The 288358-nt window shown below is 44.8% G+C and overlaps 1 protein-coding gene and 17 non-coding genes across 18 annotated transcripts; all 18 read right to left on the bottom strand.

The window, feature by feature from the left end:
- Window positions 1-2265: 2265 nt before the first annotated feature.
- trnas-aga (transfer RNA serine (anticodon AGA)) lies at window positions 2266-2347 on the bottom strand. The gene has a single exon. It is a non-coding gene; the product is annotated as a tRNA-Ser (tRNA).
- Window positions 2348-2563: 216 nt separating this feature from the next.
- Window positions 2564-2635, bottom strand: trnad-guc (transfer RNA aspartic acid (anticodon GUC)). The gene has a single exon. It is a non-coding gene; the product is annotated as a tRNA-Asp (tRNA).
- A 1577-nt stretch (window positions 2636-4212) lies between these two features.
- trnas-aga (transfer RNA serine (anticodon AGA)) lies at window positions 4213-4294 on the bottom strand. The gene has a single exon. It is a non-coding gene; the product is annotated as a tRNA-Ser (tRNA).
- Window positions 4295-6162: 1868 nt separating this feature from the next.
- On the bottom strand, window positions 6163-6244 carry trnas-aga (transfer RNA serine (anticodon AGA)). Its single transcript has one exon. It is a non-coding gene; the product is annotated as a tRNA-Ser (tRNA).
- A 216-nt stretch (window positions 6245-6460) lies between these two features.
- trnad-guc (transfer RNA aspartic acid (anticodon GUC)) lies at window positions 6461-6532 on the bottom strand. The gene has a single exon. It is a non-coding gene; the product is annotated as a tRNA-Asp (tRNA).
- A 1577-nt stretch (window positions 6533-8109) lies between these two features.
- trnas-aga (transfer RNA serine (anticodon AGA)) lies at window positions 8110-8191 on the bottom strand. Its single transcript has one exon. It is a non-coding gene; the product is annotated as a tRNA-Ser (tRNA).
- A 1867-nt stretch (window positions 8192-10058) lies between these two features.
- Window positions 10059-10140, bottom strand: trnas-cga (transfer RNA serine (anticodon CGA)). Its single transcript has one exon. It is a non-coding gene; the product is annotated as a tRNA-Ser (tRNA).
- A 216-nt stretch (window positions 10141-10356) lies between these two features.
- On the bottom strand, window positions 10357-10428 carry trnad-guc (transfer RNA aspartic acid (anticodon GUC)). The gene has a single exon. It is a non-coding gene; the product is annotated as a tRNA-Asp (tRNA).
- A 1579-nt stretch (window positions 10429-12007) lies between these two features.
- trnas-cga (transfer RNA serine (anticodon CGA)) lies at window positions 12008-12089 on the bottom strand. Its single transcript has one exon. It is a non-coding gene; the product is annotated as a tRNA-Ser (tRNA).
- A 216-nt stretch (window positions 12090-12305) lies between these two features.
- Window positions 12306-12377, bottom strand: trnad-guc (transfer RNA aspartic acid (anticodon GUC)). The gene has a single exon. It is a non-coding gene; the product is annotated as a tRNA-Asp (tRNA).
- Window positions 12378-13952: 1575 nt separating this feature from the next.
- On the bottom strand, window positions 13953-14034 carry trnas-aga (transfer RNA serine (anticodon AGA)). The gene has a single exon. It is a non-coding gene; the product is annotated as a tRNA-Ser (tRNA).
- Window positions 14035-15902: 1868 nt separating this feature from the next.
- On the bottom strand, window positions 15903-15984 carry trnas-aga (transfer RNA serine (anticodon AGA)). Its single transcript has one exon. It is a non-coding gene; the product is annotated as a tRNA-Ser (tRNA).
- An 83207-nt stretch (window positions 15985-99191) lies between these two features.
- LOC139235566 (probable G-protein coupled receptor 139) lies at window positions 99192-230797 on the bottom strand. The gene is made up of 2 exons (XM_070866615.1): window positions 230722-230797; window positions 99192-100093 (listed from the first exon to the last, which is right to left on the bottom strand). The coding sequence occupies exons 1-2, from the start codon at window positions 230795-230797 to the stop codon at window positions 99192-99194; spliced, it is 978 nt and encodes a 325-aa protein (XP_070722716.1).
- Window positions 105305-105387, bottom strand: trnal-uaa (transfer RNA leucine (anticodon UAA)). Its single transcript has one exon. It is a non-coding gene; the product is annotated as a tRNA-Leu (tRNA).
- On the bottom strand, window positions 107716-107798 carry trnal-uaa (transfer RNA leucine (anticodon UAA)). Its single transcript has one exon. It is a non-coding gene; the product is annotated as a tRNA-Leu (tRNA).
- trnav-uac (transfer RNA valine (anticodon UAC)) lies at window positions 114921-115004 on the bottom strand. Its single transcript has one exon. It is a non-coding gene; the product is annotated as a tRNA-Val (tRNA).
- trnal-uaa (transfer RNA leucine (anticodon UAA)) lies at window positions 117333-117415 on the bottom strand. Its single transcript has one exon. It is a non-coding gene; the product is annotated as a tRNA-Leu (tRNA).
- trnav-uac (transfer RNA valine (anticodon UAC)) lies at window positions 124538-124621 on the bottom strand. The gene has a single exon. It is a non-coding gene; the product is annotated as a tRNA-Val (tRNA).
- Window positions 230798-288358: the final 57561 nt, after the last annotated feature.

Here is a 288358-nt window from a genome sequence, read left to right as displayed (position 1 = left end):
ACAGACAGTTACACATACACAGAGACAAAAATAGAGATAGACAGACACAGAGACACACATAACCAAAAATTTACACGCACCAACGGGCATGCACAGCTGCCTTAGACATCTCGAGGGATAGACAGGCTGAATCACTGTCGCAACTTTGACTGATTGTTGCGATTTTTTAATCAGATGTATCGTGAATATTGCAGATTAATAAAAATGAGTTCAAATGTCAGTGTTGAAAGGTGTGGGACGTTATTCCAATTATCACATGATCAGTTTGGTAGAGAACTGGTTAAATTATGAAATGGAATGAAAAATGCTGAGAATCGGAGTCGGCAGGATTCGAACCTGCGCAGGAAAATCCCAATGGTTTTCTAGTCCATCGCCTTAACCACTCGGCCACGACTACTGTGTCGCTGGCTTTTTAAACGTTACTCAGAAAAAACTCAGTCATCCATCTCTGTGCAGCAGACGGCCAAAGAATCCTGAAAAAGTCTCCGTTTGCTAAAAATCTGGAAGAGGCAAACTCCTCTACCTGTATTTTCACAGTTCGATTTCGCTATGGAATTTTTAATATGTATCTACCAAGAAACAGAAGTAAAAATCAACGATTTGAAACATCTGCCTCCCCGTCGGGGAATTGAACCCCGGTATCTCGCGTGACAGGCGGGGATACTCACCACTATACTAACGAGGAACTAACGGATAGCTGCTCTGTCGGAGCAGGAATCGAGCTGTGAACAGAACTGGACACCATGAGAAGTCGGCAGACACATTGAGAGACAGAGACAAACCGACAAACAGGGAGAGACAGACACCGAGATAGAGACAACGAGAGACAGAAAGTGTGAGACTGAGAAGGAGAGGCAGATTGGGTGAGAAAAAGACTCAAACACATACAGAGACAGAGATTTGTGTGTTTGATCTATTAAGAGAGAAAGGGAAAGAGTGAGAGAAAGACAATGATAAAGACAGTGACAAGGAGAGAGACAGATAGAGAGAAAGAGATAGAGACTAAAACAGAAAATGATGGAAATACTTCTCAGGTTAGAGGCAGGGACTAACAGAGACAGGCAAAGAAATGGACAGACCGAAATGATGGGAAAGAGAGAGCCAGTCAGACAAAGAATCTGAGAGAATCCCATTGGAACAGAAGTGGGCACCGTGAGAAAGAGACAGATTGAGAGACTGAGACAAACGGAGAAACAGGGACAGACAGAGTGAGTCAGACTGAGAGAGACAAAGACTCAGAAATACAAACACATACACAGCTCTGTGGAGAGAGAGAGAGAGGCAGAGACCGAGCGACACAGATACATTTCACAATTTCATTTCATTATCGGTTCAGAGTGACACATAGTTACAGAAAATTGTTGATTCAACCGATGAAAATCGGACATCACTGATCAGAATGGGAGGAAATCTGTGTTAAAATAAATAGAAACCAGGAGTGGGGATGAACCCACGGTGGAAAACCCTTTGAAGTTTAAGGCCAACGACATAACCACTCGGTTATCCTGGCCCTGTGAGAGCTTGGATTCTGTCTCTGTGACAAACTGGGCTTCAACCCCAACCCCACATACAAACACATGCACATAGTCTTTTAGTGAGCATTTACGAAAATTTTAGGAATATTGACACGAGGGCAACTCTCCTACTCTGTTTCGAGTAATGCACTGGGAACTTTCATATCCACCCGAGGGTGCAGACGGAGCTTCAATTTAACATTTCATCCGAAAGTCAACAGCTTCAACATTGCAAAATTCCCCAAGTGCTGTACTTGAGTGTTAGCCAAGATGATATGCTCAAGTCCAAGGAGTGCGACTTGAACACACAAACTCCTGATTCAGTCGAGAATGCTGCCACTGAACCAAAGCCGATACAAAAGTTCACAACCGTATTATTTTCCCCAAGTCTTTTTTGTAAGTTCCAGGACATACCAAATTCATGGTGATGATTTCCACAGACAGTTACACATACACAGAGACAAAAATAGAGATAGACAGACACAGAGACACACATAACCAAAAATTTACACGCACCAACGGGCATGCACAGCTGCCTTAGACATCTCGAGGGATAGACAGGCTGAATCACTGTCGCAACTTTGACTGATTGTTGCGATTTTTTAATCGGATGTATCGTGAATATTGCAGATTAATAAAAATGAGAACAAATGTCAGTGTTGAAAGGTGTGGGACGTTATTCCAATTATCACATGATCAGTTTGGTAGAGAACTGGTTAAATTGTGAAATGGAATGAAAAATGCTGAGAATCGTAGTCGGCAGGATTCGAACCTGCGCGGGAAAATCCCAATGGATTTCTAGTCCATCGCCTTAACCACTCGGCCACGACTACTGTGTCGCTGGCTTTTTAAACGTTACTCAGAAAAAACTCAGTCATCCATCTCTGTGCAGCAGACGGCCAAAGAATCCTGAAAAAGTCTCCGTTTGCTAAAAATCTGGAATAGGCAAACTCCTCCAACTGTATTTTCACAGTTCGATTTCGTTCTGGAATTTTTCATATGTATCTGCCAAGAAACAGAAGTAAAAATCAACATTTTGAAACATCTGCCTTCCCATCGGGGAATTGAACCCCGGTCTCCCGCGTGACAGGCGGGGATACTCACCACTATACTAACGAGGAACTGACGGAAAGCTGCTCTGTCGGAGCAGGAATCGAGCTGTGAACAGAACTGGACACCATGAGAAGTCTACAGACACATTGAGAGACAGAGACAAACCGACAAACAGGGAGAGACAGACACCGAGATAGAGACAACGAGAGACAGAAAGTGTGAGACTGAGAAGGAGAGGCAGATTGGGTGAGAAAAAGACTCAAACACATACAGAGACAGAGATTTGTGTGTTTGATCTATTAAGAGAGAAAGGGAAAGAGTGAGAGAAAGACAATGATAAAGACAGTGACAAGGAGAGAGACAGATAGAGAGAAAGAGATAGAGTCTAAAACAGAAAATGATGGAAATACTTCTCAGGTTAGAGGCAGGGACTAACAGAGACAGGCAAAGAAATGGACAGACCGAAATGATGGGAAAGAGAGAGCCAGTCAGACAAAGAATCTGAGAGAATCCCATTGGAACAGACGTGGGCACCGTGAGAAAGAGACAGATTGAGAGACTGAGACAAATGGAGAAACAGGGACAGACAGAGTGAGTCAGACTGAGAGAGACAAAGACTCAGACATACAAACACATACACAGCTCTGTGGAGAGAGAGAGGCAGAGACCGAGCGACACAGATACATTTCACAATTTCATTTCATTATCGGTTCAGAGTGACACATAGTTACAGAAAATTGTTGATTCAACCGATGAAAATCGGACATCACTGATCAGAATGGGAGGAAATCTGTGTTAAAATAAATAGAAACCAGGAGTGGGGAAGAACCCACGGTGGAAAACCCTTTGAAGTTTAAGGCCAACGACATAACCACTCGGTTATCCTGGCCCTGTGAGAGCTTGGATTCTGTCTCTGTGACAAACTGGGCTTCAACCCCAACACCACATACAAACACATGCACATAGTCTTTTAGTGAGCATTTACGAACATTTTTAATAATATTTACACGGGGGCAACTCTCCTACTTTGTTTCGAGTAATGCTCTGGGACCTTTCATATCCACCCGAGGGTGCAGACGGAGCTTCAATTTAACATTTCATCCGAAAGTCAACAGCTTCAACATTGCAAAATTCCCCAAGTGCTGCACTTGAGTGTTAGCCAAGATGATATGCTCAAGTCCAAGGAGTGCGACTTGAACACATAAACTCCTGATTCAGTCGAGAATGCTGCCACTGAACCAAAGCCGATACAAAAGTTCACAAACGTATTATTTTCCCCAAGTCTTTTTTATAAGTTCCAGGACATACCAAATTCATGGTGATGATTTCCACAGACAGTTGCACATACACAGAGACAAAAATAGAGATAGACAGACACAGAGACACACATAACCAAAAATTTACACGCACCAACGGGCATGCACAGCTGCCTTAGACATCTCGAGGGATAGACAGGCTGAATCACTGTCGCAACTTTGACTGATTGTTGCGATTTTTTAATCGGATGTATCGTGAATATTGCAGATTAATAAAAATGAGAACAAATGTCAGTGTTGAAAGGTGTGGGACGTTATTCCAATTATCACATGATCAGTTTGGTAGAGAACTGGTTAAATTGTGAAATGTAATGAAAAATGCTGAGAATCGGAGTCGGCAGGATTCGAACCTGCGCAGGAAAATCCCAATGGATTTCTAGTCCATCGCCTTAACCACTCGGCCACGACTACTGTGTCGCTGGCTTTTTAAACGTTACTCAGAAAAAACTCAGTCATCCATCTCTGTGCAGCAGACGGCCAAAGAATCCTGAAAAAGTCTCCGTTTGCTAAAAATCTGGAAGAGGCAAACTCCTTTACCTGTATTTTCACAGTTCGATTTCGCTATGGAATTTTTAATATGTATCTACCAAGAAACAGAAGTAAAAATCAGCATTTTGAAACATCTGCCTCCCCGTCGGGGAATTGAACCCCGGTATCCCGCGTGACAGGCGGGGATACTCACCACTTTACTAACGAGGAACTGACGGATTGCTGCTCTGTCGGAGCAGGAATCGAGCTGTGAACAGAACTGGACACCATGAGAAGTCGACAGACACATTGAGAGACAGAGACAAACCGACAAACAGGGAGAGACAGACACCGAGATAGAGACAACGAGAGACAGAAAGTGTGAGACTCAGAAGGAGAGACAGATTGGGTGAGAAAATGACTCAAACACATACAGAGACAGAGATTTGTGTGTTTGATCTATTAAGAGAGAAAGGGAAAGAGTGAGAGAAAGACAATGATAAAGACAGTGACAAGGAGAGAGACAGATAGAGAGAAAGAGATAGAGACTAAAACAGAAAATGATGGAAATACTTCTCAGGTTAGAGGCAGGGACTAACAGAGACAGGCAAAGAAATGGACAGACCGAAATGATGGGAAAGAGAGAGCCAGTCAGACAAAGAATCTGAGAGAATCCCATTGGAACAGACGTGGGCACCGTGAGAAAGAGACAGATTGAGAGACGGAGACAAACGGAGAAACATGGACAGACAGAGTGAGTCAGACTGAGAGAGACAAAGACTCAGACATACAAACACATACACAGCTCTGTGGAGAAGGAGAGAGAGGCAGAGACCGAGCGACACAGATACATTTCACAATTTCATTTCATTATCGGTTCAGAGTGACACATAGTTACAGAAAATTGTTGATTCAACCGATGAAAATCGGACATCACTGATCAGAATGGGAGAAAATTTGTGTTAAAATAAATAGAAACCAGGAGTGGGGAAGAACCTACGGTGGAAAAGCCTTTGAAGTTAAGGCCAACGACATAACCACTCGGTTATCCTGGCCCTGTGAGAGTTTGGATTCTGTCTCTGTGACAAACTGGGCTTCAACCCCAACCCCACATACAAACACATGCACATAGTCTTTTAGTGAGCATTTACGAACATTTTTAGTAATATTTACACGGGGGCAACTCTCCTACTCTGTTTCGAGTAATGCTCTGGGACCTTTCATATCCACCCGAGGGTGCAGACGGAGCTTCAATTTAACATTTCATCCGAAAGTCAACAGCTTCAACATTGCAAAATTCCCCAAGTGCTGCACTTGAGTGTTAGCCAAGATGATATGCTCAAGTCCAAGGAGTGCGACTTGAACACACAAACTCCTGATTCAGTCGAGAATGCTGCCACTGAACCAAAGCCGATACAAAAGTTCACAACCGTATTATTTTCCCCAAGTCTTTTTTGTAAGTTCCAGGACATACCAAATTCATGGTGATGATTTCCACAGACAGTTACACATACACAGAGACAAAAATAGAGATAGACAGACACAGAGACACACATAACCAAAAATTTACACGCACCAACGGGCATGCACAGCTGCCTTAGACATCTCGAGGGATAGACAGGCTGAATCACTGTCGCAACTTTGACTGATTGTTGCGATTTTTTAATCGGATGTATCGTGAATATTGCAGATTAATAAAAATGAGAACAAATGTCAGTGTTGAAAGGTGTGGGACGTTATTCCAATTATCACATGATCAGTTTGGTAGAGAACTGGTTAAATTGTGAAATGGAATGAAAAATGCTGAGAATCGTAGTCGGCAGGATTCGAACCTGCGCGGGAAAATCCCAATGGATTTCTAGTCCATCGCCTTAACCACTCGGCCACGACTACTGTGTCGCTGGCTTTTTAAACGTTACTCAGAAAAAACTCAGTCATCCATCTCTGTGCAGCAGACGGCCAAAGAATCCTGAAAAAGTCTCCGTTTGCTAAAAATCTGGAATAGGCAAACTCCTCCAACTGTATTTTCACAGTTCGATTTCGTTCTGGAATTTTTCATATGTATCTGCCAAGAAACAGAAGTAAAAATCAACATTTTGAAACATCTGCCTTCCCATCGGGGAATTGAACCCCGGTCTCCCGCGTGACAGGCGGGGATACTCACCACTATACTAACGAGGAACTGACGGAAAGCTGCTCTGTCGGAGCAGGAATCGAGCTGTGAACAGAACTGGACACCATGAGAAGTCTACAGACACATTGAGAGACAGAGACAAACCGACAAACAGGGAGAGACAGACACCGAGATAGAGACAACGAGAGACAGAAAGTGTGAGACTGAGAAGGAGAGGCAGATTGGGTGAGAAAAAGACTCAAACACATACAGAGACAGAGATTTGTGTGTTTGATCTATTAAGAGAGAAAGGGAAAGAGTGAGAGAAAGACAATGATAAAGACAGTGACAAGGAGAGAGACAGATAGAGAGAAAGAGATAGAGTCTAAAACAGAAAATGATGGAAATACTTCTCAGGTTAGAGGCAGGGACTAACAGAGACAGGCAAAGAAATGGACAGACCGAAATGATGGGAAAGAGAGAGCCAGTCAGACAAAGAATCTGAGAGAATCCCATTGGAACAGACGTGGGCACCGTGAGAAAGAGACAGATTGAGAGACTGAGACAAATGGAGAAACAGGGACAGACAGAGTGAGTCAGACTGAGAGAGACAAAGACTCAGACATACAAACACATACACAGCTCTGTGGAGAGAGAGAGGCAGAGACCGAGCGACACAGATACATTTCACAATTTCATTTCATTATCGGTTCAGAGTGACACATAGTTACAGAAAATTGTTGATTCAACCGATGAAAATCGGACATCACTGATCAGAATGGGAGGAAATCTGTGTTAAAATAAATAGAAACCAGGAGTGGGGAAGAACCCACGGTGGAAAACCCTTTGAAGTTTAAGGCCAACGACATAACCACTCGGTTATCCTGGCCCTGTGAGAGCTTGGATTCTGTCTCTGTGACAAACTGGGCTTCAACCCCAACACCACATACAAACACATGCACATAGTCTTTTAGTGAGCATTTACGAACATTTTTAATAATATTTACACGGGGGCAACTCTCCTACTTTGTTTCGAGTAATGCTCTGGGACCTTTCATATCCACCCGAGGGTGCAGACGGAGCTTCAATTTAACATTTCATCCGAAAGTCAACAGCTTCAACATTGCAAAATTCCCCAAGTGCTGCACTTGAGTGTTAGCCAAGATGATATGCTCAAGTCCAAGGAGTGCGACTTGAACACATAAACTCCTGATTCAGTCGAGAATGCTGCCACTGAACCAAAGCCGATACAAAAGTTCACAAACGTATTATTTTCCCCAAGTCTTTTTTATAAGTTCCAGGACATACCAAATTCATGGTGATGATTTCCACAGACAGTTGCACATACACAGAGACAAAAATAGAGATAGACAGACACAGAGACACACATAACCAAAAATTTACACGCACCAACGGGCATGCACAGCTGCCTTAGACATCTCGAGGGATAGACAGGCTGAATCACTGTCGCAACTTTGACTGATTGTTGCGATTTTTTAATCGGATGTATCGTGAATATTGCAGATTAATAAAAATGAGAACAAATGTCAGTGTTGAAAGGTGTGGGACGTTATTCCAATTATCACATGATCAGTTTGGTAGAGAACTGGTTAAATTGTGAAATGTAATGAAAAATGCTGAGAATCGGAGTCGGCAGGATTCGAACCTGCGCAGGAAAATCCCAATGGATTTCTAGTCCATCGCCTTAACCACTCGGCCACGACTACTGTGTCGCTGGCTTTTTAAACGTTACTCAGAAAAAACTCAGTCATCCATCTCTGTGCAGCAGACGGCCAAAGAATCCTGAAAAAGTCTCCGTTTGCTAAAAATCTGGAAGAGGCAAACTCCTTTACCTGTATTTTCACAGTTCGATTTCGCTATGGAATTTTTAATATGTATCTACCAAGAAACAGAAGTAAAAATCAGCATTTTGAAACATCTGCCTCCCCGTCGGGGAATTGAACCCCGGTATCCCGCGTGACAGGCGGGGATACTCACCACTTTACTAACGAGGAACTGACGGATTGCTGCTCTGTCGGAGCAGGAATCGAGCTGTGAACAGAACTGGACACCATGAGAAGTCGACAGACACATTGAGAGACAGAGACAAACCGACAAACAGGGAGAGACAGACACCGAGATAGAGACAACGAGAGACAGAAAGTGTGAGACTCAGAAGGAGAGACAGATTGGGTGAGAAAATGACTCAAACACATACAGAGACAGAGATTTGTGTGTTTGATCTATTAAGAGAGAAAGGGAAAGAGTGAGAGAAAGACAATGATAAAGACAGTGACAAGGAGAGAGACAGATAGAGAGAAAGAGATAGAGACTAAAACAGAAAATGATGGAAATACTTCTCAGGTTAGAGGCAGGGACTAACAGAGACAGGCAAAGAAATGGACAGACCGAAATGATGGGAAAGAGAGAGCCAGTCAGACAAAGAATCTGAGAGAATCCCATTGGAACAGACGTGGGCACCGTGAGAAAGAGACAGATTGAGAGACGGAGACAAACGGAGAAACAGGGACAGACAGAGTGAGTCAGACTGAGAGAGACAAAGACTCAGACATACAAACACATACACAGCTCTGTGGAGAAGGAGAGAGAGGCAGAGACCGAGCGACACAGATACATTTCACAATTTCATTTCATTATCGGTTCAGAGTGACACATAGTTACAGAAAATTGTTGATTCAACCGATGAAAATCGGACATCACTGATCAGAATGGGAGAAAATTTGTGTTAAAATAAATAGAAACCAGGAGTGGGGAAGAACCTACGGTGGAAAAGCCTTTGAAGTTAAGGCCAACGACATAACCACTCGGTTATCCTGGCCCTGTGAGAGTTTGGATTCTGTCTCTGTGACAAACTGGGCTTCAACCCCAACCCCACATACAAACACATGCACATAGTCTTTTAGTGAGCATTTACGAACATTTTTAGTAATATTTACACGGGGGCAACTCTCCTACTCTGTTTCGAGTAATGCTCTGGGACCTTTCATATCCACCCGAGGGTGCAGACGGAGCTTCAATTTAACATTTCATCCGAAAGTCAACAGCTTCAACATTGCAAAATTCCCCAAGTGCTGCACTTGAGTGTTAGCCAAGATGATATGCTCAAGTCCAAGGAGTGCGACTTGAACACACAAACTCCTGATTCAGTCGAGAATGCTGCCACTGAACCAAAGCCGATACAAAAGTTCACAACCGTATTATTTTCCCCAAGTCTTTTTTATAAGTTCCAGGACATACCAAATTCATGGTGATGATTTCCACAGACAGTTGCACATACACAGAGACAAAAATAGAGATAGACAGACACAGAGACACACATAACCAAAAATTTACACGCACCAACGGGCATGCACAGATGCCTTAGACATCTCGAGGGATAGACAGGCTGAATCACTCTCGCAACTTTGACTGATTGTTGCGATTTTTTAATCGGATGTATCGTGAATATTGCAGATTAATAAAAATGAGAACAAATGTCAGTGTTGAAAGGTGTGGGACGTTATTCCAATTATCACATGATCAGTTTGGTTGAGAACTGGTTAAATTGTGAAATGGAATGAAAATGCTGAGAATCGTAGTCGGCAGGATTCGAACCTCCGCAAGAAAATCCCAATGGATTTCGAGTCCATCGCCTTAACCACTCGGCCACGACTACTGTGTCGCTGGCTTTTCAAACGTTACTCAGAAAAAACTCAGTCATCCATCTCTGTGCAGCAGACGGCCAAAGAATCCTGAAAAAGTCTCCGTTTGCTAAAAATCTGGAATAGGCAAACTCCTCCACCTGTATTTTCACAGTTCGATTTCGCTCTGGAATTTTTAATAAGTATCTGCCAAGAAACAGAAGTAAAAATCAACATTTTGAAACATCTGCCTCCCCGTCGGGGAATTGAACCCCGGTCTCCCGCGTGACAGGCAGGGATATTCACCACTTTACTAACGAGGAACTAACGGATTGCTGCTCTGTCGGAGCAGGAATCGAGCTGTGAACAGAACTGGACACCATGAGAAGTCGACAGACACATTGAGAGACAGAGACAAACCGACAAACAGGGAGAGACAGACACCGAGATAGAGACAACGAGAGACAGAAAGTGTGAGACTCAGAAGGAGAGACAGATTGGGTGAGAAAAAGACTCAAACACATACAGAGACAGAGATTTGTGTGTTTGATCTATTAAGAGAGAAAGGGAAAGAGTGAGAGAAAGACAATGATAAAGACAGTGACAAGGAGAGAGACAGATAGAGAGAAAGAGATAGAGACTAAAACAGAAAATGATGGAAATACTTCTCAGGTTAGAGGCAGGGACTAACAGAGACAGGCAAAGAAATGGACAGACCGAAATGATGGGAAAGAGAGAGCCAGTCAGACAAAGAATCTGAGAGAATCCCATTGGAACAGACGTGGGCACCGTGAGAAAGAGACAGATTGAGAGACTGAGACAAACGGAGAAACAGGGACAGACAGAGTGAGTCAGACTGAGAGAGACAAAGACTCAGACATACAAACACATACACAGCTCTGTGGAGAAGGAGAGAGAGGCAGAGACCGAGCGACACAGATACATTTCACAATTTCATTTCATTATCGGTTCAGAGTGACACATAGTTACAGAAAATTGTTGATTCAACCGATGAAAATCGGACATCACTGATCAGAATGGGAGAAAATTTGTGTTAAAATAAATAGAAACCAGGAGTGGGGAAGAACCTACGGTGGAAAAGCCTTTGAAGTTAAGGCCAACGACATAACCACTCGGTTATCCTGGCCCTGTGAGAGTTTGGATTCTGTCTCTGTGACAAACTGGGCTTCAACCCCAACCCCACATACAAACACATGCACATAGTCTTTTAGTGAGCATTTACGAACATTTTTAGTAATATTTACACGGGGGCAACTCTCCTACTCTGTTTCGAGTAATGCTCTGGGACCTTTCATATCCACCCGAGGGTGCAGACGGAGCTTCAATTTAACATTTCATCCGAAAGTCAACAGCTTCAACATTGCAAAATTCCCCAAGTGCTGCACTTGAGTGTTAGCCAAGATGATATGCTCAAGTCCAAGGAGTGCGACTTGAACACACAAACTCCTGATTCAGTCGAGAATGCTGCCACTGAACCAAAGCCGATACAAAAGTTCACAACCGTATTATTTTCCCCAAGTCTTTTTTATAAGTTCCAGGACATACCAAATTCATGGTGATGATTTCCACAGACAGTTGCACATACACAGAGACAAAAATAGAGATAGACAGACACAGAGACACACATAACCGAAAATTTACACGCACCAACGGGCATGCACAGATGCCTTAGACATCTCGAGGGATAGACAGGCTGAATCACTCTCGCAACTTTGACTGATTGTTGCGATTTTTTAATCGGATGTATCGTGAATATTGCAGATTAATAAAAATGAGAACAAATGTCAGTGTTGAAAGGTGTGGGACGTTATTCCAATTATCACATGATCAGTTTGGTTGAGAACTGGTTAAATTGTGAAATGGAATGAAAATGCTGAGAATCGTAGTCGGCAGGATTCGAACCTCCGCAAGAAAATCCCAATGGATTTCGAGTCCATCGCCTTAACCACTCGGCCACGACTACTGTGTCGCTGGCTTTTCAAACGTTACTCAGAAAAAACTCAGTCATCCATCTCTGTGCAGCAGACGGCCAAAGAATCCTGAAAAAGTCTCCGTTTGCTAAAAATCTGGAATAGGCAAACTCCTCCACCTGTATTTTCACAGTTCGATTTCGCTCTGGAATTTTTAATAAGTATCTGCCAAGAAACAGAAGTAAAAATCAACATTTTGAAACATCTGCCTCCCCGTCGGGGAATTGAACCCCGGTCTCCCGCGTGACAGGCAGGGATATTCACCACTTTACTAACGAGGAACTGACGAGCAATTACTCTGTCGGAGCAGGAATCGAGCTGTGAACAGAACTGGACACCATGAGAAGTCGACAGACACATTGAGAGACAGAGACAAACCGACAAACAGGGAGAGACAGACACCGAGATAGAGACAACGAGAGACAGAAAGTGTGAGACTGAGAAGGAGAGGCAGATTGGGTGAGAAAAAGACGCAAACACATACAGAGACAGAGATTTGTGTGTTTGATCTATTAAGAGAGAAAGGGAAAGAGTGAGAGAAAGGCAATGATAAAGACAGTGACAAGGAGAGAGACAGATAGAGAGAAAGAGATAGAGACTAAAACAGAAAATGATGGAAATACTTCTCAGGTTAGATGCAGGGACTAACAGAGACAGGCAAAGAAATGGACAGACCGGAATGATGGGAAAGAGAGAGCCAGTCAGACAAAGAATCTGAGAGAATCCCATTGGAACAGACGTGGGCACCGTGAGAAAGAGACAGATTGAGAGACTTGAGACAAACGGAGAACCAGGGACAGACAGAGTGAGTCAGACTGAGAGAGACAAAGACTCAGACATACAAACACATACACAGCTCTGTGTAGAGAGAGAGAGAGGCAGAGACCGAGCGACACAGATACATTTCACAATTTCATTTCATTATCGGTTCAGAGTGACACATAGTTACAGAAAATTGTTGATTCAACCGATGAAAATCGGACATCACTGATCAGAATGGGAGGAAATCTGTGTTAAAATAAATAGAAACCAGGAGTGGGGATGAACCCACGGTGGAAAACCCTTTGAAGTTTTAGGCCAACGACATAACCACTCGGTTATCCTGGCCCTGTGAGAGCTTGGATTCTGTCTCTGTGACAAACTGGGCTTCAACCCCAACCCCACATACAAACACATGCACATAGTCTTTTAGTGAGCATTTACGAACATTTTTAGGAATAATGACACGGGGGCAACTCTCCCACTCTGTTTCGAGTAATGCTCTGGGACCTTTCATATCCACCCGAGGGTGCAGACGGAGCTTCAATTTAACATTTCATCCGAAAGTCAACAGCTTCAACATTGCAAAATTCCCCAAGTGCTGCACTGGAGTGTTAGCCAAGATGATATGCTCAAGTCCAAGAAGTGCGACTTGAACACACAAACTCCTGATTCAGTCGAGAATGCTGCCACTGAACCAAAGCCGATACAAAAGTTCACAACCGTATTATTTTCCCCAAGTCTTTTTTATAAGTTCCAGGACATACCAAATTCATGGTGATGATTTCCACAGACAGTTGCACATACACAGAGCAAAAATAGACAGACACAGAGAGACACATAACCAAAAATTTACACGCACCAACGGGCATGCACAGATGCCTTAGACATCTCGAGGGACAGACAGGCTGAATCACTGTCGCAACTTTGACTGATTGTTGCGATTTTTTAATCGGATGTATCGTGAATATTGCAGATTAATAAAAATGAGATCAAATGTCAGTGTTGAAAGGTGTGGGACGTTATTCCAATTATCACATGATCAGTTTGGTAGAGAACTGGTTAAATTGTGAAATGGAATGAAAAATGCTGAGAATCGGAGTCGGCAGGATTCGAACCTGCGCAGGAAAATCCCAATGGATTTCTAGTCCATCGCCTTAACCACTCGGCCACGACTACTGCGTCGCTGGCTTTTTAAACGTTACTCAGAAAAAACTCAGCCATCCATCTCTGTGCAGCAGACGGCCAAAGAATCCTGAAAAAGTCTCCGTTTGCTAAAAATCTGGAAGAGGCAAACTCCTCTACCTGTATTTTCACAGTTCGATTTCGCTATGGAATTTTTAATATGTATCTACCAAGAAACAGAAGTAAAAATCAACATTTTGAAAAATCTGCCTCCCCGTCGGGGAATTGAACCCCGGTATCCCGCGTGACAGGCGGGGATACTCACTACTATACTAATGAGGAACTGACGGATAGCTGCTCTGTCGGAGCAGGAATCGAGCTGTGAACAGAACTGGACACCATGAGAAGTCGACAGACACTATGAGAGACAGAGACAAACCGACAAACAGGGAGAGAAAGACACCGAGATAGAGACAACGAGAGACAGAAAGTGTGAGACTGAGAAGGAGAGGCAGATTGGGTGAGAAAAAGACTCAAACACATACAGAGACAGAGATTTGTGTGTTTGATCTATTAAGAGAGAAAGGGAAAGAGTGAGAGAAGGACAATGATAAAGACAGTGACAAGGAGAGAGACAGATAGAGAGAAAGAGATAGAGACTAAAACAGAAAATGATGGAAATACTTCTCAGGTTAGAGGCAGGGACTAACAGAGACAGGGAAAGAAATGGACAGACCGAAATGATGGGAAAGAGAGAGCCAGTCAGACAAAGAATCTGAGAGAATCCCATTGGAACAGACGTGGGCACCGTGAGAAAGAGACACATTGAGAGACTGAGACAAACGGAGAAACAGGGACAGACAGAGTGAGTCAGACTGAGAGAGACAAAGACTCAGACATACAAACACATACACAGCTCTGTGGAGAGAGAGAGAGAGGCAGAGACCGAGCGACACAGATACATTTCACAATTTCATTTCATTATCGGTTCAGAGTGACACATAGTTACAGAAAATTGTTGATTCAACCGATGAAAATCGGACATCACTGATCAGAATGGGAGGAAATCTCTGTTAAAATAAATAGAAACCAGGAGTGGGGAAGAACCCACGGTGGAAAACCCTTTGAAGTTTAAGGCCAACGACATAACCACTCGGTTATCCTGGCCCTGTGAGAGCTTGGATTCTGTCTCTGTGACAAACTGGGCTTCAACCCCAACCCCACATACAAACACATGCACATAGTCTTTTAGTGAGCATTTACGAACATTTTTAGGAATATTGACACGAGGGCAACTCTCCTACTCTGTTTCGAGTAATGCTCTGGGACCTTTCATATCCACCCGAGGGTGCAGACGGAGCTCCAATTTAACATTTCATCCGAAAGTCAACAGCTTCAACATTGCAAAATTCCCCAAGTGCTGCACTTGAGTGTTAGCCAAGATGATATGCTCAAGTCCAAGGAGTGCGACTTGAACACACAAACTCCTGATTCAGTCGAGAATGCTGCCACTGAACCAAAGCCGATACAAAAGTTCACAACCGTATTATTTTCCCAAATCTTTTTTATAAGATCCAGGACATACCAAATTCATGGTGATGATTTCCACAGACAGTTGCACATACACAGAGACAAAAATAGAGATAGACAGACACAGAGACACACATAACCAAAAATTTACACGCACCAACGGGCATGCACAGCTGCCTCAGACATCTCGAGGGATAGACAGGCTGAATCACTGTCGCAACTTTGACTGATTGTTGCGAATTTTTAATCGGATGTGTCTTTTGTATTGCAGATTAATAAAAATGAGAACAAATGTCAGTGCTGAAAGGTGTGGGACGTTATTCCAATTATCACATGATCAGTATGGGAGAGAACTGCTTAAATTGTGAAATGGAATGAAAAATGCTGAGAATCGTAGTCGGCAGGATTCGAACCTGCGCGGGAAAATCCCAATGGATTTCTAGTCCATCGCCTTAACCACTCGGCCACGACTACTGTGTCGCTGGCTTTTTAAACGTTACTCAGAAAAACTCAGTCATCCATCTCTGTGCAGCAGACGGCCAAAGAATCGTGAAAAAGTCTCCGTTTGCTAAAAATCTGGAAGAGGCAAACACCTCTCCCTGTATTTTCACTGTTCGATTTCGCTCTGGAATTTTTAATATGTATCTACCAAGACACAGAAGTAAAAATCAACTTTTTGAAACATTTGCCCCCCCGTCGGGTATTGAACCCCGGTCTCCCGCGTGACAGGCGGGGATACTCACCACTGTACTAACGATGAACTGACGGATAGCTGCTCTGTCGGAGCAGGAATCGAGCTGTGAACAGAACTGGACACCATCAGAAGTCGACAGACACATTGAGAAACAGAGACAAACCGACAAACAGGGAGAGACAGACACCGAGATAGAGACAACGAGAGACAGAAAGTGTGAGACTGAGAAGGAGAGGCAGATTGGGTGAGAAAAAGACTCAAACACATACAGAGACAGAGATTTGTGTGTTTGATCTATTAAGAGAGAAAGGGAAAGAGTGAGAGAAAGACAATGATAAAGACAGTGACAAGGAGAGAGACAGATAGAGAGAAAGAGATAGAGACTAAAACAGAAAATGATGGAAATACTTCTCAGGTTAGAGGCAGGGACTAACATAGACAGGCAAAGAAATGGACAGACCGAAATGATGGGAAAGAGAGAGCCAGTCAGACAAAGAATCTGAGAGAATCCCATTGGAACAGACATGGGCACCGTGAGAAAGAGACAGATTGAGAGACTTGAGACAAACGGTGAACCAGGGACAGACAGAGTGAGTCAGACTGAGAGAGACAAAGACTCAGACATACAAACACATACACAGCTCTGTGGAGAGAGAGAGAGAGGCAGAGACCGAGCGACACAGATACATTTCACAATTTCATTTTATTATCGGTTCAGAGTGACACATAGTTACAGAAAATTGTTGATTCAACCGATGAAAATCGGACATCACTGATCAGAATGGGAGGACATCTGTGTTAAAATAAATAGAAACCAGGAGTGGGGAAGAACCCACGGTGGAAAACCCTTTGAAGTTTAAGGCCAACGACATAACCACTCGGTTATCCTGGCCCTGTGAGAGCTTGGATTCTGTCTCTGTGACAAACTGGGCTTCAACCCCAACACCACATACAAACAGATGCACATAGTCTTTTAGTGAGCATTTACGAACATTTTTAGTAATATTTACACGGGGGCAACTCTCCTACTCTGTTTCGAGTAATGCTCTGGGACCTTTCATATCCACCCGAGGGTGCAGACGGAGCTTCAATTTAACATTTCATCCGAAAGTCAACAGCTTAAACATTGCAAAATTCCCCAAGTGCTGCACTTGAATATTGGCCAAGATGATATGCTCAAGTCCAAGGAGTGCGACTTGAACACACAAACTCCTGATTCAGTCGAGAATGCTGCCACTGAAGCAAAGCCGATACAAAAGTTCACAACCGTATTATTTTCCCCAAGTCTTTTTTGTAAGTTCCAGGACATACCAAATTCATGGTGATGATTTCCACAGACAGTTGCACATACACAGAGACAAAAATAGAGATAGACAGACACAGAGACACACATAACCAAAAATTTACACGCACCAACGGGCATGCACAGATGCCTGAGACATCTCGAGGGATAGACAGGCTGAATCACTGTCGCAACTTTGACTGATTTTTGCGATGTTTTAAACGGATGTATCGTGAATATTGCAGATTAATAAAAATGAGAAACAAATGTCAGTGTTGAAAGGTGTGGGACGTTATTCCATTTATCTCATGATCAGTTTGGCAGAGAACTGGTTAAATTGTGCAATGGAATGAAAAATGCTGAGAATCGTAGTTGGCAGGATTCGAATCTGCGTGGGAAAATCCCAATGGATTTCTAGTCCGACAGCAGGGAGAGACAGAGAGCGAGATAGAGACAACGAGAGACAGAAAGTGTGAGACAATGAAGCAGTGGCAGACTGAGTGTGAAAAAGACTCAAATACATACATATACAGAGATGTGTGTGTGTGATCTATTCAGAGAGAGAGGGAAAGAGTGAGAGAAAGACAATGATAAAGACAGTGACAAGGAGAGAGACTGATCGAGAAAGAGAGATAGAGACTAAAAGAGAAAATGATGGAAATACTCAGCAGGTTAGAGACAGAGCAAAGAAAGACAGCAGGCAGAGACATAGACAGATAGAGAGAGACAGTCAGACAGAGAGGGATGATGGGAAAGAGAGAGCCAAATAGACAGGGAGACTGAGAGAATCCCATTGGAGCAGAACTTTGACACCGTGAGAAAGTAAGAGACAGATTGAGAGATAGGGACAAACAGAGAAACATAGAAAATATGTGCAGGAGTAGGCCATTCGGGCTTTCGAGTCTGCACCACCATTCAATAAGATCATGGCTGATCATTCAGCTCAGTACCCCTTTCCTGCTTTCTCTCCATACCTCTTGATGCCTTTAGCCTTCATGGCCATATCTAACGCCCTCTTGAATATAGCCAATGAACTGGCATCAACAACTCTCTGCGATAGGGAATTCCACAGGTTAACAACTCTCTGAGTGAAGAAGTTTCTCCTCACTTCGATCCTAAATGGCCTGCCCCTTATCCTTAGACTGTGTCCCCTAATTCTGGACTTCCCCAACATCGGGAACGTTCTTGCTGCATCTAACCTGTAAAGTCCCGTCAGAATTTTTTATGTTTCTATGAGATCCTCTCTCTTACTTCTAAACTCCAGTGACTACAAGCCCAGTCGATCCAGTCTCTCCTCATATGTCAGTCCTGTCATCCCGGGAATCAGTATGGTGAAACTTCGCTGCACTCCCTCAATAGCAAGAAAGTCCTTCCTCAGATTACGAGACCAAAACTGAACACAATATTCCAGGTGAGGTCTCACAAAGGCCCTGCACAACAGCAGTTAGACCTCAGTACTCCTATACCCAAAACCCCTAGCTATAAAGGTCAACATACCATTTGCCTACTTCACCGCCTGCTGCAACTGCATGTCAACTTTCAATGACTGGTGTACCACGACACGCAGCTCCCATTGCACCTCCCCTTTTCCTAAACTGCCGCCATACAGATAATATTCTGCCTTCGTGTTTTTGCCACCAAATTGGATAACCTCTCATTTATCCACATTATACTGCATCTGCCATGCATTTGCCCACTAACCTAACCTGTCCAAGTCACCCTGCAGCCTCTTAGCGTCCTCCTCACAGCTCACACCGCCACCCTGTTAGTATCATCTGTAAACTTGAAGATATTACACTCAATTCCTTCATCTAAATCATTCATGTATATTGTAAATAGCTGGGGTCCGAGCACTGAGCCCAGCGGCACCCCACTAGTCACTGCCTGCTTTTCTGAAAAGGACCCGTTTATCCCGACTCTCTGCTTCCTGTCTGCCAACCAGTTCTCTATCCACGTCAGTACATTACTCCCAATACTATGCACACCAATACGTGAGTGGGAATTTGTTGAAAGCCTTTTGAAAGTAATTACACCACATGCACTGGTTCCCCTTGTCCACTATACTAGTTACATCCTCAATAAATTCCAGAAGATTTGTCAAGCTTGATTTCCCTTTCATAAATTCATGCAGCTTGGACCGATCCTGTCACTGCTTTCCAAATGCACTGCTATTTCATCTTTAATAATTGATTCCTACATTTTCCCCACTACTGATGTCAGGCTAACCGGTCTATAATTATCCATTTTCTATCTCCCTCCTTTTTTAAAATGTGGTGTTACATTAGCTAATCTCCAGTCCATACGAACTGATTTAGAGTCCATGGACTGTTGGAAAATGATCACCAATGAATCCGCTATTTCTAGGGCCACTTCCTCAAGTACTTTCTAATGCAGACTATCAGGCCCCGGGGATTTATCGGTCTTCAATTCCATCAATTTCCCTAACACAATTACCTGACTGATAAGGATTTGCTTCAGTTCCTCCTTCTCGCTAGATCCTTGGTGCCCTAGTATTTTTGGAAGGTTATGCGTGTCTTCCTTCGTGAAGACAGAACCAAAGTAATTGTTCAACTGGTCTACCATTTCTTTGTTCCCCATTATAAATTCACCTGAATCTGACTGCAAGGGACCTACGTTTGTCTTCTCTAATCTTTTTGTCTTCACATATCTATAGAACTTTATTATGTTTCCAACAAGCTTCCTCTCATAATCCAATTTCCCCCTCCTAATTAAACCCTTTGTCCTCCTCTGCTGAATTCTAAATGTCTCCCAGTCCTCAGGTTGCGTCTTTTTCTGGCCAATTTATATGCCTCTTCCTTGCACTATCCTTAATTTCCCTTGTTAGCTACTGTTGAGCCACCTTCCCAGTTTTATTTTTACTCCAGACAGGGAAATACAATTGTTGAAGTTCGTCTATGTGATCTTTAAATGTTTGCCATTTCCTATCCACCGTCAACCCTTTAAGTATCATTCGCCAGTCTATTCTAGCCAATTCACGTCTCATATCATCGAAGTTACCTTTCCTTAAGTTCAGGACCCAAGTCTCTGAATTAACTGTGGCACTCGCCACCTTAATAAAGAATTCTACCTTATTATGGCCACTCATCCCAAGGGGCCTCGCACAACAAGATTGCTAATTTGTCCTTTCTCATTACACACCACCCAGTCTAGGATGGCCAGCCCTCTAGATGGTCCCTCGACATATTGGTCGAGAAAACCATCCCTAATACGCTCGAGGAAATCCTCCTCCACCGTATTGCTTCCTGTTTTATTAGCCCAATCTACATTTAGAGCAAGGTCGTCCTTGATAACTGCTGTATCTTTATGGCTCGCATCCCTAAATTTCGTGTTTGATGCTGTCCCCAACCTCACTACGACTGTTTGCTGATCTGTACACAACTCCTCTCGCGTTTTCTTCCCTTTGGTATTCCGCAGCACCACCCATACATGTTCCACATCTTCCAAGCTAATGTCGTTCCTTACTATTGCCTTAATTTCCTCTTTAACCAGCAACGCTACCCCAACACCTTTTCATTTCTGCCTGTGCTTCCTGAATGTTGAATTCCCAGCCTTGGTCACCCTGGAGCTATGTCTCCGTCATGCCAATTTTATCATATTCAGTAATTGCTGCTTGTGCAGTTAATTCATCCGCCTTATTACGAATACACCTCACAATGAGGCACAGAGCCTTCAGGCTTGTTATTGTAGCACATTTTGACCCTTTAGAATTTGGCTGTAAAGTGGCCCTATTTGATTTTTGCAGTGGGATTCTCTGCCCTCCAACTTTACTTTTAATCTTTCGTTCTGTGCCCATTCGACTTCCGTCTGTCTCCCGTCGCCCTGCCATATTACTTTAAACCCTCCCCAATAACACTAGCAAACACTCCCCCTTGGACATTGTTTTGGGTCCTGCCCAGGTGCAGACCTTCCGGTTTAGTTCTGGTCCCACCTCCCCCAGAACCGGTTCCAAAGTCCCAGGAACTTGAATACCTCCCATCTGCACCACATTTCAAGCCACGTATTCATCTGAGCTATCCTGCGATTCCTGCTCCGACAAGCAGGTGGCACTGGTAGCAATCCTGAGTTTGCGACCTTTGAGGTCCTACTTTTTAATTTAACTCCGAGCTCCCTGAATTCAGCTTGTAGGTCCACAGACAGAGTGAGTCAGAGAGTGACAGAGACTCAAACACATAAAGATATACAGAGCTCTCTAAAGACAGAGAGTGAGAGGCACAGATACATTTCACAATCCCATTTCTTTGTCAGTTGAGAGTGTGACAGAGTTACAGATTCAACAGAAGGTATTCGGGTAACACTGAGCAGGATGGGAGAAAATCGGTGCAAAATTCAAGAGCTACGAGGAGTGGGGTTCGAACCCACGCGGGTATAAACCCATTAGATCCTAAATGCAACGACTTATACACTCAGCCATTCTGGACTTGCGAACCTTCACATTCTGTCTCGATGAGAATCTGGGCTTGAGCTCCACCCTCACAGACACACGCATACACACAGGTTTTCAGTGAGCAGTTCAGAATATTTATATAAAAGTGACACGGGGACAACTCACTACTCTTTATCTAATAATGCTGTGGGAACTTTCGCATTCACCGGAGAGAGCAGACGGAGCTTCAATTTGACATTTCATCCAAAAGTCAACAGCTTCAACAATGCAAAATTCCGCAAGTACTGCACTTGAGTGTCAGCCAAGATTTTCTGCTCAAGTCTCAGGAGTGGGACTTGAAGTCGAAAATGCTGCCGCTGAACCAAAGCCGATATCAAATGTCACAACTATATTATTTTCCCCAAGTCTTTTTAAAAAGTTCCAGGACATACCAAATGCATGGTGATGATATCCACAGACAGTTGCACATACACAGTGACATGCATACAGATAGACAGATACAGAGACACACACACACACAACCAAAAATATACCCGCACCAATGGACATACACAGAGTGCCTTAGTATAAAGAAGGATCGACAGGCTGAATCACTGTCGCTAATTTGGCTGATTTTTGCGTTTTTCTATCCGTATGTATCGTGAATATTGCAAATTAATGAACATGAGAAAAAAATGTCAGTGTTGCAAGGTGTGGGACGTTATTCCACCGAACTCAGGATCCGTTTTGCAGGGATCTGGTTAAATTGTGAAATGGAATGCAAAACGCTGAAATCGGTAGTCGACAGTATCGAACCTGCACGGTGAAACCCCAGTGGGTTTTTTGGTCCATCGCCTTAATCACCCAGGCACGACGACTGGGTTTCTACCTCTTTAAATGTTACTCACATAAAACTCAATCATCCATCTCTCTGCATCAGAACGCCGCAGAGTCCGGAAAAAGTCTCCGTTTCCTAAAATTCTGGAAGAGCCAATCTCCTCTTGCTGTATTTTTACTCTTCTATGTTGCTCTGGAACTGTTAATATGAATCTATACCGAATAACAGAGGTACAATTCTACATTTCGAAAATGATTCCTCCCGCGTGACAGGCAGGGATACGCACGACTATACCAATGATGGACTGACGGGTGTAGATTTTGAGACAGCAGGAATCGAGCTGTGAAAAGAAGTGGACATCATGAGAAAGAGACAGACACTTTGAGAGACAGACACAAACAGAGAAACAGGGAGAGACAGACAGCGAGCTAGAGAAATAGAGAGAGATCAATTGTGAGACTGAGAGGGATAGGGAGACTGAGTGAGACAAAGACTCAAACACACACATACACAGAGATGTGTGTGTGTGTGTGTGTGCTCCATAAAGAGAGAGAGGCAAATAGTAATGGAAAACCAGAGACAAAGAAAAATACATGGACAAAGAAAGCGACAAAGAGAGAGAGAGATAGTGAGAGAGAAGATAGAGAGAGAGAGACAGAGATAAAAACAAAAAATGATGGAAATACTCAACAGGTTACGGACAGGATCGAACAGAGACAGGCAAAGAGAGACAGGCAGGCAGAGACATAGACAGACAGTAATGATGGGAAAGAGAGAGACAGTCAGACAGAGAGACTGAGAGAATCCCATTGCAACAGAACTGGACACTGTGAGAAAGACACGGGCAGATTGAGAGACCGAGACAAACAGAGAAACAGGGAGAGACAGAGTGAGTCAGAGAGAGGCAGAGTGAGGGAGACAAAGACTCAAACACGCAAACACATGCACAGATCTCTAAAGAGACAGAGGTAGAGAGTGAGGCAGAGACTGAGAGACACGATTCCATTTCTTTATCGGTTCAGAATGTCATAGAATTGCAGTAAAATGCAGATTTAACAGATTCTTACTGCAGTTGTACAGGGCCTTGGTGAGGCCTCACCTGGAATATTGTGTTTAGTTTTGGTCTCCTAATCTGAGGAAGGACGTTCTTGCTATTGAGCAAGTGAAGCGAAAGTTCACCAGATTGATTCTCGGGATGGCTGGACTGTCATATGAGGAGAGACTGGATCAACTTGGTTTTTATACATTGGAGTTTAGACGGATGAGAGGGGATTTCCTAGAAACATAAAGATTCTGGCGGGACGGGACAGGTTAGATGCAGGTAGCTTGTTCCCGATGTTGGGGAAGTCCAGAACCAGGGGACACAGCCTCAGGACAGCCATGTCTCCGTGGTGCCAATTATATCATATTCATTAATTGCTACCTGTGCAGTTAATTCATCCACCTTATTACGAATAGTCCTCGCATTGAGGCACAGAGCCTTCAGGCTTGTCTTTTTAACACGCTTTGTCCCTTTAGACTTTGCTGTAATGTGGCCCTTTTTGAAAGGAATGACAAGGGTGTATGCGGTTACAGGAGGATGAGAGGGGAAACAAACAAAATACGAGGGGAAGAGTACATCCGCGATGGGTCAGTATGAGATCAAAAAGAATGGAAATATAAGGGGAATATCTTTATCCATGTTCCGGAGAGGAGGAACCCTAACTATAGGTCCTCATCTAGTGGGAGACGGGAGCAAGGATAGATGCGGGTTTGACAATACTACGGAAGGGTGCGTCATTGGAATAAAACCTGCCCGAACCTACATTACACGTATCAAGGGCGAGGACAATATTGTGTGGTAACTAGCCTGGGAACTTACGTTACTCCAAGACTGTTGGTGGCAGGGGGAAGAGCACGCATGACATGCCAGGAAGACAATGTAAGCGATGAGATTAAGCAAGATATTGATGTTTACATGGAAGAGCAAGCACAATCAATTCCCCTGTTACTTGAAGATTTAACTAGCTCAAGAAATAACATTAAAAGATATTAAGAGCTGAAGGAGAAAGCTGAAGAACTGGACAGTGAAATAAAGGATAACCTGAAAAACCCGCCTTGGTACTTGAGATTATACATTCCTGGATAAGGATCCTTTCCCATACCCTAGTGGCAATACAGATAGTAATAGCCTTGAGTTGGTTGGTGATGTTATGTAACAAGTGCAAAGACAGGCGAGGCTTACCCGAGCAAAGTTACAAGATAGGGATTAGAATTATATCCCATGTGTTAGTCCTAGTGCAGCTGATAGTGGTGTTGATGCTACTGGGAGACTGTACAGGCAGATACAAGAGGCGCAGAAAGAAGAGATTGGCCAAGACCCGTAACCAAGAACGCAGAAAGCCTTTGCTAGATCCAAAGAAGGTTAATCAAACAAAAAGACGGCATGAATACCTGATCTGAGTCATGAGTGTCCCAATCCTGTCGCCTGACCAACGAAACGGAGACGGGAGAAATAGGAATCAGGTAAGGATAAGGCAGGGAATGGAAAATTGTTGTTCATGGTGGGCTTTTTAAGGGCTGATCACCTAAAGCCTACGCAGTCCTCAAATTGATGTGGCATTCAATTGTGGTAATAATGGTAGTGGAAGCGATATGTATCGTGATCCAACTATATCTGATGTGTAAGATCAGAGAGATATACAACCACGTGGTTCTAGCCGAACAGCAAACAGCCCTGCTAATTATGTAATGTAGGCATGATAGGGAGGCGAGTGACTTTGGAACGCGTTAGGGAAACAACCAAGACCCCGAGCTTATGCACTGTATGTACAAAACGAAATATAAGTGATGTGCCAATATCCCAGGGAAATGGTCAGGGGTAGTATGTAAAGACTCCGCAAAAGATGGAACTACAAGTGATCCCAGGGATATGGACTTGATATCACCATTTCCAGCAGATGGCTCAGAACATATATGTGGTCAGCTGATTATTTAGAAATAATCAGGGACCAACAGGAGGGACTGAAAGGGCAGATTACAAATTGTAATTACAATGAATAATAATAATTGTGATGTTTTAAAATGGAGTTAACAGGTTTTTAAAATGGAACCCACAGCCTGTTTGTTGTGGGAAGCATGTGAGGGATGCCTTTCACAGAGGAGCAGATGCTCCAATTCATAGACTAAAGGCCTTGGGAGCTGGGCATGGACACAGATAACATAGAATTGGAATTGTATAACAAAATAAGAGTTAAATAAAATAATCATAACAACATGTATTTGGAATTGCCAATTAAGGCATGTAGATGCCAGATTGGAGGAAGCGCTGTACCAATCAATCATGTATTAATCAATCAGCATGAAATCATTGTAACTTGCGTAATTACTTAATGCTATGATCTGAAACTGTATAAAGTAAGATGTCTCTGGCAGTATCTTCGAGCATTCCTTCAAGGATAGCTCCCCTGCCAGCTTGTATTAATAAAACCTGCATTTACTTTAAGGCTAACAGAATCCTAGTGATGGTTTGAAGTTAACCCTAACAAGGTTAGAGAGACAGGGAGAGCTGTCGGGGCTCGAAGAGGTTAGAGAGATAGGGAGGAGTGTAGGGCTGGAGGAGGTTACGGAGATAGGGAGGGGTGTAGGGACTGGACGAGTTTACAGAGATAGGGAGGGGTGTTACATCACCTGGAGTTCCAGCGACACTCCTCCCCCTCTCTCTCGGTATTTATCTACTCACTGCCTCACTCAAATCTTATCTCCCATTGACTGGAGGAGGTTACAGAGAAACGGAGGGGTGTAGTGGCTGGAGAAGGTTACAGAGAGAGGAAGGGGTGTAGGGGCTGGAGGAGGTTACAGAGATAGTGAGGGGCGGGGCCATCGAGGGGTGTGAACAGGATGCTGAGAATTTCAAAATCAGCGCCTCACTGGGGCCGAGGATGGCGGAGAATTGCAGGAACACAACCCCCTCACTACCTACCCTGCACTAACCCCTATCATCTGTTACATCACCTGGAGTTCCAGCGACACTCCTCCCCCTCTCTCTCGGTATTTATCTACTTACTGCCTCACTCAAATCTTATCTCCCATTGACAATCCATGTGAGTGCCCTCGTTGTCCTAGAATTGCTCCCCGTGGACACTGACTGACCTTCCCCGTGCCTCCGCCACCCTCCTCCTGCTCCGTGACGGCCGACAAATTCAGGTTGTGTTCCAGTCAGCAAGCAAAATATCGGGGCTGGGGCCGGGGGGGAAGGGGGTCACATAAATTAAAACACGTGGCGGCCGGAGGAAGAGACTTGCGGGACCGTGTCCGGCCCGCGGGCCGTATGTTTGACACCTCTGATCTACACTGTCAAGCCCCGTAAGAATTTTGTATATTTTAAAATGAGATCACCTCTCATTCTTCTATCCTGTACAGAATATAGGCTTCGTCTACTCAATCTCTCCTCAAAGGATAATGCCCCATCCCAGGAATCAGTTTGGTGAACCTTCTTTGCCATCCTCAATAGTAAGTACATCCTTCCTTAGGTAAGCAATCAAAACTGTACACAATACTCCAGGTGTATTCTCACCAGGGTCCTATATAATTGCAGTAAGATGTCTAGGAGCAAGCTATTATTTAAATTGAGAAAGATTGCAAAGTGCCGCAGTACAGCAGGCCCTGGGGTTACTTGTGCATGAAACACAAAAGGATAGTATGCAGGTACAGCAATTGATCAGGAAGGCCAATGGTATCTTGACCTTTTTTGCAAAGGGGATGGAGTATAAAAGTGGGGAAGTCTTGTTACAGCTATATAAGGTTTTGGTGAGGCCACACCTGGAATACTGCATGCAGTTTTGTTTTCCATATTTACGATTGCTTTGAAGGCAGTTCAGATAAGGTTCAATAGGTTGATATAAGGGATGAGCAGGTTGACTTATGAGGAAAGGTTGAATAGTTTGGGCCTCGACTCATTGGAATTAAGAAGAATGAGAGGGGATCTTATCGAAACAAGGTGGATGCAGAGCTGATGTTTCCACTGATGGGGGGAGACTCGAACTAGAGGGCATGATCTTCGAAGTAGGGGCCGCCCATTTAAAACAGTTGAGGAGGAATTTCTTCGCTCAGAGGGTTGTAAATCTGTCGAACTCGCTGCCTCAGAGAGCTGTGGAAGCTGGTACATTGAATAAATTTAAGACAGAAATAGTTTCTTAAATGATAAGGGGATGAGGGTTTATGGAAGGCGGGCGGGTAAGTGGAGCTGAGTCTATGATCAGATCAGCCATGATCTGATTGAATGGCGGAGCAGGCTCGAGGGGTATGGCCGACCCCAGTTCCTATTTCTCATGTTCCTTTTCTTATGTTTACTATTATCCTCAACTCCTCTTGTAATAAAGGCCGATATACGATTTGTTTTCTTAATGGTTTGCTGTGCCTGCATTTTAACTTTCAGTGATTTGTGTACAACGACACAAAGGTCCCTCTGAACACCAACATTTCCCAATCTCTCACCATTTAAAGTAGCTGTTTCCAGTCCACTTTGTCTAAACCACATCTCAGTTTAGTTAAATTGGCTTTTCCCCAATTGAGAACTTTTATTCCTGGTCTATCTTTGTCCTTTTCCATAACTACCCTAAATCTAACTGAATTACGATCACTAGCACCAATGCTCTCCCAATGATACCCATTCCACCTGCCCAGCTTCAGTCTCTAATACTAAGTCCAGAACTTCCCCCTCTCTTGTTGGGCTTGCTAAGTACTGGCTAAAAGGTTCAGCTGGTTGCTGACCCCTCTGCGAAGGGAAATAGGTCCTTCCTCTCCACTCTATCTAGGCCTCTCATAATTTTATACACCTCATTAACGTCTGCCCTCAGCCTCCTCTGTTCCAAAGAAAACAAACTATTTAGAGGGTTGGTGAGCTGGAGGAGGTTACAGAGATAGGGAAGGGTGAGACCCTGGAGAGACTTGAACAAGAGAATGTGTATTTTAAAGGCTGATGCCAGCAGCCATCTCGCCCAGCACAGAATGTAACTCAATACCAAGCGGAAGGATGTTATGTTTACTACTACGCATGCATAATGAGAGGAAATCAATCTCTGTCCCTTTAACTAACAGTGACATGGAAAGAGGGAAATGAATGACCTTTAAATACCTGGTCCACTTGGCACTGAAGTGTCTGAAACTCATAATAGGAACTCATAAATGGAAATAAAATACTGACAGATGTTAAACTGTTTTGTTGACAAAAGAAATCTCGATTTAACTTTAAAAGATGAATAGTTTAACAGCGATTCACACAGATTCACCTGATCGGCCGTCTCAGGATCCACCCCTCAAGCACCGCGATTGGTTGCAGAACACGTTGCTCCCTTGGCCCTCCGGCCTCTGACCTCTCTTCCTGTTGGTTCCCAGGACAATCATTCACCACTCGCCAACATTACACTGCCAGATTAATTTGAGCGGATCAGAGGAAGAAATAAAATGAGGCCGTGAATCTGAGTTGAAAAATACAATTAGAAAAGCATGATTAAATGAACGAGGAGAGACAATATAAACTAAAGGGTACAATCCTAAAGGGGATGCAAGAACAGTGAGATCTGCGGGTATATGTGCACAAATCGCTGAAGGTGGCAGGACAGGTTGGGAAAGCAGTTAAAAAAGCTTACAGGATCCTGGGCATCACAGAGTACAAAGGCAAGGAGGTTATGATGAACCTTTATAAAACACTGGTTCGGTCTCAACTGGAGCGTTGTGTCCAATTCTGGGCACCGCAGATTAGGATGTGATGGCCTGAGAAAGGGTGCAGAAAAGATTGACAAGAATGATTCACGAGATGAGGGACTTCAGTTCCGTGCATTGACTGGAGAAGCTGGGGTTGTTCTCCTTGAAGCAGAGAAGGTTGAGAGGAGAATTGATAGAGGTGTTCAAAATCATGAGGGGTCCGGACAGAGTAGATAGAGAGATACTGTTCGCACAGGTGGAGGGTCGAGAACCAGAGGAGACGGATTTAAGGTGGATGAGCAGAAGAACCAAAGACAGTGTAAGAAAAATCTATTTTATGCAGTGAGTCGTTCGGATCTGGAATGCACGGCCTGAAAGGTTGGTGGAGGCAGACTCAATCACAGCTTTCAAAAGGGAATTGGATAAGTATCCGAAAGAAAACATTTGCAGGACCGGGGGGAAAGGGCGGGGCAATAGGACTAGCTGGGAGCCGGCAAGGGCTCGACGGGCCGAATGCACTTCCGTGCTGTAACCATCCTCTGATTTTGTGAGCAGAACCTCTCTGTTCCCTGACTCAATCTAAAGCCTTCCTAAGTGTGAGCACCTCTGTTAAACCTGTCTACCTCAGCTTTAAATATATTCAATGACCAAGCCTCCACAGCTCTCTGGGGCAGAGAATTCCACAGATTACAACCCTCTGAGAGAAGAAATTCCTCCTCATCTCAGTTTTAAATGGTGTGAGGAGAAAAGCTGCATTTGTAACTAGAACAGGATTTACTGGGATTGCTTTGGGCACTGAACCATGTTCATTGTGGCAGCTCTTGTTTATTTCTGATTATCTTAATAACTCCTATATATGGGCTGGAGATTAATATCTTGTATAAATGTTGAACAAATTGTCTTCGTTTCAAACACAGTGTGTCGAATATTTGATTCCTCCATGATCAGAGGAGACCAATTGAAGTTCTGTTACCGACTGTTCCATTTTAGGGCTTTTTCTTAATCTCACTTACATCACTTCTCACCTAGTTCACCTTCTATTATATCAAACCCCAAACTTGTTCCGTTTGAGTACACGAGTTGTAGTTGTAGTAGACATAACTGCAGTGTCTTACGTTAAACTCAGCTGAAAACCTTTCGACCGCCCCTTTATTGAACTGCCTTGCATAAGATTTGAAATCCGTTACTTTCTGTAACCTGGTTTTGGAACCAATTGAATTTTAAAATGCATCCACACATTTTGCACGTGATAGTCTGTGAAATATTCTGAATTTGTAATTTTCATTGCCACAAACTGAGTTCCCTGGCCACCGACTCAATCCCTCTCCCCAACTTATGTCTGTGCCTGAACCGGACTGTTTGCAACAATGGTGCCATACTTAACCCTGAAGTATGTTTTTGACCACATATCCTCACCATAATTAAGAATGCATATTTGCACCTCTGTAACATCGCCCTTGCCTCAGCTCATCCGCTGCTGACCCCTCATCCCTGCCTTTGTTACTTATGGACTTGACTATTCCAACGCAGTCCTGACACATTCTCACCTGCATAAACTGGAGTTGATCCAAAATTAGGTTGCCCGTGCCCTAACTCTCACCAAGTCCAGCTCACCCATCAGCCCTGTGCTCGCTGAACTACATTGGCTTCTGGTTCAGCAACGCTTTGATTTCAAAATTCTAATACTTATTTTCAAAACTCTCTATGGCCTCGCCCCTCCCTGGCTGTGTAAACTCCTCCAGCCCCAACCAGCACCACACCGCCACCAGCCACCACCCCCCCACCCACCACACCGCCTATGAAATATCTGTCTTCCTGAGCATCCCTGATTATAATTGGTGGCTGTGCCTTCTGTTGCCCAGGCTCCAAGTTCTGGAAAACCCAGCCTAAAACTTTCTGTCTCACCCATGCTGTATCTGCTCTGGCAGTTCTTGATGCGATAGTGGAAAGCAAGCTTTTCTCTCTTATCTAATCCGTGCTGTATCTTTCCATGGAGTGTTTGATAGGAGAGTGTAGGGTGAGCTTTATTCAGTATCTAACCCGTGTTGTTCCTCCCCTGGGTGTGTTTGATGGGACGGTGTAGAGGGAGATTTACTCTGTATCTAACCCGTGCTTTACCTGTCCTGGAAGTGTTTGATGGACAGTGTCGGGGGAGCTTTACAGTGTATGTAACCTGTGCTGTACCTGCGCTGGGAGTGTTTGATGGGACAATGTCGCAGGAGTTGTACTCTATATCTAACCCATGCCGTAACTGCGATGGGAGTGTTTGATGGATAAGTCTATGGAGAGCTTTACTCTCTGACTAACCCATGCTGTGCCTATTGTGCGAGTGTTTGATGGGACAGTGTAGAGGGAGATTAACTCTGTATCTAACCAATGCTGTACCAACCCTGGGAGTGTTTGGGACAGGATAGAGGGAGATTTAACCTACAAAAACCAAAGCTGTCTCTGCCTGGGAATGTCTGGTGAGACATTGCAGAGGGAGCTTTACTCTGCATCTAATCTGTGTTGTCATCATCATTATCATCATAGGCAGTCCCTCGGAATCGAGGAAGACTTGCTTCCACACCTGAAGTGAATTACTTGGTGGCTGAACAGTCTAATACGAAAGCCACATACACTGTCACAGGTGGGACAGATAGTCGTTGAAGGAAGGGGTGGCTGGGACTGCTTTGCAGCACGCTCTTTCTACTGCTGCACTTGTTTTCTGCATGCTCTTGGCGATGAGACTCCCGGATGCATTTCCTCCACTTAGGGTGGTCTTTGGCCAGGGAATCCCAGATGTCAGTGAGGATATCGCACCTTATCAGGGAGGCTTTGAGGGTGTCCTTGTAACGTTTCCGCTGCCCACATTTGGCTCATTTTCCGTGAAGAAGCTCCAGATAGAGCACTTGCTTTGGGAGTCTCGTGTCTGGCATGCGAACTATGTGGTCTGCATAGCGGAGCTAATCGAGTGTGGTCAGTGCTTCAATGCTGGGGACGTTAGCCTGGACGAGGACGCTGATGCTGGTGTGCCTGTACTGCCAGGTGATTTGTAGGATTTTGCGGAGACATCATTGGTGATATTTCTCCAGCGAGAAAAATTGTCTACTGCACAGTGTCCATGCCTCTGAGCCATACAGGAGGGCGGGTATTACTACAGCCCTGTAGACCATGAGCTTGGTAGTACCTGCCCAGGGAATGGTTACTGAGACGGTGTAGAGGAAACTTTACTCTGTCTCTAACCCATGCTGTGTCTGTTCTGGGAGTGGTTGATGGGACAGTGTAGAGGGAGATTTACTCTGTATCTCACCCGTGCTACACCTGCCCCACGAATATCCGCTGGAACAGTATAGAGGAAGATTTTCTCGACATCTAACAGATGCTGTATCTGCCCTGGAATGGCTGGGACAAGTTAGAGGGAGATGTAGTCTGTGTCTAACCTGTGCTGTACTTGCACTGGAAACGTTTGGTGGAACAGTATAGAGGGAGCTTTATTCTATATTTAACCTGTTAAGTCCAGAAAACGTAATGTGATTGAGTACTGTAGACGTGAGTAAGTGTGACCTGTCTCTTTATTCTAACTTCAGAGTGCACGTACAACATGGAATGTCTGCTTATATACAGTGCTCCCAGGGGACGCTGGGATCCCTTGGGACTCCAACAGATACGCCCTGTGGTGGTGATAGAATTCTGGTTACATAGGGTTGTATACATAACATCACTCCCTCCCAAAGTCAATAGTACACTTATTTGCAAGTTGAGGCGATCTGGGGCTTTTCGCTCCCGAGTCGAACGTCTCGATACAAATGCAGGTGCAGGTGAGTTGGTTGGTTCTTCGCTGGTCTGCTGCGCAGCTGACCTTGCTGGGCTGCTGGTGATGATGAGTTCAGCTTCGTGGTCAACCATGATGTTGGTTGCGACTTGTGTGTGTGTCGGATGGTCGAAGTTGGTTGCTTGTGGCTGTCTGTGAATCGCAGTTTGGTTTGGTCCAAATGCTTTCTGCAAGTTATTCCATTTGCGAGTTTGACCTGAAACATCCTCTTCCCTTCATTGGCTACGACAGTGCCAGCAAGCTATTTGGGACCAGGTCCATAGTTAAGTACAAATACAGGGTCATTGACTTCAATATTGTGTGACAAATTTGTGAGATCACGGTACATGCTTTGTTGATGCCGCCTGCCCTCGACTTGATCATGGAGATCAGGGTGAACGAGAGAAAGCCTTGTTTTGAGCACCCTTTTCTGGAGCAGCTGAGCTGGGGAACCCCGGTGAGAGAATGGTGTCTGGTGCAGTGGCTGAGCAGGACTCGGGACAGGTGGGTCTGCAGGGAGCCTTTTGACATGTGTTTCAAGCTTTGCTTGATGGTTTGGACTGCACGTTCTCTCTGGCCATTGGATGCGGGCTTGAACGGTGCAGATGTGATGTGCTTGATCCCATTACGTGTCATGAATTCCTTGAATTCAGCGCTGGTGAAGCATGGCCCATTGTCGCTGACAAGGATATCAGGCAGGCCGTGCGTGGCTCGTAGGTTTTCGAGGGTGGCAGTGGACATGCTTACAGACATTATTACACACTCAATCCAGTTAGCATAAACATCCACAAGAACGAAGAACATTTTGCCTAGAAATGGGCCAGCAAAGTCAACGTGGATCCTAGACCACGGTTTGGAGGGCCATGACCACAAACTTGGGTGCCCTGGGTGCATTGCTCAGTTACAAGCAAGTGGTGTATTGGCGCACACAAGACTCCAAATCTGAGTCGATATCGGGCCACCGCACATGTGTCTGGCTATAGCTTTCATCATTACTATGCCTGGGTGGGCACAGTGTAGGTCGCGTTTGAACATTTCCCTGCCTTTCGTGGGCAAAACTATATGATTACCCCAGAAAAGACAGTCCCTCTGTATGGACATTTCGTCTTTACGCTGCTGGAACAGCTTGATCTCTTCATGCATCTCCGCTGGGGCGCTGGACCAACTCCAATGGAGGACACCGTTTTTACAAAGGACAGTAAAGGATCCTGGCTGGTCCAGGTCCTCATATGGCGGCCGTAACGGGTGAATTTTCATTTTCAAATGCATCCATCACCAAGAGCAAGTCTGCAGGCTGTGCCATTTCCACGCCGGTGGTGGGAAAAGTAGACGACTGAGGGCATCAGCGCAGTTCTCTGCGCCTGGCCAGTGGTGAATTACATACTTATATGCATACAGCGTGAGCACCCATCTTTGGATGCGAGCAGAAGCATTTGTATTAATACCTTTGCTCTCTGTGAATAGCGATATGAGCGGCTTATGATGAGTTTCTAACTCGAACTAAAGCCCAAAATGATACTGGTGCATTTTTTCTCCCCGTAACGCATGCCAGAGCTTCTTTTTCAATCATGCTGTAGGTGCTTTCGGCCTTGGACGATCTCCTGGATGCATAGGCGACCGGTTGCAATGTTCCCAATTCGTTTTCATATTGTAACACACACCCGAGCTCGTACAAAGATGCATCGCAAGCTAGCACTGAACATTTTCATGAATCATAAAGGACAAGCAGTTTGTTGGAACATAACAGGTTTTGGGCTTTTTCAAAAGGAGTCTCTTTTGATCTCCCCCATGCCTAATAATCTCACTTGCGCAGCCATATATGTAGAGGTTCTAGCAAGGTGCTTAACCCGGGTAGGAGATTACCAAAATAATTGAGGAGACCCAGGAACGACCGCAGATCCGTCACGTCCTTTGGTCTCGGCGCGTTCTTGATGGCCTCCATCTTGGTGTCAGTGCGTCTGATGCTATTTGCCACGATTCTTCTCCCTAAAAACTCGACCTTTGGCGACAGGAAAACACACTTCGAACGTTTCAACCTGAGTCTCACATGATCTAGCCGACTTAGAACCTCTTCCACGTTCTGCACGTGCTCGATGGTGTCCCGACCTGTGACCTGTATATCATCCTGGAAAACCACGATGTGCAGAACCGACTTTAGCAGACTTTCCATGTCCCTTTTAAAAATAGCAACGGTCGATCGAATTCCAAACGTGCATCTAATGTCGATGAACAGACCTTTGCGTGTTGATGCAGGTGTGGCCTTTTTAAGATTCCGCCAGCTCCTGCATCATGTGGGCCGAGGTCAGGTCCAACTTGGTGAATGTCTTTTCTCCTGCCAGTGTCACAAATAGTTCGTCTGCCTTTGGTTGAGGGTACTGGTCTTGCAGCGAAAAATGGTTCATCATTACTTTATAGTCCCCGCAAATTCTGACCATGACATCGCCCTTGAGAACCAGAACAATCTGACTGGCCCACTCGTTGAACTCCACCAGTGCGATGATGCCCTCTCTTTGCAGCCTGTCGAACTCGATCTCCACTTTCTCTCGCATCATAGATGTCACTGTCCTTGCCTTGTGATGGATGGGTCATGTACGGGGAATCAAGTGGATCTGCACCTTCGCCCTCAAGAAACTTCCGATCTCTGGCTCAAACAACGAAGGAAACTTGCTCAGATATTGGGCACATGAGGCATCATCGATGGATGAAAGCGCTCAGATGCCCTCCCAGTTCCAGCATATTTTTCTCAGCCAGCTTCTGCCGAATAGTGTGGGGCCATCTACTGAATCTATCCTTAGTGGTAGTTCGTGCACGGTTCCATCATAAGAGACTTTTAATACTGTGCTGACAATTACAGGTATCAGCTCTTTAGTGTAAGTTTTCAGTTTGGTGTGAATGGGGCTCAGCTTGGGCCTGTCGAAGGCCCTTTTCCCATGATGGACTGACTCGCACCCATGTCCAATTCCATGGATACTGGAATTCCGTTCAGTTCAACATTTAACATGATCGGTGGACATTTCCTGATGAAGGTGTGTACCCCAGACACTTCTGCCTCCTCGGTTTGAGTCTCTAATTCAGTTTGATCCACCATGGATCGGTCTTCCACTGCAATGTGGTGCTTTGCAGTGTTTGCAGCTCATCTGCACATTTGCAGGAGGTGTCCCCGTGTTCCACAGCCTTTGCACGCACAGTGTTTGAAGCTGCATTAATCCTCGCACATCATGGCTGTCGGCCAGCTGCTGAAACTCCTGTGATTTCTCCACACACCATCTATGCTTTAGGGCACAGGTTTTTTCTTGGACCTCAGCCTTAAGCCGTCTGGAATGCTGCTTTGCTGCTCCCGAGTTGGGTTGTTGTTTTAAGTTCAGAAATACCCTGTGCTTGTGATTAATTAGCTCTTGCATCTCCTGGTCATTCTCATCAAACCAGTCCTGGTGTTTCCTCGATCAGGCTAACATCCCCAGCATCGAAGCACTGACCACACTCGACCAGCTTCATTGTGTGGGCCATATTGTTCACAACTATTTTAAGTGGAACAATCATCAGGTTCCTCCTGATTAAAGGGTGGAGGGGTGTCACACTCCAGAAACTTTCATTAAAGTGCCCCCTTGTTTTTTTGGGGGGAATCAAAAACACAAATTAACAATTCAACATAAAGGTAACTTTTGTCAAATCAAATCAAATGAATTAATATTACAATTCTGTTCCCTTTGGAATAATGCACTCAAGTCTCTCTGGTGCTCACCTCTCATGGAAGGCCACGAGTCTACCGGTGGATTATGCATGCTCAATCTCCAGGGATACCCTGGCTCGACACATTGTTCACCTGCCTGACAGAAGACTCCCAAAGCAAGGCTCTACTCGGAACTCCTACATGGCAAGCGAGCCTACAGTGGGCAGAGGAAACCTTTCAAAGACACCCTCAAAGCCTCCTTGATAAAATTCAACAACCCCCCGATACCTAGGAGTCCCTGACAAACGTCCGCCCTAAGTTGAGGAAGTGCATCTGGTAGGGCTCTGAGCACCTCGAGTCTCATCGCCGAGAACATGCAGAGACCAAGCGTAGGAGCATGCGGCAAACCAGTCCCACCCACCCTGTCGTTCAACGACTGGCTGTCCCACCTGTGACAGCGACTGTAATTCCCGTACTGGATTATTTAGTCACGTAAGAACTCACCTTGAGAGTGTAAGCAAGACTTCCTCGATTTTGACGGACTGCCTTTTCTGTTTATATCTCTGTCTCTCTCTCTATCTTTCTCTCTCTCTCTCTCTCTCTATCTGTTTCTCTCCTTGTCATTGTATTTATCACTGTCTTTCTCTCACTCTTTCCCTCTCTCTCTTTATAGAGCACACAAATATATCTGTGTATATGTGTGTGTTTGAGGCTTTTTCTCACTCAGTCTGCCTCTCCTTCTCAGACTCACACTTTCTGTCTCTCGTTGTCTCTATCTCGCCGTCTGTCTCTCCCTGTTTGTCGGTTGGTCTCTGCCTCTCAATGTGTTGGTCGGCTTCTCATGGTGTCCAGTTTTGATCACAGCTCGATTCTGGCTCTGACAGCATCCATCTCTGTCAATTCCTCGGTAGTATAGTGGTGAGTATCCCCACCTGTCACGCTGGGGAGCGGGGTTTCATTCCCTGACGAGAAGGCAATTATCTTAATATGCAGAGTTTTACTTTTGTTTCTTGGCATAGATTCATGTTGAACAGTTCCAGAGTAATATAGAACAGTAAAAATACAACAAGAGCAGATTACCTCTTCCAGATTTTTAGCAAACGGAGATTGTTTCAGGGTTCTGTGGCCGTCTGCTGCACAGAGATGGATGACTGAGTTTTATCTGAGTAACATTTAAATAGGTAGCTAACCAGTGGTCGTGGCCGAGTGGATAAGGTGATGGACTGCAAATCCATTGTGGTTTTCTGGCACATATGCAAATCCTGTTGACGACGTATCTCAGCATTTTTCATCCCATTTCACAATTTAATCAGGTCCTGCAAAACTGATCCTGAGTTTGGTGGAATAACGTCCCACACATTTCAACACTGACATTTTTTTTCTGATTTTCATTAATCTGCAATAATCACGATACATAGGGATAGAAAAACGCAAAAATCAGCCAAATTAGCGACAGTGGTTCTGGCTGTCTATCACTCTGTATGTCTAAGGCACTCTGTGCATGTCCGTCGGTGCGTGTATATTTCTGGTTTTGTGTGTGTGTGTGTCTCTGTGTCTGTCTCTCTGCATGTATGTCACTGTCTATGTGCAACTGTCTGTGGATATCATCACCATGAATTTGGTATGTCCTGGAACTTTTTAAAAATAATTGTGTAAAATAATATGGTTGTGAACTTAGCTATCGGCATTGGTTCAGTGGCAGCATTCTCGACTGAATCTGGAGGTTGTGTGTTCAAGTCCCACTCCTGAGACTTGAGCATATAATCTTGGCTGACACGCAAATGCAGTACGTTGGGAATTTTGCATTGTTGAAGCTGTTGACTTTCGGATGAAATGTTAAATTGATGCTCCGTCTGCACCCTCGGGTGGATGTGAAAATTCCAAGAGCGTTAATCAGAGACATAGAAAAATAGAAAATAGGTGCAGGAGTAGGCCATTCTGCCCTTCGAGCCTGCACCACATTAAATGAGTTCATGGCTGAACATGCAACTTCAGTACCGCATTCCTGCTTTCTCGCCATACCCCTTATACCCCGAGTCGTAAGGACTACATCTAACTCCTTTTTGAATATATTTTGTGAATTGTCCTCAACAACTTCCTAAGGTAGAGAATTCGACAGGTGCACCACTCCCTGTGTGAAGAAGTTTCTCCTCATCTCGGTCAAAAATAGCTTACCCCTTATCTTTAGACTGTGACCCCTGGTTCTGGACTTCCCCAACATTGGGAACATTCTTCCTGCATCCAACCTGTCTAAACCCGTCAGAATTTTAAACGTTTCGATGAGATCCCCTCTCTTTCTTCTGAACTCCAGTGAATACAAGCCCAGTTGATCCAGTCTTTCTTGATATGTCAGTCCCGCCATCCCGGGAATCAGTCTGGTGAACCTTCGCTGCACTCCCTGAATAGCAAGAATGTCCTTCCTCAAGTTAGGAGAGACCAAAACTGTACACAATACACCAGGTGTGGCCTCACCAAGGCCTGTACAACTGTAGTAACACATCCATGCCCCTGTAATCAAATCCCCTCACTGTGAAGGCCAACATGCCATTTGCTTTCTTAACCGCCTGTTGTACCTGCATGCCAACCTTCAATGACTGATGTACCATGACACCCAGGTCTCGTTGCACCTCCCCTTTTCCTAATCTGCCATCATTCAGATAAATGTCTGTCTCTCTGTTTTTACCACGAAAGTGGATAACCTCACATTTATCCACATTATACTTCATCTGCCATGCATTTGCCGACTCAACTAACCTATCCAAGTCATAGCATCCAACTCGCAGCTCACACTGCCACCCAACTTAGTGTCATCCGCAAATTTGGACATTCTACATTTAATCCCCTCATCTGAATCATTAATGTACAATGTAAACAGCTCGGGCCCCAGCACAGAACCTTACGGCACCCCACTAGTAACTGCCTGCCATTCTGAAAAATACCCATTTATTCCTACTCTTTGCTTCCTGTCTGCCAACCAGTTCTCAATCCATGTCAGCACACTACACCCAATCCCATGTGCTTTAACTTTGCACATTAATCTCTTGTGTGGTACCTTGTCGAAAGCCTTCTGAAAGTCCAAATACACCACATCAAATGGTTCCCTCTTGTCCACTCTACTGGAAACATCCTCAAAAAATTTAAGATTTGTCAAGCATGATTTCCCTTTCACAAATCCATGCTGACTTGGACCTATCATGTCACCTCTTTCCAAATGCGCTGCTATGACATCCTTAATAATAGATTCCACTACCGATGTCAGGCTGACCGGTCTATAATTACCTGTTTTCTCTCTTCCTCCTTTTTCAAAAAGTGGTATTACATTTGCTACCCTCCACTCGATAGGAACTGATCCAGAGTATATGGAATGTCGCAAAATGACTGTCAATGCATCCGCTATTTCCATGGCCACCTCCTTAAGTACTCTGCAGTCCATCAGACCCTGGAGATTTATCGGCCTTCAATCCCATCAATTTCCCCAACACAATTTCCCGACCAATAAAGATTTCCCTCAGTTCCTCCTTCTTACTCGACTCTCTAACGCCTTTTATATCCGCAAGGTTATTTGTGTCCTCCTTAGTGAATACCGAACCAAAGTAGTTGTTCAATTGGTCTGCAATATCTTTGTTCCCAGTTTTGACTTCCCCTGATTCTGACTGCAGGGGACCCACGTTTGACTTTACTAACCTTTTTCTCTTTACATATCTGTAGAAGCTTTTGCAGTCCATTTTAATGTTCCCTGCAAGCTTCCTCTCGTACACTATTTTCCCTGCCCTAATCAAACCTTTCGTCCTGCTCTGCTGAGTTCTAAATTTCCCCCGGTCCCCTGGTTCGCTGCTATTTCTGGCCAATTTGTATGCCACTTCCTTGGCTTTAATGCCTGATTTCCCTTGATAGCCACGGTTGAGCCACCTTCCCTTTTTTATTTTTATGCCAGACAGGGATGTACAATTGTTGTAGTTCATCCATGCGGTCTCTAAATGTCTGCCATTGCCCATCCACTCACAACCCCTTAAGTATCATTCGCCAATCTATCCTAGCCAATTCACGCCTCATACCTTCAAAGTTACCCTTCTTTAAGTTCTGGACCATGGTCTCTGAATTAACTGTTTCATTCTCCATCCTAATGTAGAATTCCACCATATCATGGTCATTCTTCCCCAAGGGGCCTCGCACAACGAGATTGCTAATTAATCCTCTCTCATTACACAACACCCAGTCTAAGATGGCCTCCCCCCTAGTTTGTTCCTCGACATATTGGCCTAGAAAACCATCCCTTATGCAGTCCACGAAATCCTCCTCCACCGTATTGTTTCCAGTTGGGTTAGCCCAATCTATATGCATATTAAAGTCACCCATGATAACTGCTGCCACTTTATTGCATGCACCCCTAATTTCCTGTTTGATGCCCTCCCCAACATCACTACTACTCTTTGGAGGTCTGTACAGAAATCTCACTAGCGTTTTCTGCTCTTTGGTATTCCGTAGCTCCACCCATACCGATTCCACATCATCCCAGCTAATGTCTTTCCTTACAATTGCATTAATTTCCTCTTTAACCAGCAACGTCAATCCGCCTCCTTTTCCTTTCTGTCTATCCTTCCTAAATGTTGAAAAGCCTTGGATGTTGAATTCCCAGCCTTAGTCACCCTGCAGCCATGTCTCTGTGATGCCGACCACATCGTATCCGTTGACTGCTATCTGCACAGTTAATTCATCCACCTTATTCTGAATACTCCTCGCCTTGAGGCACAGAGCTTGCCTTTTTAACATACTTTGACCCTTTAGAATTTTGCTGCAATTGGCCCTTTTTATTTTTTGCCTTGGGTTCCTCTGCCCTCCACTTTTACTCATCTCCTTTCAGTCTTTTGCTTCCGTCTCTATTTTGTTTCCCTCTGTCTCCCTGCATTGATTCCCATTACCCTGCCATATTGGTTTAACTCCTCCCCAACAGCACTAGCAAACACTCCTCCTAGGACAATGGTTCCGGTCCTGCCTCGGTGCAGACCGTCTGGTTTGTACTGGTCCCACCTCCCCCAGAACCGGTTCCAATGCCCCAGGAATTTGAATCCTTCCCTGCTGCACCACTGTTCAAGCCACGTATTCATTTGAGCTATCCTGCGATTCCTACTCTGACTAGCACGTGGCACTGGTAGCAATCCCGAGATTACTACTTTTGAGGTCCTACTTTTTAATTTATCTCCCAGCTCCTTAAATTCTTCTCGTAAGACCTCATCCCGTTTTGTTTTAGCTATATCGTTGGTCCCAATGTGCACCACGACAACTGGCTGTTCACCTTCCTTTTTCAGAATGTCCTGCACCCTCTCCGAGATATCCTTGACCCTTGCACCAGGGAGGCAACATACCATCCTGGAGCCCCGGTTGCGGCCGCATAAGCGCCGATCTATTCCCCTTACAATTGAATTCCCTATCACTCTCGCTCTCCCACTCTTTTTCATACCAACTCGAAAGAGAATAGGAGAGTTGGCCCCGTGTCAATATTACTAAAAATGTTCATAAATGCTCACTGAAACCCTATGTGTATATGAGTGTCTGTGGGGAAGCCCAATTTCTCACAGAGACAGAATCCGCATACTTACAGGACCAGGATTTCAGAGTGCTTAAAGCGTTGGACTTAAGATCCACTGAATTTGTAATCACGTCGGTTTGAGCCCCACTCCAGATAAGTCTTTGATTTAAGACTGATTTTCTCCCATCCTGCTCGGTGATACCTGATTGTTAACTGTTGAATCTGCATTTTTCTCTGTGACACTCTCAAATATCAAGACATTGAATTGTGAAATGTATCTCAGTCTCTGCCTCTGCCTTTTTCCTTTAGCAGCAGGTAACCTTTATCATTATTGTTGACAAATTAAGTTAATCTAAGGGTTAAGTCATGGCAGGAGAACTGGGACTCATGTTGTGCTCTCCTGTGCTTCGTGGGAAGTCACAGTGTCCTTGACGATTACATGTGCGCGAAGTGTTTCCACCTGCAGCACCGGACAGAGCGTATTGTGGTAGTGGAGCTGCGGGTGGATTTTCTCTGGTGCATCCGTGATGCTGAAGATGTCGTGAATTGCAGGTTTAGGGAGTTGGCCACATCGCAGGTAAAGGGTACACAGCCAGATAGGGGATGGGTGAACAACAGGAAGAACAGTGGAAGGAAGGGAATGCAGGGGTCCCCTGCAGTCATCGCCCCCTGCAAAACAGTTACACCGCTTTGGGTACAGTTGAGGGGGATGGACTCATCAGGGGAGAGCAGCAGCAGCCACGTTCATGGCACTGTGGGTGGCTCTGCTGCACAGGAGGGCAGGAAAAATAGTGGGAGAGCTATAGTTGTAGGGGATTCTATTGTAAGGGGAATAGATAGACGTTTCTGCGACTGCAATCGGGACTCCAGGATTGTATGTTGCCTGCCTGGTGCAAGGCTCAAAGGTGTCTCGGAGCAGGTGAAGGACATTTTGAAGGGGGAGGGTAAACAGCCAGTTGTCATGGTGCATATAGGTACCAACGATATAAGTACAAAAACGGGATGAGGCCCTACAAGTTGAATTTAGGGAGCTAGGAGTTAAATGAAAAAAGTAGAAGCTCAAAGGTAGTAATCTCAGGATTGCTACCAGTTTCACGTGCTAGTCAGAGTAGGAATCTAAGAATATCTCAGATTAATACGTGGCTTGAGGAGTGGTGCAGCAGGGCGGGATTCAATTTCCTGGGATATTGGAACCGGTTCTGGGGGAGCTGGGACCACAAAACGGACGGTCTGACCCTGGCCAGGACCGGAAGCAATGTCCTCGGGGGAGTGTTTGCCAGTGCTGTTGGGGAGCGGTTAAACTAATATGGCAGGGGGATGGTAACCTATGCAGGGAGACAGAGGGTAGTTAAACAGGGGCAGAAGCAAAAGATAGAAAGAAGAAAAGTAAAAGTGGAGGGCAGAGAGAGCCAAGGCAAATATCAAAAAGGGACACATTGCAGCAAAATTCTAAAAGGGCAAAGTGTGTTAAAAAGTCAAGCCTGAAGGCTCTGTGCCTCAATGAGAGGAGTATTCGTAATATGGTGGACGAATTAACTGCACATGCATAATGAATATGATATAATTGGCATCACAGAGACATGGCTCCAGGATGACCAATGCTAGGAACTCAAAAACAAGGGGTATTCAACATTCAGGAAGAATAGACAGAAAGGAAACGGAGGTGAGGTAGCGTTGCTGGTTAAAGAGGAAATTATTGCAATAGTAAGGAAGGACATTAGCTTGGATGATGTGGAATCTGTATTGGTCGAACTGCGGAATAGCATAGGACAGAAAACGTTAGTGGGAGTTGTGTACAGACCACCAAACGTAGTGAGGTTGGGGCCAGCATCAAACAAGAAATTAGGGTTGCATGCAATAAAGGTACAGCAGTTATCATGGGAGACTTCAATCTATACATAGATTACGCTAACCAAACTGGTACTAAGACGATGGAGTAGGATTTCCTGGAGTGTATTCGGGATGGTTTTCTGGACCAATATTTCGAGAAACCAATGAGATGGCTGGTCATCCTAGACTGGGTGATGTGTAATGAGAAATAACTAATTAGCAATCTTGTTGTGCGAGGCCCCTTGGGGAAGAATGATCATAAAATGGTAGATTTCTTTATTAAGATGGAGAGTGACACAAGTAATTCAGAGACTAGGCTCCTGAACTTAGGGAAAGGTAACTTCGATGGTATGAGAAGAGAATTGTTTAGAATAGACTGATAATTAAAGGCTTGATGGTGGATAGGCAATGGCAGACATTTAAAGATCACATGGATGAACTTCAATAATTTTACATTCCTGTCTGGAGTAAAAATAAAACGGGAAAGGTGGCTCAACCGTGGCTAACTCGGGAAATTAAAGATAGTGATAAATCCAAGGAAGAGGTATATAAATAGGCGAGAAAAAGTAGCAAACCTGAGGACTGGGAGAAATTTAGAATTCAGCAGAGGAAGACAAAGGGTTTAATTCGGAGGGGGAAAATAGAATACGAGAAGAAGCTTGCCTGGAACATAAAAACTGACTGCAAAAGCTTCGATAGATACGTGAAGAGAAAAAGATTAGTGAAGACAAACGTAGTTCCCTTGCAGTCGGATGCAGGTGATTTTATAATGAGGAACAAAGAAATGGCAGACGAGTTGAACAAATACTTTGGTTCTGTTTTCACGAAGGAAAGCACAAATAACCTTCCGGAAATACTAGGGGACCGAGTGTCTAGTGAGTAGGAGGAACTGAAGGATATCCTTATTAGGCGGGAAATTGTGTTCGGAAAATTGATGGGATTGAAGACCGATAAATCCCCAGGGCCTGATAGTCTGCATCACAGAGTACTTAAGGAAGTGGCCCGAGAAATACTGAATACATTGGTGATCATTTTCCAACAGTCTATCGATTCTGGATCAGTTCCAATTGACTGGAGGGTTGCTAATGTAACATCACTTTTTAAAAAAGGAGGAAGAGAGAAAATGGGTAATTATAGACCAGTTAATCTGACATCAGTAGGGAGGAAATGTAGGAATCAATTATTAAAGATGAAATGACAGCGCATTTGGAAAGCAGCGACGATGATTGGTCCAAGTCAACATGGATTTATGAAAGGGAAATCATGCTTGACAAATCTGGATTTTTTTGAGGATGAAACTAGTAGAGTGGGCAAGGGAGAGCCAAGGGATGTGGTGTATATGGATTTTCAAAAGGTTTTTGAAAAGGTCCCACAAAAGAGATTGGTGTGCAAAATTAAAGCACATGGTATTGGGCGTAATGTACTGACGTGGATAGAGAACTGGTTGGCAGACATGAAGCAGAGAGTCGGGATAAAGGGGTCCTCTTCAAAATGGCAGGCATGACTAGTGGGGTGCCGCAGGGCTCAATACTGGGACCCCCTGCTCTTTACAATATACATTAATGATTTGGATGAAGGAATTGAGTGTAATATCTCCAAGTTTGCAGATGACATTAAACTGGGTGGCAGAGTGAGCTGTGAGGAGGAAGCTTAGAGCATGCAGCTTTATTTGGACAGGTTAGGTGAGTGGGCAAATGCATGTCAGATGCAGTATAATGTGGATAAATGTGAGCTTATCCATTTTGATGGCAAAAACACGAAGGCAGAATATTACCTGAATGATGGCAGATTAGGAAAATGGGAGCTGCAAGGAGACCTGGGTGTCATGGTACATCAGTCATTGAAAGTTGGCATGCAAGGCAAATGGCATGTTGGTCAGCATAGCGAGATAATTTGAGTATGGGAGGAAGGAGATCTTACTGTAGTTGTACAGGGCCTTGGTGAGGCCACACCTGAATATTGTGTACAGTTTTTGTCTCCTAATCTGATGAAGGACATTCTTGCTTTTGAGGGAATGCAGCGAAGATTCAGCAGACTGATTCCCGGGATGGCAGTACTAACATATGAAGAAAGACTGGATCGACTAGGCTTATATTCACTGGAAATTAGAAGAATGAGAGGGGATCTCATAGAAATATATAAAATTCTGACGGGATATCACATGTTAGGTGCAGGAATATTGCTCCCAATGCTGCGGAAGTCCAGAACCAGGGGCCACAGTTTTAGGATAATGGGTAAGCCACTTAGGACCAAGATGAAGAGAAACTTCTTCATTCAAAGAATTGTGAACCTGTGGAATTGTCTACCACAGAACGTTGTTGAAGCCAGTTCGTTAGATATATTCAAAAGGGAGTTAGATGTGGCCCTTACAGCTGAAGGGATTAAGGGTATGGAGAGAAAGCAGGAATGGCGTGCTGAAGTTGCATGATCAGCCATGATCATGTTGAATGGTGGTGCAGGCTCGAAATGCCTAATGGCCTACTCCTGCACACAGTTTCTATGTTTCTACGTTTATCTGTATCACTCAATATCTCCCTCAGTGTCTCTCAATGTCTCCCTCAATCTCTCTTTCAATGTCTCTCTCATAGTCTCCCTCAATGTATGTCCCAATGTACCTCTCAATGTCTCTCTCAATGTCTCACTAAATGTTTCCCCCAACATCGCCCTCAATGTCACTGTCACTGCCTCCAACAATGTCTCTCTCAACTTCCCACACAATGACTCGCTCAATGTCTCCCTCAATGTGTCTCTCAATGTCTCACTCAATCTCTCTCTTAAAGTCTCTCTCAATATCTCCCTTCAGGTGTTTGTCAATGTCTCCCTCAATGTCTCGCTCAATGACTTTCTCAATATATCTTTCACTGTCTCCCTCAACGTCTCTCTCCATGATTCTCTCGATGTCTCTCTCAATGTTTCCCTCAATGTCTCCTTCAATGTTTCCATGAATATGTCCTTCAATGTCTTTCTCAATGCTTCTCGCAATGTCTCCCTCAATGTCGGTCTCAATGTTCCCTCTCTGTCTCTCTCAATATCTCTCTCAATACCTGCCTCAATGCCATCCTCAATGTGTCTCTCGATATCTCTCTATGTGCCTCTCTCAATGCCTCTCTCAAAATCTCGATCAATGTATTTCAATGTCTCTCTTAATGCCTCCCTCAATGAATCTCTCAATATATCTCTCAATGTATATCTCAATGTTTCTCTCAGTGTCTCTCTCAATGTTTCTCTCAGTGTCTCTCTTAATGCCTCCCTCAATGAATCTCTCAATATATCTCTCAATGTATCTCTCAATGTTTCTCTCAATGTATCTCTCAATGTTTCTCTCAGTGTCTCTCTTAATGCCTCCCTCAATGAACCTCTCAATATATCTCTCAATGTATCTCTCAATGTTTCTCTCAGTGTCTCTCTCAATGCCACCCTCAATGGCTTTTTCAATGTCTCTCTCAATGTTTCCCCCAATGTCTCCCTCAATGTCTCCCTCAATATCTCTCTCAATTTGTCTCTCAATGTGTCTCTCAAAGAATCTCTCAATGTCACCTTAATGTCTCACTCAATATCTCATTCAATGTTTCACTCGATGTGCTTCTCAATATCTCACTCAATACATCACTCAATGTTTCTCTCAATGTCTCTCTCCATGTCTCTCTCCATATCTCTCTCAATGTTTCTCTGTGTTCCTCGTTCTTCCTTTCTGTCTCTCTCTTTCTCTCTCTCTCTATCTTCGCCCTCTCTGTCTCCTTCTCTCAATGTCTCATTGTGATTCACGTGCACTCCCTCTCCTTTTGCCTCAATCACTCTGTCTTTTTATCTGTCTTCATCTGTCTTCTTTAACTCAATTTTTAAAATAACTGCAACTTTATCCCCTTATGCATTAATTAGCAAGTCCAATTTAACAACTAACTAATTTAATTAGGTCTGTGCTCGTTATATTCAATTGAACAATTAACTGTAACTTTACTCCACTGTGTAATAGTTAACCGGTCCAATTTAACGATTGACATTAATTTTATTACCCTGCGTATTTGATATCATGCCAACTTTCACAATTATCTGTTACATTATTCTCCTGTGTATTCGTTATAATTAAATTAACTGTAGTTTTTTCCCGTTTGCCCTCGTTATCAAGACCAATTTAATAATTAACTACATTTATTAGCCAATGTGTTCGTTATATTCAATTGAATAGTTATCTAGGTTTATTCCCCTGAGATTTACTTATCATTTCTGCTGGTTGTCATGTACAATTTTACCATTAACAGTAACGTTTTCCCCCTGTGAACTGTTTATCATGTCCAACTTTACCATTAACAATGACGTTATCCTCCTGTGTACATGTTATCATATCCAAATTTAGCATTAACAGTGATGTTATCCTCCTGTTTACTGGTTATCATCTCCATTTTTACCATTTACACGAATGTTACCCTGTGTACACAGGAACACAAGAAATAAGAGCAGGAGTAGGCCATTTGACCCCTCGAGCCTGCTCTGCCATTTAATAAGATCATTGCTGATCTGATCATGGACTCAGCTCCACATCCCTACCCGCTCCCCGTAACCCTTTATTACTTAACGCTCAAAAATGTGTCTATCTCCATCTTAACTGTAACTTTACTCCCATCTGTAATAGTTATTGCGTCCAACTGAATGATTAACTTTATTTTTGTTACTCTGTGTATTGGATTTCAACCCGAATTTCACAATTATCTGCAACATCATTCTCTTCTGTATTCGTTATCATTTCCAAATTATACAGTAATTGTAGTTTTGTATTTTGTGCACTCGTTATCATGACCAATTTAACAATTAACCACTTGTATTAGCCAGTGTGTTCGTTATATTCAATTGAATAATTAATTAAGTTTATTGCACTGAGCAAAGCTTATGTCCATTTTTACCATTAACACTATCATTACCCTGTGTACTGGTTATCATGTTCAATTTTACCACTTACATTCGCGTTATCCTCCTGTGTACAGGTTATCGTGTCCAATGTTACCATTTAAAATAACGTTATCCTGTTTACACAAGAACACAAGAACTAGGAGCAGGAGTAGGCCATTTGACCCCTCGAGCCCGGTCCGCCATTTCATAAGATCATTGTTGATCTGATCATTTAATCAGCTCCACTTGTCTGCACGCTTCCCATAAACATTTATTCCCTTATCGCGCGAAAATCTGTCCATCTCCGCCTTAAATATATTCAATGACTCAGCATCCACAGCTCTCTGGGGCATTGAATTCCACAGATTTACAACCCTCTGAAAGAATAAATTCCTCCTCATCTCAGTTTTAAATGGGAGGTCACATATTCTCAGACTATGTCCACTAGTTTCAGTTTCCCCTATGTGTGGCAAAATATGTTCTGCGTCCATCATGTCCAGACCTTTCATCGTCTTAGATTTTTGGATCTGATCCTCTCTCGTTCTTCTGAACTGCAATGTATATGGACCCAACCTACTCAACCTCTCTTCATAATCAAACCCCTCATCTCTGGAATCAACCTACTGAACGTTCTCTGTACAGTTTCCAATGCAAGTATATCCTTCCTTAAAAACGGAGAACTAAACTGTACGCAGTACTCCAGGTGTGGCCTCACCAATACCCTGTACAGTTGTAGCAGGACGTAGCTGCTTTTATAATCAACCCCCTTGCAATAAAGGCAAACATTCCATTTGCCTTCCTGATTTACAAGCTGTACCTGCTTTATAATTTTCGTGTTTCATGCACAAGGATCCGTAGGTCCCACTTTACTGAAGCACTTTGCAATTTCCCGTCATTTAAGTTATAATCTGCTTTTCTATTTTTTCTGCTAAAGTGGATAACCTCACATTTTCTAACATTGTATTACATCTGCCGAAATTTTGCACATTCACTTAGCCTGTCTATATCAATTTGCAGATTAGTTGTGTCCTCCTCACCATGTGCTTTCCCACCCATCTTTGTGTCGTTTGCAAACTTGGTTACATTACATGCGGTCCCTTCATCTATGTCATTAATATAGATTGGAAATAGTTGATGCCCCAGCACCGATCGTTGTGGCAACCAACTAGTTACTGTTTGCCAACCGAAAAATGACCTGTTTATCCCAACTCTCTATTTTCTGTTAGTTAGCCAATCCTCAATCCATGCCAATATATTACCCCAACCCCATGAACTTTTATCTTGTGCATTAACCATTTATGCGGCACTTTATCGAATGCCTTCTGGAAATCCAAATAAACCACATCCATTGATTCCCCCTTATTCACCCTGCTCGTTACATTATACCATTAACACTAACGTTAACCTCCTGTGTAACGATTATTATCACCAATTTTATCATTAACTGTTATGTAAATCTCCTGTGCACTTGTTATCATCACCAATTTTACCATTAGCACTAACTTTATCCTCTGTACTGGTTATCATGTCCAATTTTTCAATTAAAAGTAACATTATCCTGTGTAATCTTTTTCGTGACCAATGTTACAAATAACAATAACGTTATCCCCCCGTGGACTGGTTACTAAGCCCACTTTAACAAAGAACTGTAATTTTTTTCACCGCGGTATTAGTCATCATGTCCAATTCAATAATTACCTGCAGCATTTTCCCCCTGTGTATTGATCATCCTGACAAATTTATCTATTAACTGTAACCTTATTACCCTGTCTATTTGTTAGAAATTCCAGTTTAAAATGTAACGATAACATTGTACCCAATGCACATGTTATCACAACCAATTAAACGTTAATTAATTTTATTTGCCAGTGTAGTTGCTATAGTCAGTTGAAGAAGTAACTGAGACATTTTCCTCTGTTTACTACTTATCATCTCAATTAACTGTGATTTTATACACCTGTGCAACAGTTAATAATTCCCTTTAAAAATTAGTGATGCATTTATTATTCAATGTATTGTGATGAAGCTCAATTCCATAACCAACTGTAACTTTGCACGAATTTTACGAGTAATCATGTCCAATTTAACAATTAACTGTAACTTTATTCCCCTTTCTAATGGTAACCAAGTCCAATTTAACAATCACCTGAACCTTCATACCCTCTGTATTAATTATATCCAGTTCAACAATTAACTGTACATTTATATCCTGTCACTGAATTATATCCAATTTAAGAATTAAAAGAAGATGTATACACTGTGTATTAGATGTATCCAGTTAAACAAGTGGGAGAACCATTAGAAGTTCTTGAGTCGACAAGAGGCAGCGTGGGGAGGCCTATAAAAAGGCCCAGCGTTGGTGAGTCGGCGAGAGGCCAACCGGTGCAGCTGCAGTAGGGAGAGAAGGCAAAAACGAAGTAAATAAAATTGAAAGGTGACGTCACAGCTAAGGGGTTACTGATAGAGAAAAGAAAAAACAGAAGCTAATTACCAATCACCAGCCAATCAATCAGTAAGTAACATTTAGCATTGCTGTTGCCAAATTAAGTTTATCTAAGGGTTTTGTCATGCCAGGACAGCTCGGACACGGTTTATACTCTTCCTGTACTATGTGGGAAGTCAGGGACGCTTCTGGTGTCCCTGACGACTACGTGTGCGGGAAGTGCATCCACCTCCAGCTTCTGACGGACTGCATTGCGGCACTGGAACTGCTGGTGGATGAACTCTGGAGCATCCACGATGCTTACAATGATGTGAATAGCTGCTTTAGTGAGTTGGTCTTACCACAGGTAAAGGGTGCACTGCCAGATAGTAAATGGGTGACCAGCAGGAAGAGCAGTACAAGGAAGATGGTGCAGGGGTCCCCTGCCGTCAACCCCCTGCAAAACAGATACACCGCGTTGGGTACTGTTGAGGGGGATGACTGATCGGGGGGGAGCAATACCAGCCAAGTTCATGGCACCGTGGGTGGCTCTGCTGTACAGGAGGGCAGGGCAAAGAGTGGAGGAGCAATAATGATAGGGGATTCGATTTTAAGGGGTTTGGCGTTTCTGCGGCCGCAACCGAGACTCCTGGATGGTATGTTGCCACCCTGCTCAAGGATGTCTCAGAGCGGGTGCAGAGCATTCTGAAAAGGGATGGTGAAAAGCCAGTTGTCGTGGTGCATATAGGTACCAATGATATAGGTAAAAAACGGGATGAGGTCCTACGAGATGAATTTAGGGAGCGAGGAGTTAAATTAAAAAGTAGGACCTGAAAGATAGTAATCTCAGGATTGCTACCAGTGCCACGTGCTAGTCAGAGTAGGAATCGCAGGATAGCTCAGATGAATACGTGTCTTGAGGAGTGGTACACGAGGGAGGGGTTCAAATTCCTGGGACACAGGAACCGGTTCTGGGAGAGAATGGACCAGTACAAACTGGATGGTCTGCACTTGGGCAGGACTGGAACCAATGTCCTAGGGGAAGTTTTTGCTAGTTCTTTTGGGGATGAGTTAAACTAACATGGCAGGCGGATGGGAACCTATGCAGGGAGACAGAGGGAAATAAAATGGAGGCAGAAGCAAAAGATAGAAAGGAGAATAGTAAACGTGGAGGGCAAAGAAAACCAAAAGGGCCACATTACAAAAAAATTCAAAAGGGGCCAAGGATGTTAAAAAGACATGCCTGAAGGCTCTGTCCCTCAATGCGAGGAGTATTCGGAAAAGGTGGACGAATTAACTGCGCAGACAGCAGTTAATGGATATGATGTAATTGGCATTACAGCGACATGGCTCTAGGGTGACCAAGGCTGAGAGCTCAACATCCAGAGGTTTTCAACATTTAGGAAGGATAGGAGAGAGAGGAGAAGAAGGCAGGGTGGCGTTGCTGGTTAAAGGGGAAATTAATGCAAGGGTGCGAAGGGACATTAGCCTGGATGATGTGGAATCGTGATGGATGCAGCTACGGAATTTCAAACGGCAGATAACGTTAGTGGGATTTAGACGGCAGATAACGTTAGTGTACAGACCACCAAACATTAGTAGTGAGGTTGGGGACAGCATCAAACAAGAAATAAGGGATTTGTACAATAAAGGTACAGCAGTTATCATGGGCGACTTTAATCTACATATTGATTGGGCTAACCAAACTGGTAGCAATGCGGTGGAGGAGGATTTCTTGGAGTGTATTAGGGATGGTTTTCTAGACCAATATGTCGAGGAACCAACTTGAGAGCTGGCCATCCCAGACTGGGTGATGTGTAACGAGAAGGGACTAATTAGCAATCTTCTTGTGCGAGGCCCCTTGGGGAAGAGTGACCACAATATGGTAGAATTCTGTATTAAGATGGAGAGTGACACAGTTAATTCGGAAACTAGGTTCCTGAGCTTAAGGAAAGGTAACTTCGTCGGTATGAGATGTGAATTGGCTAGAATAGACTGGCAGAGGATACTTAAAGGGTTGACGGTGGATTAGCAATTGCAAATATTTGAAGATGACATTCATGAACTTCAACAATTGTACATCCCTGTCTGGAGTCAAAGTAAAACGGGGAAGGTGGCTTAGCCATCGCTACAAGGGAACTTAAGGATAGTGTTAAAGCCAAGGAAGAGGCATATAAATTGGTTGGAAAAAGCAACAAACCTGAGGACTGGGAGAAATTTAGAATTCAACAGAGGACTAAGGCTTTAATTAAGAGGGGGGAAATAGAGTATGAGAGGAAGCTTGCAGGGAACATAAATACTGACTGCAAAAGCTTCTATAAATATGTGAAGAGAAAAAGATTAGTAACAACAAACGTAGGTCCCTTGCAGTTGGATTCAGGTGAATTTATAATGGGGAACAAAGAAATGGTAGACCAATTGAACAAATACTTCGGTTCTGTCTTCACAAAGGAAGACACAAATAATCTTCTGAATGTACTAGGGGACAGTGGGTCTAGTGAGAAAGAGGAACTGAAGGATATCCTTATTAGGCGGGAAATTGTGTTAGGGAAATTGATGGGATTGAAGGCCGATAAATCCCCCGGGTCTGATAATCTGCATTCCAGAGTGCTTAAGGAAGTGCCCCTAGAAATAGTGGGTGCATTGGTGATTATTTTCCAACATTATATCGACCTGGATCAGTACCTATGGACTGAATGTAAAACCGCTTTTTTAAAAAGGAGGGAGAAAGTAAACGGATAATTATCGACCTGTTAGCCTGACATCAGTAGTGGGGAAAATTTGGAATCAATCTTTAAGGATGAAATAGCAGTGCATTTGGAAAGCAGTGACTGGATCGGACAAAGTCAGCATGGAATTATGAAAGGGAAATCATGCTTGACGAATCTTCTGCAATTTTTTGAGGATGTAACTAGCAGAGTGGACAAGGGAGAACCAGGTGGATGTGGTGTATTTCAACTTTCAAAAGGCTTTTGAAAGGCCCCGCACAAGAGATTGGTGTGCATAATCAAAGCGCATGTTATTGGGGTGATGTACTGACGTGGATGGAGAACTGATTCGCAGACAGGAAGCAGAGAGTTAGGATAAACGCGTCGTTTTTGGAATGGCAGGCAGTGACTAGTGGAGTGCTGCAGGGCTCAGTGCTGGGACCCCAGCTCTTTACAATATACATGAACGATTTAGATGAAGGAATTGAGTATAATATCTCCAAGTTTGCGGATGACACTAAACTGGGTGGCGGTGTGACCTGTGAGGAGGACGCTAAGAGGCTGCAGGGTGATTTGGACACGTTAGGTGAGTGTGCAAATGCATGGCAGATGCCGTATAATGTGAATAAATGTGAAGTTATCCATTTTGGGGGCAAAAACTAGAAGGCAGAATATTATCTGAAAATTAGGAAAATGGGAGGTGCAACGAGACCTGGGTGTCATGGTTCATGAGTCACTGAAAGTGGGCATGCAGGTACAGCAGGCGGTGAAGAAGGCAAATGGTATGTTGGCTTTCATTGCTATGGGATTTGAGTACAGGAACAGGGAGGTCTTACTGCAGTTGTACAGGGCCTTAGTGAGGCCTCACCAGAAACATTGTGTTCAGTTTTGGTCTCCTAATCTGAGGAAGGACATTCTTGCTATTGAGGGAGTGCAGCGAAGTTTCACCAAACTGATTCCAGGGATGGCCGGACTTTCTTATGAGGAGAAACTGGATCAACTGGGCCTTTATTCACTGGAGTTTAGAAGGATGAGAGGGGATCTCTTAGAAACGTATAAGATTCTGACGGGACTGGACAGGTTAAACGCAGGAAGAGTGTTCTCGATGTTGGGAAGTCCAGAACAAGGGGACATAGTCTAAGGATAAGGATAGGCCCTTTAGGACTGCGATGAGGAGAAACTTCTTCACTCAGAGAGTTGTTAACCTATGGAGTTCCCTGCCGTAAAGAGTTGTTGATGCCAGTTCATTAGATATATTCAAGAGGGAGTTAGATATGGCCCTTACGGCTAAATGGATCAAGAGGTATGGAGAGAAAGCAGGAAAGGGGTAATGAGGGAATGATCAGCCATGATCTTATTGAATGGCGGTGCAGGCTCGAAGGGCCTAATGGCCTACTCCTGCACCTATTTTGTATGTTTCTATTTTTCTATAACAACTAACTGCAACTTGATACCCTGTGTATTATTAATTTCCAGTTTAACAAATAACTGTACTTTTATACCTTGTGTAACAATCAACAATCAACTCTGGATTTATACCTTGTGTATTAGTTATATCCAGCTTACCAATGAACTGTACCTCTAGTTATATCCAGGTTAACAATTACCGGTGAGATTAGTCAACTCTTGTGCATGAGATATCATGTCCAATTTAACAATTATCTGTAAATTTAATCAACCCTTGTGTATTAGTTATATCGAGTTTAACATTTAACTGTAGAGTTATTCAAACTTTGTGTATGAGTTACCATGTCCAATTTAACAATTTTCTGTAAATTTTTCCCCCGTGCCTATGTTCTTTTTCCAGATTTAAAATTAACAGCAGCTTTTACCCCTGTGCGCTCATTATCATGATCAGCGTAACAATTAACTCATTCCATTTTCTGTGTATTTGTTTTATTCAATTAAACAATTGACTGCAACATTACTAAGCATCTATATCAGGCTGAAACAGACTGTTCGCAATCTTAGTGTTAAATTTGATTTTGATTGAGTCCCACAAGGCAGAATGTTCAGGAAAATATAGGCCCATGGGATCCAAGGCATTGTGGCAAGTTGGATCCAAAATTGGCTCAGATGCAGATAGCAAATTGCAATGTTTGATGGGTGCTTTTGCGTATGGAAGGCTGTTTAGAATGGGGTCCAACAGGGCTCAGTAATAGATCCTTTGCTTTTTGTGGTATATATTATGATTAAAATGTTAGCAGATGATTCTAAATTTGGCTGTGTGGTTCAAAATGAAGAAGAACGCTGCAGAATGCACGAAGATGTAATAAACTAATCAAAGGTGGGCAGAACAGTGGCAAATGGAATTCAATCAGGAGAAGTGTGAGGAAATGCATTTGGGGAGGGCTAACAAGCTAAGGAAATATATATTAAATGGTACGGCATTGAGAAGTGTAGAGGAACAAAGAGACCTTGGTGTGCATGTCAACAGATCAATGGCGATAGCAGGTGAAGAAAATAAGGTGGTTAAGAAGGCAAACGGAATACTTGCCTTTATTGGCAGAGGAATAGAATACAAGAGCAGGGATGTTATGCTTGAACTATATAAAATACTAGTTAGGCCAAAGGTAGAGTACTGCGTGCATTTCTGGTCACCACATTACAGGAAATATGTGATTTCATGATAGGAGACTTACAAGGATGTTGCATGCACGGATTAATTTTAGATGAGGAAAGATTGGATTGACTGGCCTTGTTTTCTTTGGAAAAGAGGATGCTGAGGAGAGACGTTAATGAGGCGTGTAAAATAATTAGGGTATAAATAGAGTGGCTAGGAAGCACTTATTTCGCTCAGCCGTGGTGTCAGCAACCAACGGGCATATATTTAAAATAATAAGCCTTAGGGCGGCAAGAACAAGGTAAAATCCCAGGCCATTTAAGAAAAAAAATCTGCGAAAATTCCTCTCCGACTCATCCAGGCGATCGAAACTAGAGGTGATTTGAGGGGAAATGTTTTCACCCAGATGCAGGTGGAGGTCTTGAACTCACTGCCTGGAAGGGTGGTAGAGGCAAAAACGCTCACCACATTTAAAAAGTGTTTGGATGTACACTTGAAGTGCTTAACCAACAAGACTCCGGACCAAGAGGTGGAAATTGGGATTAGGCCGGATAACCCTTTGTCAGCCATAATGGACACGATAGGCCGAAATGACCTCCTTCTGTAAATTTCTATGAATGTATGATTGTATGATTGATTTAACCCTGAAATGAAATTCCGACCACAAGGTTGCACCGTTATTAAGACGGCGTATTGTCACCTCTGGAACATTGCCTGACACTGGTACTGTCTCAGCTCATTGGCTACTGAAACCCTCATCGATGTCTTTAGAAACATAGAAACCTGGAAATCCACAGTGCAGAAGGAGGCCATTTCAGCGCATCGTGTCCACGCCGGCCGACAAAGAGCCACACGGCCCTTGGTCAGAAGCCCTGAAAGTTACATAAACCTATGAACAATGAACAATGGCGGAAAGGTGAACAGCACCTTTCATAGCCTGAGAATCTGTTTCAATCTGTCCAGAACTGTCTGTCAGTGGCCCTAAATCATCTTTAACGGTCTTCTGACTCCTGAAGTAGCTGGAAAAGCTTTTGCTATTATTACCAGTATTGTTCACCATCTTCTTTTTCCACAGATCTCTTAGATTCTCTAATGGCTGCTCTAGTCTCCCTCAATTGTGGGTGATATTTGCTGCTATTCTGCTGTAAACTGAATCCATCTTGTTCTGAACTGGAGTCAATGTGAGACAAGAGTACAATACTGTGGATCCTGGAATCTGAAATAAAAACAGAAAATGCTGGAAATCTCAGCGGGTCAGACAGCATCTGAAGAGAAAAACTGAGTGAACGTTTCGGGTCGATGACCCTCCGTCAGAACTGGCGAATGTTCGAAATTAACAATTTCGTAAGGAGCACTGAAATGGGAAGGGGAAAAAAGGGAAGGTCTGTGATAGGGTGGATGACAGGAGAAACCAAAGGGATGATGGGACGACTTGAGATTATAATAGCAGAAGTTAGAAACGAAACGAAGGTACGTTATAGCCTTCTGGACTCAACATTGAGTTCAACAATTGCAGACCTTAGCCTCTGCCCATATTTTGCTCTGATATATTTTTTCTCTCTTTGTTTCCCATGGCAGCTGCTAATTAATCTGCCATTCACACCCTATCTAAACTAATCTTTACTAACTTCTGCTATTACCATCTCAAGTCGTAGCATTAGCCCTTTTGTCTCTCCAAACTCTCCTGTCTTCCACCATATCACAGATCTTCCCTTTAGTTATTTCCCCCTTTGGTCATTTCAAATATTCGCCTGTTCTGACGAAGGTTCATCAACCTGAAACGTTAACTAGGTTTCTCTGCACAGATGCTGCCTGACCCGCTGAAATTTTCAATGTAAGACAGTTCTGGGAGTCAGGAATCATTCACCCCCAGACCTCGGCTGGCAGCTAAAACCCCAGGCGAGTCTTTAGTAAAGATTCATTTTGGTCCTTGTCATATATTTGTCAGGGTACCGAATTCCAGCTTTCTTACAGTCCACTCCTGGAGATTCCACTCCCTGAGCCTATAACCTTCAGCGAGGTCACTGGTGGAGTTCCATAGCGGGACTGTCCCAGATAAACTGTCGGGATCACGCCTCAGGGGTTGTTCCGTGTCATTTATTTTTAGCTATCCTGATGTCTAATAAGCAATCATCCATAAAGCAGGGAATTTCTGGAAACAGGCTGCAGGTCCTACTGTAACTGGAGAGGAAATATCTGTTGTATAATTGTACCAGGCTATAATGCAGATGCTGCAGGATGGTGGTGCTCAGCACCTTTCACTGTTTGCCCTCGGTACCTTGCCGAGTGTTAATTCTGAGCTCTTAGCCTTTCCAGAAGCTGCTGCATGATGGTGGGGTTCAGCCCCAGTCACCGTTTGCTCTCAGTAACTTGCCGAGTGGTAATTCTGAGCTGTGAGTGAGCCTGCGGCATTTCATAAAACATTATAAAGAGGAGGAGAGTAGGGCCCAGCGCACTTTGAGCCTGCTCCAACATTCAATAATATCCTGGCTGATCATCGACCACAACTCCACTTTGCCACCTGATCTTCATTCCTTGATTCCCCTAAAGGCCAAAAATGTCTCTGTCTCAGCTGTGAATATATTCAGAACTCAGCATCGACAGCCTCTGAGGTAGAGAATTCCAAAGATTTACAAGCCTCCGAGTGCCGAAATTCCTCCTTACCTCAGTCTTAAGTGGCTTACCCCTTATCCTGAGACTGTGCCCTCGAATTCAAACACTCCAGCAAGGGGAAACTACCTCCCAGGGCTAACAGGGGTAGCAGCACAGCCTCCGTCCCCGGCTGAATCTGTCTGGCGAAGCAGAGCAATAGCAACTAGAATTTACATAGGACCGCTACCATAGTAAAGCGATCGAATGCGCAACACAAGAGAGCAATCTCTCAAAAATTTACACTGACCCACGGAAGAAGACATTGGACCAGGTGACCCAAACCCGGGACAAACATTGTAGGTTATCAGAAACTGAAGGCACGGCCGCCAATGGTGGAGAGAAGGAAATGGGGTTTGCACAAGAGGCCAGAGTTAGAACCATACAACAACACAGCACAGAAGGAGACTATTCAGCCCACGGAACCTTTGCTGGCTCTTTGAAGAGCTTTTCGATTCAGTGCCAAACAACTGCGCTTTCCCCTGAAGTTACAGCAGTTATCATGGGCGACTTTAATCTACGTACAGATTGGGCTAACCAAACTGGTAGCAATTTGGTGGAGGAGGATTTCCTGGAGTGTATTAGGGATGGTTTTGTAGACCAGTATGTCGAGGAACCAGCTAGAGGGCTGGCCATCCTAGACTGGGTGATGTGAAATGAGAAAGGGTAAATTAGCAATGTTGTTGTGCAAGGCCCCTTGGAGATCAGTGATCATAATATGGTAGAATTCTTTACTAAGATGTAGAGTGACACAGTTAATTCAGAGACTAGGGTACTGAACTTATGGAAATTTAACTTCGATGGTATGAGACGTAAATTGGCTAGAATAGGCTGGCAAAAGATACTTAAAGGCTTGATGATGGATAGGCAATGGCAAACATTTAACGATCACATGGATGAACTTCAACAATTATACATCACTTTCTGGAGTTAAAATAAAACGGTGAAGGTGGCTAAACCGTGGCTAACAAGGGAAATTAAGGATAGTGTTAAATCCAAGGAAGAGGCATAGAAATTGGCCAGAAAAAGCAAAAAACCTGAGGACTAGGGGGATTTTATAATTCAGCAGAGCAGGACAAAGGGTTTAATTAGGTGGGGGAAATAGAGTATGAGAGGAAGCTTGCTGGGAACATAAAAAATGACTGCAAAAGCTTCTATAAATATGTGAAAGAAAAAGATTAGTGAAGACAAATGTAGGTCGCTTGCAGTCAGATTCAGGTGAATGGGGAACAAAGAAATCGCAGACCAGTTGAACAAATACCTTGGTTCTCTCTTCACGAAGGAAGACACAAATAAGCTTCCAGAAATACTAGGAGTGCGAGGGTCTAGTGAGAAGGAAGAACTGAAGGAAATGCTTAATGTTGGGAAATTGTGTTAGGGACATTGATGGGATTGAAGGCCCATAAATGCCCGGAGCCTGATGGTCTGCATCCCAAAATACTTAAGCAAGTGCCCCTAGAAATAGTGGATATATTGGTGATCATTTTCCAACAGTCTATCGACTCTGGATCAGTTCCTGTGGACTGAAGGTTAGCTAATGTAACAACACTTTTTTTTAAAGTAGGGAAGAGAGAAAACTGGTAATTATAGACCGGTTAGCCTGACATCAGTAGAGGGGAAAATGTTGGAATCAATTATTAAAGATGAAATAACAGCGCATTTGGAAAGCAGTGACAGGAACGGTCCAAGTCAGCATGGATTTATGAAAGGGAAATCATGCTTGTCAAAGCTTCTAGAATTTTTTGACGATGTAACTGGTAGAGTGGACAAGGGAGAACCAGTGGATGTGATGTTTTTGGTCTTTCAAGAGGCTTTTGACAAGGTCCCACACAAGAGATTGGTCTGCAAAATTAAAGCACATGGTATTGGGTGTAATGTACTGACATGGATAGAGAACTGGTTGACAGACAGGAAGCAGACTCGGGATAAACGGATCCTTTTCAGAATGGCAGGCAGTGACTAGTGAGATGCCTCAGGGCTCAGTGCTGGCACCCAAGCTATTTACAATATACATTAATTATTTAGATGAAGGAATTGAATGTTATATCTCCAGTTTTGCAGATGACACGAAGCTGGCTGGCGGTGTGAGCTATGAGGAGGACGCTTTGAGGTAGCAGGGTGACTTGGCCAGGTTAGGTGAGTGCAGGACAGATGCAGTATAACGTGGATAAATATGACGTTATCCATTTTGGTGGACAAAACATGAAGGCCGAATATAATCTGAATGGCGGCAGAATAGGAAAACGGGAGGTACAAAGAGACCTGGGTGTCATGGTACATCAATCATTGAAAGTTGGCCTGCAGGTACAGTCGGCGGTGAACTAAGCAAATGATATGTTGGCCTTCATAGCTGGGGTATTTGAATATAGGAGCAGGAAGGTCTTACTGCAGTTGTACAGGGCCTTGGTGAGGCATCACCTGGAATATTTTGTTCAGTTTTGGTCTCCTAATCTGAGGAAGGACGTTTTTGCTATTGATGGAGTGCAGCGAAGGTTCACCAAATTGATTCCCAGGATGGCAGGACAGACTTATGAGGAGAGATTGGATCGGGTGGGCCTATACTCACTGGTGTGTAGAAGGATGAGAGGGGATCTCATTGAAACATATATAAAATTCTGACGAGACTGGACAAGTTAGATGCAGGAAGAATGTTCCCGATGTCGGGGAAGTCCAGAACCAGGAGGCATAGTCTAAGGATAAGGGGTAAGCCATTTAGGACTGAGATGAGGAGAAACTTCTTCACTCAGAGTTGTTAATCTGTGGAATTTCCTACCGCAGAAAGTTGTTGATGCCAGTTCATTGGATACATTCAAGAGAGAGTTAGATATGGCCCTTACGGCTAAAGGGATCAAGAGGTATGGAGAGAAAGCAGGAGAGGGGTACTGAGGTGAATGATCAGCCATGATCTTATTGAATGGTGGTGCAGACTCGAAGATTCGAATGGCCTGCTCCTGCATCTATTTTCTGTGTTTCTATGTTTCCATGTCTCGCCTGCAATTTATTTTCCAATTTAAATTTTTACCCAATTCCCATTTAAAAATTGCTAGTGAATCTAGTTGCATTGGCCTTTCAGGCACTGCCTTGCATGTCTTAACATCTCGCTGTGTAATTTATGCCCTCATGTCACCTCTGGGTCTTTCACCAATTACCTTCAATCTGTGGCCTCTGCTTATCGACTCTTCTCACTGCAAACTGTTTCTCCTCAGTAAGGTGGGTTGTGGGGCTGGAGGAGGTCAAAGACATATGAGCGAGGCCATGGAGCGATTTGAACAAGAGGATGAGAATTTTAAATGCTGAAGCCACCAGCCCTCTTCCCCAGTGCAGAATTTGACTCAGTACTAACAGGAAAGGCATTACTTTATCTCCTAAAGGTGCAGCATGTTGAGACATTGTCCCTCTAAATATCACAACAGATGCATAACGAGGGGAAATCAACCTCTGTACCTTTAAATAACAGTGACATGGAAATCGGAAATTGTATGGCCTTTAAACATCTGGTCCACTTGGCATTGAGCTGACTGAAACTCATAATAGGAACTCCAGGCAAATGAAAGAATGAGAGATGCTAAACAGTTCCCTTGACAACAGAAACCTCGATTTAACTTTCAAAAGATAAATAGTTTAACATGGGTTAATACTGACTCACCAGAATGGCCAATCAGGCACCACGAATGGTTTCAGAACACGCTGCTCCCTTTGCCTTCCGACCTCTGACCAATATTCCTGTTGGTTCCTAGGACAATCGATCACCACTCATTACGCTACCAGGTGAGTCCCAAATGCTCCGAGCAAGAATCTGAGCTGGGAACTGCAGTTACAGAAATATGATACAGTTTATAAAATAAGCTATTTAAAATCAAATCAAATGAATTGCTGCAATTAATATTTGCCTCTTGCTCCAAGTGAGCAGCAAGTGGTGTGTGGGCTGTGCAGGAGTGTTTGCACCCGATTAAACTGCATGTTCCTGTCTGTGCACTCCAACTGCACTTCTTTCAGCTCATCGGTCTCATTCACACATCTAACTGACTGGATTAGCCTCGCCCTTCTTAACCCCATCACAGCAAGAGCAACATTGGTGTTGACTTCTGGAAAAGATTTATAAAACACTGGTTAAGTTTCAGCTGGAGAATTGTACTCAATTCTGAGCGTCACACATTGGGAAGGATGTCAAGGTCGTAGAGAGGATTCAGATTTACTAGATTGGTAGGAGGGACGAGGGACATTTGTTGTGTTGAGAGACTGGAGAAGCTGGGGTTGTTCACCTTAGACAAGAGACGGTTTAGAGGAGATTTAATAGATGGGGAGAAAAGGAGAAACGGTTTCCTCTGGCAGAAGTTTCTGTAACCAGAGGACACAGATTTAAGGTGATTGGGCAAAGAGCCAGAGGTGATGTGAGGAACGTTTCCTTTACACAACAATTTTTTATGACCTGCAATGCACTGCATGAAAGTGTGGCGGTAACAGATTCAATCGTAACTTTCCAAATGGAATTGGATAAATACAGGAGGGGAAATATTTGCAGGTTTATGGGGAAAGAGCCCGGGTGTAACATAGAAAAAACAGAAAATCGGTGCAGGAGCAGGCCATTCAGCCCTTCTAGCCTGCACCGCCATTCAACGAGTTCATGGCTAAACATGAAACTTCAGTACCCCTTTCCTGCTTTCTCGCCATACCCCTTGATTCCCCGAGTAGTAAGGACTTCATCTAACTCCCTTTTGAATATATTTAATGAATTGGCCTCAACTACTTTCTGTGGTAGAGTATTCCACAGGTTCACCACTCTCTGGGTGAAGAAGGTTCTCCTCATCTCGGTCCTAAATGGCTTACCCCTTATCCTTAGACTGTGACCCCTGGTTCTCGACTTCCCCAACATTGGGAACATTCTTCCTGCATCCAACCTGTCCAAACCCGTCAGAATTTTAAACGTTTCTATGAGGTCCCCTCTCACTCTTCTGAACTCCAGTGAATACAAGCCCAGTTGATCCAGTCTTTCTTGATAGGTCAGTCCCACCATCCCGGGAATCAGTCTGGTGAATCTTCGCTGCACTCCCTCAAAGGCAAGAACGTCCTTCCTCAAGTTAGGAGACCAAAGCTGTACACAATACTCCAGGTGTGGCCTCACCAAGGCCCTATACAACTGTAGCAACACCTGCCTAATGTGTGACTAATTGGATAGAACATAGGAACATATGAACAAAGCCACAATGACAGGCAGGTAAAAACCATTTGGTCCATCAAGCCTTCCACATACAATTGCAATAGCGTGTGTATCACAACATATACACTTCACTCCACCCAAATCATGTGATCTCCTGGGAGCTGCGAAATACCAGATAAACAGCACGGGCCAATTTGTGGGGAAAAATCTGGGAAATTCCTCTCTGATCCATATAAGCGATCGAAACAAGCTCAGGAGATCACTGTCGACTTGAATTCCCTGCAGAACCTATGCTTTGAAAGAGTTAAACTCCACCGCAGCAAGAAACAAATTCAGCTTTCACTTGAAGAAATTCAGTGAGTGTGCATCCACCAAATGAAATGGCAGCTTTTTCCTGAAGTCTACTATTTTCTGGCGAAAGAACTACTTCGTGACGTCTAACCTCGACCTAATTCTATAAAATTAAAATATGTGACTGCTTGTCCCGCCTAACCTATTTAATTCAAATAAACTGTCAGCTGGAATACCGTCTATTCTCTTTATTATCTTATAGAGCTGAATCAGATCGCCTCTAAGTCTGCGATGCTCTAATGTATAGAGGGGGCTGGAACCTCCAATTTTTTTGCCTGCTTAACGCCCACTTAACGCCCATTTTATCGCAATGATTGTCGTAAAAAGCCATCTGGTTCAAAAAGGTCCTTTAGGGAAGGAAATCTGCCGTCCTTACCCGGACTGGCCTACATGGACTCCAGTCCCACAGCAATGTGGTCCACTCATAACAACCAAAAGGTATTAATCTCCGGACTACTCCTGCTGCCACGGCGAGTGAGTATAGAACCTGGAGGATAGAGCAGATTAATGCATGGCTGCAGAGATGGTGCACAAGGGAGGGCTTCAAATTTCTGGGGAATCTGGGACCGGTTCAGCGGGTGGTGGGACCTCTACAGGCCCGAGGGAATGCACCCCAAAACAGCTGGTACCAATATCCTCACGGGAAGGTTTTCTATTGCTGTTGGGGAGTGTTTAATCAATTTGGCAGGGCGATAGGCCCCAGGATGTAACATTAGAAAGGGAAAGAAAGTGTCCAAATAATTGGGAGAGGCAGAGAGCACTAAAGTACGAAATAGTAAGGTATCTGGTGGGGTCAAAATAAGAGAGAATACAGGATGGCTTTACAATGTATGCATGTAAGGGAGTAAAGGGTTATGGGGACCGGGCTGGGGAGGGGAATTGAGGCCAAGATCAGATTAGCCATGACATTATTGAATGGCGGAGCAGTCTCGATACGCTGAATGGCCTTCTCCTGCTCCTATTTCTTATGTTCTTATGTGAATGCACGAAGTTTAGTAAACAAGGTAAGTGAACTGGAGGCACAAATAGCCAGAAATTGGAATATGATTTTGTGGCAATAAATGTGATCTGGCTAAAAAAAGGCAGGATTGAGTATGAAGTATTCCTGTTTATAAGGTATTCAGGAAAGATAGGGAAGGAAAGATAGGAAGTGGCAATATTGGTTAAGCAGAATGTTACAGAGCTGGAGAGGGAGGATGTCTGGAGAGTCCCGGACAGAATCTATATGGCTACAGATAAGAAATAATAGAGATGCCATTACACTACTAGGTGTTATCTATAGATCACTAAATAGTGGTAAATATATAGAGGACCAAATTTGCAGATACATTACTGAGAGGTGCAAGAACTATAGACTAGTAATAATGGGGGACTTCAAATAACCTAATATAGACTGGGATCAAGTTAGTGTTATGGGCAGAGAAGGGGAAGAATTTCTGATGTGTGTTCCAGAGATCTTTTTTGATCAGTATGTTTACGACACGACGAGAGAGGAGGCATTGCTGGGTTTTGTTCTGCGAAATGAAGTTGGTCAAGTGGAGCAAATATCAGTCAGTGAACATTTAACCATCAGTGATCAAGTATCATAACGTTTAGATTAGCTATGGAAAAGGACACGGAGCAAACTAATGTAAAAAATCTTCAACTGGGTGAAGGCCAATTTCAGTGGATGAGAACGAAATCTGGCCCGGGTAAACTGGAATGATATATTTGCAGGCAAAACTATAGTGGGATAATGGGCGGACTTTAAAGAGGAAATAGTTCCGGTACAGCCGAGGTACATTTGCACGTAAAGAAACTAAAGTCAGAGCTCCCTGGATGATGAAGCAGAAAAATAGCGTGTAAATCAGATATGAGGTTGCAAATATATATAGAAAGATGAGAGGGGAAATGGAAAAGAAAATGAGGGGCAAACAGAGAGTATGAGAATAGAATGGCAGCCAAAATATATCATAAAGGGTTAATAAGAGATGGGGTGGAGCCGATGACAGAATATGTGTGGAGGCAGAGGGTATGGCTGAGACACTAAATGAGTAACTTGCATCTTTCTTCACTCAGGAAGAGCATGCTGCCACAGACATAGTGAACGACGAGGTCGTGGAGACACTTGATACGTTAATATTGGTAAAGAATGAGGTAGTAGAAAGGCTGGATATACTAAAATAGATCTATCACCAGGAGTGGATGGTATGCATCCCAGAATGCTGAAGGAATTGAGGGTAGAAATAGCAGAGGAACTGCCCATAATATTCCAATCCTCCATAGGTACGATGGTGATGCCAGAGGCCTGGAGAATTGCAAATGTTGCACCATGTTCAAAAAGGGAGTGAAGACAAACCTAGCAATTACAGACCAGTCAGTTTAACTGCGGTAGTGGGGAAGCATTTAGAAACAATAATCAGGGACACAATTAACAGTCACTTGGATAGCTGTGAATTAATTAAGGAAAGCCAGTATGCATTTTGTAAAAGGCAAATCGTGCTTAAGCAAATTGATCGAGGCTTTTGAAGAGGGAACAGAGAGGGTTGAGGAGGGCAATGGGATTGATGTACTGTACATGGATTTCCAAAAGACGTTTGACAAATTGACACATAATAGGTTTGCCAGCAAAATTGAACCCGTGGAATAAAAGAGACACTGGCAGCATGCACATGAAATTAACTACGTGACAGTGGTGAGTGATTGTTTTTCGGACTGTAGGAAGGTATACAGTGGTGTTCCTCAGCGGTCGGACCTAGGAGCAATGCTTTACTTCATATATATTAATGACTTATATGTGGGTGTACAGAGGGTTCGTTCACAATTTGCAGATGAAACTAAACTTGGAAATATAGTGAACAGTGAGGAGGAGAGTGATAGACGTCAGGAAGATATAGACAGGCTGGTGAAGAGAACACACATGTGGTATTCGACGTTTAACACAGAAAAAATGCGAAGCTACAGAGGTAGAAATAATGAGGAGAAGCCTTATAAAGTAAGTGGTACAACCCTAAAGGGGGTGCATGTACAGAGAGACCTGGGGATATATATGTGCAGAAAGTGTTGAATGTGGCAGGGCAGGTTGAGAAAGCAGCTAAAAATGCTTACGGGATTCTCAGCTTCATAAATAGAGCTACAGACTACAAAAGTGTGGATATTATGATGAACCTCTTTGAAACAGTGGTTCAGCCTCAGCTGGAGTATTTTTTCCAATTCTGGGCACCGCACTTTAGGAAGGATGTGAAGGCCTTAGAGAGGGTGCAGAAAATAATTACGAGAATGATTCCAGGGATGAGGGACTTCAGTTACGACATCAATAAAGCACGCAAAGTCAAGATGGCTCCAATGTGGAACTTTGTTTATTTGTATTTCTACTTCATCTTTGGCAGTCCCTTGGACTCAAGGATGACTTTCTTGCACGCTAATATGAGATCTCAGGTTACTGATGAGTCCAGTGTGGGACCGACAGTGTCTGTCACAGGTGCGTCAGATAAAGGTTAGGGGGACGGGTGGATGGACTGCTTGGGTTGCCATGTGCTCCTTCCACTGTTTCCACATGGCTTCCATGTGCTCGCAGCTAAGAGATTGGTGGTATTCGGCCCATTCCCGGATGCTTCTCCTCCACTTTGAGCGCTTCTGTGAGAGGGATTCCCAGGTGTCGGTGGGAATATTGTACTTTTTCAAGGAGGCTTTGAGGGTGTCCTTAAAGAATTTCCTCCACCCATTTGGGACTCGCTTACCGTGTCGCATCTCTGAGTAGAGCTCTTGTTTTGGCAGCCTAGCATCGGGCATGCGGATGCTGTGGCCCGTCCATCGGAGCTGATCAAGCAGGGTCAATGCTTCAATGCTAAGGATGTTGGCCTGAGCAAGAACACTGACGTAGGTTCGTCTATTCTATCAATGGAGTTGCAGGATCTTGCAGAGGCAGCGCTGATGGTACTTCTCCAGTGCTTTGAGGTGCCTACTGTACACGGTCCGTGTCTCTGTAGCATACAACAGGACGGGTATCACTACTTTTGGGTAGACTGTAATCTTATTGCCGGACTTGAGGTCCTGGACTTCGTCATCCACGTTTGCCCTTGTCAATAGTAGGATCCAGAGGTATGGAAAAAGGTCCATGTGGTCCAAGGCTTCCTCGTGGATCTTGATAATCACGGGGCAGTACTGTTTGACGGAAGCAGATTGATTGAGGTCCTTTGCCTTACTGATGTTTATTATAAGGCCTATACTTGGTGCGCTTAGTGAAAGTGTTGAAGACGGTTTGGTGTTCGACCTCCGAATGTGCACAAACACAAATGTCGTCTGATTACTGTAATTCAATGGCAGACGATGGAATATATTGGATCTGGACTGGAGACGACGGATGTTGAATATTTGTTTTGCAGATTACTGTAATTCAATGACCGAGGATGGGATGACCTCGGACCTGGACTGGAGGAAATGGATGTGGAACAATTTCCCGTTTATTCTGCAGATTAGCTCCACTCCCGCGGGGAGATTATTGAATGTGACATTGAGCATTGCAGCAAGGAAGCTTGGGTAGTTCGGTGTTGCGATGATACAGCCTTGCTTGACAGCGGTCCGCACGTGTATTGTGTCTGGGATGAATCCATTTGTCAGGATCACGGCTTGCATGTCATTGTGAAGCAGGTGGAGGATCGTGACGAACTTTTGAGGCGAGCCGAATTTCAGCAGGACACGCCATTACCCTTCGCACTTGACAGTGTCCAAGACCTTTGTGAGATCAAAGAACGCCATGTACAGAGGTTTGTGCTGTCCCTGCATTTTTCTGGAATTTGTGGGCGGAATCCACATTGCAAATCTAGGAGGAGCTGTTCAGCCACTTCAAGACAGCGATTGAGGAGGATTCTCGCGATGACTTTCCCTTTGACAGATAGCATGGAAACTCTTCTGTAATTACCACAATCGGTCTTGTCACCTTTCTTGAAGATCGTCACGATCACAGCGTCTCTGAGATTCCGTGGCATGCTCACCACCTTCCAAATAAGAGAGATGAGTTTATGGATTCGCGCCAAGAATGTTTTTCCACCATACTTTAGCGCTTCAGCGGGGATTCCATCTGCTCCTGAATCTTTTTTGTTCTTCAGTTGTCAGATGTCCTTTCCAACCTCATGCCGGGCTGGGCAAGTGCTGAGGTTATGGAGTCGAGGATACTCTCGTCGAAGACAGTGTATTGGTTAAGGAGATCATCGAAGTGCAACTTCCTGCGGGCAGTGACCACCCCCGCCCCCCCCCCCCCGCACCCTCTCTGTCCTTCACGAGTAATGCTCCGTTCTTGGCCCTCAGTGGGGTAGGTCCTTGGGTGCTTGTGCTGTAGGTGGTCTTGACTTCGATAAAGAGTGTTTGCATGTCGTGGTTGTCGGCTAGTTGCTAAATCTCCTGCATTTCTCCACACATCATCTGTTTTTAGGTCGCGAGTTTTTTGTCAGACCTCTTCTTCAGACGTCAGTAGATTTGCTTTCTTGCTCTTGAGTTGTGTTGCTATTTCGAGTTCAAGAATGCCTTAAACTTGTCGGCTATTAGCTACTGGATCTCTGATCTTTCTCGTACAACCAGTCTTGGTATTTCCTGGTCGAATGACCGAGCGTCTTTTCACAGGTGCTAATTATAGAGGCCTTGAGGGCAGACCAGGCACTGTGGAGATTCTGTGCCTCTGGATCACTGGTAGTCGTCAGGTTGGCAGTGAGGCGCTGGCTGAATAGAACTTTCTTAGTCGGGTCTTTGAGTGATCCAGTGTTGATTTTCCTGCCGCATTGCTTCTGTTGCCGTTGCTATTATGGAGCTTCATTAATGGTGATGACAGAGCGGATTAAGAAGTGGGCCGTCCAGCAGTCGTCAGCTCCTGTCATGCCGTGGGTGATGCGCATGAACTTGCGGTCCCTTGCTCGGACGATGACATAGTCTAACAGATGCCAATGCTTGGAGTGAGGGTGTTGCCATGAAGTCTTATATTTGTCTTTTTGATGGAATAAGATGTTGGTTATGACAAGGCCATGTTCCAAGCATTTCGTCAGGAGGAGGGTGCTGTTGGAGTTGGTTTTCCCTACTCCCTCTCTGCAGGACACAAATCCCCGGAGGTCTGTGTTCTTTCCAACTCTGGCGTTAATTTCGCTGAGGAGGATTAGATTGTCGCCCGCTGTTTTGGATCAATAATAACAGACCCAGGTTCGGGATCTGGATGAATGTTAACTAAGAGACAAGACAAATGAAGTAAAGTATAAAATGCCGTTTACTGAGAGAAAAGAAACATTAGTAATACAGTTTACGAAGAAAAGAGAAGTATGATAAGATGCAACAACACTCACGGTCTTCTGCCCGTCTGGAACTCCTCAAGGGACACCTGGTCTGGAGCATTGGGGTCCAGGCACCGCTCGCGAATCACGGTCCAAGGTGAAGTTCGAAGAGCTACGGTAGAGTGCTGTACCTTTATACTATCAAATAACATATTATTGAGCAAAACATGGGTGCATGTGGCTTATGGCCAACTCCTAATCTGTAAGGCCCCAGGTGCTCGTCCACAAAGCATGAGACCTCATGGTCTCTCTCTCGCTGTTTCTCTGCATAACATCCACGAGGCCTGGGGCAGAAACACACACAAGATGACTAAATATCATAATTAATCTTATATGATTAACCCTATAAAATACAATCCACCCTTGATATCTAGACATTCTAAGTGATATAATCAAGTTAAAGGCGTAATGCATCAGTTACACGTTGAGTAGGCACAAGCAACACACGCAATCTACACCAAAGAATACATACAAGCAGTAATATCAGTAATAACACGACGAGTCAAATGACGATCAGTGTTAGCTTTTAGAAATTGAGCTAAACGAGTTAGGTCTGCAGTGGGAGGAAGGTTAGTCATTGTCGTGCATACGACCAGTGTTAGCTAACCGCCACCCTATACAGCCATCCCATGCTGTGTTTGAGGATGGAGTAGCACGGTCACAGATAACGAGACACAGAGACTGGCCAGCATGAGTTGGTATTTCGTCATTTTGGGCAGAATTCCTGCGGGAGGAAGCATAGGTATGTTAATTCAGCCTCGTTTAGTCAATTTACCCTTGTCAACACAGCGAGGAATATCTTGACCAGTCAGGAACACCCAATAAGTGTTTTCTTCTCCTTTCGCTAAGATTTCTCCTGCTTGTAAGGGTTTCTGGGGGTACTGCACCACCACTTTTCCTCCTTCACAAACTGAGTCCTGAGTCTGATTTTCCTTTTCAATAGTAGGGACACTAACTTTGCTTAACATGTGGCTTATGGGAGCTCCCCCCACTTAATGGTCGGTGATTCAGATTGCGCACTGCTTGTGGTAAGACCTTTAACCACCCTTGCAAGGTGTTAGTGGGAATTAATATTAATCTGTTGTTTAAGTAGACCATTCATGCGTTCTATTAACCCTTTGTTTGCAGATAGTAAGGTATGTGAAACATCCAATAGATCCCATTGTCTAACACCCACTGTTGCACTGCTTGACCTGTGAAGTGCGACCCATTATCGGACTGTACTTCTGCTGGCTCTCCGTAGTATACGTTTAAATTCTCCAGTCGTTTAATCGTACTTTGTTGATTCGCTTTAGTCACTGGATAAGCTATCAAAAGTCCAGAATAGTTATCGACAGCAGTGACGAAATATTGGAACCTTTGTTGCAATGGTAAGGTCCTATATAATCAATTTACCATATTTGTGCTGGTTGAGTCCCTCTCTTAATATGGGCACCGGTTTGTCATTGTAGGGAAAATGCTTCACCTTTTGACAAATTTCACAGGTGTTTATGATCTGTTTAACACCGTCCGTAATCAAATGCAACCCCCTATTTCGTGCCCATTTTATCGTACCCTGAATGCACAAACGTCCAGATTTGTGGTGGGTCCACTTGCCTATGCCATATTCTTCCTCTTCCGCCTCTTTCACAGCCCGTACCCGGGCTATATTATCAATGGTGTTATTATATTCAGAGGTCTTTGAAGTGTTTTTCATGTGAGCGTCCACATGATATACAGCTATTTTCATCTTCTGGGCTTTGAACGATATTTGTTCCCATAAGTGCTTTCCCCACAAGTCTTTGCCAGTTATTTGCCAGTTATGTTCATGGCAGTTTTGCATTCAGCTCGCCATGCCATTGGCTACTGCCCATGAATCAGTATATATGTTTACTTGTTGCTGTTCCTCTTCTAACGTAAGGACTACAGCTGCTAGTTCTGCGAGCTGGCTGGAGCCTCCCACGCCCTCATCATACACATTTGTCTGGGTTTTTGTATTGAAGGCAGCGGCTCGCCATCACCGAAAGCCGTTTCGCCAGACCGCTGAGCCATCTGTGAACCAGGCATGGCTACGTTCTTCAGGTGTTAACTGTTCAAAAGACACGCCCCAGGAGACCGGTGACTCTTTGGTTAAACTGACAGACGACTGCGTAAGTTCACTCTCAGCTATATGTAGGCACTCATCCACATGATCATGTAGTCTGGTGATTCCTTCTATTACTGTACTTGCTCTGTCTGCGAAATACAATTTCCAGCGCATTATGGAGCTTTCCTGCGCTCGCCTGACCTTGTGTGTCTCATTGGCCAGGTCGATTACCGCATACCACTTCGCACCTTCTTCAGACAGCCGCTCTGTTATAGTTGCTACATCTGGGACAGCGGTTGCCAGGGGAGGGGTAAATTTGTTCAGTTGTCGGTAGTCCACAGTCATTCTCCAACTTTTGTCGGGTTTCTGCACAGGCCAAACAGGACTATTGTAGGGGGACACTGCGTGTCCAATGATACCCGCCCCCAAGAGCTCTTGTATGGTGTCCGCTGTATGGTTCACACTTTCTGAAGACTTCCCACATACAGGACAACACTACGAAGGGTTAAACATGTTTTCACTCTGTTTGAAAAAATGGGTGGAGCTAAAACAAACAGGCAGCTCCACTATTTTTCCAAACAGGCTTTCAGACATATGAAAAATTCATTCCGCAGTCAAAAAAACACAAAAGCGCTTTCATTCACAGACAGTCATTCACAAAGTCTTTCGTCATTCAACAAAGCTGATTATGGTTACTCCCCTGTCAGGTAAGTAATCAGAATGTGTGGCCTCAGATCCCCGGGAGCTTGGGCTGATGTGGTTGTAACGGGGGTTGCTCCCGGATTCCGGCAACACCCCTAGTCGAGGGGATCTTCTACATCCTCTAACTGTCCTAAAAATAGGCAGGCGTGCGCCACCCGTTGCCCTTGGGCTGGTCCCAATAATGCGTGTAGCGCACCCCTCATCATAGGAGGGCCACTCTTCATCAGGCTGCTCCGCCTTCCTGCCGTAAAGAGCTCGTGATCTAGCCCCCCAGATTGTTGGTGATATATTCCTCCCTGTGTTGCCATGTTGCGCAACTGTATTGCACACTCTGCCATAGTATTCCAAGGTTTTACCTCCCCTTCCCAATCAACGGCAGAGGGATAGTTTTGCTGGACCCCAATAGTAACCATTTCTTGTAACTCACTAGTGGTGAAGTCATGCACCCCTCTAGTGGTTACCGGCTGTTCCCCATCTTACTGTTTCGTCTTATTTGTCATAAGGGGTCTAGCTTCCGTGCTCGCAGCGTATGGGGGAGGGTCTTTAGTTTCTCCCGTTCCCCCCTCCTCTCCATTTCTTCCAGCTTGTATACATTACCCATATGATTTTGCATGGGCTTTTAAACACTCACTGGGATCGGATTGAGCAAGCCCATACCACATGCAGCAGTAATTTCCGTCGTCTAGCTTTCTTTTTAATTTGTACTGTCACCAGACGGCATATTAAAGATTCTGTTTGTTCATTGACCTTGTCCGCCCGCTCTTGTGCAGTGTGGACTGCTTCAGTCAGGGTCGAGTTTTGACTTTCCAAAACCTTAACAGCTGTTTTTAGCGGTAGGTTTTCTGTCTCACTTTCCTTCAGTTGTTTACACATCGCCCTTAAGGCTATCAACAAAATCCATTCCATTTGTGGGAGACTATTTTTCTCCTGTGGGAAGCCCTCTTCGTCCAGGAGAGGCAGTACTGCGTGGGGTACGGCTCGACCTTTGTTCTGTTCCAATAACGGCGTATCCCCATGTTGCCGGGGTCCAAACCGGGCTAGCACCTTGGCAAGAGAGCCAAAACCCTCATCCCTCGTGCCCCACCATGGTATTCTATACTTCTCTCTCGCAGGAGGAGACTGCTTCTCGTCTTTTCTCTTAAGCATTTTACCAGATCCTGTTTGTGACGCCAAAATGTTTTGGATTGATAATAATAGACTCAGATTCGGGATCTGGATGAATGTTAAATAAGAGACAAGGCAAATGAAGTAAAGAATAACATACCGTTTACTGAGAGAAAAGAAACATTAAAAATACAGTTTACGAACAAAAGAGAAGTATGATACAAAGTAACAAAGCTCACGGCCTTCTGCTCGTCCAGAACTCCTCAAGGGACGGCTGGTCTGGAGCATTGCGGGTCCCGGCACAGCTCGCGAATTTCGGTCCAAGGTGAAGTTCGAAGAGCTACGGGACAGTGCTGTACCTTTATATTATCAAATAACATACTATTGAGCAAAACATGTGCATGTGGCTTATGGCGAACTCATAATCTATAAGGCCGCAGGTGCTCGTCCACAAAGCATGAGGCCTCAAGCTCTCTCTCTCTGGTTCTCTGCTTATCATTCCATGAGGCCTGGGACAGAAACACACTCAAGATGACTAAATATCATCATTAACCCTATATGATTAACCCTATACAATACACTCGCTGAGCCGAGGGACAGGGATTGTTCGAGCCTGGAGTAGAATTACTCTTTGGTCACGTCTGTTGCTTCCAGGGTTGGGGGGTACGCTCTGTAGACCGTAGCACCCTGGTTCTGGGCTAGGGTGAGGCAAAGAATCATGATGCTTTCGTTTATCCAGCAAGGGGAGTCTCTGACACGGCCGACTAGCTCATTTTTTTATGGCGAAGCTAACACTACGGAGCCGGCATTCTTCTTATGGTTTATCTTTCCTGAAGAAGCTGTCCCCACCGCCTTGTTTTTTGAGCTGGCTTTCCCCTAGCCGCTATCTCGCTTAATGCGGTGATGTGTCCATTAAAACGTCAGAGTTCCCGGGCAACGACAGTAATGCGACATTTCTGTCTGTCACTGTTGAAGTTGTCCATGAGGGTCCTGACGTTCCAGGTCCAGCACTTCCTTTTGAAGGGAGGAAAATGCCTTTATGTGATATATTTTAAACTCGGGTTGCGGTTGCACACCAGCTATCACACGGGCTTGGCAGAGCAAGGTCTTGGCCAAGTGGCAAGGGGATACAAGGTGACTGAAGACCACGCTCTGCTGCAAAGGTATAGTACGTACACTCATGCATACACCAACTGTCTTCGTCTCTCGTTCCAGCAGTTCCTGTCTCCCTGGTATTCATGGGACTCGAAGTTGCTGCTCATGGGTACTGACCTCGCTGTTCCCAACATCTATTCCTCGCCACTTCCCATCTCCAGGCCTCGCTGGTCCCGTCCTCCGCTCCTCGCTAATGTCCACAGCTCGCCGACCTCCTGTCCTCTCCCTAATCGCCGACTTGCGAACCTCCTGCTGCTGGCCGACCTCCGAACCTTGCCACTGCTCCCACTGCTCACCGACCTGCGGAGCTTATGCTGATCGGTGACAACCGGAACTCCCACTGGTTACCGTCCTCCGGACCTCATGCTGCTCGCCAACCTCCGAAACTTTCCATTGTTCGCCAAACTCTTCTGGGCCCCGACCTCGCCGCTTGGCTCGATGTCACTCCAAGTTACGCCAACAACCAGCTACCTGAGTTGCTGTGAAGTCGGTTTTGTCACCCACTTTGCTTTTGTCTTCCTCTCAGGACGGCTTACGCTGCTCCCTGCGTTGGGCTAGCTCATCGTATCTCCGCTGTAGTTGCTGGTGTTCCCAACCAGGTCGGCCTCGGTGACTCCACCACTCTTTCAGGCAGTGCATTCCAGATCTTAACCAGTAGTTGTGCGAAAAAGTTTGTTCCTTATATTGCCTTTGGTTCTTTTACCAATCGCCTTAAATCTGTGTTCTCTGGTTCTCTATCCTTCTGCCAATGCATATCGTTTCGTTCGATCTGCTCTGTGCAGAACCTTCATGATTTTGGACACCTCTATCACCTGCCAAACATCTCTGTTCTAAGGAGAACAACCACAGATCCTCTAGTCTGTCCAGGTAACTGAAGTCCCTCATCTGTGGAATCATTCTTGTAAAACTTTTCTGCACCTTCTCGAAACCTTTCGGATCGTTTTAAAAATGCAGTGCTCAGAATCGGACACAATACTCTAATTGAGGTGGAACCAGTGTTTTGGGCGGGTTCATAACAATGTCCTTTGTACTCTATACCTGTATTCTTGAAGCCCGGTGTCTCGTGTGACTTGTAACCGCTTTGTCAACCTACCCTGCCCACCTTCAACGATTTGCACACATATACAGCTAGCTCTCTCTGTTCATGCACCCACTTTAGGATTATAACCTTCAGTTAACATTAAAACAGCCCCTGAGCTCAGGACTGGGTCGCTGGTAACACAAACTCGGTTTTAAACACAGTACTCGGCCTCTGTTAACATTAACCCGGCCCCTGGTCGCAGGAGTCAGCCTCTGTTAACATGAACCCGGTCCCTGAACTCAGGACTGGGTCTCCGCTAACATGAACGCGGCTCTGAGCACAGAAATCGATCTCTGTTAATATGAAACCGGCCCTCTGAGCACAGAACTCGGTCTCTGTTAACATGACCTCGGCTCCTTTAACACAGGACTCGTCTTTTCATCAGAAATGATAGAATAGTTACAACGCAGAAGGTTGCCATTCTGCCATATAAGCCGGTACCGGGTCTCTGCCAGATCATAGAAACATAGAAACATAGAAAACAGGTGCAGGATTAGGTCATTCGGTCCTTCGAGCCAGCACCGCCATTCAATGAGTTCATGGCTGAACATGCAACTTCAGTACCCCATTGCTGCTTTCTCGCAATAGCCCTTGATCCCCCTAGTAGTAAGGACTACATCTTACTCATTTTTGAATATATTTAGCGAATTGGCCTCAACAACCTTCTGTGGTAAAGAATTCCACAGGTTCACCACTCTCTGGGTGAAGAAGTTTCTCCTCATCTCGGTCCTAAATGGCTTACCCCTTATCCTTAGACTGTGACCCCTGGTTCTGGACTTCCCCAACATTGGGAACATTCTTCCTGCATCTAACCTGTCTAATCCCGTCAGAATTTTAAACGTTTCAATGAGATCCCCTCTCATTCTTCTGAAATCCAGTGAATACAAGCCCAGTTGATTTAATCTTTCTTGATATGTCAGTCCCGCCATCCCGGGAATCAGTATGGCGAACCTTCGCTGCACTCCCTCAATAGCAAGAATGCCCTTCCTCAAGTTAGGAGACCGAAACTGTACACAATACTTTGGTGTGGCCTCATCAAGGCCCTGTACAACTGTAGTAACACCTCCCTGCCCTGTACTCAAATCCCCTCGCTATGAAGGCCAACATGCCATTTGCATTCTTAACCGCCTGCTGTACCTGCATGCCAACCTTCAATGACTTATGTACCATGAAACCCAGGTCTCGTTGCACCTCCCCTTTTCCTAATCTGTCATCATTCAGATAATAGTCTGTCTCTCTGTTTTTACAACTAAAGTGGATAACCTCACATTATACTTCATCTGCCATGCATTTGCCCACTCACCTAACCTATCCAAGCCACTCAGCAGCCTCATAGCATCCTCCTCGCAGCTCACACTGCCACCCAACTTAGTGTCATCAGCAAATTTGGAGATACTACATTTAATCCCCTCTACTAAATCATTAATGCACAGTGTAAATAGCTGAGGCCCCAGCACAGAACCTTGCAGTACCCCACTAGTCACTGCCTGCCATTTTGAAAAGTCCCCATTTACTCCTACTCTTTGCTTCCTGTTTGCCAACCAGTTCTCAATCCAAGTTAGCACACTACACCCAATCCCATGTGCTTTAACTTTGCACGTTAATCTCTTGTGTGGGACTTTGTAAAAAGCCTTCTGAAAGTCCAAATATACCACATCAACTGGTTCTCCCTTGTCCACTCTACTGGAAACATCTCAAAAAATAAGAAATATGATAGTTGGGAATTGAACCCAGGTCAACTGCTTGGAAAGCAACTATATTTACCACTGCACCTCTATGACACAAAGTACGTCGAAGGTTCCTGGGTGAGGGAATTGAGTTACATGGAGAGACTGGACAAGCTGTGGTTGCTCTCCTCAGAACAAGGAAGTTGGAAAAGTGACGAGATTGAGGTGTTCAAAATGTAGCTAGCTCCACTACCCGTCCTTTCCCCGTATCTTTGCAGTTTTTTTTTCCTTCGGGTTCTTATCCAACTCCATTTTGAAGGCAGTGATTGAAACTACCTCCACTCCCTTTCAGGCAGTGCATTCTAGATTCTAATCACTAGCTGGATAAAAAATGTTTATCCTCATGTAGCCTTTGGTTCTTCTGCCAATCACGTTAAATCACCTGTCCTCTGATTCTCCACCATTCTGCCAATGGGAATAGTTTCTCTCTAACTACTTTGTACAGACCGCTCATAATTTTGAACACCTCAATCCAGTCACTTTTCCAACTTCCATGTTCTTCTGAGGAGAACAACCACAGTATGTCCAGTCTATCCATGTAACTCAATTCCCTCACCCAGGAACCTTTGACGTACATTGTTTCTGCACCTTCCCTAAGGCGTTAACAGCCTTCGTAAAATAGTTGTCCAGAATTGGAGACAATAATCCAGTCGAGGCCGAACCAGTGTTTCATAAAGGTATGTCATAGCTTCCATGCTTTTGTACTCTATGCCTCTATTTTGAAGCCCAGTATCTTTTAACGCTTTCTCAACCTGCTCTGCCATCTTCAACGATTTATGCACATATAACCCCTGGTCTCGCTATTCATGCACCTCCTGTAGAATTGTCCCCTTAAGCTAACATGAAGCCGGCCCCTGACCAAAGTTTTCAGCCTCTGCTAAAATGAACCCGGCCACTTAACATACAACTCAGCCTCTGTTAACATGAACCAGCCCGTGAACTGCAGGGTTTGCCACGATTTGCCGAATCATTTAACCTCATTTAAAGGTCTATATCCATTTTGAGCCTCCTTGCATCCTGCCCACAACTTACCTTCCCACGTCACATTGTTTCATCAGAAAACTTGGATATATTTCTGCACGTCTCCTCATTTAGTCCTTGATGTAGATTTGAAATTGCTCAAGCCAAAGCATTGGTCTTCTTGGTAACCCTCAAGTTGCAACCAGCCATTCAGAAAAACACCTATTTATTCCTGCTCTCCTTTCCAGCCGTGGCTCGGTAGGCAGCACACTCACCTCTGAATCAGAGCTTCTGGCTTCAAGTCCCATACAAATAGTTCAGCACAAAACTCTAGGCTGAAGCAGTGTTGAATTGTTGGCGTTGCCGTCTTTCAGATGAGACAATAAACTGAGGCCCCTGCTGTGCTCTCAGGTGTATGTAAAAGATCCCACAGCACTGAATAGGGGAATATTCCCCGTTGTTCTTGCAAATATGTATTCCTTAGTAAATATCCCTTAAAACAGATTATCTCGACATTGCACAATGATGTTTGCGAGAGATTGCTGTGTGAAATTGGCTGCCGTGTTTCCTACAATACAACAATAACTACACTTCAAAAGTCCTTTATTGACTGTAAAATTCTTTGTGATGTCCGGTGTTCATGAAGCGTGTTCTATAAATGCAAGTCTTTCTTTTTCATTTTTACTGGCGGTAAGCAATCCTCAATCCATGCTACATTTTGCAATTGCATGATCCCTAATCCTGTGTAAAAACCTCTTGTGTGGCAACTTATTGAATGCCTTATGGAAGTGCAAATATACTACATCCACCGGTTCCGCCTTATCTACCCCTTGAAAAACATGAATATATTTGTCAAACACTATTTTCCTTTCATTAAACAATTTTGGCTCTACCTAACTTTTTTGAGTTTTTCCAAGTGCCATGTTGCTATGCCCTTAATATTAGATTCTTGCATGTTCCCTATTCCTGATGTCAGGCTAACCAGTTTATGGTTTCCTGTTTTCTCTCTCCCTCCTTTCTTGTATAGCCGGGATATATTTTCCTCCTTCCAATCCACTGGTACCGTTCTAGATTCTGGGGAATCAATGCATCCACTATCTCTGCAGCTACCTCTTTTAGAGCCCTATGAGGTAGGCCGTCAGGTCCAGGGGATTGTCGTCTTTCAGTCCATTAATTTCTCCAATACTTTTACTTTACTGATAATAAATACTTTAAGTTCCTCACTATAAATACACATTTGATTCCCCACAATTTCCGTTATGTTCTTTGTGTCTTCTACTGTGAAGACACACAAAAAACAATTGTAGAAACCCTCTGCGATTTTCTTATTGCAATTAACATTTCTCATGCCTCTGCCTCTCAGGGACCCACGTTTAATTTCGCTCATATTTTTTTTCCATACTTACAAAAGCTTTTAATATCTTTTAAAGATCATTTCTGGTTAACTCTCATAATTTATATTCTCCCTGTTCATCAATTTATTACTCATCATTGCTGATATTTAAAACCTTTCCAATCTTTATGGTTATTAGTAGTTATTGAAACACTATAAGCTTCTTCTTTTAACCAAGTACTATCCATAACTTGTTTAGTTCGTCATGGCTGTCGTGATTTTCTAATGGAGTTTCTTCCCGTACGTTATGTATACTCGTTGACAATCATGAATTATTTATTTAAATATTTTCCACTTCATCTTCCGTCATATTTTTTAATCTAATTACTAGAATGTATCTCAGCCAACTCGCATCTAAATGGCATTGTTTAAATTTAAGACTGATGTTTCGGACTTAACATGGAATACTATCATAATTTGATCACTCTTCCCCAGATGATACTTCACTAGAAGATTACTAATTAACCCTGCCTCGTCACACAATGCTAGATATAAAATAACCTGTTCCTTTTTGGTTCATCGACACATTGTTCTAGTAAACTCTCTCGAATGCATTCCAAGAACTCATCCTTCAAGTACGTTTTGCCAATGTGTTTCTCACAGTCCATATGAAGATTAATAATCATTCACAATTTATACATTGTCCACTACTATTAGTACTCTCAGTGCAGCTATAAAGTACTCCCACCACTGTTTACTGCCCTTTGTTTCACCGACCTCCACCCATACTGAACCCACATTCTGATGTTCTGAGCTAAGAGCCTTTCTCCCTATTGCCTTTACCTCTTCCTTTACTATCAGTGCTACCGCAACTCCTTGGACTGATCATCCATGCTGGAGAAATAAAGTCATTTCTGTACACTGAAATGACATGTGCAAACTCGAAGCATGTTGGATGAATCAGCAATGGAAAGAGTTTGACTAACATTGGTAAGATGTTTGGTGTCAACGTTATGATATATATCTACGACATGACATGAATCTGATAAATCGGTGGGTCACTGGTCAGAATCTGTTTTACACCCAGATGGGGATCGACTCCAAACACATCCTGTTCCTGCGGCTGTTTGTATCCCTGGTAAAGTAAATGGGAATATTGTCTCTTAGTGACTCACTGTGACTCCCATCGTTATCGTTCATCTAGGAAAGCGGTTATCTGGGAGTACCTGACTGAAGTAGAGTTAACATGTCAGAGTCATATTTTATGCTCTTATCCTTCATAAAAGCTTCTCGAAGCAGCAAAGAATGTCATCTTCCAGTCCAGATGGCTTCCGAAGTTAGTCCTTGCAGATGACATGGGGCAACTTCTAACGCAGCAGGTACAGAGGGTACACAACAAAGATATTTAAGGATATTTCAGTCACACAGCGGCGTGCCTGAGTGGTGGTGACAAATGAGGGAAAGACAGCGGATGGGCATGGTAGGTGTTCTAAATTCAGGAACCTTCCTATTATTGGTAATTGAATCCTTCCCAGGACGAACATTTAGTTAACATAGAAACATAGAAACATAGAAAAATAGGGGCAGGAGTAGGCCATTCGGTCCTTATAGCCTGCACCGCCATTCAATGAGTTTATGGCTGAACATGCAACTTCAGTATCCCCTTCCTGCTTTCTCGCCATACCTCTTGATCCCCCTAGTAGTAAGGACCATGACACCCAGGTCTCGTTGCACCTCTCCTTTTCCTAACCTGTCACCATTCAGATAATAGTCTGTCTCTCTGTTTTTACCACCAAAGTGAATAACCTCACATTTATCCACATTATACTTCATCTGCCATGCATTTGCCCACTCACCTAACCTATCCAACTCACTCTGCAGCCTCATAGTATCCACCTCGCAGCTCACACTGCCACCCAACTTAGTGTCATCAGCAAATTTGGAGATACTACATTTAATCCCCTCGTCTTAATCATTAATGTACAGTATAAACAGCTGAGGCCCCAGCACAGAACCTTGTGGTACCCCACTAGTCACTGCCTGCCATTCTGAAAAGTACCCATTTACTCCTACTCTTTGCTTCCTGTCTGACAACCAGTTCTCAATCCATGTTAGCACACTACCCCCAATCCCATGTGCTTTAACTTTGCACATTAATCTCTTGTGTGGGACCTTGCCGAAAGCCTTCTGAAAGTCCAAATATACCACATCAACTGCTTCTCCCTTGTCCACTCTACTGGAAACATCCTCAAAAATTTCCAGAAGATTTGTCAAGCATGATTTCCCTTTCACAAATACATGCTGACTTGGACCTATCATGTCACCTCTTTCCAAATGCGCTGCTATGACATCCTTAATAATTGATTACTTCATTTTACCCACCACTGAGGTCATGCCGACCGGTCTATAATTCCCTGTTTTCTCTCCCCCTCTTTTTTAAAAAAGTGGGGTTACATTGCCTACCCTCCACTCGATAGGAACTGATCCAGAGTCAATGGAATGTTGAAAAATGACTGTCAATGCATCCGCTATTTCCAAGGCCACCTCCTTCGGTACTCTGGGATGCAGTCCATCAGGCCCTGGGGATTTATCGGCCTTCAATCGCATCAATTTCCCCAACACAATTTCCCGACTAATAAGGATTTCCCTCAGTTCCTACTCCTTAATAGACCCTCTGACCCCTTTTATATCCGGAAGGTTATTTGTGTCCTCCTTAGTGAATACCGAACCAAAGTACTTGTTCAATTGGTCTGCCATTTCTTTGTTCCCCGTTATGACTTCCCCTGATTCTGACTGCAGGGGACCTACGTTTTTCTTTACTAACCTTTTTATCTTTACATAACTGTAGAAACTTTTGCAATCCGTCTTAATATTCCCTGCAAGCTTTTTCTCGTACTCCATTTTCCCTGCCCTGATCAAACCTTTGTCCTCCTCTGCTCAGTTCTAAATTTCTCCCAGTCCCCAGGTTCGCTGCTATTTCTGGCCAATTTCTATGCCAATTCCTTGGCTTTAATATTATCCCTGATTTCCCTTGATAGCCACGGTTGAGCCGACTTCCGTTTTCTATTTTTACGCCAGACAGGTATGTACAATTGTTGTATCTCATCCATGCGGTCTCTAAATGTCTGCCATTGCCCATCCACAATCAACCCCTTAAGTATCATCCACCAATCTATCCTTGCAAATTCACGCCTCGTACCTTCAAAGTTACCCTTCTTTAAGTTTTGGACCATGGTCTCTGAATTAACTGTTTCATTCTCCATCCTAATGCAGAATTCCACCATATTATGGTCATTCTTCCCCAAGGGGCCTCGAACAATGAGATTGTTAATTAATCCTCTCTCATTACACAACACCCGGTCTAAGATGGCCTCCCCCCTAGTTGCTTCCTCGACATATTGGTCAAGAAAACCATCCCTTATGCACTCCAGGAAATCCTCCTCTACCGTATTGCTTCCAGTTTGGCTAGCCCAATCTACGTGCATATTAAAGTCACCCATTATAACTGCTGCAACTTTATTGCATGCACCCCTAATTTCCTGTTTGATGCCCTCCCCAACATCACTACTACTGTTTGGAGGCCTGTACACAACCCCCACTAACGTTTGTTGCACTTTGCTGTTATGCAGCTCTCCCCATAAAGATTCCACATCATGAAACTAACATGAAACTAAAAGTCTAACACATCATTGTTGCGTTTACATAGGATATGGTTATACATCACACTGTTGGATTAATTCGTTTATATTATTGGTTATTGTCATGTATATTTATTGCTTTATGTGAAGATATTATAGAATAGTGTCATATATCGCTATTTACTTTAAGTAGAGGCATTATTGGTAATTGTCATGTATGTGTATTGCCTATGTTTAGAGGTATTATAGAATATTGTCATTTATCCTTATTGCTTTAATATGAAGGTATTAAAATTCATCATGCATTCTTTACCTGTAACACAAGTTCGAAAAATGGAAAACAATTAAAAGATTATTTAAAGCTCCTGCATTTATATAGCGCCTTTCATGAACCGCGGATGCACCAAAGCGCTTTACAACCAATAAAGTTCTTCTGAAGTACAATCGCTGTTGTAATGTAGGAAATCAATTCAAAAAGATAATAATACACACCAATTATGCACAATGCATATGAGATCGGTAGTATTTATAAATAATTTGCAAATGATTGGTCATCAGGAGATCACATGCGTGTTGTGTTTGCTTTTTACACTAGCCTCAGAAGAAGCAGATTGAAGATTTTCCAGCAGCTTCAGACAGTGGTATTTTTCTAAAGAATGTTTGTACCATATGTTAGGACTCCATCTCTGCGTAGATGCTATTGATACAGTTGCACTCATTTAGTCCTAAGTTTAACTATTACCATTTGTTGTGCATGTGTTGATGTCTTATCTCTTCAAACCTTTATTTCATAATATTGATTTTCTCTTTTCTAAGCTGGCAATCGAAATTCCTTCTTCACACTCCCCTCTGATAAAAGCTCACTTCTACAGCTTTGCATCTCGCTGTTGTGTGTTTTAACCTTACAATCGTACAGTACTTTCGTTTAATTACACAAAATACCAACTAAGTTATTTTATTTCATAATCTATACGTGCATCTGCTTATATTCAATAATCTGACTATCTCAATTATTAATGTCGAGATTGTCAAGGGTGATTGGCGCTCTACAATCTGTGCAAAAGTAAGACAGCGCCTACAGAATGGATAGAATTACTGAAAACCTAATCAGAGCCTTTTACAAGATTCGATTTGGGAGAAATAGTTAAAATACCCTCAAACATGCCCACGTTGTGTGTATGTGGAACAATCTTGGAGCGAGAGGCAATCTGGGAGTTCTGTGTGAAAGCAAAGGTAGTGAGTGCATATGTTTGGTAAAAGTCTGCACCGTGGGATATTGGACAGAATCAATGTTACAATCTATGTAATTATGTAAATCATTTAACAAGTAGATTGAGAGGAAACGTCACCATATTCTTCAACTGTTGTCTGAATTTATTCCGGATAATGGCATATATACAGGTGTTGGTGTAGGAACTCAAAAGCTTCAGCATAGTTACAAATAACCTGAAAATAAACTTTGGCTCATTGAAGTTGAAACTCACGGAATAATTACCTTTTGTAATTTCAACAAATAATACCTTTGCAACATAGCCATCCATAATAAGTTAAAACTTCCTGACATGGCGAAGAGTAAAACGATGGAATTTCTGCGGTTCTCTGTTTCTAGCTCACTCTGAGTATCTTCATTGCCGTGGGCTCGAAGTCTCCTGCGGGCTCGACTGGCCTAGAATGCGTCTAACGGTCAGAGCATTGAGCAGCAAGATCAGAATCAACGGGAGCCACGGGGCTAGAATGCAGCTACTCCAGTCAAACGCTGTCCATAAAGGAGGCGTATAAAAAAGTAACTTAACGTTGCAGTAACACGATATCTTGTTAATTATGTACGATGATTTATAGATAAAATCAAAATGGATGTAAAGCACAGCGCACAGACCGTTCAAAAACCACAGCCGCCGTTTTCTCGATGCTGTATTTTGTTTTACGATTTTGCAAGAAATGGCTACAAATTGATCGAAAGTGAAAGCGATGCGTGAACCAGGCCGAACTGGCTGCAAATATTAATACACTACTGACATTAAACAGCGGGGTAATGGATAGGAAGCTACCTGGCGAATAAGTAATACTGAACCTATTTCATATTACAGCGATGATAATGACCAGGAGATCGGTCAGCCCCATCGACACCAGATACAAAATGATACATCTGGAGAGACCACACCTTCCTTGGGAAGGGATCCCTTTCGTCACAAAATTCGCTGCAAGTAAGAGAAATGGCAGATTAGAATTCCAATATGACTTTGTGTGAATGGTGTCTGAAGGTAGTAGCCTCTTTATTTTACAGAACTAACATAGTGCCCATTGATACCGATGCATGGCATATTACCAAATGGTATAAGTGCGAAAGTAAATTATGAGGAGGACATGAAACATTGCAAAGACCTGCAGTACATAGGTACCTGTGGGGTCCTTGTGCTTGAAAAACAAAGAGTGAGTATGCAGGTGCAGCAAGTAATCAGGAAGGCAAATGGAATGTTGACCTTTATTGCAAGAGGGATAGAACATAAAGCAGAGAAGTTCTCCAACAACTGTACAGTGTATTGGTGAGGCCATACCTGGAGTACTGCATACAGCTTTGGTCTCCGTATTTAAGGAAAGATATACTTGCATTAGTCGGTGTTCAAAAAAGGATATTTCCACTCATAGGGGAACTTAAACTAGTGGACAGAGATTCAGAATCAAGACCGACCATTAAAATTGAGGTGAGGAGGAATTTCTTCTCTCAGAGTGTTCTAAATCTGAGGAATTCTCGACCCCGGAGAGCTGTGAAGGCTGGGTCATTGTAGAGCGGAAGTGGTTATGGGGAGCGGGCAGGGACGTCCATGATCACATCAGCCATAATCTCATTAATTGGCGTTGCAGGCTCGAGGGGCCAGGTAGCTTAATCCTGCTTCTTTTTCACATATTCTTATGTTTTTATGGAATAATACAGTAACATTTGAAATTACAACTGAAGTTTGTCAAAAGACCTGAGTGAAAGTAAAATAACGTGAAAAATAATGGGTTAAAAGTGAAGGTAGTTTGTTGCAGTACATGGAACATTGAAGTTCATTGGAAAATAAGAAACTTTGAAATCACAATTAATTAAAAAGCAACGGTAAATGATGAAAATATAAAAACAGAAAATGAGCTTTCAACGTCAAGGTAAGAATTAATAATTTAATGAATCATCAATTCAAAATCAAGCAAATAATTTGGCCAGGATTTTGTCTTTGTAAGAATGACGAAACTCTCAGCGTTTGCCTTCATTAACTTATGAAACTACCAGCGCATTCTAGTGTCCAAAGTCGCAGATTTAAATGTCGAAATCTGGAAGTTGCTGCAAGTAATACCCTGCTCCTCCATAGGATGCACTGATGAAGTACTCGAAGAAAGAAATCTTAAAATCATCGGAATTAACGTGAACTTCCACTTTTACACTCTAATATCGCATCTAAAAAACTGAAAACGTTATGCCTTGTTGAATGCGGTGAACGGCGGGTTTAAAGGCATAGCAAGTCATAATTACTGTTGAAAACGCTCTCTTGCATTGGATAAATACGTTGTAGACTGTTAAATTTCTGCATTGTGAAAAAAATCCTAGATTGTTAAATTAATAAAATATATATTTTAAGTTTTTTTAATTTATATTTCAGCTTCATTCTTAATGCCATGAGTATGTCCCAATATCATTTTCGCTTGCTATTAAATGATTAAAAAGTGAATGATAATCCATGCTTTCTACTTCCTGGGTTGCTGTTTAAATAATTATTCATTGTCACCGTCTTCTTAGTCTGCTTGATGACATCACTGTCGCTGCACGCCAGTGATCCCCTATAGGTAACACCAGAATGAAATTAATGTTGGGAAAGGTGCAATCCATGCCACAGTGATCGCTAGATGATTGTGGGCAGTATTCATTGAGGGCAGCTAACTGCAAAATCCGTGGCTCTCCTTTATCCTGTCCTTTTTTTCCATCACTTTCTTTTGCTTTGTGTCCATGACTTGGCTTTTAATTAACTATTATAACTTACACTTCCTGGATCAAACTTGGCATGTCTGTGTAAGGATTTTTTTCAGTCTGGTTGGTTAAGGAGATACGCAGTTACTGGTCCTCTACACACACTGATCGGCGCTGTTTTGGATTTCTGCAGACCAAATGTTCCAGTGCAAAAATCCATATAAAGTCTGTGGGCAAGTGTAAGTACAATGAACGGCTAGCGTTGTTCGTTGAACGCTGTCCACAATTAACCAATCAGATCGAACAATCCGCAGAATCTGAACCAAGAAGTGTAGTTAGAATAGTTACTTCAAAACCAATCAGGTAAAGCGAAATAAATTGAAGCAACGAAAGCTAGGATAAAGGGAGAGAGATAAAAGTGAAAGAAATAACAAATATTTATCTTTTACACTTATTGAACATCTCCAACAAAAATTAACAACTGAAGGAACAGGACTCTGCATATGTAAACGTTATGTTACAGTCCCAGAGAGATAGCTTGACTGTCATTAATAATTATCTCGCCGTTAAAAATAATTTACATATCAATTGACTTACCCTAAATGATTCTGCGGTGTAAAGTGTGTATCTATCACATAACTATTCCGACTTCACGCCGTGTATTTGAAAGCCGAATCTGTCAGCAAGTACCGGTTAAAGGATACAGGAAGCTCCTGTAGGAGCCAAGCAACTCGGATGGCAACTTTCTGATTTCACCATTTGATTCTGCATGTGTGGACGCCGCAAGTTGATGTCCGATTTACTTTTAATAAGAGTAAGCGCTGATAGCCTCGCCTTTAATTGTTTTAGCAAAGTCAGGGCCAAAGCTTTTAAACTTCATTTCAAGGCACTGATCAGAAGTAAGACACAATGTCTCGGATTTTCCTGTAGAAACAACGGCAAGGCTATCAGTGCTGTGTTCCATAAACTGGGCGGTTTCAGATACGAGGCTGCAAATCGGTTGTGAAGGAGAATAATCCTGTATCCATTGTGTGCATGAGTGTATGAGTGTGTGTAAGAGTGTGAATCAGAAGTTAACTAATTGTTTCAAAAAAATAAAAAACAGAAAGCTGGGATACATTATTGTCTGAAAGGATACAACTTTAAGGGAGGAATTGGTGGTTAAGACAACGAGACAATTATAACTTAACTCCAACAAGTAAGCGATTTGTATCAATAATAAATTCATAAAATAACTTACATGGGACTCCGAGAGCTGCAAGAACGATGTAGTAAATTATATAAATCAGGCTCTTTTGTGGTGCATGCATTTTCTGTGAGCCATTCTCTGTAACACATAAAAATGTACCTTTGTTTATATCTGGTGTTACTCGTCCGAGAGACGATTTGATCACATCATAAATTTATTTTTGTCAGTTATTTAAACAAACAAATTAACATTGATTTTCACGCATGGGAATTGAATACAGTGAATGGAACAAGCAGATGTGAGTCACTTTTACTCGAATGGGTTGGATGCATTAGACTGGATTCAAATAGACATTATACAGGCCTAAAGCGATTTTAAGAGATTCTATGAAAAGCTTGTTGTGGATTTGCTATGGTGAAACAAAGAGCCAAACATGAAAGGAGGTCACAGTAACACTGTTACTGTTCAAAACTATTTGGCAGAGGGAGGGAAACAAGGGTGATGTGTCAGAGAGGAGAAACATGTCACGAATATAACTGGGAGATAAGGCACGTTAGAATAAAGAGTAGTCTAGAAAGAGAAGGAATCAGACAGAAGTTGCTGTCAGATTCACAGGATAAACGTGGTGAACGCTGACAGTTTCGCTGCAATTGCAACCGCAAAATCCGAGCCATTACGTCAACTGCATTACCCTTTATTTACTTCCTCAAATAAATTAAGCTGATTGGTTAGACATCATCGGACCTTTTGTATTCCGCAACGATTAATCTTTATGACATCTAGTTTCTAGTTTATAGATGTTTTTCTACTACATCTTTTGGTAAATGTTGAGTAAGTAGCAAGAAAGATAAAAACAGATTGTAAGACCTTTTACAAGTATGTAAAAAGGAAGAGAGTAGCAAAAGTAAGTGTTGGTTCCTTACAGGCTGGGACAGGTGAAATAATGAAATGGCATAGACTTTAAACAAATATTTTATTTCTGCCTTCACAGTAGTAGACACAAAAACATAAAAAAGCAATGGAAAAACAAGGGAATATTAAGAGTGAGGAACTTAAATTCATTAATATCAGTAGAGAAAAAGTACTTGAGAAACCAAAATAACTAAAGGCCTACAAATCCATTCTACCGGATTGCCTACACCCTAGGGTTCTAAATGGGGTGATTGCAGAGATAGTGGATGCATTGGTTGTCATCTTGCAAACTTTTCTGATAATAGAATGGCCCAGTGGATTGGGAGGTAATAAATTTAACGCCACTATTCAAGAAATGGAGCAAAGATAAAAAAAAAGGGAACTACAGGCCAGGTAGCCTGAACTCAGTCGTCGGGCACATGCTGGAATACATTACTGAGGAAATGATAAAAGAATATCATAACTCAAATAAACGTGTGAAACGTGATTTCGTTGGAGCAGCTGACTCCATCCCTCTGCCCAACTTCTGTCTGAGACTGAAGCAAACCTTGATATCATATTTTGACCCTGATATGAGCTTCTGACGACGTGGCCACAGCACTTGCCTCAGCGCATCCGGTGCTGTAGCCCTCATCCATGTTTTTGTTACCTCTAGATGTGTCTGTTCCAATGCACTCATAGCTGGCCTCCCACATTCTACCCTACATAAACGATAGGTATCCAAAACTTAGCTGCCCGTTTCCTGCTCACCCATCGCCCCTGGGCTCACTGAGCTACATTGGTTTCTGGTTAAGTAATGCCTTAATTTCAAAATTACCATCCTTATTTTGAAATCCCTCCATGGCATCGACTCTCCAATCTCTCTAATTTCTTCCAGCCTCTAATTCTGCCCTCTTGCGCATCCCTGATTATAATCGCACAACCATTGTTGGCCGTGCCTTCTGTTCCCTGGGCTTCAAGCTCTGGATCTCCCTCCCTAAACCTCTCCGCCTCTCTACCTCCCTTTCCTCCTTCAAGGCGCTCCTTAAAACCTACCTCTTTGACCAAGCTTTTGGTACCTGCGCTAATTTCTCCTAATGCGGCTCGGTGTCAAATATTTCAGTAGCAAAATTCACATTCGGGTTTCTGACAGTTGCCCATATCAAGAAACAACAAAGATTGGTGGAAAATTAGGTTTAATTTATTAACAAGTTTGATTATTGACATACGCATGCACTGCAGTCAAAGGTTAGCTGCGGGTGTATAGTTTTGACAGTTTTATTAAAACAAGATTAAAACTTGTAACCACTACAGGGCATCAAATCCTGCAGTAGGTTGATTGTACAGCCCGCCCTAATTTATTTATTTGTTAATGGGAATCAAATCGGATGGGGTATATGCTCTCTTGTAAGATCCATGCAAATTTGGGCGAAAGTTACTGGCGCCCAGATTGAGGCATATACTGGTTCATAGATCAGCGTGATTGTTAATAACTAGGATCCAAGAAATTCCTGCTCGAAATTCAGGAGGAAGCCATGTGAAAAACATTTTAAATGCAAATCTAGCAGTTAACTGGTTTATGTTGATGTGGGGTGAGGGCATTATGCGATCTGGTTGCAAAGTCTAAAACCCACAGTTCCTGGATATAGCTCCTTGACCTAATCTGCAAGGGGAAAAATGATTTCCCAGCCCAATGGAGATCACACGCCTACAATGCGAGATGAATGGGAAAGCACTCTATTGGAATTGAACTGTATTGATGCAAAGTCTGGCAAAGAATGCTGAATAGCATAGAACATAATAAATAGGCGCAGAAGTCGACCATACGGCCCCTTGACCCTGAGCGCCAATTAATAAGATCATGGCTGTTCTTCGACCTCAACCCCAATTTTCCACCTGATCCCCATATCACACGATTACATTTGCGTCCAAATATCTATCACTCAAAGCATTGAATATAATCAACGACTGAACATCCACAGTCCTCTGCGTTACAGAATTCCAAAGAATCGCAACCGTCTGAGCGAAACAAAATCTCCTCATCTCAGTCCTCAATGGTCGACCCTTGTTCCTGAGATGAAAAATCCTATTTCTAGACCATCCAGGCAAGGGAAACACCGTCTGAGCATCTCGCCTATCAAACCCTCTGAGAATCGTACGTCTTTCAATGAGATCATACTTAATGCCAATACATTGAGATATAATCCAAAACCGGGCAAAACTGTGGCAGTTGGAGTTTAATGTGAGTATGTTTGAGATCACCCAATTGGACCTAAGAGAGATAGATCAGAGTATTTACTAAATTGTGAGAAGCTTGGAACTTGAGAGGAACAGAGAGGTTCCCACGTACAGGAAGCACTACAATTCAGTGGACAGGCACAAAATATATTCAGAAAGGCTAATGGAATATTGGCCATTATCTCAAGTTATTACAAGCGAACTGGAATACAAAAAGGTGGAAGTACAAGTACATATATAAGACTGTAGGTAAAACACATTTAGTGTATTGTGTTCAATTCTGGACCTCTTTCAATTCCCATTCCAGCACTGTTACCTCTGGAGTTTCCCAAGTATCTATCCTTGGCAACTCATGCTTCCCATCACCGTGCTGCCCCTCGGCGATTATATCCGAACACAATATTACAGATTGCACATGTATGCTGATGACACCACGCTTTACCTCATCATCTGGTCTCTCGACACCTAAACTCTCTCAGATTTGGCAAACAGCCTGTGCTACATCCAGTACTAAATATCATTGTCTTTGGTCTCTGGCACAAACCCCGTTCCCAAATTACTGACTCTACCTGGTAACTTTCTGCGCCTGAACGAGACTGATCGTAATCTTGGTGCCATAATTGAACATTGGATGTGCACCCTACCACATTACTGATCCATCACCACGACCGCCTACTCCGAACTCCATAACTTCGCAAAATCTATCTCTGCCTCATCTCAGCTGCTGCTGAAAACATGAGCCATTGCTTTTTGACATCTAGACTTGACTTTGCAATGCACTCCTTGCAGCTTACCTACATTCTACCCCACCGTAAACTTTAGATCATCCAAGACTCTGCTGTCCATGGCTTAATTCGCTATAAATCCTGCTTACGAATCATCCCTGTGCTCGCTGACCTACATTGGCTCCTCGTCTGATAAATGCTCGATTTTATAACATTAATTCTTTTTTTCCAATCCCTCTACGGTCTCGCCTCTCCCGACCTCTGTAGTCTCCTCCAACCCGACTCTCCTACGAGATCTGTGCGCTGCTCCAGTTCTGGCCTCTTGAATATCTCCGGTAACTGGGAGGCCAGAGGATTGGGAATTTTTTTAACAGCAAAGGATGACTAAAAAAAAAACTCAGAGAGAAAAGATAGATTATGAGAGTAAATTAGCAAGAAATATAAACAAACAGACAGTAAGAGCTTTAACAGGTATAAACAAAGGACGAGAGTAGCAAAAGCAAACATTGGTCCCTTACATGATGAGACTGGTGAAAAAATAATGGGGAACAGGGAAGTGGCTAATACTTTGAATACATATTTTGTATCGGTTTTTATGGTAGAATAAAAACATCGCAATAAAAATAATCAAGGGGGTATAGGGAGGGAGGAACTTTAAACTATCCTTATCACTAAAGTAAGAGCACTCGGTAAAATATGGGGACTAAAGATGGACAAGTCATCTGGACCTAGTAGCCTGCATCCTAGGGTCTTAACAGAAGTTGCTGCGGAGATACTGGATGCATTGGTTCTAATCTAGTAAAATATCCTGGAGTTTGTAGAGGGCTCGGTGGATTGTAAAACCGCCAATGCAACACCCCTATTTGAAAAGGAGGCAGATAGAAAGCAGGAAACTATAGACCAGTTAGACTAATATCTGTCGTTGGATAATTGCTGGAGTTCATTATTAAGCAAGCAATAGCAGGACATTTGGAAACCAATAATAAAGTCAAGCAGAGTCAACTGTGTTTTATGAAAGGGAAATCATGTTCGACAAATGTTCTGGAGTTGTTTGAGGATATACAAGGGGGAACCAGTGGATGTGATGTGTTTGGATTTCCAGAAGGCAGTCTATAAAGTGCCACATAAAGGGTTACTGCACAAGATAAAAGTGCACGGGGTTTGGGGAAATATATTACCATGGATAGCGGACTTGCTACCGAACAGAAAACATAGAGCCTGGAATAATGCAACATTTTCCGGTTGGCAAATGATAAAGACTGCGGTGCAAGTGTCTCAACTATTTACAATCTATAATAATTATTTGGATGAAGGGTCCATGTAATGTTGTCAAGTTTGCTAATGATACAATGATGGGTGGGAAAGCAAATTGTGAGGAGGACACAGAAAATCTGGCAGGAAACATAAAAAGCAAATTATTATTTAAATGGAGAGTAATTGCGAAATGCTGCAGTACAGAGTGAACTGGGGTCCGTGTGCATGAAACATAAAAATTTGGTATGCAGATACAGCAAATAATTGGGAAGGTAAATGGAATGTTAACCTTTATTGCAAGGTGTAAAGAGTATAAAAGCAGACAAGTCCTACAAAAACTGTGTAAAATATTGGTGAGAACACTCCTAGAGTACTGTGTATGAATTTGGTCTCATTATACAAGCAGCGATATACTTGCATTGGAGGCTATTCAGAGATGGTTCACTAGGTTGCTTCTTGAGATGAACAGGTTGACGTGAAGAAAGGTTGAGCAAGTTGGGCATATACTCCTTGGCGTTTAGAAGAATGAGAGTTGATCTTATTGAAACATACAAGATACTGAGAGGGCTCGTCACGGTAGATGCAGAGAGGATTTTTCCCCTCGTGGGTTATTCAAGAGCTAGGGGGCATAGTTTTAAAATAAGGGGTCGCCCAGTCAGAGCGGAAATGAGGAGGAATTTTTCTCTCTGTGTGTCTTACATCTCTGGATTTCTCTGCCAAGGAAAGCTGTGGAGGCTGGGTCACTGAATATTTATAAGCGGAGATAGGCAGATTTTTGATTGATTAGGGTGTAAAGGGTGATGGGGAGCGATCAAGGAAGTGGAATTGATTCCGTGATCAGATCAGCCATGATCTTAATAAATGGCGGAACAGGCTCGACGGGCCAAATGGCCTATGCTTGCTCCTATTTCTTGTGTTCTTAATCACTCAACCTTTGACAGCTATACCTTCAGCTGAAAAGGCATAAGCTTTCTAATTCCCTCCCTAAACATCTACGCCTCTCTGACGCCTTGTCCTTCTTTAACACGCTCTTTATACCCTACCTCTTTGTCCAAACTTTTGATCACCTGCGCTAATATCTCCTTAAGTGACTCGTTGTCACATTTTGTTCGATAAAGATCCTGTGAAGTGCCTTGAGATTCTTTACTATGTTAAAGGCGCTGAATAAATGTAATTTATTGTTGTTGTGCACCGCGCAAGAGGAATGATATATTAGCCAGAATGACATGAAGCAGTTATTTTTTGGTATCAGCGAATAGCACACGGAAGAGAAACGTGTTGATTTGGTGAATTGCAAACATTCCTTTAAAGCCATAAAGTTCACAGTGTATATTTATACATTGAACAACTGCCAGTCAGTGCCTGGTAATCCGTTGGCCCAATACATCACCATGTTTTCTCTAACACTTACCCTTCACGTTCCTATTTCACAGTCTCAGTGTATATATTCATATCATTTCATTGGAACAGAGGCAGCTGGAATGGATAGGGGAGGTTCATCACATGTAAGACTGAAGAGTTGTTCTTCAAATTACAACAGGCAGAGATTGCGATGTAAAAGTGCGTGTTGTTTACATTAATCAACGATTAATGCAACAGAACAACATTACGAAAAAGCTGCGACCGAGATGTAGTCCCACTTTTGTGTGTAGACACTTTACAGTTTTATTTTTCGGAGATTTCTAGCGAAATATTGTACAAACATTCTTTCAATTTCGCTAGAACTAACGATGGAGAATATATTTTCTTATATTTACTGTATCAGTAATGGAGCAATTATTCCTTGCCCGTTTAGTCTATTCCAAGTGAAAACAACGAGGGACATTTTGTACATCCAAGTGAGCTGGCAGTGTTAAGTTTAAGATTCGGGCCTGTAGCTCTCTCATTAATGGATACAGCTACTTGTGTTTAAAGTGGAGACAGCAAATTTGGTAAAAAGGAGAACGAAAGAGGGATAATAAAATTATAGCTTATCGCTGCTAGAGGCAAAGTAACAGTATTCCATTTTCGGGACACAACTAACTCGCTGCAGTTTCAATCCTTTTCCCTTTCCTGAATCAATGTCCAATCTCAGCTGTACGGACAAAGGACTGCGGCTGAGCGGTGGGCACTAGGAGGATAGAACAACGAAGCTGTTCTCATCTGGGAGCAGTAATGAACTTGTCTGTCCAACCTATCGGGATGCTCCAAAGGGAGTTGCAGCCAGGGTTGACCAAAAGAGTGTGACATGCAGGAAGGTACCAAAGAACTTTACAACCAGGGAGGTTCCAAAGTGCTTTACACCCAGAGAGGTTCCAAAGGGCTTTACACCCAGAGACGTTCCAAAGTGCTTTACACCGAGAGAGGTTCCAAAGGGCTTTACACCCAGGGAGGTTCAATAGAGGTTTACAGCGAGGGAGGTTCCAAAGTGCTTTACACCCAGAGATGTTCCAAAGATATTTACACCCAGGGAGGTTCCAAAGATATTTACACTCAGGGACGTTCCAAAGTGTTTCATACCCAGTGAGGTTCCAAAGTGCTTCACACACAGGGAGTATCCAAAGATATGTATCCCCAGGGAGGATCCAAAGTGTTTTACACGCAGGGAGCTTCCAAAGAGATTTATACCCAGGGAGTTTCCAAAGATATTTACACCCAGCGAGGTTCCAAAGTGTTTTACACCCGGAGGTTCCAAAGTGTTTCACAGCCAGGCAAGTTCCAAAGTGTTTCACACCCAGGGTGGTTCCAAAATGTTTTCATGCAGAGAGGTTCCAAAGTGTTTTACAACCAGGGAGGTTCCAAAGATCATTACACCCAGGGAGGTTCCAAAGCGCATTACACCGAAGGAGGTTCCAAAGTGTTTTACACCCAGGGAGGTTCCAAAGTATTTTACTCCCAGGGAGGTTCCAAAGTGTTTTACAACTAGGGAGGTTCCAAAGTGTTTTACACCCAGGGAGGTTCCAAAGTGTTTTACACCCAGGAAGGTTCCAATGTGTTTTACTCCCAGAGAGGTTCCAAAGTATTTTACACCCGGGATTGGGGGTGGTTCCAAAGTGTTTGACACCCACAGGGAGGTTTCAAAATGTATTACACCCAGGGAGGTTCCAAGGCGATTTACACCCAGGGAGGTTCCCTGGAGCTTTACACCCAGTGAGGTTCCAAAGTGTTTTACACCAAGGTAGATTCCAAAGTGTTTTTCTCCCAGGGAGGTTCCAAAGTATTTCAGACCCAGGGAGGATCCAAAGTTTTTTACACCCAGGAAGGTTCCAAAGTGTTTTACTCCCAGGGAGGTTCCAAGGCGATGTACTCCCACGGAGGTTCCATGGAGCTCCACACCCAGGGAAGTTCCAATGTGCTTTATATTGAAGTGTAGTCACTGTTGTAATGCAGGGAAACGTGGCAGCGGATTTGCACTCAGCAAAGTTCCACCTACCGAGAAATAAATACAGGCGCATATAATCAGTTTTGGTGATATTTGTTGAGCGATAAGCATTGGTCAGGGCATCGGCAGAACATTTACTCACTTCTTGAAAATAATACACTCAGATCCTTGGCATCCACCTGAGAGGGAAGACGGAACCTCGGTTTAAAGTCTCACTTGAAAGACAGCACCATCTGACAAAGAAGCATTCCATCAGTACTGCACTGGCGGGTCAGCCTGTAATGGGATTTGAACCCACATTCTCCTAACTGAGGTGCAAGAGGGCTACCACGGCTGAGTGCATCCACCTCAAAAACCAAGCTATTCCTAAAGATACAACTGACTTACTGCACTAAGGTAAGTGTCAGCATCCATAGGACATGACGGGTCACTTGGAAATAAAATAAATCAGTTTACAACATTAAATTGGGTGATAAAGTGCATGTTTCCACTGTGGAGAATAGGAATGACCAGCGGGTTTGGAGAATTTGAACGAAAGACTACAGTGCAGAGCTTAATGGTGGTTGAGTGCTGGCATAGCTAGTTTCATTATAGAAGTAATTTAACAACTAGATTCAATGGATATTTCAGCGCGTTCTTTAACTGCTCTCTGAAGTTACTCTGAGTCACTGTATAAATAAACGTGTTAGTGCAGCAGCTTAGGAGCTGAAGCATGTTTCCACTTTCCTGCAGAATAAATTTGGGGTCATTGAAATTAAAACCTGTGAAATAATTATTGTTTTCAATTCGGACATAGAGAAAATTGATAACATACGTCAACCACAACAGGATGAAACTTCCCGAGATGGTGAAGAGTAAAATTATGGACTTTCGCCGGCTCTCCATCTCTGGATCACTTTGACTCGCTCCATTGTTTTGGGCCCGGAGTCTCCTGCGGGCCCTACTAGCTCCTAGAATGTATCTGACGGTCACAGCATTGAGCAGTAACATCAGGAGGAACGGTGCACATGGGGTTAGAATACGGTCCAGCCAGTCAAACGCTGTCCAAGCGGGTGAAACATAAAAAGTAAGTTTTATGTTGCAGTACCAGGCCACCTTATTAATAGTAAATAATGGCCCATACGTGAAGTAGAAAGGGATGTTTTTTAAACATCTCAGGGCACAGACCGCTCCTATCACCACAGCCGCCGTTGTCTCGGTGCAGTACTTTGTTTTCAGCTTCTGGCAACAAATGGCCACAAATCGATCAAAGGTGAACGCGACCGTTAACCAGACAGAACTTGGTGAATAAATGAGCACAGTGCTGATGCTGCACGCTGGTGTGGTGGACAGAATGCTATTCCGGAAATAGATACCACCAATTCTATTCAATATCACAGCGGTGATAATGACCAGGAGATCGGTCACCGCCATGAACACCAGGTACCGAGTGATACACGTGGAGAGACCGCACCTTCCTCGGGACAGGATCACAATCGCCGCGATGTTCGCTGCAAAAAGGAGCAAAATGGAAATTACACATCAGACTACCATCATAAGAACATAAGCACATATGAAATAGGAGCAGGAGTAGGCCATTTGCCTCTCACCGCACCTCCCTCCCCCGGGCCTGCTCCGCCATTTAATAAGATCATGGCTGATTTGATCATGGATCAGCTCCACTTCCTTGCCCACCCCCCCGAAACCTTCTTTCACTTATCGCTCAAAAATCTGTTTATCTCCGCCTTAATTATCTTCAGTGACCCAGCCTCCATAGCCATTCAAAGTCTTAGTTTGACTGGACATGGTTTCTGAGTTCATTACCTGATCAGTTGATGGAAACCAATCAATTTGCCAGATCAGCAGAGCTTTACTAAATACGGAACAATATGGAATCGCAGGGAAAGCGTTTTGCTCGATAGACTTGCAGCTATAATCGCCTGAACTCGGCACAAAAAGAGAAGGAGAGCGAAACTGACCATAGTAAAGAACAGATATAAACTAATAGTTAATGAATAATTTATCCCAACATTAAATAGGACAAGCTAAACATAATGTCACCTTGAAAATTGATGGTAGAAAGAGTGCGATCGACTGCTATTTACACCTCAGGAGAATCGTAAAATTCCCATATGGAATGAATCCAAATTACGATTGTTGCTATCTGGTTAATGGAGCAGCCATTCTGCTAATGGGCGGTGAAAAAAGGCAATGAGATCATTGACCAGCAAACTGCACCTTTGTGATATTGGTTGGGGGACAAATGTTGGCCAGGGCACAACTCCCAGCACTCGGTCCAGTTGTTCCTTGACCATTAGACAGTGTCATGGTATCAAGTATCACTGTAATGGCGGCACTGCAGAGAACCTGTCAGTGACAGCTGGTTGAGCCTATAAACTGCAGGATAAGTGGTGAGGGAGCGTTGTATGGGAGCCACTCAATGAGAGCCAGAGGTGAGTCCATAACCTGTGAGATAGAAGTTGGGGGAGCGTATAGTGTGAGCCACTTCTTGAGAGCTGGGGGTGAGTCTATAAATTGCGCGATAAGTGGTGAGAGAGTGTTTAATCGGAGCCACTCAGTGAGAGCCGGGGGTGAGTCCATAACCTGTGGGATAGGTGGTGAGGGAGCATTTAATGGGAGCCAGTCAGTGAGCGCCGGGTGCGAGTACATAATCTGTGGGATTGGTGGTGAGGGTGCATTTAATGTGAAGCACTCAGTGAGAGCCGGGGGTGAGCCTATAAACTGTGGGATAGCTGGTGAGGGAGCGTATAGTGTGAGCCACTCCATGAGAGCCGAGGTGAGTCTATAAACTGCGGGATAGGTGGTGAGGGAGAGTTTAATGGGAGTCACTCAATGAGTGCCGGGGGTGAGTCTATAAATTGCGGGACAAGTGGTGAGGGAGCATTTAGTGTGAGCCACTCAGTGAGAGCTGGTGGTGAGTCTATAACCCATTGGACAGGTGGTGAGGGAGCGTTTAATGGGAACCACTCAGTGAGAGCCGGGGTGAGCCTATAAACTGTGGGATAGGTGGTGAGGGAGCATATAGTGTGAGCCACTCCATGAGAGCTGAGGTGAGTCTATAAACTGCGGGATAGGTGGTGAGGGAGCGTTTAGTCTCAGCCAGTCAGTGAGAGCTGGGGGTGAGTCTATAACCCATTGGATAGGTGGTGAGGGCACTTTTAATGGGAGCCATTCAGTGACCGCCGGGGGTGAGTTTATAACCTGATGAATACTTGAGGAGGGTGCGTTTAATGGGAGCCACTCAGTGAGAGCCGTGGTCAGTCTATAATATGCGTGATACGTGTTCAGGAAGCGTTTAACATGAGCCACTCAGTGACAGCCGGGGGTGTGTCCATAACCTGTGGGTTAGGTGGTGAGGGAGCGTTTAATGGGAGCAACTCCGTGACAGCCGGGGATGAGTCTATAACCTACGGGATAGGTGGTGAGGGAGTGTTTAATGGGAACCACTCAGTGAGAACCGGGGGTGAGTCTATAACTTGTGGCATAGGTGGTCAGGGAGCGTTTGGTGTAAGCACTCCTTGAGAGCCGAGGATGAGCCTATAAACTGCGGAATAGGTGGTGAGGGAGCGTAGAGTGTAAGCTACTCCTTGAGAGCCGGGGGTGAGCCTATAAACTGCGGGATAGGTGGTGATGGAGCGTTTAATGAGAGCCACTTAATGAGAGCTGGCGGTGAGTCCATAACCTGTGGGATAGAAGGTGATGGAGAGTATTGTGTGAGCCACTCCGTGAGAGCCGTGGGTGAGTCCATAAGCTGTGGGATAGGTGGTGAGGGAGTGTTTAATGGGAGCCACTCAATGAGAGCCGGGGGTGAGTCCATAACTTGTGGGATAGGTAGTGAGGGAGCGTTTAGTGTGAGCCAGTCAGTGAGCGCCGGGTGTTAGTCCATAACTTGTGGGATAGGTAGTGAGGGAGCGTTTAGTGTGAGCCACTCAGTGAGAGCTGGGGGTGAGTCTATAACTCATTGGATAGGTGGTGAGGGAGCCTTTAATGTGAGTCATTCAGTGACAGCTGGGGGTGAGCTTATAACCTGCGGCATAGTTGGTGAGGGAGCGTTTAATGGGAGCCACTCAGTGAGAGCCGGGGTCTGTCTAGAACCTGCGTGAAACGTGTTGAGGGAGCGTTTAATGGGAGCCACTAAGTGACAGTCGGGGATGAGCTTATAGCCTGCGGGATAGGTGGTGACGGAGTGTTTAATGGGAGCCACCATTCAGAATCGGACATGCAACAAGAAGCAGATTGTAAAAGACACGTTAAATGTTGTGAATCATTTCAGAGGTGGTGAATGTGGACCGTGCCACAAGGGATGATGAACGGTCGGGTTAAATTTGGATTTTGGCTCCCGGTTTGAAGATGGGATTAGGAGTTACACGGAAACATCATGGAGGAGCAAATGAGCCACTGGTTGACCGGATCCAGGAAAATGACCAAGGGGTTGCTCCAATCTGAAGTAGGAGGCCGAGGGCCAAGCAGAGAATGATACAGCACAGAAGTAAACCATTCGGCCCACCGTGCCTGTGTAGGCTCTTTGACAGAGCTATCCCCTGTTCTCCTCACGGAACCGTGCTATTTCCACCTTAGAGTACTTATCGAATTCCCTTTAGAAAGTTACTATTGAATCTGCCTCCACCACCCTTTCAAGCATTGCATTCCAGATCACAACAACACGCTGCATCAAAAATGATTCCTCCTGATTCAGTCAAGAATGCTGCCACTGAACCAAAGCTGAGACAAAGGTTCACAGCCATATTACTTTCCCCAAGTCTTTTTTTTAAGTTCCAGGACATACCAAATTCATGGTGATGATTTCCACAGACAGTTGCACATTCACATAGACATTTTTATAGATAGACAGACACAGAGACACACACACAAAAATTTAAACGCACCAACGGACATGCACAGATTCCTTAGACATCTCGAGGGATAGACAGACTGAATCACTGACGCAACTTTGGGTGATTTTTGTGATTTACTATCCGTATGTATCGTGAATATTGCAGATTAATGAAAGAAAGAAAACAGTGGCGGCATTGAAAGGTGTGGGATGTTGTTCCGTCTATCTCAGAATCAGTTTTGCAGGGACCTGGTTAAATTGGCAAATAGAATGAAATATGCTGAGAAACGGAGTCGGCAGGATTCAAATCTATGCGGGGAAACCCGAATGGATTTTTAATCTATGGCCTTAACAACTGGGCCATGACTACTGGCTCGCTGTCTTTTTAAATGTTACTCAGTTAAATCTCAACCATCCATCTCTGTGCAGCAGACGGCCACAGAATCGTGAAAAAGTCACCGTTTGCTAAAAATCTGGAAGAGGCTGTATTTTTGCTGCTCTATATTGCTCTGGAACTTTTTAATATGAATCTATACCAAGAAACAGAAGCAAAATTCTGCCTTTTGTAAAATGCAGCCTCCCCGTTAGGGAATTGAACCGCGGTCTCCCGTGTGACAGGCGGGAATATTCACCACTTTCCCACGAGGAATTGATGCGCATGTGTTTTGTCAAAGCAATATTCGAGCTGTGAATAGAACTGGACATCATGAGAAGTCGCCAGACAGATTGAGAGACAGAGACAAACCGACAAACTGGAAGAGATTGACAGCGAGATCGAGACAACGAGAGACAGCAAGTGTGAGACTGATAACGAGAGGCAGACTGAATGAGAAAAAGAGTCTCAAACACATACATCTAAAGAGATCTGTGTGTGTGATCTATAAAGAGAAAGAGGGAAAGAGTGAGAGAAAGACAATGATAAAGATAGTGACAAGGAGAGAGACAGATGGAGAGAGCGACAGATAGACAGAGAGACAAAGATATAAAAAGAAAATGTTGGAAATTCTCAGCAGGTTGGAGACAGGAACTACCAGCGACAGGCAAAGAGAGACAGGCAGGCAGAGACATAGATAGACAGAGATGATGGGAAAGAGTGAGACAGTCAGACAGACAGACTGAGAGAATCCCATTGGAACACAACTGGACACCGTGAGAAAGAGACAGGCACATTGAGAGACAGAGACAAACAGCGAAACAGGGAGAAACAGACAGCGAGGTCGAGACAGAGAGAGACAGAAAGTTTGGGAGACTGAGAGGGATGGTCAGACTGAGTGAGGCAAAGACTCAAACACATACATATACAGAGATGTGTTTGTGTGATTTATAAAGAGAGGGAGGGAAAGAGTGATAGGAAAACAGGGACAAGGAGAGAGACAAAGAGGGAGACAGATAGAGAGAAAGATAAATAGAGAGAGAGAGAGACATCGAGACAAAAACAGAAAATGATGGAAATATTCATCAGGTTAGAGACAGGGACGAGCAGAGACAGGCAAAGACATGGACAGACATAGATGATGGGAAAGAACGAGACAGTCAGACAGAGAGTATGACAGAATCCCATTGGAACAGAACTGGATACCGTGTGAAGGAGACAGATTGAGAGACAGAGACAAACAGAGAAACAGGGACAGACAGAGTGAATCAGAGAGAGGCAGACTGAGAGAGACAAAGACTCAAACACACAAATACATATACAGCTCTCTAAAGAGAGAGCGAGAGGCAGAGACTGAGCGATACAGATACATTTCACAATTTCATTTCATTATCTGCTCAGATTGTCACCGAGCTACAGAAAAATGCAAATGCAACAGATGAAAATCAGTTATCACTGATCAGGATGGAAGAAATCTCTATTTAATTAAGTAACTACCAGGAGTGGGGCTCGAACCCACGCGGGTATAAACCCATTGGATCTTAAGCCCAACGCCTTAACCACTCGGCCATCCTGGTGCCGTCAGCGATTGGATTCTGTCCATGTGAGAATCTGGGCTTCAACTCCACCTCCACAGACACACACAAACACATCGGGTTTCAGGGAGCATTTCCGAACATTTTTCGGAATATTGACAAGGGGGCAACTCTCCTATTCTTTTTCGAGTAATGTCTGGGACCTCTCACAACCACCCGAGTGCGCAGACGGAGCTTCAATTTCTCATTTCATCCGAAAGTCAACAGTTTCAACAATGCAAAATTCCCCAAATGCTGCAGTTGAGTGTTAGCCAAGATTATATGCTCAAGTCTCAGGAGTGCGACTTGAACACACAAACTCCTGATTCAGTCAAGAATGCTGCCACTGAACCAAAGCTGAGACAAAAGTTCACAGCCATATTACTTTACCCAATTCTTTTTTTTAAGTTCCAGGACATACCAAATTGATGGTGATGATTTCCACAGACAGTTGCACATACACATAGACATTTTTACAGATAGACAGACACAGACGCACACACACAAACATTTACACGCATCAACGGACATGCACAGATGCCTGAGACTTCTCGAGGGATAGACAGGCTGAATCAATTCGCAACTTTGGCTGATTTTTGCGATTTTCCATCCGTATGTATCGTGAATATTGCAGATTAATGAAAGAAAGAAAACAGCGGTGGCATTGAAAGGTGTGGGACGTTGTTCCGTCTATTTCAGAATCAGTTTTGCAGGGACCTGGTTAAATTGTCAAACAGAATATAATATGCTGAGAAACGGAATCGGGAGGATTCAAATCTATGCGGGGAAACCCGAATGGATTTTTAGTCTATTGCCTTAACCTCTGGGCCACGACTACTGGCTCGCTGCCTTTTTAAATGTTACTCAGTTAAAACTCAGCCATCCATCTCTGTGCAGCAGACGGCCACAGAATCGTGAAAAAGTCACCGTTTGCTAGAAATCTGGAGGAGGCTGTATTTTTGCTGCTCTGTATTGCTCTGGAACTTTTTACTATGAATCTATACCAAGAAACAGAAGCAAAATTCTGCCTTTTGTAAAATGCAGCTTCCCGGTTAGGGAATTGAACCGTGGTCTCCCGTGTGACAGGTGGGGATATTCACGACTTTCACACGAGGAATTAATGCGCATGGGTTTTGTCAAAGCAATATCCGAGCTGTGAATAGAACTGGACACCATGAGAAGTCGACAAAGACATTGAGAGACAACGACAAACCGACAAACAGGGAGAGACAGACTGCGAGATCGAGACAACGAGAGACAGCAAGTGTGAGACTGATAACGAGAGGCAGAGTGAGTGAGAAAAAGACTCTCAAACACATACATCTAAAGAGATCTGTGTGTGTGATCTATAAAGAGAAAGAGGGAAAGAGTGAGAGAAAGACAATCATAAAGACAGTGACAAGGAGAGAGACAGATGGAGAGAGAGCGACAGATAGACAGAGAGACAAAGAAATAAAAAGAAAATGTTGGAAATTCTCAGCAGGTTAGAGACAGGAACTACCAGCGACAGGCAAAGAGAGACAGGCAGGCAGAGACATAGATAGACAGAGATGATGGGAAAGAGTGAGACAGTCAGATCGAGAGACTGAGAGAATCCCATTGGAACACAACTGGACACCGTGTGAAAGAGACAGGCACATTGAGAGACAGAGACAAACAGCGAAACAGGGAGAAACAGACAGCGAGGTAGAGACAGAGAGAGACAGAAAGTTTGAGACTGAGAGGGAGGGTCAGACTGAATGAGGCAAAGACTCAAACACATACACATACAGAGATGTGTTTGTGTGATTTATAAAGAGAGGGAGGGAAAGAGTGAGAGAAAGACAGGGACAAGGAGAGAGACAAAGAGGGAGACAGATAGAGAGAAAGATAAATAGAGAGAGAGACATAGAGACAAAAACAGAAAATGATGGAAATACTCATCCGGTTAGAGACAGGGACGAGCAGAGACAGGCAAAGACATGGACAGACAGAGATGATGGGAAAGAACGAGACAGTCAGACAGAGAGTATGACAGAATCCCATTGGAACAGAACTGGATACCGTGTATAGGAGACAGATTGAGAGACAGAGACAAACAGAGAAACAGGGACAGACAGAGTGAATCAGAGAGAGGCAGACTGAGAGAGACAAAGACTCAAACACACAAATACATATACAGCTCTCTAAAGTGAGAGCGAGAGGCAGAGACTGAGCGATACAGATACATTTCACAATTTCATTTCATTATCTGCTCAGATTGTCACCGAGCTGCAGAAAAATGCAAATGCAACAGATGAAAATCAGTTATCACTGAGCAGAATGGGAGAAATAACTGTTTAATTAAGTAATTACCAGGAGTGGGGTTCGAACCCACGCGGGTATAAACCCATTGGATCTTAAGCCCAACGCCTTAACCACTCGGCCATCCTGGTACCGGCAACGATTGGATTCTGTCTATGTGAGAATCTGGGCTTCAACTCCACCTCCACAGACACACACAAACACATCGGGTTTCAGGGAGCATTTCCGAACATTTTTCGGAATATTGACACGGGGGCAACTCTCCTATTCTTTTTCGAGTAATGCTCTGGGACCTCTCACAACCACCCGAGTGCGCAGACGGAGCTTCAATTTAACATTTCATCCGAAAGTCAACAGTTTCAACAATGCAAAATTCCCCAAATGCTGCAGTTGAGTGTTAGCCAAGATTATATGCTCAAGTCTCAGGAGTGCGACTTGAACACACAAACTCCTGATTCAGTCAAGAATGCTGCCACTGAACCAAAGCTGAGACAAAAGTTCACAGCCATATTACTTTCCCAAGTCTTTTTTTTAAGTTCCAGGACATACCAAATTGATGGTGATGATTTCCACAGACAGTTGCACATACACATAGACATGTTTACCGATAGACAGACACAGAGACACACACACAAATATTTACACGCACCAACGGACATGCACAGATGCCTTTGACATCTCGAGGGATAGACAGGCTGAATCACTGTCGCAACTTTGGCTGATTTTTGCGATTTTCTATCCGTATGTATCGTGAATATTGCAGATTAATGAAAGAAAGAAAATAGCGGCGGCATTGAAAGGTGTGGGACGTTGTTCCGTCTATCTCAGAATCAGTTTTGCAGGGACCTGGTTAAATTGTCAAACAAAATGAAATATGCTGAGAAACGGAGTCGGCAGGATTCTAATCTATGCGGGGAAACCCGAATGGATTTTTAATCGATGGCCTTAACCAATGGGCCACGACTACTGGCTCGCTGCCTTTTTAAATGTTACTCAGTTAAAACTCAACCATCCATCTCTGTGCAGCAGACGGCCACAGAATAGTGAAAAAGTCACCGTTTGCTAAAAATCTGGAAGAGGCTGTATTTTTGCTGCTCTATATTGCTCTGGAACTTTTTAATATGAATCTATACCAAGAAACAGAAGCAAAATTCTGCCTTTTGTAAAATGCAGCCTCCCCATTAGGGAATTCAACCTTGGTCTCCCGTGTGACAGGCGGGGATATTCACCACATTCCCACGAGGAATTGATGCGCATGGGTTTTGTCAAAAGCAATATTCGAGCTGTGAATAGAACTGGACACTATGAGAAGTCGACAGACACATTGCGAGACAGAGACAAACCGACAAACAGGGAGAGACAGACAGCGAGATCGAGACAACGAGAGACAGCAAGTGTGAGACTGAAAACGAGAGGCAGACTGAGTGAGAAAAAGACTCTCAAACACATACATCTAAAGCGATCTGTGTGTGTGATCTATAAAGAGAAAGAGGGAAAGAGTGAGAGAAAGACAATCATAAAGAAAGTGACAAGGAGAGAGACAGATGGAGAGAGAGAGCGACAGATAGACAGAGAGACAAAGAAATAAAAAGAAAATGTTGGAAATTCTGAGCAGGTTAGAGACAGGAACTACCAGCGACAGGCAAAGAGAGACAGGCAGGCAGAGGCATAGATAGACAGAGATGATGGGAAAGAGTGAGACAGTCAGACAGAGACTGAGAGAATCCCATTGGAACACAACTGGACACCGTGAAAAAGAGACAGGCACATTGAGAGACAGAGACAAACAGCAAAACAGGGAGAAACTGACAGCGAGGTAGAGACAGAGAGAGACAGAAAGTTTGAGACTGAGAGTTAGGGTCAGACTGAGTGAGGCAAAGACTCAAACACATACATATACAGAGATGTGTTTGTGTGATTTATAAAGAGAGGGAGGGAAAGAGTGAGAGAAAGACAGGGACAAGGATAGCGACAAAGAGGCAGACAGATAGAGAGAAAGATAAATAGAGAGAGAGAGACATCGAGACAACAACAGAAAATGATGGAAATACTCATCAGGTTAGAGACAGGGACGAGCAGAGACAGGCAAAGACAGAGATGATGGGAAAGAACGAGACAGTCAGACAGAGAGTATGACAGAATGCCATTGGAACAGAACTGGAAATCGTGTGAAGGAGACAGATTGAGAGACAGAGACAAACAGAGAAACAGGGACAGACAGAGTGAATCAGAGAGAGGCAGACTGAGAGAGACAAAGACTCAAACACACAAATACATATACATCTCTCTAAAGACAGAGCGAGAGGCAGAGACTGAGCGATACAGATACATTTCACAATTTCATTTCAGTATCTGTCAGATTGTCACCGAGCTGCAGAAAAATGCAACAGATGAAAATCAGTTATCACTGAGCAGAATGGGAGAAATCACTGTTTAATTAAGTAATTACCGGAGTGGGGTTCGAACCCACGCGGGTATAAACTCATTGCATCTTAAGCCCAACGCCTTAACCACTCGGCCATTCTGCTGCAGTCAGCCATTGGATTCTGTCTATGTGAGAATCTGGGCTTCAACTCCACCTCCACAGACACACACAAACACATCGGGTTTCAGGGAGCATTTCCGAACATTTTTCGGAATATTGACACGGGGGCAACTCTCCTATTCTTTTTCGAGTAATGCTCTGGGATCTGTCACAACCACCCGAGTGCGTAGACGGAGCTTCAATTTAACATTTCATCCGAAAGTCAACAGTTTCAATTTTGCAAAATTCCCCAAATGCTCCAGTTGAGTGTTAGCCAAGATTATATGCTCAAGTCTCAGGAGTGCGACTTGAACACACAAACTCCTGATTCAGTCAAGAATGCTGCCACTGAACCAAAGCTGAGACAAAAGTTCACAGCCATATTACTTTCCCAAGTCTTTTTTTTAAGTTCCAGGACATACCAAATTCATGGTGATGATTTAAACAGACAGTTGCACATACACATAGACATGTTTACAGATAGACAGACACAGAGACACACACACAAACATTTACACGCACCAACGGACATGCACAGATGCCTTAGACATCTCGAGGGAGAAACAGGCTGAATCACTGTCGCAACTTTGGCTGATTTTTGCGATTTTCTATCCGTATGTATCGTGAATATTGCAGATTAATGAAAGAAAGAAAATAGCGGCGGCATTGAAAGGTGTGCGACGTTGTTCCGTCTATCTCACAATCAATTTTGCAGGGACCTGGTTAAATTGTCAAACAGAATGAAATATGCTGAGAAACGGAGTCGGCAGGATTCAAATCTATGCAGGGAAACCCGAATGGATTTTTAGTCTATGGCCTTAACCAATGGGCCACGACTACTGGCTCGCTGCCTTTTTAAATGTTACTCAGTTAAAACTCAACCATCCATCTCTGTGCAGCAGACGGCCACAGAATAGTGAAAAAGTCAACGTTTGCTAAAAATCTGGAAGAGGCTGTATTTTTGCTGCTCTATATTGCTCTGGAACTTTTTAATATGAATCTATACCAAGAAACAGAAGCAAAATTCTTCCTTTTATAAAATGCAGCCTCCCCGTTAGGGAATTGAACCGTGGTCTCCCGTGTGACAGGTGGGGATATTCACCACTTTCCCACGAGGAATTGATGCGCATGGGTTTTGTCAAAGCAATATTCGAGCTGTGAATAGAACTGGATACCATGAGAAGTCGACAGACACATTGCGAGAGAGAGACAAACCGACAAACAGGGAGAGACAGACACCGAGATCGAGACAACGAGAGACAGCAAGTGTGAGACTGAAAACGAGAGGCAGACTGAGTGAGAAAAAGCCTCTCAAACACATACATCTAAAGAGATCTGTGTGTGTGATCTAAAAAGAGAAAGAGGGAAAGAGTGAGAGAAAGACAATCATAAAGACAGTGACAAGGAGAGAGACAGATGGAGAGAGAGCGACAGATAGACAGAGAGACAAAGAAATAAAAAGAAAATGTTGGAAATTCTCAGCAGGTTAGAGACAGGAACTACCAGCGACAGGCAAAGAGAGACAGGCAGGCAGAGACATAGATAGACAGAGATGATGGGAAAGAGTGATACAGTCAGACAGAGAGACTGAGAGAATCCCATTGGAACACAACTGGACACCGTGAGAAAGAGACAGGCACATTGAGAGACAGAGAAAAACAGCAAAACAGAGAGAAACAGACAGCGAGGTAGAGACAGAGAGAGACAGAAAGTTTGAGACTGAGAGGGAGGGTCAGATTGAGTGAGGCAAAGACTCAAACACATACATATACAGAGATGTGTTTGTGTGATTTATAAAGAGAGGGAGGGAAAGAGTGAGAGAAAGATAGGGGCAAGGAGAGAGACAAAGAGGGAGACACATAGAGAGAAAGATAAATAGAGAGAGAGAGACATCGAGACAAAAACAGAAAATGATGGAAATACTCATCAGGTTAGAGACAGGGACGAGCAGAGACAGGCAAAGACATAGATGATGGGAAAGAACGAGACAGTCAGACAGAGAGTATGACAGAATCCCATTGGAACAGAACTGGATACCGTGTGAAGGAGACAGATTGAGAGACAGAGACAAACAGAGAAATAGGTACAGACAGAGTGAATCAGAGAGAGGCAGACTGAGAGAGACAAAGACTCAAACACACAAATACATTTACAGCTCTCTAAAGACAGAGCGAGAGGCAGAGGCTGAGCGATACAGATAAATTTCACAATTTCATTTCATTATCTGCTCAGATTGTCACCGAGCTACAGAAAAATGCAAATGCAACAGATTAAAATCAGTTATCACTGAGCAGAATGGGAAAAATCAGTTTAATTAAGTAATTACCAGGAGTGGGGTTCGAACCCTCGCGGGTCTAAATCCATTGGATTTAAAGCCCAACGCCTTAACCACTCGGCCATCCTGGTGCAGTCAGCGATTGGATTCTGTCTATGTGAGAATCTGAGCTTCAACTCCACCTCCACAGACATACACAAACACATCGGGTTTCAGGGAGTATTTCCGAACATTTTTTGGAATATTGACACGGGGGCAACTCTCCTATTCTTTTTCGAGTAATGCTCTGGTACCTCTCACAACCACCCGAGTGCGCAGACGGAGCTTCAATTTAACATTTCATCCGAAAGTCAACAGTTTCAACACTGCAAAATTCCCCAAATGCTGCAGTTGAGTGTTAGCCAAGATTATATGCTCAAGTCTCAGGAGTACGACTTGAACACACAAACTCCTGATTCAGTCAAGAATGCTGCCACTGAACCAAAGCTGAGACAAAAGTTCACAGCCATATTACTTCCCCAAGTCTTTTTTTTAAGTTCCAGGACATACCAAATTCATGGTGATGATTTCCACAGACAGTTGCACATACACATAGACATTTTTACAGATAGACAGACACAGAGACACACACACAAAAATTTACACGCACCAACTGACATGCACAGATGCCTTAGATATCTCGAGGGATAGACAGGCTGAATCACTGTCGCAACTTTGGCTGATTTTTGCGATTTTCTATCCGTATGTATCGTGAATATTGCAGATTAATGAAAGAAAGAAAATAGCGGCGGCATTGAAAGGTGAGGGACGTTGTTCCGTCTATCTCAGAATCAGTTTTGCAGGGACCTGGTTAAATTGTCAAACAGAATGAAATATGCTGAGAAACGGAGTCGGCAGGATTCAAATCTATGCAGGGAAACCCGAATGGATTTTTAGTCTATGGCCTTAACCAATGGGCCACGACTACTGGCTCGCTGCCTTTTTTAATGTTACTCAGTTAAAACTCAACCATCCATCTCTGTGCAGCAGACGGCCACAGAATAGTGAAAAAGTCACCGTTTGCTAAAAATCTGGAAGAGGCTGTATTTTTGCTGCTCTATATTGCTCTGGAACTTTTTAATATGAATCTATACCAAGAAACAGAAGCAAAATTCTGCCTTTTATAAAATGCAGCTTCCCCGTTAGGTAATTGAACCGTGGTCTCCCGTGTGACAGGTGGGGATATTCACCAGTTTCCCACGAGGAATTGATGCGCATGGGTTTTGTCAAAGCAATATTCGAGCTGTGAATAGAACTGGACACCATGAGAAGTCGACAGACACATTGCGAGACAGAGACAAACCGACAAACAGGGAGAGACAGACAGCGAGATCGAGACAACGAGAGACAGCAAGTGTGAGACTGAAAACGAGAGGCAGACTGAGTGAGAAAAAGACTCTCAAACACATACATCTAAAGAGATCTGTGTGTGTGATCTATAAAGAGAAAGAGGGAAAGAGTGAGAGAAAGACAATCATAAAGACAGTGACAAGGAGAGAGACAGATGGAGAGAGAGAGCGACAGATAGACAGAGAGACAAAGAAATAAAAAGAAAATGTTGGGAATTCTCAGCAGGTTAGAGACAGGAACTACCAGCGACAGGCAAAGAGAGACAGGCAGGCAGAGACATAGATAGACAGAGATGATGGGAAAGAGTGAGACAGTCAGACAGAGAGACTGAGAGAATCCCATTGGAACACAACTGGACACCGTGAGAAAGAGACAGGCACATTGAGAGACAGAGACAAACAGCGAAACAGAGAGAAACAGACAGCGAGGTAGAGACAGAGAGAGACAGAAAGTTTGAGACTGAGAGGGAGGGTCAGACTGAGTGAGGCAAAGACTCAAACACATACACATACAGAGATGTGTTTGTGTGATTTATAAAGAGAGGGAGGGAAAGAGTGAGAGAAAGACAGGGACAAGGAGAGAGACAAAGAGGGAGACAGATAGAGAGAAAGATAAATAGAGAGAAAGAGACATCGAGACAAAAACAGAAAATGATGGAAATACTCATCAGGTTCGAGACAGGGACGAGCAGAGACAGGCAAAGTCATAGTTGATGGGCAAGAACGAGACAGTCAGACAGAGAGTATGACAGAATCCCATTGGAACAGAACTGGATACCGTGTGAAGGAGACAGATTGAGAGACAGAGACAAACAGAGAAACATGTACAGACAGAGTGAATCAGAGAGAGGCAGACTGAGAGAGACAAAGACTCAAACACACAAATACATATACAGCTCTCTAAAGACAGAGCGAGAGGCAGAGACTGAGCGATACAGATACATTTCGCAATTTCATTTCATTATCTGCTCAGATTGTCACCGAGCTACAGAAAAATGCAAATGCAACAGATGAAAATCAGTTATCACTTAGCAGACTGGGAGAAATCACTGTTTAATTAAGTAATTACCAGGAGTGGGGTTCGAACCCACGCGGGTATAAAACCCATTAAATCGTAAGCACAACGCCTTAACCACTCGGCCATCCTGGTGCCGTCAGCGATTGGATTCTGTCTATGTGAGAATCTGGGCTTCAACTCCACCTCCACAGACACACACAAACACATCGGGTTTCAGGGAGCATTTCCGAACATTTTTCGGAATATTGACACGGGGGCAACTCTGTTATTCTTTTTCGAGTAATGCTCTGGGACCTCTCACAACCACCCGAGTGCGCAGACGGAGCTTCAATTTAACATTTCATCCGAAAGTCAACAGTTTCAACAATGCAAAATTCCCCAAATGCTGCAGTTGAGTGTTAGCCAAGATTATATGCTCAAGTCTCAGGAGTGCGACTTGAACACACAAACTCCTGATTCAGTCAAGAATGCTGCCACTGAACCAAAGCTGAGACAAAAGTTCACAGCCATATTACTTTCCCAAGTCTTTTTTTTAAGTTCCAGGACATACCAAATTGATGGTGATGATTTCCACAGACAGTTGCACATACACATAGACATTTTTACAGATAGACAGACACAGACGCACACACACAAACATTTACACGCATCAACGGACATGCACAGATGCCTGAGACTTCTCGAGGGATAGACAGGCTGAATCAATTCGCAACTTTGGCTGATTTTTGCGATTTTCCATCCGTATGTATCGTGAATATTGCAGATTAATGAAAGAAAGAAAACAGCGGTGGCATTGAAAGGTGTGGGACGTTGTTCCGTCTATTTCAGAATCAGTTTTGCAGGGACCTGGTTAAATTGTCAAACAGAATATAATATGCTGAGAAACGGAATCGGGAGGATTCAAATCTATGCGGGGAAACCCGAATGGATTTTTAGTCTATTGCCTTAACCTCTGGGCCACGACTACTGGCTCGCTGCCTTTTTAAATGTTACTCAGTAAAAACTCAGCCATCCATCTCTGTGCAGCAGACGGCCACAGAATCGTGAAAAAGTCACCGTTTGCTAGAAATCTGGAGGAGGCTGTATTTTTGCTGCTCTGTATTGCTCTGGAACTTTTTACTATGAATCTATACCAAGAAACAGAAGCAAAATTCTGCCTTTTGTAAAATGCAGCTTCCCGGTTAGGGAATTGAACCGTGGTCGCCCGTGTGACAGGTGGGGATATTCACGACTTTCACACGAGGAATTAATGCGCATGGGTTTTGTCAAAGCAATATCCGAGCTGTGAATAGAACTGGACACCATGAGAAGTCGACAAAGACATTGAGAGACAACGACAAACCGACAAACAGGGAGAGACAGACTGCGAGATCGAGACAACGAGAGACAGCAAGTGTGAGACTGATAACGAGAGGCAGAGTGAGTGAGAAAAAGACTCTCAAACACATACATCTAAAGAGATCTGTGTGTGTGATCTATAAAGAGAAAGAGGGAAAGAGTGAGAGAAAGACAATCATAAAGACAGTGACAAGGAGAGAGACAGATGGAGAGAGAGCGACAGATAGACAGAGAGACAAAGAAATAAAAAGAAAATGTTGGAAATTCTCAGCAGGTTAGAGACAGGAACTACCAGCGACAGGCAAAGAGAGACAGGCAGGCAGAGACATAGATAGACAGAGATGATGGGAAAGAGTGAGACAGTCAGATCGAGAGACTGAGAGAATCCCATTGGAACACAACTGGACACCGTGTGAAAGAGACAGGCACATTGAGAGACAGAGACAAACAGCGAAACAGGGAGAAACAGACAGCGAGGTAGAGACAGAGAGAGACAGAAAGTTTGAGACTGAGAGGGAGGGTCAGACTGAATGAGGCAAAGACTCAAACACATACACATACAGAGATGTGTTTGTGTGATTTATAAAGAGAGGGAGGGAAAGAGTGAGAGAAAGACAGGGACAAGGAGAGAGACAAAGAGGGAGACAGATAGAGAGAAAGATAAATAGAGAGAGAGACATAGAGACAAAAACAGAAAATGATGGAAATACTCATCCGGTTAGAGACAGGGACGAGCAGAGACAGGCAAAGACATGGACAGACAGAGATGATGGGAAAGAACGAGACAGTCAGACAGAGAGTATGACAGAATCCCATTGGAACAGAACTGGATACCGTGTATAGGAGACAGATTGAGAGACAGAGACAAACAGAGAAACAGGGACAGACAGAGTGAATCAGAGAGAGGCAGACTGAGAGAGACAAAGACTCAAACACACAAATACATATACAGCTCTCTAAAGTGAGAGCGAGAGGCAGAGACTGAGCGATACAGATACATTTCACAATTTCATTTCATTATCTGCTCAGATTGTCACCGAGCTGCAGAAAAATGCAAATGCAACAGATGAAAATCAGTTATCACTGAGCAGAATGGGAGAAATAACTGTTTAATTAAGTAATTACCAGGAGTGGGGTTCGAACCCACGCGGGTATAAACCCATTGGATCTTAAGCCCAACGCCTTAACCACTCGGCCATCCTGGTACCGGCAACGATTGGATTCTGTCTATGTGAGAATCTGGGCTTCAACTCCACCTCCACAGACACACACAAACACATCGGGTTTCAGGGAGCATTTCCGAACATTTTTCGGAATATTGACACGGGGGCAACTCTCCTATTCTTTTTCGAGTAATGCTCTGGGACCTCTCACAACCACCCGAGTGCGCAGACGGAGCTTCAATTTAACATTTCATCCGAAAGTCAACAGTTTCAACAATGCAAAATTCCCCAAATGCTGCAGTTGAGTGTTAGCCAAGATTATATGCTCAAGTCTCAGGAGTGCGACTTGAACACACAAACTCCTGATTCAGTCAAGAATGCTGCCACTGAACCAAAGCTGAGACAAAAGTTCACAGCCATATTACTTTCCCAAGTCTTTTTTTTAAGTTCCAGGACATACCAAATTGATGGTGATGATTTCCACAGACAGTTGCACATACACATAGACATGTTTACCGATAGACAGACACAGAGACACACACACAAATATTTACACGCACCAACGGACATGCACAGATGCCTTTGACATCTCGAGGGATAGACAGGCTGAATCACTGTCGCAACTTTGGCTGATTTTTGCGATTTTCTATCCGTATGTATCGTAAATATTGCAGATTAATGAAAGAAAGAAAATAGCGGCGGCATTGAAAGGTGTGGGACGTTGTTCCGTCTATCTCAGAATCAGTTTTGCAGGGACCTGGTTAAATTGTCAAACAAAATGAAATATGCTGAGAAACGGAGTCGGCAGGATTCTAATCTATGCGGGGAAACCCGAATGGATTTTTAATCGATGGCCTTAACCAATGGGCCACGACTACTGGCTCGCTGCCTTTTTAAATGTTACTCAGTTAAAACTCAACCATCCATCTCTGTGCAGCAGACGGCCACAGAATAGTGAAAAAGTCACCGTTTGCTAAAAATCTGGAAGAGGCTGTATTTTTGCTGCTCTATATTGCTCTGGAACTTTTTAATATGAATCTATACCAAGAAACAGAAGCAAAATTCTGCCTTTTGTAAAATGCAGCCTCCCCATTAGGGAATTCAACCTTGGTCTCCCGTGTGACAGGCGGGGATATTCACCACATTCCCAAGAGGAATTGATGCGCATGGGTTTTGTCAAAAGCAATATTCGAGCTGTGAATAGAACTGGACACTATGAGAAGTCGACAGACACATTGCGAGACAGAGACAAACCGACAAACAGGGAGAGACAGACAGCGAGATCGAGACAACGAGAGACAGCAAGTGTGAGACTGAAAACGAGAGGCAGACTGAGTGAGAAAAAGACTCTCAAACACATACATCTAAAGCGATCTGTGTGTGTGATCTATAAAGAGAAAGAGGGAAAGAGTGAGAGAAAGACAATCATAAAGAAAGTGACAAGGAGAGAGACAGATGGAGAGAGAGAGCGACAGATAGACAGAGAGACAAAGAAATAAAAAGAAAATGTTGGAAATTCTGAGCAGGTTAGAGACAGGAACTACCAGCGACAGGCAAAGAGAGACAGGCAGGCAGAGGCATAGATAGACAGAGATGATGGGAAAGAGTGAGACAGTCAGACAGAGACTGAGAGAATCCCATTGGAACACAACTGGACACCGTGAAAAAGAGACAGGCACATTGAGAGACAGAGACAAACAGCAAAACAGGGAGAAACTGACAGCGAGGTAGAGACAGAGAGAGACAGAAAGTTTGAGACTGAGAGTTAGGGTCAGACTGAGTGAGGCAAAGACTCAAACACATACATATACAGAGATGTGTTTGTGTGATTTATAAAGAGAGGGAGGGAAAGAGTGAGAGAAAGACAGGGACAAGGATAGCGACAAAGAGGCAGACAGATAGAGAGAAAGATAAATAGAGAGAGAGAGACATCGAGACAACAACAGAAAATGATGGAAATACTCATCAGGTTAGAGACAGGGACGAGCAGAGACAGGCAAAGACAGAGATGATGGGAAAGAACGAGACAGTCAGACAGAGAGTATGACAGAATGCCATTGGAACAGAACTGGAAATCGTGTGAAGGAGACAGATTGAGAGACAGAGACAAACAGAGAAACAGGGACAGACAGAGTGAATCAGAGAGAGGCAGACTGAGAGAGACAAAGACTCAAACACACAAATACATATACATCTCTCTAAAGACAGAGCGAGAGGCAGAGACTGAGCGATACAGATACATTTCACAATTTCATTTCAGTATCTGTCAGATTGTCACCGAGCTGCAGAAAAATGCAACAGATGAAAATCAGTTATCACTGAGCAGAATGGGAGAAATCACTGTTTAATTAAGTAATTACCGGAGTGGGGTTCGAACCCACGCGGGTATAAACTCATTGCATCTTAAGCCCAACGCCTTAACCACTCGGCCATTCTGCTGCAGTCAGCCATTGGATTCTGTCTATGTGAGAATCTGGGCTTCAACTCCACCTCCACAGACACACACAAACACATCGGGTTTCAGGGAGCATTTCCGAACATTTTTCGGAATATTGACACGGGGGCAACTCTCCTATTCTTTTTCGAGTAATGCTCTGGGATCTGTCACAACCACCCGAGTGCGTAGACGGAGCTTCAATTTAACATTTCATCCGAAAGTCAACAGTTTCAATTTTGCAAAATTCCCCAAATGCTCCAGTTGAGTGTTAGCCAAGATTATATGCTCAAGTCTCAGGAGTGCGACTTGAACACACAAACTCCTGATTCAGTCAAGAATGCTGCCACTGAACCAAAGCTGAGACAAAAGTTCACAGCCATATTACTTTCCCAAGTCTTTTTTTTAAGTTCCAGGACATACCAAATTCATGGTGATGATTTCAACAGACAGTTGCACATACACATAGACATGTTTACAGATAGACAGACACAGAGACACACACACAAACATTTACACGCACCAACGGACATGCACAGATGCCTTAGACATCTCGAGGGAGAAACAGGCTGAATCACTGTCGCAACTTTGGCTGATTTTTGCGATTTTCTATCCGTATGTATCGTGAATATTGCAGATTAATGAAAGAAAGAAAATAGCGGCGGCATTGAAAGGTGTGCGACGTTGTTCCGTCTATCTCACAATCAATTTTGCAGGGACCTGGTTAAATTGTCAAACAGAATGAAATATGCTGAGAAACGGAGTCGGCAGGATTCAAATCTATGCAGGGAAACCCGAATGGATTTTTAGTCTATGGCCTTAACCAATGGGCCACGACTACTGGCTCGCTGCCTTTTTAAATGTTACTCAGTTAAAACTCAACCATCCATCTCTGTGCAGCAGACGGCCACAGAATAGTGAAAAAGTCAACGTTTGCTAAAAATCTGGAAGAGGCTGTATTTTTGCTGCTCTATATTGCTCTGGAACTTTTTAATATGAATCTATACCAAGAAACAGAAGCAAAATTCTTCCTTTTATAAAATGCAGCCTCCCCGTTAGGGAATTGAACCGTGGTCTCCCGTGTGACAGGTGGGGATATTCACCACTTTCCCACGAGGAATTGATGCGCATGGGTTTTGTCAAAGCAATATTCGAGCTGTGAATAGAACTGGATACCATGAGAAGTCGACAGACACATTGCGAGAGAGAGACAAACCGACAAACAGGGAGAGACAGACACCGAGATCGAGACAACGAGAGACAGCAAGTGTGAGACTGAAAACGAGAGGCAGACTGAGTGAGAAAAAGCCTCTCAAACACATACATCTAAAGAGATCTGTGTGTGTGATCTAAAAAGAGAAAGAGGGAAAGAGTGAGAGAAAGACAATCATAAAGACAGTGACAAGGAGAGAGACAGATGGAGAGAGAGCGACAGATAGACAGAGAGACAAAGAAATAAAAAGAAAATGTTGGAAATTCTCAGCAGGTTAGAGACAGGAACTACCAGCGACAGGCAAAGAGAGACAGGCAGGCAGAGACATAGATAGACAGAGATGATGGGAAAGAGTGATACAGTCAGACAGAGAGACTGAGAGAATCCCATTGGAACACAACTGGACACCGTGAGAAAGAGACAGGCACATTGAGAGACAGAGAAAAACAGCAAAACAGAGAGAAACAGACAGCGAGGTAGAGACAGAGAGAGACAGAAAGTTTGAGACTGAGAGGGAGGGTCAGATTGAGTGAGGCAAAGACTCAAACACATACATATACAGAGATGTGTTTGTGTGATTTATAAAGAGAGGGAGGGAAAGAGTGAGAGAAAGATAGGGGCAAGGAGAGAGACAAAGAGGGAGACACATAGAGAGAAAGATAAATAGAGAGAGAGAGACATCGAGACAAAAACAGAAAATGATGGAAATACTCATCAGGTTAGAGACAGGGACGAGCAGAGACAGGCAAAGACATAGATGATGGGAAAGAACGAGACAGTCAGACAGAGAGTATGACAGAATCCCATTGGAACAGAACTGGATACCGTGTGAAGGAGACAGATTGAGAGACAGAGACAAACAGAGAAATAGGTACAGACAGAGTGAATCAGAGAGAGGCAGACTGAGAGAGACAAAGACTCAAACACACAAATACATTTACAGCTCTCTAAAGACAGAGCGAGAGGCAGAGGCTGAGCGATACAGATAAATTTCACAATTTCATTTCATTATCTGCTCAGATTGTCACCGAGCTACAGAAAAATGCAAATGCAACAGATTAAAATCAGTTATCACTGAGCAGAATGGGAAAAATCAGTTTAATTAAGTAATTACCAGGAGTGGGGTTCGAACCCTCGCGGGTCTAAATCCATTGGATTTAAAGCCCAACGCCTTAACCACTCGGCCATCCTGGTGCAGTCAGCGATTGGATTCTGTCTATGTGAGAATCTGAGCTTCAACTCCACCTCCACAGACATACACAAACACATCGGGTTTCAGGGAGTATTTCCGAACATTTTTTGGAATATTGACACGGGGGCAACTCTCCTATTCTTTTTCGAGTAATGCTCTGGTACCTCTCACAACCACCCGAGTGCGCAGACGGAGCTTCAATTTAACATTTCATCCGAAAGTCAACAGTTTCAACACTGCAAAATTCCCCAAATGCTGCAGTTGAGTGTTAGCCAAGATTATATGCTCAAGTCTCAGGAGTACGACTTGAACACACAAACTCCTGATTCAGTCAAGAATGCTGCCACTGAACCAAAGCTGAGACAAAAGTTCACAGCCATATTACTTCCCCAAGTCTTTTTTTTAAGTTCCAGGACATACCAAATTCATGGTGATGATTTCCACAGACAGTTGCACATACACATAGACATTTTTACAGATAGACAGACACAGAGACACACACACAAAAATTTACACGCACCAACTGACATGCACAGATGCCTTAGATATCTCGAGGGATAGACAGGCTGAATCACTGTCGCAACTTTGGCTGATTTTTGCGATTTTCTATCCGTATGTATCGTGAATATTGCAGATTAATGAAAGAAAGAAAATAGCGGCGGCATTGAAAGGTGAGGGACGTTGTTCCGTCTATCTCAGAATCAGTTTTGCAGGGACCTGGTTAAATTGTCAAACAGAATGAAATATGCTGAGAAACGGAGTCGGCAGGATTCAAATCTATGCAGGGAAACCCGAATGGATTTTTAGTCTATGGCCTTAACCAATGGGCCACGACTACTGGCTCGCTGCCTTTTTTAATGTTACTCAGTTAAAACTCAACCATCCATCTCTGTGCAGCAGACGGCCACAGAATAGTGAAAAAGTCACCGTTTGCTAAAAATCTGGAAGAGGCTGTATTTTTGCTGCTCTATATTGCTCTGGAACTTTTTAATATGAATCTATACCAAGAAACAGAAGCAAAATTCTGCCTTTTATAAAATGCAGCTTCCCCGTTAGGTAATTGAACCGTGGTCTCCCGTGTGACAGGTGGGGATATTCACCAGTTTCCCACGAGGAATTGATGCGCATGGGTTTTGTCAAAGCAATATTCGAGCTGTGAATAGAACTGGACACCATGAGAAGTCGACAGACACATTGCGAGACAGAGACAAACCGACAAACAGGGAGAGACAGACAGCGAGATCGAGACAACGAGAGACAGCAAGTGTGAGACTGAAAACGAGAGGCAGACTGAGTGAGAAAAAGACTCTCAAACACATACATCTAAAGAGATCTGTGTGTGTGATCTATAAAGAGAAAGAGGGAAAGAGTGAGAGAAAGACAATCATAAAGACAGTGACAAGGAGAGAGACAGATGGAGAGAGAGAGCGACAGATAGACAGAGAGACAAAGAAATAAAAAGAAAATGTTGGGAATTCTCAGCAGGTTAGAGACAGGAACTACCAGCGACAGGCAAAGAGAGACAGGCAGGCAGAGACATAGATAGACAGAGATGATGGGAAAGAGTGAGACAGTCAGACAGAGAGACTGAGAGAATCCCATTGGAACACAACTGGACACCGTGAGAAAGAGACAGGCACATTGAGAGACAGAGACAAACAGCGAAACAGAGAGAAACAGACAGCGAGGTAGAGACAGAGAGAGACAGAAAGTTTGAGACTGAGAGGGAGGGTCAGACTGAGTGAGGCAAAGACTCAAACACATACACATACAGAGATGTCATTGTGTGATTTATAAAGAGAGGGAGGGAAAGAGTGAGAGAAAGACAGGGACAAGGAGAGAGACAAAGAGGGAGACAGATAGAGAGAAAGATAAATAGAGAGAAAGAGACATCGAGACAAACACAGAAAATGATGGAAATACTCATCAGGTTCGAGACAGGGACGAGCAGAGACAGGCAAAGTCATAGTTGATGGGCAAGAACGAGACAGTCAGACAGAGAGTATGACAGAATCCCATTGGAACAGAACTGGATACCGTGTGAAGGAGACAGATTGAGAGACAGAGACAAACAGAGAAACATGTACAGACAGAGTGAATCAGAGAGAGGCAGACTGAGAGAGACAAAGACTCAAACACACAAATACATATACAGCTCTCTAAAGACAGAGCGAGAGGCAGAGACTGAGCGATACAGATACATTTCGCAATTTCATTTCATTATCTGCTCAGATTGTCACCGAGCTACAGAAAAATGCAAATGCAACAGATGAAAATCAGTTATCACTTAGCAGACTGGGAGAAATCACTGTTTAATTAAGTAATTACCAGGAGTGGGGTTCGAACCCACGCGGGTATAAAACCCATTAAATCGTAAGCACAACGCCTTAACCACTCGGCCATCCTGGTGCCGTCAGCGATTGGATTCTGTCTATGTGAGAATCTGGGCTTCAACTCCACCTCCACAGACACACACAAACACATCGGGTTTCAGGGAGCATTTCCGAACATTTTTCGGAATATTGACACGGGGGCAACTCTGTTATTCTTTTTCGAGTAATGCTCTGGGACCTCTCACAACCACCCGAGTGCGCAGACGGAGCTTCAATTTAACATTTCATCCGAAAGTCAACAGTTTCAACAATGCAAAATTCCCCAAATGCTGCAGTTGAGTGTTAGCCAAGATTATATGCTCAAGTCTCAGGCGTGCGACTTGAACACACAAACTCCTGATTCAGTCAAGAATGCTGCCACTGAACCAAAGCTGAGACAAAAGTTCACAGCCATATTACTTTCCCAAGTCTTTTTTTTAAGTTCCAGGACATACCAAATTGATGGTGATGATTTCCACAGACAGTTGCACATACACATAGACATTTTTACAGATAGACAGACACAGAGACACACACACAAAAATTTACAAGCACCAACGGACATGCACAGATGCCTGAGACATCTCGAGGGATAGACAGGCTGAATCACTGTCGCAACTTTGGCTGATTTTTGCGATTTTCTATCCGTATGTATCATGAATATTGCAGATTAATGAAAGAAAGAAAATAGCGGCGGCATTGAAAGGTGTGGGACGTTGTTCCGTCTATCTCAGAATCAGTTTTGCAGGGACCTGGTTAAATTGTCAAACAGAATGAAATATGTTGAGAAACGGAGTCGGCAGGATTCAAATCTATGCAGGGAAACCCGAATGGATTTTTAGTCTATTGCCTTAACCACTGGGCCACGACTACTGGCTCGTTGCCTTTTCAAATGTTACTCAGTTAAAACTCAACCATCCATCTCTGTGCAGCAGACGGCCACAGAATAGTGAAAAAGTCACCGTTTGCTAAAAATCTGGAAGAGGCTGTATTTTTGCTGCTCTATATTGCTCTGGAACTTTTTAATATGAATCTATACCAAGAAACAGAAGCAAAATTCTGCCTTTTGTAAAATGCAGCCTCCCCTTTAGGGAATTGAACCGTGGTCTCCCGTGTGACAGATGGGGATATTCACCACATTCCTACGAGGAATTGATGCGCATGGGTTTTGTCAAAGCAATATTCGAGCTGTAAATAGAACTGGACACCATGAGAAGGCTATGCGACCTTTCACATCCACCCGAGGGTGCAATTTAACATTTCATCCGAATATCAACAGCTTCAACAATGCAGAATTCCCCAAGCACTGCATTTGAGTGTTAGCCAAGATGACGTGCTCAAGTCTCAGGAGTGCGACTGACACACACAACCTCCTGATTCAGTCGAGAATGGAGCCACTGAAACAAAGCCCATACCAAAGATCACAACCGTATTATTTTCCCGAAGCTTTTTAAAATTTCCAGGACGCACCAAATTCATGGTGATGATTTCCATAGACAGTTGCACATACACAGAGACATGCATACAGACAGTCATACACAGACACACACACACACAATAACCAAAAATATACACGCATCAACATAGAAACATAGAAACAAATAAATTCGTTGCAGGAGTAGGCCATTCTGCCCTTCGAGCCTGCACCATCATTCAATAAGATCATGGCTGATCATTCAACCTCAGTACCCCTTTCCTGCTTTCTCTCCATACCCCTTGATCCCTTTAGCCGTTTTGAATATATCTAACGATCTGGCCTCAACAACTTTCTGCGGTAGAGAATGCCAGAGTGAAGAAGTTTCTCCTCATCTCGGTCCTAAATACCTTGCCACTTAATCTTACACTGTCACCCTTGGTTCTCGAAGTCCACAGCAATGGGAACATTCTACCCGCCTCTAACCTGTCCAATCTCGTCAGAATTTTATATATTTCTATGGGAGCGCCTCTCATTCTTCTAAACTCCAGTGGATACCAGCCCAGTTGATCCAGTCTCTCCTCATATGTCAGTCCTGCCATCCCGGGAATCAAGCTGGTGAATCTTCGCTGTAATCCCTCAATAGCAAGGACGTCCTTCCTCAGATTGTGAGAACAAAACTAAACACAATATTCCAGGCGTGACCCCACCAAGGCTCTGTACAACTGCAGTCAGACCTCCCTGCTCCTATACTCAAATCACCCAGCTATGAAGGCGAACATGCATTTGCCTGCTTCACCGCCTGCTGCACCTGCGTGCCAACTTTCAATGACTGATGTACCATGACACCCAGATCAAGATATACACAGAGTGCCTGATACAAATAGATGGATAGACAGGCAGGTTCACTGTCGCTACTTTGGCTGCCTTTTGTTCCATCTATCTCAGAATCAGTTTTGCATGAACCTGGCTAAATTATCAAACAGAATGAAATATGCTGAGAAACGCAGTCGTCCGGAATCAAATCTGCACGGGGAAACCCCAATGGATTTTCAGTCCATCGTCTTAACCACTCGGCCACAACTACTGGTCCGCTGCCTCTTTAAATGTTACTCAGATAAAACTCAGTCATCCATTTCTGTGCAGCAGACGGCCACAGAATCCTGAAACAGTCTCCGTTTGCTAAAAATCTGGAAGCAGCAATCTGATCTTGCTGTATTTTTAATGTTCTATATTACTCTGGAACTTTTTAACATGAGTCGATACCAAGAAACAAAAGTAAAACTTTGTATATTTGAAACAACTGCCTCCTCGTCGGCGAATTGAACCCCAGTCTCCCGCATGACAGGCAGGGATAATCACCACTATACTAACGAGGAACTGACAGATAGTGGCTTTGTCAGACCTGGAATCGAGATGTGAACAGAACTGGACACCATGAGAAGCCGACCGACATATTGAGAGACAGAGACAAACCGACAAACAGGGAGAGACAGACAACGAGATAGAGACAACGAGAGACAGAAAGTATGAGTGTGAGGCAGACTGAGTGAGAAAAAGACTCAAATACAAACATATACAGAGATGTGTGTGTGTGATTTATAAAGAGAGAGAGGGAAAGAGTGAGAGAAAGACAATGATAAAGACAGTGACAAGGAGAGAGTTAGATAGCGAGAGAGAGATAGAGACAAAAACTGAAAATGATGGAAATACTTATCAGGTTAGAGACAGGGACGAACAGAGGCAGGCAAAGACATGGTCAGACAGAAATGATGGGAAAGAGAGAGCCAGTCAGACAAAGAGTCTGAGAGAATCCCATTGGGACAGACGTGGACACCGTGAGAAAGAGACAGATTGAGAGACAGAGACAAATCGAGAAACAGGGACAGATAGATTGAGACAAAGACTCAAACATACAAATGCATACACAGCTCTCGAAAGAGAGAGAGAGGCAGAGACCGAGCGACACAGATACATTTCACAATTTCATTTCATTATCGGCTCAGAGTGTCACATAGGTACAGAAAATTGCAGATTCAACAGATGAAAATCCGGTATCACTGATCGGAATGGGAGGAAATCCGTGTTAAATTAAAGAGATACCAGGAGTGGGGTACAAACCCACGCGGGAAAAGTCCATTGAATTTTAAAGCCACCGCCTTAACCACGCAGCCATCCTGGTCCTGTCACAATCTGGATTCTGTCTCTGCGAGAATCTGGATTCAAACCCACTCCCACAGACACACACATACACATCGTTTTTCAGTGAGCATTTACGAACATTTTTAGTAATATTGACACGGGGGCAACTCTCCTATTCTTTTTCGAGTAATGCTCTGGGATGTTTCACATCCATACGAGGGTGCAGACGGAGCTTCAATTTAACATTTCATCCGAACGTCAACAGCTTCAACAATGCAAAATTCCCCAAGTGCTGCACTAGAGTGTTAGCCAAGATTATATGCTTAAGTCTCAGGAGTGGGAATTGAACACACAAACTCCTGATTCAGTCGAGACTGCTGCCACTGCAACAAAGCCGATACCAAAGTTCACAACAGTATTATTTTTCCCAATTCTTTTTTATAAGTTCCAGGACATACCAAATTCATGGTGGTGATTTCCACAGACAGTTACACGCACCAACGGAGATGCACCGATGCCTTAGACATATAGAAGGATAGGCAGTCTGAATCACTGTAGAAACTTTGACAGCTTTTTGCGTTTATCTATCCGTATGTATCTTTAATATTGCAGATTAATAAAAATCAGAAAAAATGTCAGTGTTGAAAGGTGTGGGATGTTATTCCACCTATCTCAGGATCAGTTTTGCAGAGACATGGTTAAATTGTGAAATGCAATGAAAAATGATGGGTATCGAAGTCTGCAGGATTCGAACCTGCATGGGGAAAACTCAATAGATTTCAAGTTCATCGCCTTAACCACTCGGCCACGACTAATGCATTTCTGCCTCCTTGAACGTTACGCAGAAACAACTCAGTCATCCATCTCTGTGCAGCAGACGGCCAAAGAATCATGAAAAAGTCTCCGTTTGCTCAAAATTAGGAAGAGGCAATCTCCTCTACCTGTATTTTTACAGTTCTATATTGCTCTGGAACTTTTTAATATGAATCTCTTCCAAGAAACAGAAGTAAAATTCAACATTTTGAAACAACTGCCTCCCCGTCGGGGAATTGATCCCCGGACTCCTCATGACAGGCGGGGATATTCACCACTATACAAACGAGAAACTGACGAGCATCAGTTCTGTCAGAGCAGGAATCGATTTGTGAACAGAACTGGACACCATGAAAAGTCGACAGACACATTAGAGACAGAGTCAAACTGACAAACAGGGAGAGACAGACAGCGAGATAGAGACAACGAGAGACAGAAAGTGTGAGACTGAGAAGGAGAGGCAGACTGAATGAGAAAAAGACTCAAACACATACATATACAGAGGTCTGTGTGTGTGATCTATGAAGAGAGAGAGGGATAGAATGAGAGAAAGACAATGATAAATACAGTGACAAGGAGAGATAAAGATAGAGAGAGAGAGATAGAGACAAAAGCAGAAAATGATGGAAACTCTTATCAGGTTAGAGACAGGGACTAACAGAGACAGACAAAGAGAGACAGACAGGCAGAGACATAGACAGACAGAGATGATGGGAAAGAGTGAGACAGTCAGAAAGAGAGACTGAGAGAATCCGATTGGAACAGAACTGGACACCGTGAGAAAGAGAGAGACACATTGAGAAACAGAGACAAACAGGAAAACAGGGAGTGACAGAAAGTGAGATAGAGACAGAGAGAGACAGAAAGTTTGAGACTGAGACGGAGGGTCAGACTGAGTGAGACAAAGACTTGAAAACATACATACACAGAGATGTGTTTGCGTGCTCCAAAAAGAGAGGGAGACAAATAGTGATGGAATGAAAAGAAAAAGCCAGGGACAAAGAGAGAGACAAAGAGGGAGACAGATAGAGAAAAAGACAGATAGAGAGAGAGACAAAGAGGCAAAACAGAAAATGATGGAAATACTCATCAGGTTAGAGGCAGGGAGTAATAGAGACAGGCAAAGACATGGACAGACAGAGATGATGGAAAGAGAGAGACAGTCAGACAGATAGTCTGAGAGAATCCCTTTGGAACAGAACTTGACACCGTGAGAAAGAGACAGATTGAGAGACAGAGACAAACAAACTAAAAGGGACAGACAGAGTGAATCAGAGAGAGGCAGACTGAGAGAGACAAAGATTCAAATACACAAACACATACACAGCTCTCTAAAGGGAGAGAGAGGCAGAGACTTAGCGACACAGATACATTGTACAATTTCATTTCATTATCTGCTCAGAGTGTCACCGAGTTACAGAAAAATGCAAATGCAACAGATGAAATTCGGGTATCACTGAGCAGGATGGGAAAAAATATTTGTTTAATTGAGCAATTACCAGGACGGGGATACGAACCCACGAGCGTAAAAACCCATTGGATCACCAGCCCAACGCTTAACCACTCGGCCATCCTGGTCCCGTCAGCAATTGGATTCTGTCTCTGTGAGAATCTGGGCTTCATCTCCACCTCCACAGCCACACACATGCACATCGGGTTTCAGAGAGCATTTCCGATCATTTTTAGCAATATTGACACGGGGGAACTCTCCTATTCTTTTTGAAGTAATGCTCTGGGACCTTTCACATCCACCCGAGTGCGCAGACGGAGCTTCAATTTAACATTTCATACGAATGTCAACAGCTTCAACAATGCAAAATTCCCCAAGTCCTGCAGTTGAGTGTTAGCCAAGATTATATGCTCAAGTCTCAGGAGTTCGACTTGAACACACAAACTCCTGATTCAGTCGAGAATGCTGCCACTGAACCAAAGCTGAGACAAAAGTTCACAGCCGTATTACTTTCCCCAAGTCTTTTTTTTTAAGTTCCAGGACATACCAAGTTCATGGTGATGATTTCCACAGACAGTTGCACATACACAGAGACATATATACAGATAGACAGACACAGAGACACAGTCGATTCAATCTCTCCTCCTATGTCAGTCCTGCCATCCCGGGAATCAGTCAGGTAAACATTCGCTGCACTCCCTCAATAGCAAGAAAGACCTTCCTCAGATTACGAGACCAAAACTGAACACAATATTCCAGGTGAGGTCTCACAAAGATCCTGTACAACTGCAGTAAGACCTCCCTGTGCCGATACTCAAATCCCCTAGCTATGAAGGCCAACATACCATTTTCCTTCTTCACTGCCTGCTGGAACTGCATGCCAGCTTTCAATGACTGATGTACCATGACACCCAGGTCTCGTTGCAGCTCCCGTTTTCCAAATCTGCTGCCATACAGATAATATTCCGCCTTCGTGTTTTTGCCACTAAAGTGGATAACCTCACATTTATCCACATTATACTGCATCTGCCATGCATTTGCCCTCTCACCTAACCGGTCCAAGTCACCCTGCAGCCTCTTAGCGTCCTCCTCACAGCTCACACCGCCACCCTGTTAGTATCATCTGCAAACTTGAAGATATTACACTCAATTCCTTCATCTAAATCATTAATGTATATTGTAAATAGCTGGGATCCCAGCACTGAGCGCTGTGGCACCCCACTAGTCACTGCCTGCTTTTCTGAAAAGGTCCGTTTATCCCGACTCTCTGCTTTCTGTCTGCCAAACTGTTCTCTATCCACGTCAGTACATTACCCCCAATACCATGTGCTTTAACTTTGCACACCAATACGTGTGTGGGACCTTGTTGAAAGCCTTTTGAAAGTCCAAATACACCACATCCACTGGTTGCCCTTGTCCATTATACTAGCTACATCCTCAAATAATTCCAGAAGATTTGTCGAGCTTGATTTCCCATTCATATATTCATGCAGCTTGGACCGATCCTGTCACTGCTTTCCAAATGCGTGGCTATTTCATCTTTAATAAATTGATTCGTACATTTTCCCCACTACTGATGTCAGGCTAACCGGTCTGTAATTATCCGCTTTCTATCTCCCTCCTTTTTTAAAATGTGGTGTTACATTATTTACCCTTCAGTTCATACGAACTGATCTAGAGTCGATAGACTGTTCGAAAATGATCACCAATCATCCGCTATTTCTAGGGCCACTTCCTTAAGTACTTTCCAATGCAGACTATCAGGCCCCGGGGATTTATCGACCTTCAATCCCATCAATTTCCCGAACACAATTACCTGACTGATAAGGATTTCCTTCAGTTCCTCCTTCTCGCTAGATCCTTGGTGCCCTAGTATTTCTGGAAGGTTATGCGTTTCTTCCTTCGTGAAGACAGAACCAAAGTGATTGTTCAACTGCTCTACAATTTCCTTCTTCCCCATTATAAATTCACCTGAATCTGATTGCAAGGGACCTACGTTTGTCTTCTCTAATCTTTTTGTCTTCACATATCTATCGAACTTTATTATGTTCCCAGCAAGATTCCTCTCATAATCTATGTTCCCCCTCCTAATTAAACCCTTTGTCCTCCTCTGCCGAATTCCAAATTCCTCCCAGTCCTCAGGTTCAAGCTTTTTCTGGCCAATTTATATGCCTCTTCCCTGGATTTAACACTATCCTTAATTTCCTTTGTTAGCCACGGTTGAGCCACATTCCCCGTTTTATTTTTACTCCAAACAGGGAAATACAATTGTTGAAATTCATCCGTTTGATCTTTAAATGTTTGCCATGGCCTATCCACCTTCAACCCTTTAAGTATCATTCGCCAGTCTATTCTAGCAAATTCACGCCTCATACCATCGAAGTTATCTTTCCTTAAATTCAGGACCCTAGTCTCTGAATTAACTGTGTCACTCGCCACCTTAATAAAGAATTCTACCTTATTATGGTCACTCTTTCCCAAGGGGCCTCGCACAACAAGATTGCTAATTGGTCCTTTCTCATTACACATCACCCAGTCTAGGATGGCCAGCCCTCTAGATGATCCCTCGATATACTGAGTGAGAAAACCATCCCTAATACGCTCGAGGAAATACTCCTCCACCATATTGCTACCTGTTTGGTTAGCCCAATCTACATGTAAAGTAAAGTCGCCCTTGATAACAGCTGTATCTTTATGGCACGCATCCCTAATTTCTTGTTTGATGCTGTCCCCAACCTCACTACTACTGTCTGCTGATCTGTACACAACTCCACTTGCGTTTTCTTCCCTTTGGTATTCCGCAGCTCCACCCATTCATATTCCACATCATCCAAGCTAATGTCGTTCCTTACTATTGCCTTAATTTCCTCTTTAACCAGCAACGCTACCCTACCACCTTTTCATTTCTGTCTATGCTTCCTGAATGTTGAATTCCCTGCCTTGGTCACCCTGGAGCCATGTCTCCGTGATGTCAATTATTTCATATTCAGTAATTGCTGCTTGTGCAGTTAATTCATCCAGCTTATTACGAATACTCCTCGCAATGAGGCACAGAACCTCCAGGCTTGTTATTTTAACACACGTTGACCCTTTAGAATTTTGCTGTAAAGTGGCCCTATTTGATTTTTGCCGTGGGTTTCTCTGCCCTCCACCTTCACTTTTATTCTTTCACTTCTGCGCCCATTCTACTTCCCTCTGTCTCCCGTCGCCCTGCCATATTACTTTAAACCCTCCCCAGAAACGCGAGCATGCACTCCCCCTTGAACATTGGTTCTGGTGCTGCCCAGGTGCAGAACGTCCGGTTTCGTTCTGGTCCCACCTCCTGCAGAACCGGTTCTAAAGTCCCAGAACTTGAATCCCTCCCATCTGCACCACACTTCAAGCCACGTATTCATCTGAGCTATCCTGCGATTCCTGCTCCGACGAGCAGGTGGCGCTGATAGCAATCCTGAGTTTGCGACCTTTGAAGTCCTACTTTTTAATTTAACTCCTAGCTCCCTGAATTCAGCTTGTTGGTCCTCAGACACATTGAGTCAGAGACTCAAACACGTAAATATATACAGAGCTCTCTAAAGACATAGAGTGAGAGGCACTTCACAATCCCATTTCTTGGTCAATTGAGAATGTGACAGAGTTACAGTTTCAACAGAAGGCATTAGGGTATCACTGAGCAGGATGGGAGAAAATCGGTGTTAAATTCAAGAGTTACCAGGAGTGGGGTTCGAACCCACGTAACTATAAACCCATTGGATCTTAAATGCAACGACTTATACACTCGGCCATTCTGGACTTGTGAACCTTCACATTCTGTCTCTGTGAGAATCTGGGCTTGAGCTCCACCCTCACAGACACACGCATACACACAGGTTTTCAGTGAGCATTTCAGAATACGTATATAAAAGTGACATGGGGGCAACTCAGTACTCTTTATCGAATAATGCTGTCGGAACTTTCACATTCACCCGAGAGAGCAGATGGAGCTTCAATTTAACATTTCATCCTAAAGTCAACATCTTCAACAATGCAAAATTCCCCAAGTACTGCACTTGAGTGTCAACCAAGATTATATGCTCAAGTCTCAGGAGTGGGACTTGAAGTCGAAAATGCTGTCGCTGAAGCAAAGCCGATATCAAATGTCAGAACCGTATTATTTTCCCCAAATCTTTTTTAAAATTTCCAGGACATACCAAATTCATGGTGATGATATCCGCAGACAGTTGCGCATACACAGAGACATATACACAGATAGACAGACACAGAGAGACACACACAGATAGACAGACACAGAGACACACGCGCATACATAACCAAAAATATTGATGCACCAATGGACATACACAGAGTGCCTTAGACATATCGAGGAATAGACAGGCTGAATCACTGTCGCTAATTTAGCTGATTTTTGCGTTTTTCTATCCGTATGTATCGTGAATATTGCAGATTAATGAAAATGAGAATAACATTTCAGTGTTGAAAGGTGTGGGACGTTATTCCATCCAACTCAGGATCCGTTTTGCAGGGACCTGGTTAAAGTCTGAAATTGAATGAAAAATGCTGAAATCCGTAGTCGGCAGGATTCGAACCTGCGCAGGTAAACTCCAATGGATATCTAGTTCATCGCCTTAACCACTCGGCCACGATTACTGCGTCTGTGTGTTTTTAAATGTGACTAAGATATAACTCAATCATCCATCTCTCTGCATCAGAACACCACAGAGTCCTGAAAAAGTCTCCGTTTCCTAAAAATCTGGAAGAGCCAATATCGTCTTGCTGTATTTTTACTCTTCTATGTTGCTCTGGAACTTTTAATATGAATCTATACCGAATAACAGAAGTACAATTCTACATTTCGAAAATGCTTCCTCCCGCATGACAGGTGGGGATACTCACGACTATACTAACGAGGTACTGACGGGGGTAGATTTTGAGACAGCAGGAATCGAGCTGTGAAAAGAACTAGACACCATGAGAAAGAGACAGACACATTGAGAGACAGATACAAAAACAGGAACAGGGAGAGTCAGACAGCGAGCTAGAGAAATAGAGAGAGAGCAAGTGTGAGACTGAGAGGGATAGGCAGACTGAGTGAAACAAAGACTCAAACACACACATACACAGATATGTGTGTGTGTGTGCTCCAGAAAGAGAGGGAGGCAAAGAGTACAGGAAAGCCAGAGACAAAGACAAAGACATGGAAAAAGGGAGCGTCAAAGAGAGAGAGAGAGAGATAGTGAGAGGTGAGAGCGAGAGACAGAGATAAAAACAGAAAATGATGGAAATACTCAACAGGTTAGAGACAGGGTCGAACAGAGACAGGCAAAGAGAGACAGACAGGCAGAGACATCGACAGACAGTGATGATGGGAAAGAGAGAGACAGTCAAACAGAGAGACTGAGAGAATCCCTTTGGAACAGAACTGGACACTGTGAGAAAGACACGGGCAGATTGAGAGATCGAGACAAACAGAAAAACAGGGAAAGACAGAGTGAGTCAGAGAGAGGCAGAGTGAGGGAGACAAAGACTCAAACACGCAAACACATGCACAGATCTCTAAAGAGACAGAGGTAGAGAGTGAGGCAGAGACTGAGAGACACAGATACATTTCACGATTCCATTTCTTTATCGGTTCAGAATGTCATAGAGTTACAGTAAAATGCAGATTCAACAGATTCTTACTGCAGTTGTACAGGGCCTTGGTGAGGCCTCACATGGAATATTGTGTTCAGTTTTGGTCTCATAATCTGAGGAAGGACGTTCTTGCTATTGAGGGAGTGCAGCGAAGGTTCACCAGACTGATTCCCGGGATGGCTGGACTATCATATGAGGAGAGACTGGATCAACTGGATTTTTATATATTGGAGTTGAGAAGGATGAGAGGGGATTTCATAGAAACATAAAGATTCTGGCGGGACGGGACAGGTTAGATGCGGGTAGCTTGTTCCCGATTTTGGGGAAGTCCAGAACCAGAGGACACAGCCTTAGGACAGCCATGTCTCCGTGGTGCCAATTATATCATATTCATTAATTGGTGCCAGTGCAGTTAATTCGTCCACCTTATTACGAATATTCCTCGCATGGAGGCACAGAGCCTACAGGCCTTTTCTTTTTAACACACTTTGTCCCTTTAGGCTTTTGCTGTAATGTGGCCCTTTTTGAAAGGAATGACAAGGGTGTATGCGGTTACAGGAGGATGTGAGGGGAAACAAACATAATACGAGGGGAAGAGTGCATCCGCGATGGACCAGTATGAGATCAAAAAGAATGGAAATATAAGGGGAATATCTTTATCCATGTGCCGGAGAGAAGGGAGTCTAACTATATGCCCTCACCCAGTGGGAGACGGGAGCAAGGATAGCTGCGGGTTTGACAATACTACGGAAGGATGTGTCATGGGAATAAACCCTGCCCGAACCGAACCCACACATTACACCTATCATGGGCGAGGAGAATATTGTGTGGTAACTAGCCTGGGAACTTACGTTACACCAAGACTGTCGGTGGCAGTGGGAAGAGCAAACATGACATGCCAGGAAGACAATGACATGAAATATAAGTGATGAGATTAAGCAAGGCATTGATGTTTACATGGAAGAGCAAGCACAATCAATTCACCTGTTACTTGAATATTTAACTGAGCTCAAGAAATAACATTAAAAGATATTAAGAGCTGAAGGAGAAAGCTGAAGAACTGGACAGTGAAATAAAGGATAACCTGAAAAACCCGCCTTGGTACTTGAGATTATACATCCCTGGATAAGGATCCTTTCCCATACCCTAGTGGCAGTAAAGATAGTAATAGCCTTGAGTTGGTTGGTGATGTTATGTAACAAGTGCAAAGACAGGCGAGGCTTACCCGAGTAAAGGTACAAGATAGGGATTCGAATTATATCCCATGTGTTAGTCCTAGTGCAGCTGATAGTGGTGTTGATTCTCCTGGGAGTCTGCACAGGCAGATACAAGAGATGCAGGAAGAAGAGGTTGGCCAATGCCCGTAACCAAGAATGCAGAAAGCCTTTGCTAGATCCAAAGAGGGTTAATCAAACAAAAAAAAAACGGCATGAACACCTGATCTGAGTCGTGAGTGTCCCAATCCTATCGCCTGATCAACGAAACCGAGGCGGGAGACATAGGAATCAGGTTAGGATAAGGCAGGGAAAGGAAGATTGTTGTTTATGATGGGATATGTTTAAGGTCTGGTCACCTGAAGCCTACGCAGTCCTCAAATTGATGTGGCATTTAATTGAGATAATAATGGTAGTGGAAGGGACATGTATCGTGATCCAACTATATCTGATGTGTCAGATCAGAGAGATATACAACCACGTGGTTCTAGCCGAACAGCAAACAGCCTTGTTAATTATGTAATGTAGGCATGATAGGGAGGCGAATGATTTTGTAACGCGTTAGGGAAACAACCAAGACCCCCGAGCTTATGCACTGTATGTACAAAAATAAATATAAATGGCGTGCCAATATCCCAGGGAAATGGTCAGGGGTAGTATGTAAACACTCCGCAAAAGATGGAACTACGAGCGATCCCAGGAATATGGACTTGATATCACCATTTCCAGCAGATGGCTCAGAACATATATGTGGTCAGCTGATTATTTAGAAATAATCAGGGATCAACAGGAGGGACTGAAAGGGCAGATTACAAATTGAAATTACAATTAATAATAACAATTGCCATGTTTTAAAATGGAGTTAAGATGTTTTTAAAATGGATCCCACAGCCTGTTTTCAGACTGTGGGAACCATGTGTGGGATGCCTTCCACAGAGGAGCAGATGTTCCAATTCATAGACCAAAGGCCTTGGGAGTTGGGCACAGACACAGATAACATAGAATTTGAATTGTATAGCAAGATAAGAGTTAGTTAAAAAGAATCATAACAACATGTATTTGGAATTGCCAATTAAGGCATATAGAAGCCAGATTGGAGGAAGCGCTGTACCAATCATGTATTAATCAATCAGCATGTATTAATTCGAACTTGCGTATTTACTTAATGCTATAATCTGAAAATGTATAAAGTAATATGTCTCTGGCTCTATCTTCGAGCATTCCTTCAAGGATAGCTCCCCTGCCGGCTTGTATTAATAAAACCTGCATTTACTTTAAGGCTAACAGAATCCTAGTGGTGGGTTGAAGTTAACCCTAACAACGTTAGAGAGATCGGGAGAGGTGGAGGGGCTCGAAGAGGTTAGAGAGAGAGGGAGGGGTGTAGGGCTGGAGGAGGTTACAGAGATAGGGAAGGGTGTAGGGCTGGAGGAGGTTACAAAGATAGGGAGAGGTGTAGTGGCTCAAGGAGGTTAGAGAGATAGGGAGGGGTGTAGGGCTGGAGGGTGTTACAGAGATAGGGACGGGTGTAGGGTCTGGAGGACGTTACAGAGACAGGTAGGGGTGTAGGGACTGGAGGAGGTTACAGAGATAGGGAGGGTGTAGGGGCTGGAGGAGGTTACAGAGATAGGGAGGGGTGCCGGTACTGGAGAAGGTTACAGAGAGAGGGAAAGTTGTAGGGGCAGGAGGAGGTTAGAGAGATAGGGAGGGGCGGGGCCATCGAGGGGTTTGAATAGGAAGCTGAGTATTTTAAAATCAGCGCCTCACTGGGGCTGAGGAGGGGGGAGAAGTGCAAGAACACAACCCCCTCACTACCTACCCTGCACTAACCCCCATCATCTGTTACATCACCTGGAGTTCGAACGACACTCCACCCCCTCTCTCTTGGTGTTTATCTACTTACTGCCTCACTCAAAACTTATCTCCCATTGACAGTCCATGTGAGTGCCCTCGTTGTCCCAGAATTGCTCCCCGTGGACACCGACTGACCTTTCCCGTGCCTCCGCCACCGTCCTCCTGCTCCGTGACGGCCGTCAAATTCAAGTTGTGTTCCAGTCAGCAAGCAAAAGATCGGGGCGGGTGGGAGGGGAGGGTTCATATAAATTAAAATACGTGGTGGGCCGGAGGAAGAGGCTTGCGGGACCGTGTTCGGCCCGCGGGCCGTATGTTTGACACCCCTGATCTATACTGTCAAACCCTGTAAGAATTTTTATGTTTTAAAATGAGATCACCTCTCATTCTTCTAACCTGTACAGAATATAGGCCTAGTCTACTCAATCTCTCCTCACAGGACAATCCCTCCATCCCAGGTATCAGTCTGGCGAACCTTCGTTGCCATCCTCAATGGTAAGTACATCCTTCCTCAGGTAAGCAATCATAACTGTACACAATACTCCAGGTGTCATCTCAGCAGGGTCCTATATAATTGCAGTAAGATGTCTCGGAGCAAGTTATTATTTAAATGGAGAAAGATTGCAATGTGCCGCAAAACAGCAGGCCCTGGGGTTACTTGTGCATGAAACACTAAAGGATAGTATGCAGGTACAGCAAGTGATCAGGAAGGCCAATTGTTTTTTTACCTTTTTTGCAAAGGGGATGGAGTATAAAAGCGGGGAAGTCTTGCTGCAGCTATAGAAGGTTTTGGTGAGGTCACACCTGGAAAACTGAATGCAGTTTTGGTTTCCATATTTAGGAAAGAATATAATTGCTTTGGAGGCAGTTCAGAGAAGGTTCACTAGGTTGATATTAGGGATCAGCAGGTTGAATTATGAGGAAAGGTTGAGTAGTTTTGGTCTCTACTCATTGGAATTCAGAAGAATGAGAGGTGATCTTATCGAAACGTATTAGATGGGGGGAGACTGGAACTAGAGGGCATGATCGTAGAAGAAGGGGCCGCCCATTTAAAACAGATGAGGAGGATTTTCTTCTCTCAGAGGGTTGTAAACCTGTCGAACTCGCTGCCTCAGAGAACTGTGGAAGCTGGGATATTGAATAAACTTGAGACAAAAATAGTTTTTTAAATGATAAGGGGATAAGGGGTTATGGAGAGCTCGCGGGTAAGTGGAGCTGAGTCTATGATCAGATCAGCCATGATCTCATTGAATGGCGGAGCAGGCTCGAGGGGCCGTATGGCCTACTCCAGTTCCTATTTCTTATGTTCCTGTTCTTATGTTTACTATTATCCTCAACTCCTCTTGTAATAAAGCCGACATACCATTTGTTTTCTTAATTGCTTGCTGTGCCTGCATGTTAACTTTCAGTGATTCGTTTACAAGGACACCAAGGTCCCTCTGAACACCAACATTTCCCAATCTCTCACCATTTCAAGTAGCTGTTTCCAGTCCACTTTGGCTAAACCACATCTCAGTTCAGTAAAATTGGCTTTCCCCCAATTGAGAACTTTTATTCCTGGTCTATCTTTGTCCTTTTCCATAACTACCCTAAATCTAAGAGAATTACGATCAATGGCACCAATGCTCTCCCACTGATACCCCTTCCACCTGCCCAGCTTCAATCCCTAATACAAAGTCCAGAACTTCCCCCTCTCTTGCTGGGCTTGCTACATACTGGCTAAAAGGTTCAGCTAGTTGCTGACCTCTCTGCGAAGGGAAATAGGTCCTTCCTATCCACTCTATCTAGGTCCCTCATCATTTTCTACACCTCATTAACGTCTTCCCTCAGCCTCCTCTGTTCCAAAGGAAACAAACTGTTAAGAGGATTGGTGGGCTGGAGAAGGTTACAGAGATAGGGATGGGTGAGACCCTGGAGAGATTTGAACACGAGAATGTGTATTTTAAAGGTTGATGCCACCAGCCATCTCGCCCAGCACAGAATGTAAATCACTACCAACAGGAAGGATGTTACTTTTACTACTATAAATGCATAATGAGAGGAAATCAATCTCTGTCCCTTTAACTAACAGCGACATGAAAAGAGGGAATGAATGACCTTTAAATACCTGGTACACTTGGAACTGAAGTGTCTGAAACTCATAATAGGAACTCATAAATGGAAATAAAATACTGACAGATGTTAAACTGTTTTGTTGACAAAGGAAATCTCAATTTAACTTTTAAAAGATAAATTGTTTAACAGATGTTGAAACATACTTACCCGATGGGCCGACTCAGGATCCACCCCTCAAGCACCGTGATTTGTTGCAGAACACGCTGCTCCCTCTGCCCTCCGGCTTCTGACATCTCTTCCTGTTGGTTCCCAGGACAATCAATCGCCACTCGCCAACATTACGCTGCCAGATTCAGTTGTGGGGCTCGGAGGAAGAAATAAAATGAGGCCGCGAATCTGAGTTAAGAAATAAAATTAGAAAAGCATGATTAAATGAACAAGGAGAGACAATATAATCGAAAGGGTACAATCCTAAAGGGGATGCATGAACAGTGAGACCTGCGGGTATATGTGGACATAACGCTGAAGGTGGCAGGACAGGTTGGGAAAGCAGTTAAAAAAGCTTGCAGGATCCTGGGCATCACAGAGTACAAAAGCAAGGAGGTTATGATGATCCTTTGTAAAACACTGGTTCGGTCTCAACTGGATCATTGTGTCCAATTCTGGGCACCGCAGACTCGGATGTGATGGCCTTAGAGAGGGTGCAGAAAAGATTGACAAGAATGATTCACGAGAATAGGGACTTCAGTTCCGTGGATTGACTGGAGAAGCTGGGGTTGTTCTCCTTGGAGCAGAGAAGGTTGCGAGGAGAATTGATCGAGGTGTTCAAAATCATGAGGGGTCCGGACAGAGTAGATTGAGAGATACTGTTCCCATTGGTGGAGGGGTCGAGAACCAGAGGAGACGGATTTAAAGTCGATGAGAAGAAGAACCAAAGACAATGGAAGAAAAATCTATTTTATGCAGTGAGTCGTTAGGATCTGGAATGCACCGCCTGAAAGGGTGGTGGAGGCAGACTCAATCACAGCTTTAAAAAGGGAATTGGATAAGTATCTGAAAGAAAACATTTGCAGGACCGGTGGGAAAGGGCGGGGCAGTGAGACTAGTTGGGAGCCGGCAAGGGCTCGACGAGCCGAATGGCCTTTCGTGCTGTAACCATTCTTTGATTGTGTGAGCAGAACTACTCTGTTCCCTGACTCAATCTAAAGCCTTCCTGATTGTGAACAACTCTGTTAAACCTGTCTACCTCAGCCTTAAATATATTCAATGACCCAGCCTCCACAGCTCTCTGGGGCAGAGAATTCCACAGATTACAACCCTCTGAGAGAAGAAATTCCTCCTCATCTTAGTTTTAAATGGTCTGAGGAGAAAAGCTGCATTTGTAAATAGAACAGGATTTACTGGGATTGCTTTGGGCACTGAACCATGTTCATTCTGGCAGCTCTTGTTTGTTTCCGATTATCTTAATAACCCCTATATATGGGCTGGAGATTAATATCTTGTATAAATGTTGAACAAATTATTTTCGTTTCAAAAACAGTGTGTCGACTTTTTGATTGCTCCATGATCAGAGGAGACTAATTGATGTTCTGTTACCGACTGTTCCATTTTAGTGCTTTTTCTTAATCTAACTTACATCACTTCTCACCTAGTTCACCTTCTATTATATCAAACCCCAAACTTGTTCCGTTTGAGTACACGAGTTGTCGTTGTAATAGACTTAACTGCAGTTTAAACTCAGCTGAAACCCTTTGAACCGCCCCTTTATTGAACTGTCTTGCATAAGATTTGAAATCCGTAACTTTCTGTAACCTGGTTTTGGAACCGATTGAATTTTAAAATGCATCCACACATTTTGCACGTGATAGCCTGTGAAATATTCTGATATTTGTCATTGTCATTGCCACAAACTCAGCTCTCTAGCCACCGACTCAATCCTTCTCCCCAACTTGTGTCTGTGCCTGAACCTTGGTGCCATACTTAACCCTGAAGTATGTTTTTGACCACATATCCACAGCATAATTATGAATACATATTTCCACCTCTGTAACATCGCCGTTGCCTCAGCTCATCCGCTGCTGACCCGTCATCCCTGCCTTTGTTACTTCTGGACTTGACTAGTCCAACGCATTCCTGCCACATTCTCACCTGCATAAACTTGAGTTGATCCAAAATTCGGTTGCCCATGCCCTAACTCTCACCAAGTCCAGCTCACCCATCAGCCCTGTGCTCGCTGAACTACATTGGCTTCTGGTTCAGCAACGCCTTGCTTTCAAAATTCTAATACATTTTCAAAACTCTCCATGGCCTCGCCCCTCCCTAGCTCTGTAAACTGCTCCAGCCCCAACCAGCACCACACCGCCCCCCCCCCCCCCCGCCCACCCATGAGATATCTGTCTTCCTGAGCATCCCTGATTATAATTGTTCATCCATTGATGGCTTTGGTGGCTGTGCCTTCTGTTGCCAAGGCCCCAAGTTCTGGAAAACCAAGCCTAAACATTTCTGTCTAACCCGTGCTATACCTGCCCTGGCAGTTCTTGATTGGATAGTATAGAGCAAGCTTTTCTCTCCATCTACTCCGTGTTGCATCTTTCCACGGAGTGTTTGATAGGAGAGTGTAGGGTGAGCTTTACTCAGTATCTAACCCGTGTAGTTCCTCCCCTGGGTGTGTTTGATGGATAGTGTTGGGGGAGCTTTATATTGTATGTAACCCGTGCTATACCTGCGCTGGGAGTGTTTGATGGGGAAGTGTTGCAAGAGTTGTACTCTCTATCTAATCAATGCCGTAACTGCGATGCGAGTATTTGATGGATCAGTCTATGGGGAGCTTTACTCTCTGACTAACCCCTGCTGTGCCTATTGTGCGAGTGTTTGATGGGACAGTGTAGAGGGAGATTAACTCTGTATCTAACCAATGTTGTACATACCCTGGGAGTGTTTGGGACAGGCAAGAGGGAGATTTAACCTTCAATAAACAAAGCTGTATCTGCCTGGGAATGTCTGGTGAGACATTGTAGAGGGAGTTTTACTCTGCATCTAACCTGTGTTATCATCATCATCATCATAGGCAGTCCCTCAGAATCGATGAAGACTTGCTTCCACATTTGAAGTGAGTTAATTGGGGCTGGACAGTCTAATACGAGAGCCACAGACTCTGTCGCAGGTGGGACAGATAGTTGTTGAAGGAAGGGGTGGGTGGGACCGATTTGCAGCACGCTCTTTCCACTGCTTGCACTTGTTTTCTGCATGCTCTTGGCGATTAAACTCCCGGATACACTTCCTTCACTTAGGGTGGTCTTTGGCCAGGGACTCCCAGATATCAGTGGTGATCTCACACTTTATCAGGGAGGCTTTGAGGGTGTCCTTGTAACGTATCCGCTGCCCACCTTTGGCTCATTTTCCGTGAAGAAGTTCCGCATAGAGGACTTGCTTTGGGAGTCTCGTGTCTGGCATGCGAACTATGTGGTCTGCGTAGCGGAGCTAAACGATTGTGGTCAGTGCTTCAATGCTGGGGACGTTAGCCTGGTCTAGGACGCTGATGTTGGTGTGCCTGTACTGCCAGGTGATTTGTTGGATTTTGCGGGGACATTGTTGGTGATATATCTCCAGCGAGAAAAAGTGTCTACTGTACATTGTCCATGCCTCTGAGACATACAGGAGGGCGGGTATTACGACAGCCCTGTAGACCATGAGCTTGGTTGTACCTGCCCAGGGAATGGTTAATGAGACAGTGAAGAGGAAACTTTACTCTGTCTCCAACCCACGCTGTATCTGTTCTGGGAGTGTTTGATAAGAACATAAGAACATAAGAATTAGGAACAGGAGTAGGCCATCTAGCCCCTCGAGCCTGCTCCGCCATTCAACAAGATCATGGCTGATCTGGCCGTGGACTCAGCTCCACTTACCCGCCCGCTCCCCATAACTCTTAATTCCCTTATTGGTTAAAAATCTATCTATCTGTGATTTGAATACATTCAATGAGCTAGCCTCAACTGCTTCCTTGGGCAAAGACTTCCACAGATTCACAAACCTCTGTGAGAAAAAATTCCTTCTCAACTCGGTTTTAAATTGGCTCCCCCGTATTTTGAGGCTGTGCCCCCTAGTTCTCGTCTCCCCGACCAGTGGAAACAACCTCTCTGCCTCTATCTTGTCTATCCCTTTCATGATTTTAAATGTTTCTATAAGATCATCCCTCATCCTTCTGAACTCCAACGAGTAAAGACCCAGTCTACTCAATCTATCATCATAAGGTAAACCCCTCATCTCCGGAATCAGCCTAGTGAATCGTCTCTGTACCCCCTCAAAGCTAGTATATCCTTCCCTAAGTAAGGTGACCAAAACTGCACGCTGTACTCCTGGTACGGCCTCACCAATACTCGATACAGTTGCAGCATGACCACGCTGCTTTTGTACTCCATCCCTCTCGCAATGAAGGCCAACATTCCATTCGCCTTCCTGATTACCTGCTGCACCTGCAAACTAACTTTTTGGGGATTCATGCACATGGACCCCCAGGTCCCTTTGCACCGTAGCATGTTGTAATTTCTCCCCATTCAAATAATATTCCCTTTTACTGTTTGTTTTTCCAAGATGGATGACCTCACATTTTCCGACATTGTATTCCATCTGCCAAACCTTAGCCCATTCGCTTAACCTATCTAAATCTCTCTGCAGCCTCTCTGTGTCGTCTACACAACCCGCTTTCCCACTAATCTTTGTGTCATCTGCAAATTTTGTTACACTACACTCTGTCCACTCTTCCAGGCCATCTATGTATATTGTAAACAGTTGTGATCCCAGCACCGATCCCTGTGGCACACCACTAACCACCGATTTCCAACCCGAAAAGGACCCATTTATCCCGACTCTCTGCTTTCTGTTCGCCAGCCAATTCTTGATCCATGCGAATACATTTCCTCTGACTCCGTGTACCTCTATCTTCTGCTGTCACCTTTTGTGTGGCACCTTATCCTTTTGGAAATCTAAATATACCACATCCATCGGTACACCTCTATCCACCAAGCCCGTTATATCCCCAAATAATTATAGTAGATTAGTTAAACATGATTTCCCCTTCATGAATCCATGTTGCATCTGCTTGATTGCACTATTCCTATCTAGATGTCCCGCTATTTCTTCCTTAATGATAGCTTCAAGCATTTTCCCCACTACAGATGTTAAATTAACCGGCCTATAGTTACCTGCCTTTTCTCTGCCCCCTTTCTTAAACAGAGGCGTTACATTTGCTGCTTTCCAATCCGCTGGTACCTCCCCAGAGCCCAGAGAATTTTGGTAGATTATAACGAATGCACCTGCTGTAACTTCCGCCATCTCTTTTAATACCCTGGGATGCATTTCATCAGGACCATGGGACTTGTCTACCTTGAGTCCCATTATCCTGTCCAGCACTACCCTCTTAGTGATAGAGATTATCTCAAGGTCCTCCCTTCCCACATTCCCGTGACCAGCAATTTTTGGCATGGTTTTTGTGTCTTCCACTGTGAAAACCGAAGCAAAATAATTGTTTCAGGTCTCAGCCATTTCCACATTTCCCATTATTAAATCCCTTTCTCATCTTCGAATGGACCAACATTTACTTTAGTCACTCTTTTCCGTTTTATATATCGGTAAAAGCTTTTACTATCCGGTTATATGTTTTGTGCAAGTTTACTTTCGTAATCTATCTTTCCTTTATTTATTGCTTTCTTAGTCATTCTTTGCTGTCGTTTAAACTGTTCCCAATCTTCTAGTTTCCCACTAACCTTGGCCACCTTATAAGCATTGGTTTTTAATTTGATACTCTCCTTTATTTCCTTGGTTATCCCCGGCTGGTTATCCCTTCTCTTTCCGCTCTTCTTTTTCACTGGAATATAATTTTGCTGAGCACTATGAAATAGTTCCTTAAAAGTCCTCCACTGTTCCTCAATTGTGCCACTCAGCTCTGTTTCCAGTCTACTTTCGCCAACTATGCCCTCATCCCACTGTAGTCCCCTTTGTTTAAGCATAGTACGCTTGTTTGAGACACTACTTCCTCACCCTCAATCTGTATTACAAATTTAAGCATACTGTGATCACTCATTCCGAGAGGATCTGTTACGAGGAGATCGCTTATTATTCCTGTCTCATTACACAGGACCAGATCTAAGATAGCTTGCTCCCTTGCAGGTTCTGGAACATACTGTTCCGAGAAGAAATCCCGTATGCATTCTATGAATTCCTCCTCAAGGCTACCCTGTGCGATTTGATTTGACCAATCAATATGTAGGTTAAAATCTCCATGATTACTGCCGTTCCTTTTTCACATGCCTCCATTATTCCCTTGATTATTGTCCGCCCCACCATTAAGTTATTATTTGCGGGCCTATAAACTACGCACACCAGTGACTTTTTTCCTCTTACTATCTCTAATCTCCACCCACAATGATTCAACATTTTGTTCATGAGAGCCAATATCGTCTCTCACAACTGGCCTGATATCATCCTTTATTAACAGAGCTACCCCAGCTCCTTTCACTTCTTGTCTATCTTTCCGAATTGTCAGATACCCCTGTATGTTTAATTCCCAGTCTTGGCCCCCCTGCAACCACGTTTCTGTAATGGCCACAAAATCATCCCCATTTGTAATGATTTGCGCCGTCAACTCATTTATTTTATTTTGAATGCTGTATGTGTTTAGGTAGAGTGTTTTAATACTAGTTTTTGAACCATAATTTTTAGTTTTGACCACTCCTGCAGCCCCTTTATATTTATAAATATTATCCCTTCCTATCACCTTGTGGTTTACTCTTACCCCAGTGCTGCTCTGCTCTGTTGCCTCCTGCCTTTTGCATTCTTTCTTGGGGTCCTGTTCATCTGAGCTCTCCCCCACTCTAACTAGCTCAGAGCCCTCTCTTGGTTCCGAATACTCCTCGCATTGAGGCACCGAGCTTTCATGCTTGCCTTTTTATTACAGTGGGACAGTGTAGAGGGAGCTTTACTCTGTATCTCACCCGTGCTGCACCTGTACCGCGAATATCCGCTGGAACAGTATAGAGGGATATTTTCTCTAGATCTAACAGATCTGTATCGGCCCTGGAATGGCTGAGACAAGTTAGAGGGAGATGTAGTCTGTGTCTAACCTGTGCTGTACTTGCAATGGAAACGTTTGGTGTAACAGTATAGAGTGAGTTTTATTCTATATTTAACCTGTTCAGTTCAGAAAAAGTAACGTGATTGAGTACTGTAGACGTATGTAATTGTGACCTGTCTCTTTATTCTAACTTCAGAGTGCACGTACAACATGGAAGGTCTGCTTATATACAGTGCTCCCAAGGGACGCTGGGATCCCTTGGGACTCCAAAAGATACGGCCTATTGTGGTGGTAGAATTCTGGTTACATAGGGTTGCACACATAACATCACTCCCTCCCAAAGTCAATAGTACACTTATTTGCAAGCTGAGATGATCTGGGGCTTTTCGCTCCTGAGTCGATCGTCTCAGTACAAATACAGGTGCAGGTGAGTTGGTTGGTTCTTCGCTGGGCTGCTGCGCAGATGACCTTGCTGGGCTGCTGGGGATGATGAGTTCAGCTTCGTGGTCTACCATGATGTTGGCTGCCACTTGTGTGTGCGTCGGAGGGTCGAAGTATGTTGCTTGTGGCTGTCTGTGAATCGCAATTTGGTTTGGTTCAAATGCTTTCTGCAAGTTATTCCATTTGCGAGTTTGACCTGAAACACCCTCCTCCCTTCTTAGGCTATGGCAGTGCCAGCAAGCTATTTGGGACCATGTCCATAGTTGAGTACAAATACAGGGTCATTGACTTCAATATTGCGTTACAAATTTGTGCGATCACGGTACATGCTTTATTGATGCCGCCTGCCCTCGACTTGATCATGGAGATCAGGGTGAACGAGAGAAAGCCTTGTTTTGAGCACCCTTTTCAGGAGCAGCTCAGCTGGGGAACCCCGGTGAAAGAATGGTGTCTGGTGCAGTGGCTGAGCAGGACTCGGGACAGGTGGGTCTGCAGGGATTCTTTTGACAGGTGTTTCAAGCTTTGTTTGATGGTTTGGACTCCACGTTCTGTCTGGTCATTGGATGCGGGCTTGAACGGGGCAATTGTGATGTGCTTGATCCCATTGTGTGTCATGAATGCCTTGGATTCAGCGCTGGTGAAGCACGGCCCGTTGTCGCTGACAAGGACATCAGGCTGGCCGTGCGTGGCTCGTAGGTTTTCGAGGGTGGCAGTGGACGTGCTTACAGACATTATTACACACTCAATCCAGTTGGAATAAAAATCCACAAGAACGAAGAACATTTTGCCTAGAAATGGGCCAGCAAAGTCAGCGTGGATCCTAGACCACGGTTTGGAGGGCCATGACCACAAACTTGGGTGCCCTGGGTGCATTGCTCAGTTACGGGCAAGTGGTGCATTGGCACACGCAAGACTCCAAATCTGAGTCGATATCGGGCCACCTGTATGGACATTTCGTCTTTACGCTGCTGGAACAGCTTGATCTCTTCATGCATCTCCGCTGGGATGCTGGACCAGCTCCCATGTAGGATACAGTTTTTACAAGGGACAGTAAAGGACCCTGGCTGGTCCAGGTCCTCATCTGGCGGCCGTAACGGGTGACTTTTCATTTTCAAATGCATCCATCACCAAGAGCAAGTCTGCAGGCTGTGCCATTTCCACCCCGGTGGTGGGAAAAGTAGCCGACTGAAGGCATCAGTGCAGTTCTCTGTGCCTGGCCAGTGATGAATTACATACTTATATGCATACAGCGTGAGCACCCATCTTTCGATGCGAGCAGAAGCATTGGTTTTAATACCTTTGCTCTCTGTGAATAGCGATATGAGAGCCTTATGGTGAGTTTCTAAATCGAACTAAAGCCCAAACAGATACTGGTGTATTTTTTCATCCCGTAAACGTATGCCAGAGCTTCTTTTTCAATCATGCTGTCGGTTCTTTCGGCCTTGGACAAACTCCTGGACTCATAGGCGACCGGTTGCAATGTTCCCAATTCGTTTGCTTATTGTAACATATGCCCGACTCCGTACAAAGATGCATCGCAAGCTAGCACTAAACGTTTACATGGATCAGACAGGACAAGCAGTTTGTTGGAACATAACAGATTTCGGGCTTTCTCAAAATCAGTCTCTTTTGATCTTCCCCCATGCCTAATAATCTCCCTTGTGCAGCCACATGTGTAGAGGTTCTAGCAAGGTGCTCAACCCGGGTAGGAAATTACCAAAATAATTGAGGAGCCCAGGAACGACCGCAGCTCCGTCACATTCTATGGTCTCGGTGCGTTCTTGATGGCCTCTGTCTTGGCGTCAGTGCGCCTGGTACCATCTGCCACGATTCTTCTGCCTAAGAACTCGACCTTTGGCGCCCGGAAAGCACACTTCGAGCGTGTCAACCTGAGTCCCACATGATCTAGCCGATTTGGAACATCTTCCACGTTCTGCATGTGCTCGATGGTGTCCCGACTCTGACCAGTATTTCATCCTGGAAAACCACGATGTGCAGCACCGACTTTAGCAGACTCTCCATGTCCCTTTGAAAAATAGCCGCGATCGATCGAATTCCAAACGGGCATCTAATGTAGATGAACAGACCTATGTGCGTGTTGATGCAGGTGAGGCCTTTTTAAGATTCCTCCAGCTCCTGCGTCATGTAGGCCGAGGTCAGGTCAAACTTGGTAAATATCTTTCCTCCTGCCAGTGTCGCAAATAGATTGTCTGCCTTGGGTTGCTGTTACTGATCCTGCAGCGAAAAATGCTTAATCGTTAATTTATAGTCCCCGCATATGCTGACCGTGACATCACCCTTGAAAACCAGAACAATCTGACTATCCCACTCGTTGAACTCCACCAGTGCGATGATGTCCTCTCATTGCAGCCTGTCTAACTCGATCTCCACTTTCTCTCGCATCATATATGTCACTGCCCGTGCCTTGTGATGGATGGGTCATGTACCGGGAATCAAATGGATCTGCACCTTCACCCTCAAGAAACTTCCGATCCCTGGCTCAAACAACGATGGAAACTTGCTCAGAACCTGGGCACATGAGGCATCATCGATGGATGAAAGCGCTCGGATGTCATCCCAGTTCCAGCGTATTTTTCTCAGCCAGCTTCTGCCGAACAGTGTGGGGCCATCTCCTGACACGATCCTTAGTGGTAGTTCGTGTACTGTTCCATCATAAGAGACTTTTAATATGCTGTGCTGTCAATTATAGGGATCAGCTCTTTCGTGCACGTTTTCAGCTTGGTGTGAATGGGGCTCAGCTTGGGCCTGTCGAATGCCGTTTTCTCATGATGGACTGACTCGCACCCATGTCCAATTCTATGGATACTGGAATTCCGTTCAGTTCAACATTTAACATGATCGGTGGACATTTCGTGGTGAAGGTGTGTACCCCATACACATCTGCCTCCTCGGGTTGAGTCTCTAGTTCAGTTTGATCCACCATGGATCGGTCTTCCACTGCAATGTGGTGCTTTGCAGTGTTTGCAGCTCATCTGCACATTCGCTGGAGGTGTCCCATTGTTCCACAGCCTTTGCACGCATAGTGTTTGAAGCTGCATTGATGGGCTCGATGATCACCTCCGCACTGCCAACAAGCTGTTAACTGCCTCGCATTAATGATGATGGCAGACTCTGAGTCATCTGAGATCATGCAGCTGCAGGCGTTTACATTCTGCCATATGCATTCCTGCCTGAAAACGATGTTACTTTGTGTACAGTACTTGCCGAAACATCTGATTGCTACGAAATTTGTTTGGTGTTATCGCTGGTGGACATAAATGCCTCGTCTATCATTATGGCTTTGCTTAGGTGCAGTGTTTCAACAGTCAATAGATTGCGAAGGATATCCTCATGGCCAATGCCAAACACAAAAAATCTCTTAGCCTTTACTCCAGGCATCCATCAAATTCGCAATGTCCTGCAAGATGCCTTATTTCGCCGACGTAGCTCGCCACTTCCTGGCCTTCAGACCGTTGACATGTGTAAAATCGATACCTTGCCATCAGAATGCTCTCCTTCGGATTTAGGTGCTCCTGGACCAGCGTACACAATTCTTCGTGCGATTTGGTTTTTGGTTTCACCGGAGCAAGAAAATTCTTCATGAGGCCATAGGTTGTTGCCCCGCAGAGAGTGAGGAGGATCACTCTTTGTTTGGCAGCATTCACATTCTCTGCCAGTTGGCCATGAAGTATTAGTCGAGTTGCTGCATGAAGACATCCCAATCGTCCCCTTCTGAGAATTTCTCCAGGATACCAACAGTTCTCTGCATTTTTGCATGATGTTTCATTATCTCGTCGCCAATTGTTATGTCCAGAATAAAGTAATGTGATTGAGTACTGTAGACATGAGGAAGTGTGATCTTGGTCTCTTTTTTTCTAATTCCAGAGTGCACATACAGCATGGGGGGCCTGCTTATATACAATGCTCCCAAGCGATGCTGGGACCCCTTGGGACTCCAACATATATGCCCTCTGATGGCGGTAGATTGCTGGTTTCATCAGGTTGCATACATAACATAACCCATGTTGTACTTGCCCTGGGAATGTCTGATGGGACAATGTAGAGGGAGCTTTAATCTGTATCTACTCCATGTCCGTTGTACTCCGTAGAGGACGAAATCCACATTGTGACTCCAGGAGGAGCTCCTCAGCCACAGGGGAAGACGGTTGAGGAGGATTCTAGCGATGACTTTCCCAGTGGCTGGTAACAAGGAGACTTATCTGTAATTGCCACAGTCGGACTTGTCTCCTTTGTTAAAGATGGTCACGATTACTGCATCTCTGAGATCTCCAGGCCTGTTCTCCTCCTTCCAGATGAGAGAGATGAGGTCACGCATTCATGCCAATATTGCCTCTCCACCATACTTTAGTGCCTCAGTGGGGATTCCATCTGCTCCCATTGCCTTGTTGTTGTTGAGCTGGCGGATGGCCTTTTCTATCTCGTGCAGGGCTGTGGTTTTGCTGAGATGTTGGCGGGTAGCATGCTGCTGGATGGAGTCGAGGACACTCGAGTCAGAGGCAGAGTCTCGGTTAAGGACATCTTCGAAGTGCTCCTTCCAGCGAGTCCTGACGGCCTCAGTGTCCTTGATGAGTGTTTCCTCATTCTTGGCCAGCAGTGGGGTGGTGCCTTGGGTGCTTGGGCCATAGGTGGCCTTGACTGCGATGAAGAATCCTCGCACATCATGGCTGTCGGCCAGCTGCTGAAACTCCTGTGATTTCTCCACCCACCATCTATGCTTTAGGTCACAGGTCTTTTTCTTGGACCTCGGCCTTATACCGTCTGTAATGCTGCTTTGCTGCTCCCGAGTTGGGTTGTTGTTTTAGGTTCAGAAATACCCTGTGCTTGTGATTAATTAGCTCTTGCATCTCCTGGTCATTCTCATCAAACCAGTCCTGGTGTTTCCTCGATCAGGCTAACATCCCCATCATCGAAGCACTGACCACACTCGACCAGCTGCATTGGGTGGGCCACATTGTTCACAACTATTTTAAGTAGAACAATAATCAGGTTCCCCCTGATTAAAGGGTGGAGGGGGGTCACACTCCAGAAACTTTCATTAAAGTGCCCCCTTGTTTTTTTGGGGGGAACCAAAAACACAAATTAACAATTCAACATAAAGGTAACTTTTGTCAAATCTAATCAAATGAATTAAAATTACAATTCTGTTCCCTCTGGAATGATGCACTCCAGTCTCTCTGGTGCTCACCTCTCATGGAAGGCCACGAGTCTACCGGTGGACACTGCATGCTCAATCTCCAGGGATACCCTGGCTCGACACATTGTTCACATGCCTGACACAAGATTCCCAAAGAAAGGCTCTACTCGGAACTCCTACATGGCAAGCGAGCCTACAGTGGGCAGAGGAAACGTTTCAACGACACCCTCAAAGACTCCTTGATAAAATTCAACAACCCCCTGATACCTGGGAGTCCCTGACAAACGTCCGCCCTAAGTTGAGGAAGTGAATCCGGGAGGGCTCTGAGCAGCTCGTGTCTCATCACTGAGAGCATGCAGAAACCAAGCGTAGGAGCATGCGGCAAACAAGTCTCACCCACCCTGTCATTCAACGACTGGCTGTCCCACCTGTGACAGAGACTGTAATTCCCGTACTGGATTGTTTAGTCACGTAAGAACTCACCTTTAGAGTATAAGCAATTCTTCCTCGATTTTGACGGACTGCCTTTGATGATGATGATGTGTACCTAACCTGTGTTGTGCCTGTCCTGTGCATTTTTGGATTGGCTGTTTAGAAAGACGTTTACCCTGCATCCAAATTATGCTGTACTTGCCCTGGGAGTGTTTGATCGGATAGTGTAGACGGAGCTTCACTCTGTATCTAACCCATGCTGTACCTGCACTGGGAGTGTTTAATGGGACAGTGTAGAGGGAGATTTACTCCGTATCTAACTAGTGCTGTACCTGACCTGGGAGTGTTTGATGCGTCACTGTTGATGGAGCTTTACTCTGTATCGAACATGTGCTGTACATATCCTGGCAGTGTCTGATGGGACAGTGTAGAGGGAGCTTTACTCTGTATCTAACCCGTTCTGTACCTGCCACCAGTGCGCTTGCAGCCTTCTGCAAGAGGTCGGCACCGGAGGGACTGGAGTGCATCATCAGCTCCAGCAACCAAATTTTAGTTTGATTTAAGTTTACCGTCCAAAGTTTAATTGGTTTATTTTGTCGGTTATAGTTCCCCTCCCTCCTTTAATCAGGATGCATTTGATTTACAGGTCAACAACAAAATAGTTGTGCTGTACCTGCCCTGGGATTGTTTCTTGGGACAGTGCAGAGGGAGCTTTATTCTGTATCTAACCTGTGCTGTGCATACCCTGGGAATACCTGGTGGGATAGTGCAGATGGATCCTTGCTATGTATTTAACATGTGCTGTACCTGCCCTGGGAGTGTTTGATGAGTCAGCGTACAGCAAGCTTTAAATTGTAACTAACCCGTGCTGTCCCTGCCCTGGGATTCTTTAGGACAGCACAGAGGGAGCTTTACTCTGTTTATAACCGTGTCGTAACTAGCCCACTCCTGCTCCTGTTTCTCATGGCCCTATGTACCCAGCATGCCCCGCGGGGGAGAATGTGACTCACCCAGACTACAGGAGCATGCGCACTGCGTGTAATGGCGGAGGAGACATCTTTTTCAGAGGTTCGTAAGAACTGTTCATTTCGGCGGGGCGGAGGGGAATAATCGACCAGCAGGGAGTCGTGGAGGCTTCATTAAGAACCGGTGCACGCCGCAAGCCCGGAATAATAACCGGAATATCGGCGGTTGCAGCTTCGGGGCTTTCTCCGGCTAACGGCGGCCATCTTCGTGCAGGAAGGCAGGTTCAGCGCTCCGCCATCTTGATTCAGTGAGAAGCAGAGCGCATGCTCCTGTAGTCTGGGTGGAGGAAAAAGTGAATGATGCCAGTGTCTGGAACTGAACCCAGCCACAGTCAGTACCTTCAGGGGAGGGGAACCAGTGAGTATAGAACAAAACCCAGCCAGAGGCAGTACCTTCAGGGGAGGGGAACCAGTGAGTGTAGAAATGAACCCAGCCAGAGTCAGTACCTTCAGGGGAGGGGAACCAGTGAGTGTACAACTGAACCCAGCCAGAGTCAGTACCTTCAGGGGAGGGGAACCAGTGAGTGCAGAACTGAACACAGCCAGAGTCAGTACCTTCAGGGGAGGGGAACTAGTGAGTGTAGAACTGAACCCAGCCAGAGTCAGTACCTTCAGGGGAGGGGAACCAGTGAGTGTAGGTCTGAACCCAGCCAGAGTCAGTACCTTCAGGGGAGGGGAACCAGAGAGTGTAGAACTGAACCCAGCCAGAGTCAGTACCTTCAGGGGAGGGGAACCAGTGAGTGCAGAACTGAACCCAGCCAGAGTCAGTATCTTCAGGGGGGTGGAACCAGTGAGTGTAGAACTGAACCCAGCCAGAGTCAGCATCTTCAGGGACCAGTGATTGATTGGTGCCGCGGCTCGCCCCCCGCCACTGATTGCGGGCGGTTGGGGAGTTTGTTGGTGGGCTCCGCTCGCAGCCTTTGAGCTCGGGGCCCAGGTGAGGTGAGGCGGAGTTGTGCGCAGACGTGGGGACAGCCTATTGTGGGAGATTAGCTGCGGACAGACGACGTTTTGCCCCCCTCGCGGAGGATGGGTGAGCAGCCCGGGCAGTGCGCCCAGCCTCCCTAAGGACTCACAGACTCACGGACACGCTCGGGCGGTGAGATTTCCCGCCGAGTCGGCGGGTGGGGCACCTTCGGGCGGGGACGGGCCTTGGTTACTGTCGGGGGTTGCCGGGAGTTTGGCCGCCATCTTTGGGCAGCACGGGTCCGCCCGACATGGGGAGCAGGGAGCAACAGGGGCGGGGCTTCCTCGAAGTCACAATACTTTCCATTGTCCCGCTGTAGGGCTGGGAGCATACGCGGCGGCCATCTTACTGCAGGGAGCAGGTGCAGGATGGGGACCAGTGACATGAACACATGCGAACATCAGAAATAGGAGATGAGTCGGCCCTTTGGCCCCTCGAGCCGGCTACCATTCAATAAGATGATGGCTGCAGCATCTGGGGTGGTTCTCCTTGGAGTAGTGAAGATGCAGGGCAGGTTTAACAGGTGCTCACAATCAGGATGGCTTTAGATTGAGTCAGGGAACAGAGTGGTTCTGCTCACACAATCAGAGAATGGTTACAGCACGGAAGGCCATTCGGCCCGTCGAGCCCTTGCTTGCTCCCAGCTAGTCCCACTGACCCGCCCTTTTCCCAGTCCTGCAAATGTTTTCTTTCAGATACTTAACCAACTTTTTTTTTTGAAAGCTGTGATTGAGTCTACCTCCACCACCCTTTCAGGCCGTGCTTTCCGGATTCTAACCGCTCGCTGCATAAAATAGATTTTCTGATGTCACCTTTGGTTCTTTTGCCATTCACCTCAAATCCATCTCCTCTGATTCTCCACCTTTCTGCCAGTGGGAACAGTAGCTCTCTCTCTACTCTGTCCGGACCCCTAATGATTTTGAACACTTCTATCAATTCTCCTCTCAACCTTCTCTGCTCCAAGGAGAACAACCCCAGCGTCTCCAGTCAATCCACGTAACCGAAGTCCCTCATCTCATGAATCATTCTTGTCAATCTTTTCTGCACCCCCTCTGAGGCCTTCACATCCTAATGTGCGGTGCCCAGAATTGGATACAATGCTCCAGTTGAGACCGAACCAGTGTTTTACAAAGGTTCATCATAACTTTCTTGCCCAGCAACCTGTAAGCTTTTTTAACTGCTTTCTCAACCTGTCCTGCCACCTTCAGTAATTTGTGCACCTATACCCGCAGGTCTCACTGTTCATGCACCCCCTTTCGGATTGTACCCTTCAGTTTATATTGTCTATCCTTGTTTATTTCATCATGCTTCTCCAATTTTATTTCTTCACTCAGGTTCACGGTCTTGTTTTATTTCTTCCTCCAAGCCCCTCAACTTGATCTTGCAGTGTAATGTTGGCGAGTGGTGATTGATTGCCCTGGGAACCAACAGGAAGAGAGGTCAGGGGCCGTTGGGCCCAGGGAGCAGCGTGTTCTGCAACCAATCGCGGTGCTTGAGGGGTGGATCCTGAGTCGGCCTGTCAGGTGAGTCTGTGTGAACCCCTGTTAAACAATTTATCTTTTAAAAATTAAATCGAGATTTCTTTTTTTAACAAAACAATGTAACATTGCTCAGTACTTTGTTTTCCTGGAGTTCCTATTATGAGTTTCTGACACTTCAGTGCCAAGATAATCAGGTGTTTAAAGGTCATTCATTTCCCTCTTTCCATGACACTGTTAGTTAAAGGGACAGAGATTGATTTCCCCGCATTATGCATTCGTAGTAGTTAAAGTAACATCCTTCCTGTTAGTAGTGAGTTACATTCTGTGCTGGGCGAGATGGCTGGTGGCATCAGCCTTTAAAATACGCATTCTCTTGTTCAACTCTCTCCAGGGTCTCACCCTTCGCTATCACTGTAACCTCCTCCAGCCCACCAATCCTCTTAATAGTTTGTTTTCTTTGGAACAAAGGAGGCTGAGGGGAGACTTTAATGAGGTGTATAAAATTATGAGGGGCCCAGATATAGTGGAGAGGAAGGAACTATTTCCCTTCACAGAGGGGTCAGCAACCAGCAGAACTTTTTAGCCAGTACGTAGCAAGCCCAACAAGAGAGGGGGAAGTTCTGGACTTAGTATTAGGGACTGAAGCTGGGCAGGTGGAAGGGGTATCAGTGGGAGAGCATTGCTGCTTGTGATCGTAATTCAGTTAGATTTAGGGTAGTTATGGAAAAGGACAAAGATAGACCAGGAATAAAATTTCTCAATTGGGGAAAAGCCAATTTTACGAAGCTGAGATGTGATTTAGCCAAAGTGGAATGGAAACAGCTATTTGAAGTGGTGAGAGATTGGGAAAGGTTGGTGTTCAGAGGGACCTTGGGTGTCCTTGTACACAAATCACTGAAAGTTAATATGCAGGTACAGCAAACAACGAAGAAAGCAAATGGTATGTTGGCCTTTATTACAAGAGGATTTGAGTACAGGAGTAAAGACGTCTTACTGCAATTATATAGGGCCCTGGTGAGACTGCAGCTGGAGTATTGTGTACAGTTTTTGCTGCTTACCAAAGGAAGGATGTACTTGCCATTGAGGATGGCAACGAAGGTTCACCAAACTGAATTCCTGTGGTGGGAGGATTGTCCTATGAGGAGAGATTGAGTAGACCTAGGCATGTATTCTCTAGAGTTTAGAAGAATGAGAGATGATCTCATTGAAACATACAAAATTCTTACAAGGCGTGACAGGATAGATGCAGGGAGGATGTTTCTGGCTGAGGAGTCTAGAACCAGGGGTCACAGTCTCAAAATAAGGGGTTGGCCATTTAGGATTGAGAAGAGCAGAAACTTATTTGCTCATTAATCTTTGTAATTCTCTACCCCAGAGGGCTGTGGAGGCTCTGCCTTTGAGCATATTTAAGACAGAGATCGATAGATTTTTGTAAATTAAGGGAATCAAGGGATATGGAATAGTGCAGGAAAGTGGAGTTGAGGTAGAAGATCAGCCATGATCTCATTGAATGGCAGAGCAGGCTCGAGGGGCCGAATGGCATACTCCTGCTCTGAAATCTTATGTTCTTATGTTGAAGTTAAATCAGTCTCAGAGCAGTGGGAGGCATTCAATGAGGAGATAATGAGGGTTCAGAGGAAGTATGTTACCTTCAAGAAAAAGGGAGGGACTAATAAATCTAGAGCCCCCTGGATATCAACATAAGAAATAGGGGCAGGAGGAGGCCATAAGGTCCCTCGAGCCTGCACCGCCATTCAATGAGATCATGGCTGATCATCGCCCTCAACTCCTTTCCCGCCTGATCTCCATATCCCTTGATTCGCTTAATATACAAAAATCTATCTATCTCAACCTTGAATAGACTGAGCATCCACAGCCCTCTGGGGGAGAGAATGCCAAAGATTCACAACCCTCTGAATGAAGAAAATCCTCCTCAATTCTGTCTCAAATGGCCTACCACTTATCCTGAGACTGTGCCCGCTAGTTTGAGACAGTCCAGCCAGGGGAATCAACCACTCAGCATCTAACCTGTCAGTCCCCTTCAGAACCTTGTATGTTTCAATGAGATCACCTCTCAATATTCTAAACTTGAGAGTGTATAGGCCCATTCTACACACTATCTCATCATAAGACAGCCCAGGAATCAATCTTGCGAACCTTTGTTGCACAGTGTCCAAGGCAAGTGGTTCCGTCCTTCGATAAGGAGACCAAAACTGTGCCCAGTACTCCAGGTGTGGTCTCACCAAGACCCTGTACAATTGTAGCAAGACCTGCTTACTCTTATATTCTAACCCCTTGCAATAAAGGACAAACCATTTGCCTTCCTTATTGCTTGCATACCTGCATGCTCACTTTCTGTGTGTCTTGCACAAGGGCACCCCAAATCTCTCTAAACACCAAAGTTTAAAAGTTTCTCATAATTTAAAAGATCTTCTGTTTTTCCTACCAAAGTGAATAACCTCACATTTCCCTACATTATACTCCATCTGCCACCTTACTGCCCACTCACATAATCTATCTCTGTATATCTTGCAGACTCTTGTGTTCTCACAGCTTACTGTCCCACCTAGTTTTGTATCATCAGCAAATTTGGATACATTATACTCGGTCCCTTCATCTAGGTCATAAATCATAAAATCATCGAAATTTACAGCATGGCAGGAGACCATTTCAGCCCACAGTGTCCGTGCCGGCCAACAAACAGCTATCCAGCCTAATCCCACTCTCCAGCTCTCGGTCCGTAGCCCTGTCGGTGATGACAGTTGAAGTGCACATCCAAGTATTTTTCAAATGTGCTGAGTGTTTCTGCCTCTACCACCCTTTCAGGCAGTGAGTTCCAGACCCAAACAACCCTCTGGGTGAAGAAATTTCCCTTCGTATCTCCTCTGAACCAATTACTTTAAATCTGTGCCTCCTTGATTTTGACCACTCTGCCACAGGAAAAAGGTCCTTCCGATCCACTCTATCCAAGCCCCTTATAATTTAATACTTTAATCAGGTCTCCCCTCAGTGTCCTCTGATCCAAAGAAAATTGACTCTGCATCTCCAATCTTTCCTCATCGCCAAAATTCTCCAGTCCAGGCAACATTCTTGTAAATCTCCTCTGTACCCTTTCCAGTACAATCACATCTTTCCTGAAATGTGATGACCAGAACTGCACACAGCATTCCAACTGCGGCCTAACCATTTCAAGCATAACCTCCTAGCTCTTGTATTCCATGCCTCGACTAATAAAGGCCAGTATTCCATATGCCTTCTTAACCACCTTATCGACCTGGCCTGCCACTTTCAGGGATCTGTGGACCTACACTTCAAGGTCCCTTTGTTCCTCTACAATTTTCAGTGTTGTAGCATTTAATGTGCAATCCCTTGCCTTGTTAGACCTCCCCAAATGCATTACCTCACACTTATCTGGATTAAATTCCATTTGCCACTTTACTGCCCACCTGACCAGTCCATTTATAGTTTCCTGCAGTGTGCAGTTTTGTTCTTAATTCTCAACCACACAGCCTATTTTTGTTTCACCTGCAAACTTCTTAATCATACCCACAACATTGAAGTCCAAGTCATTGATATATACCACAAAAAACAAGGGACCCAGCACTGAGCCCTGCAGAACCCCACTGGAAACAGCCTTCCAGTCACAAAAACACCGAATGGCCCACTCCTGCAACTATTTTCTATGTTTCTATGACCCAACTTCCACAGCTCTCTGAGGCAGCAAATTCCACAGATTTACAACCCTTTGAGAGAAGACATTCCTCCTCATCTCAATTTTAAATGAGTGGCCCCTTATTCTAAGATTATACCCTCTAATTCGATTCTCCCCCATCAGTGGAAACATTCTCTCTGCATCTACCTTGTCCCGCCCCCTCATAATCTTATACGTTTCGATAAGATCACCTCTCATTCTTCTGAATTCCAATGGGTAGAGGCCCAAACTACTCAACCTTTCCTCATAAGTCATCCCCCTCATCCCTGAAACCTTCTCTGAACTGCCTCCAAAGCAAGTATGTCTTTTCAGAAACATGGATCAGGAAGGCCAAGATTCTATTCGCTTTCCTGATCACTTGCTGTACCTGCATACTATCCTTTTGTGTTTCATGCACAAGTGCCTCCAGCTCCCGCTGTACTGCAGCACTTTGTAATCTTTCTCCATTTAAATAATAACTTGCTCTTTGATTTTTTTTCTGCCAAAGTGCATGACCTCACACTTTCTAATATTATACTCCATCTGCCAATTTTTTTCCCATTCACTTAGCCTGTCTATGTCCTTTTGCAGATTTTATGTGTACTCACATATTGCTTTTCCTCCCATCCTTTGTATCGTCAGCAAACTCGGCAACATTACATTCAGTCCCTTCTTCCAAGTTCTTGAATATAGAATGTAAATAGTTGGGGTCCCAGCACTGATCCCTGCAGCAACCCACTAGTTACTGGTTGCCAACCAGAGAATGAACCATTTATCCGACTCTCTGTTTTCTGTTAGTTAGCCAATCCTCTATCCTTGCTGATATATTACCCCCAACCCTGTGAACTTTTATGTGGCACCTTATCAAATGTCTTCTGGAAGTCCAAATACACCACACTCACTGGTTCCCCTTTATCCACCCTGTTTGTTACATCCTCAAAGAATTCCAGCAAATTTTTCAAACATGCCTTCCCCTTCATAAATCCATGCTGACTCTGCCTGAACAAATTTTGCTTTTCCAAATATCCTGCTACTGCTTCTTTAATGATGGACTCCAACATTTTCCCAACCACAGATGTTAGGCTAACTGGTCTATAGTTTCCTGCCTTTTTTCTGCCTCCTGTTTTAAATAAGGACATTACATTTGCAGTTTTCCAATCGCTGGGACCTCCCCAGAATCCAGGGAATTTTGGTAAATTACAACCAATGCATCCACTGTCCCTGCTGCGACTTCTCTTAAGACCCTAGGATGCAAGCCATCAGCTCCAGGGGATTTATCCGCCTTTAGTCCCGTTATCTTACTGAGTACCACCTTCTTAGTGATTGTGTTAAGTTCCTCCCCCCTGTAGCCCCTTGACTGTCCACTGTTGGGATACTGTTAGTTTCCTCGGCCGTAAAGACTGATAGAATATATTTGTTCAGTGTTTCTACCATCTCCATGTTCCCCATTACTAATTCCCCGATCTCGTCCTCTCAGGGACCAACATTTACTTTAGCCACTCTTTTCCTTTTTATATACCTATAGAAACTCTTGCTATCTGTTTTTATATTTTGTGCTAGTTTACTTTCATTGTCTATCTTCCCTTTCTTAATCATTTTTTTTAGTCATTCTTTGCTGGCTTTTAAAAGCTTCCCAGTCTTCTGTCCTCCCACGAGTTTTGGCCACTTTGTATGCCCTTGTTTTTAATTGGATACCGTCCTTTATTTCTTGAGTTAGCCACGGATGGCTATCTTTTCTTTTATACCCTTTCCTCCTCACTGGAATATATTTTTCTTGAGAGTTGTGCAATCAATATCTCCTTAAATGTACACCACTGTTCATCAACCGTCCTACACTTAAATCTATTTTCCCAGTCCACTTAACCCAACTCTGCCCTCATACCTGCATAGTCTCCTTTATTTAAGATTAGTACGCTGGTTAGAGATCCAACTTTCTCACCCACCATCTGAATTTCAAATTGAGATCATGCTATGATCACTCATTCCAAGAGATCCTTTACTAGGAGATTGTTTATTAATCTTGTCTCATTACACAGGACCAGATCTAAGATGGCCTGCCCCCTGGTTGGTTCCGTTACATACTGCTGAAGGAACCCGTCCCTTATGCACTCTATGAACTCCTCCTCAAGGCTACTCTGACCAATTTGATTTGTCCATTCAATATGGAGGTTAAAATCACCCATGATTATTGCTGTTCCCTTTTTATAAGCCCCCACTATTTCCTGGTTTATGCGCTGACCAACAGAGTAGCTATTGTTACGGTGCCTATAGTCGACATCCACCAGTGACTTTTTTCACTTATTGTTCCTTATCTCCACCCAAACCGTTTCAACATCCTGATCATTTGAGCCAATATCGTTTCTTACTATTGCAGTGATTCCATCCTTTCTCAATAGAGCTACTCCACCTCCTTTTCCTTTCTGTCTGTCCTTCCGGACTGTCCAGTAGCGCTAAATATTTAATTCTCAGATCTGGTCACCTTGCAACCACGCCTCTGTAATGGCTAACAGATCATACCCATTTGTATCTATTTGTGCCGTCAACTCATCTATTTTGTTTCAAATGCTATGTGCATTGAGACAAAGTGTTTTTTTGCACTTTTTTCCTGCTTGTTTCCTCTCTCCTTCAAACTCACTTTCTTTATTTTTGCTTTCTAATTCCAGATTTACTCCCCTCCCTACTGAATCTATTTTCAGGTTCCCATCCCCCTGCCAAGCTAGTTTAACCCCTCCCCAAAAGCACGAGCACACCCCACCGTGAGGATATTGGTCCCGGCTCTGTTGAGGTGCAACCCATCTGGTTTGTCCATGTCCCACCTCCCCCAGAAGCGGTCCCAGTGCCTCAGGAAAGTAAAGCCCTCCCGCCTGCACTATCTCTCCAGCCAGGCATTCATCTGCTCTATCCTCCTGTTTCTGTAGTCACTAGCTCGTGACATCGGGAGGAATTCGGAGATTACTACCCTTTGAGGTCCTGCTTTTTAATCTCTCTCCTAGCTCCCTAAACTCTGCCTGCTGGAGAAGGGAGGGAGGGGAAACAGTGAGTGTGGAATTGAAAACAGCCGGAGTTTGTGCCTTCAGGGACGGGGCAGATGGGAGGGAGGGGAACCAGTGAGTATACAACTGGACACAGGCAGAATCAGCAACTTCAGGGGAGGGGAACCAGTGAGTGTAGAACTGAACCCAGCCAGAGTCAGTACCTTCAGGGGAGGGGAACCAGTGAGTGTGGAACTGAACCCACCCAGAGTCAGTACCTTCAGGGGAGGGGAACCAGTGAGTGTAGAACTGAACCCAGCCAGAGTCAGCACCATCAGGGGAGGGGAACCAGTGAGTGCAGAACTGAAACCAGATAGATTCAGCATCTTCAGGGGAGGAAAGGAGAGGCAGTTGAGAGGAGGTTGATTCCGGAGATGAGAGGGTTGACTTATAAGGAAATATTGAGTCGGGATAAATGGTTCATTCTCAGTTTGGCAATCAGTAACTAGCGGGTTGCCGCAGGGATCAGTGCTGGGACCCCAACTATTTACAATCTATATTAACGACTTGGAAGAAGGGACCGAGTGTAGTGTAGCCACATTTGCTGATGATACAAAGATGGGAGGAAATGCAATGTGTGAGGAGGACACATAAAATATGCAAAACCACATTGACAGGCTAAGTGAGTTGGCAAAAATTTGGCAGATGGAGTATAATATTAGAAAGTGTGAGGTCATGCACTTTGGCAGAAAAAAAAACAAAGAGCAAGTTATTATTTAAATGGAGAAAGATTACCAAGTGCTACTGTACAGCGGGACCTGGGGGGACTTGCGCATGAAACACAAAAGATTAGTATGCAGGTACAGCAAGTGATCAGGAAGGCCAATGGAATCGTGGCCTTTATTACAAAGGGGATGGAGTATAAAAGCTGGGAAGTCTTGCTACAGTTGTACAGGGTATTGGTGAGGCCACACTTGGAATATTGCGTGCAGTTTTGGTTTCTATATTTTCAAAAGGATATACTTGCTTTGGAGGCAGTTCAGAGAAGGTTCACAAAGTTGATTCTGGAGATGAGAGGGTTGACTTCTGAGGAAAGGTCGAATATGTTGGGCCTACACTCATTGGAATTCAGAAGATATAAAAATGATCTTATCGAAACATATAAGATTATGAGGGGGCGTGACAAGGTGGATGCAGAGAGGATGTTTCACTGATGGGGGAGACTAGAACTAGAGGGCATAATCTTAGAATAAGGGGCCTCCATTTAAAACTGAGATGAGGAGAAATTTCTTCTGAGGGTTGTGGATGTGTGGAATTCACTGCCTCTGAGAGGTGTGGAAGCTGGGACATTGTATAAATTTCAGACAGAAATAGACACTTTCTTGAACAATAAGGGGTTATGGGGAGTGGGCAGGGAAGGGGACCCGAGTCCATGATCGGATCAGCCATGATGGTATTAAATGGCGGAGCAGGTTCGAGGGGCCGCATGGCTTACTGCTGCTCCTATATCATATGTTACCCAGTGAGTGAAGAACTGAAACCAGACAGAGTCAGCATCTTCAGGGGAGGAGAGGGGAACCTAAGAGTGTAGAACTGAACCCAGCCAGAGTCAGTACCTTCAGGGGAGGGGAACCAGTGAGTGTAGAACTGAACCCAGCCAGAGTCAGTACCTTCAGGGGAGGGGAACCAGTGAGTGTAGAACTGAACCTAGCCAGAGTCAGTACCTTCAGGGGAGAGGAACCAGTGAGTGTGGAATTGAACCCAGCCAGAGTCATTACCTTCAGGGGAGGGGAACCAGTGAGTGTAGAACTGAACCCAGCCAGAGTCAGTATCTTCAGGGGAGAGGAACCAGTGAGTGTAGAACTGAACCCAGCCAGAGTCAGTAGCTTCAGGGGAGAGGAACCAGTGAGTGTGGAATTGAACCCAGCCACAGTCAGTACCTTCAGGGGAGGAGAGAGATGGGTGGGAGGGAAATGAGTGATTGTCGAACTGATCACAGCCAGAGTCTACACCTTCAGGGAATGAGAGGGGAACCAGAGAGTCTATATCTGAACCCAGCAAGAGTCAGCACCCTAAGGGGAGTGGCAGATGGGAGGGAGGGGTACCAGTGAGTGCAAAATGGATCCCAGCCAGAGTTAGCACCTTCAGGGCAGGGGAACCAGTGAGTGCATAACTGAAACCAGATATATTCAGCATCTTCAGCGGTGGAGAGGGGAGGCAGTTCAGAGATGGTTTCCGAGGTTGATTCTGGAGATGAGGGGGTGGACTAATGAGGAAATGTTGAGGATGTTGGGGGCAATATATTAGCATGGATTGAGGATTGGCTAACTGACAGAAAACAGAGAGTCGGGATAAATGGTTCATTCTCGGGTTGGCAACTAGTAACTCGTGGGGTGCCGCAGGGATCAGTGCTGGGACCCCAACTATTTACCATCTATATTAACGACGTGGAAGAAGGGACTGAGTGTAACGTAGCCAGGTTTGCTGACGATACAAAGATGGGAGGAAAAGCAATGTGTGAGCACACAAAACATCTGCAAAAGGACATAAACAGGCTAAGTGAGTGGGGAAAAATTTGTCAGATGGAGTATAATGTTGGAAAGTGTGAGGTCATTTACTTTGGCAGAAAAAAAAATCAAAGAACAAGTTATTATTTAAATGGAGAAAGATTGCGAAGTGCTGCAGTACAGCGGGACCTGGAGGTACTTCTGCATGAAACACAAAAGAATAGTATGCAGGTACAGCAAGTGATCAGGAACGCCAATGGTATCTTGGCTTTTATTGCAAATGGGATGGAGTATAAAAGCAGGGAAGTCTTGCTACAGCTATATAAGTTATTGGTGAGGCCACAGCTGGACTACTGCGTGCAGTTTTGGTTTCCATATTTATGAAAGGATATACTTGCTTTGGAGGCAGTTCAGAGAAGGTTCACGAGGTTGATTCCGGGGATGAGGGGGTTGACTTATGAGGTTGAGTAGGTTGGGCCTCTGCTCATTGGAATTCAGAAGAATGAGAGGTAATCTTATCGAAATGTACAAGATTATGAGGGGTTTTGACAAGGTGGATGCAGAGAGGATGTTTCTACTGATAGGTGAGACTTGAACTAGAGGGCATAATCTTCGAATATGGGGCCGCCCATTTAAAGCAGAGATGAGGAGAAATTTCTTCTCTCAGACGGTTGTAAATCTGTGGAATTTGCTGCCTCAGAGAGCTGTGGAAGCTGGAACATTGAATAAAATTAAGACAGAAATCGACAGTTTCTTAAACGATAAGAGATTATGGGGAGCAGGCCGGTAAGTGGAGCTGAGTCCATGATCGGATCAGTCATGATCTTATTGAATGGCGGAGCAGGCTCGAGGGGCCCTATAGCCTACTCCTGCTCCTATTTCTTATGTTCTTCTGTTCCCTGCCCGCTCCCCATAACCACTTATCACATTATTGTTTAGAAACTGAGCCATTGTGAGGAGGGTCCGGTGATCCTGCTGGAAAATGCATGTGTGAGGCCTCAGGTGAGAACAGTGGAATAGCCTGTCGACACTCACTGTCGATGTTCACACATGGAGATCGGGCACATGGGCACATATTGGAGAGAAACTGGTAAGTGTAGAACTGAACCCAACCAGAGTCAGCACCTTCAGGGGAGGAGAGGGAGGGGAACCAGTGACTATGGAACTGAACCCAGCCAGAGTCAGCACCTTCAGAGGAGGGGAACCAGTGAGTGTAGAACTGAATCCAGCCAGAGTCAGTACCTTCAGGGGAGGAGAGGAAGGGGAACCAGTGAGTGAACAAGTGAACCCAGCCAGAGTCCACTCCTATAGGAGAAGGAAGTGTACCAGTGAGTGTATTTCTGAACCCAGTCAGAATTGGTGGTGAAAAGTGGGAGTGGAGGAGAAACAGTTTAGAATTGTGTGTTGATTTGGATTTCAGCACAGCAGGAGGGACAATGTGTGGGACAGGGATTTACAGCTTTGGAAGAACAAGAGAGGAAAGAATGTTCCATGGAAACGAGGAGGCCAAGTTTCGACTGACCCATAGAACGGTGCACCTCCGAGAGGTCCGCCAACTTTCTCGAAATAAAAGTGAGCCTTATACTTACCTCGGGATTCTCCACGGTGATCTGGCCTGCTTTGGACTGAGCACAAGAGAAGCAGCGGGGGGCGGAGCTACAGCCATGCAACAAAAAGAGTGTCGGCAGCTGCCCGTGTGTGCAGTGGGGTCTGCGTGTGTACACAGTAGCTCCTGGCCCTCACAGCGTGTCGTGGCTCCGGGCGACCCTATCTCTGGCCGAAGGAACGACGCGATGTTCGCTGCCCCTAGCCCGGGCCGAGTGGCCTGCCTGCCTCGCCTCGTCGCCCCTCGCCTTGCCTCACCATCACTCACCTCGCCGCTGCCTGTCCTTGGCCGTCGCATCACTGCCACTGCTCTTACCTCGAGGCCTCCCTGTCGGCCCGCCCAAACACCAGCTCCGTGACCATCTCTCCGGCGCGCCCCGCCCGACCACCTCGCCGGTGGCGCACCCCGCCCGAACTCTTCAACCTTGAAAATGTAAGGAGGCAGGCAGGGCTGTGTGTGCTGCTGGAGGCTCGCAGTGCTCCGGAACGGAGAGGTGCTGCAGTCGGTGAGGTAGGAACATTTAGTTATTTATTTATTGATTGATTTTTAATTTCTTTTTAAATTTTATTTATTGATTGAGTTATTGATCATTTATTATTGATGATGGTTCTTTATTTTTAAAAGTGAAGTGTTTAATGCTTTGGAAAATCCTCGAACTTCCCTTCCCTCCACAACCCCTCCCCCACCCGCCATCTCTTGCTACCAGCGCCTGATTTCTGAAGTATCCACAAGGTTTTTCTGAGCGTACTAAAGTGGGCACTGACTCAGGCCTAAGTTAGTTTGGAGTAACTTTTCGCTGTCTGAACTTGCTTAATTGGCCAAAACGGGCGTAATTGGCTGGAAAAAGAAACTGAACTAACTGACTGAAAGTGGAACAAACCAAACGTGGAGAATTGTGATTTATTGGATACTCCAAAACAATAGGAGCAACTCCTGTCGAAACTTGGCCCCTAGATCCTGAATTTGTGTCTTGTACTGACAGTGATGAGTTTTGTTATCTCCTTTTACAGCGTATTAGAAGGGGAGATTTTCAGACAGGAAACAGAAACCAAACATCGCGTCAAGATCTGACGGAGTCAATCGATACATCAGGACCTGAATATCATCGGTCTTTGAAAGCGGAAGGAGACATATTTGTCTGTCCTGCCTGTGGGAAAAGATTTCAAATATCAGTGTGACTGGAAAGGCACCAAGACACACACACCCGAGTGAGTGTTCCAGTGCACTGCCTGTGGAAAGAGTTTTAATCAGTTACACAGCCTGAAGAAACATCGCACCATTCACAGCGTGGAGAATCTGTAAACATGTTGTGTGTGTGGGCGAGGCTGCAACTGATCATCCAACCATGGAGAGTCACAAGGATACCTGAGCCATGGAGAAACCGTGGAAATGTGGGGACTGTGGGAAGGGATTCAGGTCTCCATCAGAACTGGAAATTCATCGACGCATTCACACTGGGGAGAGGCCATTCACCTGCTCCGTGTGTGGGAAGAGATTCACTCAGTCATCCCACCTGCTGACACACCTGCGAGTTCATACGAGGGAGAGGCCGTTCACCTGCTCTACGTATGGGAAGGGATTCACTCAGTCATCCCACCTTCTAGTTCACCAGCGAGTTCACACTTGGGAGAGGCCGTTCACCTGCTCCGTGTGTGGGAAGGGATTCACTCAGCCAGCCCACCTGCTGACACACCAGGGCGTTCACACGAGGGAGAAGCCATTCTCCTGCTCTGAGTGTGGGAAGGGATTCACTCGGTCATCCACCCTGCTGGCACACCAGCGAGTTCACAACTGACTGCAGGGGTTGGGATCTGTTGTTAATCACATCCTGACTGAACCATGTTCATTCTGACAATTGGGGTTTGTTTCTGCTGATGATAACTCCTGTAACTGGACTGGAGTTTAATATTTGGGATATAGACAAATAAATACATAAATGGAGGGATGAAATCCCGCCTCTGGGGGGAGGCAGGAGACGGGAGGCTGATGTCCAGGTCACCTGGTCGGAGGCACACCTGCTTGCCAGGCATCGTCGTGTGTAAACTGGTTTCAAATGACTGAAAATGATGCTAATAAAACACACCAAACTATTTTCTCGTTAGATTGGGGTACAGTATTCAATTCCTCAATAAAACTAATTTTTAAAGAAAAGAATTCTTGAAAGTTCTTCCACGTTGGTTAAAAGTTTTTTCAGAAGTTTTAAATGTTTCTTCTGGAGTTTAAAAAAAGTTTTCCCAAGTTATTTATAAGTTTCCCAAGTTGATTTAAAGTTTAAAATGAAAGTCACGACTAAGCTACCTCCCTTGATATAATTCCATGGGCACTGCCAGCCTTCTGCAGCTACACAAAGCCCTGGCTAGACCACACCTGGAGCACTGCGGGGAAGTAGAGGCCTGGCCGTCTCCAAAGGGAGCCCGAACGCCTGGACACGATATACAGTTCCATGGTTAGAATCCCCGTGTACAGTGCCAGGTTTAGAATCCCCATGTACTCTCCCAGGTTTAGAATACCCATGTACAGTCCCAGGGTTAGAATTCCCATGTACAGTCACAGGGTTAGAATCCCCATGTACAGTCGCAGGGTTAGAATCCCCATGTACAGTGCCAGGGTTAGAATCCCCATGTACTCTCCCCCAGGGTTAGAATGCCCACATACACTCCCAGGGTTAGAATCCCAATGTACAGTCCCAGGGTTGGAATTGCAATGTACAGTCGCAGATTTGGAATCCTGTACACAGTCGAAGCGAAAAATTGAGGCCTTGAACCTGAGTTGGGGCAAAAAAAACATAAAAACATAATTCAATTTCTATACTAAACTATTTGAAATCAAATCAAATGAATTGTTGCAACTAACACGTTCCTTTCATGCCAAATGGGAAACAAGTGATCTGGGGGGAGTGCAGGACTGTTTGCGCCCAGTTACACAGCATGTCCCTGGCTCTCCACTCCAAATGCGCTTATTTCAGATCGCAGTCTCATTGACACATCCAACTGACTAGATGGACGTCGCCCTTCAAACCCCATCAGAGAAATATCAGCATTTGATGTTTAGTTTGCCAAACCTTTATAAAAAACTGGTTCGGCCTCAGCAGGAGAATTGTATTCAAGTTTGGAATCCAAACATTGGGAATGATGCCAAGCTTTTCGAGGAGGTGCAGAAGGAGCGGTGCCAGGGATGTGGGACTTCCGTGATGTGGAGAGCCTGGTGAAGTTTTCTCCAGAGAGCAAAAAAGGGTAAAAGGAGATTTGACAGAGATGTACAAAATTATGAATGATTTAGAAGAACGAGTAAATATGGAAATTCTTTCCAGCGGCATTAGGGAAGGTAACCAGAGGAGTCAGACTTCCGATGATTGGCAAAATAACGAGAGGTGAAATGTGGGATCATTTGTTACCCAGTGAATTGTTATGATCCAGAATGCACTATCTGAAAGGGTGGTGGAAGCAGATTCAATAGTAACTTTTAAAATGTAATTGGGTAAATACTTGCCGGGAAAAATATACCGAGCTATCGGTAAAGAGTAGAGCAGTGAGACTCATTGAACAGCTCCACCAAAGAACTGGCACAGACACGATGGGTCGCATGGCCTTCTGTGCTGTACCACTCCCTGACAAAGGCGAATGATTGTACCCAGAGTGCTCCACCCGGGGGAATACACCCTATCTCCATCAGCAGGGAGGCAACGCGTGAGAAGGGCTGGTTCCAGAGAGCACCACCCTGTGCGGAGAGGATCCCAGGGAGAGAGCGGAGCGAGCACAGCACAGGGCAACACCGAGCGTGGCTTTCACGCCCCGGACAACACCGAGTGTGGCTCTCAGGCCCCGGACAGCACCGAGTGTGGCTCTCAGGCTCCAGGCAACACCGAGTGTGGCTCTCAGGCCCCAGGCAACACCGAGTGCGGCTCTCAGGCCCCGGACAACACCGAGTGTGGCTCTCAGGCCCCGGGCAACACCGAGTGCGGCCCCCTCCCCCGCCCCGAGTCAGAAAGCTGGGCTCAGCACCAGCAAACACCGGGGGCAACGCCTCCCCCAAACCATGAAAACAACTGGTTGCATTTATGCAGCAGGCCCAGCAATTCCCAGCCATTCTGTATCAGGGTGGGTGCTGGATGCGGAAGTCATTCCCTGGCCTCCTGTGCAGTATATTATTAGACAGTCCCTTGAATCGAGGATGACCCACTTCCACACCAAAAAGGGATGAGTTCACAGATGTTTCAATATGAGATCTGATATTCCAGGTCCCAAACTACATATTGAAGGGTGGGAGATGCCTGTGCGTGGATTCTTTTAATGTGTGTGTCCGTTGTACACCAGCCACCACACGGGCTGGACAGAGTGAGGTCTTGGTCCAGTGGCAAGTGTTAAACAAGATGACTGGAGACCAAGCTCTGCTGCACAGACCTGGTGCACATACTCCTACTGCCCATAGATCACAGTGTGGTCTGGCCCATGCTGTCCCTGGGCCCTTGCCTCTTCTGGGCCCCGAATTCGTGCCTCTCGTAGGCCACAATCTCTCCACCCCAAACTCTCACCTCTTGTGGGCCCCAATCTCTCAGCCCTGATCCCTCGCCGCTACTCCACCCCGACCTCACCACTCCTCTGCTGCTTGCCGCATCGTCGGCTCTACCTGGGCCGTTCCAATGGTCCTACCCATGCTCCAATCACTGACCTGGATTCCGGTACAAAGCAAAATCTAGACTCTCAAATCTCCAAATCTGCGGCAATTTAGAGTAGATCGCCTCTCAAATATGCTGCAAATGTTAGAAAGATGCTTTGGATACCTGGCCTCCTGTGTGGATCTGTTTGTTGCATCAGTTTGAACTGGAGTGGAGATGGAGGAAAAGCTGCTGGGTTTCACCCCAGTATTTCTGGGCCCAGTGGGACCAACAATTCCCCATGTGGGGCTGTCAATGGAGGTGGGTTCCCTTCCCTGAAGGACATTAATGAACCAGTTGGGTTTTATCACAAACTGGCAGCTTTCATGGTTACTATTTCTAGTGCTGGCCCCACAAATTAAACAGTTCACTCAGCTCAATTTCTCAACATGCCTTTGTGTTTTTGAGGATTCTCTCTCACCCACCCTTTTTCCTGTCTGAAATTCACTTTGCAGGGTAGTAAAAGAGGAGGATTTGTCGGCTGGAGGCTCAAACCAACCATCACATTCAGATCTGATGGAGTCACTCGATTCATGGGAACAGAATATCATCGGTCTTTGACCATGGAAGCAAAAAGCACTGTTCACAGCGGGGAGAAACTGTACACGTGCTCTGTGTGTGGGCAATGCTTCAGCCTATTATCCAACCTGGAGATACACAAGTGCAGTCACACTGGGGAGATATTGTGTAAATGTGGTTATGTGGGAAACGTTTCAACTACCCATCGCAGCTGGAAACATCGCGGCGAGTTCACACCGGGGAGAGGTCGTTCAGCTGCTCTGAGTGTGGAAGGGATTCACTCGGTCATCCTATCTGTTGAGGCACCAGCGAATACACACTGGGGAGAGGCCATTCACCTGTTCTGAATGTGGGAAGGGATTCACTCGGTTATCCCATCTGTTGAGGCACCAGCGAATACACTCTGGGTTAAGGCCATTCACCTGCTCTGAGTGTGGGAAGGGATTCATTCAGTCATTGCACCTACTGAGACACCAGCAAGTTCACAAGTGACTGCAGGGGTTGGTATCTGCTGTTATTGCTGCTGTTAATCACATCCCGACTGAACCATGTTCATTCTGACAGTTGGGGTTTGTTTCCGCTGATTTTAATAACTCCTGTAACTGGACTGGAGTTTAATATTTGGGATATAGACAAATAAATTCGTGTTGCTTTCAACACATTGCTGTAGATTTTTTCTTTAGCATCACCTGGCTGGAGCTCAGAGAGGACAATCTGGGGGAAGATCGTATGGGGGGAGAACTTCAGCCTGGACACAGTCCTTCAGGGTCACACTGAGAGGGGCAAACGGCACTTTGGTCTTTCTCATCTCTCTTCACTGTCAGCAAAGTCTCCGTGCGGGTTAATCTTGACGGTGTAAGGTGCGGATGATATCCACCCAAGGGTGTTTAAAGAGATGGGACGGGTGCTCTGTCAGCCATTTTTCCACATCTGCATCAGCTCAAGTAGAGTCATGGGTTGTTCGCTGAGATTGGAAGGTAGCACATGTAGTTCCCATTTTCCAAATTGGCCACAAGTCAGAGCTCAGGAACTGAAGGCCCATCAACGTGTCCTCGATCACCAGGAAGGTGCTTGAAGGGATCCTGAGAGCTGTTGTTTTCCATCATGGGGAAAGGGAAGGGGCCATTACAGATATTGAACATGGATTCTGGTAAACATGGTCACATCTTACAAACTAGCTTGAGTGTAAAGAAGTTGTTCGGTTGGTAGATGGGGGAATCCGGTTGACATTGTCTACCTCAAGGTGTCAAACTCATTTTCTATGGTGGGCCTGATCCAATATACTGGCACGAGGCATGGGCCACATTCAGCAAAAGCTATTGTAATAGGAATAAATGAAGATAAACTACATCGGAATTTACATTTAGATTTTATTTACTGCCGCTGCTCCTGATCCCTGGCACCTCTTAGCTTGAGCCTTCATGAACTGACCCTGCTCAAACCATAACCACAAGGATATCGGTGCATGGTTCTGCCTGTGACCACAAGGCTGTGTCACTGCCACACACACATACCGTTTCCTTGTTTCACATCTCCATACAAACACCATCATCCCACACATCCCCTTTCTACACAATTGCAGCAGACATGAGCAAGGACATGAGGCTTATTAAAAGACACATTTCATTACAGCAAAGGTTACACTGGGAGAAATGTTGAGTTATTTTCCATGACAGGCAAAATGCTGGGCAAACCAGCAGCACACTGGCACCTGAACAGTGTCTCATCGGCCTGCAGGCTTTTCTCAAATAAATTTGCTCCATGGATACAAACGTAAATGAGCTTTGCAGGCATGATGCTCTATTCACACATTGAAGGTGAGAGAAATGTTGTGGGGCACACGCTAAGTCCAGTAGCTGAAAGTGATTAACAGACTGGGTTTTGTGTTTAGTGATCCCGGGCGTGTTAGCAAAGATGAAGCCCATGGAATAAAAGGGACAGTGGATACTGTCTCACTGTGAGCGAGTCAGAATGAGAAGCTTTAACAACAGCCGTGTTTCACAAAGGGAAATCTCACCCGACCAAAGGACATTGGTGGCATTTAATGGGCTGTTTGCGTCACTGGGCGACAGGAGGCTTTTTATGACAGAAGGAAAGCTGGTCACAGCAAACAAACAGTTTCCCGGCCTGTCCAGGGCACACTCTGACCCCCACCTTCTCTCTTTCACTATTGATGGAAACTGCTGCAGTAATTGCTCTCTGACCTTTCCTCTCTTGTCCCTCCTGCACCCCTAATACACGGCCCGACACAATCTCCCTCCCCCTGCACCCTCACTGTGCTGGAATCCGCACCAGTCTCCCCATCTGCTCCTTGTTCTCTTCCTGGATCCTGAAACTACAGAACTCACTGATCCCTCCTGAAGTCTCCAGGCTCTAAAACTGAAGCGTGGTGGCCCTCAGTCCTCACTCCTTTATTTACCTCCCCTTCTCTCCTCCTCTTTCCCCCTTGGTTGTGTTCCACACTCTGGGCCTTGGGCCTTCCCCGGGGATTCTCAGTATGAACAGGGGGATGTGTATGGAGACAGGATGTCCCAGCTCTCCACCTTTAAAGGGACAAGGAGACGACCAGCTGGCCTAAATGGCCCTGCTTTATGACATCACTGCAGCGCCGAGCTACCACCCTCCATGAGCACTGCTCATTATGAGATGGGTTGATCGCAGTGCTGTTACAGGAAGGAAACAGGAGCAGGATTCGAGCTGTGTGGAGCGCAGGATTAATGGGAAGAGGTACAGGATCAATTTATACCTTATTGAGTGAGAAATGTCAGTGTCCCGGACACTGCCTGTTCCTCAGTATCTATGCCGGGGAGCGACCGATGGGTTCACTCTGTATCTAACCCGTGCTGTGCCCGACTGGAGAGTGTTTGATGCTGGCACGAGGTGCTCAGCTCGATGAACACAACAGTTAACCCAAAGATGATCAGATAAACCCATCAGCTTCTCCCCTGAATACATGTCCTGAAGGACAGGGAGTGTCTCTAATAATATGGCTGGCGTCCTTCATCAAATTTAAACACCTCACATCTCTTTTCAGAAATGTGTTCAAGACTGTGGGTGTCGCCTCTCACCTCTCATTCTTCTAAACGCTGGAGAATATCGGCCGAGTCTACTCAATCTCTCATAGGACAATCCCCCCATCCCAGGAATCAGTCTGGTGAATCTTCATTGCACTCCCTCTACAGCTAGTTTATCTTTCCTTAGGTAAGGAGACCAAAACATTACACAATACTCCTGGTGTGGTCTCACCAGGGCCCTGTATAATTGCAGTAAGACGCAAATACTCAAATCTTTTTGTAATAAAGGCCCATATACCATTTGCTTTCTTAATTGCTTGCTGCACCTGCATATTAACTTTTGGCGATTTGTGTACAAGAACACCCAGGTCCCTCTGAACACAATGTTTCCCAATCTCACCAATTAAAAAACAATACTCTGCCTTTCTATTTTTACTATTAGTGTCTAACATAACATTTATTCACATTATGTTCCATTTACCATGTTCTTGCCCACTCACTGAGCCTGTATATTTCCCCTTGAAACCTCTTTTCATCCTCCTCACACTTACATTCCCAACTAGTTTTGCAACCTCAGCAAACTTTGATATCTTACATTTGGTCTCCTCATCCAAATTATTGATATAGATTGTGAATAGCTGGGGCCCAAGCACCGATCCTTGCAGCACCCCAGCAGTTACAGCCTGCCAACCCGAAAATCACCCGTTTATTCCTACTCTCTGTTTTCTGTCCATTAACCAATCCTTAATCCTTGCTCGTATATTACCTTCAATCCCATGAGCCCTAATTTTGTTTAATAACCTCTTGTGTGGCACCTCATCGAATATCTTCTGCAAATCTAAATACACCACATCCAGTGGTTCGCTCTTATCTATCCTGCTAGTTACAGCCTCAAAAAATGCTAACAGATTTGTCAAGTACAATTTCCCTAAATAAATCCGTGCTGATTCTGCCCAATCCTGTTTGTACTTACAACGTGCTTAATAGTCGATTTTAGCATTTTTGCTGCGACTGATGTCAGGACGACCAATAATGCAGGGGTTAGATATAGAGTAAATATCACTCCATCTTGTCCCAAACACTACTAGGGTTGATACAGATTAAATCTCAGTCTACAATATCCCAAACACTCCCAGGGCAGTTACAACATGTGTTAGATATAGAGAAAAGCTCCCTCAACACTGTTCCATCAAACAGCACCAGGGCAGGTACAGCACGCGGTTAGATACAGGATAAACCTCCCTCTACACTGTCCCATCAAACACTCCCAGGGCACTTACTGCATGGGTTAGACACGGGGTGCATCTCCCACTGCACTGTCCCAACCATCCCAGGGCAAGTACAGCATGGATTAGATATAGACTAAATCTCCCTCTATACTGTTCCACCGGACATTCCCAGGGCAGGTACTGCATTGGTTAGATACTAAGTAAAGCTCCCTCTGCACTGTCCAAATAAACATTCCAAGGGCAGGTACAGCATAATTTAGATACAGTGTAATTCTTTCTCTAATCTCTCTCTACAATTGTACAGGGCCTTGATGAGACCACACTTGGAACACTGTGCACAATTTTGCTCTCCTTATCTAAGGAATGAGAGAATTGCCTTGCTTAGATACTGAGTAAAGGTCGCTCGACACTGTCCCACCAGACATTCCAAGGGCAGGTACAACACGGGGTTAGAAACAGTATAAAGCTCCGTCTACATTGTCCCATCACACACTCCCAGGGCAGGTACAGCACGGGATAAATACAGAGTGATCTCTCCCTCTACAATAACTCTACAAAAATTCTGAGGCAGGTACAGCACGGGTTAGATACAGAGTAAAGCTCCATCTACATTGTCCCATCAAACACTCCCGGGGAAGGATAGAACAGGGGAGACAATAATATAAGAAATAGGAGCAGGAGTAGGCCACTTGCCCCTCATGACTGCTCCGCCATTTAATAAGATTATGGCTGATTGATCTTGGGCTCAGCTCCACTTTCCTGCCCACTCCCCATACACCTTATTCTATTGTCGCTCCAAAATCTGTCTATCTCCGCCTTTAATATATTCAATGACCCAGCCTCTACAGCTCTCTGGGGCAGAAATTCCATAGATTTACAACCCTTGAGAGAAGAAATTTCTCCTCATCTCAGTTTTAAATGAGCGACCTTTTATTCTGAGACTAGGTCCCCGAGTTTTCGTTTCCCCTATGAGTGCAAATATCTTCTCTGCATTCACCGTGTCGAGCCCTCCCATTATCTTATCTGTTTTCCAATCCATCTTTGGATCATCAGCAATCTTTGCTACATTACACTCGGTCCCTTCATCCAAGTCATTAATACAGATTGTAAATAGTTGACCCCGAGCACCGATCACTGTAGCACCCCACTAGTCACTGTTTGCCAACTGGAAAATGGCCCATTCATCCCGACTCAGATTCAAAGTAAAGCTTCATCTACATTGTCCCATCAAACACAACTAGGGCAGTTACATCACGGGTTAGATACAGAGTAAAGCTCCCTCTACACTGTCCCATCAAACACTCTGAGGTGAAGTACAGCACGGTTTAAACACAGAGTAAATCTCTCTCTCTACAGTCCAACGGCAGATACAGCACGGGTTACATACAGAGTAAAGCTCCTCCTGCACTGTCCTAAAGAATCCCAGCTTAGGTACAGCAAGGGTTAGTCATAATTTAAAGCCCCCTGTAAGCTGACCTATCAAACACTCCCATGGCAGGACAGCACAGGTTAAATACACAATTAAATACACATTGTTCCATCAACTATTCCCAGGGCACTTGCAACGCAGGTTAGATGCAGAGTAAAGGTCCCTCTACATGGTCTCACCAGACATTCAAAGGCAGGTACAGCACGGGTTACATGATGATTAAATCTCCCTCCAGCCTGTCCCAAACTCTCCAAGGTTAGGTACTGCATTGGTTAGATAGAGTTAATCTCCCTGTAAATGTACCAAAAAGACTCTCAGGGCAGGTACAGCACGGGTGAGATACAGAGTGACGCTCCCCCTCGACTGTCCTGTCAAATATTATTGAATGGGGAGCAGGCTCAGGGGTCCGGGTGGCCCACTCCTGCTGCTATTTCTCACGGACTTATGTATCCAGCATGCCCCGCGGGGGAGAATGTGCCGCACAAAGACTACAGGAGCTCAGTGCGCAGGCGCGGACTCTGGCTATGTTTGGAGCATGCGCGACGCGTGTAATGGCGGAGAAGACGAGTTTTCGACAATCCCTTCAGAAGTGTCCTTTTCAGCTGGACTGAGGGAAGTAATGGACTAGCGGGAGCCGGGGAGGCTTCATAAACAACCGGTGCCCGCCACAAGCCCGGATTAATAACCGGAATATCGGCGGTTGCAGCTTCGGGGCTTTCTCCTGGTCACAGGGCCCAGGTTAACGGCGGCCATGTTTGTGCACGAAGGCAGGTTCAGCGCTCCACCATCTTGATTCAGTGAGTAGCACAGCGCATACGCGGCCATCTTGGTGCAGGAACAAAGTGAATGATGTCAGTGTCTGGAACTGAACCCAGCCAGAGTCAGCATCTTCAGGGGAGGGGAACCAGTGAGTGCAGAATAATTTTATTTTGCTTCGGTCTTCACAGTGGAAAACACAAAAACCATGCCAAAAATTGCTGGTCATGGGAATGTGGGAAGGGAAGACCTTGAGAAAATCACTATCACTAGGGGGTTAGTGCTGGACATGCTAATGGGACTCAAGGTAGACATGTCCCCTGGTCCTGATGAAATGCATCCCAGGGTATTCAAAGAGATGGCGGAAGTTATAGCAGATGCATTCGTTATAATCTACCAAAATTCACTGGACTCTAGGGAGGTGCAATCGGATTGGAAAGCAGCTAATGTAACGCCTCTGTTTAAAAACGGGTGCAGACAAAAGTTATAGGCCGGTTAGTTTAACATCTGTAGTGGGGAAAATGCTTGAAGCTATCATTGAGGAAGAAATAGCGGGCCATCTCGATAGGAATAGTGCAATCAAGCAGACGCAACATGATTCATGAAGGGGAAATCATGTTTAACTAATTTACTGGAATTCTTTGAGGAGATAACGAGCATGGTGGATAGAGGTGCACCGATGGATGTGGTGTATTTAGATTTCCAAAAGGCATTCGATAAGGTGCCACACAAAAGGTTACTGCAGAAGATAAAAGTACGTGGAGTCAGAGGAAATGTATTAGCATGGATAGAGAATTGGCTGGCTAACAGAAAGCAGAGAGTCGGGATAAATGGGTACTTTTCGGGTTGGAAAAGGTGGTTAGTGGTGTGCCACAGGGATCGGTGCTGGGACCACAACTGCTTACAACATACACAGATGACTTGGAAGAGGGAACAGAGTGTAGTGTAACAAAATTTGCAGATGACACAAAATTTGTGGGAAAGCGGGTTGTGTAGAGGACACAGAGAGGCTGCAAAGAGATTTAGATAGGTTAAGCAAATGGGCAAAGGTTTGGCAGATGTCGGAAAATGTGAGGTCATCCACCTTGCGAGGGGGGGAAAAACAGTAAAAGGGAATATTATTTGAATGGGGAGAAATTACAACATGCTGCAGTGCAGAGGAACCTGGGGGTCCTTGTGCATGAAACTCTTTTGGAGTTTACCTGTAAAACATAAAACATTAAACCGTGCCACCCGCCCTGGATGACACAGCAGACATTTACAAGGCCTTTTTTGTGGTTTTTTTTGTGTTTTTCTTTTTTTTTTGGTTTTTTTTTGGGCGCTAAAATCAAATTTTTTCCAGTGCCCCCTATAAAAGGGGAGGGGGACACTAAAAGCACCGGCAATTAAAACAAATTAAACTTTAAAACGTAAAATCAAATGAAAATTTGGTTGCCGGGCGTGATGATGCACTCCAGTCCCTCCGGTGCCCACCTCTTGCGGAAGGCAGCGAGCGTTCCGCTGGACACCGTGTGTCATGTGCATGAAACTCTTTTGAGTTTACTTGAAAAAAAACATAAACATTAAAACGTGCCACCCGCCCTGGATGACACAGCAGACATTTTCAAGGCCCCTTTTTATTTTGTGGTTTTTTTTTTGGGCGCTAAAATCACATTTTTCCAAGTGCCCCCTATAAAAGGGGAGGGGGACACTAAAAGCACCAGCAATTAAAACAAATTAAACTTTAAAACGTAAAATGAAATTAAAATTTGGTTGCCGGGCGTGATGATGCACTCCAGTCCCTCCGGTGCCCACCTCTCGAGGAAGGCCGCGAGCGTACCGGTGGACACCGCGTGCTCCATCTCCAAGGACACCCTGGAACGGATGTAAGAGCGGAAGAGAGGCAGGCAGTCAGGTTGAACGACCTCCTCGACCGCCCGCTGCCTGGACCGGCTGATGGCACCCTTGGCCGTGCCCAGGAGCAGTCCTACGAGGAGGCCTTCGGACCTACCCGCTCCCCTCCGCACAGGGTGCCCAAAGATCAGGAGAGTGGGACTGAAGTGCAGCCAGAATTTCAGGAGCAGCCCCTTCAAATAATAAAACAGGGGCTGCAACCTTGTGCATTCCATAAAAACATGGAACACGGACTCTTCCAGACCGCAGAAATTGCAGGCGGCCAGGGAGTCCGTGAACCGGCTTAAAAATTTGTTGCACGGCACTGCTCCATGCACCACCCTCCAGGCCAAGTCCCCGATGAATAGTGGGATGACTCCTGCGTAGAGTGCCCTCCATCGGGGACCCCCGCCTCCTCCGGACGGCAAGATGGTACGCCATGGCGTGTCCGGATGGCCGGCGAGGATGGCAAAGTTGAGAGTGTGCAGTAGCAGCCCGTACAGGAAACCCTTCCGCGCAGAATTGAAAGGCACGGAGGGGATTTATCGAGGCGGCTCAAGTTGTGAGGCGCCGGCCCCCGAAGGAGGTTCCGGGGTTTGGCGCCGATGAGGAATTCCGTCCGGACGGGGGTCAGTTTGGACGGGATCTCCTCACGGGCCCGAGCCTCCTCGATGCACCTAACGGAGTCAGGGCCCAAAGCTCTTTTTAGCGACTCGATGGCTTCGGCCGCATGGCGGACGTCGGCTGAATTTAGGCGCCGCGCCAATTTGTCTGGCGCCATCCAGCCCGCTGCTCCGCCATCGAGCAGGTCCCTGACCCTGGTCACCTCACCAGCCACAGCCCTCTCTTCCGACCGCCACATAAAACCTCGGTCGTGGAGGTACGGATTCCCGAGCAGCGGCTCCTGCAGGACAGCCGCCACTCCAGCCGGCGGAGAGCTGCGCTTGGTGGAGACTTTGTTCCAGACCCTGATGAGGTCCCTGTAAAAGACAGGCAGCTCCCGGAGGGCGGTCCTGACACCCCCCAAGTTCACAAACAGGAGCTGCGTGTCGTAGTTGAGGTCGCGCTGCTGGCGGAAGATATACGTCGCCAGAGCGCACCACCTAGGAGGGGGCTCGACGTAAAGGTATCTCTGCAGGGTCTGAAGACGGAAAGTCGCGAGCTGGGCGCTGACGCACACCAACGACTGACCGCCCTGCTCAAGCAGGAGACTCAAGACTGCGGCAGAGACCCAGTGCTTCCTTTTGTTCCAGAAGAAGTCCACCAGCTTCTTCTGTATCTTGGCGACAAACGCAGGGGGAGGGGTCAAAGTGACCAGCCGGTACCACAACATTGCGGCCACCAGCTGGTTTATGACTAGCGCTCGACCGCTGTAAGACAGCACTCGGAGCAGTCCTGTCTAGCGCCCTAGGCGAACGGCGACCTTGGCCTCCAGCTCCTGCCAGTTCGCCGGCCAGGCTCCCTCGTCTGGGCTAAGGTAGACTCCCAGATAGAGGAGATGGGTCGTGTTCCAGGCAAAAGGCCTGAGCTTCTCTGGCAGGGAGTCCACCCGCCACAGACGCACCAGGAGTCCGGAATATTTCTCCCAGTTGATTCTGGCGGAGGATGCGGCCGAGTAAATCTCTTGGCACTCACGCATCCTCCGCAGGTCAGCGGGATCCTCTACCACGAGGAGCACGTCATCGGCGTAAGCCGAGAGGACGACCTCCAGGCCCGGCCCTTGCAGAGCCAGTCCCGTCAACCTCGTCCGCAAGAGGCGCAGGAAAGGCTCCACGCAGATGGCATATAACTGGCCGGACATGGGGCATCCCTGGCGCACCCCTCTCCTAAAGCGAAGGGGCGCCGTCAAGGGCCCGTTAACCTTAATCAGACACTCCGCGGCGGCATACAAAAGTCGGATCCGGGTGACGAAATGCGTCCCGAACCCGAAACCGTGCAGAGTTCCGAGCAGATTGTCGTGATCCACCCTGCCGAACGCCTTCTCTTGGTCGAGGGATAGGAAGGCGACCGACAGACCAGCCTCCTGGGAACAATGGATGAGGTCCCGGACCAGATGGATGTTATCGTGGATTGTCCGGCCCGGGACCGTGTATGACTGGTCGGGGTGGATCATGTGGTCCTGCACGGCACCAAGGCGAGCAGACATCGCCCTGGCGAAGATTTTGTAGTCCGTGCTGAGGAGGGAAACCGGGCGCCAGTTCTTAAGGAGGCGGAGATCGCCCTTCTTAGGCAGCAGGACGATGACTGCCCTGCGCCAAGAGAGGGGCATCTCCCCGGTCGCCAGACTTTCCCCCAGGACCCGCGCGTAGTCGCTTCCCAGGACGTCCCAGAACGCCCTGTGGAACTCCACGGTCAGCCCGTCCAGCCCCGGTGATTTTCCCCTCGAGAGCCGGTCGAGGGCACCGGTCAGCTCCGCCAGGCTTAGCGGAGCTTCCAAATTTTCGGCGCCCTCCGGGCTGACCTTCGGCAGGTCCTCCCACAAAACTCTACGCGCTTCCTCGCTGGATGGATCCGGAGAGAACAGAGCCCCGTAATATTCACGGGCCCTGTTGTTGATGCCCTCCGGATCTGAGACGAGAGAGCCGTCGTTGGCCAGCAGCGTCAAGAGCTGCTTACGGACACTCTGCCTTTTTTCCAGCGAATAGAAGAAGGGGGAGCCGCGGTCCAGATCCCGCAGGAACCGGATCCGCAACCTCACGAACGCGCCTCGGGACCCGACGAGCTGCAGGTCCTTCAGCGCGGCCTTCTTCACTTCTTACACCGTCCGCAGGGCCGGGTCCTGGACGACTTGACCGAGACGGGATTCCAGGTCGAGCACCTCTTTTTCTTGGCGTCCGACCCTGGCCGCCCGCCTCTTGGTCGACCCCCTCGCATACTCTTGACAGAAGATGTGGACGTGAGCCTTGCCCACGTCCCACCATAGCCTCAAGGAGGGGAAGCCCCCCTGCTTCCTACTCCAGTCGGACCAGAATCGACGGAACAAGTCTTGGAACCGCACGTCCTCCAGCAGCCGGGTGTTAAAGTGCCAGTACACGGACCCCGTCCTCGCGCTGAGCGAAGCGAGCTCCGCCCACACCAGGTGGTGGTCCGAACACGGCACCGGCCGCATGGAGGCCGCCGGGACGCAGGAAACGTAGGCCCGAGACAGGTAAAGGCGGTCGACTCCAGACCATCCAACTCCAGGCCTCACCCAAGTAAAGGCGCTGGAGTCGGGGTGGAGATTTCGCCAGACGTCCACCAAGTCGAAGGACCCGACCAGGTCCCTCAACTTCTCGATCGCCGTCATGCAGTGCGGGGCACCGGAGCGGTCCCTCGCCTCGAGGGTGCAGTTCAAATCCCCCCCGAGGACAATGCAGTCGCCGACGTCGACGGAGCCAAGAAGAGCGGACACCTCTTCAAAGAAGCGCGTTTGCTGCGGGCCGGGCTGAGGGGCGTACACGTTCACGAGATGGAGCGGCACGTCCCCCAGGCGAACCGTTACGTGCAGCAAGCGGCCTGGCACGGGCTCCTCGACCCCCAAGATCTCCTGCTGAAAATGCGGGCCCAGCAAGATGGCCACCCCACTAGAAGTGGCGGTGAGTTGGCTCATGCGGACCTCTCCTTGCCATTCCAGGAGCCACGTGGCTTCGTCTCCCGGAACGGTGTGGGTTTCTTGCAGGAAGCACACCGCATATTTCCCCTCCCGCAGGAGCGAAAAATTGTCAAATCTACGGCGTGCCCCTCTGCCGCCGTTGATGTTGAGGCTGGCTATGGTTATCTTCATGGCAAAAGCATAGTGCAACCTCTACCTTAACCTATTGTGGGGGAGGGAGCAGAGTCTTTTGTTGAACTCCACTCCCTCCGCAGCCCAGCGAGGAGTCCCTCGAGCTCGCGCAGCTCAAGGTGTTGCGCCTTTGTCAAGGGCCCGCCCGCGGCCAAGGTTTTAGTGGCGGCGCGGACGGACCCCTTGATCAGCTCTGGCTCGGACCATTTTTCCAGGGCCAGTCGGGCTTGGTCGCAGCGACCCCGGCTCTGGGCCAAAAAGTCCCGGAGTTCCTTTGCAGGAATGAGGAGGGTCTCAGCGGCGGCCACGAGCAGATCCACCGCCTCCCTGGCGGTGATCTCTAGTACTTCTCCCGCGTCCCCCACCATGTCCCCGTCCTCCTCCGGGAGGTGGCCGCCAGCAGCCGGCCCATCGACCGCACAAGGTACGGCAAATGACCCGGCCGCTCCAACCGGCACAGTCTCTGCCACGATCCCACCCCCAGGATCTTCGGTAGAGGAATCCCCACTGGGCTCTTTTAAAAATGGTGCTGGGTCGGGAAACGACAGCGGAAGGGGTTCCCCCTCCGCCCCAGGAACCGGGGAACAAGGAGAGACCCGGCCATAGGAAATCCCCAGCCTCCCCAAGTGCTCCAGCTCCAAAGCAAGGGGCGAGGGTGGTGTTCCTCCCCCTCCCCGCTGCCACCCCCCGGCCCAGCATGTACAGTTTCATTAAAATTGTTAATTTGTGTTTCTGCCGGGTCGAGAAAATCCCGGGGGAAGTTGGATATTGGCTGGGCGGGCTCAGGTTCCGCCTTTTCGGCCCCGCCCGCCTCAGTCCCCGGGACGCCCGGCCCGGCGGCAATGCTTTCCTCCGCGATCCCCACGCCCCCCACGACAGACAGATGTTCCACGCCATCCCCGGGAGGCAGAGGCTGGGCAGCCTCGACTGTCTCACCCTCCCCTGGGACAGACTCCTCCCGCCTACGGCGCTGCTTGGGGGCGCTGGTGGGGGACGCGGGACACGCGGCAGGTACCGACTCTTCCGCGGAGGGATTTTGTTCCCTCTCCGCCTCAACGGAGCGGCGCCTCCTTTTGTTGCTGGGGGTGCGCTGAGGCAGGGAGACCTCCATGTCTGCCGAGGCCTCCCGCTCCGCCCCCCCCTTTTCCTTTTCTTGCCCGCGCCCGGGCCTCTCTGTGGTGTTGTTCAAGTGCTCGGGCACGGGCTCGGGGCACCCCGCACTCGCCGGTGACTGGGTTGGGCCGAGCGCGGTGGTCAAACTTTCTGGCGCACTGAGGGGACCCGCCTCTAGATGTTTCGCCTTGTTCCGCGCCTTGTTTCCGGTCGGACGCTCTCCCTCCCCCCCGCCGGAGGCCCTGAAAACAAAGGCCCCCAACGATGCCCGCGCACCTACGGCTCCCGGCACGCGGACGCAACTAGGGGGAGGGGTGGCGGCGGCGCCAGCCTTGGCCGCCTTCGGTGGTTTGGCGGCCTTGGAGGCGGGGCAGTTCTTCAGAACATGCCCCACCTCCCTACAGGCATGGCACCGCACGCCGTCCGACGTCCAGAAGACGCGGTAGGCAGTCCCCTCGTGCACCACATTAAAGTGCTCTTCCGTCGTGTCCTCCCGCGCCAGCCGGACAAAGAGCTGGTGGCAGAAGGAGAACACGTGGCGCAGGCTGTTCTCCCTGAGGCCGAGCGGTATGGGGTTGATCCCCGACCTTACCTCCCCCAGTTGTTGTAGGTGAGGGAGGAGGAGCTCAGTGGGAACAAAGGGCGGGACGTTCAACATGATGACCCTCTGCGCGGTGGCCTCGAGAGGATCCACCGGCAGGAACGTCCCGCCCAACGTGAGCCCCTTTTCGAGGGCCAGGGACACCGCCCGCTCCGACCCCAGGAAGAACACAGCCTTCCCAGACATCTTGGAGGCTGCGACAATGGCCGACGGGCCGACTACCCCAGCCATCGCCCGCACGCACTCCTCAATGCTCATTGTGGGGTGAGTGTAGCTCTTGACCCCGTGTTTTCTCGTAATTAATCTGAATGGTGGCAGGGCAGCAGGTGGCGCAGGAGGTGCCGTGGATGTCGACGCAGCCTGCGCATATGTCTTTGCTGACACCGCCACCGGCGTGGATGGAGTCGCCATCACGGGGTCCCTTTAAGGGCTACACCCACCCCAAAGTCACAGGCATTAATGGTCTATAAATGGCCTCGTTTAATAGACTGAGCAGTGGAGCTCTTAACGAGGCACACCTCTCCCCGAGTTGACAATTGGGGAGGGGCCTTGCTCCCTCTGCTCAGTTGTCTTAATTGTTTTATATTTTTCCAATCAATTTGGGAGGAAAAGGGCTCTCAGAGAGAGAGGGGAGAAACAGAGAGTAACAGAGAAAGAGAGAGGGGGGTGGGAAGGGGGGCGAACTGCGAGGGCAGGTCTCCCCTCGCAGCTGTGGGTGGGTGCAATCCCGAGATGGCAAAACACAAATAGTCTTTGGGGTGGTCTTCGGATGAGGGGAGAAGATGTCTTCACCTGGGGCAGCTAGAGCCACCAGGCACACACTCCTAACGATGTTAAATAGGTGGTAAATTTTCTTGAGCATGGTAGCTCCAGCTATCCCAGGCTAGGCAATGGGGGGGGGTTCAATTGTGTGTGGGGCCTAGCTGTAGGCAAGACCCCCACACACACTATCCACACACACACACCCCCCGCGATGTTCCGGCCCTCAGTGGTCTTCTTTCCTCCCCCCACCGATACAGCAAAGTATATTGGGGAATGCACCAATACACCCACCTGTCGAATGGTAGAGTCTCCATCCTTCCACACTGGATTTTGTTGTTGGTCTTTCCTCCTCTCTCCAACTCTTTGTAGAAATGGTAAAATGTTAAATGTTTTCTGCTTCCCTCCTCTCCCTCTGGGTGATAGTTGGTGGTGAAGCCCCTTCCTTCCTTCTCTTCCTGGGCTGTTCTCAGGGCTCTCTAGGCAGGAGCTAAGGTTGATAGCTGCTCCTCTCTCAGCAGCTCAGCTCCAACTGTGCAGGACACGCCTCTACTGCTCCACAATTGGCCCTTGTGCATGAAACTCTTTTGAGTTTACCTGAAAAAAAACCATAAACATTAAACCGTGCCACCCGCCTGGGTGACACAGCAGACATTTTCAAGGCCCCGTTTTTTTTCTTCCTTTTTTTGTGTTTTTTTTTCTTTTTTTTCCGGTTTTTTTTTGGGCGCTAAAATCAAATTTTTCCAAGTGCCCCCTTTAAAAGGGTAGGGGGACATTAAAAGCACCGGCAATTAAAACAAATTAAACTTTAAAACGTAAAATCAAATTAAAATTTGGTTGCCGGGCATGATGATGCACTCCAGTCCCTCCGGTGCCCACCTCTCGCGGAAGGCCGCGAGCGTACCGGTGGACACCGCGTGCTCCATCTCCAAGGACACCCCTTGTGCATGAATCACAGAAGGATAGTTTGCAGGTGTAGCAGGTAATCAGGTAGGCAAATGGAATGTTGGCCTTCATTGCGAGAGGGATGGAGTACAAAAGCAGGGATGTCCTGCTGCAACTGTGCAGGGTATTGGTGAGGCCGCACCTGGAGTACTGCGTGCAGTTTTGGTCACCTTATTTAAGGAAGGATATACTAGCTTTGAAAGGGGTACAGAGACGATTCACTCGGCTGATTCCGGAGATGAGGGGGTTACCTTATGATGATAGATTGAGTAGACTGTGTCTTTACTTGTTGGAGTTCAGAAGGATGAGGGGTGATCTTATAGAAACATTTAAAATAATGAAGGGGATAGACAGGATAGAGACAGAGAGGTTGTTTACACTGGTCGGGGAGACTAGAACTAGGGGGCACACCTCAAAATACGGGGGAGCCAATTTAAAACCGAGTTGAGAAGGAATTTCTTCTCCCAGCGGGTTGTGAATCTGTGGAATTCTCTGCCCAAGAAAGCAGTTGAGGCAAGCTCATTGAATATATTCAAATCACAGATCGATAGATTTTTAACCAATAAGAGAATTAAGGGTTATGGGGAGCGGGCGGGTAAGTGGAGCTAATTCCACGCCCAGATCAGCCGTGATATGTTGGGTGGTGGAGCAGGCTCGAGAGGCTACATGGCCTACTCCTGTTCTGAATTCTTATGTTCTTATTAATGTTGGGGAAGTCCAGAATCAGGGGTCACAGTCTAAGGATAAGGGCTTAGCCATTTAGGACCGAGATGAGGAGAAACCTCTTGACCCAGAGAGTGGTGAACCTGTGGAATTCTCTACCACAGAAAGTTGTTGAGGCCAAAACTAAATATATTCAAAAAGGAGTTTGATGTAGTCCTTACTACTAGGGGGATCAAGGGGTATGGCGAGAAAGCAGGAATGGGAATACTGAAGTTGCATTTTCAGCCGTGAACACGTTGAATGGTGGTGCAGGCTCGAAGGGCCGAATGGCTGACTCCTGCACCTATTTTCGATGTTTCTCTTTTTCGAGAACTGAACCGAGCCAGATTCAGTACCTTCAGGGGAGGGGACAGAGTGGAACGAATGAATGCAGATTGATTTCGGAGATGAAGGGGTTGACTTTTGAGGATTGGATGAGTAGGTTGGGCCTATACACATTGGAGTTTAGAAGAATGAGGGGTGATCTTATTGAAACTTATAAGATAAGGAGGGGGCTCGACAAGGTGGATGCAGAGAGGATGTTTCCACATGGAGGAAACTATTATTGGGAACATTGTCTTCAAAGAAGGGGCCGCCCATTTAAAACTGAGATGAGGAGGAATTTCTTCTCTCTGAGGGCTGTAAATCTGCAGAATTCTCTACCCCAGAGAGCTGTGGAGGCTGTGTCATTGAATATATTTAAGGCGGAGATAGACAGGTCGAAGAGGTGTTCACAATCAGGAAGGCTTTAGATTGAGTCAGGGAACAGAGTGGTTCTGCTCACACAATCAGAGAATGGTTACAGCACGGAAGGCCATTCGGCCCGTCGTGCCCTTGCCGGCTCCCAGCTCGTCCCATTGCCCCGCCCTTTCCCCCGGCCCTGCAAATGTTTTCTTTCAGATACTTATCCATTTCCCTTTTGAAAGCTGTGATTGAGTTTGCCTCCACCACCCTTTCAGGCCGTGCTTTCCGGATCCTAAACACTCGCTGCATAAAATAGATTTTTCTTACGTTGCCTTTGGTTCTTCTACCAATCACCTTAAATCCGTCTCCTCTGGTTCTCGACCCCTCCACCAATGGGAGCAGTATCTCTATATCTACTCTGCCCAGACCCCTCATGATTTTGAACACTTCTATCAATTCTCCTCTCAACCTTCTCTGCTCCAAGAGGAACAATCCCAGCTTCTCCAGTCAATCCACGGAACTGAAGTCCCTCATCTCGTGAATCATTCTTCTCAATCTTTTCTGCACCCTCTCTAAGGCCTTCACATCCTAATGTGCGGTGCCCAGAATTGGACACAATGCTCCAGTTGAGGCCGAACCAGTGTTTCAACAAAAGTTCATCATAACCTCCTTGCTTTTGTACTCTGTGATGCCCAGGATCCTGGAAGTTTTTTTTAACTGCTTTCTCAACCTGTCCTGCCACCTTCAGCGATTTGTCCACATATACCCGCAGGTCTCACTGTTCATGCACCCTTTTAGGATTGTACCTTTTAGTTTATATTGTCTCACCTTGTTCATTTAATCATGCTATTCTAATTTTATTTCTTAACTCAGATTCACGGCCTCATTTTATTTCTTCCTCCGAGCCTCTCAACTTAATCTGGCAGCGTAATATTGGCGAGTGGTGTTTGATTGCCCTGGGAACCAACAGGAAGAGAGGTCAGAGGCTGGAGATCCCAGGGAGAAGCGTGTTCTGCAACCAATCGCGGTGCTTGAGGGGTGGATCCTGAGTTGGCCTGTCAGGTGAGTTTGTGTGAACCGCTCTTAACCAATTCATCTTTCAAAAGTTAAATCGCGATTTCTTTTGTCAACAAAGCTGTTTAACATTTGTCAGTATTTTGTTTCCCTGGAGTTCCTATTATGAGTTTCTGACACTTCAGTGCCAAGTGGACCTGGTGTTTAAAGGTCATTCATTTCTCTCTTGCCATGTCGCTGTTAGTTAAAGGGACAGAGATTGATTTCCCCCATTATGTATCTTTAGTAGTTAACGTAACATCCTGTTGGTAGTGAGTTACATTCTGTGCTGGGCGAGATGGCTGGTGGCATCAGCCTTTAAAACACTCATTCTCTTGTTCAAATCTCTCCAGGGTCTCACCCTTCCCTATCTCTGTAACCTCCTCCAGCCCAACAACCCTCTTAATAGTTTGTTTTCTTTGGAACAGAGGAGGCTGAGAGGTGACCTTAATGAGGTGTATAAAATTATGAGGGGCCCAGATATAGTTGATAGGAAGGACCTATTTCCCTTCGCAGAGGGGTCAGCAACCAGCAGAACTTTTTAGCCAGTACGTAGCAAGCCCAACAAGAGAGGGGGAAGTTCTGGACTTAGTATTAGGGACTGAAGCTGGGCAGGTGGAAGGGATATCGATGGGACAGAAATTTGGTGCTAGTGATCGTAATTCAGTTAGATTTAGGGTAGATATGGAAAAGGACAAAGATAGACCAGGAGTAAAAGTTCTCAATTGGGGAAAAGTCAATTTTACTAAGCTGAGATGTGGTTTAGCCAAAGTGGACTGGAAACAGCTACTTGAAATGGTGAGAGATTGGGAAACGTTGGTGTTCAGAAGGATTTTGGTGTCCTTGTACACGAATCACTGAAAGTTAATGTGCAGATACAGTAAGCAAAGAAGAAAGCAAATGGTATGTTGACCTTTATTACAAGAGGATTTAAGGACAAAAGTAAAGACGTATTACTGCAATTATATAGGGCCCTGGTGAGACTTCACCTGGTGTATTGTGTACAGTTTTGTCTGCTTACCTAAGGAAGGATGTACTTGCCATTAAGGATGGCAACGAAGGTTCACCAAACTGAATTCCTGGGATGGGAGGATTGTGCTATGAGGAGAGATTGAGTAGACCTAGGCATGTATTCTCTAGAGTTTAGAAGAGTGAGAGGTGATCTCATTGAAACATACAAAATGCTTACAGGGCTTGACAGGATAGATGCAGGGAGGATGTTTCCTCTGGCTGAGGAGTCTAGAACCAGGGGTCACAGTCTCAAAATAAGGGGTTGGCCATTGAGGACTGCGATGAGCAGAAACTTATTTACTCATTAATCTTTGTAATTCTCTACCCCAGAGGGCTGTGGAGGCTCTGTCTTTGAGTATATTCAAGACAGAGATTGATAGATTTTTGTACATTAGGGGAAATCAAAGGATATGGAATAGTGCAGGAAAGTGGAGTTGAGGTAGAAGATCAGCCGTGATCTCCTTGAATGGCAGAGCAGGCTCGAGGGGCCGAATGGCATACTCCTGCTCTGAAATCTTATGTTCTTATGTTGAAGTTAAATCAGTCTCAGAGCAGTGGGAGGCATTCAATGAGGAGGTAATGAGGGTTCAGAGGAAGTATGTTTCCTTAAAGAAATAGGAGCAGGAGTAGGCTATAAGATCCCTCGAGCCTGCTCCCCCATTCAAAAAGATCATGGTTGATAATCGACCTCAACTCCCTTTCCTGCCTGATCTCCATATCCCTTGATTCACCTCGAGTCCAAAAATCTATCTATCTCAACCTTGAATAGACTGAGCATCCACAGCCCTCTGGGGGAGAGAATGACAAAGATTCACAACCCTCTGAATGAAGTAATTACTCCTCATCTCTGTCTTAAATGGCCTACCCCTTATCCTGAGACTGTGCACCCTAGTTCTAGACAGTCCAGCCAGGGGAATCAACCTCTCAGCATCTAATCTGTCAGTCCCCTTCAGAAACGTGTATGTTTCAATGAGATCACACCTCATTATTCCAAATTCACGAGTGTATAGACACACTATCTCCATCAGACAGCCCTGTCCTCCCAGGAATCAATCTTGTGAACCTTTGTAGCACCGTTTCCAAGGCAAGTGTTTCCGTCCTTAGATAAGGAGACCAAAACTGTGCCCAGTACTCCAGGTCTGGTCTCACCAAGGCCCTGTACAGTTGTTCAAGACCTCCTTACTCTTATACTCCAACCCCTTGCAGTAAAGGACAAACCATTTGCCTTCCTTATTGCTTGCGTACCTGCATGCTCACTTTCGGTGTGTCTTGCACGAGGACACCCCAAAACTCTGAGAACTCCGATGTATGAAAGTTTCTCATCATTTAAAAGATATTCGTTTTTATTTTATTCTTCCTACCAAAGTGAATAACCTCACATTTCCTGATATTATACTCCATCTGCCACCTTACTGCCCACTCACATAGTCTACCTATATATACAGGTATCTTGCAGACTCTTGTGTTCTCACAGCTTACTGTCCCAGCTAGTTTTGCATCATCAGCAAATTTGGATACATTACACTCGGTCCCTTCATCTAGGTCATTAATCATAAAATCATTGAAATGTGCAGCATGGCAGGAGACCATTTCAGCCCACCGTTTCCGTGCCGGCCGACAAACAGCTCTCCAGCCTAATCCCACTCTCTAGCTCTCGGTCCGTAGCCCTGTAGGTGATGGCACTTTAAGTGCACATCCAAGTATTTTTTAAATGCGATAAGAATTTCTGCCTTTACCACCCTTTCAGGAAGTGAGTTCCAGACCCCCACCATTCTCTGGGTGAAGAAACTTCCCTTCGTATCTCCTCTAAATCAATTACTTTAAATCTATGCCCCTGGTTGTTGACCCCTCTGCCAAGGGAAACAGGTCCTTCCTAGCCACTCTATCCAGGTCCCTCATAATTTTATACACATTCAACAGGTCTCCCCTCAGCCTCCTCTGTTCCAAAGAAAACAGACCCAGCATCTCCAATCTTTCCTCGTAGCCAAAATTCTCCAGTCCAGGTAACATTCTTGTAAATCTCGTCTGCACCCTTTTCAGTACAATCACATCTTTCCTGTAATGTGGTGACCAGAAAGGCACACCGTATTCCGGCTGCGGCTGAACCAGTTCAAGCATAACCTTCTAGCTCTTGTATTCCATGCCTCGACTAATAAAGGTAAGTATTCCATATGCCGCCTTAACCACCTTATCTACCTGGCCTGCAACCTTCAGGGATCTGCGGACCTACACTCCAAGGCCCCTTTGTTCCTCTACAATTTTCAGTGTTGTATCATTTAATGTGTAACCCCTTCCCTTGTTAGATCTCTCGAAATGCATACCCTCACACTGAGCCGCATTGAATTCCATTTGCCACTTTACTGCCCCCCTAACCAGTACATTGATATCTTCCTACATTGTGCAGCTTTCTTCTTAATTCTCAACCACACAGCGTATTTTAGTGTTGCCTTCAAACTTCTTAATCATACCCGCAACATTCAAGTCCAAGTCATTTTGATATATACCACAAAAATCAAGGGACCCAGCAATGAGCCCTGCAGAACCACACTGGAAGGAAGGTGGTGCAGGGGTCCCCTGCGGTCATCCCCCTGCAAAACAGATACACCGCGTTGAGTACTGTTGAGAGGGATGACTCATCAGGGGAGGGCAGCAGCAGCCAAGTTCATGCCACCGTGGCTGGCACTGCTGCACCGGAGGGCAGGAAAAATAGTGGGAGAGCAATAGTGATAGGGGATTCAATTGTAAGGGGAAAAGATAGGCGTTTCTGCAGCCGCAACCGAGACTCCAGGATGGTATGTTGCCTCCCTGGTGCAAGGGTCAAGGATGTCTCGGTGCGGGTGCAGGACATTCTGAAAATGGAGGCAGTTGTCGTGGTGCACATTGGTACGAACGATAAAGGTAAAAAAAGGGATGAGGTCGTACGAGAAGAATTTAAGGAGCTAAATTAAAAAGTAGAACCTCTAAAGTAGTAATCTCGGGTTTGCTCCCAGTGCCACGTGCTAGTCAGAGTAGGAATCACAGGATAGCTCAGATGAATACGTGGCTTGAGCAGTGGTGCAGCAGGGAGGGATTCAAATTCCTGGGGCATTGGAACCGGTTCTGGGGGAGTTGGGACCGGTACAAACCGGACGGTCTGCACCTGGGCAGGACCGGAACCAATGCCCTAGGGGGAGTGTTTGGTGAGGAGTTAAACTAATATGGCAGGGGGATGGGAACCAGTGTAGGGAGACAGGGAAACAAAATGGAGACAGAAGCAAAAGACAGAAAGGAGATGAGTAAAAGTGGAGGGCAGAGAAACCTAAGGCAAAAAACAAATGAGGCCACAGTACAGCAAAATTGTAAAGTGTCAAAGTGTCATGAAAAGGCAAGCCTGAAAGCTCGGTGCCTCAATGCGAGGAATATTCGGAATCCAGGAGAGGGCTCTGAGGTAGTTAGAGTGGGTGAGAGCTCAGATGAACAGGACCCCAAGAAAGAATGCAAAATGCGGGAGGCCACAGAGCACAGTAGCACTGGGGTAAGTGAAAACCACAAGGTGATAGGAAGGGACAATATGTACGAATATAAAGGGTCTGCGGGACGGGACAAAACTAAAAATCATGGTTTAAAAACTAGTATTAAAACACTCTACCTAAATGCACGCAGCATTCCAAATAAAGATAATGAGTTGACGGCACAAATCATTACAAATGGGTATGATTTGGTGGCCATTACAGAAACGTGGTTGCAGGGTGGCCAAGACAGGGAATTAAACATACAGGGGTATCTGACAATTCGGAAAGATGGACAAGAAGGGAAAGGAGGTGGTGTAGCTCTGTTAATAAAGGATGATATCAGGGCAGTTGTGAGAGATGATATTGGCTCCAATGAAAAAATATTGAAGCATTGTGGGTGGAGATTAGAAATAGTAAGGGGAAAAAGTCACTGGTGGGCGTAGTTTATAGGCCCCCAAATAACAACTTCACGGTGGGGCGGGCAATAATCAAGGGAATAATGGAGGCATGTGAAAAAGAAACGGCAGTAATCATGGGGGATTTTAACCTACATATCGATTGGTCAAATCAAATCGCACGGGGTAGCCTTGAGGAGGAATTCATAGAATGCATATGGGATTATTTCTGAGAACAGTATGTTACAGAACCTACAAGGGAATAAGCTATCTTAGATCTGGTCCTGTGCAATGAGACAGGAATAATAAACGATCTCCGAGTAAAAGATCCTCTTGGAATGAGTGATCACATTATGGTTGAATTTATAATACAGATTGAGGGTGAGGAAGTAGTGTGTCAAACGAGTGTACTGTGCTTAAACAAAGGGGACTACAGTGGGATGAGAGCAGAGTTGGCTAAAGTAGACTGGAAACACAGACTTACCGTTGGCAAAATTGAGGAACAGTGGAGGACTTTGAAGGGTGGGAAGAGAAGGGATAACCAGCCGTGAATAACCAATGAAATAAAGGAGAGTATCAAATTAAAAACCAATGTGTATAAGGTGGCCAAGGTTAGTGAGAAACTAGAAGATTGGGAAAATTTTAAACGACAGCAAAGAATGACTAAGAAAGCAATAAAGAAAGGAAAGATAGATTACGAAAGTAAACTTGTGCAAAACATAAAAACAGATAGTAAGAGCTTTTACCGATATATAAAACGTAAAAGAGTGACTAAAATAAATGTTGGTCTCTTAGAAGATGAGAAGGGGCATTTAATAATGGGAAATGTGGAAATTAATTTGCTTCGGTCTTCACAGTGGAAGACACAAAAACCATGCCAAAGATTGCTGGTCACGGGAATGTGGGAAGGGAGGAGCTTGAGACAATCACTATCACTAGGGGGGCAGTGCTGGACAGGCTAATGGGACTCAAGGTAGACCAGTCCCCTGGTCCTGATGAAATGCATCCCAGGGTATTAAAAGAGATGGCGGAAGTTACTGCAGATGCATTCGTTATAATCTACCAAAATTCTCTGGACTCTGGGGAGGTACCAGCGGATTGGAAAGCAGCTAATGTAAAGCCTCTGTTGTTTAAAAAAAAGGGGGCAGACAAAAGGCAGGTAAGTATAGGCCGGTTATTTTAACATCTGTAGTGGGGAAAATGCTTGAAGCTATCATGAAGGAAGAAATAGCGGGACATTTAGATAGGAATAGTGCAATCAAGCAGACGCAACATGGATTCATGAAGATGAAATCATGTTTAACGAATCTACTCGAATTCTTTGAGGATATTACGAGCATGGTGGATAGAGGTGTACCGATGGATGTGGTGTATTTAGATTTCCAAAAGGCATTCGATAAGGCGCCACACAAAAGGTTACTGCAGAATATAAAGGTACGCGGAGTCAGAGCAAATGTATTAGCATGGATAGAGAATTGGTTGGCTAACAGAAAGCAGAGTGTCGGGATAAATGGGTCCTTTTCGGGTTGGAAATCGGTGGTTAGTGGTGTGCCACAGGGATCGGTGCTGGGAGCACAACTGCTTACAATATACATAGTTGACCTGGAAGAAGGAACAGAGTGTAGTGTAACAAAATTTGCAGATGACACAAAGATTAGTGGGAAAGCGGATTGTGTAGAGGACACAGAGAGGCTGCAAAGAGATTGAGATAGGTTAAGCGAATGGGCTAAGATGGAATACAATGTCATAAAATGTGAGGTCATCCACCTTGGCGGGGGGGGGGGGGAACAGTAAAAAGGGAATATTATTTGAATGGGGAAAAATTACAACATGCTGCGTTGCAGAGGGACCTGGGTATCCTTGTGCATGAATCGCAAAAAGTTAGTTTGCAGGTGCAGCAGGTAATCAGGAAGACGAATGGAATGTTGGCCTTCATTGCGAGAGGGATGGAGTACAAAAGCAGGGAGGTCCTGCTGCAACTGTACAGGGTATTGGTGAGGCCGCACCTGGAGTACTGCGTGCAGTTATGGTCATCTTACTTAAGGAAGGATATACTGGCTTTGGAGTGGGTACAGATTCGATTCACTCGGCTGATTCCGGAGATGAGGGGGTTACCTTATGATGATAGATTGAGTAGACTGGGTCTTTACTCGTTGGAGTTCAGAAGGATGGTGATCTTATAGAAACATTTAAAAGAATGAAAGGAATAAACAAGATAGAGGCAGAGAGGTTGTTTCCACTGGTCGGGGAGACTAGAACTAGGGGGCACAGTGTCAAAATACGGGGGAGCCAATTTAAAACCGAGTTGAGAAGGAATTTCTTCTCCAAGACATTGGTGAATCTGTGGAATTCTATGCACAAGGAAGCAGTTGAGGCTAGCTCATTGAATGTATTCAAATCACAGATAGATAGATTTTAACCAATAAGGGAATTAAGGGTTATGGGGAGCGGGCTGGTAAGTGGAGCTGAGTCCACGGCCAGATCAGCCTTCATCTTTTTGAATGGAGAAGCAGGCTCGAGGGGCTAGATGGCCAACTCCTGTTCCTAATTCTTATGTTATGAAACAGCCTTCCAGTCACAAAAACACCCATGTACCATAACCTTTTGCTTCCAGCCTGAGCCAATTTTGGATCCAACTTGTCACTTAGCCCTGGATCCCATGGGCTTTTACTTTTGTGACCAGTCTGCCATGTGGGACTTTATCAAAAGCTTTGCTGAAATCCATATACACTACATCATACACACTACCCTCATCGACCCTCACGGTTACCTCCTCTCAAAATTGAATCAAGTTAGTCACACCTGACCTTCCCTAAACAAATCCATGCTGACTGTCCTTAATTAATCCATGTCTTTCCAAATGAAGATTTATCCTGTCCCTCAGGATTTGTTTCCAATAATTTTCCCACCATTGAGGTTCCGGGGTTATGTCAGGAAGCACTTCCTCACACAAATGGTGAGAATCTGTTTCTCTTGGCTGGAGAGTCCAGAACTAAGGGTTATTGTCTCAGGATACGGGCTCGGCCATTTAGGACTGAGCTGATGAGAAATTTCTGCACTCAGAGGGTCGTGAATCTTTAGAATTCTCTCCCCCAGAGGACTTTGGATGCTGAGTCATTGAGTATATTCAGAGCAGAGATAGAAAGCTGTTTGGACACTAAAGGAATTGAGGGATATGGGGATAGTGCGGGAAAGTGGAGCTGAAGTACAAGATCATCCTGGATCTTATTGAATGTTGCAGCAGGCTCGAGGGGCCGTATGGCCTACTCCTGCTCCTGTTTCTTATGTTGTTAAAGGTTGTGGAAATCTGGAACTCTGTTCCCCATAAAACTGAGGCTGGGGCCCAATTGAAAATTCCAAAACTGTGCTTGATAGATTCTTCTTGGGCAAGGGTATTAAGATTGATGGAACCAAGGCAGGTAGACGGAGTTAAGATACTGATCAGTCATGATCTAATTGAATGGTGGAACTATGATTCAGTCACACTGGGTGGTGCCTGTGAGAGAAACGGTAAACCCTCACCAACAGTTCTTGACTTCAGGATTTATAAGAACAAAATACACTCGGCACAGGGTTTTGGCTCAACCTTAAACTTGTATGTTTATTGAACTTGCGTTATTCACCAGTACACAACCTCCCTGAGATTCCGACCGGAATAACACCGAACCCATAATAAAACCCCCTCGACAAGGTTACCTGAAACCTAACAGGAAATATCACAGTTTAACACCCTTCCGTGATTCGACTGCGATTATTAAACGATTCGGACAAATTCCCCGACGGTTTGACTGAAACTTATAATCACCCACACAGCTGGTGGTTGTGGTGTGGGTTGTAGGCCGGGACCAGGTGACCACCCTGCATGTCCTTCACTGCACTGCCCTCGCTCCGAAGTGGTCCTCTTTTTATGGGGCTTCATAAAAGCAGCATCAAATATATTTCCTGCTGTTCCCCTGTCGACTCTTCCGATGGTTAATAACCTCTTGATCATCAGTGTATTCCACTCCCTGACCCACACAGGACCACGATCAGCTCTCCTGCTGTGTAGTACAATGCAAATCTTCCTTGGGAACAGATCTGGCTCCACAGTTGAGGAATGTGTGAATGTCCCTCTTCCTTCTTGACAGGGACCAGGGGCCATTGAAGGTGTGCATGGCCGACGTCTGGTGCTATTGCCTGTGTTGATTAGATCGATGGCAGGTATCCTGTATCATTGTCTCTGAGGATGTCCTTCCAGTCTCTCAATGAGTCATCGTTTTGCTGCAACGTTTGAATGAACCCCTGACTGTATAGCCCACCCTCTGGGTGTTTGTACTGAGGTTTGTTTTTTATTAACCCGTCCCACCGTCCGTGGGTTTTATATTCCATTCGACAATCCATTTTACAGTTGGGGTGAGGCGGGTTGTGGAACAGATCCTACATGCCTTTATCCACTGAGCCTTTGGGAGGATGGTCCGGTGGCCCTGCTGGAAAATGCACGTGTGAGGCCTCAGGCGAGGACAGTGGAATAGCCAGTCGACACTCACTGTCGAGGTTCACACATGGAGTTTGGGCACATGGGTCACATGTTGGAGAGAAACTAGTGAGTGTAGAACTGAACCCAGCCAGATTCAGCACCTTCAGGGGAGGGGAACCAGTGAGTGTAGAAGTGAACCCAGCCAGAGTCAGCACTTTCAGGGGAGGGGAACCAGTGAGTGTAGAAGTGAACCCAGCCAGAGACAGTACCTTTTGGGGAGGGGAACCAGTGAGTGTAGAACTGAACCCAGCCAGAGTCAGCACCTTCAGGGGAGGGGCACCAGTGAGTGTAGAACTGAACCCAACCAGAGTCAGCACCTTCAGGAGAGGAGAGGGAGGAGAACCAGTGAGTGTAGAACTGAACCCAGCAAAGGATATTAAGGGAATCGAGGGATATGGGGATAGTGCAGGAAAGTGGAGTTGTGGTAGAAAATCAGCCATGATCTTATTGAATGTCGGAGCAGGCTCGAGGGGCCGTATGACCTAATCCTGCTCCTAGTTGTTATGTTTGTTCTTGTGTTCATTTACGACTGGATGTGGGAGGACTGCAGAGCTTTGATCTGATTCATTGATTGTGGGATTGCTTAGCCCTGTTTATACCATGCTGCTCCCGCTACTTAGTATGCATGTAGTCCTGTGTTGCAGCTTCCCCAGGCTGATACCTAATTTCTCGGTATGCCTGGTGCAGCTCCTGGCATGCTCTTCTGCACTCCTAATTGAACCAGGCTTAATGGTAATGTTAGAGTGAGGGATATGCCGGAACATGTGGTTACAGATTGTGGTGGAATACAATGCTGCTGCTGCTGATGGCCCACAGCACCCTAAAGCTAGCCAGTTTTCAGCTGCTCGATGTGTTCTGCATCTATCCCGTTTAGCACGGTGATGGTGCCACACAACACATTTGAGAGTGAGTTCGGTGTGACTTTGTCTCCACAATAACTGTGTGCGGTGGTCACTGCTACCAATGCTGTCATAGACAGATGCAGCTCCATGTGGGACAGGCTCGATGTACCCGATGGTCTTTACCTGTCCGTCATTGTTCGTATCTGCGGCAATTAGATTGGTGAGGATCAGGTCAAGTAGGTTTTTTCCTCGTGTTGGTTCTCTCACCATCTGCTGCAGTCCCAGTCTCGCAGATCTATCCTTCAGGACTCGGCCAGCTCAGTCAGTAGTGGTACTACCGAGTCACTCTTGGTGATGGACATTGAAGTTCCCCACCCAGAGTACATTCTGTGCCCTTGGTACCCTCAGTGCTTCTTCCAAGCTTAAACCAGTGTGAGTAATAGAATAGATTAGATTATAATGTGAGATGTTTATACCTATAATTGTGTCACTATAAGCACTAACAGCAGGCAGGGTAGGTTAGGGATAATAAGAAAATTACTGAAGAAAAGTAAGTGCTGGGAACCAGCAAAGTGTCCTTGTAAATCACAGATTAGAGAAGTTCCAGCTGTCTTTTCCTCACTTCCTGCCCAAACCCAGCAGAGAAGACAAAGAAGAGTCCGGTGCCAGAGGTGGATCAGTACATGGTATAAAAGTGAGGGGAGACTGATGTAAGGGGGCAGTGGGGAATGGAGACACCGGAGATCAAGCTCAGGGCGCCCGAGGTTCCATCCAGCGGGCTGACCTGGTGTCAGTTACTGTGGACACGCGGGACTTGCATCTTTACTCTGATTGGTGGATCAGTATAAGATACGGTAGATGACGGAGAAACTGCTCATCTTATATTTCTTATTAAGGTATTAAAGTTGCTGACACTGGATTCTGGAACTTGCTAATTAATAAGACAAGGGATTAGCTCGACTTTTACATCCCCAAATCTCTCTACCCCTCCACTCCTTTTAAAATGTTACCATTTAATGTACATTTCCTCCATTTTTCTTACAAAATGTTTTGCATCAGATTTCTCTGCACTAAATTTCATTTGCCAGCCATCCAGCCCATTTACAAACCTGTGCATTCAGACTGAGCTCACTTACACTCCTCTTCACAGAGCATCACGCTCTCAATTTTTGGCATCATCTGGAGATTTTGATCACCGATGTTTAAAATAATTTATTTATTATTATTTATTGTCCCTCTGGCCCCAATCTCGATAGCATGACAAAATAAAATTCAGTTCCCCCAATTTGGACTTTCAATTATTGGAACAAATTCTGAGGGACAGGATAAATCTTCATTCAGAAAGAGCCGGATTTATCAGGGACATTTCGTAAGGATTTGTTAATGGAAGGTCGTGTCTGACTAACCTGATTGCATTTTTTGAGGAGGTAACAGGGAGGGTCGATGACGGTGTTGTGTTTGACATTATGTGTATGGATTTTAACAAGGCTTTTGATAAGATCCCACATGGCAGACTGGTCATGAAAGTAATAGCCCATGGGATACAAGGCAAAGTGGCAACTTGGATCCAAAATTGGCTGAGGTCGGAAGCAAAGGTTAATGTTCAATGGGTGTTTTTGCGATTGGAAGGATGTTTCTGGTATACATCAATGATTTAGACTTGAATGCAAGGGGTATGACTACGAAGTTTGCAGATGATAGGAAAATTGTCCGTGTGGTTGATAATGAAGAAGAAAGCTGTAGACTGCAGGAAGGTATCAATGGAGCTGTCAGGTGGGCAGAGCAGTGGCAAATGGAAGTCAATCCACAGAAGTGTGAGGTAATGCATTTGGTGAGGGCTAACAAGGAAAGGGAATACACAATAGATGGTAGGACACCGAAAAGTGTAGAGGAACAGGGGGACCTTGGCGTGCTTGTCCACAGATCCCTGAAGGTAGCAGATCAGGTCAATAAAGTGGTTAAGAAGGCAGACGACATACTAGACTTTATTAGCCGAGGCATAGAATAAAAGAGCTTGAACTGTATAAAACACTAGTTAGGCCACAGCTAGAATACTGCGTGCAATTCTGGTCATCACATTACAGAAAAGAAAGGGTATAGAAGAGATTTACAAGGATGATACCTGGAATGGAGAATTTTAGGCATGAGGAAAGATTGGATAGGCTGGGGTTATTTTCTTTGGAACAGAGGAGGCTGAGGGGAGACCTGATTGAGGTTTAAAAAATTATGAGGGGCCTAGATGGAGTGGATAGGAGGGACCTATTCCCCTTAGCAGAGGGGTCAATAACTAGGGGCATAGATTTAAAGTAATTGGTAGAAACGTAGAAATTTACAGTGCAGGAGGCCATTTCGGCCCATCGTGTCCACGCCGACCGACAAAGAGTCGCACGGCCCTCGGTCAGCAGCCCTGAAGGTTACATATAAACCTATGAACAATGAGCAATGGTGGAAAGGTAAAGAGCACCCGGGCCAACCAGTCCGCCTCACACAACTGCGACACCCCTTACACTGAAACATTCCACACTCCACCCCAACCGGAGCCATGTGATCTCCTGGGAGAGGCAAAAACCAGATAAAAACCCAGACCAATTGGGGGAAAGAAATCTGGGAAAATTCCTCTCTGACCCATTCAGGCGATCGAAACGAGTCCAGGAGATCACGCTGGCCATATTCGATTCGCTGCAGTACGTACCATCGTATCTGCACCAGACAACAGGAGGTTACCCAGTCTAATCCCAATTACCAGCTCTAGGTCCGTAACTCTGCAGATTACGGCACTTCAAGTGCCCATCCAAGCACCTGTTAAATGTGGTGAGCATTTCTGCATCCACCACCCTTCTCGGCAGTACGTTCCAGACCCCCACAATCCTCTGCGTGAAGAAGCCTCCCCTGAAATCCCCTCTGAGCCTTCCACCAACCACCTTAAAACCATGCCCCCTTGTAATTGACCCCTCCACCAAGGAAAATAGACCCTTGCTATCCACTATATCCAGGCCTCTCAAAATGTTGTCACCTCAATGAGGTCTCCTCTCAGCCTCCACTGTTCCAATGAGAGCAAACACAGCCTATCCAATCTGTTCTCACAGCTAAGATGCTTCATTCCAGGCAGTATCCTCGTAAATCTCCTCTGCACCCTCTCTGGTGCAAACACATCCTTCCTATAATATAGCAACCAGAACTCCAGCTGTGGCTTAACCAGAGAATTATACAATTGAAGCATAATCTCCATGCTCTTGTATTCTGTCGTTTCGGCCAATAAAGGCAAGCATTCTGTCTGCCTTCTTAACCACCTTATCTACCTGGCCTGCTACTTTCAGGGATCTGTGGACAAGCACTCCAAGGTCCCTTTGATCATGAACCGCTTAATTGTATCATCATCATCATCATCATAGGCAGTCCCTCGGGATCGAGGAAGACTTGCTTCCACTCTTAGCCTGAGTTCTTAAGTGGCTTTACAGTCCAATATGAGAACCATAGTTTCTGTCACAGGTGGGACAGATAGTCGTTGAGGGAAAGGGTGGGCAGAGAGCCTGGTTTGCCGCACGCTCCTCCCGCTGCCTGCGGTTGATTTCTGCATGCTCTCTGCGACGCTACTCGAGGAGCTCAGCGCCCTCCCGAATGCACTTCCCCTACTGAGGGCGGTCTGTGGCCAAGGACTCCCAGGTGTCAGTGGGCATGTCGCACTTTATCAGGGAGGCTTTGAGGGTGTCCTTCTAACGTTTCCTCTGCCCGCCTTTGGCTCGTTTGCCGTGGACGAGTTCCGAGTAGAGCGCTTGCTTTGGGAGTCTCGTGTCTGGCATGCGAACTATGTGGCTTGCCCAGCAGAGCTGATCAATTGTGGTCAGTGCTTCAATGCTGGGGACGTTGGCCTGGACGAGAAAGCTAATGTTTGTGCGTCTGTCCTTCCAGGGGATTTGCAGGATCTTGCGGCGACTTCGCTGGTGGTATTTCTCCAGCGACTTGAGGTGTCTACTGGTACATGGTCCACGTCTCTGAGCCATACAGTAGGGCGGGTATTACTATGGCCCTGTAGACCATGAGTTTGGTGACAGTTTTGAGGGACTGATCTTCAAACATTAATGTGTATACCCTTTCCTTATTAGCCCTCCCAAAATGCATTACCTCACACTTCTCTAAATTAAATTCCATTTGCCACTGCTCTGCCTACGTGACCAGTAGATTGATATCCTCCTGCAGTCCATGACTTTCCTGTTCATTATCAACCACACAACCAATTTTAGTGTCATCTATAAATGTCTTAATCTTACTCCCTGGATTCAAATCTAGATCATTGATATATACCACAAAAAGCAAGGGAACCATGACTGAGCCCTGCAGAACCCCACTGGAAACATCCTTCCAGTCACAAAAACATCCATCAATCATTACCTTTTGCTTCCTACCTCAAAGCCAATTTTGGATCCAACTTGCTACTTTGCTCTGGATCCCATGGGCTTTAACCTTCGTGACCGGTCTACCATGTGGGACCTTATCAAAAGCTTTGCTGAAGGCCATATACACTGCATTGTATGCACTACCCTCATCGACCCTCTTGCTTGAATTTTTTGAGGAGGTAATCCGGTTAGTCAAACACGATCTTCCCTTAACAAATCTGTGCTGACTGTCCCGAATTAGTCCTTGCCTTTCCAAATGTAGATTTATCCTCTCTAACAGGAATTTTTCCAATAATTTTCCACCACTGAGGTTAGGTTGACAAGCCTGTAATTACTCGGTCTATCACTTTCTCCTTCCTTTAACAAGGGTACCACATTAGCAGTCCTCTGGCATCATGCCCAAATCCAAATAGGACTGGAAAATGATGGTCAAGGGATCTGCGATTTCCTCTTTTACTTCACTCAACAGCCTGGGGTGCATTTCATCTGGGCCTGGGGATTTAGCTACTTCCAAAGCTGCTAAATCCCTTAATACTCCTCTCTCACTGTTTATTTCATCCAGAATTTCACAATCCTCCTCGATAGCAGTAGCTGCATTGCCCCTTTCCTTTGTGAAAACAGACGCAAAAAATTCATTTAGAATCATAACAACATCTATTGCCTCCACACAAAGATTACCCTCATGGTCTCTAATAGACCCTACCTTTTCTTTAGTTATCCTCTTGTTCTTAATATATTTATTGAACATATTTGGGTTTTAATTTTACGAGCCAATAATATTTCATGCTCTCTCCTAACATTCTTAATATCATTTTAATTTTACCTCCTAACTTTCTATATTCGTCCAAAGATGCTACAGTATTTAGCCGTTGGTATATAACAAGCTTCCCGTTTTTTCTTTATCCTCCCCTGTCAGTCCTTAGACATCCAGTGGGTTCTAGAATTGTTTTTCCACCCTTTTTCTTTAAAGTCACATGTTTGGCCTGAGCCTTCCCGACCTCCTCCTTGAATGCCTCCCACTGTTCCGACACTGATTTACCTACAAGTGGCAGTTTCCAGTCCACTGTGGCCAAATCACTCCGCAACTTAGCAAAGTTAGCTTTTCCCCAATTTGCAACTTTTATTCGAGGCCTATCCTTGTCCTTATCCATAACGAACTTGAATCTGACTGAATTATGGTCACTGGCACCCAAGTGCTCTCCCACTAATACCCCTTCAACCTGCCCAGCTTTATTCCCCAAAACTAAATCCAAAACCGCCCCCTCTCGTGTTAGGCTTGTTACATACTGACTAAAAAAAGTTCTCTTGAATGCAGTTTAAGAATTCCGCACCCTCTATACCCTTCACACTATATTTGCCCCAATCAATATTAGGATAGTTAAAATCCCCTACTATTACTGCCCTATAGTTTTTGGACTTCACTGGGCCTGTATTCACTGGAGTTAAGAAGGATGGGAGGGGATCTCATAGAAACACATACAATTCTGACGGGACTGGACATGTTAGACGCAGGAAGAATGTTCCCGATGTTGGGGAAGTCCAGAACCAGGGGACATAGTCTAACGATAAGGGGTAGGCCATTTAGGACTGAGATGAGGAGAAATTTCTTCACTCAGAGAGTTGTTAACCTGTGGAATTCCCTACCACAAAGAGCTGTTGATGCCAGTTCATTGGATATATTCAAGAGGAAGTTAGATATGGCTCTTTCGGCTAAAGGGATCAAAGGATATAGAGAGAAAGTAGGAAAGGGGTACTGAGGTGAATGATCAGCCACGATCTTATTGAATGGTGGTGGAGGCTCGAAGGGCCGAATGGCCCACTCCTGCATCTATTTTCTATGTTTCTATGTAATAAGCAATCAATCAATAACAAATAAAAAGATCGGCGAATCGATTCTTTCTCACTGTGTAGATCTGCTCCTGGTGATACATCCTCCACCTCCGACTGACTGCAACTCAACTTGCATGTATGTGCAGTAGAAACTCAGAGAAAGCTCAGAATCTCTTTAGTGAATTTAAACTGGGGTCTCAAGAGATCTCTTGCAACCCAGAAAGCAAAAAGAAAAATAGACCACAATCAATCAATAAATAAATAAACACAAAAAAATTAAAAGTCCTACCTTCAGCGGGCTGCCGATGTGGGAGCCCATTGGGCCAGGGATAGGGGCGGCACGCTTCGGGCCCCTCATGCACAGCCTGCAGAGCACACGCAGAGATTCTGTGGGCGAGGAGCGACTGCACATGCGTGCAAACTCTAGCGTGCATGTGCAGAGGTCCTGGCACTGTTTTCAGCCCCGGGACCTGGCTGCGCCTCCATCGAGGCGAGGCTGGGGAGCGGCCAAACTCGGCCTGAAAATTTTTGGTGCCCTAATCGGTGTAGAAAAGCGGCGCACCTCTGGTGAGTTCGCCAGAAATCTCTATTGGTCAAATTTGGGCCCCAAGAGTGGGACTGTTTCAAATTTACCAATTTAGCACTTTGTTCTCACCAATGTGCGCCGTCCCTTTAAATCTGCTGCACGGTATCTCTTCCAGCGGTGGGAGCTGGTGAGTGGTCCCTTTAAATCTGCTGCACGGTGTCTCTTCCAGCGGTGGGAACTGGTGAGTGGTCCCTTTCAATCTGCTGCACGGTGTCTCTTCCAGCAGTGGGAGCTGGTGAGCGGTCCCTTTAAATCTGCTGCACGGTGTCTCTTCCAGCGGTGGGAGCTGGTGAGTGGTCCCTTTAAATCTGCTGCACGGTGTCTCTTCCAGCGATGGGAGCTGGTGAGCGGTCCCTTTAAATCTGCTGCACAGTGTCTCTTCCAGCGGTGGGAGCTGGTGAGTGGTCCCTTTAAATCTGCTGCACGGTGTCTCTTCCAGCGATGGGAGCTGGTGAGCGGTCCCTTTAAATCTGCTGCACGGTGTCTCTTCCAGCGGTGGGAGCTGGTGAGAGGTCCCTTTAAATCTGCTGCACAGTGTCTCTTCCAGCGGTGGGAGCTGGTGAGCGGTCCCTTTTTATCTGCTGCACAGTGTCTCTTCCAGCGGTGGGAGCTGGTGAGCACCCTGCGCGGCACCCCGCGATTGATGCGTGACCGTGCGGCCGCCCACCTTAGGGGGAACATTGGTGTGCGGCCCTCAACAGCTCAGCAAAACTTGTTCAGTGCCCCTCCAGCCCAAATAATGGCCAACCCTGCACTAAACCATCTTTAACCGTTTTCTGCCTCCTGACGTAGCTGGAAAAGCTTTTGCAATGATTACCATAATTGAGCACCCTCTTCTTTTCCAAAGATCTCTGAGCTTCTCTAATGGCTGCTTTTGTCTCCCTCAGTTGGGAGTGATATTTCTCTCTATTCTTCTGTAAACTGAATTGATCTGGATCTGAACTGGGTTCAATGTGAAACAGTTCAGGGAATCAGGCATCATTCACCCCTCGGCCTACGCTGGACAGTTCCTTAGTAGAGAATCAGAGTGGTTACAGCACAGAAGGAGGCCATTTGGCCCATCAAGTCTGTGCCAGTTCTTTGCAAGAGCCCTTCAGCTAGTCCCAATCCCCTGCCCTTTCCCCGGAGCCCTGCAAATCTTTTTCTGTCAGGCACTTATACAATTCCCTTTTGAAAGCCGCGATTGAGTCTGCCTCCACCACCCTCTCAGGCAGTGCATTCCAGATCCTAACCAGTAAGGATTCCTCTGGTACCGCACCATATATTTGTCAGGAGACTGAAACCCAGCGTTCTTACACTCCACTCCTGGAGGTCCCACTCCCTGAGCTTACAACTTTCAGCGGGTTCAGCGGAGTTCCACAGTGGAATGAACATGGTTCAGTCCTGGATGTGATTAACAGCAGAATCCAAACCCTGCAGTCACTTGTGAACTCGCTGGTGTCGCAGCAGGCTGAATGATCGAGTGAATCCCTTCCCACACATGGAGCAAGTGAACGGCCTCTCCCCGGTATGATCTCGCTGGTGTCTCAGAAGGCGGTAATTGTTGTGCGTGTATACACCCTGTACCCTCAATGTACAGTTACATAGACCTATGAATGTATCTTCACACTGTGTACAATATGCCTGTACCACCAGAGGGTGCAACAGGTGGAGACCTAGAGGTCACCTGCACACCGCAGGTATAAAAGGGAGCCCACCTTACTCGAACCTCATTCAGGAGCTGCAATAAAAGGACTAAGGTCACAACAGTGCAAGTGCAATACCTTACCTCGTGGAGTCATTACTCGAGTGCTGGCAAACACTACAGTAATTAGTGTTGAATGTGTTTCCACACACGGAGCAGTTGAACGGCCACTCCCCAGTGTGAGTGCGCTGGTGTGCCAGCAGTTCCTTTTTGCTTTTAAAGTTCTTCTCACAGGCAGAACATTTAAACGGTCTCCCATTGGTGTGAACAAGTTGGTGTGTCAGTCGGTGGGTTGAGGAAATGAATCCTGACCCACACACGCAGCAGGTGAAGGTCTCTCCCCAGTGTGAACTCGCTGGTGTGTTAGCAGCTCACATGACCGAGTGAATCTCTTCCCACACACGGAGCAGCTGAACAGCCTCCCCCCAGTGTGATTGTGTTGATGAGTTTTCAGCTCAGACGGGTAATTGAATCCTTTCCCACAGTCCCCGCATTTTCACGCTTTCTCCCCAGTGTGACTGCGTTTGTGTTTCGCCAGGCCACAAGATCGGCTGAATCCTCGTCCACACACACAACACGTGTACGGTTTCTCCCCGCTGTCAACTCTGCTTTTTGCTTCCATGTTATGTTTGATGATATTCAGGTCCCGATGAATAGACTGGCCGACCTTGATGTGATGTTGGAGTTAAATTTCCCGTCTACAAATCCTCCCCTTCTAATAAACTGTACAATGAATATAAAACAGATAAAAGGGAGTGAGAGAGAACCCAGAAAAACAGAAAGGCTTGTTGTAAAATTGAGCTTAATAAATCGGGGTATTTGTGGGGCAGGCTCTAGAAAAACAGTCACCATGAAAGCTGCCGGATTGTCACTAAAATCTCAACTGGCGCACTAATGTCCTTCAGCGATCTGGGGATCGGGCGGGAGAGTCAAGTTGAGGTCGAAGATCAGCCATGGTCGTATTGACCGGTGGAGAAGGCTCGAAGGACCATATGGCTGACTCCTGCTCCTAATCCTTATGTTCTGATGGCAGGGAACCTGCCACCCAACCTGTCCCACGGCTTTTACCACCCAGAGGGAAAAGGGCAGCAGGTGAATGGGAACACCATCATCTGCAATTTCCCCTCCAAGTCACACACCATCCGGACTTGGTCATATATCGCCGTTCCTTCATCGTCACTGGTTCAAAATCCTGGAACTGGCTCCCTAACAGCACTGTGGGAGTACCTTCACCACACGGACTGCAGCAGTTCAAGTAGGTGACTCCCCACCACCTTCTCCAGTGTAATTCGGAATGGCCAATAAATGCCGGCCTTGGCAGCGACGGCCACAGCCCGGAACACATTTAAAAATCTGTAAATGTTCAATGGATTAAAAGTCTCTCCAGAAATACTTATTCCTAAAACACTTATCCATTGTGTGGACAGGGTGTGTTTAACAATCTAATCTCCCCCAGAGCCCACCTCCCCGGGGGCCCACCTCCCCGTGGGCCCAGAGCCCACATCCCCGGGGCCCCGCACGGACCCAGAGCCCCCCTCCCCGGGGGCCCCGTACGCGCCTAGAGCCTACCTCCCCGGGGGCCCCGAGCCCAGAGCCCACATCCCCGGGGACCCCGAGCCCAGAGCCCACCTCCCCGGAGGCCTCGCATGGGCCCAGAGCCCACCTCCCCGGGGGCCCCGCTCGGGGAAAGGCCGGAGCCGCAGGTTGTTGTTCGGGGCCTGAGGCCCACAGCGGGTGTGTGTGAAGCGGATAATGTGGATCGTTGTCTCTCGGGCAGGCGGGGCCTTGGCCCGCACTCGGTGTGTGTGAAGCCCGCGGCCCCCCTGGGTTTATGAACCCACTCCCTCCCTCCACCCATCTCTCAGCCGCTGCCTCAGACACAGCCGCCACACCGCGCATGCTCGGTTCATGCTGCCCGGGTGATTGACGGCGGATAGGGCCAATAGGAAGCGCAGGGGCGGGGCTGGTGGACCGAGCAGGCGGTTGGTCATCCAACCAGTCGGAGTGTACGAGGGGCGGGGCTGAGCCCGGATCTCCCGCATTGAGCATGTGCGGACGGCGGCGGCGACAGTTGGTGGAGCCCGGATGATGTCGTTTGTTGGCGCTGGGCAGGAATTGGAGCCGCGCGTGGGGCTCGTGAGCGTCATAAACACGTGGTGTAGGACCCAGGGCCAATCACAGCCCAGATGCTGACCCCGGGCTTGACCCGCGGTGACAGGCCCGGTGTCAGCGGGGTCACCGGCCGCCAGCTGGCATTTGGGAAGGAGGAAAAATGGGAGGCGTTCTAAAGCAAATGGTTCAATTTGCAGGTGAACACAAAGCTGTGAGGGGCAGGGTCCGCTGATCAATCTGTTCCAGCATTAATAGCAGTATAGAGTACAACAAGCAAGTTCTGGTCAACCATTATCACTCACTAATTAGACCTCAGATATTGAGGGTTGGCCTCAATTCTGGAACATCAATAATAACTTTCAAAACCAGCAATGTTCAAAGGGAACATTTTCTGGTGTTTTGGGGCAAGTGCAGCGAGTGGGTCTTTCAGTGAGTCCGACAGGCTCGATGGGCCGAATGGCCTCATTCTGTACCGTATGATTCCCTGAAATGGTGAGAGTCAGGGAGTGAGTGGTCAGGGAGAGCCCATCACCAAAACAGGGAGATATTACAGATATATAGGGAGGGTCAGAATGTATAAAGAGGTGACGAGAGTACAGACACCCAGAGTCAGCACCTTCAGGGGAGGGGAACCAGTGAGTGTAGAACTGAACCCAGCCAGAGTCAGTACCTTCAGGGGAGGGGAACCAGTGAGTGTAGAACTGAACCCAGCCAGAGTCAGTACCTTCAGGGGAAGGGAACCAGTGAGTGCAGAATTGAACCCAGCCAGAGTCACTACCTTCAGGGGAGGGGAACCAGTGAGTGTAGAACTGAACCCAGCCAGAGTCAGTACCTTCAGGGGAGGGGAACCAGTGAGTGTAGAACTGAAACCAGCCAGAGTCAGCACCTTCAGGGGAGGGGAAACAGTGAGTTTGGAACTGAACCCAGCCAGAGTCAGTACCTTCAAGGGAGGGGAACCAGTGAGTGTAGAACTGAAACCAACCAGAGTAAGTACCTTCAGGGGAGGGGAACCAGTCTGTGTAGAACTGCACCCAGCCAGAGTCAGTACCTTCAGGGGAGGGGAACCAGTGTGTGTAGAACTGAACAAAGCCAGAGTCAATGCTTTCAGGGAGGAGGTACAGAGGTTTAGGGAGGGCGATCCAGAGCTTGGGGCCTCGGCAACAGAAGACAAGGCCACCAATGGTTGAGCGATTATAATCAGGGATGCTCAGGAGGAGCGCAGACATCTCTGGGGGATTGTGGAGCTGGAGGAGATTACAGAGATAGGGAGGGGCGAGGCTATGGAGGGATTTGTAAACCAGGATGAGAATTTTGAAAACGAAGCGTTGCTTAACCGGGAGCCAATGTAGGTCAGCGAGCACAGGAGGTGATGGGTGAACGAGACTTAGTACGAGTTAGGACACCGGCAGCCGAGTTTTGGATGAGGTGAAGATTACGTGGGGTAGAATATGGGAGGCCTGCCAGGAGTGTGTTCGAATAGTCAAGTCTCGAGGTAGCCGAGTAATGGATGAGGGTTTCAGCAGAGGGTGAGCTGAGGCAGTGGTGGAGATGGCCGATATTACACTGGTGGAAATAAGCGGTCTTGGTTTTCTGGGGATATGTGGTCGCAGCATTCTGGATAAGATCATCCGCCATTTTCATAGAATGAAAGCGCAGGAGACCATTCGGCCCATCGTGCCTGTGCTGGCTCTTTGGTAGAGCTATCCTGTTAGTTCCACTCCTCTGCTCTTTCCCCATAGCTCTGCAAATATTGCCCATTTAGTATTTATCCAATTCACTTTTGAAAGCCACTATTGAATCTGCTTCCACCACCCTATCAGGCAGTGCATTCCAGATTGCAACAACTCGCTGCTTATACAATGGTTCCTCATGTCGCCTCTGCTTCTTTTGCCAATCACCTGAACTCTGTGTCCTCTAGTTACCGACCCTTCTGCCACTGGAAAGTGTTTTTCCTTATTTAATCTATTAAAATCGTTCATGATTTTGAACACGCTATCAAATCTCCTCTTAACCTTTTCTGCTCCAAGGAGAATTACCGCAGCTTCTCCAGTATCTCCACATAACTGAAGTCCCTCCTCCTTCATACCATTCTAGTAAATAATTTCTGGTCCCTCTCTAAGGTGTAGATACCCATCTGCAAGTGTGGTGTTCAGAATTGAGCACAATGTGTCAGCTGAGGCCTAACCAGTGTTTATAAAGATTGAGCATAACTAAACATCAAATGCAGCTATTTGTGTGATGGGGTTTAGACGGGCAAGGTTTATCCAGTCAGTTGGATGTGAGCTGAAACATGTGCACTTGGAGCCGGGAGCCAGGGACACGCTGTGTAACCGGGCACAGACACTCTTCACAGCCCACACATCACTTGTTTCCCACTTGTCCCAGAATGATGTATTCAATGCAACAATTCATTTGATATGACTTTAAATAGTTTTGTTCATAAATTTAATTGTGCTTTTCTAATTTTATTTCTTAACTCAGATTCACGACCCCATTTGATTTCTTCCTCTGAGCCCCTCAACTTAATCTGGCAGCGTAATGTTGGCGAGTGGTGATTGATTGCCCTGGAAACCAACAGGAAGAGAGGTCAGAGGCCGGAGGGACCTGGGAGCAGCGTGTTCTGCAACCAATCACGGTGCTTGAGGGGTGGATCCTGAGTCGGCCTGTCAGGTGAGTCTGTGTGAATCCCTGTTAAACAATTTATCTTTTAAAGTTAAATCGAGATTTCTTTTGTCAGCAAAACAGTTTAACATTTGACAGTATTTTGTTTCCCTGGAGTTCCTATTGTGTGTTTCAGACACTTCAGTGCCAAGTGGACCAGGTGTTTTAAGGTCATTTATTTCCCTCATGTTGCTGTTAGTTAAAGATACAGAGATTGATTTCCCTTCATTTTGCATCTTTTGGAAGTAAACAAAAATCCTTTCTGTTAGCAGCGAGTCACATTCTGCACTGGGGGACCCGGCTGGTGGCTTCAGGCTTTAAAATTCTCATCCTCTTGTTCAAAACCCTCCAAGGCCTCGCCCCTCCCTATCTCTGTAACCTCCTTCAGCCCGCGAATCCTCTTAATAAGGAGAAACAATTTTCAGTGTCAGAAAGTTCAGTAACCAGAGGCACAGATTTAATGTGATTGGCAAATGAACCAGATGCTACATGAGGGGACTAATGAAGCAGCGAGATGTTCTGGCCTGGAACGCGCACTGCCTGTTAGGGTGTTGGAAGCAGGTTCACTTGTAACTGTCGGTAGAGATAAACATGAGTTGAACCAATTTTCAGCGTTATGGGGCAAGAGTAGGACAGGAGTCCCCTGAGTGCATCTCGCTCGCTAACCGGTTTTCAGTTCTGGATACTGATGAGGGCAATGGTTTCTCTGGGGAGTGCAGCCAGAGCCATGTCCACGAAACCGTGGCTGGCTCAGCTGCACAGGGTAGGGAAGAAGTCGAGTGGAAGAGCAATAATGGTGATGGATTTAATAGTTAGGGGAACAAACAAGTACTTCTGCAGGCACAGACATGATTCCAGGATGGTATGTTGCCTCCCTGGTGCCAGGGTCAAGGATGTCACTGAGCGGCTGCAGGACATTGTTGAGGGAGGAGGATGAACATCCAGAGGTTGTGGTCCATATCGGGACCAATGACATCGGTAGAAAGAGGGATGAGATCCTGCAGGCAGGTTTTAGGGAGCTAGGAAAGAGATTAAAAAACAGGACCTCAAAGGTAGTAATGTCCGGATCACTCCCGGTGCCCCGTGCTGGTGAGTACAGAAATAAGAGAATAGAGCAGATGAATGCATGGCTGGAGTTTGGTGCAGGAGGGAGGGCTTTAGATTCCTGAGGCATTGAGAGCGTTTCTGAGAGAGGTGGGACCAGTACAAGCCGGACAGGTTGCACCTCAATAGGACTGGACAATACCCTCACTGCGGGTTTTGCTCGTTTTTGGAAGGCAGAGGAAACAAAGGCTAGAAAATAGACAATAAGGGAGTTTGGTCGCACTAAATGCCAGTGCCAGTGTGTTTCAATGAGATCACCTCTCATTCGTCTAAACTCCAGAGAGTATAGGCCCATTCTACACAAACTCTCATCATAAGACATCCCTCTCATCACAGGAATCAATCTAGAAATACTTCAGTGCCAATGCAAGGATTTTATGGATTAAGGCACATAAGCTGAGGGCACAGACAGACATGCGGTGGTATGATATTGTAACTATTCGTGAAACACGGCTAAAAGAACTGGAGGAATGGCAGCTCACCATTCCTGGTTACAGGGTTTTAAGAGGAGATAGAGACGGGGATAAAAAAAGGCGGGCGCATCGCACTGTTGATTAATGAAACAATTCCAGTTGTGGAGAGGGATGATATGATCGAAGGATCATCAAATGAAGCCAAATGGGAGAAATGAAGAACAGAAAAAGGGGAATCACACTGCTGGGGATGTACTATAGACCCCCAAACAGTCAGAGGGAGATCGAAGAGCAAATATGTAGGCACATTTCTGATACCTGCAAAAATAATAGGGCAATAATAGTCGGTGATTTCAATGACCCAAACATTAACTGGGATAGAATTAGTATGAAAGATATAGAAGGAGCAGAATTCTTAAAATGCAATCAGGAGAACTTTTTTAGCCATTACGTAGCAAGCCCAACAAGAGAGGAGGTGGTTCTGGACTTAGGTTTAATGAATGAAGCTTGGGCAGGTGGAAGGGTTATCAGTGTGAAAGCATTTTGGTGCTGGTGATCATAATTCAGTTAGATTTTGGGTCGTTATGGAAAAGGACAGAGATGGACCAGGACTAAAAGTTCTCAATTCGGGTAAAGCTAATGTTACTAAGCAGAGATGTGATTTAACCAAAGTGGACTGGAAACAGCTACTTGAAGGTAAATTAGTGTCAGAGCAGTGGGAGGCATTCTAGGAGGAGATAGCGATGGGTTCAGAGCAAGTATGTTCCCTTAAGATAAAGGGTGGGACGAATAAATCGAGAGCCCCTTAGATGTCATTATTAGAATATCAGAGATAGGAGCAGGAGTAGGTCATACGGCCCCTCGGGCCTGCTCCGCCATTCAATAAGATCATCGCCCTCAACTCCACTTTCCCACCTGATCTACATATCCCTTGATTCCCCGAGAGTCCAAAAATCTATCTATCTCAGCCTTGAATAGACTGAGCATCCACATCCCTCTGGGGCAGAGAGTTCCAAAGATTCACAACCCTCTGAGTGAATAAATTTCTCACCTCTGTCTTAAATGGCCTCCCCCTTATCTTGAGCCCCGAGTTCTAGTCACTCCAGCCCGGGGGAATCGAGCTTTCTGCATCCACCCAGTCAATACCCTTCAGAATATTGTATGTTTCAATGAGATCCCCTCTCATTCTTCTAAACTCAAGAGAGGAAAGGTCCATTCTACACAATCTCTCATCGTAAGACAGCTCTCTCACACCAGGAATCAATCTTGTGAACCTCCGTTGCACCATCTCCAAGGCAAGTATATATTTCCTTAGATAAGGAGACCGAAACTGCCCAGTACTCCAGGTGTGGTCTAACCAAGGCCCTGTACAATTGTTGCAATAGATCCTGACTCTTATACTCCACCCTTCCTTCTTGCTGTACCTGCATGCTCGCTTTCTGTGTTTCTTGCACAAGGACACCCAAATCTCTCTCAACACCAACATTTAAAGTTTCTCACCATTTAAAAGATATTCTGTTTTTCTATTCTTCCTACAAAAGTGAATAACCTCACATTTTCCAACATTATACTCAATCTGCCACCTCATTGCACATTCACATCGTTTATCTATATATCTTTGCACTCTTGTGTTCTGCTCACAGCTTACTGTCTCACCTAGCTTTGTATCGTCAGCAAATATTACACTCGGTCCCTTTATCTAGGTCATTAATATAGATTGTAAATAGCTGAGGCCCCAGCACTGATCCTTGCTGCACCCAACCAGTTACAGCCTGCCGGAAGCCCCGCCACTCACACACTCCAATTGGTTGGAGGATCAACCTCACATTCGGTCCTCCAGCCTCGCCCCGCTCGTGCTATTGGTGGGGAGCTGCCGTCAATCAGCCGGGCAGTGTGAGCTGAGCATGTGCAGGCGGCGGTGGCAGACGCTGACGCAGGAGGTGAGCGAGCTCCAGCGAGCGGGTTAAAGAAACGGTGGGGACAACAACACCTAGTGCAGCCCCGGACCAGATATAAACCGGGGAACATTCTCCCCACACCGGGGGGGGGGATATAAACCGGGGAACATTCTCCCCACACCGGGGGATATAAACCGGGGAACATTCTCCCCACACCGGGGGGGGGGATATAAACCGGGGAAAATTCTCCCCACACCGGGGGATATAAACCGGGGAACATTCTCCCCACACCGGGGGATATAAACCGGGGAACATTCTCCCCACACCGGGGGGGGGGGGATATAAACTGGGGAACATTCTCCCCACACCGGGCGGGGGGATAGAAACCGGGGAACATTCTCCCCACACCGGGGGGAGGGATATAAACCGGGGAACATTCTCCTCACACCGGGGGAGGATATAAACCGGGGAACATTCTCCCCCTGCCTGCCGGGTCCTGGGTCTGCTCCAGCCCGAAGGAGCGGTCAGTGCATGCGCTGTGCCTGCGTCAAACTCTCAGGGGGCGTCTGTAAATCAACGAGAAATAGTAATGGACCAGTAAGCGTCTGTAAATGAAGGAGCGATGGTGACTGAGCAGGGAACGCCTGTAAAGAATTCTAGAATCACAGAATATTGCAGCACAGAAGGGGGCCATTCGGCTCATCGAGTCTGCGCTGATACTTTTGGGGAGCAATCCGATTATCCCGCTTCCCCCGCTCTTTCCCCAAATCCCTGCAATATCATTCTGCTTCAAGTGTTTGTCCAATTCACTTTTGAAGGCTACTATTGACTCTGTCTCCACCGCTCCGTCAGGCAGTGCATTCCAAATCCTAACCACTCCTTGTGTGAAAATGCTTTTCCTCATGTGACCTCTGTTTTTGCCAATCGCCTCAAATCTGTGCCCTCTGGTTATCAGTGTTAGAAACAGTTTCTCTATTTATTCTATTTCATCTTCATGATTTTTAACACGTCTATCAAATCTTGTCTTGGCCTTCTCTGCTCCAAGGAGAACAATCCCAGCTTCTCCAGTCTCCACATAAATGAAGTTCCTCATCCTTGGCACCATTTCAGTAAATCTCTTCTGTCCCCTCTCCAAAGCCTGTGTGTCCTTCCTGAAGTGTGCCCAGAATTGGACCCAATCCTCCAGCTGGGGTCGAGCTAGTGTTTTATACAGCTTTAGCATAACTTCCCGGCTTTAGTCCTCTGTGCCTCGATTTAGAAAGCCCAGGATCCTTTACGCTTTATTAACAGCTTTGTTAACCTGTCCTGCCACCTTCAAAGATTTATTAAACTCTTCAAATATTTCAAAAAATAAAGCAGAAATGGAGAGTGGTCAGGGAGCGTCTGTAAAGGAAGGAGAAATGACGACTGGGCACGAAGCTCAATTTTAAAATTCTCATCCTTGTTTTCAAATCCCTCCGTGGCCTCGCCTCCCCCTATCTCTGTAACCACCTCCAGCCCTACAACCCTCCAGGATCGCTGGCCTCCCTCGCATTCCTGGTTTTAATCACACCACCATTGGTGGCCATGCCTTCAACTGCCTAGGCTCTAAGCTCCAGAATGCTCTCCCTCCTCCTTTAAGATCCAAACAACATAAGAAGTAGGAGCAGGAGTAGTCCATTTAGCCCCTCGAGCCTGCTCCGCCATTCAATAAGATCATGGCTCATCTGATCATGGACTCAGCTCCACTTCCCTGCCCGCTCCCCATAACCCTTTACACTCTTACCGTTCAAAAATCTGTCAATCTCCACCTTAAATATATTCAATGACCCAGCCTCTGCAGCTCTCTGGGGCAGAGAATTCCACAGATTTACAACCCTCTGAGAGAAGAAATGTCTCCTCATCTCAGTTCTAAATGAGCGGTCCCTTATTCTAAGACTATGTCCTCTAGTTTTAGCTTCCCCTATGAGTGGATGCAAATATCCTCTCTGCATCCACCTTATCGAGCCCCCTCATTATCTTTTATGTTTCAATAAGATCACCTCTCATTCTTCTGAATACCAATGAGTGTAGGACCAACCTATTCAATCTATCTTCATAAGACAACCCCCTCATATCCGGAATCAACCGAGTGAACCTTCTCTGACAGCCTCCAATGCAATATATCCCTCCTTAAATAAGGATACTAAAACTGTATGCAGTACCCCAGGTGTGGCCTCACCAATACCCTATCCATTTGTAGCAGGACTTCTCTACTTTTATACTCAAAACCTCTTGTAATAAAGGCCAGCATTCCATTTGCTTTCCTGATTACTTGCTGTACCCACAAAGTAACTTTTTGTGTTTCATGCACAAGGAACCCCAGGACTCTCTGTACTGCAGCACTTTGCAATTGTTCTCCACTTAAATTATAATTTGCTTTTCTATTATTTCTGCCAAAGTGGATAATCTCACAGTTTTCCACATTATACTCCATCTGCCAACTTTTTGCCCACTCACTGAGCCTTTGCAGATTTTTTGTGTCCTCCTCACAATTTGCTTTCCCTCCCATCTTTGTATCATCAGCAAACTTGGCTACATTACAATCTGTCCATTCATCCAAGTCATTAATATAAATTGTAAATAGTTGAGGACCCAGCACCGATCCCTGCGGCACCACACTTATCATTGTTTGTCAACTGGAAAATTACCCATTTATCCCGACTCTTTGTTTTCTGTTAGTTCGCCAATCCTCTATCCATGCTAATATATTACCCCCAACCCAGTGAGCTTTTATCTTGTGCAGTAACCTCTTATGTGGCACCTTATCGAATGCCTTTTTGAAATCCAAATACACCACATCCACTGGTTGCCCCTTATCCACCCTGCTCATTACATCCTCAAAGTACTCCAGTGAATTTGTCAAACCTGATTTCCCTTTCATAAAAACATGCTGACTCTGCTTGATTGAATCATGCTTTTCCAAATGTCCCATTACTGCTTCCTTAATAATGGACTCCAGCATTTTCCCAACGACAGATGTTCGGCGAAATGGTCTTTCGATTCCTGCTTTTTGTCTGCCTCCTTTTTTAAATAGGGGCGTTACATTTGCGGCGTTCCAATCTGCTGGGACAGCACCAGAATCCAGGGAATGTTGGTGGATTACAACCAATGCATCCACTATCTCTGCAGCCATTTCTCTTAAGACCCTGGGATGCATGCCATCAGCTCCAGGGGACTTGTCCGCCTTTAGTCCGATTATTTTACCTCGTACCACTTCATTACTGATAATAATTATATTAAGTTCCTCCCTACCTATAGCCCCTTGATTATCCACTATTGGGATGTTTTTAGTGTCTTCTACCGTGAAGACCGATATAAAATATTTGTTCAATGTCTCTGCCATTTCCCTGTTCTCCATTATTAATTCCCCAGTCTCATCCTCCAGGGGACCAACATTTACTTGAGCCACTCTTTTCCTTTTTAACCCTCAGTAAAATGTGCCTCTTTGACCCTCGGGGGCAAATTCTATCTGATAATGCTCCTGTGAAGCACCAGGGGCTATTTTACAGTGTTATTTCAAGGCTGAGATAGATACAATTTTCATGTTTCGGGGAATCAAGGGATATGGAGATCGGGCGGGAAAGTGGAGTTGAGGTTGATGATCAGCCATGATATTGAATGGTGGAGCAGACTCGACGGGCCGTATGGCCTACTCCTGCTCATAACTCTTATGTACTTAAAGGCGGTATATAAATGAAAGTTGTTGTTGTCTATAAAGGAAGGAGAAATGGTGATGGGTCAGGGCGAGCATTTGATCAGACGTGGGAGATATGGCAGATGAACAGCTTATAGGGAGCGATAGAGAGAGGGAAAGGAGAGAGAGAGAGAGACCATGTACACAAGAAATGAACTGTAAAGTTGGGTGGGGAAGAGGAAGTGGGGAAGTGACAGCAGACAAAAGGAGGGACAATCGGAGAAGGGAGAGTAATAAAAGATATATAGAAAATAAAAAGACTTGCATTTATTTCGCACCTTTCATCACCACCAGATGCCCCAAAGCGCTTTACAGTCAATTAAGTTATTTTTGAAGTGTAGCCACTATCGTAATATAGGAAACACAGCAACCAATTTACAATGTGATAATGACCAGATAATCTGCTTCACTGATGTTAAGGGAAAATATTTGCCAGTACATCGAGATAACTCCCCTGTTCTGCCTGAAATAGTGCAATGGGACCTTTTACATCAACCTGAGGGAACAGACGGGGCCTCGGTTTAACATTTTATCCAAAAGACAGCACCTCCGACAGTACAGCAGTCCCTCAGCACTGCACTGGAGCATCAGCCGAGATTTTTGTGTTCATGTCTCTGGAGTACAACGTGAACCCACAACCTTGTGACCCAGAGGCAAGTGTGTTACCCACTGAGTCACAGCTGACACAAATACTGACATAGTTAGAGCAGGTTACCTCAGTTGGAGATGTGAGATGATGCATTTATCAATGCTTAGATATTTTGTCGATTACTCAAAATCATCTCACGAACAACCTGTACAGTTGTAGCAAGACTTCTCTACTTTTATACTCCATTCCCCTTGCAATAAAGGCCAACATTGCATGTGCCTTCCTGATTACTTGCTGTACCCGCATGCTAACTTTTTGTGTTTCATGCACAAGGACCCCCAGATACCTCTGTACCGCAGCATTTTGTAGTCTCCATTTAAATAATAATTTGCCTTTTTATTCTTCCAACCAAAGTGCATAACCTCACGTTTTACCACATTATACTCCATCTGCCTAATTTTTGCCCACTTACTGAGCCTGTCTATAAACCTTTGCAGATTATTTGTGTCCTCCTCACAACTTGCTTTCCCACCTATCTTTGTATCAGCAGCATATTTGGCTGCAGTGCACTCCGTCCCTTTATCCAAGTCATTAATATAGATTGTAAATAGTTGAGGCCCCAGCATTGATCCCTGTGGCACCCCACTAGTTACAGTTTGCCAACCTGAAAATGACCCATTCATCTGTTTTTTTTCTCAGTTCGCCAATCCTACATCTATGCTAATATATTATCCCCAACCCTGTGAGCTGTTATATTGTGCAGTAACCTTTTATCTGGCACCTTATCTAATGCCTTCTGGAAATGCAAATACACAACTGCTACTGGTTGCTCTTCATCCACCCTGCTCGTTACATCCTCAAAGAACTCCAGCAAATTTGTCAAACGTGATTTCCCTTTCATATAACCATGCCATCTCTGCTTGACTATTATGATTTTCTAAATGTCCTCCTACTATTTCCTTAATAATGGACTCCAGCATTTTCCCAATGATAGATGTGAGGCTAACTGCTCTATAGTTTCCTGCTTTCTGTCTCCCTCCCTCCATCATTGAATAGGGGTGTTGCATTTGAGGTTTTACAATCCAATGGGACCTTGCCAGAATCCAGGGAATTTTGGTAGATTACAAACAATCCATCCACTTTCTCTGCAGCCACTTCTTTTAAGACCCCAGGATGCAGGCCATCAGGTCCAGGGGACGTCCACCTTTTGTCCCAATAGTTTGTCCAGTACTTTTTCTCTAGTGATAGTGATTGTTTTAAGTTCCTCGCTCCCTGTGACCCCTTGATTATCTATTATTATTGGGATGCTTTTTGTGTCTTCCACCGTGAAGACCACACAAAATATTTGTTTAAAGTCTCTGCCATTTCCCTGTTTCTCATTATTAATTTCCCGTCTCATCCTCGAAGGGACCAACGTTTATTTTAGCTATCTCTTCCTTTTTATATATCTGTAGAAGCTCTGACTGTATTTATATTTCTTGCCAGTTTACTCTCAATTTACCTTCTCCCTCTTTATTATTTTTATTAAGTCAATACTTAAAACCACACAGCAGAAGGAAAGAATGTTCCATAGAAACTAGAATTGTCTCTTCTGAATTTCGATCCTGTACTTAGTGATGACTTTTGTAAACTCCTTTTGCATGGTGTTAGAAGGGGAGGATTTGAAGAAGGGAAACTCAAACTAAACGTCACGTCGTGATCAGATAGAGTCATTCCATTCTTCAGGACTTGAATATCATCGGCCTTTGAATGTGGAAGGAGAAATGTTTTTTTGTTTTGTCTGTGGGGAAAGATTACAAACATCAGTGTGACTGAAAAAGCACTGAGACACACACCCGAGTGAGAGTGTATCAGTGCACTGATTGTGGAAAGAGCTTTAACCAGTTACACATCCTGAAAATCGATCGTACCATTCACATCAGGGAGAAACTGTAAACGTGTTGTGTGTGGAAGAGGCTTCAACTGATCATCCAACCTGGAGAGACGGAAGCACACCCGCACCACGGAGAAACCGTGGAAATGTGGAGACTGTGGGAAGGGATTCAGCTGCCCGTCTGCGCTGCAAATTCATCAACACATTCACACTGGGGAGAAGCCGTTCACCTGCCCCGTGTGTGGGAAGGGATTCACTCAGTCATCCAGCCTGGTGATACACCAGCGATTTCACACTGGGGAGAGGCCGTTTACCTGCTCTGAGTGTGGGAAGCGATTCACTGTGTCATCCGACCTGCTGATACACCAGCGAGTTCACACCGGGGAGAGGCCATTCATCTGCTCTGAGTGTGGGAAGGGATTCAGTGTGTCATCCCGCCTGCTGGCACACCAGCAGGTTCACACCGGCGAGAGGCCGTTCACCTGCTCTGAGTGTGGGAAGCGATTCACTCGGTCATCAAACCTGCTGACACACCAGCAAGTTCACAAGTGACTGCAGGGGTTAGATTCTGCTATCATTGCAGCGGTTAATCACATCCCGACTGAATCGTGTCCATTCCGACAGTTGAAGTTTATTTCTGATGATAATAAGCCCTATAACTGGGCTGGAATATAATATTTTGATATTTCAATAACAGAGTGTGTCGATATTTAATGTTCCAAGATAAGAGGAGACTAATTGATGTCCTGTTACTGATTGCACCATTTTGGGGCATTTTCTCCTTTCTAACTCTGGATTATTTCAGTTCTCATACATTCGGTTACTCTCGTGGACAAATGCCAGTTCCCCTTACCTTTCAGAGTGCCTCTCCTAGCCTTGGTATTGTGGGAAGGTGTCGGTAACATGCCTGGGAGCCCTGAACACAAAACCCAGTCTGTGAATCACTTTCAGATACTGGACTTAGCGTGTGTCCCACAGCATATCTCTCACCTTCGATTTGTGAATGGAGCATCACGCCTGCAAACCTGGGTTCAATTTAAATTTGAATCCACTCAGGAAATGTATTTAATAAAATACAGATCACATCAAATAATTGCCAACGGTTTCGAGTCAACAAGATGAACAAGTAAATACATCCCGGCCCAATATTCCAGCTCTACATTCACAGGAGAAAGTCTGTTATCAAACTCCTCGAGTAGAAAGAATCGAGAACAATGCTACCTCTAAGAATATCTAGCATCTGTTGTCAATATCTTTCAAATCCCGACTGATACAAGCTGGCGTTTTCTTTTCAGTTGAAGTGAATGGAAGATGAGAGGGGTGTTGGCATCGGGAACCCGGTTAATTCAGCTTCAGCTTCATGTTTCGTTCATTCCATATCGGGGAAAATGTGGTTGTTATCATTCGAGAGAGATTTCACTGAGCAGCAGTTTGTATTTGCAACCAACTGGCCGTGGATATTTTCATCATAGAATGTGTAGATTCGAAATATTATGTTAGAATAAGAAGAGTTCAAAGACTAGTGATTTGTGCTTGCCACATGAAGACCAGTGTTTTATGTGCTTCCAACATTATTGATGCATGTTGAAGAAAATGCAGACTTGTGTCTCTGGACTATGCCGTAGCCAAAGACGACCATATTAGGCAATGCCAGTTCCAGTTGAATAAGAGGTTGATGGCATAGCAAAAGATCCAGCAGTTAAAACAAAATTATCTCCAGTTATCTGCAGACATCGAATGTCGCAGCATGCTGACAAAGTTGGACTTAAGAATTTAAAGTATTGAGTTAAATTATTGGGATTGATATTGAATTGAATTGTTATAGAATGGAAAAGTGGTGAAGTTATGCTAAACTTGTATCGAACCTTGGTTAGACTTTGTGTGTGCAATTCTGGTCACCATATTATAAAAAGGATATGGAGGCACTGGAGAGGGTGCAGAGATGATTTACAAGGATGATACCAGAAAGCTTCGGGTGTTAATGGGTACTGTCGGTGAGCTTTGTGTTCGGGTCCAGGAAGTTTGAAGGTGGTGCCTCTGCTAATCCAAAATCTTGCTTGTATTATGATCACAGAGTCGGATATAATTGGCACTCGCTACCCCACAAGTCATTAATACAAATTGTAAATAGCTGGGGTCCTACAGTGAGATGTGATCTTCTCGAAATATATAAGACAATGCGGGTGCTCGACAAGATGGATGCAGAGAGAATATTTCCACTCATTGGGGTACAAAACTAAGCGGCATAGTCTCAGAATAAGGGACCGGTCATTAAAAACTGAGATGAGGTTGAAAATCTGTGGAATTATCTGCCCCAAAGAGCTGTGAGGGCTGGGTTAATGAATGTATTTAAGGTGGAGATTGGCAGATCTTTGAGCGATAAGGGAATACAGGGTTTTGGTGAGCGGGAAATGAGCGGAGCTGAGTCCATGATCAGATCATCCATGATGGTATTAAATGGCGGAGCAGGGTCGGGGGCCAAAGGACCTACTTCTGCTCCTATTTCTTATGTTCTCATGTTTTTATAAATACGCTGCTCCTTTGATTTCTCAATTCCATTGATTCAGTGGGAGCGGTGCCCCGAGCACTGATACGTTCAACCTTTCCCGGTTTGAGTGGAAACATTCATTGCAATATATATTTGAACTGGAAACACTCATTTTAAATTAAAATATCTCTTTAATATCGATTAAAACAGCTTTGCATCCTATCTGTGACAAATGTAGCAAGTGTTTTACATTTACACACCTTAAGTAAAGAGCACGTGTCGGAAAATTAGCTGCAATTTTTCACGTAGCAGCTGGTAAATTGTTTTGCTGATGTTGGCTGGTGTGGCAATACTGCTGAGGACACCGAGAGCACCATGTTGTTCTTGAAATAGCCCTATGTTTGACCGACCATGAATGTGAAGAGAAGGTCGAAGCAATCTCTGATTAAGCACTACCTTGGAAAGAGGACGACTCCGACAATGTAGCGCTCCACCAGTGGTGAACTGCAGTGAAGGAGGATGCTCTGATAATGCAGCGCTCCACGAGTAGTGAACTGCAGTGAAGGAGGGCGCCTCTGACAGTACAGCGCTCCACCAGTCGTGAACTGGAGTGAAGGAGGGTGCCTCTGATAATGCAGCGCTCCACGAGTAGTGAACTGTAGTCAAGGAGGGTGCCTCAGACAGTACAGCGCTCCACCAGTAGTGACCTGAGTGAAGGAGGGTGCCTCTGACAGGGCAGCGCTCCACCAGTAGTGAACTGCAGTGAAGGAGGGCGCCTCAGACAATGCAACGCTCCACCAGTAGCGGGCTGGAGTGAAGGAGGGCGCCTCTGATCGTGCAGTACTCCACCAGTAGATAACTGAACTAAAACAAGATGGTGCTCCATCAACATGAACTGCGCTCATATAATGCCACAGAAAAATATACTGGTCGCGGTTAAGGGAACCATCGCCATGATGATTGGACTGTGTGTATTACATTAGTTCAATTGGTGGAGCGATGCTGCCCTCTAATATTGCAGACATTGCAGTGATTACATTTGAAGATCAAGGTTGGATTCTCTGGGGCAGAGAATGCCACAGATTTGCAACCCTCTGATCGAAGAAATTCCTTCTCATCTGACTTCCAAATGGGCGATCACTTATTCTGAAAGTATGCCCCACGAGGTGAAACATCCTCTCTGCATTTACCTCGTCGAGGCAGCTCAAAATTGTATACGTTTCATTAAGATGACCTCTCATTCCTCTAAACTCCAATGAGTAAATGCCCAACCTGTTCAATCTTTCTTCATAAGTCAACCCCTTCATCTCAGGAATCAAAAGAGTGAACCTTCTCTGAACTGCCACCAACGCAAAATATGCTTAATTAAATAAGCACAATAAAACTGGACACAGTCCTCGAGGTGTGGCTTCACAGTAACCTGTGCAGTTGTATACTTACCTTTTGTGTTTCATGCACAAGGACCCCAGGTCCCGCTCTACTGCAGAATTTTGTAACTTCTCCCCATTTAAATAATAATTTGATTTTTATTTTTCCTGCCAAAGTTGATAGCCTCACATTTACCCACGTTATACTTCATTCAACAAATGCTTGCCTACGCAGTTAGCCTGTCTATGTCCCTTTGCAGATATTTTGTATCCTCATCACAACTTGCTTTTCCAAACATCTTTGTATCATCAGCAAACTTGGCTACATTACACTCAGTCCCTTCATCCACGTCAATAATGTAAATTGTAAATATTTGAGTCCCAACACCCCACTGGGTACCGTTTGCCAACCGGATTATACATTGCCCCCAGCCCCTTATGCAGTAACCTTATCGAATGTCTTCTGGAAATTCAAATACATGACATCCACTGGTTCCCCCTTATCCACCCTTCTGCCCTGCGTGTTGCACCCTCAAAGAGCTCCAGCATATTTGTCAAATGTGATTTCCCTTTCATGAAACCATGCTGACTCTGCATGACCATATTATGCTTTTCTAAATGTCCTGCTCGTGCTTCCTTAATCATGGACTCCAGCATTTTCCCAACGACAGATGTTAGACTAAATTGTCTATAGTTTCCTGCTTTCTGTCTACCTCCTTTTTAAAATAGGGGCGTTATATTTGCAGTTTTCCAATCCATTGGAACCTCTCCACATTCCAGGGAAATAACGCAGATTACCACCAATACATCCACTATCTCTGCAGCCACTTATTTTAAGACCCTAGGATGCAAGCCATCAGTTCCAGGTGACTTGTCCACCTTTAGTCCCATTATTTTACCACATACTTTTTACTTAGTGATAGTAATTGTTTTAAGTTCCTCCCTCCCCGGAGACCCCTGATTATCCATTATTGCGATGTTTTTATTGTCTTCTACCGTGAAGACCGATACAAAATATATATTTAAAATCTCCGCCATTTTCCTGTTTTCTATTATTAATTCCCCAGTCTCATCCTCGAAGGGACAACGTTTACTTTAGCTACTCTCTTAATTTTTATGTACCTGTAGAAGCTCTTACTATCTGATTTAAAATTTCTTGCTAGTTTACTCTCATACTCTATCTTCCCTTTCTTTATTCATTTTTTTAATCGTACTTTTTTGGATTTTTTTAAAATTCCCAATTCTCTCGCCTCCCACTAATCTTGGCCACTTTGTATGCCATTGTTTTCAATTTTATACCGTCCTTTACTTCATCAGTTAGACACGATGCTTCTCCCTTCTCTTAAAGTCTTTCCTTTTCACAGGAATACATTTTTCTTGAGAGTTATGAAATATCTCCTTAAATGTCTGCCACTGCTTATCAACCATCTTCCATTTTAATCTATTTTTCCAGTCCACTTTTTCCAATTCTGCCTTCATACCTTTCTAATCACCTTCATTTAACTTCAGGATATTGGTTTGATATCCAAATTGCTCACCCTCCAACTCAATTTGAAATTCAACCCTGCCATGATCTCTCTTTCCTCGAGGATCCCTTACTACGACATCATATATTAATCCTAACTCATTACACAGTACCAGATCCAGGATAGCTTGCAACCTGATTGGTTCTGCAACACACTCTTGAAGGAAAACACCCCGGATACACTCTATGAACATTTCTTCAAGGCTACCTTGGGCAATTTCATTTGTCCAGTCTATATTGTCATACCTTTCTTAAAAGCCTCCGTTATTATCGTGATTTATATTCCGTACAACAGTGTAACTACTTAGGGGGCCTATAGTCTACGCCCAACAGTGTTTTCTTCCCCTTATTATTTCTTATCTACAACCAAACTGATTGATTTTCTGATCCAATATCATTTCTCATTAATACACTGATCTCATCCTTTATTAACAGAGCTACCCCAACTACATTTATTTTCTGTCTACCCATCCGTATTGTCAAATACCCCTGACTTTTCCATTCCTAGCCTTGGTCAGCTTGCCATCACGTCTCTGCATTGGCTATCAGATCATGCCCATGTATTGTGCTGTCAACTCGTCAATCTTGTTACGAATGCTGCTTGCATTGAGATAAAGAGATTTAAATTTTGCCTTTTTACCATTTTTCCCTGGTTTGACTCCACTTTCTGGTACACATATCTTTATGCATTCTGTCCCTTCCTCTCTGGTTCTCATTTCGCCCACCGCTACCCTACTCTATTGCCTTTGCCTTTTTTAATGTCTGCTCACCTGACCCCTCCCCCAACTATCTAGGTTAAAGCCCTCTCTCCAGCCGAATTATTCAGGTCTCCAGGAGTGCAGCAGCTCAGAGTGAGAAACCTGAGATTTTGGTCAGTGGGAGAGTTTTAAGGAGTAATCTGTTTTAAAACATTTGGAGGCAACTGACAAGTGTTGATAGCTTCTAAGTAAGGTTAACCGTTAAATATTTAGGATTCTTTCAAACTTAAGCAGAGACAAACTAGCTAGATCTCCACAAGTTTGCGAAAAACTAGTTAGTTAAAACTAATTAAAACCGGTTATTTAAACAGTTGACCAGAGGTGACTCATCTGAGCCACAAGCAGCTTCAAAACCGAGGGCTGGGTGCAGGTAGGACGGAGTGCAATAGCTCAGAGTGGGAAACCTGAGAGTTTGGTAAGTGGGAGAGTTTGGTGAAGTTGGGGGTGGAGGTGTTTCTTTGCCTTGTTTTTCCTTACTTTTTTCTGCAGAGCAGCGGTGTACCTGAGCGGGAGTAGACTGAGGCCCGAGAGTGGGGATAAAAGCAGACTTGCTAATTCAAGGAATTTAAGACGGACAGTGTGATATCCTGGGCTTATTTCCATCACCTGGTTGGGACGGAGAGGAATTTTACGAGATTTATTCCACAATTGGCCTGGGTTTTTATCTGTTTTTTTGCCTCTCCCAGGAGATTGCACTGCTCCGGATGGGAAGAACTCTGCTGTGTGACATCACCGGTAAGGCAGGTAAGTGATTGGTAGAGATTGTGGGCTAATTTTTTCTTTTAAATTAACATATAGCGTGTAACTGCATTCTAAAAACTGACCTATATTTGTTTAACTAATTGAATAAAGAATATATGATAAATAATTTGATTAACATTAAACTAAATAATTAAATTAAATAATAGTGAAACAGGAGCTGCTGCAATATGTCGGAGCTTCTGGAAGTTTTGGTCCAGGGCGATTACATCTGCGGTAAGTGTCTGCGAATCGACAAACTTCGGCTCCGACTTGAGCTGGTGTCCGAGCTGCAGACATTGCGAGACATCAGGGCGGGAGCAAGTTACCTGGATTTTTTCCTCCAGGAGGCAGCTACACCGTGTAAATTAAATATTTTAGAATTGGCACGTAGTCAGGGACAGGAGGGTGTGACTGCGAATGAGGCAGGTACGGGGATCCAGGAGTTAGTACTGCAGGAGCCTCAGTCCCTGCACTTCTCGAATAGATTTGATGTTCTTGAAAACCTTGTGGACAAGTGTGCAGACTGCAGGGTGGAATAGCAGATTGAACAAGGCACGGTGCTGCATAATGCCGTTCAAGTGGGGGGAGCAAAGAGGAAGTTGGTTGTGGTAGGGAACATTATAGTTAGGGGGAGAGATAGGGTTCTCTGCAACCTAGAGCGTGGTTCCCGAAGGCTGTATGTCATACTCGTTGCCAGGATAAAAGACATCGCTTCCGGACTGGAGAAGAAGTTTTAGTGGGAGGGGGAGAGTCCATTTGTCATGTTACACGTCGGTACCAGTGACATAGGTAGGACTACGAAAGAGTTTCTGCTGAGAGAGTTTGAACAGCTAGGGACTAAATGGAAAAGCAGAACCACAAAGGTAATAATGTCTGCATTATTACCTGAGCCACGAGCAAATTGGCATAGGGTCAGTCGAATCAGGGAGATGACTACGTGGCTCAGAGGTTGGTGTCTTAGAAGTGGATTTAGATTCTTGGGGCACAGGCACTAATACTCGAGAAAGAGAGAGCTGTTACGTGGGGACAGACTAAACCTGAACTATGCTGGGACCACAATTCCAGCGAATCAAATAACTATGGAGGTGGATTGGGGTTTAAAATAAATAATGCGGGGGGAGGTTCACAATGAAGAGGAATCCAGAATGCTGGAGAAAAGAAAAGGAAGCAATGCAGGAAACTGACTTTGGTAATGATACACAGTTTATGTCAGGAAGGGATAGAGCATACAAACAAAAAAGTGCACTAGCAAATAGGGTCCAGGTAAGAAAAAATAGCGATAGAACAAATAGTGCAATAGTACAAAATAAAGCTAAGATTTCTAATAATGCTAAAAATACTAATCTAAAAGCACTGTATCTGAGAGCACGAAGCATCCGTAATAAGGAACATGAATTAGCAGCGCAAATAGATGTAAATGGATACGATATAGTTGCAATTACAGTACATGGTTGCAGCGTGATCAGTGTGAATTCGATAGGCAAGGATATTAGATATTTAGGAAGGACAGGCAAAATGGAAAAGGGAGTGGTGTGCGTTGTTAGTAAAGGATGAAATCCGATCAAGAGTGAGAAAGGATATTGGCTCAGAAAATCAAGATGTAGAGTCAGTCTAGGTGGAGCTAAGCAGCACCAAGGGGCAGAAAACATTGGTGGGAGTTATCTATAGGCCTCTAAACAACGGTGGTAATGTAGGGGACAGCATCAAACACGAAATTAGAGATGCATGTAACAAGGGTACTACGGTAATCGTAGGTGACTACAATCTGCATTTATACTGGCCAAACCAAATGAGCAATAATACCGTGGAAGATAAATTCCAAGAGTGTGTACGAGATATTTTTTTCGATCTGTATGTTGAGGAGCCTAAGCAGGAACAGGCTGTCCTAGATTGGGTATTGTGCAATGAGAAGGGATTAATTAAGTCTTGTTGACTTCTGCTTTACTCCACTTGACGAGACAGATATAAACGGATTTATTATAAGCCCTGAGCTAAAGGAGGAAAGATCGATGGGACAATGATGGACATTACCTGAGGAGGTTATGCGAAGGCCATCGGGCCACAAGGAAACCCGATACTCAAACTGAAAGAGAAACAAACTCGACTGAATTGGACGCCATTCAACAACATAGAAAATATCCTAGGCATGGCAGAAATTCGGCAGAATAGAGAAGACCCCAAGTGGAGGAAAGATAGAAGGAGAGGATACCCCAGGAGGGGCATAATTCGAACACCGAGAAAATGTTGGCTAGAAAGGACTGACACATGAACTATGCTGGACTGAATATACTGATTGTAGTGCAAGGGTACTCAACTTGCTAGTATTATCCTTTTAAATGCTGTAACCGACGTACGATGCAGACCCTAGCCTGTACCATATTTAAAACATTGAAGAAAGGGAAATCAGACTCTCCGGCAGAAAGGACTTACATAGTATAACCTTGATGGGAAAGCCAACAGATAGGTCCAGGAGCTCGGGAAGTGGCACTATCCAAGTGCAAGGACAACCCTGGAAGCTCACCCATGTGGAATTAATTGCGAAATTTCCTATCTTGGGCATATAGCCAAGGGCCATTAGGAGGAATTGTGAAGGATTAATAGTAAGGATGTAGATAGGGGGTCAGAATTATGCTGAAGGTTGTGAAATTATCAATTGCCTATGAATGCAACACTTGCTTATAGAGGTATAACACACTTAAACGCATTATATTATAGCTTAACCTTAGTAAGACTTAAACAGCCAAAGTCAGCAGTTTTGTATAAAGGTCCCTGCAAAGAGATAAAGAAACCAGGACAACCACACCAGGCGTCGGATCGACTGGGGTAGAGGGCAAAATGGAACAAAACAATGATGAGAGATGGGCAGTTGCATGTACCACTCAGAGCCCGTCTGATAAGAGTCAACAAATCAATGTAACTTCGCTGATAGCAATAGACTTGTCGATGATTTTGCAGTAGGATTGCTCTTCTCCAACACCTGTATAAGTTATGCTTGAAAACGCGCTATTTCAGAGGTTCCAAGATTGAACCTTCCCGTGCATTGCTCGTAATAAAACCGATAAACCTGAGATTTAGTGTGTTTACTTCCTTGGTCGTTATACAGTGGGAAGCTGGGTGAAGTGTCGATTAACTACATCAGTTAGTCCACCTTGAAGGCGAGACGCCTCCTTTCAGCCCAACACCTCGCCCCCTCACCCCTCCCCTCTCCTCTCCGCTCTCCTCACGTCTCTCCTATGCTCATCTCCTCTCCTCTCTCCTACCTTCTCCCCTACTCTACTCTATTCTCCTCTCCTATCCTCGCCACTACCCTCTCCTCTCCTCTCCCGAGCCCTCTCCTCTAATCCCCTCCCCACTTCACTCCGCTTTCCTCTCCTCTCCTCTCATCACATTAACTCGCAGTTCCTCTACTCTTCCCTGCTCTGCTTTCTTCTCCGCTCTCCTCCCCTACACTCTTGTCCCCTCCCTGCTCATCTCTACCCTCCTCTCTCCCCTCGTCCCTCTTTTCCTCCCTTCTCCACTACTCTCCTCCTCTCGCCTCCCCTCTCCTCCACACTCCTCTCCTCTCCTCTCTCCTCTGCTCACCTCCTTTTCCTTTCATCTTCTCTCCTCCTCTCCCCTCTCCTCCCCTATCCTCGCCACTCAGCTCCTCCCTTCTCCCATATCCTCCCCTCTCCTCTCCACTTCTCTCCTCACCTGCCTTCCCGTTCTCTCCAATCTCCTCTCCCCTCTCCGCAACTCTCCCCCCCTTTCAGCTGTTCTCCTCAACTCTCTTGTGTCCTCATATTCTCCCCTATCGCCTACCTTTTCCATGCATCTACTCCATTCTCCCCTCTCCCCTACCCCCTTCTCCTCCCCTTTCCCCTCCTCCATTTCCCTCTCATCTCCTCTCCTCTGCTCTCTCTTCTCCTCTCCTCCTCTATCCTCACCTATCCTCTCCTCTCCCCTGTTTTCAAATCGCTTCGATCTCCACTCTCCTCTCTACTCTCCATCCTCTCCACTCCAATCATCTCTACTCCGCTCCCCTAATTCTCCCCTCCTCTCTTCTCATCTCCCCTCTCCTCCTCACCTCTTCTCCCCTTTCATTTTAACTCCTCTCCTCAACTTGTGTCCTCTAATGTTCTCCCCTCTCCTCTCCTTCCCGCTCCTCTCCTTCCCTCTGCTCTCCTGTACCCTCTCCACTCCTCTCTTATCCACTCCTCTCCTCCCCCTCCTACCCTCTCCTCACCTCTGCTCTCCTTTCTTCTACCCTCTTTTCACCTCCTCCTCTCATTCACTGTCTTCTCCCTCCTCTCCTCTCCCCTAACTTCACCACCCCTCTTTTCCTTTCACCTCTACTCACCTCTCCGCTACCCTCTCCTCTCCTGCCCTCTCTTCTACTCTCCTCTCCACTTCTCCTCTCTTCTACCCTCTCCTCCCCTCCCTTCTCATCTCTTCTTGCCCTGCTCTCCCCACTTTCTTCCTCTCCTCTCCTCTGACGGTCTCTCCTCTGCTCTCCCAAAGCCCTTCTCCTCTCCTCTGCTCTACTCTCCTTCCCTCTCATCCTCTCTCCCCTCTCCACTTCTCCCCATTCCTCCCTTGTCCGCTCTACTCCTCTCCTCCTCTTCCCTCTCCTCTCATCTCTCTTCTCTCTCCTACCTTCTCCCCACCTCTATTCCACTCTCCTCTCCTACCATCTACCCTACACTATCATCTCCATTCCCCTCCTCTCTCTTCCCCTCTGCTATCTTCTCCTATCCTCGCTTGTCCTCTCCTCTCCCCTTATCACGTCTCCTCTCCATTCCTCGACTCATCTCTGCTCTGCTCTCCTTTGCTCTACGCTCTACTTCCCCTATTATATATCCTATCCTCCACCAACCTTTCCTCCCCTTCTCTCTTTCCTCCTCCCACCCTCTCCTCTCACCTCCTATCCTCTACTCTGACCTGCTGTCTTCTCCACTCCACTCACCTCCTCCCCTCACCTCTGCTCTCCTATTCCCCTCCGCTCCTCTGCTCCGCACTCACCTCCTCTCATCTACTCCCTCCCGCCTCCTGTCCTCTCTCTTCTTCCCTCCTCACTTCTCGGCTCCTTTCATCTCCATTCTTGACCTCCAGTCTCCCCATTCACTGCTCTGAGGAAAATAAACCATAGGATGGCCTGTGACTGTCAGTATGGCATCTGGTGCCATGAATCCTTACTGACCATTGTATTTACAGCACACACGTATCCTAACTGACCATTGTATTATCTATCCCCATGAAAGCTTAATGACCAATATATTTTCTGTCCCAATGTCCCCTTACTGACCAATATATTATCTGCCTCATGTCCACTTACTGACCACTGTATTATCTATCCCCATGTATCCTTACTGACCTCTGTATTATCTGTTCCCATGTATCCTTATTCACCATTATATTAACAGTCACTATGAACCCTTACTGACCATTGTATTATCTGTCCCCATCTATCCTCATTGACCACTGTATTATCCGTCCCCATGTACACTTACTGACCATTATATTATCAGTCCCCATGTAGCCTTACTCACCATTTTGTTTACAGTTACCATGTACCCTTAGTGACCATTGTATTATCAGTCCTCATGTATCCTTACTGACCACTGTATTATCAGTCCCCATGTACCCTTACTGACCATTGTATTATTAGTTCCCATGTATCCTTACTGACCATTGTTTTATCAGTGCCCATGTATCCTTATTAGCACTGTACTGTCAGTCCCCATGTATGTTACTGACCTTTACTTAGCCTGCCTCTATCCTTCCATTTGTTTTAATTCACTTGTGTTACCCCGAGAAGTGAATTGAAAATCTGAAATTACAGAGTTATTTTATATCGCAGTAATACTAGAAATTCCCTAAATGAAGCTGTTCCCTTCACATGCATGCTGTGATACAGTGGGAGTATCTATTTCTGCTTTTCGCAATAGTGCTCGGTTTTGAATAAAGTTATTTGATCTGAAAGCCAAGTTGCTTTTAAGATATCTTGCAATTGAAAGTGATGCATAGAAAAGGTTAGGACAACTTGTTTATTCAGTGACTGTAATTAATATCCTTCAGTGTGTAGTTTAATTGTCTCACTGGAGAGTTCCCTCAGGCTATAAATAGGGATTTGTTTTCAGTCTGTATAGCAATGTTTGACTGAGGTTGTTGTCTAAAAAGAACAGTGCTCATTGGAGCTCACAGAAAGTCAAATCATGTTCTGGGAGATTCCAAGTGAGCTTTGGATCCTGTTGGCACTTTTCAATGTAGAACGTTTTGATTACCCGCTACTCGCTGCTGTTGGTGTTCCTGGTGAGTCCTTCATCTGCAATTAATCAGTAACCCTTGTTTCTCTGTATTTGCTGTCCTTGTACTTTAGTTCTTGTTATTAATTGTATCAATTTAAACCTCTTGTTCTGTGTCTGCAATGCACAGAAGTTTCTGTCATGTAATGTTTGATCATTTGCTGATTCGCTGCTCCCAGTTTAATGAACAGTGTGTTGTTTCCACAACTTGCTTCCACTGTTAGTGGTTTACAGGATTTGACAGAAATTTGATTTTATTGACACAAGATATGTTAGTGAACGATTTACTTTATTGAACAGCTTGCAGTCAGCTTTCTGCACTGATGTCCAGTGTTGAATAATAAATATGTGTTCAGCGGTAACAAGAGTTTTCAGACCATTGGTTATAGTTAATGACACAGGTGTGTGGAAACCAGCGTTGAGAGATCGTTCACAAATACACTGAGATATGAGATATTATCCACTAATGATTCAGCTATAGACAGTTGTCGTAATTCCACTGCCTACCGCTCTGCCTCACAGTCACTAATTCCAGATGATCAGGTCAGGGGTAAAACTGCAATACGTCTTCCAGTAAAATGTTTATTCAGTTGTGTTTGAATTGATTTATTTCCCTTGTTCAGCCACAGTTCAGGAGATCTCGGTGTGGGCAGGACGGTAGCAACTATTTTGGCCGATTCACAACAGAGCACTGAATTGTGAAATATTTTGATATTTCCAGTCTGAAACTCTCTCTGTCAATTGGAAGTCTGTAACTTTCTCACACCAGGTGAAAGGCAGCTGGTTGACACGGTACCAGCTGTAAACAGATACGTTCTAAAATCTTCTGTGAGATCTTACAACATGGGTCATCATCAGTCTATTGTAAAGTGAAAGTCCCTTCTTTTAAGATTATTTGCAATACTCTTGGAAAGTCAGCTTAAGCCACTTACAAAGTATACTTTCAATACAAGGGTTGGAAAGGTTCTGATTTCGACACATAATGCAATTCAAGTCATCTTTTTCAGCCTTCGGCACAACCGCCGTAACCTCGCCAAAGGCTCCATTCTGCTGCCTGGACAGAGATTCCATTCCTCTTCCTGGAAAAGAATCGATTCCTCTCCCTGCCCAAAAACTCCATTCCCCTCACTGTCACAGACTCAATTCCTTTTCTTGGCCACAGATTCCATTCCTTTCCTTGGCCACAGACTCCATTCCCTCCCTTTGCCCCCAACTCCATTCTCCTCCCTGGACACAGATTCCATTCCCCTCTATGTCTGCATACTACATTCCCATCCCAGGACATTGACTCTATTCCCCTCAATGGACACAGTCTATTAAAAAACTCGCGGCTTCTTGTGCTGAAGTATTGCTTCCTCTGACTTGGATATGGTGTAATATTAGAGTCTCATTTAGCGCTTTACCCACCTGGCAAAAGTCCAATCCATTAATTATTTCGGTCATGACCCAGCACCCTCACATAAGATCCACCGCTTCACTCACTCCCTGTCACAATACCCAAACATCCCTTCCACTGGTACATTCAGTTCCTGACCCTCCATCCACACGTCCCATACATTGGTTCTTTCTGTACCTGTGCCAAACACCACATATCCCATCCGATGATTTCATCAGTCCTGACCCACACACCACAAGTCCCATTGGCTGGTTCATTTAATGCTGACACATTTCGCACGTAATTGTTTGAGACAGTTGTTATTGCTCTCAATCTGAAATATAAATTCCCTGTTTTTCTCTTCCATGCAGTGAACTTAGTGACAATAATGATCCTGTCTCGACGAAGGTGCGGTCTCTCGAAGTGTGTCAGCCGTTACCTGGTGGCAATGGCAGCGGTGGATCTACTGGTCGTTATCCTCGACCTGATATCCAGGAAGATTTCTATTCGTTATTCAACCGCTTTTGAGTTCATGTGGGACATTAAAGTGTGTAATATCCATGCCATCCTGCTTTACGCAGTCACAGACTGTTCCGTCTGGTTCACAGTTGATTTTACCTTTGATCGATGTATAGCCATTTGTTGTCAGAAGCTCAAAACCAAATATTGCACGGAGTAAACGGTGACTGGGATTGTGGGAACAGTGAGTGCGCTGTTCTGTGTATAGAACACTTTCTGGCAGTTTATGTTTGGAGGTATGTATCAGATTTCCAATAATCCCTGGTTTTGTTTTGTTACATGGGACGTCTATGCGTCACTAGCATGGGCAGTAATTGAATTCCTTCATTATATTATTACACCGTTTTTCCATTTGTTCTGATTCTTCTGCTCAATGCTTTAACTGTCAACATTTTAGTATCGAGCAGAGCTCGCAGGAGACTCCGGGCGCACATTAGTGTGGATAGTCCCAGTGACCCAGAGATGGAGATGCGAAGGAAATCCATCGTTTTACTCTTGGTTATATCTGGCAATGTTATCCTCTTATGGGTTGTGTTTCTGTTGTCTTCTGTGGTTAATCGATTGTATTCGTTAAAATTTATTCCTGTATATCTCCCTGATTATATACAGGAATTGGGATTTATGATTCAGCTCCTGAGTTGCTGCACCAACACATGTATTTCTGCCGTGAACCAGACGATTTTTCAGAGAGGAGTTGAAGAATGTGGTGAAATATCCCTTTACTGTCATTGTTAAATAATGAAAATCACACAATGTGTTGGGCGGGTGTTCTGCCCAACCGCTCATCTCTGTGATACACACACAGTGAGGTCTGCTTTCATCTTTCACCACGCGGATTCAGCGACTAACAAAAATGATAGAGGTGGGGAAGTCCACGGGGATCAGCATAGCTGGGCCCCTGCAGGTTTTAACCACGCTAAGACCTCTGGTGCGGCCTGGGACAGGCTTATAAAGCTCCCGACCACCAGGCTCGGGTCTGATGTGGTTACCCAGAGGCGCGGGGAAAGTGTCTCTGTTACTGTACCGTCCACGGTCGGAAGGGCCGCTCAGTCCCAGCACTCCCAGGGAAACCACGGGGGAAATGGCCTGGGACCAAACAACAACCAGGGAGGGAGGCTTTCAAAGGCTCAAAGGTCAGTGCTTTCAGCCTTTTACAGGCTCCTTGTGTTTTTCTCCCAGTGGGGTTTAACCTGAGCAGCCCCAGCGCCTGCTGATCGCGACGTATCCATCTTTCAGATAATCTACCTTTGGGATTAAAGGGTCTTCTGCAGACGGAGTATGTCCCAGTGACATTCACCACTGTAACGTTCCTTTGTAAATCTGCCTGAACAATGCGGTGAACTGCAGGATGAAGTGATCCCCGCACACACTCCACACATTGAACTCAGCTCCTCCTCACTCTCTGTAAATTCTCCTGGCTAAACATAGCCCATAAATACAGTGTTCAAAGAGGGTGGCAACGAGTTTGTTGCTAGGTATTGCTGTACCTGTGAAGTAATACAGCGGTGAAACCCCCATGACACTGTGCCTGAGCATTGTGACATCACAGACCTGCCCTTCTGACCAAGCCCTGGTCTGTGGTTGACCCACAATCGCATTTCAGACATCCCTTCTCCTTCACACATCACCTTCCATGAAGTTACTTCACGTCTGCAACATAGAAAGAGGCCATTTGGTGGCCACGGCTGCACGTTGGTTTGAGCCTGTTCCTTGTGGTTTCCCTGGGGGCTCGTGGAGTCAGCAGCCCGACTGCCTGTAGACTGCAAAATTACAGAGCGACCTTCCCCACCCCGTCTCCTTTTGGCCCAGCACACCATGCCAGAATTTACCCTATCACCACATCCTGATCTTAAACGGAGGGCACAAAGAGAGTGTTAAACTTGGGAATGGGGAGCGAGTGAGATTCAATGGTAAGTCCTGGGTGAGTCTGGCTGAGTATTAGCTGTAAGAAGGGAAATTTAGTTTAACGTTTTGAATTGAACTTAGAACTTTAACAAATGTATTTAGCAGAAACTGCCTGTTAGTGGTAGTTAACTATCAGTCAGCTGTAAGTGTTAGTCTTCAATATGTGCTAATTACTGCGAGCAATGGGCATGGAGCTGAGACAACTTGTGTGTGGCTCCAAAGGTATAAGAATAAACACTAACTGCTGATGCACAGTGTGTTCAGCACAGTGATATTAAACGGAATTTGGAGAGAATTGGATTGGGAACATTGGTGGAAGGAGGTGCTGCTTTGGTTTCCAAAATACAGCAGATAGATGAATGTTTGGTGAGTGTTGCCTTTTTCTCGAAGCTTGATCTAAACTAAGACCTGGGAGCAATAACAACACTTTATTAAATTAATAATTTAACTATATAACCTAATTAATTAATATAATTATAAATAACCATTGAATAAAAACTAACTATTTAACTTAATTCAGTGTGTAAATAAGCAAATACATTTTTTTAAAATAACTAAAGATGGCAGGGCAGGCAATGAGTCGAGACTGTAATGTTTGTGAGTTTGTGGACATCAAATCTGTCGCGCATCTGCAGGAAATGTCTCTGCTTTATTCTCTCTGGCTCAGGGTAATTGGGCTTGAGTGCGAGTTCGACACACTCTGAAACACACAGGAGAAGTGATTTCTGGATAGTTTAATCCAGAAAACAGTCACACCCCACAAAAAACCCCAGGTTCAGGAAAGTCCGTGGCTGGTTGGGTGCCGTGTAGCGAGAACTGAGGAGAGGCTGAGAATGAGACACTGCTCCTGTCCAAAAGGTACGATATACTCGTTACCTTTAACGATAAGGATACAGATTGCGTGGAGGGCATCCACAATACATACCAAGGTACGTGGCTCAGAAGGTTGTCCACAGGCAGAGATAGGTAGAAATATTAAACAATTACTTTGCATCAGTATTTATCAGGGAGACAAAAAGGTGGACATGACATTGGATGATGTTAGAAATGAAATAACTGCATTTAATAAGAACAAAAGGAAAATATTATTTAAAATAATCAAACCGAAAAAGAATAAAATGCTTGCTTCGGACGAATTACATCTTGGGAGGAGATAGCAGAGGCATTAATAAACATATTTAATATTTCGTTAGAATAAGGTGCAGTGCCGGAGGATAGGCAGATGCCTAATGTAATATCTATTTTTAAGAAGGGAGATGGAACGTGTCTGAGGAACTATAGCTTAGTCAACTTAACGTCGTTGGTAGGAAAAATAATGGAATCCCTACTAAAGGAGAAAGTGGAATAACAACTAGAAATCAAAAATTAATAGTCAGCATGGATTATAAAAGGGAAAGTCTTGAATTGACCAAATTCTTTGAATTTTTCAAAGAAGTAACAGATAGCGTAAACTAACGTAATGTAGTAGATGTAATTCATCTAGATTTTCCAAAGGCCTTCGATAAGATACCACATAATCGACTGAAAGGGCAGATCACAAATCGTAATTACAATTAATAATAATAATTGGGATGTTTTTAAATGGAGTTAACAGATTTTTAAAAAATGGATCCCACAGCCTGTTTTTCAGACTGCGAGAAGCATGTGTGGGATGCCTTCCGCAGAGGAGCAGATGTTCCAATTCATAGACCAAATGCCTTGGGAGCTCGGCACAGGCACAGATAACATCGAATTTGAATTCTATAACAAAATACAAGTTAAATAAAAAGAATCATAAGAACATGTATCCTGAATTACCAATTAAAGCATATAGAGGCCAGATTGGAGGAAGCAACCTACCAGATAATCATGTATTAATCAATCAGCACGTATTAATTGTAACTTGCGTAATTACGTAATGCTATAATCTGAAATTGCATAAAATAAGATGTCTCTGGCAATTTCTCTGAGCATTCCTTCAAGGATAGCTCTCCTGCTGGCTTGTATCTTTTATTCATTAAAACTGCATTTACTTTACGGCTAACGGACTCCGAGTGGTGGTTTGAAGTTAACCCTAACAATTAGGCGCAGTCAGCAGGATCGACTGGACGGGCAGATTAGACTCAAAAAGCCGACCAACCTAACAACGAGTGAGTAGAGAATTATCTTGAGGAATTCTCCTCGCAAAGTAATCAGATCCAAGGAATCTGAAGCAGAGTCCGTGCAGCCAGTAAATCGAGTTGAGGGGTGCGTCAGGACACTGTAAGTAAATACATGTGTCGGGAGAATAAGTATGTATACGGGATATCGTGGTAAAAGCCTTGGTGTAAATAGTTCCGCTTAAGTAACGGGAACTGGGGAAAAAGCCCCAGTGTAAGAAATGGCAAAGGAATCTGCCAAGGCATTTGGAGGGGTGAGGTATAAACTACCAGAAGAGTTTCTGAGAGATAAATCTGAAAAGGTTAAGAAGATAGTTAAGCCAGGATATGATGAAGTGAAAAAGAGCAGTTTAACAGCCGGAAAGATGAATAGAAAGACACCCAAAGGTGAGATGGACAGAAAATGTGACAATAGATAAGAGGATGAATGTATAAAAATAGATATAGATGACAGAAGGGAATGGACAGAGGAATTTGCCCCACATTTGTATCCCCACACGAACAGGGTTATGATTAGGAGCAGAGGAAAACAAAGGATTCATTGGGGGCCAGAAGGCAAGCTTAGCAGATATTTTTCGGAAGACCATAATAAAAACTGTTACTGACTACCTTAAGTGAAGTATGGATCCAAAATTAGAGCCGGCCAAACAATAAGCTTTGTTGAATGAAGAGAGACTTTTGTGAATGTCTGTCTTTGAATGAAAGTGATTGTGTGATTTTTGAATGCGGAATATTTGAGGTGGGAATTAATGAATTTTTCATGTGTCTGAAAGCCTGCTTCAGAAAGCAGTGGAGCTGTCTGTTGTTTTGGCTCCACCCACTTTTTCAGACAGAGTGAAAGTTTTTTTAACCCTTTGCAGTGTTGTCCTGTATGAGGGAAGTTTTAAGAAAGTATGAACCTCGAATTGAATTACATTTTAATTTAGAAACCCAGTTGTGGAGTTATTCGGAAGATATGTTCTGGAGCTAGGAAATGCACAAAGGATAGTTTTGTTAAGCAAAAGTAAAAAATGCATGTTGGTTTAAAAATAAAATTACTGGGGAAGTACGCACCATATTCCTTTGTGTAAAATCTTGATGCGAAAGCTTAAAGCTCAGTAAAAATATTTTTAAATAAAAGATTGGCAAAACAATATTTGAATTGGGACTTTGAGATATTTCAGGTGATTCTCCTTGATAAACATTTTGTTTGTATTGGAAACTCTTGGGTTTAGAAGCCTTTTAATAAAAGTAATCATACTGAGTCAGAAGCTGAAGCTTAAAAAGAGGTAATTTATGAGATACTGTATCACAAAATTGAAGTTACAGCGCAAAAGATTAGAGTTTTTGATGTTCAGCTTCTAAAACAGAAGTTAGGCACATAATTATAAAACAAGTATTTTGCATTCTGTGATCTTTGAATCACTATAAGCATAAATGAGAAGTCCGATTAAAAAACAGTTTTACCATATTTGACATTTCATAATCCAACAATAAATACAAATACAAGAAAAGGGGAGCAGAAATTAGGATGGGAGCAGTGAAGAGTTAATTTTGTTGTAACAAAATGAGTTACATTTACCATAAAAAGTTAAATCTGATCTGTTTTCAAAAAAAAGAAATAAAACTATAATGTTTGGAAACAATGTAGAAATACCTTCAGGGATCACGTCAAACTCCTTGGCAAGTGGGGAACTACCTGCAAAAGTTTAAAGGAACTTTGAAAAAATTAAATGTTAAAACGGCAGGCTTTAGCAATTTTGAACAAAGGAAAATATAAATTGAACTTGTGACTTCAGATACAGTGGTTGAAGAACCACAGAAAGTGAGAAGTAAAGGCTTTGATACTGGAACATTTGAGATAACGGAAAGCAGTTATCAAAGCCTACGTGCTAGGCTCTGTTCTAGTTATGGAAAAGACATTTGAGATAACGGAAAGCAGGATTTAAAGAAAGTCCCAAAAAGGCACAAATTGGACAAGCTGTCGTACAGTACCTGGGACACGAAATATCCCAAGGAACTCGGACCATGTCCAATGACAGGAAGGAGGACATTAGGATTATGCCCCGACCAAAACCAGCCTGAGGCATGTGTAAGAGACTGGGGTTATTCAGCTATTGCAGAAATTTTGTGCCTAACCACAGCAATTGCAGAACCAATATAGTGGCTAGTGAAAGGAAAATCCGGTTGAAATGGAAATGGTAAGATTCTAACTGAAAACCTGGAATATCCAGGATGTGTTTTATCAACAGAATATAAACTTGATCATCACCGTGCTTTCGATTCTGCAAGGACAAGCTGCAAGGCCGTCCCGAGGGGGCCCAGAAGCATTTTCCCACACCGGAGGGTACAACAACAACGTAAAGCAGCCTCAAGGGGGCGGCATCTAAGTGTCAGGAGCGTTTGTCTTGAAGATAAGTGTGTAAAAAATGTTAACTGAATATTGTAAACCAGGGGAATTAACCTTGGGAAATTGCTTGGTAGTTAAACCTGGAACAGAAGTAATGTTGTTATTTTTCAAAGTCCAGCATGAAATGTGAACTGTGAGCATAAATTGACCAGCCAGAAAAAATTAGATACAAGACTAAAGCTTTGTAAACACGATTGCTAGACACAATCCTGAGAATAGCTAGTAACACATCAGGAGCAAGGGAGTAACACAAGCAGCTGAGACACAAAGAAGGAAGAAAGAGGAGATCGATAGCAAATGACGTATTAACTGTACAGGGACATCTCTAGTAGGTGCACCAGATATACAGGCGATCCAGGCAGGTGTAGATAGTTTGAGGGGAAAAACGGAGTTACTAATCAGGAAACAGACCAGGATTGGGATAGAATCTTCACAGTTAAGATCCAAAACATCAAAAAAAATGCTACAGGGTGTATCCGTATTGGAAGGCCATGCACGAACAATTAACGAGCTAAATAAGCAGGAATTGAGAGGACGATGCCGAGGACAGGAAAAGAGACAAATGTCGTGCCTATGGGAGATGGATGATTGGTCAGGTGAGACACAATATGGATCAGATACAAATCGGGCGAGTTACAGATTCAATAAATAGCACCCAGTTGAAAGAAATGGCACAGCACACTGGGCCATTAGATGCATGCACCCTGAAACATAGAAACATAGAAACATAGAAAAAGGTTGCAGGAATAGACCATTCGCCCCTTCGAGCCTGCACCAACATTCAATAAGATCATGGCTGATCATTCACCTCAGTACCCCTTTCCTGCTTTTGCTCCACACCCCTTGATCCCATTACCTTAAGGGCCATATCCAACTCCCTCTTGAATATATCTGATGAACTGGCATCAACATCGTTCATCGGAAGAGAATTCCACAGGTTAACAACTCTCTCAGTGAAGAGGTTTCTCCTCATCTCGGTCCTAAATGGCTTATCCCTTGTCCTTAGACTGTGACCACTGGTTCTGGACTCCCCAAACATCGGGAACATTCTTCCTGCATCTAACCTGCCCAGCCCCGACAGAATCGTATATGTTTCTGAGGTCCCCTCTCATTCTTCTAAACTCCAGTAAATACAGGCCTAGTTGATCCTATCTCTCCTCATATGTCAGTCCTGCCATCCCGGAAATCAGTCTGGTGAACCTTTGCTGCACTCCCTCAATAGCATGAACGTCCTTCCTCAGATTAGAACAAAACTGAACACAGCATTCCAGGTGAGGCCTCACCAAGGCCCAGTACAGCTGCTATATTCAAATCCCCAAGATATGGGGCCAACATGCTATTTACCTTCTTTCTGTCTGCTGCACCTGCATGCCAACCATCAATGACTGATGTACCATGACAAACGGATCTCGTTGCACCTCCCCTTTTCCTCATCTGCCGCCATTCAAATAATATTCTGCCTTCGTGTTTCTGCCACCAAAGTGCATAACCTCACATGTATCCACATTACACTACATCTGCCATGCAATTACCCACTCACCTAACCTGTCCAAATTACCCTGCAGCCTCTTAGCATCCTCCTCACATTTCACACCGCCATCCAGCATAATTTCATCTGCAAACTTGGAGATATTATACAAAATTCCTTCATCTAATTCATTGATGTATATTGTAAATTGCTGGCGTCCCAGCACTGAGCCCTGCAGCACCCAACTAGTCACTGCCTGCCATTATGAAAATAACCCGTTTATCCAGACTCTCTGCTTCCTGCCTCCCAACCAGTTCTCTATCCACGTCAATACATTACTCGCAATACCATGTGCTTTAATTTTGCACACCAACCTCTTGTGTGGGACCTTGTCAAATGTATTTTGAAAATCCCACTAAATCATATCCACTGGTTCTCCCTTGTCCACTCTATTAGTTACATCCTCACAAAATTCTAGAAGATTTGTCAAGCATGATTTTCGTTTCATAAATCCATGCTGACTTGGACCAATACTGTCACTGCTTTCCAAATGGGCTGCTATTTCATCTTTAAAAATTGATTACAACATTTTCCCCGATGTCAGGCTAACTGGTCTGTAATTACCCGTTTTCTCTCTCCCTCCTTTTTCAAAATGTGGTGTTACGTTAGCTACCCTCCAGTCCATACAAACTGATCGAGAATCGATGGACTGTTGGAAAATGATCACCAATGCATCCACTATTTCCAGGGCCACTTCCTTAAGTATTTTGGGATGCAGACTACCAGGCACCGGGGATGTTTCGGCCTTTAGTCCCATCAATTTCCCTAACACAATTTCCCAGAAATAAGGATTTTCTTCAGTTCCTCCTTCTTACTAGCCCCTCGGTCACGTACTATTTCCAGAAGATTATGCACGTCTTCCTTTGTGAAGGCAGAACCAAAGTATTTGTTCAACTGGTCTACCATTTCTTTGTTCCCTATTATAAATTCACCTGAATCTGACTGCAAGGGACCTACGTTTGTCTTCACTACTCTTTTTCTCTTCACATATTTATAGAAGTGTTTATGTTCCCAGCAAGCTTCCTCTCATACTCTATTTTTCCCCTCCTAATTAAACCCTTTGTCCTCCTCTGCTGAATTCTAAATTTCTCCCCGTCCTCGGGTTGATGCTTGTTCTGACCAATTTAAATGCCTCTTCCTTGGATTTAACGCTATCCTTAATTTCCCTTGTTAGCCACGGTTGAGCCACCTTCCCCACTTTATTTTTACTCCAGACAGGGATGTACAATTGTTGATGTTCATCCATGTGATCTTTATATGTTTTCCATTGTCTATCTGCCGTCAACCCTTTATATAGCATTTCCCAGTCTATTCTAGCCAATTTATCTCTCATACCAACGAAGTTACCTTTCCTGAAGTTCAGGACCCCAGTCTCAGAATTAACCGTTTCACTCTCCACCTTAACAAAGAATTCTACCTTCTTCTGGTTACTCTTCCCCAAGGGGCCTCGCATAACAAGATTGCTAATTAGTCCTTTCTCATTACACATCAAGCAGTCTAGGATGGCCAGCCCTCTAGATGGTCCCTCGACATATTGGTCGAGAAAACCATCCCTAATACACTCCAGCAAATCCTCCTCCACCGTATTGCTACCAGTTTGGTTAGCCCACTCTAAATGTAGATTAAATTCGCCCATGATAAATGATGTACCTTTATTGCACACATCCCTACTTTCTTGTTGGATGCTGTCAGCAAACTCACTACGATTGTTTGGTGGTACACAACTCCCACTAGCGTTTTTGTCCCTTTGATATTCCACAGATCCACCCATGTAGAATCCACGCAAATGTCCTTCCTGACTATTGCGTTAATTTCCTCTTCAACCAGCAATGCCACCCCACCTCCTTTTCCTTTGTGTCTATCCTTCCTGACTGGTGAATACCCCTGGATGTTGCGTTCCCAGCCTTCGTCACCCTGGAGCCATTTCTCCGTGATGCCAATTACATCGTATTCATTAATTGCTGCCTGTGCAGTTAATTTGTCCATCTTATTACGATTTCTCCTCGCATTGAGGCACAGTGCCTTCAGGCTTGTTATCTTAACACACCTTGTCCCTTTAGAAGTTTGCTGCAATGTGGCCCTTTTTGATTTTTGCCTTGGGTTTCTCTGCCCTCCACCCTTACTTTTCTGCCCCCAAAGGTTTCCATCCCGCTGCCATATCAGTTTAACCTCTCCCCAACAACACGAGCAAACTCTCCCTCGTGGACATTGCTTCTGCTGAGGTGCAGACCGTCCGGTTTGCACAGGTCCCAGCTCCCCCAGAACGGTTCCAATATACCAAGAAATTGAATCCCTCCCTTCTGCAACACACATTCATCTGAACTATCCTGCGATTCCTACTCTGAAAAGTGGTAGCTCTTCCTCAGATTGCTACCTTTGAGGTCCGATTTGTTAATTTAGCTCCCAGCTTCCGAAATTCAGGTTCTAATTCCTCAGAGACACAGGGAGTCAGACTCAAGCACAAAAAGACCACTCCAAAGACAGAAGATGAGAGACACAGATACATTGCACAATCCCAGTTTCTTTGAATGGTACAAAGTTATCGACAAATGCAGATTCAACAGAATAGAATCGGGTATAACTGACCAGGATGAGAGAAATCGGTTTGAATTTAAAGATTTACCAGGAGTGGGGTTCGAACCCACGCAGGTATAAACGCATGGGATTTGACATCCAACGCCTTAATAACTCGGCCATCCTGGTTTTGTCAATATTCGGATTTTGTCTCTGTGAGAATCTGGGCTGCAGCTCCACTCTCACAGACAGGTTTTCAATGAGCATTTTCGAATATTTATACTAATATTGACACAGGGGCAACTCTCCTGTTCTTTTTCGAGTAAGGCTCTGGGAACTTTCACATCCACCCGAGGGTGCAGACGGAGCTTCAATTTAACATTTTTTCCGAAAGTCAACAGCATCAATAATGCAAAATTGCCCAAGTACTGCATTTGAGTGTCAGCCAAGATTATATGCTCAAGGCTCAGGAGTGGGACTTACACACACAACCTCGTTATTCAGTCGAAAATGCTGCCACTGAACCAAAGCCGATACCAAAGTTCACATCCGTATTATTTTCCCCAAGTCTTTTTATCAAGTTTCAGGACATACAGAAGTAATATTCAACATTTTAAAAAAGCTTCATCCTCGTCGGGGAATTGAACGCTGACATCGCGCTTGAAAGAGAGGGATATTCACTAAGACACGAATGAGGAGCTGACGGGTGTGGATTCTGTCAGTGCAGGAATCGAGCTGAGAACAGAAATGGACACCATGAGAAGTAGACAGGCACATTGAGAGACAGAGACAAACCGACAAACAGGGAGAGACAGACAGCGAGATAGAAACAACGTGAGACAGAAAGTGTGAGACTGAGAAGGAGAGGCAGACTGAGTGAGAAAAAGACTCAACACACACATATACAGAGATGTGTGTGTGTGTGTGTGCTCTATAAAGAGAGAGAGGGAAACAGTGAAAGAAAGACAGTGATAAACATAGTAACAAGGAGAGAGGCAGATGAAGAGTGAGCGACAGATAGAGAGATATACAGAGATATAAACAGAAAATGATGGAAATACTGAGCAGGTTAGAGACAGGAACTAACAGAGACAGGCAAATAAAGACAGACAGGTAGAGACATAGAAAGACAGAGATGATGGGAATGAGAGAGACAGTCAGACAGAGAGACTGAGAGAATCACATTGGAACAGAACTGGACATCGTGAGAAAGAGACAGACACGTTAAGAGACAGACAAACAGGGAGAGACAGACAGCGAGATAGAGGCAAAGAGAGACAGAAAGTTTGAGACTGAGAGGAAGGGTCAGACTGAATGAGAAAAAGACTCAAACACATACATACACAGAGATGTGTTTGTGTGCTCTATAAAGAGAAGGAGGCAAATATGTTGCAATGACAGAGACAAAGACAGGGACAAAGAGAGAGACAAAGAGGGAGACAGATAGAGAGAAAGAAAGATGGAGACAATAATTCGGTTCTGTCTTTGCAAAGGAAGATACAAAAAACCTTCCGAATGTACGAGGGGACTGTGGATCTCGTGAGAATGAGGAACTGAAAGATATCCTTATTGGCGGGAAATTGTGTTCGGGAAATTGATGGGTTTAAAGGCCGATAAATCCCCGAGTCCTGATAGTCTGCATCCCAGAGTACTTAAGGAAGTGGCCCTAGAAATAGTGGATGCATTGGTGATCATTTTCCAACAATCTATCGACTCTGGATCAGTTCCTATGGACTAGAGGGTAGCTAATGTGACGGCACTTTTTAAAAAAGGAGGGAGAGAGAAAGCGGGTAATTATAGACCGGTTAGCCTGTCATCAGTAGTGGGGAAAACGTTGGAATCAATCATTAAGGATGAAATAGCAGCCCATTTGGAAAGCAGTGACAGGATCGGACCGAGTCAGCATGGATTTATGAAAGTGAAATCACGCTTGATGAATCTTTTGGAATTTTTTGAGGATGTCACGAGTAGAGTGGACAAGGGAGAACCAGTGGATGTGGTGTATTTGGACTTTCAATAAGCTTTTGACAAGGTCCCGCACAAGAGATTGATGCACAAAATCAAAGCGCATGGTATTGGGATTAATGTACTGACATGGATAGAGAACTGGTTGGCAGACAGGAAGCAGAGAATCGGGATAAATGGGTCCTTTTCAGACTGGCAGGCAGTGACTAGTGGAGTGCCACAGGGCTCAGTGCTGGGACTCCAGCTCTTTACAATATACATGAACGATTTGGTTGAAGAAATAGAGTGTAATATCTCCAAGTTTGCGGATGACACTAAACTGGGTGGCGGTAAGAGCTGTGAGGAGGACGCTAAGAGGCTGCAGGGTGAATTGGACAGATGAGGTGAGTGGGCAAATACATGGCAGATGCAGTATAATGTGGATAAATGTGAGGTTATCCATTTTGGGGGCAAAAACACGAAGGCAGAATATTATCTGATTGGCGGCAGACTAGAAAAAGGGGAGGTGCAATGAGACCTTGGTGTTATGGTTCATCAGTCACTGAAAGTGGGCATGCAGGTACAGCAGGCGGTAAAGAAGGCAAATTGTATGTTGGCCTTCGTAGCTAGGGGATTTGAATATAGGAGCCAGGAGATCTTACTGCATTTGTACAAGGCCTGAGCGAGGACACACCTGGAATATTGTGTTCAGTTTTGGTCTCTTAGTCTGAGGAAGGACGTTCTTGCTGTTGAGGGAGTGCAGCGAAGGTTCACAAGACAGATTCCAGGGATGGCAGGACTGTCATATGAGGAGAGATTGGATCAACTAGGCCTTTATTCAGTGGCGTTTAGAATGATGAGAGGGGATCTCATAGAATCATATAAGATTCTGACGGGACTGCACAGGTTAGATTCGGGAAGAATGTTCTCGATGTTGGGGAAACCAGAACCAGGGGACATAGTCTAAGGATAAGGGGTAGGCCATTTAGCAGTGAGATGAGGAGAAATGTCTTCACTCAGAGAGTTGTTGACCTGTGGAATTCCCTGCCACAGAGAGTTGTTGAAGCCAGTTCATTGGATATATTCAAGACGGAGTTAGATATGGTCCTTACAGTTAAGTGGATGAAGGGGTATGGAGAGAAAAACAGGAAAGGGTAACTGAAGGAATGATCAGCCATGATTATATTGAATGGCGGTGCAGGCTCGAAGGGCCTAATGGCCTACTCCTGCAGCTATTTTCTATGTTTCTATGTTTCAAAAACAGAAAATAATGTGAATACTCATCAGAGTAGAGACAGGGACAAAGTGAGACAGGCAAAGACACGGACAGGGATGATGGGAAAGAGAGAGACAGTCAGACAGAGAGTCTGAGAGAATCCCATTGGAACAGAACTGGACACCGTTAGAAAGAGACAGATTGAGAGACAGAGAAAAACAGAGAACCAGGCACAGACAGAGTGAGTCAGAGAGAGGCAGACTGAGGGAGACAAAGGCTCAAGCACACAAACACATACACAGCTCTCTAAAGACAGAAAGGCAGAGACTGAGATACACAGATACATTTCACAATTTCATTTCATCATCGGCTCAGAGTGTCACAGAGTTACAGAAAATTGCATATTCAACAGATGAAAATCCGGTATCACTGGGCAGGATGGGAAAAATCTCTGTTAAATTAAAGAGATTCTAGGATTGGGGTTCGAATCCACGCGGGAAAAAGCCATTGAATTTTAAGGCCAATGACTGAACCACTCGCCCATCCTGGTCTTTGCAGCGTTTGGATTCTGTCTCTGTGAGAATCTGGGTTTCAGCTCCACCCCCACAGCAACACACACACATACACATCGGGTTTCAGTGAGCATTTACGAAAATTTTTCGTAATATTGACACGGGCGCAACTCCCCTATTCTTTTTCGAGTCATGCTCTGTGAACCTTCACATCCTCCCGAGGTTGCAGAGGGAGCTTCAATTTACCATTTCAGCCGATGGTCAACAGCTTCAACAATGCAAAATTCCCTAAGTACTGCACTTGAGTGTCAGCAAAGATTATCTGCTCAAGTCTCAGGAGTGGGAATTACACACACAACTTCCCGATACAGTCGTGAATGGAGCCAATGAACCAAGGCCGATACCAAAGATCACAACCGTGTTATTTTCCCCAAGACTTTTTAAAAATTTCCAGGATATACCAAATTCATGGTGATGATTTGCATGGACAGTTGCACAAACACAGAGACATACATACAGATAGACATACACAGACACACACACACACAATGAACAAAAATATACACACATCAACATAGAAACATAGAAACATAGAAATTAGTTGCAGGAGCAGGCCATTCGGCCCATCGAGCCTGCACCACCATTCTTTAAGATCATGGCTGATCATTCAACCTCAGTACCCATTTCCTGCTTTCTCTCCATACCCTTGAACCCTTGAGCTGTAAGGGCCATATCTAACTCCCTCTTGAATATATCTAACGAATTGGCCTCAACAACTTTCTGCGGTAGAGAATTCCACAGGTTAACCACTCTCTGAGTGAAGAGGTTTCTCCTCATCTCGGTCCTAAATGGCTTACACCTTATTCTTAGACTGTGACCCCTGGTTCTCGAACTCCCCAGTAACGGAAACATTCTTCCTGCCTCTCACTTGTCAAATTTCATCAGAATGTTATTTGTTTCTATGAGATCCCCTCTCATTCTTCTAAACTCCAGTGGATACCAGCTCAGTTGATCCAGTCTCTCCTCATATGTCAGTCCTGACATCCCGGGAATCATGCTCGTGAACCTTCGCTGTCCTCCCTCAATAGCAAGGACGTCCTTCCTCAGATTCGGAGACCAAAACTGAACACAATATTCCAGGTTTGGCCTCACCAAGGCCCTGTACAACTGCAATAAAACCTCCCTGCTCCTATACTCAAATCCCCTAGCTATGAAGGCGAACATGTCATTTGTCTTCTTCACCGCCTGCTGCACCTGCACACCAACAATCAATGACTGATGTACCATGACACCCAGATCAAGATATACACAGGTTGCCTTAGACAAATAGATGGCTAGACAGGCAGGGTGACTGTCGCTACTTTGACTGGCTTTTGCTTTTTTCAGTCGAGGATGCTGCCACTGAACCAAAGCCGATGCCAAAGTTCACAACCGTATTATTTTCCCCAAGTATTTTTAAAAAGTTCCAGGACATACCAAATTCATTGTGATGATTTCCACAGACAGTTGCACTTACACAGAGATATATATACAGATAGACAGATACAGACACACACACATACACACAGAACCAAAAATATACATGCACCAACGGACTTGCACAGATGCCTTAGACATCTCGAGGGATAGACAGGCTGAATCACTGTCGCTACTTTGGCTGATTTTTGCGTTTTTCTATCCGTATGTATCGTGAATATTGCAGATTAACAAAAATGAGAAATAGATGTCAGTGTCGAAATGTGTGGGACGTTATTCCGCCTATCTCAGGATCAGTTTTGCAAAAACCTGGTTAAATTGTAAAATGGAATGAAAAATGCTGTAAATCGTAGTCGGCAGGAATTGAACCTGCGTGCAGAAAACCCAAGGGATTTCCAAACCATCGCTTTAACCACTCGGCAACAAGTACTGCGTCTCTGGCACTTTAAATGCTACTCAGAAAAAACTCAGTCATCCATCTCTGTACAGCAGACGGCCACAGAATCCTGAAAAAGTCTCCGTTTGCAAAAAATCTGAAAGAGGCAATCTCCTCTTGCTGTATTTTAACTGTTCTATATTGCTCTGGAACTTTTTAATATGAATCTATACCAAGAAACAGAAGTAAAATTCGACATTTTGAAAAAGTTACTTTTCCATCGGGGAATTGAACGCGGTTCTCCCACGTAACAGACGAGCATAATCACCACTATACGGACGAGGGAACGGGTTCTGTCAGAACAGTAATCGAGCTGTGAACAGAAGTCGACAGACACATTGATCGACAGACACAAACCGACAAACAGGGTGAGACAGACAGCGATGGAGGGATAACGAGAGACAGAAAGGGTGAGACTGAAAAGTCAGGCAGACTCAGTGAGAAAAAGACTCAAAACCTTCATTTCCAGAGATGTGTGTGTGTGATCTATAAAGAGAGAGAGGGAAAGAGTGAGTGAAAGACAGTGATAAAGACAGTGACAAGGAGAGAGACAGATAGAGAGAGAGCGACAGATAGAGAGAGAGACAAAGATATAAACAGAAAACGATGGCAATACTCAGTGGGTTAGAGACAGAAACTACCAGCGACAGGCAAAGAGAGACAGATAACAGAGAGACATAGACAGACAGAGATGATGGGAAAGACTGAGACAGTCAGACAGAGAGACTGAGATAATCACATTCGAACAGAACTGGACACGTGAGAAAGAGACAGATACATTGAGAACCAGAGACAAACAGGGAAACAGGGAGAGACAGACAGCGAGATAGAGACAAAGAGAGACAGAAAGTTTGAGACTGAAAGGGAGGATCAGACTGAATGAGAAAAAGACTCAAATACATGTATTTGCGTGCTCCATAAAGAGAGGGAGGCAAATAGTGATGGAATGACAGAGAAAAGGATAGGGACAAAGAGAGAGACAAAGAGGGAGACAGATAGAGAGAAAGACAGATAGAGAGAGAGACATAGAGACAAAAACAGAACATAATGGAAATACTTATCAGGTTGGAGACAGGGACTAACAGAGACAGGCAAAGACATGGACAGACCGAGATAATGGGACAGAGATAGGCAGTCAGACAGAGAGTCTGAGAGAATCCCATTGCAATAGAACTAGACACCGTGAGAAAGAGAAAGATTGAGAGACAGCGACAAATAGAGAAACAGGGACAGAGAGAGACAAAGACTCAAACACATTCACAGCTCTCTAAAGAGAGAGAGCGGCAGAGACCGAGCAACACAGATACATTTCACAATTACATTTCATTGTCGGCTCAGAATGTCACATAGTTGCAGAAAATTGGAGATTCAGTAGATGACAATCGGGTATCACTCGGCAGGATGGGAAAAATCTCTGTTTAATGAAGGAATTGGATTTGAACCCACGCGGGTATATAACCCATTAGATTTTAAATCCAACGCCTTTACAACTCGGCCATCCTGGTCCTGATCTTGTCAGTGGTTGGACTCTGCCTCTGTGAGAATCTGGGCTTCAGCTCCACCCCCATAACGACAAATAAAAACATAGGATTTCAGGGAGCATTTGCGAACATTTTTCGTAATATTGACACGGGCGCAACTCTCCTCTTCTTTTTCGACTAAGGGTCTGGGAACTTGCACATCCACCCGAGGGTGCAGATGGAGCTTCAATTTTAAATGGTCAACAGCTTCAACAATGCAAAATTCCCCAAATACTGCATTTGAGTGTCATCCAAGATGATGTGTTCAAGTCTCAGGAGTGAGACTTACACACGCAACATCCTGATTCAGTCGAGAATGGAGCCACTGAATCTAAACCGATAACAAAGATCACAACCATATTAATTTCCCCAAGTGTTTTAAAAAGTTCCGGGACATACCAAATTCATGGTGATGATTTCTACAGACAGTTGCACATACACAGAGACATACATACAGATAGACATACACAGACACGCACACACACAATAACCAAAAATATACACGCATCAACATAGAAACATAGAAACATAGAAATTAGGTGCAGGAATATGCCATTCGGCCCTTCGAGCCTGCAGCACCATTCAATAAGATCATGGCTCATCATTCAACCTCAGTACCCCTTTCCTGCTTTCTCTCCATACCCCTTGATCTCTTTAGCCGTAAGGGCCATATCTACCTCCCTTTTGAATTTATCTAACGAACAGGCCTCAACGACTTTCTGCGGTAGAAATTTTCACATGTTAACCACTCTCTGAGTGAAGAAGTTTCTCCTCATCTCGGTCTTAAATGGCATACCCCTTATTCTTAGACTGTACTCCTTGGTCTCAAACTCCCCAGCAATGAGAACATTCTTCCAGCCTCCAATCTCGTCAGAATGTTCTATGTTTCTGTGAGATCCCCTCTCATTCTTCTAAACTCCAGTGGATACCAGCCCAGTTGATCCAGTCTCTCCTCCTATGTCAATCCTGCCATCCATGGAATCATGCTGGTGAACCTTCGCTGTACTCCCTCAATACTTCCTCAGATTCGGGGACCAAAACCTAACATAATATTCCAGGTGTGACCTCACCAAGGCCCTGTACAACTGCAGTAAGATCTTCCTGCTCCAATACTCAAATCCCCTAGCTATGAAGGCAAACATGCCATTTGTTTTCTTCACCGCCTGCTGCACCTAGATGCCAACTTTCAATGACTGATGTACCATGAAACTCAGATCAAGATATACACAGGTTGCCTTAGACAAATAGATGGATAGACAGGCAGGGTCACTGTCGCTACTTTGGCTGGTTTTTGCGGTTTTTCTATCCGTATGTTTCGTGAATACTGCAGATTAATGAAAGAAAGAAAACAGCGGCTGCATCGAAAGATGTGGGACGTTGCTCCATCTATCTCAGAATCAGTTTTGCAGTAACGTGGTTAAATTGTGAAACAGGGTGAAATATGCTGAGAAACATAGTCGGCAGGATTCAAACCTGCGCAGAGAAACCCCGATGGATTTTTTGTCTATTGTCTTACCCACTCGGCCACGACTACTGGCTCGCTGCATCATTACATTTTACTCAGATAAAACTCAGTCGCCCATCTCTGTGCAGCAGACGGCCACAGAATCCGGAAAAAGTCACCGTTTGCTAAAAATCTGGAAGAGGCAATCTCCTCTTCCTGTATTTGTACTGTTCTATATTGCTCTGGACCTTTTTAATATGAATCAACACCAAGAAACAAGTAAAATTCTGCATTTTGCAAATGCTGTCACCGCGTCGGGAAGTCGAACGATGGTCTCCAGTGGAACAGGCGGAGATACTCACCACGATACTAACGAGCATGAGTTCAGTCAGAGGAGGAATCGAGCTGTGAATGGAACTGGACACCATGAGAAGACGACAGACACATTGAGAGACAGAGACAAACCGACAAACAGGGAGAGACTGACAGCGAGATAGAGACAATGAGAGACAGAAAATGAGAGACTGAGAAGGAGAGGCAGACTGAGTGAGAAAAAGACTCGAACACACACACATATACAGAGATGTGTGTGTGATCTTTCAAGAGAGAGGGAAAGAGTGAGAGAAAGAGAGTAATAAAGACAGTGACAAGGAGAGAGAGCGACAGATAGAGCGTGTCAGAGATAGAAACACAAATGATGGAAATACTCAGCGGGTTAGAGACAGGAACTAACAGAGGCAGGCAAAGACATGGACAGACAGAAATGATGGCAAAGAGAGAGCCAGTCTGACAAAGAATCTAAGAGAATCCCATTGGAACAGAACTGGACACCGTGAGAAAGAGACAGAGACACAGGAACAGACAGAGTGAGTCAGATTGAGAGTGAAAAACACAAAAACAAAAACACACCTCTCTAAAGAAAGAGAGAAGCAGAGACCGAGCGACACCGATACATTTCACAATTTCATTTCATTATCGGCTCAGAGTGTTACAGAGTTGCACATTCAACAGATGAAAATCGGATATCACTGATGAGAATGGGAGGAAATCCGTGTTGAATTAAAGAAGTACCAGGAGTCAGGTACGAGAACAGGCAGGAAACATCCCATTTAATTTTAAGGCCAACGCCTCAAACACTTGGCCATCCTGGTCCTGTCAGAATATGGATTATATCTCTTTCAGAAACTGGGCTTCAACCCCACCCCCACAGACGCACACATATATGTCGGCTTTCAGTGAGCATTTACGAACATTTTTAGTAATATTGACCCGGGGGAAACTCTCCTATATTTTTTCGAGTAAGGTCCTGGACCTTTCACATCCACCCGAGGGTGCAGACTCAGCTTCAATTTAACATTTCATCCGAAAGTCAAAAGCATCAACAATGCAAAATTCCCCAAGTGCTGAACTTGAGTGTTAGCGAAGATTATATGCTCAAGTCGCAGGAGTGCGACGTGAACACACAAACTCCTGATTCAGTCGAGAATGCTGCCACTGAACCAAAGTCGATACAAACGTTCACAACCGCATTATTTTCCCCAAGACTTTTTTATAAGTTCCAGGACATACCAAATTTATGGTGATGATTTCCACAGACAGTTGCACATACACAGAGACATATATACAGATCGACAGACACAGAGACACACACACATACATAACCAAAAAATTACACGCACCAACGGACATGCACAGATGCCTTCAACATATAAAGGGATAGACAGGTTGATTCACTGTCGCAACTTTGACTGATTTTTGTGTTTTCCTATCCCTACGTATCGAAAATATTGCAGACTAATAAAAATGAGAAAAAAATGTCAGTGTTGAAAGGTGTGGGACGATATGCCATCTGTCTCAGGATCAGTTTTGCAAAGTTCTGGTTAAATTGTGAAATGCAAAGGAAAATGCCGAGAATCATAGTCGACAGGATTCAAAACTACGCAGGAAAAACCCAATGGATTGCGAATCCATCGTCTTAACCACTCGGCCACTTCGAATGCGACTCTGCCTTCTTAAACGTTACTCAGAAAAAACTCAGTCATCCATCTCTGTGCATCAGACGGCCAAAGAATACTGAAAAAGTCTCCGTTTACTAAAAATCTGGAAGAGGAAATCTCCTCCACCTGTATTTTTACAGTTCTCTATTGCTCTGGAACTTTTTAATATGAATCTCTACCAAGAAACAGAAGTAAAATTCCACATTTTGAAACAGCTGGCTTCTAGTCAGGGAATTGAACCCCGGTCTCCCGCGTGACAGGCAGTGATACTGACCACTATACTAACGAGGAACTAACAAGTGACAGTTCTGACAAAGCAGGAATCGAGCTGTGCACAGAACTGGACACCATGAGAAGTCGACAGACACATTGAGAGACAGAGACAAACCGACAAACCGGGAGAGACAGACAGCGAGATAGAGACAACAAGAGACAGAAAGAGTAAGACTGAGAAGGAGAGTTGGACTGAGTGAGAAAAAGACTCAAACACATACATATACAGAGATGTGTGTATGTGTGGTCTATTAAGAGAGAGAGGGTAAGAGTGAGAGAAAGAAAATGATGAAGACAGTGACAAGGAGAGGAACAGACAGAGAGAGAGAGATAGAGACTAAAACAGAAAATGATGGAAATACTTATCAGGTTAAAGGCTGGACTAACAGAGACAGGCAAAGACATGGACAGACCGAAATGATGGAAAAGAGAGCGCCAGTCAGACAAAGAGTCTGAGAGAATCCCATTGGTACAGACGTGGGCACCGTGAGAAAGAGGCAGATTGAGAGACAGACAGAGTGAGTCAGACTGAGAGAGACAAAGACTCAAACATACAAACACATACACAGCTCTCTAAAGAGAGAGAGAGAGGCAGAGACCGAGCGACATAGATACTTTTCACAATTTCATTTCATTATCGGTTCTGAGTGCCACATAGTTACAGAAAATTGCTGATTCAACCGATGAAAATCCGGTATCACTGATCAGCATGGGAGGAAATCCGCGTTAAATTAAAGAGATACCAGGAGTGCGGTACGAACCCACGCGGGAAAAAACCCATTGAATTTTAAGGCCAACACCTTAACCACTCGGTTATCCTGGTTCTGTGAGAACCTGGATTCTGTCTCTGTGAGAAATTGGGCTTCAACCCCAACCTCACATAAAAACACATGCACATCAGCTTTCACTGAGCATTTACGAACATTTTTAGTAATATAGGCACGGGGGCAACTCTCCTATTCTTTTTCGAATAATGCTCTGGGACCTTTCATATCCACCCGAGGGTACAGACGGAGCTTCACTTTAACATTTCATCCGAAAGTCAACAGCTTCAACAATGCAAAATTCCCCAAGTGGTGCACTTGAGTGTTAGCCAAGATTATATGCTCAAGTCTCAGGAGTGCGACTTGAACACACAAACTCCAGATTCAGTCGAGAAGCTGCCACTGAACCAAAGCCGATACAAAAGATCACAACCGTATTATTTTCCCCAAGTCTTTTTTATAAGTTCCAGCACATGCCAAATTCATGGTGATGATTTCCACAGACAGTTGCACATACACAGAGACATATATAGAGATAGACAGACACAGAGACACACACACACATATATAACCAAAAATTTACACGCACCAACGGGCATGCACAGATCACTTCGACATATAGAGGGATAGACAGGCTGAATCACTTTGACTGATTTTTGCATTTTCCTATCCGTAAGTATCGCGAATATTGCAGATTAATAAAAATGAGAAAAAAATGTCAGTGTTGAACGGTGTGGGACGTTATTCCATCTATCTCATGATCAGTTTGGCAGAGAACTGGTTAAATTGTGAAATTGAATGAAAAATGCTGAAAATCGTAGTCGGCAGGATTCGAACCTGCACGGTAAAATGCCAATAAATTTCTAGTCCATCCCTTAACCACTCGGCCACGACTACTGAGTCGCTGCCTTTTTAAACGTCACTCAGAAAAAACTCAGTCATCCATCTCTGTGCAGCAGACGGCCAAAAAATCCTGAAAAAGTCTCCGCTTGCTAAAAATCTGGAAGAGGCAATAACGTCTACCTGTATTTTTACAGTTCTAATTGCACTGGAACTATTTAATATGAATCTCTTTCAAGAAACAGAAGAACAATTCAACATTTTGAAAAAACTGCCTTTCCATCGTGGAATTGAATTTCAGTCTCCCAAGTGACAGGCGGGGATATTCACCACTATACTAACAAAGAACTGATGGGTACCAGCTCTGTAAGAGTAGGACACCATAAGAAGTCGACAGACACATTGAGAGACAGAGACAAACCGACAAACAGGGAGAGACTGACAGCGAGATAGAGACAATGAGAGACAGAAAATGAGAGACTGAGAAGGAGAGGCAGACTGAGTGAGAAAAAGACTCGAACACACACACATATACAGAGATGTGTGTGTGATCTTTCAAGAGAGAGGGAAAGAGTGAGAGAAAGAGAGTAATAAAGACAGTGACAAGGAGAGAGAGCGACAGATAGAGCGTGTCAGAGATAGAAACACAAATGATGGAAATACTCAGCGGGTTAGAGACAGGAACTAACAGAGGCAGGCAAAGACATGGACAGACAGAAATGATGGCAAAGAGAGAGCCAGTCTGACAAAGAATCTAAGAGAATCCCATTGGAACAGAACTGGACACCGTGAGAAAGAGACAGAGACACAGGAACAGACAGAGTGAGTCAGATTGAGAGTGAAAAACACAAAAACAAAAACACACCTCTCTAAAGAAAGAGAGAAGCAGAGACCGAGCGACACCGATACATTTCACAATTTCATTTCATTATCGGCTCAGAGTGTTACAGAGTTGCACATTCAACAGATGAAAATCGGATATCACTGATGAGAATGGGAGGAAATCCGTGTTGAATTAAAGAAGTACCAGGAGTCAGGTACGAGAACAGGCAGGAAACATCCCATTTAATTTTAAGGCCAACGCCTCAAACACTTGGCCATCCTGGTCCTGTCAGAATATGGATTATATCTCTTTGAGAAACTGGGCTTCAACCCCACCCCCACAGACGCACACATATATGTCGGCTTTCAGTGAGCATTTACGAACATTTTTAGTAATATTGACCCGGGGGAAACTCTCCTATATTTTTTCGAGTAAGGTCCTGGACCTTTCACATCCACCCGAGGGTGCAGACTCAGCTTCAATTTAACATTTCATCCGAAAGTCAAAAGCATCAACAATGCAAAATTCCCCAAGTGCTGAACTTGAGTGTTAGCGAAGATTATATGCTCAAGTCGCAGGAGTGCGACGTGAACACACAAACTCCTGATTCAGTCGAGAATGCTGCCACTGAACCAAAGTCGATACAAACGTTCACAACCGCATTATTTTCCCCAAGACTTTTTTATAAGTTCCAGGACATACCAAATTTATGGTGATGATTTCCACAGACAGTTGCACATACACAGAGACATATATACAGATCGACAGACACAGAGACACACACACATACATAACCAAAAAATTACACGCACCAACGGACATGCACAGATGCCTTCAACATATAAAGGGATAGACAGGTTGATTCACTGTCGCAACTTTGACTGATTTTTGTGTTTTCCTATCCCTACGTATCGAAAATATTGCAGACTAATAAAAATGAGAAAAAAATGTCAGTGTTGAAAGGTGTGGGACGATATGCCATCTGTCTCAGGATCAGTTTTGCAAAGTTCTGGTTAAATTGTGAAATGCAAAGGAAAATGCCGAGAATCATAGTCGACAGGATTCAAAACTACGCAGGAAAAACCCAATGGATTTCGAATCCATCGTCTTAACCACTCGGCCACTTCGAATGCGACTCTGCCTTCTTAAACGTTACTCAGAAAAAACTCAGTCATCCATCTCTGTGCATCAGACGGCCAAAGAATACTGAAAAAGTCTCCGTTTACTAAAAATCTGGAAGAGGAAATCTCCTCCACCTGTATTTTTACAGTTCTCTATTGCTCTGGAACTTTTTAATATGAATCTCTACCAAGAAACAGAAGTAAAATTCCACATTTTGAAACAGCTGGCTTCTAGTCAGGGAATTGAACCCCGGTCTCCCGCGTGACAGGCAGTGATACTGACCACTATACTAACGAGGAACTAACAAGTGACAGTTCTGACAAAGCAGGAATCGAGCTGTGCACAGAACTGGACACCATGAGAAGTCGACAGACACATTGAGAGACAGAGACAAACCGACAAACCGGGAGAGACAGACAGCGAGATAGAGACAACAAGAGACAGAAAGAGTAAGACTGAGAAGGAGAGTTGGACTGAGTGAGAAAAAGACTCAAACACATACATATACAGAGATGTGTGTATGTGTGGTCTATTAAGAGAGAGAGGGTAAGAGTGAGAGAAAGAAAATGATGAAGACAGTGACAAGGAGAGGAACAGACAGAGAGAGAGAGATAGAGACTAAAACAGAAAATGATGGAAATACTTATCAGGTTAAAGGCTGGACTAACAGAGACAGGCAAAGACATGGACAGACCGAAATGATGGAAAAGAGAGCGCCAGTCAGACAAAGAGTCTGAGAGAATCCCATTGGTACAGACGTGGGCACCGTGAGAAAGAGGCAGATTGAGAGACAGACAGAGTGAGTCAGACTGAGAGAGACAAAGACTCAAACATACAAACACATACACAGCTCTCTAAAGAGAGAGAGAGAGGCAGAGACCGAGCGACATAGATACTTTTCACAATTTCATTTCATTATCGGTTCTGAGTGCCACATAGTTACAGAAAATTGCTGATTCAACCGATGAAAATCCGGTATCACTGATCAGCATGGGAGGAAATCCGCGTTAAATTAAAGAGATACCAGGAGTGCGGTACGAACCCACGCGGGAAAAAACCCATTGAATTTTAAGGCCAACACCTTAACCACTCGGTTATCCTGGTTCTGTGAGAACCTGGATTCTGTCTCTGTGAGAAATTGGGCTTCAACCCCAACCTCACATAAAAACACATGCACATCAGCTTTCACTGAGCATTTACGAACATTTTTAGTAATATAGGCACGGGGGCAACTCTCCTATTCTTTTTCGAATAATGCTCTGGGACCTTTCATATCCACCCGAGGGTACAGACGGAGCTTCACTTTAACATTTCATCCGAAAGTCAACAGCTTCAACAATGCAAAATTCCCCAAGTGGTGCACTTGAGTGTTAGCCAAGATTATATGCTCAAGTCTCAGGAGTGCGACTTGAACACACAAACTCCAGATTCAGTCGAGAAGCTGCCACTGAACCAAAGCCGATACAAAAGATCACAACCGTATTATTTTCCCCAAGTCTTTTTTATAAGTTCCAGCACATGCCAAATTCATGGTGATGATTTCCACAGACAGTTGCACATACACAGAGACATATATAGAGATAGACAGACACAGAGACACACACACACATATATAACCAAAAATTTACACGCACCAACGGGCATGCACAGATCACTTCGACATATAGAGGGATAGACAGGCTGAATCACTTTGACTGATTTTTGCATTTTCCTATCCGTAAGTATCGCGAATATTGCAGATTAATAAAAATGAGAAAAAAATGTCAGTGTTGAACGGTGTGGGACGTTATTCCATCTATCTCATGATCAGTTTGGCAGAGAACTGGTTAAATTGTGAAATTGAATGAAAAATGCTGAAAATCGTAGTCGGCAGGATTCGAACCTGCACGGTAAAATGCCAATAAATTTCTAGTCCATCCCTTAACCACTCGGCCACGACTACTGAGTCGCTGCCTTTTTAAACGTCACTCAGAAAAAACTCAGTCATCCATCTCTGTGCAGCAGACGGCCAAAAAATCCTGAAAAAGTCTCCGCTTGCTAAAAATCTGGAAGAGGCAATAACGTCTACCTGTATTTTTACAGTTCTAATTGCACTGGAACTATTTAATATGAATCTCTTTCAAGAAACAGAAGAACAATTCAACATTTTGAAAAAACTGCCTTTCCATCGTGGAATTGAATTTCAGTCTCCCAAGTGACAGGCGGGGATATTCACCACTATACTAACAAAGAACTGATGGGTACCAGCTCTGTAAGAGTAGGACACCATAAGAAGTCGACAGACACATTGAGAGACAGAGACAAACCGACAAACAGGGAGAGACTGACAGCGAGATAGAGACAATGAGAGACAGAAAATGAGAGACTGAGAAGGAGAGGCAGACTGAGTGAGAAAAAGACTCGAACACACACACATATACAGAGATGTGTGTGTGATCTTTCAAGAGAGAGGGAAAGAGTGAGAGAAAGAGAGTAATAAAGACAGTGACAAGGAGAGAGAGCGACAGATAGAGCGTGTCAGAGATAGAAACACAAATGATGGAAATACTCAGCGGGTTAGAGACAGGAACTAACAGAGGCAGGCAAAGACATGGACAGACAGAAATGATGGCAAAGAGAGAGCCAGTCTGACAAAGAATCTAAGAGAATCCCATTGGAACAGAACTGGACACCGTGAGAAAGAGACAGAGACACAGGAACAGACAGAGTGAGTCAGATTGAGAGTGAAAAACACAAAAACAAAAACACACCTCTCTAAAGAAAGAGAGAAGCAGAGACCGAGCGACACCGATACATTTCACAATTTCATTTCATTATCGGCTCAGAGTGTTACAGAGTTGCACATTCAACAGATGAAAATCGGATATCACTGATGAGAATGGGAGGAAATCCGTGTTGAATTAAAGAAGTACCAGGAGTCAGGTACGAGAACAGGCAGGAAACATCCCATTTAATTTTAAGGCCAACGCCTCAAACACTTGGCCATCCTGGTCCTGTCAGAATATGGATTATATCTCTTTGAGAAACTGGGCTTCAACCCCACCCCCACAGACGCACACATATATGTCGGCTTTCAGTGAGCATTTACGAACATTTTTAGTAATATTGACCCGGGGGAAACTCTCCTATATTTTTTCGAGTAAGGTCCTGGACCTTTCACATCCACCCGAGGGTGCAGACTCAGCTTCAATTTAACATTTCATCCGAAAGTCAAAAGCATCAACAATGCAAAATTCCCCAAGTGCTGAACTTGAGTGTTAGCGAAGATTATATGCTCAAGTCGCAGGAGTGCGACGTGAACACACAAACTCCTGATTCAGTCGAGAATGCTGCCACTGAACCAAAGTCGATACAAACGTTCACAACCGCATTATTTTCCCCAAGTCTTTTTTATAAGTTCCAGGACATACCAAATTTATGGTGATGATTTCCACAGACAGTTGCACATACACAGAGACATATATACAGATCGACAGACACAGAGACACACACACATACATAACCAAAAAATTACACGCACCAACGGACATGCACAGATGCCTTCAACATATAAAGGGATAGACAGGTTGATTCACTGTCGCAACTTTGACTGATTTTTGTGTTTTCCTATCCCTACGTATCGAAAATATTGCAGACTAATAAAAATGAGAAAAAAATGTCAGTGTTGAAAGGTGTGGGACGATATGCCATCTGTCTCAGGATCAGTTTTGCAAAGTTCTGGTTAAATTGTGAAATGCAAAGGAAAATGCCGAGAATCATAGTCGACAGGATTCAAAACTACGCAGGAAAAACCCAATGGATTTCGAATCCATCGTCTTAACCACTCGGCCACTTCGAATGCGACTCTGCCTTCTTAAACGTTACTCAGAAAAAACTCAGTCATCCATCTCTGTGCATCAGACGGCCAAAGAATACTGAAAAAGTCTCCGTTTACTAAAAATCTGGAAGAGGAAATCTCCTCCACCTGTATTTTTACAGTTCTCTATTGCTCTGGAACTTTTTAATATGAATCTCTACCAAGAAACAGAAGTAAAATTCCACATTTTGAAACAGCTGGCTTCTAGTCAGGGAATTGAACCCCGGTCTCCCGCGTGACAGGCAGTGATACTGACCACTATACTAACGAGGAACTAACAAGTGACAGTTCTGACAAAGCAGGAATCGAGCTGTGCACAGAACTGGACACCATGAGAAGTCGACAGACACATTGAGAGACAGAGACAAACCGACAAACCGGGAGAGACAGACAGCGAGATAGAGACAACAAGAGACAGAAAGAGTAAGAATGAGAAGGAGAGTTGGACTGAGTGAGAAAAAGACTCAAACACATACATATACAGAGATGTGTGTATGTGTGGTCTATTAAGAGAGAGAGGGTAAGAGTGAGAGAAAGAAAATGATGAAGACAGTGACAAGGAGAGGAACAGACAGAGAGAGAGAGATAGAGACTAAAACAGAAAATGATGGAAATACTTATCAGGTTAAAGGCTGGACTAACAGAGACAGGCAAAGACATGGACAGACCGAAATGATGGAAAAGAGAGCGCCAGTCAGACAAAGAGTCTGAGAGAATCCCATTGGTACAGACGTGGGCACCGTGAGAAAGAGGCAGATTGAGAGACAGACAGAGTGAGTCAGACTGAGAGAGACAAAGACTCAAACATACAAACACATACACAGCTCTCTAAAGAGAGAGAGAGAGGCAGAGACCGAGCGACATAGATACTTTTCACAATTTCATTTCATTATCGGTTCTGAGTGCCACATAGTTACAGAAAATTGCTGATTCAACCGATGAAAATCCGGTATCACTGATCAGCATGGGAGGAAATCCGCGTTAAATTAAAGAGATACCAGGAGTGCGGTACGAACCCACGCGGGAAAAAACCCATTGAATTTTAAGGCCAACACCTTAACCACTCGGTTATCCTGGTTCTGTGAGAACCTGGATTCTGTCTCTGTGAGAAATTGGGCTTCAACCCCAACCTCACATAAAAACACATGCACATCAGCTTTCACTGAGCATTTACGAACATTTTTAGTAATATAGGCACGGGGGCAACTCTCCTATTCTTTTTCGAATAATGCTCTGGGACCTTTCATATCCACCCGAGGGTACAGACGGAGCTTCACTTTAACATTTCATCCGAAAGTCAACAGCTTCAACAATGCAAAATTCCCCAAGTGGTGCACTTGAGTGTTAGCCAAGATTATATGCTCAAGTCTCAGGAGTGCGACTTGAACACACAAACTCCAGATTCAGTCGAGAAGCTGCCACTGAACCAAAGCCGATACAAAAGATCACAACCGTATTATTTTCCCCAAGTCTTTTTTATAAGTTCCAGCACATGCCAAATTCATGGTGATGATTTCCACAGACAGTTGCACATACACAGAGACATATATAGAGATAGACAGACACAGAGACACACACACACATATATAACCAAAAATTTACACGCACCAACGGGCATGCACAGATCACTTCGACATATAGAGGGATAGACAGGCTGAATCACTTTGACTGATTTTTGCATTTTCCTATCCGTAAGTATCGCGAATATTGCAGATTAATAAAAATGAGAAAAAAATGTCAGTGTTGAACGGTGTGGGACGTTATTCCATCTATCTCATGATCAGTTTGGCAGAGAACTGGTTAAATTGTGAAATTGAATGAAAAATGCTGAAAATCGTAGTCGGCAGGATTCGAACCTGCACGGTAAAATGCCAATAAATTTCTAGTCCATCCCTTAACCACTCGGCCACGACGACTGAGTCGCTGCCTTTTTAAACGTCACTCAGAAAAAACTCAGTCATCCATCTCTGTGCAGCAGACGGCCAAAAAATCCTGAAAAAGTCTCCGCTTGCTAAAAATCTGGAAGAGGCAATAACGTCTACCTGTATTTTTACAGTTCTAATTGCACTGGAACTATTTAATATGAATCTCTTTCAAGAAACAGAAGAACAATTCAACATTTTGAAAAAACTGCCTTTCCATCGTGGAATTGAATTTCAGTCTCCCAAGTGACAGGCGGGGATATTCACCACTATACTAACAAAGAACTGATGGGTACCAGCTCTGTAAGAGTAGGACACCATAAGAAGTCGACAGACACATTGAGAGACAGAGACAAACCGACAAACAGGGATAGACAGACAGCGAGATAGAGACAACGAGAGACAGAAAGTGTGAGACTGAGAAGGAGAGGCACACTGAGTGAGAAAAAGACTCAAACACATGCATATACAGAGATGTGTGTGTGTGATCTATTAAGAGAGAGAGGGAAAGAGTGAGAGAAAGACAATGATAAGACAGTGCCAATTAGAGAGACAGATAGAGAGAGATAGAGACTAAAACAGAAAATGATGGAAATACTTCTCAGGTTAGAGACAGGCAAAGACATGGACAGACCGAAATGATGGGAAAGAGAGAGCCAGTCAGACAAAGAGTGTGGGAGAATCCCATTGGAACAGAAATGGACACCGTGAGAAAGAGACAGATTGAGAGACAGAGACAAACAGAGAAACAGGGACAGACAGAGTGAGTCAGACTGAGAGAGACAAAGACTCAAACATACAAAACTCTCTGAAGAGAGAGAGAGAGGCAGAAACCGAGCGACACAGATACATTTCACAATTTCATTTCATTATCGGTTCAGAGTGTCACATTTTTACAGAAAATTGCAGATTCAACAGATGAAAATCAGGTATCACTGATCAGAATGGGAGGAAATCCGTGTTGAATTAAAGGGTAGAATAAAAGGAAAAATAGGTGGGGTAGCATTGCTGGTTAAAGAGGAGATTAATGCAATCGTTAGGAAGGACATGAGCTTGGATGATGTGGAATCTATATGGGTAGAGCTGCAGAACGCCAAAGGGCAAAAAACGTTAGTGGGAGTTGTGAACAGACCTCCAAACAGTAGTTGTGATGTTGGGTCGGGCATCAAACAGGCAATTAGGGGTGCATGCAATAAAGGTGCAGCAGTTATAATGGGTGACTTTAATATGCACATAGATTGGGCTCACCAAACTGGAAGCAATACGGTGGAGGAGGATTTCCTGGAGTGCATAAGGGATGGTTTTCTAGACCAATGTGTCAAGGAACCAACTAGCGGGGAGGCCATCTTAGACTGGGTGTTGTGTAATGACAGAGAATTAATTCGCAATCTCGTTGTGCGAGGCCCCTTGGGGAAGAGTGACCATAATATGGTGGAATTATGCATTCGGACGTATAATGAAACAGTTAATTCAGAGACCATGTTCCAGAACTTGAAGAAGGGTAACTTTGAAGGTATGACGCGTGAATTGGCTAGGATAGATTAGTGAATGCTACTTAAGGGGTTGACTGTGGATGGGAAATGGCAGACATTTAGAGACCGCATGGATGAACTACAACAATGGTACATTCCTGTCTGGCATAAAAATAAAAAAGGGAAGGTGGCTCAACCGTGGCTATCAAGGAAAATCAGGAATAGTATTAAAGTCAAGGAAGTGGCATACAAATTGGCCAGAAATAGCAGCGAACACGAGGACTGGGAGAAATTTCGAACTCAGCAGAGTAGGGCAAAATGTTTGATTAGGGCAGGGAAAATTGAGTACGAGAAGATGCTTGCAGGGAACATTAAGACGGATTGCAAAAGTTGCTATAGATATGTAAAGAGAAAAAGGTTAATAAAGACAAACGTACGTCCCCTGCAGTCAGAATCAGGGGAAGCCATAATGGGGAACAAAGAAATGGCAGACGGATTGAACAAGTACTTTGGTTCGGTATTCACTAAGGAGGACACAAACAACCTTCCAGATATAAAAGGGGTCAGAGGGTCTAGTAAGGAGGAGGAACTGAGGGAAATCCTTATTAGTCGGGAAATCGTGTTGTGGAAATTGATGGGATTGAAGGCCGATTAATCCCCAGGGCCTGATGGACTGCATCCCAGAGTACTTAAGGCGGTGGCCTTGGAAATAGCGGATGCATTGACAGTAATTGTCCAACATTCCATTGACTCTGGATCAGTTCCTATCGAGTGGAGGATAGCCAATGTAACCACACTTTTTAAAAAAGGAGGGAGAGAGAAAACAGGGAATTATAGACTGGTCAGTCTGACCTCAGTAGTGGGCAAAATGATGGAATCAATTATTAAGGATTTCATAGCAGCGCATTTGGAAAGAGGTGACATGATAGGCCCAAGTCAGCATGGATTTGTGAAAGGGAAATCATGCTTGACAAATCTTCTGGAATTTTTTGAGGATGTTTCCAGTAGAGTGGACAATGGAGAACCAGTTGATGTGGTATATTTGGAATTTAAGAAAGCTTTCGACAAGGTCCACACAAGAGATTAATGTGCAAAGTTAAAGCACATGTGATTGGGGGTAGTGTGCTGACATGGATTGAGAACTGGTTGTCAGACAGGAAGCAAAGAGTAGGAGTAAATGGGTACTTTTCAGAATGGCAGGCAGTGACTAGTAGGGTACCACAAGGTTCTTTGCTGGGGCCCCAGCTGTTTACATTATACATTAATAATTTAGACGAGGGGATTAAAGGTAGTATCTCCAAATTTGCGGATGACACTAAGTTGGGTGGCAGTGTGCGCTGCGAGGAGGATGCTATGAGGCTGCAGAGTGACTTGGATAGGTTAGGTGAGTGGGCAAATGCATGGCAGATGAAGTATAATGTGGATAAATGTGAGGTTATCTACTTTGGTGGTAAAAACAGAGAGACAGACTATTATCTGAATGGTGACAGATTAGGAAAAGGGGAGGTGCAACGAGATCTGCGTGTCATGGTACATCAGTCATGGAAGGTTGGCATGCAGGTGCAGTAGGTGGTTAAGAAAGCAAATGGCATGTTGGCCTTCATAGCGACGGGATTGGACTACAGGGGCAGGGAGGTATTGCTACAGTTGTACAGAGCCTTGGTGAGGCCACACCTGGAGTATTGTGTACAGTTTTGGTCTTCTAACTTGAGGAAGGACATTCTTGATATTGAGAGAGTGCAGCGAAGGTTCACCAGGCTGATTCCTGGGATGGCGGGACTGACCTATCAAGAAAGACTGGAATAACTGGGCTTGTATTCACTGGAGTTCGGAAGAATGAGAAGGGACCTCATAGAAACGTTTAAAATTCTGATGGGTTCAGACAGGTTAGATGCAGGAAGAATGTTCCCAATGTTGGGGAAGTCCAGAACTCGGGTTCACTGTCTAAGCATAAAGGGTAAGCCATTTAGGACCGAGATGAGGAGAAACCTCTTCACCCAGGGAGTGGTGAACCTGTGGAATTCTCGACCACAGAATGTTGTTGAGGCCAATTCACCAAACATATTCAACAAGGAGTTAGATGAAGTCCTTACTATTTGGAGGATCAAGGGGTATGGCGAGAAAGCAGGAATGGGGTACTGAAGTTGCATGTTCAGCCATGAACTCATTGAATGACAGTGTCGGCTGGAAGACCGAATGGCCTGCTGCTGCACCTATTTTATATGTTTCTATACCAGGTGCGGGGTACGAACCAACGCAGGAAAAACCCCAATGAATTTTCAGGCCAACGCCTTAACCACTCGGCCATCATGGTCCCGTGAGAAGTTAGGCTTCAACCTCAACCCCACAGACAAACAAATACACATCAGCTTTCAGTGAGTATTTACGAACATTTTTAGCGATATTGACACGGGGGCAACTCTCCTATTCTTTTTCGAGCAATGCTCTGGGACCTTTCATATCCACCCGAGGTTGCAGACGGAGCTTCAATTTAACATTTCATCCGAAAGTCAACAGCTACAACAATGCAAAATTCCCCAAGCGGTGCACTTGAGTGTTAGTCAAGATCAAATGCTCAAGTCTCAGTCGAAAATGCTGCCACTGAATCAAAGCCGATGCAAAAGTTCACAACCTTATTATTTTCCCCAAGTCTTTTTTATAATGGATTTCTAGTCCATCGGCTTAACCACTCGGCCACGACTTCAGTGTTGCTGTCTTTTTAAACATTGCTCAGAAAAAACTCAGTCATCCATCTCTGTGCAGCAGATGGTCAAAGAATCCTGAAAATGTCTCCGTTTGCTAAACATCTGGAAGAGGCAATCTCCTCTGCCTGTATGTTTACAGTTCTATATTGCTCTGGAACTTTTTAATATGAATCTCTACCAAGAAACAGAAGTAAAATTCTACGTTTTGAAACAACTGCCTCACCGTCGGGGAATTGAACCGCGGTCTCCCGCGTGACAAGCAGTGATACTCACCACTATACTAACGAGAAACTGACGGGGACCAGTTCTGTCAGAGCAGGAATCGAGATGTGAACAGAACTGGACACCATGTGAAGTCGACAGACACATTGAGAGACAGAGACAAACCGAAAAACAGGGAGAGACAGACAGCGAGATGGAGACAACGAGAGACAGAAAGTGTGAGACTGAGAAGGAGAGGCAGACTGATTGAGAAAAAGACTCAATCATATACATATACAGAGATGTGTGTGTGTGATCTATTAAGAGAGAGAGGGAAAGAGTGAGAGAAAGACAATGATAAAGACAGTGATAAGGAGACAGACAGATAGAGAGAGAGAGAGCGATAGAGACTAAAACAGAAAAAGATGGAAATACTTCTCAGGTTCGAGGCAGGGACAAACAGAGACAGAGAAAGACATGGACAGACCGAAATGATGGCAAAGAGAGAGCCAGTCAGACAAAGAGCCTGTGAGAATCCCATTGGAACAGACGTGGGCACCGTGAGAAAGAGACAGATTGAGAGCCAGAGACAAACAGAGAAACAGGGACAGACAGAGTGAGTCAGACTCAAACATACAAACACATACACAGCTCACTGAAGAGAGAGAGAGGCAGAGACCGAGCGACACAGATACATTTCACAATTTCATTTCATTATCGGTTCAGAGTGTCACATTGTTCCAGAAAATTGCTGATTCAACCGATGAAAACCCGGTCTTAATGATCAGAATGGGAGGAAATCCGTGTCAAATTAAAGAGATACCAGGAGTGGAGTACGAACCCACGCGGGAAAAACCCAATTAATTTTAAGGCCAACACCTTAATCACTCGGCTATCCTGGTCCTGTGAGAACCTGGATTCTGTCTCTGTGAGAAGCTGGGCTTCAACCCCAACCCCACATACAAACACAATCACATCGGCTTTCAGTGAGCATTTACGAACATTTTTAGTTATATTGAAACGGGGGCAACTCTCCTATTCTTTTTCGAGTAATGCACTGGGAACTTTCATATCCACCCGAGGGTGCAGACGGAGCTTCAATATAACAATTCATCCGAAAGTCAACAGCTTCAACATTGCAAAATTCCCCAAGTGCTGCACTTGAGTGTTAGCCAAGATGAGATGCTCAAGTCTCAGGAATGCGACTTGAACACACAAACTCTTGATTCAGTCCAGAATGCTGCCACTGAACCAAAGCTGATACAAAAGTTCACAACCGTATTATTTTCCCCAAGTCTTTTTTCTAAGGTCCAGGAGATACCAAATTCATGGTGATGATTTCCACAGACAGTTGCACATAAACAGAGACATATATCGAGATAGACAGACACAGAGACACACACACACATAACCAAAAATGTGCACGCACCAAAGGGCATGCACAGATGCGTTCGACATCTCGAGGGACAGACAGGCTGAATCACTGTCGCAACTTTGACTGATGTTTGCGATTTCTTAAACGGAAGTATTGTGAATATTGCAGATTAATACAATTTAGAAGAAAATGTCAGTGTTATTCCATCTATCTCAGGATCGGTTTGGCAGAGAACTGGTTAAATTGTGAAATGGAATGAAAGATGCTCAGAATCGGAGTGGGCAGGATTCGGATCTGCGCGGGAAAAATGCAATGGATTTCTAGTCCATCGCCTTAACCACTCGGCCACGACTACTGTGTCGCTGCTTTTTCAAACGTTACTCAGAAAAAACTCAGTCATCCATCTCTGTGCAGCAGACGGCCAAAGAATCCTGAAAAAGTCTCCGTTCGCTAAAAATCTGGAAGAGGCAATTTCCTCTAACTGTATGTTTACAGTTCTCTATTGCTCTGGAACTTTTTAATATGAATCTCTACCATGAAACAGAAGTAAAATTCTACATTTTGGAAGAACTGCCTCCCCGTCGGGGAATTGAACCCGGGTCGCCCGCGTGACAGGCGGGAATACTCACACTATACTAACGAGGATCTGACAGGTACCAGCTCTGTCAGAGCAGGAATCGAGCTGTGAACAGAACTGGACACCATGAAGGTCGACAGGCCCATTGAGAGACAGAGGCAAACTGAAAAACAGGGAGAGACAGACAGCGAGATAGAGACAACGAGAGACAGAAAGTGTGAGACTGAGAAGGAGAGGCAGACTGAGTGAGAAAAAGACTCAAGCATATAAATATACGAGATGTGTGTGTGTGATCTATTAAGAGAGAGAGGGAAAGAGTGAGAGAAAGACAATGATGAAGACAGTGAAAGGAGAGAGACAGATAGAGAGAGAGCGACAGAGACTAAAACAGAAAATGATGGAAATACTTCTCAGCTTACAGGCAGGGACTAACAGAGACAGGCAAAGACATGGACAGACCGAAATGATGGGAAAGAGAGAGCCAGTCAGACAAAGAGTCTGAGAGAATCCCATTGGAACAGACGTGGTCACCGTGAGAAATAGACAGATTGAGAGACAGAGACAAACAGAGAAACAGGGACAGACAGAGTGAGTCAGACTGAGAGAGACAAAGACTCAAACATACAAACACATACACAGCTCTCTGAAGAGAGAGGCAGAGACCGAGCGACACAGATACATTTCACAATTTCATTTCATTATCGGTTCAGAGTGTCACAGAGTTACAGAAAAATGCAAATGCCACAGATGAAAATCGGATATCACTGAGCAGGATGGGAAAAACCTCTGTTTAATTAAGAAATTCCAGGAGTGGGGTTCGAGCTCACACGGGTATAAATCCATTGGATTTTATGCCATACACGTTAAGTGCTCGGCCATCCTAGTCCTATCTGCGCTTGGACTCTGTCTCTATGAGAAGCTGGCCTTTAACTCCATCCGCACAGACGCACACATACACATAGATATTCAGGGAGCATTTTCGAACATTTTTCGTCATACTGACACGGGCGCAACTCTCCTATTCTTTTTCGATAAGGCTCTGGGAACTTTCACATCCACCCGAAGGTGCAGACGAAGCTTCCATTTCACATTTCATCCGAAAGTCAACAACTTCAACAATGCAAAATTCACCAAATACTGCATTTGAGTGTCAGCCAAGATGATGTGCTCAAGTCTCAGGAGTGGGACTTACACACACAACCTCCTGATTCAGTCGAGAATAGAGCCAATGAACCAAAGCCAATATCAAAGATCACAACCTTATTATTTTCCACAAGTTTTTTTAAAAGTTCCAGGATATATCAAATTCAATGTGATGATTTCCATAGACAGTTGCACATGCACAGAGACATACATACAGATAGACATACACAGACAGGCACACACACACTTATCAAAAATATACACGCATCAACATAGAAACATATAAATTAGTTGCAGGAGAATGTCATTCGGCCCTTCGAGTCTGCACCACCATTCAATAAGAGCATGGCTCATCATTCAACCTCAGTACCCCTTTCCTGCTTTCTCTCCATACCCCTTGATCTCTTTAGCCGTAAGGGCCATATCTAACTCCCTTCTGAATATATCTAACAAACTGGCCTCAACAACTTTCTGCGGTAGAGAATTCCACAGGTTAACCACTCTCTGAGTGAAGAAGTTTCTCCTCATCTCGGTCTTAAATGGCTTACCCCTTATTCTTCGACTGAGACCTTGTTCTTGAACTCCACAGCAACGGGAATATTCTTTCTGCCTCTAACCTGTCTAATCTCTTCAGAATGTTATATATTTCTATGAGATCGCCTCTCATTCTTCTAAACTCCAGTGGATACCAGCCCAGTTGATCCAGTCTCTCCTCATATGTCAGTCCTGACATCCCGGGAATCAAGCTGGTGAACCTTCGCTGTACTCCCTCAATCGCAAGGACGTTCTTCCTCAGATTTGGAGACCAAAACTGAACACAATATTCCAGGTGTGGTCTCACCAAGACCCTGTGTAATTGCACTAAGACTCCCTGCTCCTATACTCAAATCCCCTCGCTATGAAGGCGAACATGTCATTTGCCTTCTTCACCGCCTGCTGCTACTGCATGCCAACTTTCAATGACTCATGTACTATGACACAAGATCAAGATATACATAGAGAGCCTTAGACAAATAGAGGAATAGACAAGCAGGGTCACTCTCGCTGCTTTGGCTGGCTTTTGCTGTTTTCTATCCGTATGTATTGTGAATATTGCAGATTAATGAAAGAAAGAAAAAAATGTGAGTGTTGAATGGTGTGGGACGTTATTCCACCAATCACAGGATCAGTTTTGTGGAGACCTGGCTAAATTGTGAAATGGAAAGAATTGTAGTCGGCAGGATTCGAACCTTGCGGGAAAAGCCCAATGCATTTCTCGTGCATCGCCTTGATCACTGGGCCACGACTACTAATTTGCTGCGTTTTTAAATGTCACTCAGATAAAACTCAGTCATCCATCTCTGTGCAGCAGACGGCCACAGAATCCTGAAAAAGTTTATGTTTGCTAAAAATCTGGAAGAGGCAATCACCTCTTTCTGTATTTTTACTCTTCTATATTGCTCTCGAACTTATTAACATGAATCTATACCAAGAAACAAAAGTAAAATTCTACATTTTGAAAAAGCCTTCTCCCCGTCTGGGAATTCAACTCCGGTCTCCTGCGTAACAAGCGGTGATAATCACCACTGTACGAACGAGGTACTGACGGGTATTGGCTCTCCAAGAGCAGGAATCGAGCTGTGAACAGAACTGGACACCATGAGAAGTCGACAGGCACATTGAGACACAGAGATAAACAGAGAAACAGGGAGAGACAGACAGCGAGATAGAGACAAAGAGACAGATAAAGTGTGAGACTGAGAGGGAGAGAAAGACTCAGTGAGAAAAAAAAACTCAAGCACATACATACAAATATGTGTGTGTGCTCTATAAAGAGAGAGAGGGAAAGAGTGATAGAAATACAGAGATGAAGACAGGGACAAAGAGAGACACAGAGATAGACAGATAGAGAGAGAGAGACGGATAGAGAGAGAGAGACAGAGATAAAAAGAGAAAATGATGGAAATACTCAGCAGGTTAGAGACAGGGCAATGAAAGACAGGCACGCAGAGAAATAGACAGATAGAGTGAGACGATGGGGAAGAGAGAGAAAGTCAGACAGAGGGGGATGATGAGAAAGAGAGAGCCAAATAGACAGGGAGACTGAGAGAATCCCATTGGAGCAGAATTTTGACCCCGTGAGAAAGTAAGAGACAGATTGAGAGACAGGAACAAACAGAGAAACATAGAAAATAGGTGCAGGAGTAGGCCATTCTGGCTTTCGAGTCTGCACCACCATTCAATAAGATCATGGCTGATCATTCAGCTCAGTACCCCTTTCCTGCTTTCTCTCCATACCTCTTGATGCCTTTAGCCATAATGGCCATATCTAACCCCCTCTTGAATATAGCCAATGAATTGGCATCAACAACTCTCTGCGATAGGGAATTCCACAGGTTAACAACTCTCTGAGTGAAGAAGTTTCTCCTCATCTCGGTCCTAAATTACCTGCCCCTTATCCTTAGACTGTGTCCCCTAATTCTGGACTTCCCCAACATCGGGAACGTTCTTGCTGCATCTCACCTGTCAAGTCCCGTCACAATGTTTTATGTTTCTATGAGACCCCCTCTGGTCAACTGATCTACCATTTCTTTGTTCCCCATTATATTTCACCTGAATCTGACTGCAAGGGACCTACGTTTGTCTTCTCTAATCTTTTTGTCTTCATATATCTATCGAACTTTATTATGTTTCCAACAAGCTTCCTCTCATGATCTATTTCCCCCTCCTAATTAAACCCTTTGTCCTCCTCTGCTGAATTCTAAATTTCTCCCAGTCCTCAGGTTGCGGTTTTTTCTGGCAAATTTATATGCCTCTTCCTTGCAATTAACACTATCCTTAATTTCCCTTGTTAGCTACGGTTGAGCCACCTTCCCCGTTTTATTTTTAGTCCAGACAGGGAAATACAATTGTTGAAGTTCGTCTGTGTGATCTTTAAATGTCTGCCATGGCCTATCCACCGTCAACCCTTTAAGTATCATTTGCCAGTCTATGCTAGCCAATTCACGTCTCATACCATCGAAGTTATCTTTCCTTAAGTTCAGGATCCTAGTCCCTTAATTAATTGTGTCACTCGCCACCTTAATAAAGAATTCTACCTTATTATGGTCACTCTTCCCCAAGTGGCCTCGCACAACAAGATTGCTAATTAGACCTTTCTCATTACACATCACCCAGTCTAGGATGGCCAGCCCTCTAGATGGTCCCTCGACATCCTCCTCCACCGTATTGCTTCCTGTTTGATTCGCCCAATCTACATGTAGAGTAAGGTCGCCCTTGATAACCGCCGTATCTTTATGGCACGCATCCCTAATTTCTTGTTGGATGCTGTCCCCAACTTCACTACTACTGTTTACTGATCTCTACACATCTCCTCTAGCGTTTTCTTCCCTTTGGTATTCCGCAGCTCCACCCATACATGTTCCACATCATCCAAGCAAATGTCGTTCCTTACTATTGCCTTAATTTCCTCTTTAACCAGCATCGCTACTCCGCAACCTTTTCATTTCTGTCGATGCTTCCTGAATGTTGAATTCCCAGCCTTGGTCACCCTGGAGCTATGTCTCCGTCATGCCAATTATACCATATTCAGTAATTGCTGCTGTGCAGTTAATTCGTCCACTTTATTACGAATACTCCTCGCACTGTGGCACAGAGCCTTCAGGCTTGTTACTTTAGTAAATTTTGACCCTTTATAATTTTGCTGTAAAGTGGCCCTATGTGTTTTTTGCCGTGGGATTCTCTGCCCTCCACCTTTAATTTTATTTTTTCGCTTCTGCGCCCATTCTACTTTCCTCTGTCTCCCGTCGCCCTGCCATAATACTTTAAACTCTCCCCAACAACACTAGTAAACACTCCCCCTTGGACATTGTTTCTGGTACTGCCCAGGTGCAGACCTTCCGGTTTAATTCTGGTCCCACCTCCCCCCCAGAACCGGTTCCAAAGTCCCAGCAATTAAACCCCTCCCATCTGCACCACATTCATCTGAGCTATCAAGCGATTCTTGCTCCGACTAGCAGGTGGCACTGGTAGCAATCCTGAGTTTGCGACCTTTGAGGTCCTACTTTTTAATTTAACTTCGAGCTCCCTGAATTCAGCTTGTAGGTCCTCAGACAGAGTGAGTCAGAGAGTGACAGAGACTCAAACACATAAAGATATACAGGGCTCTCTAAAGACAGAGAGTGAGAGGCACAGATACATTTCACAATCCCATTTCTTTGTCAGTTGATAGTGTGACAGAGTTACATATTCAACAAAAGCCATTCGGGTGTCACTGAGCAGGATGGGAGAAAATCGGTGTTAAATTCAAAAGTTACCAGAAGTGGTGTTCGAACCCACGCGTGTATAAACCCATTAGATCTTAAATGCAACGACTTTTCCACTCGGCCATTGTGGACTTGTGAACCTTCACTTTCTGTCTTTGTGAGAATCTGGGCTTGAGCTCCACCCTCACAGACACACGCATACACACAGGTTTTCAGTGAGCATTTCAGAATATTTATATAAAAGTGACACGGGGCAACTCACTATTCTTTATCGCATGATGCTGTGGGAACTTTCACATTCACCCGAGAGAGCAGACAGAGCTTCAATTTAACATTTCATCCGAAAATCAACAGCTTCGACAATGCAGAATTCTGCAAGTACTGCATTTGAGTGTCAGCCAAGATTATATGCTCAAGTCTCAGGAGTGGGACTTGAAGTCGAAAATTCTGCCGCTGAACCAAAGCCGATATCAAATGTCACAACCGTATTATTTTCCCCAAGTCTTTTTAACAAGTTCCAGTACATATCAAATTCATGGTGATGATATCCACAGACAGTTGCACATACAAAGTGACATACATACAGATAGGCACACATAGAGACACACACACACACAGAATCAAAAATATACACGCACCAACGGACAAACACAGAGTGCCTTAGACATACAGAGGGATAGACAGGCTGAATCACTGTCGCTAATTTGGCTGATTTTTGCGTTGTTCTATCCGTATGTATCGTGAATATTGCAGATGAATGAAAATGAGAAAAAAATTTCAGTGTTGAAAGGTGTGGGACATTATTCTACCTAACTCAGGATCCGTTTTGCAGGGATCTGGTTAAATTGTGAAATGGAATGAAAAATGCTAAAATCAGTAGTCGGCAGGATCGAACATGTGCAGGAAAACCCCAATGGGTTTCTTAGTCCATTGCCTTCACCAACCAGGCACGACTACTGGGTTTCTACCTCTTTTAATGTTACTCAGATAAAACTCAATCATCCATCTCTCTGCATCAGAACGCCACAGAGTCCTGGAAAAGTCTCCGTTTCCTAAAAATTTGGAAGAGCCAATCTCCTCTTGCTGTATTTTTACTCTTCTATGTTGCTCTGGAACTTTTAATATGAATCTATGCCGAGTAACAGAAGTACAATTCTACATTTCGAAAATGCTTCCTCCCGCGTGACAGGCGGGGATACTCACGACTGTACTATCGAGGTACTGACGGGTGTAGATTTTGAGACAGCAGGAATCGAGCTGTGAAAAGAACTGAACACCATGAGAAAGAGACAGACACATTGAGAGATAGACACAAAAAGAGAAACAGGGAATGACCGACAGCGAGCTAGGGAAATAAAGAGAGAGAGCAAGTGTGAGACTGAGAGGGATAGGCAGACTGAGTGAGACAAAGACTCAAACACACACATACACAGAGATGTGTGTGTGTATGCTCCATAAAGAGAGGGAGGCAAATAATAATGGAAAGCCAGAGACAAAGACAAAGACATGGACAAAGAGAGCGACAAAGAGATAGAGAGATATTGAGAGAGAAGATAGAGAGAGACAGACAGAGATAAAAACAGAAAATTATGGAAATACTCAACAGGTTAGAGACAGGTTCGAACAGATACAGGCAAAGAGAGACAAACAGGCAGAGACATAGACAGACAGTGATGATGGGAAAGAGAGAGACAGTCAGACAGAGAGACTGAGAGAATCCCATTGGAAAAGAACTGGACACTGTGAGAAAGACACGGGCAGATTGAGAGACCGAGACAAACAGAGAAACAGCGAGAGACAGAGTGAGGGAGACAAAGACTCAAACACGCAAACACATGCACAGATCTCTAAAGAGACAGAGGTAGAGAGTGAGGCAGAGACTGAGACACAGAGATACATTACACGATTCCATTTCTTTATCGGTTCAGAATGTCATAGATTTACTGTAAAATGCAGATTCAACAGATTCTTACTGCAGTTGTACAGGGCCTTGGTGAGGCCTCACCTGGAATATTGTGTTCTGTTTTGATCTCCTAATGTGAGGAAGGACGTTCTTCCTCTTGAGGGAGTGCAGCGAAGGTTCACCAGACTGATTCGCTGGATGGCTGGACTGTCATGTGAGGAGAGACTGGATCAACTGCATTTTTATACATTGGAGCTTGGATGGATGAGAGAGGATTTCATAGAAACATAAAGATTCTGGCGGGACAGGACAGGTTAGATGCGGGTAGCTTGTTCCCGATGTTGCGGAAGTCAAGGAACAGGGGACACAGCCTTAGGACAGCCATGTCAACGTGGTGCCAATTATATCATATTCATTAATTGCTGCCTGTGCAGTTAATTCATCAAACTTATTACGAATACTCCTCGCATTCAGGCACAGAGCCTTGAGGCTTGTCTTTTTAACAACTTTGTCCCTTGAGACTTTTGCTGTCATGTGGCCCTTTTTGAAAGGAATGACAAGGGTGTATGCAGTTACAGTAGAATGTGAGGGGAAACAAACTTAATACGAGGGGAAGAGTACATCTGCGATGAACCAGTACGAGATCAAAATGAATGGAAATATAAGGAGAATATCGTTATCCGTGTGCCGGAGAGAAGGAAGCCTAACTGTAGGTCCTCACCCAGTGGGAGATGGGTTAAGGATAGCTGCGGGTATGACAATACTACGGAAGGTTGTGTCATTGGAATAAACCCTGCCTGAACCGAACCCACACATTACAACTATCAAGGGCGATGAGAATATTGTGCGGTAACTAGCCTGGGAACTTACGTGATTTCAAGACTATCGGTGGCAGTGGGAAGAGCACGCATGACATGCCAGGAAGACAGTGACATGAAATAGAAGCGATGAGATGAAGCAAGATCTTCATGTTTACATGTAAGAGCAAGCACAATCAATTCCCCTGTTACTTGAAGATTTAACTGAGCTCAAGAGATAACATTAAAAGATATTAAGAGCTGAAGGATAAAGCAAAACAACTGGACAGTGAAATAAAGGATAACCTGAAAAACCCGCCTTGGTACTTGAGATTATACATCCCTGGATAACGATCGTTTCACATAACCTAGTGGCAGTACAGATAGTTATAGCCTTGAGTTGGTTGGTGATGTTATGTAACAAGTGTAAAGATAGGAGAGGCTTACCCGAGCAAAGTTGCAAGATAGGGATTCGAATTATATCCCATGTGTTAGTCCTAGTGCAGCTGATAGTGGTGTTGATGCTCCTGGGAGACTGTGCAGGCAGATACAAGAGACACAGAAAGAAGAGGTTGGCCAAGGCCCGTAACCAAGAACGCAGAAAGCCTTTACTAGATCCAAAGAAGATTAATCAAACAAAAAGACGGCATGAATACCTGATCTGAGTCGTGAGTGTCCCAATCCGATCGCCTGATCAATGAAACCGAGGCGGGAGACACACGAATCAAGACAGAATAAGGCAGGGAAAGGAAAATTGTTGTTCATGGTGCGATATTTTTAAGGGCTGGTCACCTGAAGCCTCCGCAGTCCTCAAATTGATGTGTCATTCAATTGAGGTAATAATAGTAGTGGAAGAGATATGTATCGTGATCCAACTATATCTGATGTGTCAGATCAGAGAGATATACAACCACGTGGTTCTAGCAGAACAGCAAACAGCCTTGTTAATTATGTAATGTCGGCATGATAGGGAGGCGAATGACTTTGTAATGCATTAGGGAAACAACCAAGACACCGAGCTTATGCACTGTCTGTACAAAAAGAAATATAAGTGGCGTGCCAATATCCCAGGGAAATGGTCAAGGGTAGTATGTAAAGAATCCGCAAAAGATGGAACTACGAGCTATCCCAGGGATATGGATTTGATGTCACCATTTCCAGCAGATGGCTAAGAACATATATGTGCTCAGCTGATTATTTAGAAATAATCAGGGACGAACAGGAGGGACTGAAAGGGCAGATTACAGATTGTAATTACAATTAAAAATAATAATTGCAATGTTTTAAAATGGAGTTAACAGGTTTTTAAAATGGATCCCACAGCCTGCTTTTCAGACTATGGGAAGCAAGTGTGGGATGACTACCACAGAGGAGCAGAGGTTCCAATTCATAGACCAAAGGGAGCTGGGCACGGACACAGATAACATAGAATTTGAATTGTATAGCAAGATAAGAGTAAAATAAAAAGAATCATAACAACATGTATTTGGATTTCCCAATTAAGGCATAGAGAAGCCAGATTGGAGGAATCGCTGCACCAATCATTCATGTATTAATCAATCAGCATGTATTAATTTTAACTTGCGTAATTAAGTCATGCTATAATTTGAAACTGTATAATGTAAGTCGTCTCTGGCAGTATCTTCGAGCATTCTTTCAAGGATAGCTCCCCTGCCGGCTTGTATTAATAAAACCTGTATTAAGTTTAATGCTAACAGAATCCGAGTGGTCGTTCGAAGTTAACACGAACAAGGTTACAGAGATAGGGAGAGGTGTAGGGGCCCGTGGAGGTTAGAGAGATAGGGAGGGGTGTAGGTCTGGAAGAGGTTACAGAAATAGGGAGGGGTGTAGGGGCCCGTGGAGGTTAGAGAGATAGGGAGGGGTGTAGGGCTGGAGGAGGTTACAGAGATAGGGAGGGGTGTCGGGGCTGGAGGAGGTTAGAGATAGGGAGGGGTGTAGGGGCTGGAGGAGATTACAGAGATAGGGAGGGGTGTAGGGCTTGAGGAGGTTACAGAGATAGGGAGGGATGTCGGGGTTGGAGGAGGTTAGAGATAGGGAGGGGCGGGGCCATCGAGGGGTTTGAACACGAGGCTAAGAATTTTAAAATCAGCACTTTGCTGGGGCCGAGGAGGGGGGAGAAGTGCAGGAACACAATCCCCTCACTACCTACCCTGCACTAACCCCCATCATCTGTTAAATCACCTGGAGTTCCAGCGACACTCCTCCCCCCCTCTCTTGGTATTTATCTACTCACTGTCTCACTCAAAGCTTATCTCCCATTGACAGTCCATGTGAGTGCCCTCGTTGTCCCAGAATTGCTCCCCGTGGACACCGACTGACCTTCCCCGTGCCTCCGCCGCCCCCCTCCTGTTCCGTGATGGCCGACAAATTCAGTTTGTGTTCCAGTCAGCAAGTGAAAGATGGGGACTGGGGGGGTGGGCTCGTATAAATTAAAACACATGGCGGGCCGGTTAGGGCATGGGGGGGCCCACAGGCCATATGTTTGACACCCCTGATCTACCCTGTCAAGCCCAATAAGAATGTTGTTTGTTTTAAAATGAGATCACCACTCATTCTTCTAAACTGTAGAGAATACATGCCTAGTCTACTCAATCTCTGCTCACAGGACAATCCCCCCATCCCAGGAATCAGTCAGGTGAACGTTCGTTGCCATCCTCAATGGCAAGCACATCCTTCCTTAGGTAAGCAATCAAAACTGTACACAATTTTCCAGGTGTAGTCTCACCAGGGTCCTATATAATTGCAGTAAAACGTCCAAGAGCAAGTTATTATTTAAATGGAGAAAGATTGCAAAGTGCCGCAGTACAGCAGGACCTGGGGTTACTTGTGCATGAAACACAAAAGGATAGTATGCAGGTACAGCAAGTGATCAGGAAGGCCAATGGTATCTTGACCTTTATTGCAAAGGGGATGGAGTATAAATTTGGGGAAGTTTTGCTACAGTTATAAAAGGTTTTGGTGAGGCCACACCTGGAAAACTGCGTACAGTTTTGGTTTCCATATTTACGAAAGGATATAATTGCTTTGGAGGCAGTTCAGAGAAGGTGCACTAGATTGATATTAGGGATGAGCAGGTTGACTTATGAGGAAAGGTTGAGTAGTTTGGGCCTCTACTCATTGGAATTCAGAAGAATGAGAGGTGATCTATCGAAACGATTCAGATTATGAGGGGGCTTGAAAATTTGGATGCAGAGCTGATGTTTCCACTGATGTGGGAGACTCGAACTAGAGGGCATGATCTTAGAAGAAGGGGCCGCCCATTTAAAACAGATGAGGAGGAATTTCTTCTCTCAGAGGGTTGTAAATCGGCTGAACTTGCTGCCTCAGAGAGCTGTGGAAGCTGGGACATTAAATAAATTTAGGACAGAAATAGTTTCTTCAATGATAAGGGGATAAGGGGTTATGGGGAGCGGGCGGGTAAGTGGAGCTGAGTCGATGATCAGATCAGCCAAGATCTTATTGAATTGCGCAGCAGGCTCTATGGGCCGTCTGGCCTACTCCAGTTCCTATTTCTTATGTTCTTATGTATACTATTATCTTCAA

This window comes from Pristiophorus japonicus, chromosome 23 (genome assembly GCF_044704955.1).
Source record: "Pristiophorus japonicus isolate sPriJap1 chromosome 23, sPriJap1.hap1, whole genome shotgun sequence".
NCBI classification, from domain to species: Eukaryota; Metazoa; Chordata; class Chondrichthyes; family Pristiophoridae; genus Pristiophorus; species Pristiophorus japonicus.
The sequence above is the reverse complement of the archived record's forward strand: the minus strand, read 5'-3'. Positions and strand labels throughout refer to the sequence as shown.

What these genes read in the sequence shown, in the direction of transcription:
- LOC139235566 (XM_070866615.1), bottom strand. Translation starts at nt 230,797, where the DNA reads ATGAGAACCAGAGAGGAAGGGACAGAATGCATAAAGATATGTGTACCA. An exon ending in AGTCAAACCAGGGAAAAATG is followed by an intron (nt 100,094 to 230,721) that starts GTAAAAAGGCAA and finishes TCCTTTTTGCAG; the next exon opens with CGAACATCGCGGCGATTGTG.